The sequence below is a fragment of the Mustela erminea genome, chromosome 13 (genome assembly GCF_009829155.1).
Source record: "Mustela erminea isolate mMusErm1 chromosome 13, mMusErm1.Pri, whole genome shotgun sequence".
Classification (NCBI taxonomy): Eukaryota; Metazoa; Chordata; class Mammalia; order Carnivora; family Mustelidae; genus Mustela; species Mustela erminea.
This window is the reverse complement of record NC_045626.1, coordinates 64,942,516-65,186,308: the sequence shown is the minus strand read 5'-3', so window position 1 is coordinate 65,186,308 and position 243,793 is coordinate 64,942,516. Positions and strand designations below refer to the sequence as shown.

The window sequence follows — 243,793 nt, the reverse complement described above, 5'->3', positions numbered from 1 at the left end:
TAGCACAGTGTAAATGCGTGCTGCATGAAAGATGGACCTTTAGCTGAGGTAAGGTTTGGGAACGCGGGAGCTCTACACTCATCACCCCGCCCCATCAAACACACCATTCAGGAGCCTCCGCCATCCACAGCTCCAGCGAAAACCCCAAAGCATCTGGAGCCTTTTTTTATGGTGGCCGTGCCGGTGACAATGCGCCTGCGCTAGCCGGAGATGGGAGGGACGCGAGCGGAGAGCCCGGGGCCGTAAGCGCCTGCGCGGCGGCGGGATGTAGGCGGGGCCTTGCGGCGCCGGCGCAGTCGGTGGCGGCTGTGTGGGGCGGGACAGGGGCGGGCCGAGGGCGGGGGCCGCCAGGGAGGCAGGGCGGGCTGGGCGAACGGCGCCGCGGGGTTGGCTGCTGCCCTAAGGCCGGACTCAACGGATTCGGGCCGCGCCACCGGGCGAGCTCGCCGCCCGGCCCATCCCGGAGCCAGCCAGCGAGCGAGCGAGCGAGGCGGCGCCGCGCGGTAAGAGCCAGGGCCGGGTCCCCTCAGTGTGCGCTGGCGGGCCGCGCGGCCAGGCCCTGGCGGCCCCGCAGACCCCAGCGGCCCCGCGCCTGCGCGGTCCCCCGCCGGGCCCCCCCCAGTCCGTCCCGCGCCTGCGCCGTCCCCCTCCGGGGTTTCTGGGCCGACCCCCGGGTACCCCGGCTGCTCCTGGCTGATGTATGCGGCCCAGGTGGTTTTGGGCTCCTCGCCTGCTGGTCCCTCCGAGCCAGGTGGCTGAGTGCGTCCCTCGCGCTTTGTTTTCCCCGTGCCCCCAAAGAGGCTGGGACAGGCGCCCCATAGCCCTGGTCCTTTAGTCCCCTTCCCCCGGCGGAGACACCGCTGCCCGGGGCTCGGAGGACGCGGCTCGGGGAGTAGCGCCGCGGGTGGGCGGCGGACCCAGGGCCTCCTGTGGGCTCGGCTTCGGCTGGGGTACGCGCCCCCACCCTCTCCCCGCTCAGAGGGAGGTCATCCTTAAGCGAGCGGAAAGTCGTTTTTTTCTTGAGACCTGGTTAATTCCATCAGGGTGAATATGAATAATAGTTTTTTATTGAGGGAATTTTGCATTTTCCTCAACCTGGTAATTGTGTGGCATACATGGTTATATTTAAGACATCATAGTTCATTGTTGGGACCTCTCCTGGAGATGACTGGAAAATAAATCAGTTTCCACGTAGTTTCAGCCTATTTACAAGACCAAGTAAGGATTTCAGTGATAATTCAAATGTAGAGAGATGTGATTTGTTGTGCCCTTGATAATTTACCGGCAAGTACGGGAGGGTCCAGGAAAAATTCCCATAAATTCACTGCCCTATATTGATTGCAGGGAAAAGTGTGTTGTAAAAAAGAGCATCTCTAGCCACTGATAATATTTTCTAAGATTACAGCAGATTCAGGAAACTAAAAAATGTTGCAGAGCCCAACAGTGTTTCCAGGAGGATGTATCTTGAGATGAAATCAGAGCTTTGTAGACATCAGCAGACATCAGCATAACACATGTAGGTTATGAAATGGTCAAACCAATTCTGACAGGTATATCTGTAAGGAGAAGTGGGGTATTGGTTTGGGGAAAGTCGTTTTAGGTAAAGAAATAGCTAACTGATCCGGTAATTTTTTTTCCTCTTTAAAAATGTCCTTTCCCCCTTTGATTTACTTTACACCAAGCAGTCTTTAAGACTCAGCAACTTTAGGTAGCTGGAGAATGTTTCTTAATAGCCTGTGTATACTCTAGGTATGTAGGGATTTTCTTGACATTCATTTTCAGTAAGAAAGTGAATATTGCCCATAGAAAAGCTTTAAACTTGAATTTTTAGGGTGTGTATCTACATTGTGTTGTTTTGAGATGGGATTTCTGTAAAGCAGAAGTTCTTTTTATAAACGATTTGACACAGTACATTCTTAATTTCACATGACTCAGCTGATAGTATTGCTTCGGTTCAAAATTATTACCTGGGTTGGGTTTTCATAATATGTAAAACTTGCCGTATAACTATATACATATTTATTTTTAAATTTTTAAATTTTTATTTTTTAAAGATTTATTTGTTTGAGAGAGAGCGTACCCATGGGTGTGTGTGTGCCCACAAATGGGGAGGGGTAGGGGGAGCCAATCTCAAGCAGACCCCTCACTGAGCTTGGAGCTGGGCCTCCATCCCAGCACCCTCTGAGATCACGCCCCCAGCCGAAATCAAGGGTGGGATGCCCAACCAACTGAGCCACCCAGGTGCCCCAAACCTTATACATATTTAGGTCACAAATGCTAATTTGTACTTACCATTATGCAAACTGTCCAGCTCAGTAGAGGACTGGTGATAGGGTATCAGCAGGCTAGAAATGCATTCTTGGTTTTATGGCTTGGGGCAAATCATTTGCCCTTTCTGGACCTTCCTTTCCCTATCTGTAAATGCGAGGGATGGCGGAGGAGGGAAGAGATGGAACGGAGCTCCAGTTGCCACTTTTTTTTTTTTAAAGATTTTATTTATTTGAGAGAGAGAGAGAGATCACAAGTAGGCCAAGAGGCAGGCAGAGAGAGATCAGGGAATCAGGCTGCCTGGTGAGCCGAGAGCCTGATGCAGGGGCAAAGGCAGAGGCTTAACCCACTGAGCGACTCAGCCCACCCCTTTTTTTAGATTTTATTTATTTTTTTGGCAGATAGAGCGAGAGACCGCGAGAGAGGGAACACAGGCACAGGGAGTGGGAGAGGGAGAAGCAGGCTTCCCAAAGAGCAGGAAGCCCAATGCGGGGCTCAATCCCAGGACCCTGGGATCATGACCCGAGGTGAAGGCAGACACTTAACGACTGAGTCACCCAGGTGCCCCTAGTTGCCACTTTTAAAACATTTAATGGGTCTTTGTCTACAGAGTTCTCTTCCCTCCTAGTAGAAATGGGTCTTCTCATCTGTTCCATGACATTGTTTGTGGTTCCTCTGGAAAGACAGTGAGTGAGGCCATCGGATGAGAACAAATCTTGGAGACTCTTGGTCAAACCCCTGAAAGGGAGGGTTGAATGGGCCTTAGGGCATAGAGAAAAACAAGGGCAATGAGAGGAGTTTTTCATTAAATTTATTCAATGAAAGGACTGCCCTTTCTAAAAAGTATATATATGTGTCATTTTCCTGGTGTTGAAATTAAGCATTTTTTAATGAAATGTTGATAGTAAATGATGGTATATGGTGATTGTAAATGGCAAATACAAGGTTGGTTATCTTATCACAATAAGATATTTTTAGAAATAAAGCCTAAAATCTTTTGTTTCATTATTGTTGTTAGGGAGTTCAAAAAGTTCCTAGGGCTTTTGGTGGTAAGAATATTAAAATGGAGATTATTTTTTAAGAGTAAATATGAGTTTACTTTGTGGCCATCTGTCCAAATCCATAGGCAACTGGGAAGATTGGTTAAATTTGCTTGGTACTAAAGATGTTACTATTCTGATTATTCTTTCCTACTGGATATAAAATGTCAGGATATTTTTTTGTGTGTGCTTCTGCCAACAAAATAAGCCTAGGCAGGGAAATTCCTCCTGGTGGTTGGAATTGTTAGTGGTGAATAGACTGGCTGCTGAGGTAAAGAACCCCCATGGGGTTTCTTTCTGAGCTCAGAAATCTTTTAGTATTGTGGCCTCAGTCTTTTACTGTGAAACATAACCATTGAAAAATTAGGCTTACAGACTGTATTTCAGTTATGTTGAGGGGAAGAAGTGGCAATGTTTTGTTCCAAAGGAATGTAGCAGATGATCTTTCTGTCTGTGAAGTCTTTAAAATTCATCCTGGTCTGCTGTTAATAACAAATAAGATTTAGTTATTGTCAGTCTTTTTTTTATATTCACAAAACTGTAGTATATGAAAATGTATCAAACACATTTTAAAAGTGTCTTGAGTTAAAATGAATAATGCAGTATAATTCTTTGTAATACTAATTTCTGTGCTTAGAGGACTGACTGCTTTCAGCTACCTCTAAGTTCCCTATTTTTTATTTTTTAAAGATTTTATTTATTGGGGCGCCTGGGTGGCTCAGTGGGTTAAAGCCTCTGCCTTCGGCTCAGGTCATGATCCCAGGGTCCTGGGATCGAGCCCCGAGTCGGGCTCTCTGCTCTGCAGGGAGCTTACTTCCTCCCCTCTCTCTCTGCCTGCCTCTCTGCCTACCTGTGATCAATCTCTGTCAAATAAATAAATAAAATCTTAAAAAAAAAGATTTTATTTATTTATTTGACAGAGAGAGATCACAAGTAGGCAGAGAGAGAAGGGGAAGCAGGCTCCCCACCAAGCAGAGAGCCTGATCCGGGGCTCGATCCCAATACCCTGAGACCACACCGGAGCCGAAGGCAGTGGGTTAACACTGAGACACCCAGGCACCCCTAAGTTCTCTATTTTTAAGAATAATTGGGTAACTCCCAAAAGGAAATTTGTCTACTAGAAAAGAGTGCAGATCTGTTAACAGTGTTTTCCCCACATCATCAGTGTAGTTCTTTCTGGTTAAATCCAGTGGTTGGTTCCTGCTTGTGTCTTTGCAAAATATATCTGTTCATAGTCATCCCACATCCCCACCACCAAGTTTAAGTCCTTCAACAGCTACCACTGTCTTCATAATCAGATTTACTAATCCTTATCTTGTTATCCAGGATGCTTCATCACTGGGCTTTGGCCTCCATTCTCATACCCCCCGCCCCCACACCTTTTTTGTTGGTTCACTGAGTTTTGCTGAACCTCTATTGGTCCCTTAACTCTCTCCGGTCTTCGTGTCTCCCTCTGCTGGAATGTTCTTCTCTCACTTCATCCCATTATCACCTTCTACTCAACTTAGATATTACCTTGCCTTGAAGGCATCCCTTGATCTATTTCCTGCTTACCTGTCCAGTTTCCTGTCTAGTGAGGATTTGGTGCCCTGTGTTTTGTCTGTTCCCTCCACTAGCCAGTGACGTCACAGTGCATAGCAGAGTGTGTGGCTTGACCAAAGGTTGTTTCATCTGCTGGGTGCGTTATGTGCTAGGCATGTTAGCACTACCAAGGAAGTAGAGATTACTTTAAGTCTTTGCCCTTGGGAGTTTTACTCTAGGTGCACTTGACCTCTCCAGCTGTGAGACACCCTCCAGTTGTACGCAACGATTTGCAAAGTATATTTAGTTGTATCTTAGCGTTTAACTCAAATTTTACTTCTTGAAGGAGGGACTGTCTCATACGTGTTTTATAACCTAGAAACCAGCTGGGCATTATCTTTGTTCCCAGCTCTGGAAGGAATGTGCATTTGTTCTGTATTGCTTCCCTCATTCCCCTTGGATACCTTCCACCTTGGGTTTTTTGTTTTTGTTTTAATTTGATGTGTTTGGACAGTAAAGGTTTAAGAAATAACGATAAATCGCAGTTTCTTTATTGTGCATATAACAGCGAAAACAAATGATAAAGGGAGGGGCCCCTGCCTGGCTCAGAGGGGAGAGCATTTGACTCTTGATCGGAGGGTTTTGAGTTTGAGCCCCATTTTGGATGTAGAGATTACTTAAGATTTTTTTTTTTTTTTTTAGATTTTATTTATTTATTTGACAGAGATCACAAGTAGGCAGAGCAGCAGGCAGATAAGGAGGGGGAAGCAGGTTCCCTGCTGAGCAGAGAACCCGATGTGAGGCTTGATCCCAGGACCCTGGGATCATGACCTGAGCTGAAGGCAGAGGCTTTAACCCACTGAGCCACCCAGGTGCCCCAAGATTTTTTTGTAAAGACTTGTTTATTTTCAGGGCAAAAAAAAAAAGCATCTGCCTTAAAAAAAAAAATAAAAAGACTTGTTTATTTTCAAGAGCAAGCTCTCGTATGAACATGTATGCATGTGAGTGAGAGGAGAGGCAGAGGGAGAGAATCCTCAAGCAGACTTCCGGCTGAACGTGGATTCCCCACTCAGGGCTCCGTCCCATGACCCATGAGATGATTACCTTAGCCAAAAACCAAGAGCTGGATGCTTAACTGACTCAGCCACCCAGGTACTCCAAAAATAAAATGTTAAGAAAAAAATGATAAAGGGAAAAGATACTTTGTCTATTATAAAAAGGCCCCATATTACACTTCTTTTCAAAAGAACTTAGGTTATACAAAGAAAAATAAAAAAGACCCTGGTTAAGGGTGCCTGGGTGGCTCAGTCAGTTAAATGTCTGCCTTCTGCTCAGGTTATGATCCCAGGGTTCTGGGATCAGGTTCCACATGAGGCTATCTGCTCAGTGGGGAACCTGCTTCCTCCTTCTGTCTCTGCCACTCCCCATGCTTGGGTGTGAGAGCACATACTCTTTCTCTAATAAATAAATAAAATCCTGAAAAAAGAAAAAAAACACACAACCCTGGTTAAGCTTAGGAAAGAGTCATGCAGAAAACCTAGGAGCACTGTTCAGATTTGTGAAGAAATACTGGTTAAAAATTAAAATTGTCCATTTCTTCCTCTCTCCCTCCTTATATTCTTGGGAAAAAACCCAGGTCAGCCATTTTCCAGTTGCACCTCTTCTATTGAGAATTCCCAAGGTAGTCTGTTGGGGCTGCTTTTTTTTCCAGAAGAGTCACCATTGGACACTTTCCTCCTGAGAGAAGCACCTTTTCTCCTACTTGGGAGACAGCCAGTGTCCTGAGTCCCTCTCCCTTTTTCCCTGGAAATTTCTCCTTGTTCTGGTTTGGTTTTATCCTACCAGGCTCAAGGATTCTTGAGCAGGACCTATTGGATTTCTTCTTGCACACTTTTCTTTTTTAAACTTTAGTGGATGTGAGCCAGTCTTAAATCTTCTCTCTCATGTTCCTCTCTGGCACTCCTCATTTTCTGCAGACTCCATTGAATCCTTACGGTCTGCTGTGTCTCCCCCGTTACCAATTACCTGCTGACCTTTTCAGCCTATCTCCCTCCTTTTCAGTCTTCATGCCAACTTCATTGCAGTCTTATTCATCCTTGCCTGGTGCCCCCACGCAAGGCCTCCAGCTTTTCATTTTTTTAAATCTTTTTTTTTTATCTCCTCCTTGCCTTAGGCCTTGGCCCCCACTCCTTTTTTCATCATTTTTTTTTTTTAAAGATTTTATTTATTTATTTGACAGAGAGCGATCACAAGTAGGCAGACAGGCAGGCAGAGAGAGAGGGGGGAGCAGGCTCCCCTCAGAGCAGAGAACCCAATGTGGAGCTTGATTCCAGGACCCTGAGACCATGACCTGAGCCAAAGGCAGAGGCTTAACTTACTGAACCACCGAGGTGCCCCGCTTTTTTATCATTCTTTATTATTCATGTATTCGTTTGAATACAAGAATACCTGAGTGTCTGTATTCATTTGACTGCATGACTGATGTATTCATGTATTGGATCGTATATTTGTTTGCAAACATGTATGTTTTTAAAAAAATAACAGGATTATTGAGATATAATTCATATACCATAAAGTTCACTCTTTTTGAAGTGTACACTTCAGTGTTTTTAAGTATATCCATAGAGTTTTGCGTTGATCACCACTGTCTAATTCCAGAACATTTTCATCACCTCGGAAAGAACCTTTGTTCTGATTAATAGTCATTCCCCATTCTCTACTCCTTCCAGCCCCTGGAAATCCCTAATCTACTTCTGTCTCTGTAGATTGCCTGTTCTGGGCATTCATAGAAATGGAATCATACAGTTTGTGCCCATTTGTCTGGCTTCTTTCGTTTAGCATGATCTTTTTTTTCTTTTTTTTAAAGATTTTATTTATTTATTTGACAGAGATCACAAGTAGGCAGAGAGGCAGGCAGAGAGAGAGAGGAGGAAGCAGGCTCCCTGCCGAGCAGAGAGCCCGATGCGGGACTCGATCCCAGGACCCTGAAATCATGACCCGAGCCAAAGGCAGCGGCTTAACCCACTGAGCCACCCAGGCACCCTAGCATGATCTTTTTAAGCATTGTCCATGTTGTAGCATTTATTAGTACTTCATTCCTTTTATGGCCAAATAATAGTTCATACTTTGTTGATGGACATTTGGATTTTTTCCACTTTTGGTGATTATAAATAATGCTGCCCTGGACATTCATGTGTAGGTTTCTTTGTGGTTAAATATTTTCAGTTCTTTTGGGTGTGTACCTCAGAGTGGAGTCACTGGGTCATGTGATAGCTGTGCTAAACTTTGAGGAACCAACAAACTTCCAAAGCTGCATCATTTTACATTCCCACTAGCAGTGTATGAGGGGTTCAGATTCTCCACCTACTCATCAGTGTAAGGTTTTGCGAGTATACTTAAAAAAAAAAATTTTTTTTTTAAACTTCTTGTTTTCTTCACTTAGTATTTCTGGAAATTCCATTAAATCAGCTGGCATCACTCTGACTCATTGTGTTTAATAGCTTCATAGTAGTATTCCATAGTAAAAATACACCATTTAGTCATTCAGTTTGGCAGAGTTATTTATTTATTTAGCTTTATTTAGTTTTCTTAAGGAAACTCTGTGCCCACTGTGGGGCTCAAACTCACAACCCCAGGATCAAGAATCATAAGCTCTACTGATGGAGCCAGCCAGGTGCTCCATCAGTTCAGCGGATATTTATTATGTGACTTTTTTTTTTTTTAACGATTTTGTTTATTTCTGTGACAGAGATCACAAGAAGACAGAGAGACAGGCGGGGCAGGGTGTTGGGGGTGGGGAAGCAGGCTCCCTGCTGAGCAGAGAGCCTGATGCGGCTCTATTCCAGGACCTTGGGATCACGACCTGAACGGAAGGCAGAGGCTTAACCCACTGAGCCACCCAGACACCCTATATTATGTGACAAGATCTTAAGTGCCGGGCACTTCCAGGCTCTGGGACAACAGCATTGAACAAAACAGACAAAATCCTTTGCACTCTTTAGATTTACTTTCTGGTAGGGGAGTGGTGAGAAGTTAGGAAATAAGTAATGCAGATTGGGTTTTACCAGTGCAGTTTGAGTCTGTGGCAGTTTTCTGAATAGTGTAGATAAAGTACTAAAGGCTAGAGATTACCCTAAATGTTACAAGCTACTGTAAGTCTGTATTCATATTAATCATTTGCAGGTAAAAGTAGAAACATTTTCATAAAGGAAAAAATAGAAAACAACCAACTGGTAAATGTGGTTATGGAATTTTTGGGCGGATAAACTGATGAGCCTTAAAAGGTCTTGGTAACAAAGTTTGCTTTTTTTTTGAAGTTGATTCCACACCTAGCATGGAGCCCAACGCAGGGCTTGAACTCAAGAGCCTGAAATGAAAACCTGAGCTGAGGGGCGCCTGGGTGGCTCAGTGGGTTAAGCCTCTGCCTTCGGCTCAGGTCATGATCTCAGGGTCCTGGGATTTAGCCCCGCATCGGGCTCTCTGCTCAGCGGGGAGCCTGCTTCCCTCTCTCTCTCTCTCTCTCTCTCTGCCTTCCTCTCTGCCTACTTGTGATCTCTGTCTGTCAAATAAATAAATAAAATCTTTTTTTTTTTTTTTTTTTTTTAAAGATTTTATTTATTTATTTGACAGAGAGAAATCACAAGTAGGCAGAGAGGCAGGCAGAGAGAGAGGAAGGTAAGCAGGCCCCCTGCTGAGCAGAGAGCCCGATGCGGGACTCGATCCCAGGACCCTGGAATCATGACCTGAGCCGAAGGCAGCGGCTTAACCCACTGAGCCACCCAGGCGTCCCATAAATAAATAAAATCTTAAAAAAAAAAAAAAAAAAAAAAAAAAAGAAAACCTGAGCTGAGATAAAGAGTCAGAAGTCCAACCTACTGAGCCACCTAGGCACCCCAAAGTTTGCATATTTATAAATTGTATCCAAGCCCTCTTGCTCTAATGATCAGTAATAGACACCTTTCACCAAAGCCAGGTAGAGTATATATGTGTTACAAGTTTTTGATAGATGTAGCTAAGAGTACTTTTGGGTGACATGGCAAAACTTGCAGGCCATACAAAAGTCTTATTTTTCTTTCTGAACTTTTATGTATTTATTATATTGCCCTGTGAATTATTGAGGTTGTCACTATAGTAAGGCCTACTGTAAATTATTCATGCTGATGGTTAGGGAAAATAATCTGGATCTTCTAGAGTGGTTAAGCCTAGAGGGAAAAATGATGTCCATCCGTACAAGGACAGATTTATATTGATATGCAGCCTAGTTGGATCTACACTAACCCCTCTTGGGTGGTTCTAGAAGTACTGTAGTTAAAATAAACATTTCTGTTCTGAGTATTTTTATATTGGACTTGGTAATGAAGTTAGAAATGCACCCTTTAGACACATACTCAACCTTCCCGTTCAGTTCAAAGGCTTGCTTGGCTGGACCTAGCTCCATCATAGCGGAATGCAAGTCATTTATTAGTAACCAGAATTTCATTGTAATGAATAAAATATTTTGCAAAAAAAGTTTTTTGGCATTCAGTTACTAATGCTCTTTTGTTTTGTTTTTAAAGATTTTTAATTTATTTTACAGAGAGAGAGACAGAGACAGAGATCACAAGTAGGCAGAGAGGCAGGCAGAAAGAGGTGGGGGAGCAGGCTCCCCGCTGCAGAGAGCCCCAGTCCCAGGACCCTGAGATCATGACCTGATCTGAAGGCAGAGGCTTAACCCACTGAGTCACCCAGGTGCCCTACATTCTTTGTTTTTAAAAAAGTGCAACCTGTAAGTTTATGTTAAAGTTATATTTCTGAAGGCCTAGTGTAGAATATAAATGTCAGTCAGGAAGCTGTCTAGCTGTATTGGGATTCTCTCTTTTTTTTTTTTTTTTAAAGATTTATTTGACAGAGAGACACAGTGAGAGAGGGAACACAAGCAGGGGGAGTGGGAGAGGGAGAAGTAGCCTTCTCACCGAACAAGGAGCCCAATGTGGAGCTCCATCCGAGGACCCTGGGATCATGACCCGAGCTGAAGGCAGAGCAGACGCTTAACGACTGAGCCACCCAGGTGAAGTACTGCAGGTGCCCCTGTACTGGGATTCTTAATCACTTCCTCTCCTTTTTGCTGTGACTCCCTCGGCCATCATACACGTTGGGTTGGGTTCCAAAATTTTATTTATAAAACAAATACAAGAGTTTTATGAAGTCTATATTAATAGTACTGTGGAATCTAATGAGCATCTATATCCGCAGAGCTGAAAAAGCATATATTTCATGTGTACCTTTCATTAAATGTGGTCCTCTCACAACACATCTTGAGATATTTTTTTAAATAAGATTTTATTTATTTATTTGACAGAGAGACACGAGAGAGGGAATACTCCGCAGGGAGAGTGTGGGAGGGAGAAGCAGGCTTCCCACTGATCTGGGACCCTGACGTGGAGCTTACTCCCAGGACTCTGGGATTACAACCTGAGCCAAAGGTGGGATGTCCAATGACTGAGCCACCCAAGCGCCCCACATCTTGAGGTAGTTAGCACAACTATTATTTTCTTTAATTTTATAAATGAGGAAATGAGGTTAAGAATACAGAGTTAACCAGTGGCCAAGATTGGATTTGAGCCACGGTTTCTGACTAAAAGTTTTATGTTCTTTTTACTATGATATGCTGCCTTTCAACTAGAATGCATTTGTTATAAGGCTGAAGGAACTACCGTGCTATTTAGCCTGGAGAATGGAAGACTTAGGTGGGCATTGTTTCTCTTGTAATTGAAGTAGTTGAAGGAATTTATTTTGTGTTGGTTTGGCAGATATTCTGGTAAATGGCAGTTCCAATTGCACTGATACTTAGCTGCATAAACTGCCCAAGAATTGAAGGAGCTGCCCCTTTCGAGTTACTACCTGGTAACAAAGGCTGCAGGATGTCAAGGGATGATGCCTGACCTGTTTTACCGAAGTCTTCTCTGCACTTGCTCCCATTCTTTGCATCCTCCCTCTGCATCCTTTATTGCCTGAGCACTTAGCTGTGCCTCCTCTCTTCTCTTTCTTGCATCTCTTTTCTTAACCACTCAGAGGCAAATTTTAAGTGTGAGATGGTCTTGTGTTTGATTGGTTCATTTTATCACATTTGGAGTATATCCTTGTGATAAGATTTAATGATAATTCTGTTCTTTTTGCTTCATTTTATCACATTTGGAATGTATCCTCTTTTATTTTTTAAGATTTTATTTATTTATTTGACAGAGATCACAAGTAGCAGAGAGGCAGGCAGAGAGAGAGGAAGGGAAGCAGGCTCCCTGCTGAGCAGAGAGCCCGATGTGGGGCTTGATCCCAGGACCCTGGGATCATGACCTGAGCCAGAGGCAGAGGCTTTAACCCACTGAGCCACCCAGGCGCCCAATTTTATTTTATTTCTTTTAAAGATTCTGTTTTGGGGTGGCTCCGTTGGTTAAGTGTCCCACTTGTGATTTTGGCTGAAGTCACACTCTCAGGGTCATGAAATCATGCCCTCCATCAGTCTCTGTGTTCAGCTCCCTGTCCTTTCCCTGTCCCTCTTTTCCCAACTCGGGTATGCACACACACACTCTCTCAAAAAAAAATTCTATTTTTAAGTAATCTTTACACCCAGCATGGATCTTGAAGCCACAACCCTAAGACCAAGGATCACATGCTCTACTGACAAAGCCAGGTAGGCACCCCTCCTTCCGTATGATTTTCAATAAAATGACAGTAAAGTATGAATTTGGAATTTGGAATTTATTTTCTGATCCTATTCTTAGAGGAATTTTTTTTTTTTTAACTGGAAATGAAAATTGAAGACGGTATACTAGGCTGTTAGGCTAAGGAGAGGTTTATTATGTATGAGATTCTCTAATGAAAGGCTAATTCAGTATTTACTTTCTCACTGAAGGTTAGTATTGTTGGAGATAAGTGCCCAAGGTTCTTACCTTATTTTGTTCCCAGTTGCATGTGATTGTGCAAAATTTTGCATAGAAAAAGCTTCATAGGTGCTGCGTTTGCCTGGCCAAAGGAGTTACCAAAGGAGTTATTGCAATTGCGCAGAGACATGGCAAGCAGTGGTGGGTTCTGTGTTGACATGAGTGACTTCTGAGAAAGGATTATTAGGATTCTCAGTCACTGCACACCTCTGAAGGTGGTTTCAGAGATTAGTGAGGTCAAGAAGAAAAAGACCTGTCACCTCTCAGAAAGCTGATGAATTTTTGCATAGCAGTTAGTTTTGTCTTTTGTCAATGAAATTAAAAAACTTTTTTGTCAAAAGCCCAGACTAGGTAATTTGTTCAGTGATTAAGTCTCTGGGCCATGCTGCAAGTGAGACAGTCAGCTAAGAGAATTCTTCCTGCAGATGTACCATACAATGCTTTTTAAAATTAAACTGAAGTTATCCCACTGGTATCTGGAGCCTTTAGAGATGAACCATTGTGAATATCTGATAGGCAGCTAAGTGAGGTTAGTGTAGGAACTTCCCATTTCAGCTGATGTCTGATGATAAATCAGCCCTCCCAGCCCCCACTGGAAGGCTTTTAAAGAGTGAGAAGGAGGACCCAGCTACTTTGAAGGCAGTTCATTTGGTGTAGGGGCATCTCTGATTATTAGTTGTTCCAGAATCTGCCTCTTGATAACTTTTAGTGACTAGTGCTACTGCTTTCTGGATCTTTTCAAATTTTAAAATAGCCATTATTTTCTAAGCAGTCTAATGAGTTGAAAGTTTCTCTTCTTTGACTTGTTTCCAGAGCCTTATATTAGCATTTTAATACTCCGATTTTCTAAGTCGGAGGTAAGATGCTGTGACTTTTGTATGGGGAATCTATTCTTCTTTTTTTTTAAAGATTTTATTTTATTTTATTTTTTAAAGATTTTATTTATTTATTTATTTATTTGAGAGAGAGAGAGAGAGAGAGAGAAAGAGAAGGGCAGTGAGAGAGAGCATGAGAGGAGGTCAGAGGGAGAAGCAAACTCCCCACCGAGCTGGGAGCCCGATGAGGGACTTGATCCCAGGACTCCCGCATCATAACCTGAGCCGAAGGCAGTTGCTTAACCACCGGAGCCACCCAGGTGTCCCTTTTTTTAAGATTTTATTTGTTTACTTGACAGAGATTACAAGTAGGCAGAGAGGCAGGCAGAGAGAGAGAGAGAGGAGGAAGCAGGATCCTTGCTGAGCAGAGAGTCCGATGTGGGGCTCCATCCCAGGACCCTAAGATTATGACCTGAGCTGAAGGCAGAGACTTTAACCCACTGAGCCACCCAGGTGTCCCGGGAATCTATTATTCTTAATATCTGCTACTAGTAACCTTTTACTGAAATTCACAGTTTGCTAACATTTGTAGTAGTGTTGCGAAATTTTACTTTTTATTTATTTTATTATTATTTTTTAAGATTTTATTTATTTGTCAGAGAGAGCATAGGCAGAGGGAGAGGCAGGCTCCCCACCAAGCAAGGAGCCTGATGTGGAATTTGATCTCAGGACCCTGGGATCATGACCCAAGCCGAAGGCAGACGCCTAACCGACTGAGCCACCCAGGCTTCCCATGCGAAATTTTACTTTTTAAAAAAATTGGAATGAAGAAGTAGAAAGAAACATATTTTACATGTTCTATTTTCTTTTTTAAGATTATATATATTTGAGAGAGAGCACGCGCGCATGAGATTGGGGGGGCCACGGAAGGAGAGGGAGAAGCAGATTCCCTGCTGACCCTAGGATCATGACCTGAGCCAAAGGCAGACACTCAACTGAGCCACTCAGTAGCCCCTCTGTTTTCCTTAATATCTGAATGGACATTCTGACGGGTGATTGAGCTCCATTGCTTGAACTTGAAATACATTACTCATGCCGTGAAGAGGAACAGTGTAGTCCTGAATCGGCAACAGCAAAATCAGTGTAATTGAGTTACATGGTTTATCTCAGCATTCAAGAGTGTGGACCATGACATTTTGAACTCAGAAGGAAGTGCTTTCCCATGTTTTTTTCTTTTTCCTTCTTACATCCTTATCCTACCACTAATGAGTGAGCAGAAGGTCTCCATGTCTACAGTTACAGGGTATCTTATAATAGGAGTAAACTGTGTAACAGGTGGTTAACTGGCATGTCTAGAAAGAGTTTACTAGGATTTACTTACGACACACATGTCCTTTTCAGCACTGATTCAGGCTGTTCACTTCATAGCGTTGATTCTTGTCTTTTTGGGGGGTTTGGTTCCATCCTCTGTATAGTTATGGGCTGTCGCAGAGCTGGCAGAGCTGGAGAGGAGGGAATGCTATAAGCCATACCTGCTGTTCTTTCCAAGGCACATCCCACCATAATTAAATGTCTCTGAACATCGAGCAATCTGGAGGCCCTCAGTACTCTCACTGTACAGGCCACCCCTTGAGAAAAAGAAAGACAATTCAGGGAGTTACCCAGTTGTGGACTGGTGTGGGCTTTGGAGTCAGACCTTGGACTTGATAATCATATCCATCTCCTTAGATGAAGGAGGATTGAATGAAATGAAGTGTGTGAAATTTCTAGTGTAGTGCTTGGCTACACTGGTTGGCCCACAGGTTTTATTTTTCCTTCTTTCCCTCTTGCTAGTAAGGTTTCAGAGGAATGGGAGAGTGGTAGAGTTTGATCATCAGGTCATCAGTTTCTGCCATGCAGCAGGGGGACTGCAGAAGGAGGTACAGGTAAGCAATGAGGCCTTATGCCTCCTTCTCACATTTCATTCTGGGAGATCAGAGAAATCCCTTCTTTGAGCTATCTGTCCTTTAGCAGGAAATGTGGACGGAAACCCAGAGGAGTAATAGGCCTGTGGCAGAGACATTCCCTTCCTGTCAGCCAATTCTGTTGAGTTGGCTTTTTCAGCTCAACAGAATGTCTGTGCAGATATGGCCCTGTGTATGGTAGGGTACAAAAAAATGGAGATCTTCTCTTCCTCCCAGGCTTAAACCAATCCCTGTACACCAAGGTTTCTGAGTCTTGGCACTATTGATGTTTTGGGTCATACAGTTCTTTTTCACTGTAGGATGTTTTGACTATCCCTGACCTCTACCACTCGATGTTAGTAGCACCTCTACCCCCATCGTCATAAACAGAAATGTCTGCGAACAGTGCCAGTGGTCTCCAAGTGGGCAGAGCTGCCCACTATTGAGACCATGACCTTATACTCCATAGACATAAGGAAAAAGGACTTCTCGGTATTTTAAAATTAATTTTCATTTTATCGAACCAGTGAAATGCTTGTTGAAAAAGATTTCACTTTTATTAAATCAAATTCAAATTCAAATCTTTTTTTTAAAAGGGGGCACGGGGAGGGGGGAGAGGGAGATGGGGGGAGAGAGAGACTTTTTTTTTTTTAAGATTTTATTTATTTATTTGACAGAGAGAGAGAGATCACAAGTAGGCAGAGAGAGATGAGGAGAAGCAGGCTCCCTGCTGAGCAGAGAGCCCGATGCGGGACTCGATCCCAGGCCGCTGGGATCATGACCTGAGCCGAAGGCAGAGGCTTAACTCACTGAGCCACCCAGGCGCCCCGAGAGAGAGACTCTTAAGTAGTCTCCACACCCATCATGGAGCTGGATGCAGGGCTCATTTCTACAACCCTGAGAGCATGACTGGAGCGGAAATCAAGAGTCACCTGCTTGACCGACTGAGCCACCCAGGTGCCCCATTTGATCTATTTTAACTTGTTTAGTTTAGAAGGACTTCCTTTATGTTGTTGACAAAATAATTCTCTAATCTAAATTTTTGGCATTTTGGTTGAACAATTGGGAACTTTTTTACTATTTTTATTTTAATGAGTTTTTCAGTGTAATTTATTTACAACAAAATGCTTCCATTTTAAATGTACAGTGTAATGGGGTTTGAAAATGTATATGGCCATATAAGCAGCACCTCTGTCCAATTACAGAATATTTCCATAACCCCCCAAAGTTCTCTTACGTCTTGTTCAACTAATTTCCCCTTCTTCCCTAAGCAACCACTGATCTGCTCTCGGTCACTATAGAAAAGTTTGCATTTTGGGCGCCTGGGTGGCTCAGTGGGTTAAGCCGCTGCCTTCGGCTCAGGTCATGATCTCAGGTTCCTGGGATCGAGTCCCGCATCGGGCTCTCTGCTCAGCAGGGAGCCTGCTTCTCTCTCTCTCTGCCTGCCTCTCCATCTACTTGTGATTTCTCTCTGTCAAATAAATAAATAAATAAATAAAATCTTTAAAAAAAAAAAAAGAAAAAAAAGAAAAGTTTGCATTTTGTAGAACTTCGTGTAAATAGAATGTATCAGGCTTCTTTCTTTTTTTCCTTTTTAAGCTTTATTTATTACTTGAGAGAGAGCAAGGGAGAGGGGCAGAGGGAGAGGAAGAGAGAAAGAATCTTCAGCAGACTCCTTGAGTGGGGAGCCCAGTGTGGCTTCAGTCTCATGATCCTAAAGTCACAACCTGAGCTGAAATCAAGAGTCAGGTGCTTAAAGGGCTGAGCCACCCAGGTGCCCCTCAGGCTTCTTTCATTTATCATAATGCTTTTGAGACTCATCTGTGCTGTTCCATGTTATCAGTGGATTTTCCCTTTTCTTGCTGGGTTTTATTTCATTATATAGCTATACCATAGTTTGTCCATTTCCTTGTTGATGGGCGTTTGGGTTGTTTCTGGTTTGGGGGTATTGTATGTATTTTTAAAAAGCTGCTATGAGGAGCGCCTGGGTGGCTCAGTGGGTTAAGCCTCTGCCTTTGGCTCAGGTCATGATCTCAGGTTCCTGAGAATCGAGCCCCACATCAGGCTCTCTGCTTGGCAGGGAGCCTGCTTCTTCCTCTCTCTCTCTCTCTGCTGCCTCTCTGCCTACTTGTGATCTCTGTCTGTCAAATAAATAAATAAAAATCTTAAAAAAAAAAAAAGCTGCTATGAACATCTATGTATGTCTTTGTGTGCATATATGTTTTAATTTCTTTTGGATAAATACCTGGGGCTGAATTACTGGATAATAACGGTATGTGTTTAAATTTATGAGAAGCTGCCAGAATGTTTTCCAAAGTAGCAGTACTGTTTTATACTTCTAGCAGCAGTGTGTGAGAGTTCCAGGTGTTCATGTCCTCACTGACACTTAGTCTCTTTCATTTCTTTTTCTAGTGAATTTTGTTTTATTTTAAATTTTATTTATTTTTAAGCTCTACACCCAGTGTGGGGCTTGAACTCAGAACCCTGAATCAAGAGTTGCATGTTCTGGGGCACTTGCGTGGTTCAGTGAGTTAAAGCCTCTGCGTTTGGCTCAGGTCATGATCTCAGGGTCCTGGGATTGAGCCCCGCACCGGGCTCTGCTTAGCAGGGAGCCTGCTTCCTCCTCTTTCTCTGCCTGCCTCTCTGCCTACTTGTGGTCTCTGTCAAATAAATAATAAAATCTTTAAAAAAAAAAGTTGCATGTTATGACTGAGCCAGCCAGGTGGCCCTTTAAGCTTACTTTTTAAAAAGGTTTTATTTAGGGGCGCCTGCGTGGCTCAGTGGGTTGGGCCTCTGCCTTCTGCTTGGGTCATGGTCTCGGAGTCCCGGGATCGAGCCCCGCGTCGGGCTCTCTGCTCAGTGGGGAGCCTGCTTTGCCCCCTCTCTCTCTCTGTCTGCCTCTCTGCCTACTTGTGATCTCTGTGTGTCAAATAGATAAGTAAAATCTTTAAAAAAAAAAAAAAAAAAGGTTTTATTTAGGGGCACTTGGGTGGCTCAGCGGGTTAAGCCTCTGGCTTCGGCTGAGGTCATGATTCAGGGTCTTGGGATGGAGCCCCACATTGGGCTCTCTGCTCGGCAGGGAGCCTGCTACCCACCCCCCCACCCCACCCCCGCCTGTCTCTCTGCCTACTTGTGATCTCTGTCTGTGTCAAACAAATAAATAAAATCTTAAAGAAGAAAAAAAAGGTTTTATTTATTTGAGAATTAAAGAGAGCATGAGTGTGGGGCAGGATACAGAGGGAGAGAGGGACAAGCAGACTCCACATGAGCAGGGAGCCTAACACCGGTGCTTGATCCCAGGCCCCTGGAATCAGGACCTGAGCCAGAGGCAGACACTTAACCAACTGAGCCACCCAGGTGTCCCCCCACCTTTTAAGCTTATTTTTAGGTGTGCCTGGGTGGCTCAGTTGTTGGGCATCTGCCTTTGGCTCAGGTCCTAATTCCGGTGTCCTGGGATTAAGCCCCCGTGTCGGGCTCCCTGTGTTTATTCCTCTCCAGCTCCTCCATGCTTGTGTTACCTCTCTTGCTATCTCTCTCATAAATAAATATCTTTTTAAAAAAATAAGCTTATTTGTAAAGGATTTTTTACACTGTTAGATTTGAATGGTGAAATGCCAAGAAAATATTTCATTTTGTATTTTGGGTCAGAGTTCGTTATAAATGTAAAAATAGATTAGTGTTTTTAATGGCCAACAGTTTATTTTATGAATATAGCATTGTACTGTTGGGTAACTGCCCGCCAAAACTCTGAGCATAAAGCCGTGGCTTGAAGGGATCCTGAATAAACTTTTTCTTTTTGAAAATATTCACAAACCTTGGCTGAGGAGGGAATGGCCAGAGGAGACTCAAAATTTCTTGCATTCTGGGAGTTTGAACTTCGGGAACCAATTTGTTTTGGACTAAATCTGGAAAAATAATTTGTGTACTATAGCCAAAATTCTTTTAGGCTGTTCTTTTCCAGCCTTGTCACTAGTCTGGAATGTTAAGTATTGTCAGTTTAACGGCCTTTCAGCAGCTTATATTAAAAAAGAGCTCCAGAAATGGATCTGAAGAGGTCTTGGTATAACATTAGGTTTTTGAAAAGAGAGAGAGAGAAGCAAACCAAGAGCAAAGGCTTGACTATAGAGAACAAACTGATGGTTACCAGAAGGAAGGTGGGGGGTGGGGAGATGGGTTCAATAGGTGATGGGGATTAAGGAGCGCACTTGTGATGAGCACTGGGTCGTGTATCGAAGTGTTGAATCACTGTGCTGTACACCTGAAACTAATATTACACTGTATGTTAACTAACTGGAATTCAAATAAAACTTAAACCTAAAAAAAAGAGGTGTTTCTCTGTTATTATTTAGAAAGCAGTAAGAAGACATGGTTCTAATTTTGAAAAATCCAGGAAGCCTCTAATTTCTAAAGATTTCCTTGTGTTCAATCTTGTAGAATAATAGAAATCATAAATTCATACTAGTGTACTTCTTTCTGGCCAAAACCAAATGGACATGGAGTTGTGCTTTTGAATTTTTTTGCTGATAATTAACTCCTTTTCTTAGCATCCTATCAGTAGCTATAGTTTAGTGGAAAGAGCACACATTTTGGCAACCTGTTTACCTCCCTAACCCCAGTTTCTTCCTCCTTTCCAGCCACTGATGATGAGAATCAGGTGTGCTGATGCAGCACTGGCCTTTCTTGCTGATGGTCTCCAGGCAGCTTGCTTTTAATTTAAACAACAACCCCACCACCAGCAAAGTGTCTCTACCTCCTCAGGACTGTCTCCCCTTAACAAAGCCAAAGTTTTGAAAAGGTCTTTATCCTTCATCTCCTGCTCAGTTTTTTATCACATTCCACTGCAGTCTGACTTGGCCCCTGACCTTCCTCTTGGGGTTGTGAGCCCCACTCGCTGTCAGCTTCTTAGTGCTAACTTCAGTATCCACTTGGGCATGGTTGGTCAGTATGGCTTTTCTCCTGTTGATACTCCCTTCACAGAACGTGACCGGATGGAGAGGAGGAAGCTGGGAGGGAAAGTGGGAAATCAGAGGGGTAGCTGTTTTTTCCCTTCATCTGTGACCATGGGCGTGCTTAAGAGGGGTACACCGCTAGGGTTAAGGAAAGGACACTGGGGCGAGGGCTGCAGGTGGAAGTGGAGAAGAGGTGGATCTGAATGCCCCCTTTCCCTCTCAGTAAGTCATAATGTGGATCACTGATTTCTGGAAACAATACCATAACAAGACAAACTACCATATTAAATGTGCACATTAGTTGATAATTACACCCTGATTTTAGGCATGAATTAAAATCAGTGTCAGGGCACCTGGCTGGCTCAGTCAGAAGACCATATGACTCTTGATTGTGAGGTCGTGAATTTGAACCCCACGTTCGGTGTAGAGATTACATAAATAAATAAGCTTTAAAAAATCGGTATTAAAAATGAGAAGGTATTGTGTTACAATAAAAATAAGCGTTTGAAAATTGTCACTAAGCATAATAATTGAAGGCTAGCTGTTAGTTAGTAATCAGTGAAGTATTTTGAGTGGTAATGGACTTTTTATATGTGGATCCAGACTAAGCAGAAAGTTGTATGTCCAAAACCATTTCACCTTGGCTTCTCTCCTTCCTCTCCCTGTTTCATGCATCTTGCATACACGCCCACTTGCACGTGTGCAGGGTTTTGACATGACAGGGCTCACACTTTTCCTCTGAGTAAGCCTTGACTTTTTCAATGGAGTCTCACTCCGAGTTTGTAAAATGTTTACATTTAAATGCATTTTTCTGATTGTGTGTCATAATTCACAAAAGAAGGGTTAGAAACATGTATGTGTTGAGGAATTCACTATTGGATCAGTCGACTGCATTAGGATTTATCTAATTAAAACATTTCTTACTTCATTTCTTCAGTGTTCTGTTTGGTTTTTGTAGTCCACATGCTTTATCAGATTGGTTTTTTGGTTTTGATTGGTTTAGTAACCTGTAGTTACTGACTCCGGTGTAGCTAGTTTCCTGATTTTCAGTTTTACCTTGACTATGTGATTCCTTCTCCTCCGTGTTTTAAGTCTGTTCTTACTTTACATTTTATTTTTTTATTTTATTTTATTTTATTTTATTTTTTTAAAGATTTTATTTATTTATTTGACAGAGAGAAATCACAAGTAGATGGAGAGGCAGGCAGAGAGAGAGAGAGGGAAGCAGGCTCCCTGCTTGCAGAGAGCCCGATGCGGGACTCGATCCCAGGACCCTGAGATCATGACCTGAGCCGAAGGCAGCGGCTTAATCCACTGAGCCACTCAGGCGCCCCTTACTTTGCATTTTAATATAATCCCTACATATTTCATATATGGAGTTTGTGAAATAAGAGAGAAATGTATCTATATCATTTGGGCTGAAACCCTTTTTGGATTTTTAGTGGCATGTTGATAGGCACAAAAAAGTCACACCTAATCAACAGTTTCCTTTTTAAAAGTAGTTTTGATTCCTGGTTCTGAATGGTATAAATTATGAAATGGAATTTTTGAATTTCTGAAAGATCCTGATCCATGCTCCTTGCCTTATAAACAAGGCCCACAGAGTTAGCATGACTTATCAAGGTCATGCAGACTTGTCAGGCTTGCAACCACAATCCAGGTCTCTTGATAATCACTCCAGTGAGCTCCTTACCATATATTTTCAGTATTTCCTGATATATAATTTTCAGTGGGAAAGAACCAGAAGCAAGTGTTGTTTGTTGACATCTGTGTGCAGTAGTATATAATTTAATCTAAGTAGTGAGTATAAACAGTCTTTAGTCATTCCTTATAAAGGGTTTCTCTTTCAAAGTGTCTTTTGAATTACTGCTTTTATTTTAATAAGGCCATTAGTCATACTTGGGGCATGCAGAGTGTTCTTTCTCTACGTTATGATAGCCCACATTTATCCCATCTTTACTGTGGGCTGTCACCCTGCTAAGCCGTTTAGGTTCATTACCTTAATCCTCTCAACATCCTTATCAGGGAGGTAGCATTAGCAGCCCACTTTACTTATGAGGAAACTGAGATTCCAGAGAGGTCGAGTAACTTGCCCAAGGTTACATATTTCTTTGTACGAGGTAGGGCAGTCTCCAGGATATTGGTTGTTTTAAAGGAGCACAGTAGATTTAAAAATATCAATTAAATAACAGTTAAATTTAAATCATTTTAAATAGCAATACATTTTGCATAACAGAAGGAAAAAGAGGTTCTAATGGAGGTGAATAGGAGGCATTCAGAGGAAAAAGTAGTGACCTAAAGTAGTGACCCTGTCAAGATCCTGGTGTGTGGGGCACCTGGGTGGCTCAGTGGGTTAAAGCCTCTGCCTTTGGCTCAGGTCATGATCTCAGGGTCTTGGGATCGAGTCCCCCGAGTCGGGCTCCCTCCTCTCTCTCTCTGCCTGCCTCTCTGCCTACTTGTGATCTGTCTGTCAAATAAATAAATAAAATCTTAAAAAAAAAAAAAAAAGATCCTGTTGTGACTTGATAGACCTGGGTGGTTCAGTTGCCTTCAGCTCAGGTCCTGATCCCAGGGTCTGGGGATGGAGCCTGCATTGGGCTCCCTGCTCAGTGGGGAGCCTGTTTCTCACTGCCTCTGTGACACCCCCTACTTGTGCTCTCTTGCGCCCTCGATCTCTCTCTGTTAAATAAATAAAATCTTTTTTTAAAAATCCTGGTGTGACTGTAGGAGGAAGAGATGGGGATGCCCCTGTAGTTGCTATCAGGTTCCTGTCCCACATGCTGCCAGGGCTGAAGGTGCTTCTTGATGAGGTTGGGGCCTTAGCTCTCTGACAGTTCCCAAGACACTGTGTTCTCTGTGCAGGGTAGCTCCTTCTTGATGCAGTATCCTGACAGGAAAGACAAATTTTCCAAGTCCTTTTGGGATTATTTTTGAAACTTGTTTGATGTGCTCCCTATAGGTGGGTAGTTGGTGAGGATGGAGTTTCTGAGTCAGTGAGATAAATTGCCATCCCTGATCTTGGCTTGTTGCACATTTTTTTTTCCGCTCCCAACCTTTGCGTGTTGGAAAGGTGAATTCCCCTGGAATGAGTGTATCAGGATTTTTGTTCTTTTTCATTGTCTATACAGGTTATTTTGTCCAGGACCTCTTCATTTAGGTTTTATCAGCTCCTCTTATAGGAGAGAAAACAGAGTTGCAAAGATAGAAAGTGATTAAGAGTCTGTCCACAGTCACACAGCTTGTATGGCAAAGCTGGAGCTTGAACCCAGCTCTCCTGATTTTAGTTCAGTACTCTGCTGCTGTTTGAGACCTGGAGGGAAACTTGTCTTTGCTCTGACCTATGTAACATTGTCATCAGTTCTGTGAATTTTGCTAAAGTAGAAGGTTTTTGGAGTCAAAAGCTACCTTTGAAATTCCTTAGAATCCAACCTCCTTGTGTTGTAGTTGAGGATCCTGAATGGACATGGGACTTAGGTTAAAGACAGTACTTGTTTGAGGGAAAACTCTGGGTTTTAAATCAAAGTCAGAATTTTAAGGTATCCTAAAGGCTTTGAGCTGAACGACCAAATGAAAATTTTAGCAGATATAGGTGTAAATTTTTTTCTGAATATAAATTACACAGCTATGAAAAGGAGAACAGTGAGGTGTTTACAGTTTGTTCAACATTTCCATGTGTGTTTGAAAATTTCTGTAGTAAAATGTTGGCAGGTGGTGGGGGAGAGAAAAAGCAGCTTAGGGGCCGTTTGCATGAAAAAGACATGTGAGGGGCGCATGGGTGGCTCCCGTTTTTGGGTGTCTGCCTTAGATTTGGGTCGTGATTCTGGAGTCCTGGGGTCGAGTCCCATGTCGGGCTCTCTGCTTGGCTGGAAGCCTGCTTCTCCCTCTCCCTCTCCCACTCCCCCTGCTTGTGTTCCTTCTCTCCCTGTCTCTCTGTCAAATAAATAAATAAAATCTTAAAAAAAAAAAAATAAGATGTGAAAACATGTGAGTATTAGGTAACCATGAACTCAGTGTGTGCTTCTGGTAGCTCGTAGAAAAGCAGCTTTTCTTTTGATTAAGTTAAGAGCTTCAGTGTCTACATCAAGAGAAGTAATAGTCACACTGAGCTCTGCTTGCCAGATCAGATCTGTGTAGCTTCGTTGCCCAGTTCCAAGGGCCCATGCATCATGTCGCCAATAGAGGCAGATGGTGTGGAATCTGGAGGCGTGGCTGGAGATTCATGGGGGTTGATGTGGAAGAAAGGCAGGCATAGAGTAGCACTGTGGTGGTGTTCAAATCCTGGGAGAGGGGCGGGATTAGAGTAGTACTTTTATTATTTTTTTTTTAAGATTTTATTTATTTGTGAGAGAGAGCACTGGGGAGAGGAGCAGAGGGAGAGGGATAAGCAGACTCTGCACTGAGCATGGAGCATTGACCATGGAGCCCAGCGCTGGGCTTGATCTCACAACCCTGAGACCATGACCTGAGCGGAAATCAAGAGTCTAATGCTTAACCAACTGAGTCATCCAGGCGCCCCAAGAGTGGTACTTTTGAATGGAGAGTTTAGAGTGAGGTCAGAGGAAGAGAGTTAGAGGGAAGGAGATTCCGATCAGGGTTTCTCATGCCTGAGCTCCGCCAGCATGTTATGCCGCTTCAGCTTATCCACACCAGCACCAGGTTCCTCTTTAGGATTTGTAAATCCTCATTAGGGCTGCATTGACTTTAGTCTGTCTGTAGTTTGCCATCCTGTTTTGGACAAAGGCCAGAGCTTGACTGGCCTGCTGGGCCCTTTCCCATTTCTGTATTCTAGTCAGACCCAAGTTCTTGGAGTCCTTCAAGTGAGCCCATGCTTTCTCATAACTCTCTGAGGTGTACCTCTCACCTGGTTCCTGAGAGACAGAACCGAGGACTAGCTCTTTCTACTGCCATTGTGCCTTGTATATTTGTTTACCTTGTTTTATCAGCAGAATTTATGAAGGATGGCATCCTCTTCACTGTTTGTTTATGTATCTTGATTCTCCCACTAAACTGTGAGCTCCTTGAAAGTAGGTATTTTTGTCTTAATTATCTTTATGTGTCCATGTATTTATTTATGCCTTGTCTGACTAGTTCCTAGAGAACTGGCATTTTCCATGGCACAAAGTAGTGAGTGAATGTTGAGTAAATAATGACTTGCTTCAGAACTTTTTAGTAGTCAGTTTCCTTCAACAGTAGATGTTTGTAACTAGAAGATTTTTTTGTTAGTGATGTTGCATGCAGGATTTCCTATAAAATGGCCTCCAAAATGTTTACCATTTTTAAGAGTCTGTGGTTTGATTTTTTTTTTTTTTCAAGTAATCTCTACACCCAACATGGGGCTTGAACTCACGACCCTGAGACCAAGAGTTGAATGCTCTATCAGCTGAGCCAGCCAGGCGCCCGTGGCTTGACTTTTAAGTAGTTTTTTCTCTACCGTATCTGTCAGGTAAGAGATGGCCCTTTATTTGTTTTCTTCAGTAGGTTTTAATTATGTGATCTCCTTGTAGATGTATAGGAAACTCAAGCTTCCTGTGTGGCTGTGGATGTGTAATTAGCTTTGGGCAGGGCTCCTGGAACTTTAAATCCTGTCCTGGGGAGTCCAAGTACAAGGACATCCTGGTGAGAGTTCTGGCCACCCAGACTGCAGCCTTCTTAATGCAGGGTTATTTCTGTAAAAGGAGGGCAGCTGTGCTTCTGCCTGCCATGCCTAACAAATAATTATTTTAAATGAAAAAGTAGCAGGTATCTATAAATTAATGTGATTATAGCTGCGAATTTTATTTTTACAGCTGTAACTTAATACATACTGATTTAGAACTGGTGATAAATTTTGTGCTCTAAAAAAGATAGATTTTATATTAAATAACATGACAGGGGCGCCTGGGTGGCTCAGTGGGTTGAGCCTCTGCCTTCAGCTCGGGTCATGATCTCCGGGTCCTGGGATCAAGCCCTGCATCGGGCTCTCTTCTCAGCAGGGAGCCTACTTCTCCCTCTCTCTCTGCCTGCCTCTCTGCCTACCTGTGATCTCTCTCTCTGTCAAATAAATAAATAAAATCTTAAAAAAAAAAAAAAGAATATCAGCACTGATCCAAAGGACAGATTGATAAATCTAGAAGTTGCGCAGTATAGTTTTAGTGTTGTTACATTTTGTTCATATCTTGTGAAATATTTGTTGAGATGAAAACTACACATGCCTGATGAAGTTCTTATGTGTGGTTGCACTGGGGACCATATGGAGCAGTGGTCAGGGTATGGAGTTTGGATTCATGCTGCTGTCACTAAAGAATGCTGAGTCAGGGAGAGTGAGTTACATTCTCTGAGCCTCTGTCAATGCCTGTATGGGCTCTTGTGAGGATTCATTGAACTTTTACCAGGTACTGCACAGCTGGGAAATGATGCCTTCCCCATGGGAGGAGCTCAAGGCCTTCAGTGCCTTTCCCTATTTTGGGCGCAGTGCATCAGTTTTGATGTTTTTAAGAAATATTACTTGAGAAATATATCTGACATACTTCATGGATTTATTGTAGTTTGAGATTATTCTTAGTATTTATGGAGGCAGGATCCATACTGTTATTGTGAGAACTACTTTTTATTCCTCCTAAACCTTGACTTCTCTGGACTAGAGGTAGATTTTTTTTTTTTTTAAGATTTTATTTATTTATTTGACAGACAGAGATCACAAGTAGGCAGAGAGACAGGCAGAGAGGAGGAAGCAGGCTCCCCGCAGAGCAGAGAGCTCGATGTGGGGCTCGATCCCAGGACCTGAGATCATGACCTGAGCCGAAGGCAGCAGCTTAACCCACTGAGCCACCCAGGCGCCCCCCCCCTTTTTTTTTTTTTTAATATTTCATTTATTTGACAGAGAGGAACCAAAAGAGAAGGAACACAAGCTGCGGGTGTGGGAGAGGGAGAAGCAGGGTTCCTGCCGAGCAGGGAGGCCCATGTGGGGGTCAATCCCAGGACCCTGGGATCATGACCCTGGGATCACCCAGGCGTCCCTGGACTAGAGGTAGTGATGGGTGCTGATGACAGCTCTGAGCAGGACTGGGGAAGAAATAGTAGTAACTTTCAACACATCCCCTTTTCAACTTTCTTTTTCTTTTTTAAATTTTATTTATTTATTTGTTAGAGCCCAAGCAGGGGAAGTGGCAGGCAGAGGGAGAACCAGGCTCCCCACAGAGCAGGGAATGGGATGCAGGACTCAATCTCAGGACCCCAGGATCGTGATCTGAGCTGAACATGAATGCCCAACTGACCCAGGCATCCTTTTTTTTTTTCCTTTCATTTTCAGGTACTTGAAGTGCTATGAACTGTGCTGGTCCTTTCCCTCCCCTCTGTAATCTCTCCCATGCCCAGGGGACTCTAGAGACTCTCTAGGCAGGGTTATCGATTCCTTCTTATTAACCAGGTAGGGGCCAAGATCTGGTGAATTAGTATCTGTTTATGAGGATCTTTGCCCTTTGATAGGGGTCATTTTAGAAAATCATGGAAGCTGGGGTTCCTGGGTGGCTCAGTCAGTTAAGTGTCTGCCTTTGGCATAGGTCATGAACCCAGGGTTCTGGGACGGAGCCCTGCATCTGTCTCCCTGCTCAGCGGGGAGCCTGCTGCTCTCCCTCCTTCTGCCTGCTGCTCCTCCTGCTTATGCCCTTGCGCTCGCTCTCTGTCAAATGAATAAATAAAATCTTTAAAAAAAAAACAAAAGAAATCATGAAAGCTTTTTTTGTTGTCTCAATGTTTGGTGGTTGCTGTTGAAATTTAGTACGTAGGGGCCATGGAATTCTAGATTAAATGAAGTGTCAGTTCTGCAAAATCAAAATTTTTCCGGTGACCTGCCACAACTTTGGAATATCTTGTTGAATAATTTATGTAGATAGAAAAAAACTGTTTATGGCTGAGCCTAGAATCAATTCCATTTTACACAAAGAAGGCATTTTTTAAGTGTAGTTTTGGTATAGATGGAATTTTCCAGGAATGCAGTTACTGTAGACATTGAGGAGAAATTGTTTTGTTTTCAGCTTTACCAAGGGTATTAGTCAGGGTTCTCCAGAGGAACAGACCAGTAGGATCTACACAAACACACACACGCAAGTAAGCACACAAAGAGAATGATTATAAGGAGTTGGCTCACATGATCTTGGAAGCTGAATTAGTACCAGAATTTGTAGTCAGGAAGCTCGAGACCCAGGAGAGCCAATAATGCAAGTTCCAGTCTGAATCTGAAGGCCTGAGAACCAGGAGAGCTAACTAACTGATGGTGTAAATTCCGGTCTGAAAGTTGGTGGGACCGAGACCCAAGAAAAACCAGTTTTTCAGATGGAGTCCAAAGATGGGAAAAAACCAACATCCCAACTCAAGGAGTCAGGAATCCCTGTGAATTCAAATGTTTATCTCATTCGGAAACATTCTCATGAAAAAAACTGAAAAACAAAACAAAACAGATCTTTAAAAAGAAAAAGAAACATCCTCACACCCAGAATAATTTAGCCAAATATATTTGCACTTCATGGCTCAGTCAAGTTGGCATATAAAATTAACCATCACAATAAGAGAGATTCATCCTTTAAGAAAAACATGTTGTTGATAGCATGTATGATAGATGGCATGGGATCTGAGTTGCAGTACTACCAAGTGCCCAAGTCAAGACTATCTGTAGTCAGATTCACAGTGATTTAACTTAGAGGTGTGGATTTCTTACTGTTTTGTTCCTCAGATAGTCTTGCTTGAAAATTCACATACTGAAATTCACATCTATTTTATTACAATTTACTTTTATTTTTTTGTTTTAGTTGCCACATAGATATTTTTAGAAAGTATCTGTGTGTATATAATAAATAGGTTAGCTTTGGATTCCAATTTAGTAGTAAAGTTGTGTTTACGTATTTCTTGGAGAAAGGGAGCTTTGGGTCCAGTGTTGGTGAGGGTGAGTGAGTGGTCTAAAATCTAAGATCTCAAGCTGCCAGTGTCTTGGACCAGTGTTTCTTAGCATTTCTAAGCTTTTGGCTGTGCTGCTTGTCTTCTTTCTGATCTTTGCAAAACTGTAGTCCTTTTCTTTATTTTATCAGGTATTTTATAATGTTCGGATCTACTTTCTTGAAGTCCTTGTTTTGATGTTCATTAGTTAGTTTTTTTTTTTTTAAGATTTTATTTTTAAGTAATCTGTACACCTAACTTGGGGCTCGAACTCACAACCCTGACATCAGGAGTCGCATGCTCTTCCAACTGAGCAACCTAGGCTCCCAGGTGTTTTTTATTTTTTATTTTTGTTTTTGTAACCACTTTATTGAGATATAATTCATGTGCTGCACAATTCACCCATTTTATAGTGTAAAATTCAGTGGTTTTCAGTATATTCACAACCATTATCACAATCTGATTCCAAATTTTTTTTTATAAGATTTTATTTATTCATTTGACAGAGATCACAAGTAGGCAGAGAGGCAGGCAAAGAGAGAGGAAGGGAAGCAGGCTCCCTGAGGAGCAGAGACCCTGATGTGGGGCTTGATCCCAGGACCCTGAGATCATGGCCTGAGCTGAAGGCAAATTGTAATAAAATAGATGTGAATTTAACCCACTGAGCCACCCAGGTGCCCCCGATTCCAAGTGTTTTATCCCAAAAAAGAAACCCTGTATCTATTAGCAGTCAGTATCCATTCCTGCTACCCTAATCTTTGACAACCTCTAATTTACTTTTGTCTCTGAATTTGCATATTCTGGACAATTGTTATGACCGGAATCATACAATACATGATTCTTTGTGTGTGGTGTCTTTTATCTGGTATAATGTTTTCAGGGTTGTACTATGTATTGGTAGTTCATTTATTTTTTATGCCCAAATAATATTCCATTGGATGGATATAGCACATTTTGTTTATCCATTCATTGGTTGATAGATATTTGGAATTGAAACAAAAAGTTACTTTGTATGCAGATGGTATGTAAACAGAACTATGTGATAGTAATATGTATCCCATAAATAACAAATACATGTTGATAAGTAAAAATTTACAGGCTAACAATTCTGTGATAGTTTAATTTGGGAGCAGTTTTTTTTCCCCCAAAGATTTTATTTATTTATTTGACAGACAGAGATCACAAGTAGGCGGAGAAGTGGGCAGAGAGAAAGGAGTGGAAGCAGGCTCCTGCTGAGCAAGGAGCTGGATGGGGGGGATTGATCCCAGAACCCCGGGATCAGGACCCGACCTGAAGGCAGAGGCTTTAACCCACTGAGCCCACCCTGGTGCCCCTAATTTGGGAGAATTTTTTGAGATGGTTTGGGTTGTTTCCAGTTTGTGGCTATTATGAATAATGTGTCTGTGGACATTTGTACATAAATTTGTGGATGAATGCTTTTATTTCTCTTGGGTATAAATCCAGGAGTAGACTTGCTGGATCATATGGTAACTGTCTTTAAGCATTTGAGGAACTGCTAGACTGTTTTCCAACGTGGCTGCACTGTTTTATATTCTTTCCAGCTTCATGTGAGGATTTTATTTATTTATTTTTTTTTTTTAAAGATTTTATTTATTAATTTGACAGAGAGAAATCACAAGTAGACGGAGAGGCAGCCAGAGAGAGAGAGAGAGGGAAGCAGGCTCCCTGCTCAGCAGAGAGCCCGATGCGGGACTCGATCCCAGGACTCTGAGATCATGACCTGAGCCGAAGGCAGCGGCTTAACCCACTGAGCCACCCAGGCGCCCTCATGTGAGGATTTTAATTACTACACATCCTTTACAACATTTGTTACCATTTTTTTTTTTTTTTTTAGATTTTTAAAAAAGTAATCTCTACAACCAGTGTGGGGCTTGAATTTATAATCCCAAGATCAAGAGTTGAACGCTCCACCTACTGCCCCAGCCAGGCGCCCCTCTATCTTTTTGATTATAGCCATCCTAGTGGGTGGAAAGTGGTAGTTCCTTAGGTTTTACGTGGTAACAGCAAGAAAGGGACAGTCTGTTACATTGTCTAGTATGGTAGCTACCGTGTACCTTTATGTTTAAATTGGTTAAAATTAAATAAAAATAAAAATGCATTTCCTCAGTCATACCAGCTACATTTTAAGTGCTCAGTAGCTACAAGTGGCTAGTGGTTACTTACTGTATTGGACAGCACAGATATACATAAAACATTTTTTAATTGCAGTAAGTTCTATTGGATGGTGCCTGTCTAGGAAAAGTTCATTTGGATGAGTAGGCAGAGAATGATAGAGGGTCTGAGTGGTGTGGGAAGGAGTGCAGGAGTGGAATTTGGAGAAGAAAAGAAAGAAACTTCAGGGAGTCATCTACAAGATATGAGACTTAGAAAAGAGCAGGCAAATAAAAAGGGAAAGTGAAAAGTTGAAGGAAAGATTCTTAGGAACTTGATTTTTCCACAGTACTTTGAGTTAGCAATGGGTCCAGTGTCATTCCTTCATTTTGTCGGTGAGAAAAGCATAGACTTGCTTCTGTGCTTTGGTTGCTGTTAATAATAGCATTCTTTTTGCTCAAAGGCTTTATCATGTTGAGGGCTGGAGCAGAGCCCCCTTGTCCTGTCTCACTGTTCTGCCACCAAACCAGTTGGTACAGTTTATGTTATGTCAAGGCAAGATAAATCTGGAGTGTCTGAGCTTAGTGTCAGTCAAGTACTCATTAAGGCTGTTGGGATGAGCCTTTTCTTTTCCGAGGGGCTATTTTGTAAGTTTATTTTTGTTAGTACGTAGAAATCTTCACAGAATAGAACAGCCTTTTTGTGCTCACTGTAGTTTCTCAAGCGTCATCATACACAAAACTGCTTACATTCAAATAGGCTTTCATTTTTGTTAAAGCCAACCTGGTGTGTGACATCTTTCTAAACCTGATATTACGTATTGTAGGAATTGCTTTTCTAGCTTAGTTAATAAAGATATATTTAAGGGTTTATCTGAGTGCAGTTTTGTGTGCAGCTGGTGTTAGTTCAAGTTGTCTAAGCTGTGAAATCAAGCATGAGCTGTTTAGGTGGTAGTCTTGTCACATTCCTTATAGGTGTATAGATGGCCTTGTTTTCTGAACAAAAAAATTGAGGTTTATGTTCTCCTTCTTTGTTTTAAATTTTATTTATTTGAGAGAGTGAACGCGCATGAGAGGGAGCATGAGCAGGGTGAGGGGCAGAGGAAGAGGGAGCAGCAGGCTCCCTGATGATCAGGGAGCCTGATGTGGGCTTAATCCCAGGACTCTGAGATCATGTCCCGAGCCGAAGGCAGATGTCCAGCTGATTGGGCCACCCAAGCATGCTTGAGGTTTATGTTCTGGTAAGGAATTTTGTTGCTGCTTCTTGATAAAAGAGATATCCTAGGAAATACATTTAGATCCTAAATGATAGAGTTTCTGGGATGTTCCTCTTGGTGTAGGTGAGGTTATGACAACAGATACTTGAAACTAGGATTATGCTGGATAATTTGGGAAAATACGATCACCCTTAAATACCTGCAGAATGGCCAATTCTCAAATGCCACGATGGTTTTTGCTTCATTAAATGCTAAAGATAATGTATGCTGTGTCATATTTAGCTAGTTCCATTAGCAATCTAGGATATTCCTTTTTTTTTTCCTTATAGAGAGTGTGTGCATGTGCTCCCCTGTGGGGAGGAGGTAAGAAGGGTAGAGGGAGAGACGATCTTAAGCAGGCTCTAGGCTGGGTGCCTGGGTGGCTCAGTGGGTTAAGTCTCTGCCTTCATGGGGCGCCTGGGTGGCTCAGTGGGTTAAAGCCTCTGCCTTCAGCTCAGGTCATGATCCCAGGGTCCTGGGATTGAGCCCCACATCAGGCTCTCTGCTCAGTAGGGAGCCTGCTTCCCTTCCTCTCTCTTTGCCTGCCTCTCTGCCTACTTGGATTCTGTCTGTCAAATAAATAAAATGTTAAAAAAAAAAAAAAAAAGCCTCTGCCTTCAGCTTGAGTCATGATCTCAGGGTCCTGGGATTGAGCCCTGCATCGGGCCCTCTACTCAGAGGGGAGCCTGCTTCCCCCTCCCCCTCTGCCTGCCTCTCTGCCTACTTGTGATGTCTCTCTCTCTCTCTGTCAAAAAAAAAAAAAAAAAGGCTCCAGGCTTAGAGTGGAGCTTGATGTGGGAGGGCTCTGTCTCAGTGTCTCAGGACCCTGAGTTCATGACCTGAGCCAAAATCAGGAGTCAGACCCTCAACCAACTAAGCCATGCAGCCGCTCCCAGGTTATTCCTTTTAATGACCGAGCTAGAATGCACAAAGTAGTTTCATGTTAGTAATATTCAAGGAGGAAACCTTAAATGTGGGGTACATTCTAATTAATAAGTCTAAGAGCTTTTCAACTTTTTAGTTTCTGTATCAATATCTAGCTTTCAAACGTTTTTATTTATTGCATGGTAAAATTTTTCAGAAACAAATTTCTAAAGAGCTTCCTTCCAATTGTGTTCTTAGTATAATGTCATTTCTTTCCACAGATTTGTTTGTAAATGCATCACGAAGAGGCAACCCAGAATGAAGAAAGCAAGCAGGAGTGTTGGCTCAGTGCCTAAAGTGTCTGGGATAAGCAAAACGCAAACAGTAGAAAAAACTAAACCTGAAAACAGTTCTTCAGCATCTACAGGAGGCAAACTCGTTAAACCTGGAACAACAGCATCATTGTCAAAGGTATTAACGTGGCGATGTTTGAATATGTGATGGATTTTAGGAGGAGTGAATCTTAATAGGATGTTTGATTTATTAACTAAACATCCTTTAGGGTTCGCCCTCTGCTGGTGCTGGGAACACATAGACTTTGAAGAGTTCACAGTATGGTAGACTTGGTGTGTTTGGTCTGGCTTTACAAATGAAACCAAATAGTAGACTTGCTTATGAAACATACCATTGAGCACTTGCCTTGTGCAAGGTTCTTGTGTCAGTGTGAGCTGGAGTTAGCGTCTTTCTTCAAGGAGCTTGTGGGGTAATGGGTGGAGGTTGTCACCTACATGTGTAAATGAAATACATGCAAAAAAGATTCCCACAGGGAAGCAGGAGGATAGTGTAAGCATTTCAGGAAGACATTGTTGCTAGCCTGGGAAGGTTTTAAGAATATATGTGGTAGATCTTAAAGGATGACCAGCAATATTCCATTCCTGAAACACATATATAAAGAATATATGTGGTAGGTCTTAAAGGATGACCAGCAATACTATTCCTGAAACTCCTAGGTAGGGTATTTTTATTCCCACTCCACCCCTTGCACGCCATAACTGACAACCGATCTGTATTAATCCCATTAAAATTGGGCGATGTTAATTTAGTTAGCACATAACTAGTTTTTTTGTTTGTTTGTTTGTTTTACACTCTTTCCAAGGCTGGTTTAGTTCTTGTTAGTACAGAATGGTGACTGGGCTTTAGAAGCAGACAGACCCAGACTTTCTATGCATGTGCTTCATAGCACCATGATTAGGATGAAATGAGGAATGTATGGAAGTGAATTAGCTCAGAGACTGGCACATGGCAAGGGCTTCATAAATAACAGGTAGTAGAATTTTTTTTTTCTTTTTTTTTTTTAAGATTTTATTTGTTAGAGAGAGAGAGCACATGAGCAGTAGTGAGGGGCAGAGGGAGAGGGAGAAGCAGGCTGCCCGTGGAATAGGAAGCCCAACTCGGGATTCTATCCCAGGACCATCAGGACCTGGGTTGAAGGCAGATGCTTAACTGAAGGAGCCACCCAGGCATCCCAGATAGTAACATTTTTATTGATTATCTCTAGAAACTTCTACTGGCTCAGGACTGATTTCTGAAAAGAATAGTCTTTTTCTGTGGGTGCTCTCAGTGTCTGTGTTGGTTTTGACCACTCAAGGGACAAGGTGACTCCGGGCTGTTTTTCTATTGGACATATCTTAGATATATTGCACAGAGGTCCACACAGTCTTCTAGTCTTTCTCAGTGCAGAATCCACTTATTTGTTCTTTGCTTGTTTGTCCTGGGAATTTTGTGTTTTGCTACTTTGACTCTGGAGAAAACCTGGAGAGGGTTAGTCTTGTAGGGAAAACTAAGCACTGTTTCAGATGTGATCCATTCAAAAGCCTTTTGTCTAGGCAGGGCTTTGATAGACTGTGACTTAATTATTTTAAGAAGCACCTCATAGAACAGCTGATGAGGGACTTCCTTATATATGTTGAAAGATACAGCTGGAAATGCTGGTTTTTCTATTTCAGGGTTGTCAAAAGTAAGCCCTGACTTACTCCATGGGCTTGGAGGTGCCCCCAGATTTTCTCCTTGCTGCAGTTTTGATGAGTTACTGGGTGTCATCCTATGGCCCAGAGGATGGTGCCAGAAATAGACCTTTGCCCTACTTCTGGAATCAAAACCTTGAATTACTTCCTTGATGACAGTACTGCCACTCTTTTGTGTAAGATAGCTAGCATTTTCTGACCTAACTGGTTACTCACTTGCTGGGGGTGTCTTTGGAGCGGAGTACTGTGTGACTGGGTACCTGTTATTTACGTGACTGGAAGAACAGGTTGAAACACTGGCATTGGATGTGTTCTACTGCTTTTCTTCTGTTGTCTCCTCATCAGTGGCAGGCAGGGTCTTTGAACGTTTGCTATGAAGTGTGCCTTGAATAGGCATGTCAGATTTTCTGAGGCTTGTATCTGGAGTTGATGGTAGTTTGGTTTTGAACAGTGAGTATTTTTTCATTGTAAAGCAAAACAACTGTATCTCTGCTGTGTGCCAGCACGTGCCAGCTGTCCATAGCTCTGGCCATCCTTGTTGGTGCATTTAAGTAGGGGTTGTGTGTATGTGTATAGTGAGGAGGGTCTTAGAAGAGGCAGAACTATTTGGGAATACTTTATCTAGACTGAAGCAATTGCTTTTTCTTAAGAAAGAAGAAGAAAAAAGGCACTGAATAGAAATTGAAGTGAGAAGTCAAAGAAGAAAACAGTGAAATGAACAGAAGAATTGAAAAGATCAAAAGGGCTTGGAGACCCCACAAACTTAAATGTTACTTTATTTTCCTTTTTTAAAAAATAATAATAAACATGTAGTCTTTCCTTTTTTAAAAGATTTTACATATTTATTAGAGAGAGAGTGCGCACAAGTAGGCAGAGTGGCAGGGAGAGGGAGAAGCAGGCTCTCCGCTGAGCAGGGAGATGGATGCAGGGCTTGATCCCAGGACGCTGGGATCTGAGCTGAAGGCAGTGGCTTAAAGGCTGAGCCACCCAGGTGCCCTATTATTTTATTTTCCTAAGTTTTCACATTTCACTGTGCTTTCTCTAGCATTTGGACACTTGCCACAGCTTGAATTCCTGTAACTGATGGAGCGTTGATGACTAACCAGATGAATGAAGCCTTTGGCTTTTAGTCATATAGACACCGTGTACACATACTCACCTATTCATGTGGACACCCACGTGTGTGTCTGTCATTGCACAGTATTCAACACTTTTCTTATAGTGGCCAGCATGGGGATATACATTTCTTTACCTCTTTCATTTCAAATATTGTTTGAGGCTAGATCTAGCTGAGGTATAAGAGAAAGGACCTTTTTTTTTTTTTTTTTTAAAGATTTTATTTATTTATTTGACAGACAGAGATCCCAAGTAAGCAGAGAGGCAGGCAGAGAGAGAGAGAGGAAGAAGCAGGCTCCCCGCAGAGCAGAGAGCTTGACGTGTGGGGCTCGATCCCAGGACCCTGGGATCATGACCCGAGCCGAAAGCAGGGGCTTTAAACCCACTGAGCCACCCAGGCGCCCCGAGAAAGTACCTTTTTGACGAGAGCATCTCACTGCTGATTGGAGTTTTTGTAAATACAAAATACAGTATGATTGCTGTTCAGTGAATTTGGAGGAAATTGTTCCCATTCTTATGAGTAGCTTTGACATCTGGTTTGGGACGTTTGCATGGTTAATTCTTTGTCACAGTGAGTAGAGAGGATTATTTGCCACATAGGGATGGCCTCGTATGTGCCTGCACTTTGCAGGTTTCACACACTGCTCGGGTATTCCTGGTTAATTCTTGTGGAAGTAATACACTCTTTCATTGTCCCAAGAGTACTTTTTTCTAAAAGTTAATAGACAAGAATTAGTAAGTAGCAGTTACTTCAGTTAGAATCTGTCTAAGTAATTGATGATTCTCAATGATTATTTATCATCATACCTTTTCAGTGTGAAAATTAGTTAACCATATGATGAATAATCCATCTCTGAAACTTGAAAGGCAAAATTTAAAAACTAACTGTAAATTTTGAGTTGATGCCGACCATGAAACTTGGAAAGTCCAAGTTGAGAAGTGTGGATATGTTGGTTATATTATTTCATCATTTGTATCTAGGTTTTCTATTTTTAACAAATTTAACAAATTTTTAAATTTTAATATTTTTGTTCTTACATTCTTTTATATATATGCAAATCTGTTTTATGTACAATAATTGGTTCTATCAGATAATCATACCATGGTCTTCTACTGATAATCTTTCCCAAGATAGATTTGGGTGAAATTGGATATTTGCACACTCCTGTGGACTACCACACTTGAGACTTTGCGACTGATTTCAGTTTTGAGGCCACGCACACAATTCAAAATATATGCAGACTGGGTAAAGGCAGTTTAAGAGTGGCCTGAAAGAAAGCACAAGACGTGGAATGAGTAAACTGTGTATTTTGCTTGCATGGGAGCCACCACATGACCAGCAAGTGCTGGGCCTGTCCCAGAGCTCTTTGTAGTGTGAGGGCTTCTGAACATCTATAGAGATTGCCTGGCAGGTGGACAGACAGCAGGTATGAACTGCTGGAAACTTCACAGAGGGCTCATTTCTTCACTGCCTCTCTTTTCTTGGATTCTTTTTTAAGTTTGTAATCCGAGGGGCGTGTGGGTGGCTCAGTGGGTTAAAGCCTCTGCCTTCGACTCAGGTCATGATCCCAGAGTCCTGGGATTGAGCCCCACATTGGGTTCTCTGCTCAGCGGGGAGCCTGCTTCCTACTCTCTCTCTGCCTGCCTCTCTGCCTACTTGTGATCTCTATGTCAAATAAATAAATTAATTAAATCTTTAAGTTTGTAATCCGCTAGGGTAGCCTTGATTGCATCTTCGGCCAGCATGGAGCAGTGCAATTTCACGGGGGGAAGGCAGAGGTCTTTGGTGATGCCCATGTTCTTGATGGTCTAGGCTTCCTCTGCCATCTTCCCTTTTACTCAATCTGTGGCTAACGAGCTAGAAGCAATAGCAGACCACAGCTAAATGTTTTAAGCCTGGAGTCCACAATCTTTACCTTCTCATCCACTTGAATCTGCAATTTCATTACATCACCACCACATGCTGGAGCCCCCACCAATCCAGTTCCAACATTTTTTGATGTGAAGGGACCCCATGTTTCTAGGATTTTCATAATGATCAACAACCTTATGATAGATCCTGGCCGGAGCTGGCAGTTCCCTGGCAGGTGGACTTGGGCTCTGCAGCAGTAGGGTTTACACTGTCCGTTTCAGATGGCCAGCTCCAGCCACTGCCATCTTTCACGCTTGAGCCTGTGCAGCAATTTTATTATTTTTATTAAGTAATCCCTATACCCAGCGTGGGTCTTGAACTCACAACCTTGAGGTCATGAGTTGGATGCTCTACCAACTGAACCAGCCAGGCGCTCCTGTATCTAGAAGGTTTTTACCAAAGGCTTTGCATTTTGCATCTGTTATTAAGAAGTAAGTTAAAAATCTCTTCCCTTCATCAATTTCACAATTTTTTTGAACTGTTTATTTTTTGAACTGCTGTTTATGTGTGGAAGTGCACATGTATTTGCAGAACTGTGTAACAAAACTTGAAATATGGAATGGTATCAGCCTGCAAGTAGCTTTGTGTAAAAGAAGCAGAGTTTTTGTTTTGTTTTGTTTTGTTTCGTCTTAAACTTTTTCAAGTTTATTTATTTTTAGTAATCTCTACACCCAACATGGGGCTGAAACTCATGACACTGACTGAGTTCAAGAGTTGCGTGTTCTTCTGACTGAGCTAGGCGCCCCTGTTTTTAACTTTCTTGATGAGGTATACATGCAGAACAGTTCACACAGCATCTGTGTTCAGCTTAGTCAATCACCACAAAGTGAACATGCTCTGTAGCCACCACCCAGATCAAGGAGGGGCTGAAGTGGTCAAGGAGTGGTCTGAAGTGGCTTTAATTTGCATTTGCATTATCAATGGAATTAAGCATCTTTTCATATCTTACTTTTATATGTTTAGTGGACAGTTAGAGATGTTTTTTGTGAAGTTCCTGTTCAAATCAGTTGCCTATTTTGTTACTGTGTTTACTTTTTTTTTCAGCTGTGTGTGTGTGTGTGGTAAAATACACATAACATTTATCTTCTTGACCATTTTTAAGTGTACAGTTCAGTAGCAGTAAGTACATTCACATTAAGCAACCCAGTAGCACCATTCATTTCCAAAAACTTCCATCTTGCAAAACTGAAACTCCATCCCCATTAAACCACAGCTCCGCATTCCCCCTCCCAAGCCCCTGGCAACTACTTTTGTCTGTCTCTGTGAATCTGACAACGTAAATACCTCAGGAGTGGAATCACATGGTATTTGTCTTTTTGCCATTGGCTTATTTCTTTTAGCATAATGTTCCCAGAGTTCATCTTCACTGTAGCATGGGTCAGAATTGCCTTTTTTTTTTTTTAAAGATTGTATTTATTTATTTGACAGACAGAGATCACAAGTAGGCAGAGAGACAGGCAGAGAAAGAGAGGGGGAAGCAGGCTCCCCGCTGAGCAGGGAGCCCTATGCAGGGCCCAATCCCAGGACACTGGGATCATGACCTGAGCCGAAGGCAGAGGCTTTAACCCACTGAGCCACCCAGGCACCCCTGCCTTTTTTTTTTTTTTTTTTTTTAAAGATTTTATTTTTTTCAAGTAACCTGGACACCCAATGTGGGGCTCAAACTCACAACTCTGAGACCAAGAGTTGCATGTTCCACCAACCGAGCCAGCCAGGCACCCCAGAATTTCCTTATTAAATGCTGAATAATATTCTACTGTATATAAATACCACATTTTGCTTATCCGTTCTTCCATCAGTGGACAGTTGGGTTGTTTCTACAACTCTTGGTTGTTGTAAATAATAGCTGTGAACATATATGTATAAATATCTCTTAGAAGCCCTGCTTTCAGTTTTTTGGGTATTTACTCAGAAATGGAATTTCTGGGTCATATGGTAATTCTACTTTTAATTTTTTGAGGAGCCTCCATAGCTGTTTTCCACAGCAGCTTTACCATTTCCATTCCCACCAAGAAATTCTCTTCCCAACAGGTGTTTTAATTTTTCCACATCCTCACCAGCACTTTTTTTTTTACAGTAGCCATCAAAATGGGTATGAGGTGGTATAGTGTGGTTTTTTGTACTGATTTATATTCTTTGCCTGTTCTAGATGTGAGCCCTTTGTCATTTTATATGTGTTGCACGTATGTTCTCCCACTCTGTGCCTTCTCTTTCTTTTTTAATGGTATCTTTTGATGAATGGATGTTCTTAATTTTAATGTAGTCCAGTTTGTTAATCTTTTGTTCATGGTTAGGGCGGTGTGTGTGTGTGTGTTTATAAAATCTTTCCCAATCCCAAGGTCAAGAGACAGTTTCCTATACTTTTTTTGAGAGTGATAGTTTACATTTTATATTTAGATCCTCAATCTATCTAGAATTTTTTTTTTTTTAAGATTTTTACTTTTGTACTTGAGAGAGTGAGCGTGAGAGCTACAGAGTGCACATAAGGAGAGGGAGAAGCAGACCCTGAGATCATGGTCTCAGTGGAAGGCATATGCTTAACTGACTGAGCCATCGAGGTGCCCCTGTTCTCTTTTATAACCATAGTACAATTACCAAATCTGGAGGTGGACATTGATAAAATGCTAGTTTCTTATCTCTAGACTTTAATTAAATTTCACCAATTGTGCTAATGTCCATTTTAGCAAAAAAAAGAACAACATGTTTTTTCTGGTCCAGCTTTCGATCCAGGGTAATAAATTAATTTTGTTGTCGCGCTCTTCTTAAATTTGGGATAGTTCCTTAGTCTTTGTCTTTGTGACCTTGACATTACTAAAGAATGTAGGCCAGTGTATTTGGTAGACTGTCCTCCAGATGTAGGTTTCTCATTGCTCCCTTGTGATTAGGTTGGGGGTTACGGGTTTTGGCAGAAGTCCCACAGAAGCCCATGTCCTTGGTGTAGCATTTTCAGAATTACATGGTGTCAATCTGTTCCATTCCTGGTGATATTAACTTAATTTGGTTAAGGTGGTGCCTGGTTTTTCCACTACCAGGTTCCATGTTTCCTTTTGTAATTCATAAGTAGTCTTGTCAAAAATACTTTGAGACTTTGTAAAAATTCTCTTTGGCATCAGACTTGCACACCCTAATTTTAGCAATTCTTGATGGTTCTTTCCAGAATCAGATATTAGTATGATCTTTTTTTATTTTAAAGATTTTTATTTATTTATATATTTACTTGACAGAGAGAGAGAGAGGGGGATCACAAGTAGGCAGAGAGGCAGACGGGGTGGGGGTGGGGGAAGCAGGCTCCCCGCTGAGCAGAGAGCCCGATGCGGGGCTTGATCCCAGGACCCTGAGATCCTGACCTGAGCTGAAGGCAGAGGCTTAACCACTGAGCCACCCAGGCGTCCCAGATATTAGTATGATTTTGCCAAGGGATATTTTTCAAATTCCATCATTCTTCCTACATTTAGTAGCTGACATTCTACTTAAAAGGAGTTTTCACTTTTGCTCCATCTATGTATTCATTTGTTAGTGTGAAATAATGGAATCTTACTTAGTGGGCTCTCAGTGGTTGGCATCATTTATTTTCATTTTAATATTGTCCCCTATTTGGTCAGTGGGAGCCCCTTCAAGCATTCTGCAGTGTCCTTTCAATGTGCTCCTGTTCTTTTTTGAGCAACCCCTTAAATTCTGACATGAGAAATTTTCTTTCCCCAGCCCTACCCCAGAGTCAGCCTTTTCTTCCAGAAGGCTTTGTTCCTTTTAGTGAAGGATGGCACTTTAAGCTTTTGGACATTGGGGAGGGTATGTGTTGTGGTAAGCTCTAGATGTTATGATGACTCATCTGTACCTCCTGAAACAAGTAATACATTATATATTAATTAATTGAATTTTAATAAAAAAATAAAGCCTTTGGGAACTAGGTGTGTTCATTGCTTTTGAGTGTATTACTGTTTTTAAACCTACTCAGCAGACCGAGAGGAAATATGCACAGACATGTGCACAACTCACCTATCTGTATCAATTTCTGTGTCTATTTCTTCCATATGTATTAAAACCCATGAGTTCACGCTGTTACTTCCAAATCCAGTTGACAATGTTTAGAGTAGCCTTTCCGCTTTCTGTATTTGTAGTCCCAGTCTCCCAACAGTGAGAAACCTGGCTTTCATTATAATATATTTAGTTTCTCAATCCTAGAATATGTAGGCAATAGTTACAGAATTGCTTACCATACCACTGCCAGAAACAAATCTGCTAGGTAGAGTTCAAAATGTATACTTTTTTTTTTTTTGTCTTAACTTCAGAGTTTGAGGATTTATGGTCAAAATAACCGTTTTCAGAGGATACTTGGATTCTTCTTCTACCCTTCACCCTGTGTGGCTGTGTTATTTTTTTATTTTTTATTTATTTTTTATTTTATTTTTTATTTTTTTAAAGATTTTATTTATTTATTTGACAGAGAGAGAGTACAAGTAGGCAGAGAGGCAGGCAGAGAGGGAGAGGAGGAAGCAGGCTCCCTGCTGAGCAGAGAGCCCGATGCGAGACTCGATCCCAGGACCCTGAGATCATGACCTGAGCCGAAGGCAACAGCGGCTTAACCCACTGAGCCACCCAGGCGCCCCTATTTTTTTATTTTTTAAAGATTTTATTTACTTATTTGATGGGGGTGGGGCGGGAAGCAGGCCCCCTGCTGAGCAGAGAGCCCAGTGTGGGGCTCGATCCTAGGACCCTGCGATCATGACCTGAGCCAAACGCAGAGGCTTAACCCACTGTTTTATTTATTTGAAATGCAGTTGTGTCCATTTGTTCCAATGGTGTTCCATTTTAGGTTTTCCCGTATCCTTGTTTAATTCATTAATTAATTAACTGCGAGCATGTGAAACACTACCAAGGTTCCATTCCACATGTCAGAATTAGGAGAAGATGTGTTCAGAGAAGCGCCCCTCTCTTCCCCCATTCTTTCTCACTCTGTCCCCAGCCATCTCTTGGAGGTAAACAGTCTAGCTGGGTTTTTGTTTTTCTCCTTGAGGTGTTTCTTTTTGCACAATCAGATGCATGTATATTTATTGTGTTATTTCCCCTTTGTTAAACAGAAGTTGCCATAATTAGATCTGTTTCTGCGCTTTGCTTTTTTTTTTTTTCCACTTAATGTATTCTCGAAATCTCTTTATACCAATTTATAGTAGTCTTTCTCATTCTGGGTTTATTTATTTATTTATTTATTTTTTGAGATTTTATTTATTAGAGACAGAGCACAAGCAGATGGAGCAGCAGACAGAGGGAAAGGGAGAAGCAGGCTTCCCACTGAGCGGAGAGCCCTGTGCAGACAATAAGCCACCCAGGCACCCTTCTTATTTTGTTTAATGTGTCTTTGTGTGGATGTACTATAGTTTTATTGAGCTACTGTACTGTGTATGGATATTCAAGGTGTTTCCAATACTTTGCAGTTAAAGACAATGCTGCAAGGGTGCCTGAGTGGCTCAATTGATTAAGTGTCTGCCTTTGGCTCAGGTCGATCCCAAGGTCCTGGGATCATGTCCTGAGTTGGGCTCCCTGCTCAACAGGGAGTCTGCTTCTCCCTCTCCTCTACCCCACCCCCTGATTGTGCGCTCACTCTCATGCTCTCTCTCTCTCTCTCTCTCTCAAATAAATAAATAAATAAAATCTTTTAAAAGTCAGTGCTGCAATGTCCACAATAGCCAAACTATGGAAAGAGCCTAGATGCCTAGATGTCCATCAACAGATGAATGGATAAAGAAGATGTGATTCACACACACGCACACGCACACACACACAATGGACTACTACTCAGCCATCAAAAAATGAAATCTTGCCATTTGTACGGACATGGATAGAACTAGAGGGTATTATGCTAAGCAAAATAAGTCAATCAGAGGAAGACAATTACCATATAATCTCACTGATATGAGGAATTTGAGAAACAAGACAGAGGATCATAGGGGAAGGAAGGGGAAAATCAAACAAGATAAAACCAGAGAGGAAGACAACGGTAAGAGACTCTTAATCTTAGGAAACAGACCGAGGGTTGCTGGAGTGGAGGGGAGTGGGAGGGATGTGGTGCCTGGGTAATGGACATTGGGGAGGGTATGTGCTATGGTGAGTGCTGTGAATTGTGTAAGACTGATGAATCAGAGACCTATACCCCTGAAACAAATTAACATTAAATATTACATTAAATATTAACATTGTATGTTAATAAAAAGTCAATGCATTGAGTAACCTTAAGCATATGTATTTTTGTATTATTGGAGGTATGTCTTCAGGTGAAATTCCTAGAGGTGGGTTGCTGGGTACAAAGTAAATGCCTATGTAGTTCTGTTAGACATTGCTGGATACCCTTCATAAGGCCACATCCAGCTGTGTTCTCACCAGCAACTTAAAAGAGCGCCTGTTGCCCCTCATCCTTCACAAAGGAATGTGTCATAACTTTTCATTTTTGCCAGTCTGATAGGTGAGATGTGGTATCTCAGTGGTGTTTAATTTGCATTTCTCCTATTCTGAGTTAGACTGGTTATACTATTTGTATTGTATGTGGACTGATTGTAGATGATTTTTCATTTTGCTCACTTTTCTATGCGTCTCTTACCATTGATTTCTAAGAATTTTTTGTGTATTGTGGATATTGGCCCTTTATTTGTGAAATATTGGAAATATACTCTCCCAGTTTCTCATTTTTGTATTATGCACAGGGTTTTTAAAGTTTTTTAAGATTTTATTTTTTTAAATTTATTTTTTATTATTTTATTATTTCTTAAGATTTTTTATTTATTTATTTGACACAGAGAGAGAGAGAGAGAGAGATCGATCACAAGTAGGCAGAGAGGCAGGCAGAAAGAGAGGGAGAAGCAGGCTCCCCGCTGAGCAGAGAGTCCGATGTGGGCCTCAATACCAGGACCCTGGGATCATGACCTGAGCCGAAGGCGGAGGCTTTAACCCACTGAGCCACCCAGGTGCCCCAAGATTTTAATTTTTATGTAGTCAAATTTATCAGTTATTTCATCATTCAAGATTTTGAATCATAGTTGGAAAGCTTGAATTTATTTTTGATATTGTATGAAATAGGGTTCATTCATTTTTTTCTTTTGTGAATATGCAGTTGACCTAGTATCATTTATTGAAAAACCCATTTTCTTCTGTACTGCTTCTTTGGTCATAAGTCAGGTGTCTATATATGCGGTTTCTTTTTGGATTCTTTATCTACTGTTTATTCATGTGCCAGTACGCTGCTATTATTTAACTTGTAGAGGAAGAAAAATTACCTCAAAGATAATTCTAACTTCTATTAATGGACTATAAAAGGTTATTTGAAAATATATGGTTATGTTGAGTTTATATACTGATTAATTGATGAGGGACAAATTGACAGGAGGGAAGTAGAACTGATTGACAAATTTTTTGCATCATACTTGATGACTAATTTCATAAACAGGAACTAGCCTTAAAGAATATGAGCAATCCTTAGTGATTAATACAGTATTCTCCTTCCTCATTATATAACTAGATTTTTCATAATGTGACAGTCCTAAATTACCAAAGCTGAATTAGTTTAATTCATTTAAACATTAATCTTTTTCTACCTCTAGTAAGACAGATTGACCTAGCTAATTCTATTGTATTATAACTTTTATATCTGAATGATGAGAATAGAACCTACTCTACTGACATTTAGAACAGGAAAAGACTTTAGAGATTAGTAATTTATGAAGCATTTTAATCTGTAGAGATGAGTTTATTATGATTGCCTGGGAATTTATTATGGTTGTGTGGCTCCAGGTAGACAAGAGTAGTAAATTATTTGGCTAACTTATGCTTTCACCTTAATGGGACAAACTTCTTGGATCTTTTTATTTTTTTTTTTTAATTTTTATTTATTTATTTATTTATTTAGTTTTTAAAGATTTTTATTTATTTATCAGAGAGAGAGAGGGGGAGAGAGCGAGCACAGGCAGACAGAATGGCAGGCAGAGGCAGAGGGAGAAGCAGGCTCCCTGCTGAGCAAGGAGCCCGATGTGGGACTCGATCCCAGGACCCTGGGATCATGACCTGAGCCAAAGGCAGCTGCTTAACCAACTGAGCCACCCAGGCGTCCCGGATCTTTTTTTTATTTAAAAAGTAGTTTTTCTTGGGGTGCCTGGGTGGCTTACTCAGTTGAGCATCCAACTCTTGTTTTCTGCTCAGTTCTTAATGTCAGGGTGGTGGTATCTCAGTGTGGAGTCAGCTTGAGATTCTCTCTCTCCCCCCCTCTACCCTTTGCATTTGTGCTCTCTCTCTCTCTCAAATGAATTAATTAAAAAAAAAAGTAGTTTTTCTTTTTTTCACAGATTTTTAAGTCCTCTGTATTCTATTCCTAGAAGTAAAAACAGGTTTCTTCACTATTTTTTCTTTAATAATTTTATACCTGATCTTATCCAGAGTGCTTGTTTCCTTTTTTTTTAATTGAAGTGTAGTTGTCTCTTGTTTTCTTTTTAAAAAGCTTGTTTTTTTTTGTTTTTTGTTTTTTGTTTTTCTTTGTCCTTCTAAAATATAAAAAAGCATTACAAAGGGTCTTTCTCAAATAGTTTGATCATTTAGGCTGACTACTCACTCTAACCTTAAACTGTCTAGATTTTATATACTGACTAAGCTTTAAGAAAAATCAATTTTGGCTTAAATTAGACTACTGAAAAATTAGGTCAGGTAAGAAAAATAAATTTTCAAAATAGTGGTTCCATCACTGATTTACCTTAAAGTAATAAAGATCATTTCTGACTCTTAGTGGTATTTCCCTCTAGAAATTATAAGATGGCATTTTTTGTTCAATTATAGAACTTTTCTCTGAGCCCATGTGATAGCATTCAGATGATCCCTGTTTGTAAGTCATGTCCTAGAAAGAGTAACAAAGAGGATGTCTTCACTTTCCTCTCATTCACTGACTCTGGCATGTGTGGGCATGTGTGGGCATAAAGTCTTTGATTACATATGTGATTTTCATATTTTAGAAAGAAGCATGTGATTGTTTATAAACCAGTAAAGAGGTTGTCTTTCTGTAGCACAGTATTAAGTACTGTTTGTTAACTGTCAGAAAATCTTTGTGGAGCTCTTGATCTTGAATTCAGTGTAAAAGCCAAGAGCTTTGTGTAGTCTCAAAATACTCTTTACTTTTGTTTCATCTAATCAGTTTGCTTTTATTTTTTGTTTGTTCTAGACCAAGAGCAGTGATGACCTCTTAGCTGGAATGGCTGGAGGGGTGACTGTGACTAATGGTGTTAAAGGAAAGAAAAGCACCTGCCCTTCCACAGTGTCTTCAGCATCAGCCCCTGCCATGACTACCGTGGAGAACAAATCCAAGATCAGCACAGGTATGGGTGGCATTCAGAGTAAGAGTTAAATTGCTTTTTTGTTTGAATAGCAGAGTGCAGTAGTATTTAAGGTGTTCCATTAATTACAGAAAATGTATGCCATGTACAAAAGTATTTGTATTTCAAACCCATGTACTCATCACCCTTGTCAAGTGAAGGCCAGTCTTAATTCCTTCACATCCACCTTCCCTCCTCATTTGGAAGCAAATTCTAAGTGTCCTGTAATTTCATCCACAAACATGTAATTATCTTTGAAAGATAAGGATTCCCCTAAATATATAATCATAATACTATTATTAGTCCTTAAAATAATTAATAATTTCTCAAATTATAAATATAAAGAAAAACTTATTCAAATTTCCAACTTTTTCATAAATACTGAATAGGTGTATTTACTGTTTCTAGGTCAGGATTTACTTAAGGTTTGTATATAATAATTGTTACCCTTTCCTAAATCTATTTTTTTCTTAAAATTTAATTTTTATAGAAATATACGTTGTTTGAACTATATTTTTCCGTGATCTGGATTTTGATGTCACATCTCCTTGATGTCTTTGACCATGTTCCTTTGTTCATTTACTGTTAATGTCATTGGATCTAGAGCCTTGATGGTTCAAATTCAGGTTTCTTTTTTTCCCTCATAAGGTGCCTTCATACACAGTAGTTGTCCTTTACCAGCAAGCGCATCATTTCTGGTTGTTTGTCTTTCCAAGATGTTAGCAGCCTCTGACGATCAATGCTGGATCCATGCATTCCTGTTCTACCATTCTTTCTTCATTCATTAGCAGCAATTCGGCTTTAGATTTGTTGGAGTCTGTTAATTAACTCATCCCTTCCAGTACACACAAGATCATGTGTATTCATTTTATTTTTTATTATTTATTTGTGTTTTTTAAAAATTTTTACTTTTAAGTAATCTGTACTCCCAATGTGAGGCTCAAACTCACATCCCTGACATCAAGAGTCGCATGCTCCACTGACCAAGACACCTAGGTGCCCTAAGGTCATGTGTGTGTAATACAGCTGATGAAAGCACATTGGCAAAAATAATAGCAGACTTCCTTTATGATCATTATTTAGACCATTACCCCCTCGTATATGTGTATTAGAGTTTTTCCTAGCCCAGGTTTACCTACTGTCCTCTCTCCTACTTTGATCTTCTGTGGACTCATCCTTCTATCCCAGATCACACACCCACCGCCTGTTAGTTATAATAGGCATGTGGTATGATCATGAGGAAGGCACTGTTATACCAGGCACCGTTCCATTTTATCCTTACTATAGTCCTTGGAGGTAGAGGCTATTATTATCCTCATTTTAGAGATGTGAGAGCTATGCTTAAAGCTTAAGTATCTTGCATAAGGCCTTGTGTTCATTTGCTCAGAAAATATTTAATGGGTACTGTACCACATTGCTGCAAAGCTGGTGGTGGAACAAGGACTGCACATCTCAAGCTTGAAGTCATCACCACACTAAACACTGCAGCCTTTGTGGTAAGAAGGAAATTAGGTATTCCAATACCATCTATATATCTTCCCATTTCCAGCTTTTAGAATTTACTGGGAGAGATGCATTTGTACCGGTTCCCTACTGACCAGTGCCACCTGCCTTCACAGGCTAAATTCAGTTATATTCTCCCTGGATCCATTGCCTCTACTGGAGGCAGCTTTGTACATCTGTATTAGTTTGTTAAGGCATCCATAACAAAATACACAGATTGGGTGGTTTAAATAACAGACATGTAGTTTCCCACCAGAACTGGCTAGAAGTCTGAGATCAAGGTGGTAGCCACTTTGATCTCTTCTGAGGTCTCTCTCTTTGACTTGTAGTTTGCTGCCTTCTCATTGTCTCCTCACATGGTCATACCTCTCTCTGTGTCTGTGTCCTGGCCTCCTCTTCTTATAGAGATACCAGTCAGATTGGATTAGGGCCCATTTTTACAAACCCCATGTTAATATAAATACCTTTTAAGCTAATTCTCTTTTCCCAAAAAAACGGTCATGTTCTGAGGTCTTGGGGGGGTATGGCTTCAGCATATGAGTTTGGAGGATACAGTTCATCCCCTAACAACATCCTTAACTCTTCCATTGATTTTCTCTACCTTTATTTACTATTACTTTTTTTTTTTAAGATTTTATTTATTTATTTATCAGAGGCAGAGGGAGAGAGAGCGAGTGAGCACAGGCAGGCAGAGGCAGAGGGAGAAGCAGGCTCCCTGCCGAGCAAGGAGCCCGATGTGGGACTCGATTCCAGGACCCTGGGATCATGACCTGAGCCGAAGGCAGCTGCTTAACCAACTGAGCCACCCAGGCATCCCTTTTTTACTTCACTTTTACCTTATTTACTTTTACCTTTATTTACTCCCCATGACTTCCCAATCCAGTTCACTTGTCTGTAACTCAGATTCTTCCATCTACTCACTGGGCACAGTAATCCCAGAAGGGGAGCTTTTTTTGTCATGTCCTCTCTCTTTTCTTGTTCATTTACTTCTCCTTTCCTTTTGGAGCATTATTAATCCTTCCCCTCATTACTGGCTCCTTTCCTTTTGTCTTTCAGGCATGCCCAGATGCTTTGCTTTTTAGGATGGGTTTTGGTTTGGGAAAGAATAATGATTGGTACTGTTTACAGAAATGGGAAAAGGAATTAATACTTCTGGTTATACCACCCTGTTCCTTATTTGGCCTCCATTTGCAATTGTTTGCTTCTTAATCTTGTTATTTCTGCCCTGTAAATCTATTACAGAGGTAGCATCTTTTCTGTTCTTGCAGAGATCCTGATCTCACTCCCCAAATGTAGGCCCTCCTTTACTCTTACTGCTCTGCCTGCCCACATTCCTCCTGGACTACTCTTCTTCCTCAGGTGTTTCACTTAGCAGCCTCTGGATTCATTTTCATTAAAATGCTGTTCGCTATGAGTCTTCCCTGCTCCAGAACATTTACTCTGGAACTCACTAAATTTCCCCTGGCGTTCAGAGCCCCATAAAAACTTCTCTGCTGCTTCCATTGTGTGGCCTTATTTTCCTTGCTGTGCGTCCTGTTCACTTCTGCTTCGTCGTCCTGTCCTGTGGCCAGCCAGAATTCTCTCCCCTGCTCTACACCTGATCCCTGGCAGAATTAGTGTCTGTCTTCCTATACCACATTGCCCTTTCACTCCCTCACCTCTGCAGCCTATGCCTGACATGTAAAAAACCAGCAGGTTCTTACAGAATACTTACTGATTAGGTCTAGATCTTATTTTTCAAGGTGAAAAGCAGCTAATTATTTCCTAAGTGTTTTTAGGTAAGCGTATTCCTGTTCTTTCTGTACTAAACCCATATTCATGTCAGTTTCCACAGGTTTAGAATTTTAGCAGTCAGGTAGTAGTGATTCATGTAACATATTTGGTAATGTGCCATCATTAGTTAGCATTAGTATTAGTACATTATTGTTTTCTAACATTTAGGGAGACAACATAACATACTTCTTAAGTTTCAGATTCTGGAGCCACACCGTTTGCCTGCATTTGAATCTTGGCTTATCCACTTATTACATGTGCGGTGTCAGCAAATTATTTAGCATCTCTGTGTGTGAGTTTCTTCATGTAATGATAATGAGGCTTACATAAGTTAATGTATGTGAAGTGTTCATCTGTGTGTGTGTAGAGTAAGTGCTAAGTACACATTAGCCTTATTATAATTAATGTTACTGGTATTATTTATGTAGCATTCTATGATGTGAAAAACTTTTTTTGCACTTACTTTGATCATACTTCTTGTGTTTATCATAGGTAGCTTGGATTTTTGGTTTGTCTGGAAGCTGCTTTTCCCTTCTTGCTTGTCTGTTCTTTCTTTACCATCCGCTTCTACAATTAGTTTGTTACCTGACTGGTTAATCCTAGAGTTTGTTTCATCTAGCTTACCCTAGACTGTTATGCCTCTGGCCACTTCTCTAGCCATGGTTTAGGATTCAAGTTAATGTGTAGCATTTTTTATGTAATAGATTTATTGAGATATAATTCATATTTTGTAAAATTCACCTTTTAAAAATATACAGTTCAGTGTATAGCTTCTTTTTCATTAATAATTAAAGGATGAATGATCTGGTTTTGAGGAAACGGAATTTTACAGTAACCAGAATCTAAGGCAAGATGATGTCGGTCGGAATCGATGCGTAGGACTCTAGATTTCATCTGGTTAGACCTCGGACATAACCTATGTACCTTTTCTTGCTAATATTTTTGCATTCCATTCTTTGTTTTAAATATTTAGGTACAAGTTCTTCAACCAAGCGGAGCACTTCCATAGGTAATAAAGAATCTGGTTCTACTAGAGAAAGATTACGTGAGCGTACCCGACTAAACCAGAGCAAAAAACTACCTTCTGCGGGTCAGGGAGCTAATGACGTGGCATTGGCCAAGCGTTCGCGCAGTCGCACAGCTACGGAATGTGACATTCGCATGAGCAAGTCTAAGTCGGACAACCAAATCAGTGACAAAGCTGCTTTGGAAGCCAAAGTGAAAGATCTTCTCACACTGGCAAAAACCAAAGATGTGGAAATCTTACATTTGAGAAATGAACTCCGAGACATGCGTGCTCAGCTGGGCATTAATGAGGATCATTCCGAGGGTGATGAAAAATCTGAGGAGAAGGAAGCCATCATTGCTCACCAGCCAACTGACGTGGAGTCCACTTTACTGCAGTTGCAGGAACAGAATACTGCCATCCGGGAAGAACTCAACCAGCTCAAAAATGAAAATAGAATGTTAAAGGACAGGTTGAATGCTCTGGGCTTTTCCCTAGAGCAGAGGTTAGACAATTCCGAAAAACTGTTTGGTTATCAGTCCCTGAGCCCTGAAATCACCCCTGGCAATCAGAGCGATGGAGGAGGGACCCTGACCTCTTCGGTGGAAGGCTCTGCTCCTGGTTCTGTGGAGGATCTCTTGAGCCAGGATGAAAACACCCTCATGGACCATCAGCACAGTAACTCTATGGACAACCTAGACAGCGAGTGCAGTGAGGTGTACCAGCCCCTCACGTCAAGCGATGATGCCCTGGACGCACCATCGTCCTCAGAGTCCGAAGGCCTTCCGAGCATAGAGCGCTCTCGGAAAGGGAGCAGTGGTAACGCGAGTGAAGTGTCTGTTGCGTGCTTGACAGAACGGATACATCAGATGGAAGAGAACCAACACAGCACGAGTGAGGAACTTCAGGCAACTCTGCAAGAGCTAGCTGATTTACAACAGATAACCCAGGAACTGAACAGTGAAAATGAAAGGCTGGGGGAAGAGAAGGTTATTCTCATGGAGTCTTTATGTCAGCAGAGTGATAAGTTGGAACACTTTAGTCGACAGATTGAATATTTCCGCTCCCTTCTTGATGAGCATCACATTTCTTATGTCATAGACGAGGATGTGAAAAGTGGACGCTATATGGAATTGGAGCAGCGTTATATGGATCTAGCAGAGAATGCCCGTTTTGAACGAGAACAGCTTCTTGGTGTCCAGCAGCATTTAAGCAATACTTTGAAGATGGCAGAACAAGACAACAAGGAAGCTCAAGAAATGATAGGGGCACTAAAGGAACGCAATCACCATATGGAGCGGATTATTGAGTCTGAGCAGAAGGGTAAAGCAGCCTTGGCAGCCACATTAGAGGAGTACAAAGCCACAGTGGCCAGTGATCAGATAGAGATGAACCGCCTGAAGGCTCAGCTAGAGAATGAAAAGCAGAAAGTGGCAGAGCTGTATTCCATCCATAACTCTGGAGACAAATCTGATATTCAGGATCTCCTGGAGAGTGTCAGACTGGACAAAGAAAAAGCAGAGACTCTGGCTAGTAGCCTGCAGGAAGACCTAGCTCACACCCGAAATGATGCCAATCGATTGCAGGACACCATTGCAAAGGTACTGTTTTAAGTGGATAAAATGGAGCAGAATTATGCAGCCAAAGTACACACTCTGCTTACTGAAAGCCAGTATCACTAGTGTGATGTCTCATTCACTTGTTCTAGGATTGGTTTTGTTTTCTTTTTATTTTTAATTTTAATTTTAATTTTAATTTTTTTTAAAAAAAGATTTTATTTATTTATTTGACAGGCAGAGAGAGAGGAGGAAGCAGGTTCCCCGCTGAGCAGAGAGCCCGATGCGGGGCTCGATCCCAGGACCCTGGGATCATGACCTGAGCCGAAGGCAGAGGCTTTAACCCACTGAGCCACCCAGGCGCCCCAAGATTGATTTTGTTTTAAAGATTGAGAATGTTTTCCTTATTGGGATACAGTCAAAAGTATTCTTAAAATAATGTCACTTTGACTCACTTGCATTTTGTCGTTTTTTTTCTGCCTGTGAGAGGAAGGGACTAGAATGGCAACAACAGAATTTGTCTCTAGTCTGGGTGTGTCCAGAGAATCGTATAGTGCAATTTTATCTCCTCATCTCTAATGACATATTTTGGCGTAGGAGAGATGAGAGCCCGTAGACCTCTCTGTGGGATCAGCAGTGTCTACCCCTTTTCCTGTGATTGTAGTTTTTCAAATAGAGTTCTCTTTCGAGTTAAAATATTTTTGGAGTATGGAGGCCCCCGTTGCTTAGAGGGCTTATTGCTGGCAAAGACCTTAGAGATCATGGGTCCAGCCCCCTTGTTTTACACCTACTCTGATAATGAGGACACATGCAGAACTACTGCCTGGGGTTGCTGGCACTTCAGCCAAGGGTCTGTGCCCCATGTGATTGCTGATGCAGGATTTATTTGCATGAGTTGATCCAAATATTCTATCTTACATTTTATTTCCTATTTTAATGCAGTGATTTTTATTTTATTTATTTAGTTATTTATTTAAAGATTTTATTTATTTATTTTACAGAGAGAGATCACAGTAGGCAGAGAGGCAGGCAGAGAGAGAGGAGGAAGCAGGCTCCCCGCCGAGCAGAGAGCCCGATGCGGGACTCAATCCCAGGACCCTGAGATCATGACCCGAGCCGAAGGCAGCAGCTTAACCCTCTGAGCCACCCAGGCGCCCCAATGCAGTGATTTTTAAACTAAGAAACATTAGTATATCTTCTGGTCAAAATCCAAATTATTTATTTATTTATTTATAAAGATTTTATTTATTTATTTGACAGAGGGAGAGAGATCACAAGTAGGCAGAGAGGCAGGCAGAGAGAGAGAGGGAAGCAGGCTCCCCACTGAGCAGAGAGCCCAATGCGGAACTTGATCCCAGCATCCTGGGATCATGACCCAAGCTGAAGGCAGAGGCTTTAACCCACTGAATCCCCCAGGCACCCTAAAATTCAAATAATTTAGATCTTAATTTTTTTAGTGATGTTTAAGAGATACAATTTAGGGAATGTATTATTTGTTGGAGCATATGTGTTGGAGGGCACATGGAGCTGAACTTTTGCAATGACAATATTTGAGAATTTGTTTCCATTTTTATTTTGGTAATAAAACTGTCACACATCAGACTTCTTAAAAAATTTAATTTTAAATTTAAAAAAACCTTTTTTTTTTTTAAAATAGGAGAGGATGCTATTTATTTATTTATTTATTTATTTTTCTAAAGATTTTATTTATTTATTTGACAGAGAGGGAGATCACAAGTAGGCAGAGGCAGGTAGAGATGGGGGGGAAGCAGGCTCCCTGCTGAGCAGAGAGCCCAATGCGGAACTTGATCCCAGCATCCTGGGATCATGACCCAAGCTGAAGGCAGAGGCTTTAACCCACTGAATCCCCCAGGCACCCTAAAATTCAAATAATTTAGATCTTAATTTTTTTAGTGATGTTTAGAGATACAATTTAGGGAATGTATTATTTGTTGGAGCATATGTGTTGGAGGGCACATGGAGCTGAACTTTTGCAATGACAATATTTGAGAATTTGTTTCCATTTTTATTTTGGTAATAAAGCTGTCACACATCAGACTTCTTAAAAAATTTAATTTTAAATTTAAAAAAACCTTTTTTTTTTTTTTAAATAGGAGAGGATGCTATTTATTTATTTATTTATTTATTTTTCTAAAGATTTTATTTATTTATTTGACAGAGAGGGAGATCACAAGTAGGCAGAGGCAGGTAGAGATGGGAGGGAAGCAGGCTCCCTGCTGAGCAGAAGGCCCGATGCGGGGCTTGATCCCAGGACTTTGGAATCATGACCTGAGCCGAAGGCAGAGGCTTTAACCCACTGAGCCACCCAGGCGCCCCAGGATGTTAATTATTAATTAGGTGCATGCCTGTGGCGCCTGGGTGGCTCAGTGGATTAAGCCTCTGCCTTCGCCTCGCGTTATGATCTCAGGGTCTTGGGATCGACCCCCACATCGGGCTCTGCTCAGTCAGGAGCCTGCTGTCCCCTCTCTCTCTGCCTGCCCTTCTGCCTACTTGTGATCTCTCTCTCTCTCTCTTTCTGTGTCAAATAAATAAACAAAATCTTTAATCAGATGCATGTCTTTGATCCAAACTTTGGAGAAGGAAGAATTTCCAAAATTTCCTTGTAAATGATCTAGTTAAGTTCAGTGATATGTCAATATAATTTGTCAGTGATGTAGCGACAAATTATGCTTAAGCACATTACATAAAATAGTATATTATTGTAGAGCGCTTTTTTATATTTTCAGACAGTTATTACACAGGTGTTTTTAGTTCTCACCTAGCATTTCATGCTTAGCTTCCTTTGGAACAATATATACTTCCATTCTAGAATTTTTCTTAGAGCAGCTCTTACTTTTCTAATCTGCACCATTAATTCTATATAGGTAGAAGATGAATATCGAGCCTTCCAAGAAGAAGCTAAGAAACAAATAGAAGAATTGAATATGACATTAGAGAAACTAAGATCAGATCTAGAAGAAAAAGAGACAGAGAGGAGCGACATGAAAGAAACCATCTTTGAACTTGAAGATGAAGTAGAACAACACCGAGCCGTGAAACTCCATGACAACCTCATTATTTCTGATTTAGAGAGTAAGTGGTGGGGGAGCTTTTCATTCCTTTTTGTCCTACCCATCTTAATGAGAGGGGATAGTTTGCATTTGGTAACAGAAGGAAAATTGGTTCCTCTGACTGCTGCAGAGAAGCAGGTTCAGTAGTAGATAGTGCCCAGCAGAAGTACGTATGTGGCCAAGCGTATATCACACATTAAGCAGTAGTCTTTGGACTGCTGTGTTTTGTTCCTAGCAAGAACTATTAAGTGGGGGGCGCCTAGGTGGCTCAGTGGGTTAAGCCGCTGCCTTCGGCTCAGGTCATGATCTCAGGGTCCTGGGATCGAGTCCCGCATCAGGCTCTCTGCTCAGCAGGGAGCCTGCTTCCTCCTCTCTCTCTGCCTGCCTCTCTGCCTACTTGTGTTCTCTGTCAAATAAATAAATTAAATCTTTAAAAAAAAAAAAAAGAACTAATAAGTGGCAGCATTGCTTTAAAACTGTGTTAGTTACAGAAAATAATTTAAAGGAAAAGCTGATTGTTACTATATTTTTCTAGGTCTTAGGAAAAGCCATTTACTGTTTATTTTTAGTGATTGCAAGTATACTGAGACCAAAGAAATAGATCATTCGTAATCTTATGTCTGAGGCACAGGTATTTATTTGTTGTCTGATTTTCCTCCCTATCAAGGAGATTTTATGATCTAATAGAATTGAAACTCTAATTTTAAGTTGCTCTACGTTTTTTGAAACTTTTATGATTATTTCAGACTTATAAAAAAAGTTATAAAAATTGTACAAAGCATTTCTGTGTTGACAATTTGATGAGGAGCAGAAATTTGGGTGATCTTAAAATGGCTTCCCACAGACTGTTTATTATGTTGCGAGTGAGGAAAAAGAAACAACCAGAAATTATACAGTGGAAAAATTGGGCAGCACTTTGGGTAATTGTATAAGTGACAGAGGCACACAAAGTCAGACTCAGCATTAGCTAGGCCATATTCTTGCTGAGGAATAACTTCAATTAATCATAACATTAAACAAAAATAAAGAATGTTTTACTAAAAACATAAGTGGGGTGGTGCTGTATTCCTAAAAAATGCCAATGTCATAAAAATCTTTGGGAAAGGGACCTAGGGAGACATGACAATTAAACAAAATAACTTTGCCTAGACTGGGTCTAGTGCTATAGGGAAAATGCTATAAAGGATGTTATGACAAAACTGGTCAAAAGTAGATGCTAGATAAACACATGTATAAACTTACGAAGTTGATAACTATACTGTGTTTATGTAAGTAAATGTTTCTATCCTTAGGAACCACAATCTGAATAGCTAGAGGTAAAAGGCCATGATGTATATCCTTAAAAGTTTAGGAAAAACATTAGGGATAGATGGATAGAGACATAAATAGGGATACAAGATAGCAAATGATGAAAACGGATGGGTAAACTGTTAACATAGATAAATCTGAAGAAAATGGCATATGGGTGCTTTTTTTGTACCAGTTTTTGCACCTTTTTGTAAATTTGGAATTTCCAACTAGTGCATCTTAGAAATTCTTATGTATTCTTCATCCAGATTCCTCAGATGTTAACAAATTTAAAGTTGTAGTACACTTTAATGATACCCAGGTGGAGGTGGGGACAGGGAGAATGGGAATAACTGTTTTTGGATACATTAGTTAAAGCTTTTAAATTTTGTGGTTTATGATATTGCTTCATTGGGTTCTGACAGTGTGTTATTTCTTGACAGAGGATTAATAGGCAGACACAGTGCCGGGCCAGATCCCATGTGCTGTGGGTGCAGAGGTGGGGAGGTTTTATGGTTTGTTTTGTGTTGTGTTGTGTTTTTAAAGATTATATTTATTTATTTGACAGAAAGAGAGAGCGCTTGCGGGAGTACACAGCAGGGGGAGCTACAGGCAGAGGGAGGAGAAGCAGTCTTCCCACTGAGCAAGGAGCCCAGTGCTGGCCTCTGTCCCAGAACACTGGGATCATGACCTGAGCCAAAGACGGACACTTAACGGACTGAGCCACCCAGGCGCCCTGGGGAGGTTTGAACTAGTTCCAAGAAAGAGTGGGTGGGTCATCTGCAGGAGTCCTATAAACCTGTGACAGTTCTGAGCTCTGACTACTTGGCTCTGATTCTCTGGATTGACCCCAGGGTTATTTGGAACATTCTGAGACATTTGGATACTGAAGTAGCTCACCAGGGGACTCTTTTCTTAGAGATAATGATAGCCCAACAGATAAAACGTCCTTACCTGAAGTTTCTAAAAACTTCAGTTTAAGGGGTGCCTGCCTTCGCCTTGGGTTATGATCTCGGGGTCCTGGCTCGGGCAGGGAGTCTGCTTCTACCTCTCCCTCTGCCCCTCCCTCTCCTTATGCTTTCTTTGTCTCTCAAATGAATAAATAAAATCTTTTTAAAAACCCAGTACTTTCAGTTTAACATTTATAGCTAGTCTGTATTTCATTATCTCTGAACTGAGAGAATTTATCTAACTTTATTTCCTAAATATAAAAGGTTCTAAAGTTTTTCAGATTAACTTGGAAATTTAGTGCATTTTTCATTTAGTACTGATAAAAAAAGCCTTTTGCCTTGTAAGACTTATGATTTGAACATGGAAAAGAGTGACATCTTGTGGTAATTGAGGATGTAGGTAGAAAAATGTTAGCTGATAAGGATTCCTGGGATGAAAAATCATTGCCAAAACAAAAATTATGTTAACATGTGGATTTTAATTTTGAGGTGGCTGAAAATTCTGAATAAAATTTCTTTTTAGCTATATAGCTTCTCCCCCCAATTTTTTGAAATGAAAAGTTCAAATATTTCGAAATATTGGCAGCATGGTATGTTAGCATCCATTGCCTAGATTTGATAGTTATTGTTTTGCAGTATTCACCTTCCATGTGTGTATGTGTGTGTTTAACTGAACCAGCTGACAGTAAGTTGTAGACCTTATGTAATGTTTCAGTATGTGACTCCTAAATATTCTCCTTGTAATCATATTTAGTAAAAATTTGGTATAATTCCTTAGTATCATCTAATAGCTCATATTCACATTTTCTCAGCTGTCCCCAAAATGTCTTTTATAGTTTTCTCTAGGAACCAGGATCCAAGCAAGTTTCATGTACATGAAACGAGTTGTTATGTCTCTGTAGTCTGATAGGAGTTAATTTATTTCTTAGCGAATTCTAGCACTTGGGATAGATGCTAGGTCAGCACTTGGAATGGGGGACTTGCTGTTAACTGAGAAATTGAACTTTCTTTTTCTTTTTTTTTTTTTTTTAAGATTTTATTTATTTACCTGACAAACAGAGATCACAGGCAGGCAGAGAGGCAGGCAGAGAGAGGACTAAGCAGGCTCCCTGCTGAGCAGAGAGCTCGATGTGGAACTCGATCCCAGGACCCGGGGACTATGACCTGAGCCAAAGGCAGAGGTTTTAACCCATTGGGCTACCCAGGCGCCCCACTTTCTTTCTTTTTTTAAAAACGATTTTATTTTTAAGGGGCACCTGGGTGGTGCAGTTGGTTAAGTGTCTGACTCTTGGTTTCTACTCAGGTCATGAACTCAGGGTCCTGGGATTGAGCCTCGCTGCAGGCTCCTTGCTCAGCCCAGAGTCTGCTTGAGATTCTCCCTCCCTCACCCTCCCCCCCGCCACTTGTGCTGTCTCTCTCTCAAATAAATAAATCTTAAAAAAGAAATGACTTTATTTTTATGTAATCTATACATCCAACATGGGGCTTGAACTCACAACCCCAGAATCAAGAGTCTCACGCCCCACTGATTGAGCCAGCCAGGTGCCCTGAAAAATTGAGATGTTGTACTATGGAGCAGCCATTATGATAGTCAACTTTAGAACTTTTTCATCACCCTTAAAAGAAACTAGGCATTAGTAGTTAATCCTTACCCCAAAATGATCTTGACTTCAGAATTAGTGGACAGAATTTTATTTATTTTTATTTTTATCATTTTTTAAAGATTTATCTTTTTATTTGAGAGAGAAAGAGTATCAAGTGCACAAGCAGGGTGAGGGGGAGAGGGAAAGAATCTGAAACAGACTCTCCACTGAGCAGAGAGCCCAACATGGGGCTCTGTCTCACGAACCCAAGATCATGACCTTATCTGAAATCAAGAGTTGGACTCTTAACTGACTGAGCTTAACTGACTGAGCCACCCAGGCACCCTGTAGACAGGATTTTAAAGCAGCCATTGTAACTGTCCTCAGGACGTTGAGGAAAATCTGCTTGAAAGGAATGAATAAATAGCAAATCTCAGCAGAGAAATGAAGACTGTAAAGAAAAGAACCTAAAACATATTCTTGAACTGAAAATTTTAACAGCTAATACAAAAAGTTTACTCCGTCATTAAACTGCAAAGTAGAGATGCAGAATGTCAGTGAACTTAAAGACCAGTCAGTAAGGCACTATCCAGTCTGAAGGACATAGAGAAAAAAGACTGACAAAAAAATTAGTAGAGTTCAGTGAGTGTGGGACAGTATCACAAGGCATAACATGTATTTGGAATCCCAGGTAGCTTTCCAGATCATGTCAGTACCATGCTGCCTAGACCTAGCCTGTAAGTGCTTTTTTGTATTGTTTGGATTTAGCATTCCAGACTACAAAGATCTGATGTAAAGTTCACTCAGTAAATACTGTGTTAAGACTTCTGGTTCAAGATGATGGCCTGAGGCCATACATGTACTTCCTTGCCCTCCCAAAGTCTTAGTGAAATGGTCCTGCCATGTAATATAAAAATGACAATGAGCCTAAACCAAAGACAGAAAATAGGTGAGGGGGTCTCATCAGTAGATCATTTTGAGTAACTTCTGGAATAGATAAAGCAGATGGATTTGGGGATATGGAGAAATCAAACAGAGCAAGAAAACCCACAGTGCAGGAGAACACTGAAGCTCTAAGTAGTGATGGGGATAACTAACTAACTTTGGGGATGGGGGTTTCTCAGGGATCATCAGGCCTGGGACCCGTAGCAGTTTCAGGCTGTGGTGTAAAGGATTGCCAGAAGTTTTACTGCCCTCTTGTCTATAGCGTGCTGGCTCTGGTGTTTGCCTCCAGGCTTGGATTCTTTTCTAAAGGAGGTGGGGAATATGGTGCCAGGGGCTCCTGCGGAGATGTTAGCATCAGAAACAGAAGTAAAGCCTTGCCTGAAGTAACCGCAGGCTTCCCATAGGGAAAGGCACTTTGGCTCAGCAGTGAAACAGGCGCGTGCACACATGCACGCGCGCACACACACACACACACACCCCACCCCTGTTGCCTTGGTTGAAGCCACCCACTTTATGTCCCTGTACCTTTGGAGGAGGGGCCCCCTATAGGAATTGTCATCAGCAGAGCCTTTAGCCAGTCGTTGTGTTGAGGGGAGAGGCCATCACAGCAGTGACTTTCACAGTTGCTGAGAAACATGGAGAAGTCACTAATATTAATTATCCTTGTCCTTATAAGTAAGTAAGGCCAACCAGGACTTAGTGGACATTTTAGTATCTTCAAAGAGAAATAGCAGAAGGAAGCAACTCAGCTGAGCCCAAAGAAATAAAGTTAATGACTTGATTCACCACTAGTCCAGCAAACCAAAGCTGATTGGTATTGAGGGTAGTGGCACCAGGGAGATCTCAGGTGTGGCTCAGGTGATGTGATGTACCCATCTGTTACAATGAATTTATCAACTTAGTATTTGTGTAGTTATGCTCTCTGTGTGCTTGCAATTATGATAGCTCTTTCATGCCTTCTGAGATTTGGGACTAGGGCCAAACATCTAACACAGGTTTTGCACTTTTACATGGAACACTAGTGACAGTGGTGAGCAAGGGTGGCTTGAGAGTAGAGAAGTAGCAGAAGGAATAGAGGAGAGCTGTATAAATCTGTGGTGGGAAAAGCCTTTTTAAAATATGTGGGGAAGGGACACCTGGGTGGTTCAGTCGGCTAAGTGCCCAGCTCTTAATCTCAGCTCAGGTCTCGACCTCAGGGTCTTGAGTTCAAGCCCTGCATCGGCTCCATGCTAGGTGGAGCCTCCTTAAAAAAAAAGTTAAGGAATACTTGGAAGCCATAAAGGAAAGTCTATATTTGACTGTGTATGATTGAAATTTTGAGTTTAGCAAAACAAAAGTACCATAAGTAAAGGACATTGGGAGAAATTTTGGTAACACATATCGAATATATGAGGAGATTATATACATCGATGATACTAGGATAATCCTTTCCCTGAAAAAAGTGTTTGAATAGATAATTAGAAAAGGTGAAAAAAGATGCTCGATTTCACTAAAAAAGCAAAGAAACTCAACAAAATGCCGATTTTCACAGCAGGTGTGGAAAGTAAAAAAGGCTGATAGTGTAGCAGAGGAGAAAAGGGCCCTCTCGTGTACTGTTTGAAGGAGTATAGATTACTACAGCCTTTTTGGGATATTGATCAAAATTTAAAGTGTAACAGTACTTTAGTAATCCACTTCCAGAAATCTGTTCTTTAGAAACATGCTTATAAGTTTGCAAATGTAAACTTAGATATGTATGTTGCAGAATTGCTGCTTTATCACAAATACTTGGAAACTACCTGTACTTTCAACAGTTGCGATCTAGTTTTAATAGCCCATATGCACAGTGCATCCTTGCTATGACTGCCATGTCACCAGTGAGGACAAATTAGGCAGCTCTCTATGTATGGTACAAAGTGCCGTAGACAGGATAAAGCAGGTGCCCCTGTATTTGTTGATAGATGTCCATTATTTACTGCTTAGTGGAAAGGCTTATGAAGAAGTATGAATACCATAATCCCATTTTAAGAAAAATATTCACATACGCCAAGTCTGGAAGGATATATGGCAAATGTAAATAATGAGTAACCTTACTTATTTTATTTTGTAAAGGTTTATTTTAGGGTGCCTGTGTGGCTCAGAAGGTTAAGCCTCTGCCTTCGGCTCAGGTCATGATCTCAGGGTCTTGGGATCGAGCCCCGCATCGGGCTCTCTGCTCAGCAGGGAGCCTGCTTCCTCCTCTCTCTCTGCCTGCCTCTCTGCCTACTTGTGATCTCTGTCTGTCAAATAAATAAATAAAATCTTTAAAAAAAATAAGTAAAGGTTTATTTTAGAGAGAAAGAAGGTGAGCATGTGAGTGAGGGGGGAGGGGCAGAGGGAGAAAAGCAGACTCCTCACTGAATGTGGAGCCTGGATGCAGGACTTGATCCCACAAACCCAAGGTCATGACATGAGCCAAAACCAAGAGTCAGACAGTCAGCCAGCTGAGCCACCCAGGCAACCCATGAGAAATCTTATTATTTTTTTTTTTTTAAAGATTCTATTTATTTATTTGCCAGAGAGAGAGAGAGGGAGAGAGAGAGAGCGAGAGAGAGCGCGAGCAAGGGAGCACAGGCGGACAGAGTGGCAGCAGAGGCAGAGGGAGAAGCAGGCTCCCTGCCGAGCAAGGAGCCTGATATGGGACTCAATACCAGGACGCTGGGATCATGACCTGAGCCGAAGGCAGCTGCTTAGCCAACTGAGCCACCCAGGTGTCCTGAGAAATCTTATTTTTGCAACCCTTTTCTGTTTCCTGGATTTTTGCTGAACATGCATTACTTTTTATAATCAAAGGGGAAAAGTTCTACCTACTTTTGGGGGGGATGGGAAATAGAAACGAATAAAGAAAAAGAAAAGTAGTAAATGGTTCATTTGAAGCTCATCTGTGTCCTCTTTCAGCATCAGGAATTCTGGTTTGGAGATAAAGCTAGAGCTGTGGCTTGATGGCTGAATGTACTGCCCATCTTCCCCAACGTGGCCCTAAGGCATGGTATTTTAACTGATGGTATACAGTTGTCCTTTCCCTTCCTCTGGAAATTGCACATGATGTTAGTTGAAAGCACTTGATAGGATGTAAGGGTCTGACAGCACTGAGCTATCAGTACCCTGAGGGTTTTCTTGTATTTGGAGGGCAGGAAAGGTTGCTTGTGAACTTCCATTGATTTTATACCCCCCCCCCCCACCGGAGTCATAGGTTGAATCTGTGCTTATCTTAGCTGTGCTCATGGTAGGTAACATCTGCATGTGTGATGGGTATGTAACTGGGCCAGAACGAAGGCCCGGTTGGTGGTTCCTTCTCTGTCAGGGATGAGAGGTCTTAGTAGGGAAAAGATTGTGAACCCCATTATTAAATGGGGAGGGCAGTGCCCAGAACTATTCAGAGCAAAGTTGGTCTAATGCCAATGAGAATAGCAGTTTACCTGATTTCTAGAATAAAAATAACTTTGTAAAGTTGAGTTATAATTTGTAATTATTTAAAAATGAGATTGTAGTACTTCTTCTGTTCTTTGATAGAATGCAATGTTGCTTTTGAGTTGAAGACAGTAGATGGCAGTGTCCCCCATACTAGAAGAACTTCGGAGGAGGAATTTCTAGTGCATTTAGCACGTTTAGTGGCCCCGGACTTGACAACTAACAGTGCCCTTTTGTGTGACTGTTAATTGGGCCAGAGGGCAGTTTTGTTAAGCTGGTCTTCAAAACAAGAGCATAGATACAGAGTCCTTTGGTTTCCGAGGAGAAAAGCCTATTATCATTTTTAATACTTTATGTTACAAAGCAAAAATAGTTATGATTCATGAAGTTTAAGTCACATTCCCTAGAGACACTTATAGTGAACTTTATTCTGTCTAAATATGTCCACTGGCTGCCAGCTTCCTTTCCTTTCTGTTCAAAAGGTTTAATAAGACAAAACAATAATTAATATGTAGTGCTGAGTGTGGAAGAATGCCCCCCCCCTTTTTAAGGATTTTATTTATTTATTTGACAGAGATCACATGTAGGCAGAGAGGCAGGCAGAGAGGGAGAGAGGAGGAAGCAGGCTCGCCGCCGAACAGAGAGCCCGATGCGGGGCTCAATCCCAGGACCCTGAGATCATGACCTGAGCTGAAGGCAGAGGCTTTAAACCACTGAGCCACCAGGCGCCCCGGAACAATGCCCTTTTAAGAGTAGTGATGATTTGGCCATGAATGTGGAGTTTGGGAAAGATAAAAGAATAAGAGTCAAAGAAATGAATGAAATCTTGGATTTTATGATGAGTCTAAGATGGTCAGATGGCTTAAAATGTTAACTGAGAATTAAGACACACCAGATGTTAAAGGTGAGCAGTAGTTAGATTTGCTGTCATTTGTCTTACGTGAATTATAATCTGAAGATTCGTAGATACATCTTTTGTGACCAGAAAAAATGGAAAACAGTTTTCAGCTGAGGAGGAGAAATTCACTTTTTTCCCCCTATTTTCATTATAAAACTTTTTGCATTTATTTGTTTTTAATTTTTAAAAAGATTTTTTTTATTTATTTGACAGAGAGAGGGTGAGCGTGCAAGAGAGCACAAGCAGGTGGAGTAGCAGAAGGAGAGGGAGAAGCAGGCTCCCTGCCATGTAGGGAGCCTGATATAGGGCTTGATTGATCCCAGGACCCTGGGATCATGACCTAAGCCGAAGGCAGACACTTAACTGACTGAGCCACCCAAGCACCCTCCAAATTTTTACATTTAAATATAGTGTAAATGAAAGGTGTAACTCGTAGTGTTCCCAATACTAAAAATATTTTATCTTCTGTCCTTATTTATGTCTGATAGTATCACCAAGACCTTGAATTCGGCTGTACGTAGATCATATGGGAGCCAATGATCCATGCTAGTTTGAGTCATCTTTGCCTCCAGAGATACGGATCAGGGTATTGGACTCACTCACTGGTGTCCACTTTGCTCTTAATCAAATTGAATGGCCCTTTCAGTTTCCAGGTTAAATGAGGTCAGAAGGAGCTCTGTAGAGATAGACTTTTAATCCTTTTCATATGAAAACATCCTCTTTTCTGTCTGTAGGTAAGGACTGTATTTTCTTTCCCTTTCCTTTATATCTTAAGCATCTAGAAAAAAGCCTGGTACAAAGAGGGTACTTAATGAGGTACTCGTTGAGTTAATTTTGAATTTTGTATCCTTATTTCAGAGACCCCAACTTTGTTGAACAATTTTGTGTTGAATGGAAGAGAATTAACTACTGGCTACCAAAATTGGCCAGGTTTTCCCCCATGTTTTATCTCATTTATTTTTTATTCAGCTTTAGAAAACATATTGTCATTATATATTTACAATAATTATTACACATATATAATACTGGGGGTTCCTTGGCTCAGTTGGTTATGCATCCAACTCTTGGTTTCAGCTCAAGTCATCATCTCAGGGTTGTGATACTGAGCCCTGTGCTGGGCTCTGTGCTGAACGTGGAGGCTGCTTAAGAGTCTCTCTCTCCCTTTGCCCCTTGCCCCTCCCTGCCTTGCTCATGCACTCTCTCTAAAAAAAAAAAGAGAAGAAAGAAAGAAAAATTTTAAAAATCAAAAAAGTAAAAATATCTGAACACAGATGTGTCAGTGTTGAATTAAAGGTTTCATGTCACAGAGGTCTACAGCAGAGCAGGTTCCTAATGGAACTGAGAGGAGGAAGATGAACAGTTTAAGAAAAGACAGTAGCACACTCCTACTTTAGGGTGTTGATTAAAAGTTAATATTTTGTGAACTTAGGGAAGATTTTTGTAAGCTTTATGAGAGAGGGCGTGAGTGGGGGACGGGCACAAGGAGAGGGAGAGAAGCAGACTCCCTGCTAAGTGTGGAGCAACTTGGAGTCCATCCCATGACCTTGAGATCATGACCTGAGTTGAGATCAAGAGTTGGTCTCTCAACTGACTGAGGCACCCAGGTGCCCCAGGAAGATTTAATTTGGAGAAGATTTTATTTTTAAGTGATCTTAAACCCAACATGGAGCTTGGGCCCACAATCCCAAGATCAAGCATCTCATGCCCCCGAAGCACCTAAGATTCTTTTTTTTAAAGATTCTGTTTTTGAGTGGTCTCTACACTCAACCCTAAGATTAAGAATTTTGTGCTCTACTGACAGCCAGCCAGGGGCTCTTTAAGGACTACTTTTTTGATTACACATGAAACCTCACACAGCTGTTCACTATGCCTAGGTTCTTACTACTAAGTAAGTGTAAGGAATAGGAGGGAATGTTTACTCAGAAACACCAATGTCTATAGCAGTGATGTTCCTGATAATAAAGAGTTTAATTCTGTAAATGGAATATTTTTTTAAAATCTTAGGTTCTGATTTGAGTATTGTTTTCTCTTGTTCCCTCCATTAGCCTGCATATTTATACATTTATTCCATTTTACAGCCCTACCGTGTGTCAGGTGTTGGAGCTGTGAAGTCACCACATAGTACCTGACTTTGAAGTGTTTCCAGTCTAGTGGTAGAGACAGATATATAAAGAAATGTAACAGGATTGGCCATAGTAGTCACAGGCAGAGTTGGAACACAGAAAGGATAGGGCTTTCCTGGAGTGGGGGGTGGCAGGTAAAGTCATGGAATTTGTCACCAGATGTCAGTGCTTTTTTTGATGCTTCAGCCATGAGAAAGTGCTCAGTCCCTGAGCTGTCCAAGTGATCAACTGTGCTAGATTTACTGGGTGGCGGTTACCAGTGGGCAACCTCCTAAGCCATTTCCTCTTAAGCATGGATTTTTGAGCAGAACCTCCAAGTAGAATATGACTTCCTATACATTTCTGGTTCCAAGGACACTGGGCTTGACCTTGCCTTCATGTTTGCATTCCCACTCTATCTAGAATGGTACTTTGGATATAAGTGGTACTCATTAAATGTTTACAGTGAAAGTGAAATTGTTTGAGGAAAACTCATATTATGTAAGAAATGATTTGAGGAGTTTTTATTTATTTTATGAATATATCATTATTTTATAAAAAGACTTTCCATAAAAGTAATGTAAATAGCAGCTCCCCAGGGTAATTAATTAAATTTGTAAAAATTTTGCTAATTCACCACTTTATGGAATTTATTGCAGTGTGTAAAATAAGTTATGCTTTCATAAAGAATTTAGTTTAATAACCCTTTTGATTAAAAGTTCACACTTTAATAGTAGTCAGTGATATTTTGATTGGTTATGAGCCAACAGTGTGTTTCCAACAATTGATTTTACTTAACTTTTTGTTTCAGAATTAAGACTCTGAGGAAGGAAGCAATCCAGAAATTGTGATTTAAGCTTTGATATTTTCCTTAGGAAAGTAGTATTGGTTAATACTTGGATTGAACATTCTTTTTGTGTTTTAGAGTTTTGTATTACAAATAAGAAGTCTTTGGGCAGGATGACCTTTCTTTTCAGTGTCATATTTAAATACCTCCCTTTATATTATTCCTTGGAACACAGCTTTAAGAATATATATTTAAACTTCTGTGCTCTTTTCAGATACGGTTAAAAAACTCCAGGACCAGAAACATGACATGGAAAGAGAAATCAAGACACTCCATAGGAGACTTCGGGTAGGATAAATCCTCATGTATTATCTCATTAGAATACCTAGGTTTCTGAAAGTTGAGGACAGTGTAGTCCTTGATCGTTGTTAGCATTCGTCTTAAGCTTCAGATTCAGTTAAAATACTGATCCTCCTGCCCGTTGGGCAGAAAGCAACTGCCATCATTTCAAGTTGGGATTAGTGCTGGATTCTGGATAGAAGAATCTTCTAGTAATTTATGAGTGGTAGTTTTAAAAAGATGGATTTAGGAAGCAAGTATTGTATTTTGGAAAGAAAAATTATTTGCTCTTGATTAGTAAGTGTCCCAAACCAAGCTGTTTTCAGTCTTCTGTGGTTTTGATCAGCTTGCTGACAGCAGTGCCAGTCTGCTGCAGAGGTGGGGTAAGCTCATCTCTTAGTTTGGGTCATGCCTCAGTTACTCAGGCTATATTCACAGTGTCAGAAAATCGCTTTGTTGGGGGATGGGTGCTGGGCCGGGGATTGGGCAGCTGTGGCTCTGGTGGAGGCAACACCCTGGGGAGACTTGCCCACCCAGCCACGCCCACATCCTCCATGACTGTGGGAAGCAGCAGACTGTACAGTTCTTTGCTCTTCTCTTTGTATGACTTTGTCTGCCTAATTTGAGTTTAGTGTTTTTCATCGGACTTCCTCTTCCTTTTCCTTGACTTTTGATTTTTTTTTTCCTGTTAGTTTTTGATGTCAAGATATTTATAGATATTCCCTGTAAAATCTTTCCGTATGGTTCACACACCATTATCTACTTTTCAGAGGTAAAGTGCTGTAAATTTTGAACAATGTGTTTATTTTCATAAGACTTTAAAAACTTGCATAAGGAAGGGAGACTTGATACTATTGTCATTAAAATTGATTAAGCACTCTGGTGCTCCATGCCTCAGCAGACAGAGCAACTAGAAAGTCTTTTCCTCATTAAGTACAAGTTCACTACTAATAATTGTATTACCTGTTACCTGTTAGAAATTATAATAGTAGTTATCTGAGATTTAAAAGAAATTAATCATCATTTGGGAAGTGCATTATCGTCCAGTCATAAATACACTTTATTATTTTTAAGTAAGTATTTTTGCTTTCTTTTGGAAATAAAAATTTAGTTTTTTAACGTAGGAAGAATCTGCGGAATGGCGGCAATTTCAAGCTGATCTCCAGACTGCTGTGGTCATTGCAAATGACATTAAATCTGAGGCCCAAGAGGAGATTGGCGATCTGAAGCGCCGGTTACATGAGGCTCAAGAAAAAAATGAGAAACTCACAAAAGAACTGGAAGAGATAAAGTCACGCAAGTATGTTTTGAGAAACCAGTTTTAATAGAGAACACTTCAGTCCCAATTTTGTGATGTGGTATCATGGAAAGAATGAGTGTGGGTCCTAGTGGAAGTTACTCAACTTTCTGGCCTCATTTTATGATACCTGCAAAATAGTACATTCTATATGATCTGTCAGAGTTGTTATCAGTATCTATAATTAATAGTTCCGGAGGGGCCAGAATGGTCCCTGGCACAAAGTACCTTCTAGTTCTCTTCTTTCCTATATCTCTACACCCCAGTCCTGTTACTTTGCTTTAGATTAATAGCCTCTGATTAGGGATGTGTACTATGGAATTACACATCCTGTCCACTTCTGCTTCTTACTAGCTGTGTGATCTTGGTCAGGGCCCTTAACTTCCCTAAGCCTCAGTTTGCTCATCTTTAAGATGGAGGCAGTCCTCTCTGCTTTACAGTGTTGCTGGAAGGCTGAAAGGAGATCTGCCTGCGCAGTAGCCAGGGCGATGATGAGTATACTTTATTTTATTTTTTTTAAGATTTTATTTATTTGTTGGAGAGAAAGAGGGAAAGCACAGAGGGAGAGTGAGAGGGAGAAGCACACTCCCTACTGAGCAGGGAGCCCAGTGTGGGGCTTGATCCCAGGACCCTGGATTAGATATTTAACCAACTGAACCACCCAGGCACCCCTACCTTAATAACTAATGTTATTATTAGAGACCCAAGTAAAGAGTGCAAAGTGAGTTTTTCTGTATCACTCTCTTGAGGAGGTTTTACTTATAACCACCTTAATCTCCATAGTAGTATTTTTTTCCCCATTAACATAGAGATCATTGGAAACCAATGTAGTGCTTTAGATGAGATGCCATTTGTGATGTGTTTTGAGTTCTCAGTGAGATTCCATCTAATGGGTAGGGGGGAGTAGTTTTTATGTTTGAGGTTATTAAGAATTTGATTATCCAGGGATGCTTAGCTGGCTCAGTCAGTAGAGCATATGACTTGATCTTGGGGTCATGAGTTTGAGCCCCAAGTTGGGCATAGAGTTTACTTTATAAAAAAAGTATTTGGGGGGCACCTGGGTGGCTCAGTGGGTTAAGCTGCTGCCTTCGGCTCAGGTCATGATCCCAGGGTTCTGGGATCGAGTCCCTCATCGAGGGGGGTCTCTGCTTGGCAGGGAGCCTGCTTCCCCCCTCCCTGCCTGCATCTCTGCCTACTTGTTATCTCGTGTCTGTCAAATAAATAAATTAAATCTTTAAAAAAAAAAAAAAAAGTATTTGGGACACCTGGGTGGCTCAGTGAGTTAAAGCCTCTGCCTTTGGCTCAGGTCATGATCCCAGAGTCCTGGGATCGAGCCCCGCATCAGGCTCTCTGCTCAGCAGGGAGCCTGCTTCCCCCTCTCTCTCTCTCTGCCTACTTATGATCTCTGTCAAATAAATAAATAAAATCTTTTAAAAAAAAGTATTTGATTTTTCATTACTTTAACTAATTTTTAGGTAGACCTAGGAAAAAATTTAGAAAAATATTTATGGGGTGCCTGGGTGACACAGTTGGTTAGGTGTCCAACTCTTTTTTTTTTTTTTCTTAATTAATTAATTAATTTGACGAGAGAGATCACAAGTAGGCAGAGCAGCAGGCAGAGAGAGAGGGGGAAGCAGGCTCCCCTCTTAACAGAGCCTAATGTGGGGCTCGATCCCAGGACACTGAGATTATGACCTGAGCAGAAGGCAGAGGCTTAACCCACTGAGTGCACTAGGTGCCCCCCGACTCGATCTCATTTCAGGTCTTGATCTCAGAGTTGTGAGTTCATGCCCCTTGTTGGGTTCCATGCCGCCTGGAGCCTACTTAACAAAACAAAACAAAACAAAAAACAAAACAGGATTCTCGAGAACCTATCTTGTTTCATTGTTGCTTATCTCTAATGAATGGCCCAGAGAAAAACCAGATTACTAAACCATTTTTCTTCGGCTTCCTTAAGCCAGAACATTTTATTTATTTATTTGACAGACAGAGATCACAAGTAGGCAGAGAGGCAGGCAGAGAGAGAGAGAGAGAGAGGAGGAAGCAGGCTCCCTGCAGAGCAGAGAGCCCTATGCAGGGCTCTATCCCAGGACCCTGGGATCATGACCTGAGCCGAAGGCAGAGGCTTCAGCCCACTGAGCCACCCAGACGCCCCTCATATTACCTTTTTTTGTATGCTGTTAAAGAAATGTTTTATTCCTTCTTTTTTTTTTTTAAGATTTATTTATTTATTTAGGAAAAAGCGAGTGCGTGCGATGGGGAGGGGCAGAGGGAGAGGCAGAAATAATCTCATGCAGACTCTGTGCTGAGTGTGGGAGCCCAACAGGTAGCTAGATCTCAGGACCCTGAGATCACAACCTGAGCCAAAAGCAAGAGTTGGATGCTTAACTGACTGACCACCCATGCATCCCTGAAAATTTTCATTCTGAAGTTAACCTGAGTGACTGAAATTCTGCTCTTGAAGAATCATTCCATCAGGTCCTAAAGATGTCCTCAGTGAAGCAGTAAATTAATTTTACTAAATCTCAGTCCTTGAGTATGTACTCTGTTTAACATTCCATGTGATAAATGGGAAATATACATAAAGCACTTTCGCTATGTCTGCTGTATACTCAAGTATGAGGTTGTCTCAAGGATAGTGCTCTGTGATTGTTAAGAAAAAAAACAGCTCACACTAAAATAAACTATTAAGACTTTGGTATTTGGTGGATGTCCCTTGGTAATGAATTAAGAGAGACTGTCACTGTCACTTAAAGGAAAACAACTGACTGTATTTGTTGCTGGTGCCAAAATGTGGAAATTCGAGTAAATGTTAGGATTTTAGAAAATTTGTATTTGCCATCACAAGCTTAGCAGCTTCCCGTATTTAAAGAGTTTCCTGATGAGATCATTGCTGATATTAACAAATGTGACTTTTAAATAATAAATCCTATAATGACAGATGTCATCATTTGGAAAATTCATGTAATTCAGTGAACCAGTGTTTTCTGTATGACCAGTACAGTCACATATGGGTAAAAGATCCATTTAAAGTATAAGATAGACTAGAGTACTTTTAATGTACAGAGTAGGAGAAGTTTATTCACATGGTTTCAAATTGCACATCGCAACAAACTTTTAAGTAACTACCAGTTAATACATTTTGGTATAGTATCAAGGAAAAACAGCCTCGTTATCTAAAAAGCCACAATTACCTATTTCACGTCATTAAAATAATCTTTTCTTTTTCAACTACTACATATCTCTGAGCCCTGTTTTTCTTATGTCACAATAGATTGAATACAGAAGAAGAAATGAGAATCTAATAGTATATTCTGTTAAGCCAGACATTAAAGAGATACACAAAAATGTAAAAACACTGCTATTCTTCATCCTCTTGTTCCTCCTCCTCCTCTGCCTCTTCCTCCTCCTCTTCCATTTTTTGGTTTTGGAAAATGGTTGTTTCTTATAAAAGTATGTTGTATTGTTAAGTCCTGGGTTTATTTTTATTTTTAGATGAATTAAGTATTTTAAATATATCTTAGTTTAAATTTCCATTATGATAAATGTCAATAGATAAAAGCCACATAAAGAAAAGCTCTTTGGGATCTTCAGTAATTTTATTTTTGTTGTTATTTTTTGTTTTTTTTAAAAGATTTTATTTATTTATTTGACAGAGAGAGATCACAAGTATGCAGAGAGGCAGGCAGAGAGAGGGGGGGAAGCAGGCTCCCTGCTGAGCAGAGAGCCCGATGTGGGGCTCCATCCCAGGACCCTGGGATCATGACCTGAGCCGAAAGCAGAGGCTTTAACCCACTGAGCCACCCAGGTGCCCCATCTTCAGTAATTTTTAAGAGTGGAAAGAGGGGGCCCAGGTCTGGGTGTCTTGGGCAGTTAAGTGTCTGCCTTCGGCTCTGGTCATGGTCCCAGGGTCTTGGGATAGAGCCCCACTTTGGACTCCCTGCTCAGTGGGGAGTCTGCTTCTCCCTCTCCCTGTGCCCCTGCTCATGCTGTAACTCTTGCTCACTCTCAAATAAATAAATAAATCTTTAAAAAAAAAAAAAAGAGTGGAAAGGGACTCCAAGAAAGGTTTGATAATCATTGTTACAGATTATTTGTTTAAACTTCTGAACATGATGGGGCGCCTGAGTGGCAATTAAGTGTATGCCTTCGGCTAAGGTCATGATACCTGGATCCTGGGATTGAGTCCCGCATGGGGCTTCCTGCTTAGCAAGGAGTCTGCTTCTCCCTCTCCCTCTGCCTCTCTCCCCGGCTTGTACACCACATTCTCTCTCAAGTAAATAAAATCTTTTTAAAAAAGTGTGAACATGAGACCCTGTGATACATCCGGAGGAAAACAACTGTCAGAAGATGTCAGAAGAGTAAAATAGCTACCAGATTTTCCCAAGGACGGGCTTAGTTTTTGTCTACCTATAAACTTATTTGATGGTTATATGAAAGGTGCAAACTCTGCAACTGAAATCTTATTCCAGATGAAAACTTCTGTATTAGCTCAGTGAATTAGAGCTAGCCAGAAATAAAATGTTACTGATTTTTTTAGATGAATCATGATCCACTGAGCATCTCAGAGACTCATGTGCTAATAGGGCCCAGGTTTTGTTTTGTTTTTTTCTTTGTAGAAATTCTATTTGGATACTACAGAAGGTTTGTTTTAAAGAATATGAACTTTGGGGGCGCCTGGGTGGCTCAGTGGGTTAAAGCCTCTGCCTTCAGCTCAGGTCATGATCCCAGGGTCTTGGGATCGAGCCCCACATCAGGCTCTCCGCTCAGCAGGGAGCCTGCTTCTTCCACTCTCTCTCTGCCCGCTTCTCTGTGATCTCCGTCTGTCAAATAAATAAATAAAATCTTTCAAAATAAATAAAATAGTATTAAAAAAATAGAATATGAACTTTGATTTTATTTATTTTGTATTTTCCTGTTTGTGCATGGCATATTAGATAGGGCCAGTATAGATAACCCATATGTACTGGTGAATTCCCAGACTCCAAAAAGCAGGACAGAATCTCAAAATCCCAGTTCTGAATCAGGTTCTTTTTGGCCAGCCCACTTTGCATTTTACTGCTAACTGATAACTGATGTTCTCACCTTACACTTACTCAGATGGAAAATGGATTCTGTTGGTTACTTTTAAACATATTTAGTACAACCCAATATAAAAATTGTAATATTGTTTCCTGGAATTTACCAAACAAACGAGAATATTAAACTCGGTAATTTATTTAGCTCTACTGATACTGTCTTTTTTTGTTTTTTCTTTTTTTTAAGATCTTATTTATTTATTTGACAGAGAGGGAGATCATAAATAGGCAGAGAGTTAGGCAGAGAGAGACGGGGAAGCAGGGTCCCCACTAAGCAGAAAGCCTCATGCACTGCTCCATCCCAGGACTCCCAAGACCATGACCTGAGCAGAAGAGAGGCTTAACCACTGAGCCACCCAGGTGCCCCGATACTGTCTTTTTTTTTAAGTGATACTTTTTTTTTTTTAAAGGTTTTATTTACTTATTTGACAGACAGAGATCACAAGTAGGCAGAGAGGCAGGCGGGGGAGGGGGGGAGCAGGCTCCCTGCTGAGCAGAGAGCCCGATATGGGGCTCGATCCCAGGACCCTGAGATCATGACCTGAGCTGAATGCAGAGGTTTTAACCCACTGAGCCACCCAGGTGCCCCCTTTTTTTTTTTTTAAAGATTTTATTTATTCATTTGACAGAGAGATCACAAGCAGGCAGAGAGAGGGGGAAGCAGGCTCCCTGCTGAGCAGAGAGCCTGAAGCGGGGCTCGATCCCAGGACCGTGAGATCATGACCTGAGCCGGAGGCAGGGGCTTTAACCCACTGAGCCACCCAGGCGCCCCTAAAGTGATGCCTTTTAATGCTTTTCAGTAGGGAGGCAAAAATGTGTTTGCTAGTATGTGTGTAAAAAGGCCTGATTTCACTATTGTTTTCAGGCAAGAGGAAGAGCGAGGCCGGGTGTACAACTATATGAATGCTGTTGAGAGAGACTTGGCAGCCTTAAGGCAAGGGATGGGACTGAGTAGAAGGTCTTCAACTTCCTCCGAGCCAACCCCTACGGTGAAAACCCTCATCAAGTCCTTCGACAGTGCATCACAAGGTAACTTCTTAAATCCTATGCCAAGGGCAGGCTGTCGTCATTCACTTACTATCTGTTCTCTGGTCTGGTTTGATATTCTTTCCATCTTACTCTCTGAGCCTCATCAAATTCAATGTAGTATTAATGAACTAGTCTTACTATCAGGTGACTTTTAGCAGGGGAGTTGGGATCTGTTCAGCTTCAGAGATTTTGTTCTTAGACTTGATGCCTTGCCCCTCAAAGAAATGTGTCTTCACATAGTCCTGAGGCTCTGAGTGTGTTCTCTATGCCGAAAAACCTCCAGATGTATGAATTCAGCCCTTTCCCTTCGTCTGAACTCCTTTTTAGGTCTATAAATCCAAATACCTGATATTGACACTCAGGTATCTCCTAGACATGTTATATCCAAAACTGCACTCTTGCCCCTGAGCTTCAGGCTTTCCCCTGTGTAAATGGCAGGACCATTCCACCCAGTTACTTAAGCCAGAAATCCAAGAATCCTTCTTCTTCTTCTTCTTCTTCTTCTTTTTTTTTTTTTAAAGATTTTATTTATTTATTTATTTGACAGAGAGAGAGAGAGAGAGAGAGAAAGATCACAAGTAGGCAGAGAGGCAGGCAGAGATAGAGGAGGAAGCAGGCTCCCCGTGGAGCAGAGAGCCCAATGCAGGGCTCGATCCCAGGACCCTGGGATCACGACCTGAGCCGAAGGCAGAGGCTTTAACCCACTGTGCCACCCAGGCACCCAAGAATCCTCCTCCTTTGTTAAATCCTTCTTCTCTCTCACTTCCACATCTAATCCATTATCAGGTCATGTGGATCCAGCCTCCAGCATGCACATCTTTGCTCTGTCTACTTCTCTCCATCTCTAGTGCATAATCAACTGGTAGTACAAGCCATCATCAGCTTCTAATTTCAGTGACTTCCTAATCAGTCTCTCTGTTTCATTTTGATAGAAAGGTCTTTTTTTGCTTAAAGTCCTTTAATTGCTTTATTGTAGTTAAAGTGAAATTCAGATCCCCAGTGCCTGCGTGGTCTGACCCTGCCTTCCTCTTACCCCAGTTGAACCACTCTTCCTCTGTCCTCTATATTCCTGCCACACTGGACTGCAGGTCCCAAAGCAGGCCAGGCTCCATATTGCAAGGCTCTTCTGTATCTGGAAGCTTATTCTTCCCTCCTTCAGATGACTGGGTCCTTTTAATTTCTCTAACCCCCTCAGCTCTGGGAAGGGAAAAGAGATGTATTTTTAAAAAAGAAAAAAAAAAACCTAAATGGCGGTGCTTGTCTGGCTCAGTTGGCAGAGAATGTGACTCTCGATCCTGGGGTTGTGAGTCTGAGTCCCATGTTGGGTGTAGAGATTACTTTAAAAAATAATAATAATAATAATAATAACAAAAAGGAAAACTAGGAGGGCCTGAGTGGCTCAGTCAGTTAAGCATCTGCCTTCTGCCTTCGGTTCAGGTCATGATCCCAGAGGTCCTGGGATCAAGCCCTACAATGGGCTGTCCTCTCAGCAGCAAGTCTGCTTCTCCCTCTTTGATATCTCTTGCTCTCTCTTTCAAATAAATAAAATCTTTTTTAAAAATTAAAAAATAAAAGGGGGCGCCTAGGTGGCTCAGTGGGTTAAAGCCTCTGCCTTCAGCTCGGGTCATGATCTCAGGGTCCTGGGATTGAGCGCCGCGTCGGGCTCTCTGCTCGGCAGGGAGCCTGCTTCCTCCTCTCTCTCTGCCTGCCTCTCTGCCTACTTGAGAGCTCTGTCTGTCAAATAAATAAAATCTTAAAAAGAAAAAAAAAAAACAGGGGCGCCTGGGTGGCTCAGTGGGTTAAAGCCTCTGCCTTCAGCTCAGGTCATGATACCAGGGCCTGGGATCGAGCCCCACATCGGGCTCTGTGCTCAGCAAGGAGCCTGCTTCCCTTCCTCTCTCTCTGCCTGCCTCTTTGCCAACTTGTGATCTCTGTCTGTCAAACAAATAAATAAAATCTTAAAAAATAAAATAAAATAAAATCTTGAAAAAACACAAGAGAAGAGCACCTGGGTAATGCAGTCAGTTAAGCATCCAGCTCTTGGGTTTGGCTCAGGGCATAATCTCAGGGTGGTGAGATCAAGCCCTGGGTTGGGCATTAAGACACTCTCCCTCTGCCTGCCCCCCCCCAACTCACCCATACTCTCTCTCTAAAATAAATAAATCTTAACAACAGTAAAATAACTGAATATAATGTGTCCTAAAACTTACATTTTTTTCTAAAAATTCTTTTAACTTCACAATAGGCTTTATTCTAATCCCTCTAATAATAATAGAGTTTCTATAATCTATATTCTGTGAGTGTATGCAAATTAGTGTCCCTGACTTAAAATCAGAGCAAAAGTCACTTATATACTCACATTGTTGGTACAGATATTTTGGAGGATAATATCTTCCAATTTAAAATGCCATATTCATAGATCCTAAAGTTCTTAATACAATAAAACTGACAGATGTTTATAAATATATATAGATATAGGGACCCCTGAGTGGCTCTGTCGTTAAACATCTGCCCTTGGCTCAGGTCATGATCCCAGGGTCCTGGGATCGAACCCCCCATCAGGCTCCCTGCTCACCTGGTTCTCCATCTCCTACTCCCCCTCCTTGTGTTTCCTCTCTTGCTATGTCTCTCTCTGTGAAATAATAAATAAAATCTTCAAAAAGAATGTATATAGGTAGATAGAGATACAGATATACACACAGTTTTCAGTATAGGATTGTTTGAAAAAAAAAGGGAAAACCTGGAAATTGCTTATGAGCCCGTTAAAAGGATTAAGTCAATTATGACCCATTAGTACAATAGAATGCTGTGCATTTTTTAATAAGAATGAGGTAAATCTCAAAGTACTTATGTTAAAATATGCCTGCAGTCCTTTATAGTAAGTTGCAGACCAGTATTTCATAGTGTGATCTCATTTTGTTTTTTTAAGTACATAGATTTTTGCATTAAAAGTGCAAGAAAGATGCACTTGGAACTATTGTTAGTGGCAACCTCTGGGTAATATGAGGAGCTAAGATGAAAGAAAGACTTACAAAAATCTGTACTTCTAAAACGAAATGATAATGGCGTGTCTACACTAAATTAAAGTCATGAAGTTATTCAGAATATTGATGAAATGGGCCCTAATGCAAAAAAGATAAATCTGCTTCTGAACTGATCTTTTTAAATAAGCAATATTTTACAATAAAATATATCTAAATGACTCCATATTGCACTGCCTAATTATATATGCAAAAGAAGTTAACACAAAGTATTCAAATAACTTGTACATGAGTGTTCGTAATAGCACTACTCATAATAGCCAAAACATGGAAACAACCCAGCTGTCCATCAGTTGATGAGTGGATAAACAGAATGTGGTCTCTACATCTGAAGGAATATTATTCAGCCATAGGAAGGAAGTACTAATACATACTACCGTGTGAAAAATATGCTAAGTGAAAACAGGCAGAAACAAAAGGTCATGGGTTATAAGATTCCGTTTTTATGAAATGTGGAGAATAGCTAAGTCCATAGACACAGAAGGCAGTTTGTTGACAGTTGCCAGGGACTAGGGAAGAGATACATGGGGAGTGATTGCTTAATAGAGACTGGGACATTTTGGAACTAGGTAGAAGTGATGATGGCTGTGCAATATTGTGAATGTACTAAATACCTTTGAACTATACATTTTAAGATTATTTACTTTCTATTATGTGAATTTTTTTCAAAGATTTTATTTACTTATTTGAGAGAGAGAGTGCACAAAAGAGCACAAGTGGTAGAGAGGAAGAAGCAAGCCTCTCATCAAGCGGGGAGCCCAATGAGGGCTCCATCCCAGGACCGAGATCATCACCCAAGCCAAAGGCAGCTGCTCAATTACTCAGCTACCTAGGTACCCCTATTAGGTGAATTTAAAAAAATTTTTTTAAATTTTAAGTAGGCTCCACACCTAAGACAGGGCTCGAATTCACAACCCAAAGATAAAGAGTAGCATCCTTTACCGACTGAACCAGCCAGGTTCCCCTATTATGTGAATTTTATCTCAGTAAAAGAATGCATCTAAAAATAGCAATGTAAATATAAGTACTTGGTTGCATGAAAAGGTCCACAATGATCTACTTTTTCATCTTTTCCTACTGTGTGATGTACCTGATTTTATATATTTTCCCATTTTGATTTTAATTTGGCTTCAAACAAATAACCTTTTTTTTTTTTTTTTTTAAAGATTTTGTTTGTTTATTTGACACAGAGAGAGAGATCACAAGTAGGCAGAGAGCAGACAGAGAGTGGGGGGAAGTAGGCTCCCTGCTGAGCAGAGAGCCCGTTGAGGGGTTTGATCCCAGGACCCTGAGATCATGACCTGAGCTGAAAGCAGAGGCTTAACCCACTGGGCCACCCAGGTACCCCAAATAACCATTTTTTATGTACCCTCTTCTAAACCTTGTATCAAGCCCAAGTATCTGGAAGTGAGTAAATTATGGATCCGACTTTTGAATAGTTCAGTCTAGAGAGGGAGATTGACGTGTAAGTGAATAATTAACAGATCTGTGCATTAAATGCAAATCAGAAAGTACTTGCAAAGTGAAGTGATGAACTCCGCAGGAGGAGATGAGAAAAGCTGAATGGGAGCCCAGTGTTCTTTTGTTTTTTGTTTGCTTTTGTTTTCCAGTGTGCCTTCATTGAATGCATATCCACTATGGGCCCAGCTTCTCACCTGGTACAGTTACAGAAATATTCCTCTTGGGTTTTTTGAACTTGAATTGCATTGGCTCATGGAGTTCTTTAACTACCCAAGTTAATGAAATGGCAAAAATGGGATGACTGGCATAACCAGTTTGGGAATCAGCACAACTACTCTAGGGAACAGACAGTCTGCCTGATGGCAGGAGAACATCACCTGTTAGGCAGGACTGTGAGTGAGCGCCTCGGAGGTTAGGCCTCAGGACATCTTCAGGGAAGCCAGAACATTGGGTAGCCTGAGGGATCGTTCAGGGGAGACCAGTTATAAAAGCTTCCACTCTACTATGATGCATTCAGTATTTGTTTATTTGTTTCTGTAGTACCAAACCCCACTGCAGCCACAATTCCTCGCACGCCTTTGAGTCCGAGTCCAATGAAAACCCCTCCTGCCGCAGCTGTCTCACCTATGCAGGTAAGTGTCCGTGACCATAGAGGCTGTGGGAGCCTCAGCATCTAAAAGTTTGTCCTCCTAAAAGTCATTTACACTTACGTTATGGGGAGCAAATGACTTACCTCGTGAAGAATGTAGTAGTTAGGATTGTAAAATAATGTAAATATCCTTAATTGAGATAAATTATGAAAGCATCCATTATGTTACTCTTTGGAAAGAGTAACAAGTACTGAACACTTGCTGTGTATTCTACACTATTCCCTGTGCTTTATCATGTGAATTCATGTAATTCTCACAACAGCCCTGTTGGGTACCAGGTACTATTCTTACCTCTAGTTTTCACACATGGAAACTGAGGCCTAGAAAAGTTCAGCAATTTGCTGAAGGTCATATAATGAAGTGGTGGAGTGGGGATTTGAACCTGAGCAGTGTGGGTTCAGGGACCGTCTCTCTAAGTAGGATGTATAGTTGGCGTGTGTCAGCCTTCACTACCTAACAAATCAAAGCTTAGTGGTTTAAAAGAGCAGTTGTATGATTTTCGCATTTGTGTGTTGAGTAGGCAGCTTTGCTGGCTTTCTGTGGGCTCACTTCCGTACCTGCACTTAGCCACAGGGTGGGCTGAGGCCTGGGCTCAGCAAGGATGCCTGGGCCACTCTCTCCATGTGGCATTTCCTCTCAGGTTCCTTCATGGTGCGGTGTCTCAAGGTCCAACCAAATCCTAAGGCTGGCCCAGGTTCAGAGTTGGGGTTTCTGCAGAAGGTTCATTAGGGGCTTTTTTTTTTTTTAGCCATCTAGTACAAGGGCATTGCTGATCCATTATAAACAAGTCTCTGAAGTTGCTCTTCCTGGCTGCTGTGGAAATGTAGGCCAGAAGCAAGGAAGATGGTGGTTGTTCTGTAGTGCTCATTAGGCCTCTCACTGTACCCTTCTTGGTCAGCCGCTTTTGGAAATATTGGCTGTGGTGGAATTTTCCACATAAGTTAGAGTAGCCAAAGGAAAACTGGCCATAAACCTAGTACCTAGTACCCTTTGATACAGGGGAGCCTTGGCCATACCTCTTGTGTAAAACTAGCATTTGGGAGCATTTTATTTTTGAATTGAAACCTTTGTGCTTTGTTAATTATTGGCCATGCATTTTACGAGTGAATCTGTTGGGTTTTTTTGTTTTGTTTTGTTCTTACTTTCTAACTTTCTCCTATGTGAAATTTAGGGTAAATGTGTACTCCTTCCGCATTTGTAATGTTGCAAATTAGTGGTGCTGCATTTCCATGTGTACAGAAGGTGTTAATGCTCTTAATTTACCATGAAGGCAAGGGAATTCCAATCATACTATAGATTTAATGCTTTTTATATGCTCTCTTACTACTCATACTTTTTCTGTAGACCTCAAGATGCAAAATACAAACTTCAAAAGAGGTGAAATTTCTTTAATATCTGTTGGCTGAAATTTAATATACAAAGCATGACTTTGGGGGCGCCTGGGTGGCTCAGTGGGTTAAGCCTCTGCCTTTGGCTCAGGTCATGATCCCAGGGTCCTGGGATCGAGCCTTACGTCGGGCTCTCTGCTCAGCAGGGAGCCTGCTTCCTCCTCTCTCTGCCTGCCTCTCTGCCTACCTGTGATCTCTGTCAAATAAATAAATAAAATTTTTTTAAAAATGCATGACTTTGTAAATGTTTATAAAGGTAGGAGGTGAAAAATTTAATCTCTGTACCTTGATAGAAGTTATATAAGTCACATTCAGTAGCTTTTTAGTACTCGGTTAACACAATGCTTCTCAAATCTAATTGTGCATTAAAACCATGTGGAGAGGTTTTAAACACATAGATTCCCAGGCCTCATCCTAGTGAATGAGAATCTCTAGGGAATAGGGCCTAAGAGTGGGATTGTTAGTTTTTCAAAACTCCCTGAGTGGGAATTCTACTTCTGACTTTGAGGGAGTGACTGGCTGGATTACTCTGCTGGATTACTCTGCCACCCCCAGCAACTTGAAAGCTGGACAAATTAAAGGAAGCAGTTATATTCAGACATTTACAGCAGGCAGCATGAGACTGTGGTCCTTAAATAAAAGTCCTGCTGGGCCCACACTTTTCCTTTTGGGAGGTTCCAGATGGTGGTTCAGGGGGGATGAAGCCAGATAGAGTCAGGAAGGGGGAACTAACTGAGTCTGAGGAGACAGAGATCCGTGTTCGGGGAGAATGAGAGTGCTGGAATTTGCAGGGCTGAGGACCTAGGAGGAGGGAGCTAGGGCCTCTGGAAGGGCCAGAGGAAGGGCCTCTGCAAAGGCATCCCTATGAGTCTTTGCCTGAATGCTAGTCTGCACAGGCACAAGGTGAACCCCCACAAGGCTGAGTAAGAACAGATTCCCAGAACAGAAGAGTTACCAGGTAAACACTTCCCGTAGTTCACAGAGAGCAGGGAATCATTTGATTTCCAACTGGCCACCGTGGAGAAATCTTGAAATACTTGGAGCATTCCGTAGAGACCCCTGAGGGCCACACCCTAAAGCAGAACTACGCTGCGGCTCTTGAGTAAGCACTATGCTACACCTGCCTTAAAAATAAACCTCAGAAGAGGAGATCCATAAGTAACTGGGTCCTCAGCCTCTGAAGTGCTTCTTAGTGACTCTCAGAAGTCATGCACTTGTGGAATCTGCTCCTCTTGAGTGTTGGCTGGACTTCTTGGCTCACTTCTGATGAATACAGTATGGCAAAAGGGTGGGATGTCACAAGGTAGGGTTATAAAAAGAGTATCTTCTGTCTTTTTTTTTTTTTTTTTAAAGATTTTATTTATTTGACAGAGAGATCACAAGCAGGCAGAGAGGCAGACAGAGAGAGAGGAGGAAGCAGGCTCCCTGCTGAGCAGAGAGCCCGATGCGGGGCTTGATCCCAGGACCCTGAGATCATGACCTGAGCCGAAGGCAGTGGCTTAACCCACTGAGCCACCCAGGCGCCCCGAGTATCTTCTGTCTTGAGGTTTCCTCTTGTTCTCTTAGATCTAGTCTTACCATAACAACATGGATAGAATGATGGAGATTTGTAACTAAATATTACCCTCAGCAATGTTGACTTTGTGAGTCCCAGCTCTAGATTTATGCTAACTTTGACACTATTTATGTTACGATTTCAGAGACATTCCATAAGTGGACCAATCTCTACATCCAAGCCCCTGACGGCACTGACCGATAAGAGACCAAACTATGGGGAGATCCCTGTTCAAGGTATATCTCTTATGGCATAGTATTTCACTTCTGCTGTCAATTCTTTGATTCTTCTGACTTTTTTGGCTAACTAAATTGTGATTTTCTTTGTTCTTGACATTATTTCAGCTGCTCTGGTATACATCTTTATCAGAAGCTTACTAATAATACGTCGTCATTACAGATAGGGGGATTCGTTATACATATATGTCTTGGAAGACAACTCTCTAGACATTATGATAGGCAATGGAGAGTCCACACCATTACTAGGCATTTTGTTTTCAAGTTTTTCATGGGGTAGGTGCTGTTACCCACGTTTTATAGATACTAAAAACAAGGTTTCAGAAAGTTAAATAACTTAACACAGGTTAACAATGAACAGTAGGCCTGAGCAGCCTGACGCCAAAGCCCATTCTTTTAACCTCTGTGCTCGGTATTATTGTCCATACAAGGAAACTGAGAATCTGAAACATGAGGTTGAGATGAGGTCCATTCTTTTGCACACTTATAAGGGGCTTGGCTGTTCTCACACAACTTTTATGGTAGAGCCAGTACCAGACAAGATTTCCAGATTTTCTGAACTTGTCCTACCTGTAATCTGTCTTCTCCATTTCAGTTAATGACAGTTTTATCCTCCAGAAACCTTGGAATCATCCTTAATTCCCTTATCTTATACCCCATATCTGCAGACTGTTAGGTTTTTGGGTTTTTTTTTCCTTCATGATCAAATAAATTTTTTTAATTTTTATTTTTTATTTATTTATTTTTTTTTAGGTAGGCTCCATGTGGGCTTGAACTCACGACCCTGAGATCAGGACTTGAGCTGAGATCAAGAGTCTGATGCTTAACCAACTCAGCCACCCAGGCGCCCCAGTCAAATCAATTTTTTAATTGAAATATAAGTGACATATAACATATTAATTTCAGGCTTTCATATTTTTGTACATGTTGCAAAATGATCACTGCAATAAGTCTCGTTACCATCTGTCACCAAAGTTACAGAACTGTTTTGTCCTTTAGGACAAATCCAGAGTCGGAGAATTGCTCTTCCCTCTACCATCACCTAGCCTTGGTCAAGCCACGATCATTTCTCACCTGGGTTCTGACAAAAGATTCGTTATCTACCCTCACAATCTGTTCTTAACCCTACAGCCAGCATACTCCTGAAAATTATAAATCGGAACACTTCATTCTGCTCAAAACCTCCCCCCAACTCCCCATTTCTCTCAGAAGAAAAGCTAGAGTTCTCTCAGTGGCCTCCAGGCCCTCCCAACGTGGCCTTGGTTGCCTCTCCAGCCTTACCATGTTTCCCTTTCAGTCACTCCCTGGGCACTCCGGCACACGCCCGGCCGCGGAGCCTGGCACTGGCACTTCCTGTGCCCGAGAGCGCTGCCGCATGCCCACACGGCTCCCTCGGGCCTTTCTTCAAGGCTTTGCTCTAGGCTTTCCTCAGCTGGTGGGTGCCATATGTAAAATTAGAAACTGTATGCCCCTCCACACACCCCTTTCCCAAACTCCTCTCCCCTTTAAAAAAACTTGGATGATTTTACCCTTTGGACACACTGCATAGTTTACTTGTCTATAGCTTTTATTGTCTGCCTCCCTAGACTGTGAGGTCCATGAATTCAGGAATTTAATGTCTGTTTGATTCACTGAGGTATCTCAGCACCTGTTGTCTTACTGGGCTCTTGATAATAAATTGTGAGATGAGTGAATGAAGTGCAAGTTAAAGCATGTAAGGGGCTTAGCACAGATTTTAGTCCACAGTAAATGCTCACTGTGAGATTTTATTACTGTTAGCATATGCTAGTCATAGCACAAGTGGCTGAGAAGGATGGCTCTTTATTGTCTGAGTACAAGATTTTATTTCATTGCAAGGCCGCCAGGGTCTGCAGGATTTTGCTTAGCAGCTGACAAGCGGTTGTGAGAAACCATCACTACATGTTATGTTTTGGGCATCTTAAAGCTGCAGGCACCGAGGGTAAAGATGGAAGCCAAGGGTTCAGGAGCACTCCCACTCAGCTGCCTGTTGCATTTGCCCCCATTCTGTCAATGAAGTCAGCCTTTTGATCTGCAGTCAATGCCAAGTACAGTTGGAACTAGGACCAGGATGCTACAGCCTTTGAGAATATATGTAACACTGGGCCTGTAACAGCCCTGTGGGAGTGACACTGGAGAGCCTTGAGGTCATCTTCAGACACAGAGAAAACAGAGTCCCCAGGTCCCAGTCATCTAAACTGTGATAAGAGAGTAGGATTTCCAGGCTCTCTTGAAACGGTTTTCTTTCTCTTTTTTCTTTTTTAAGATTTTTTTTTATTTAACAGGGAGAGAGAGATCACAAGTAGGCAGAGAGGCAGGCAGAGTGAGAAGAGGAAGCAGGCTCCCTGCTGAGCAGAGAGCCTGATGTGGGGCTCGATCCCAGGACCCTGAGATCATGACCTGAACTGAAAGCAGAGGCTTAATCCACTGAGCCCCCCAGGCGCCCCTCAAATTGCTTTTCTTCCTTGATTGTTTCCTTTATTGTCATAAATAATCAAAGAATAGTCTATAATTTTCATTTTGAAAGTTTCAGTGGCTTCATTACTTAAACTTTCAAAGATGCTGCCTCTTGTTCTACACTTAAATTAGAGAATTTGGTGTTTTTTCCGATTAAGTATATTATAATAGGCATAGGGGTTTTTGTTCTATTTTAGCATCATGCTTATATGTCAGTTACGGGAAAATATTTCAGAGCAGAGAAATCTTACTATAAATGGACTAATCAGATGCTCTTTTGTTGGTATTATTGGCTTAGTGTCATGATTGTGCCACCTCAGTGACTCTTTGTACATAGGATATGAATTAGCATTTATGGCCTAATAAACAGGAAAAGATAGATCTGCTAACTAGGTACATGGATACAGGTGGCTGAAAAGGTCTTTATTGACCCTGCTTACACAGTGTGATGTTTTAAGGTCCGGAGTATTAAGCAAAGACCTCAGCTGGATGTTGCAGATGGCTGGGGAGCCTGGGTTTTTGCCCCATGTCAGGGTGATATACTTATAAGTGCCTTCTCTGTGTCATGGCTTAGACATTTGGTATCTGAGAAAGTTCATTAATCCAAGTGGATTTATGTTCTGTAAAGAAATTCAAACTCTTGGGGTGCCTGGGTGGCTCATTCGGTTAAGCATCTGCCTTCGCTTTGGTAATGATCTTGGGGTCCTGGAATCGAGCCCCACATCAGGTTCCCTGGTCAGTGGGGAGTCTGCGGCTCCTTCTCCCTCTGCCTCCCCCCACTTATTTTCTTTCTCTCTCAAATAAATAGTCTTTTTTTTTTTTAAGATTTTATTTATTTATTTGACAGAGGGAGACACAGTGAGAGAGGAAACACAAGCAGGGGAAGATGTAGGCAGAGGGAGAAGCAGGCTTCCCGCCGAGCAGGGAGCCTCATGTGGGGCTCGATCCCCGGACCCTGGGATCATGACCCGAGCTGAAGGCAGACAGAGAACAACTGAGCCATCCAGGCGCCCCTCAAATAAATAAAATCTTAAAAAGAAAGAAAGAAGGGGCACCTGGGTGGCACAGTGGGTTAAAGCCTCTGCCTTCAGCTCGGGTCATGATTCCAGGTCCTGGGATCGAGCCCCGCATAGGGCTTTCTGCTCAGCAGGGAGCCTGCTTCCTTCTCTCTCTCTCTCTCTGCCTGCCTCTCTGCCTACTTGTGATCTCTGTCAAATAAATAAACAAAATCTTTAAAAAAATAAAAGAAAGAAAGAAGGAAAGAAAGACTCTTACCATCTGTCTAAATTGCATTACTTGAGGCTAGAGATAGAAAAAGTTTTAAAAATGCAGTTTTTTGAAGACTTTGGTTTATGGTAAGGGTACATAGAATAAATGTGATATAAAGGAGGTTTTACTAGCAGGCCAGATCTGTGTTGAAAGTTATAGTCCTAAGTTAAATAAAAGAAAAAGAGCTTTCTTTTAAAAAAATGAAAGTTTTTAAAAAAAAGTGTGTATATATATATATATTCACTTGAGATAGAGAATGAGAAAGAGAATGCACACAAACAGGGACCAGGGAAGGCAGAGGGAGAAGCAGGCTTCCCACTGAGCAGGGAGCCCAACGTGGGACTCAATCCCTGGACCCTGAGATCATGACCTGAGCCAAAGTGCTTAGCCAACTGAACCACCTAGGCACCCTCAAAAAGAGCTTTCTATTTAAAAAGTTTCAGAGCAATTTTCATTCTCCAGAGGGTAGATCTAAGTCAGATTCTGGCTCAGCCCTAGATCCCATCCTAATGGGAAAATTCCTAGGAAAAATTCAGCTAGAAATTCTCCCCTCTTGTATTTATAGTCTGGTGAGTATCTGTCTGCTCACTTCTAACCTCTCCCCTCCCTCAACCCTTTCCTTCTTTTCTCTGTGGTTCTTGGTATTCGTCTTGATGAACCAGAGTATCTAGGCTCCTTTTTTCCCCCAACATATTATTACAGAAAATTTCGAACATAGAGAAAAGTTGGAAGAATTTGTATAGTGGATATCTACATTGCATTGTCTAGATTCTTAAGTACTTTGCTGTGTTCATGTTTTTGTTTTAAAGAATATTTATTTATTTATTTATTTGATGGAGAGACACAGCGAGAGAGGAAATGCAAGCAGGGGGAGTGGGAGAGGGAGAAGCAGAGTCCCCACTCAGCAGGGAGCCTGATGCAGGGCTCGATCCCAGGACCCTGGGACCATGACCCAAGCTGAAGGCAGACACCTAACCGACTGAGCCACCCAGGTGCCCTTATGTTCATGTTTTCATGTTTATCCACCCCTCTATCCCTTCAGTCCATCTTGTTTTTTAAATGCTTCTCAAGGTAAGTTGTCGTTGGTACATTTGAGCATGCATTGCAATATTTATTTAAGGTGCCCTGTCTGTCTTTAAACTCTTGAGGTAAACCTTATAGAAGAGTTGCAAAAATATTAGAGCTCTCTCTAACACTTTTCCTCAGCTTCCCTTACAGTGAACATCCTGCATAGCAATAGGGCAGTTATCAAAAATAAGAAATCAATATTGTTAACATACTGTTACCTAAACTACAGATGTTTGGATTTCACCAATTTTTCCACTGCTGTCCCTTTTAATTCCAGGATCAAATCCCAGGCCCAACTTTGTGTTTAGTTGTCTTATCTCACGAAGCCTCCTAAGTTCATCAGTCTTTCTCTGTCTTTGTGATCTTGACACCTTTGAAGAATACCGGCCAGTTACTTTTTTAGAGTATCTCTCAGAATGGATTTGTGTGTTATTTATTCCTGATTGGGTTGAGGTTATGTACTGTCAGCAAAGCAGCTCTGACAGGGGTGAGGGCCCTTCTCAGGTATCGTTATCAGGGACATGTGAGGGCCATACATACTATTACTAGCCATGTTGGCTGGGATCACTTGGTGAGGATGGTTGTCTGCTAGTAATTAATAAATACCCTATTCCTGTTTAAACTTTCTATCACTGATTTTAGCATCCGTTTGGGTATTTTGCCTGCGGGAGTTATTCAAAGCATTATACTGCTGTTTTATTTTTATTTTTATTTTTTTTTTAAAGATTTTATTTATTTGTCAGAGACAGAGGGAGAGAGAGCGAGCAAGCACAGGCAGACCGAGAGGCAGGCAGAGGCAGAGGGAGAAGCAGGCTCCCCGCCGAGCAAGGAACCCGATGTGGGACTTGATCCCAGGACCCTGGGATCATGATCTGAGCTGAAGGCAGCTGCTTAACCAACTGAGCCACCCAGGCGTCCCACTACTGTTTTATTTTTAACAAATATTTGTATTAGTATAGATTCATGGGTATTTATTTTATTCTTTTGTTGTAATCTCTTACTGTTATTATTTTTGTTGTTGTTCCTCAAATTATTCCAACTTGGGAACCATTCGGAGCTCTTTCACATTGGATCCTTGCTCTTTTAATGCCCCCCCCCCCCCCCCACAAAGCACTTTCTTACTTTTGGGCACCGGGAGGTGATCCAGACTCCTCCAGTCTCCCAACAGCAGAAACCTGGATGTCATTGTCCATAATATACTTATTTATTGAACCCTCCTGTGCATGTCCAGTCATTTCACAGTTGCTGCACCGTACCCCTGTGAAAAGCAGATCTGCAGAGTACAGTGCATACAGTTCATTTTGTGTTTAGCCTGAGAGTATCCAGTCAATGGAAGCCAATGGATAGTCAATGGATAGTCCAGTCATGGACTCGATATCCAGTCCATCTGTTTTTCTACTTAGATCAGCCCCCTTTTCACCACTATCTCAGTATAGTTATGCCATGCTTTTGTAATACAGTTAGATTAATTTTGTCTAGTCTGTATTTCATCCCTCCATCCCCCCACTTCTGATTTTCTTAAAAATTTTGTATCTAATAATTCATTCTGTTCTCTGCATTGTAGGGTGCTTAGCAGCTTCCCCGGCCTCTACCCACGAGGTGGTAAGCACCCCACTGCGCCAGGTGTGGCAGTGAAAATTGCCTCAAGACAGTGACATGTTGGCAAACTTGCCTTCAGTTGAGAACCAGAGACATGGTTCTCACAGTTTTATTTATCTGATTTTAGCAGAGAGATGGAAACTATAAACAAAAATCAAAGGAAAGAAGGAAATCTTAGCTGATCTTCTGTTTGTCTATTTCCATCAGAGGCGCTAACATATTCATCATAGTATTTTAAGTTCCCTATCAGATAGTTCCAACATCTCTGCCACATCTGTGTCGGTTTTATTGATTACTTTGTGCCTTGACATAGTAAACTGGATATACTTTTCTTTTTCTTGTTGTTGTTTTTTTTTTTTTAATATATTTTAGACTTCTTTGTTGAAATCTGGACATCTTATATAGGGCAGTAGATTGGTTTTATGCCTTGACACAGGCACCTCCTTGAGTTGATTTGAGTTGATCTGTTCAGGAGCTGGGCGGGCTTTGGGTTTTAAGTTGCTTTGGTGTCCTTAGTGCACAGCAGGCTTCCAGCTGCTCTGGTGATCCTTATATTTAGAGGGGGGCTGGTGTTTGGGAGGAGTTTTCTCAATGTTCGCTCCAAATACAGCTTTCGGCTGCCTTTGCATATTGCATCTTAGGGAGCGCCAGTCTTACATTCTTGTGACTCTTTCAGCTCAAATTTCTCATTTGTTCATCTGTTGAGAACATGTATATATATTTATAATGTCGAGCAAATCTTTAATAGCTGCTTTAAACTCTTGCTAATTCTAACATGGGTTATCTTTGGGTAGGTTTTGGGTAGGTTTCCATTTCTTTTGAGTGTGGGTCACTTTGCTCTCTCTCTCTTTGTGTGTCTAGTAATTTTGAATTATATTCTGGCTGTCGTCAATCACACATTGTAGAGATTGCTTTCCGTTTTGTTCCTCTGCAGAAAATTGGTTTTTGATAGCAAACCATACCTTGGCTCATCTCAAACTCCATCTAACTTCTTTTCCTTCAGTTGAAATACCTGTTCAGTTATTTTGTCCTTAATTCAACTCCTTGGAATCTGAGTGCTTGTGGTTTTCAGAGGTCAGTGAGAGATTTGGGCAGAGTATGTATACAGAATTTGTGATTCTTTCTGGTATTTCCCCTACTCCCTCCCTTTTCAGCAGCTTTGGTTGTCCTGACATCTATCTTCTCCTTATTCAAGGCAGTAAAGCTGTCTACCAGCTGTCCTACGTGGCCTCACCTGGGCCTGCACTCATGCCTAGAGCCATAAACTGGGAAACTCACCCCTATGCTCTTTCATTCTTCCACGTGTTTACTCCTTTCATTTTCTGCCTGCTTTTGGATTTTCTTCAATGCCCCCTTACGTAGTTGAATTTCATATTTTTTTCAGATTTTATACTCCTTTTTGGCAGGAGCATCGGTCCATTTGGAACTACTCTTTGAACAGAAGTTGGCCATTTAGGCTTCTATTTTAAAACCCACTATTTTGCCTGAAAATTTGTTTTGGGAAACAATAAAGGGATGACTGCCTGTACCTGTTTATTTCTGTGATTCCTAAAATAAGAGAGCATTAAGTAGCAGACCTACTATGCTCCTGTTATTGTTGCCTGTCTGTTGGACATGAACAGAACAACTCTGTGTAGGTTTATTCTTTCCCCTGAGCCCTGGATCTCATCCCCTTGAGCTGTCACAGATGCTGTTAGCCTCAGGCTATGATCCACTTCTCCCAGATATTCAGCTTTACCCTGTCTACTGGCTCCCTTCCACTGTCATTTAAAAATGCTCACCACATCCTGGGATACCTGGGTGGCTCAGTTGGTTAAGTGCCTTCATTGGCTCCCTGTTGCCAATAGGGTACAGTCCAGACTCTTTTTAATTTGGCCTGCATTGCCTGCACGCTTTCTCTTGCCTTTTCTGGCCCTTACAGCCTGCCTCTGCCGCCTCATCTGTTCCTCTTTTCTCCCATCCTCTGAACATTGCTGCCCTGGAGTTGCTGAGCCCTCAGCTGGGAACACTCTCCCCTCCAGCCTCTCCTTTGCCTGTGTAAAAGCTATTAATTACCCTTCTCATCTGAATTGAGATGTCATTTCCTGAGGTGGTTTTCCCGGACCTCCCCTCAAGAGCATGTCACGTCCCCTATTGTGTTCCCAGAGCCCTGTGTACTTGTTCTTTCCTAGCATCCCTCACTTTTAATGGTGTTTTTTTTTTTTTTTTTTTAAAGTATATGGCTTCTGCTCTAGATTCTGAGTTCTGTAAGGGTAAGTTTCTTGTCTCCTTTCTTCCTTCAACCTTCTCACCAAGCCCAGTGCCTAGTGAGTAGTGGACACCCAAATGTTTTTTGTTTAATGAATGTATTAAAGACAAGAAAAGCTCCATATGGCAGTAGAATAGACTCTATTACTATAAAATAGAATCTCTTCTGCTTACCACATTTGACTGTAATACACCAGTCTTATTTGCTGAAGAGCAGTAAACTGATAGTTTGACATGCAGACGGAATACAGCGGCTGATGGCTGTAGTAAATGGACATGTGCTCGCCCTGGGACAAGTGCCTCTGAGCGAGTTTGAGTCCCACAATGAGAGCACTTCATAGAATGGCAGCAGACTGTGTTGTGCCCGATGAAGATGACCACAATTAATTTTGAAAAGAATAACCCTGTTGAGGCCTTCCGTACAATTTTGTGCCTTTTCAAAAAAAAGTAGGTGTTGGTCTGTGGTAGGGGAGTACCTTCCAAATGGAGACAGATCCTTAGACATGCAGTAAGGAAAGATTTAACCAGGGTTGAGGAGAGGAATCAGCAGTAAATTTCATGAGCTTTGTTTCGGTCGTGTTCTTATAGTATGCAATTTAGAAACACTTTCCCTCTAGGGAATGACATGGGCTTATTGCCTTAGCCAACATGCTTCTTGTTTGGATTCATTTGTCTGTTACAAGCTTTATTTTCACTTTCTTCATTTGCCGTGTTCTTTGGGAGATTAAGATTTTGGGGAAGTGACTGGTTTCATAATTGTAAAATGGAAATTTTGATTAAATTTAAAATGTTGATTTCTGTTTCCTACTATTTCCGTGTTCTACTAACTTTGTTTTGTCTGTCAGTCTGTGCATAATTTGCTTTTCCTGTGAGGATGAATGCCAGCCACTGACAGGGTTCAGAATTCTGATTGATGCTTGCTTGTGGACTCTTCGCACAGAGGTGGTATTTGTTCAGGTTTGGAAAGATGTAGTGACTCGAGGCTGTATAAGTCCTGTCTTCATTAAGAAAGTAAGTTCATCCTTCCCAAAGTTGTATGTAATTAGTTACATTTGGTAACCAAATAAAAATGTTCCTCATAAACTTAGAAAATAGATTTTGAAATAGCAGGTATGTTATCCTTGAAAGATGTCATATGCCATTACTTTGGCCATGATGATATTCTGAGAGGAACTATTTTTTTAAAGTGGTAAATGATCTGTTAAAATATGTTCACTGTGGGGACATTCTTGGATAGTGAGACTAATAGTCTTCAGTAAGTTTAAGAGGTAGTGTTTTCCCTTATGCTAATCACACATCTTTCGCACGTGGCAGCTGGGCAGAACACATCTAGTCTGTCCGTCCTGCTGCTTGTCCTGGCCTGATGACGGCCTTGTCAGGCTTGTAGCCTGAGGCATGAAGTGTGTGCTGGTCTGTTTGGGGCTGCCATTCCGGGGGGGCAGGTCCTAAGGAAATGATGTTGAAGCTTGACCAGAAGGATGGTGAAGGTAGCCAGGCTATAGCGGGAATGGAGGAAGAGAGCAGGAGGTGGGGGAGCAGCTTATGCCAATGTTTGGGAAGCTCCAATTTGAGAAACTGGAGTCTAGAGAGCAAGAGAGGGGTGAAACAGGGCTGTGGTTGCAAACTGGGCAGTAGAGACAGTACCTGTCTTCTTCCTCCTCAAATTCTCAGAAATGTCTGGTGCTTCCTTGTTGCTCTCAGACTGAAGTCCACATAAAAGGTAATGAAGGCTCTTGTTGGTCAGCCTCATCCCTTCAGAGCCCCTTTTCCTGCTGCCCTCTCTGATTTCGGTATGCCCTGTGTTGAGGCCACACTGGGATTTTATTGCTTTGTAACTTGAATGTCATTACACCTTTGTTCTCATTGTTTCTGGCCAAAATATTGTTACCCCTTCTCTTTTCTGTTAGTAAAGCCCAGCTTAACGTCATTATATTGTGGAAGACCTCCCTGCTGCCTTAAATCAAAGTGAATGTCTTCTCATTCTGTGGTTTGATTCTCACTGTAATTGTCCAGTCTTCTTTGTCTCTGGTTGTGTATATGTATGGCTTCCCTGCTCTTGGTAGGAACTTAAGGGCAAGACTTGATTTAGCATGTACTTATAGACCAACATAGAAGATCTTTGAATTTTGATTTAGCAGTCAGTGATTTAGAGGCATTCATCTGTGTCAAAAATCATCCCTAGAAATCAAACATTGAATGAAATGTTTTTCCACAGTCCTTGTCTACAGAAACTCTTCTGTAGATATGGGCTCCATGGGGGATTGTTAGAGTGCCTTATATTGAGAAGGAAAGATGGGCCTGGGGGTGCTGGGAGAGGAGGAGAGATCACCTTCCTGCTGCCCTTGTGACTTCAAAGTTCAGTGTCTGATGTCTTTATTTTGACCCTTCCTATTTTGTGCAGAGCATCTATTAAGAACATCTTCAACCAGCCGACCCGCTTCTCTGCCGAGAGTACCTGCCATGGAAAGTGCCAAGACCATCTCAGGTGATGACTTTTTATCTGGAATTTCCTTTAGAAAGACTCTTCCAGAAGTTTTAGTAATGGTACCAAATGCTTTCTCTTTAGACTTACTTAACTTTCTTGCCTCTTTAGCTCTTGAATTGATTCTTTTTTTTTTTTTTAAGATTAATTTTTATTTTAGAGAATGCATGAGCAGGGAGTGGAAGGGGGCAAAGAGAGAGAAACTCAAGCAGACTACCCACTGAGCTGGGAGCCTGGCATGGGGCTTGATCTCATAACCCTGAGATCACGACCTGAGCTGAAATCAAGAGTTGGATGCTTAACCGACTGAGCCAAGGGTGTCCCTTGAGTTGATTATTTTCACTCTGAATTTCCCCTGTTGTATCTTCTAGAGTCTGTAGAAATCACATTTCATGGCTGTGATTTTTAAATAAAAGAGGGACACCTGGGTGCTTCAGTCAGTTAAGCATCTGCCTTTGGCTTCGGTCAGGATCCCTGGGTCCTGGGATTGAGCCCTATGTTGGGCTCCCTGCTCAGTGGGGAGCCTGCTTCTGTTCCTCTGCAGCTCTCCTGCTTGTGCTTGCTCTCTCTCCCTCTCTGTCAAATAAATAAATAAAAATCTCTAAAATAAATAAAACAACCCTGAAAACTAGATCATTCCATTTCTTTAACAAGTATTTATGAGGGGCCTAGAATGGGTTAGATATTGTGCCAAAATTATAGCTTGATACAACATTAGTACAGTTGTGAAAGATTAGGATATCCTTCCCAAGGTATGTCGCAACTGTTATTTCAGATCACACCAAAAATTCTCCAGAAACCAGATTTTTCCAGTCTGATAAAGCCATCCTATAATGATGACTTCGACAAGCTCCCCTTGTCTCCTAGGGGTAACTCCAGTTTATCAATTGCTCACATTATTTTCCTTTTGTGGCCCTTATTTACCCTTTAAAACTCAACTAGAAATTGGACCAGGAAAGGAGAAATTTCTGTAACTCTGCCTTACAGTTACCCTTCCACTTGTACAGTGATTTAAGTTAGTACAGTTTTCAGGTGTCATAGCCGGGTCTTTTTATTAATTACCATCCCAAAACGCAGGTTCCAAAGCCTGTTCTTCTCACAGAGACCTTCCTATTCTTTCTCACTTTCCTCTAGTTTATATAAAATGATGAAAGGTGTTCTCCGCCAGTTTTCTAGCACTGCTAGATTTAAGGCATTCTAAACTGCTGATTTAAGGCATTCGAAGATCTGACACTGAAAGAAAAAACAAGGATAATTGTAAGATTATGTCAGATGTCAGAAATATGTACAAATACATCATTCTAATAAGATCATGTAATAGGAGAAAGCATCTCTTTTCTCTGGATCTTTACAGACATCACTTTACTAATGCAGAGTTAGGTTCTGCTTTGGCTATCCTAAAATCACCAAGAACATTTTAGTCTATGAAAGGGGGGCCATTTCAGTCATTAGGGAAGAATTACTGATGTACAGCACTGATTGCAGCCAGCTCAGGGCGCCTGCACATCCAGCATCTTCTGATGTGAGAGAGTATGTATCTGACGTCAGGAACTTTGCTCTTATTTCCCTTCTTCCTGCATTCAGCCCAGGGCCACGAGCACCTGTGCCTAGTCAGCACCTCCTTGTTAGAAAGTGGCTTTTGTTGTGGCTCTGTTACCAAAGGCTGAAGCATGGGCTACTTCTACTTACCAGTTCTCAGAGCTTTCTGTAGTTCTGACAGGGTGTGCTAGCCTTTTAAAATAGAACTTTCCTTATTGCCCTTGTTTCTCAGTAGTTGACACCTTTTGGTTTGTCTCACTGGTTCGTGTTTTTAGAAACATGGCCTGATCCAGAATTAAGTGTGGTATCTTTCCTTTCATTCCTTTTAATGGTATCTTGACTAAGTTTAGAAGGGTTTTGATTATTTTAGTTGACAGTGAATAGCTGCCAAGTATGGCTTTTTTTTAAAATAATTTTTTATTTTTTATAAACATACAATATATTTTTATCCCCCGGGGTACAGGTATGTGAATCACCAGGTTTACACACTTCACAGCACTCACCATACCCTCCCCAGTGTCCATAACCCCACCCCCCTTCCCCTAACCCCCCTCCCCCCAGCAACCCTCAGTTTGTTTTGTGAGATTAAGAGTCACTTATGGTTAGTCTCCCTCCCAATCCCACCTTGTTTCATTCATTCTTCTCCTACCCCCATAATCCCCCCTTTTGCATCTCCACTTCCTCATATCAGGGAGATCATATGATAGTTGTCTTTCTCCACTGGACTTACTTCACTAAGCATGATACCCTCTAGTTCCATCCACGTCGTCGCAAATGGCAAGATTTCATTTCTTTTAATGGCTGCATAGTATTCCATTGTGTGTATGTACCACTTCTTCTTTATCCATTCATCTGTTGATGGACATCTAGGTTCTTTCCATAGTTGGGCTATTGTGGACATTGCTGCTTATAAACATTCGGGTGCACGTGCCCCTTCGGATCACTATGTTTGTATCTTTAGGGTAAATACCCAGTAGTGCAATTGCTGGGTCATAGGGTAGTTCTATTTTCAACATTTTGAGGAACCTCCATGCTGTTTTCCAGAGTGGTTGCACCAGCTTGCATTCCCAAGTATGGCTTTAATTAGCCTTTGGTTTTCACTGTATTTGTGATTAAATGAACATTTCTGGAATGCTCACTGTGGGCTAGGTAGGTTCTGTGAGTGTTAATGGGGTTGGATAAAACACATTCCTCACTTCAGGGAGTGTGGAGTTCAGTGCATATCTCAACTGCTGTACCTTTTTTACCATTTTCCTAGTGAAAGAAGTAAATCCATTCAAGTTACCAGTGTGATAAAGAAAATGTAATTTTTTTCCTCCTATATGGTCATTTCTGCTCTTTTTTGAAACTGCTGAAGAAACTATCTCAGTTTAAAAGCTGGTAAAAGCTGGTTTTTTAAAAAAGATTTTATTTATTTATTTATTTATTTATTTGCGTGTGAGAGAGAGAGGGGAAAAGAGCATGCACAGGCAGGCAGAGGTGGAGTGAGAAGCAGGCTCCCTGCCAAGTAAGGAGCCCGATGAGGGACTTGATCCCAGGACCCCTGAGATCATGACTGGAGCTGAAGGCAGCAGCTTAACTGACTGAGCCACCCAGGCGTCCCTCAATTTAAAAGTGTTTTATAAAAGTAAATGTTTTTCTGCATTTATGTAAAATGCATAATGACTGTTTCTCACAATCAGTGTCTCGACGAAGCAGTGAAGAGATGAAAAGAGATATCTCTGCACCTGAGGGAGCATCACCGGCCTCTCTTATGGCTATGGGAACCACGTCTCCACAGCTTTCTCTGTCCTCCTCTCCCACGGCATCCGTCACCCCCACCACTCGAAGTCGGATAAGGTAGAGAACAGTTAATCCTGGTGCATTTCATGCATACCTTTCCTGGCCTTTGGAGATTGATGATCAGGTTGTGAAATAATGGCAGTCAAGCACTGATTTTTTTTCCTTTGTGTCTCATTAAATGTTTTCTCGTCTCTTCTATGCCCAGAGTTGGGTAGGATGGTATGATAAAAAGCAAGGCAACATAGAAGAGATGGTTCCTTTCCCCCAAAGAAAGCATTGTGGAATCAGAATACTGGGCTTGGGTAGAGGGTTAGGGAAGGCTTCCGAGAGGAGTGGCGTCTGGGTGGGGAGGGCAGGCTGGCATTGTTGGCAAGGTCAGTGATGTGAGTCAACGAACAGAAGGGTGAGTAACTGAAGACTGGGGGAGCTGTGGGAGGTAGTACTGCACAGGCACAGAGGATGGGTACAGAAGGCCAGAGGAAGGTGTGGACCTACTACATCCAGGGACCATGGAAGATAAGATTGACAGTAGGGAGTGGCTAGGCATGAAACCTCTTTATAGTCGAAATTGAGTCACTCAGATATGGTTGTAGCTATAAAGCGGAGTAAGTAAACCAATGTGAGAAGGTGATTCAGGGATTTTTCTCTTGTGGAGAAAAGTCGAGGAACACCACTAAAATAACATTATGATGTTTCTACCATGCCCGGATCAGGATAATAGCAGTGGAAATGGTGAAGGGAGGTTTATGTTCTGGAGGCTTTTCTTTTTTTTTTTTAAAGATTTTATTTATTTATTTGACAGAGAGAAATCACAAGTAGGCAGAGAGGCAGGCAGAGAGAGAGAGAGAGGAGGAAGCAGGCTCCCTGCCGAGCAGAGAGCCCGATGCGGGACTCGATCCCAGGACCCTGAGATCATGACCCGAGCCGAAGGCAGCGGCTTAACCCACTGAGCCACCCAGGCGCCCCTGGAGGCTTTTCAAAGGGAAAGATGATTGATTCTGACAACAGATTCTAGAAAAGGAATGAAAGAAGGAGAGTTACCAAAGGGGACACTATTTTTAGAGGAAACTAAGGGCATGATGCTGCATTGATCACTGATAAACAATACCTGAAAATGGGATAGTATATTTTATTCATTTTTCTCTTATATCAGAAGCTGTTTGGGACTAAGAAATAGTTGTCATTTAGAGGGGGAAAAAAAACAAATGTCAGAAATGAAGCAAACATTGTTTATAGGGATGAGGAAAACTGTTGTTTTGAGGTGTATTGAGAATTGAAGGAGAGATGGGAGTGGGTTTCAGAACTTTAGATTTATGGGGCACCGGGGTAGCTCAGTTGTAAAGCATCCGTCTTTGGCTCAGGTCCTGATCCCAGGGTCCTGGGATTGAGCCCTGCATCAGGCTTCCTGCTCGGCTGGAAGCCTGCTTCTCCCTCTCCCACTCCCCCTGCTTATGTTCCCTCTCTTGCTGTGTCTGTCTGTCAAATAAATAAATAAAATCTTTTTTAAAAAAAAAACTTTAGGGGCGCCTGGGTGGCTCAGTGGGTTAAGCCGCTGCCTTTGGCTCAGGTCATGATCTCAGGGTCCTGGGATCGAGTCCCGCATCAGGCTCTCTGCGCCTGCTTCCTCCTCTCTCTCTCTGCCTGCCTCTCTGCCTACTTGTGATCTCTGTCAAATAAATAAATAAAATCTTTAAAAAAAAAAAAACTTTAGATTTATATTGACTTATAGGTATAAGGATAAAATGGAATAGTAGACCTCTCAAACTCAAATTATGTACTTGTGTTTAAAGCCCTGCCATTAGGGGCCCAGCCTCTTAGAATAGTGGTCCTGTAAACAGTGCACCATCAGAGCAAGTAGGGAGCCAGTGATCAGGGTAGCTCTCGTTCTGGCCAGACTGATGCAGGGAGAGCATTGTCCATGCTTGTCTTTGTTCTGGGTAGTAGGCCACCTGCAGTTTGCCTATGGAAAGGGCACCCACTCTTCTGGCTTCCCTACTCAGAAGCTGTGATTTTCAACAAGTCATCTCCTGGAAATTGTCTTCAACTTACAATGAAGAAGTTATGAGAGATGACTCTCCAGCTCTGGAAGGATCTTTTTTTGCAGCTTCCCATTGTAGTCCATAGAATTACTCTTCTTTGATGCTTTTTAAGCTGTTTCTATAAACAAACAGACCTGGTGTGAGCCAGAATAAACTTTTCACAGTGATTATAGTAGTTTTATTTTGAGCATGATGGAGGTTGATTTATTTATTTTTTTGGCTTGCTTTTTTGTGTTCATTCAAATAACTTTTATCTTCATTCTCTTTTCCTATGTTTGGTGGTATTTTAACACACTTCTTTGAACTTTTTAAACCAAAGCAGGAGTCTGGTGGGCTGGCACACAAGCATCAAAGTATATTTCTTCAAGGCAGCAGTTTTAACTGCTTGTTGAAAATTTTTGTATTTTACTTCTGGTTCTAAGATAAATTAAACTGGTGCGGGTTCATTGCACCTCTCAATTGTAAAAAGCCTCAGTTCTAAATGTGTATTCTTTTATTTCCTAACTTATTTTGAAGGGTGAATACAGACAGAATCACTGTGTGGAAGAATACTGAGCTGCTTGTAACATAACCTTTAGGACACTTACTGGACTAAGTTTATGGAGTGTGGGGTAGAATCTGTGCTTTTTTTATAAAGTAACCACTAAAAACTAGACCAAGTTTTCAAGGGTATGCCGCTTGTGAAAGAGCAGGTTATTTTAGAGGTACTCTTGGTCTAGGTAGTCCTGAAGTAGTTACTAAAAGGAAGGATTTCGCCCAGATATGCAGGGTAGTATGCCTCCCTTGCATGATCCAAACATCTTTTTGATTCATTGTCTTTTCTGGAACAGGATATTTGTTCTGCCTTCAAGGAAATTGGCAGTACCCAAAAGTACCCTACGTATATTTTTAAGAAATGAGTTACAACCATTGTTGGGTTTTCTTTCTTTCTTTCTCTCTTTTTTTTCTTCCTTTCTTCCTTTCTTTCTTTGAACTTCTGTGATCTATCTGTGTCTTATAGTAAACTCTGAAGTTCCTCAAGGGGGCAGGGAGCCTGTGTTGTTCACTACTCATTGCCCAGCACTTGCACACTGACTGGCGAAGTGGTGGGTAAGGAAGTATTAAATGAGTGAGTGAATTTACGGAAAAATCCCATTTTTCTATGCAAGATAAAATTCTAATTACCTATAGTCAAGAAAGAGTGTATAATATAGCAGTAAATACATTTGAGATGTTTTATGGATGTTTGTCGCCATCTGTTTTATCTGCTTCCCCCAGTTGTAGGCACCTTGAAGGCAGGAACCATGCCTTATAATCCTTTGTATTTACAAGAAGGATTTGTTCTTAAAAAAGAGGAAATGATTGAGGACATAAAAGGTAGGAAACAAAAATGAATAAAATAAAATAAAGCATAAAGATTATGGAAAGGTAAGCTATTAGGTGAAAGGCGGCTGTGGCAGCTTTCAGATGCTGCCAGCATCAAGTTATTATGCCCCCTTCTGAGCGTTCTGGAGTGCATTCCATTATTTTTGTGAATGCACACTGTACTGAATCTTTGCCAGTTTCCTTGTGGATAATAGAGTTCCTCCCTTCAGACAGCAGAAACCCCTGACAGTGGTGGGTCAGTGAGGGTCCTGGCAAAATTGTAAGTAAAATCATATGAGTGAAAAGATGCATCTTGCCATTAGATGTCTTTGTGTGTGCAGTTATACTACTCAAAAATGCACCCTGACATTGTTCTCTTCTTTGTGGGATTTCTGGTTTATAATCGAGCTCAAATAAAAAATATTTTAACTTTGGGTTCCTTGTTTTCCCTTAGGGAAGAAAGGAAGGACCCTCTGTCAGCATTGGCAAGAGAATATGGAGGTTCAAAGAGGAATGCCTTGCTGAAGTGGTGTCAGAAGAAGACAGAAGGTTATCAGGTAATCAATCATATGGTTCCTTTGTCCCACAGGAGCAGTGGCCGCACCAGATGCTAGAGTGTCATAGCTCGCTACATATCTCACATTAAGATGGGGGATCCTATGCTGAATTTTAAGAACACATTCAACACAAAGTCTGTCCCAGATTTGGCTGAGGGCCACTTGGATGGCATCAGTTTTTACCTTTCCAGAGTAGCTAATCTTTCTAGTACTTTTACTCAGCTATTCTGTAATACTTTCTTACTTAAGTCCTGTTAACTGCTTTCGCTGAGGTCTCATCTGGACTGAGAGTAAAAATATATTTATTTTACTTTAATATTTTCATTAATGGTTAAAATGATAAATTATATATATTTTATGTAAGTTTTATTGCAATAAATTACTTAGCAAAAAAGGGTAAATGATTAGGATATAAGTAGATAGAAAATCATCAAGGACATATTAAGACTTGAACTTGATACTAGACACTGTGTGTATATATATGTATGTGTGTATATATATAAAAATGTATATGTATATACGTGTGTGTGTGTGGACACACACATGTAACACATGTATGTATAACTGGACCTACCCAACCACAGCAGTATCAAAGATTCTTCTCAGGTGCACATAGAACATTACAGGATAGGGTATATATTGGATCATAAAATGTCTCAAATTTGAACAAAGATTGAAATTATATTGAGTATCTTCTGACCACAATGGAATGAAATTAGAAATGTGTAACAGGAGGAAAATTCACAACTAAGTGGAAACTAAACAGTTAAAGTAAAAAAAAAAGCAGTGGGCCAAAGGATAAATCACAAGGGAAATTAGAAAATAAAGAGAATGAAAGTGAAACACAACCTACTGAAACTTATAGGAGGCATTGAGAGCAGTTTATAGCCATAAACACATATCTTCAAAAAGAAAATCTCAAATCAGTAACCCAACCTTTCACTTTAAGAAAGTAGAAAAAGAAGAGTAAACTAAACCAAAGTAGTCAGAAGGAAAGAAATAAAAATTAGAGCAGAAAAAACAGTAGAAGAGATTAATGAAACCAAAAGCTGGTTCTTTGGGACGCCTGGGTGGCTCAGTTGGTTAGGCAGCTGCCTTCCGCTCAGGTCATGATCCCGCGTCCTGGGATCGAGTTCCACATCGGGCTCCTTGCTCAGCAGGGAGCCTGCTTCTCCCTCTGTCTCTGCCTGCCTTTCTGTCTGCCTGTGCTCGCTCTCTCTGACAAATAAAAATAAAATCTTAAAAAAAAAAAAAAGCTGGTTCTTTGAAAAGATCAACAGGTTGACAAACCTTTAGCTAGATGGACAAAGGAAAAAAAAGAGCAGACTACAAGAGAAGGGACATTCCTAGTGACCTCAAGAAATAAGGAATACTTATTACTTAGAAAATAATAATAATAATAATAATAATAATAATAGGAATAAAAGGGAATACTATGACAAGCTGTACACTGACACATTGGATGACCTATGTATAAAAGGCCTAATTCTTAGAAATGCACTATCAAAAATGACTCAAGAAGGGGACACCTGGGTGGCTCAGTCAGTTGGGTGTCTGATTCTTAGTTTCAGTTCAGGTCATGATCTCAGGGTCCTGGGATCAAGTCTTGTGTCAGCCTCCATGCCCATTGCAGAGTCTATTTGTCCTTCTCCTCCCTCTGTTCCCCCCACCAAATAAATAAAATAAATCTTAAAAAAAAAAAAAAAAAGACTCAAGAAGAAAAAATCTGAATAGATCTATTCAACAGAAGATACTGACTTAATAAGCAAAACACTTCCAACAAAGAAAAGCCCACGACCAGATGGCTTCATTGGTGATTTCTACCAAATGTTTAGAAGAACTAACACCAGGCTTTCTCATACTCTTCCAAAAATAAAGGAGAGAATACTTCCTGACTCATTTTGTGAGACTCATCTTGTGAGACCCAAAGACTCATTTAGGGTCTTTGCATGTGTAGTTCATTTTCCCTGTGTTTCCCTGTGTCACCCTGATAACCGAGCCAGAAAAAAATGTCATAAGGAAACTATGAGTCAAGGGACGTCTGGGTGGCTCAGTGGGTTAAAGCCTCTGCATTTGGCTCAGGTCATGGTCCCAGGGTCCAGGGATTGCCCTGGGGCTCTCTACTCAGCATGGAGCCTGCTTCCTCCTCTTTCTACCTGCCTCTCTGCCTATGTATGATCTCTCTCTGTCAAATAAATAAATAAAATCTTAAAAAAAACCCAACTATGAGTCAATATTCCTTATGCAGAAATTCTCAGCAAAATACTGGTAAACAATCCAGGAACAGACAAAAAGGATCATACACCATGACCAAGTAGGATTTATCCCAGAAATACAAGGTTAGTTCAATATATGATAATTAATCAGTATAATACATATCTCAATAGAATAAGGGGAGGAAAAAAAACAAGATAATCTTGTCAATGGGCACAGAAAGAATATTTGACAAAAATTAAAAACCCATTTATGATAAGAAAAAAAAAAACAATGAACAAATTAGGAATAGAAGGGAACTTTGTGCCCTCATAGAAGGGCATCTGTGAAAAACCTGCAGTTGATAGCATACTTAATGGTGAAAGATTTTGGAAGCTTTCCCTCAAGATTAGGAACAAGAAAGGATGTCCACCCTCAACCACTTCTATTCAGTATTTTCCTGAAAGTTCTAGCTAGAGCAGTTGGGCAAGAGAAAGAAATAAGTTATTGAAAAGGAATAAGTAAAATTATTTCTGTTTGCAGATGACATGATTTATATCTAAAAAACCTTAAAGAATTAACATACAAACTGTTAGAGCTAATAAACTTAAGCTAATTTGCAGGGTACAAGGTTAATATACTAAAATCACTTGCATTTCTTTCTTCCTTTCTTTCTTTCTTTCTTTCTTTTTTTTTTTTTAAGAGAGAGAGTTTTGGGCAGAGAGTGAGCGAGAATCCTAAGCAGGCTCTATGTCCTGCACTGAGTCCAGTACAGACTTGATCTCACAACCCTGAGGTCATGACCTGAGCTAAAATCAACACTTAAGCAGCTGAGCCACTGAAGTGCCCTATTACTTGCATTTTTATATACAAGTAATGAAAACTCTGAAAATGAACTTAAAATAATACTTCCACTTACAGTAGCATCAAAAAGAATAAAGTACTTAAAAAAAAAAGAATAAGTACTTAGAAATAAATTTAACCAAGGGGAGAACAAGGCTTGTACACTGAAAACTACAAAATATAGCAGAAAGAGGGCGCCTGGTTGGCTCAGTGGGTTGGGCCTCTGCTTTTGTTTTTTTTTTTTTTTAAAGATTTATTTATTTATTTGACAGAGAGAGATTACAAGTAGGCAGAGAGGCAGGCAGAGAGAGAGAGAGGAGGAAGCAGGCTCCCCGCTGAGCAGAGAGCCCGATGCGGGACTCGATCCCAGGACCCTGAGATCATGACCCGAGCCGAAGGCAGCGGCCCAACCCACTGAGCCACCCAGGCGCCCGGGCCTCTGCTTTTGGCTTGGGTCGTGATCTTGGGGTCCTGGGATTGAGCCTCACATCAGGCTCTGCTTGGTGGGGAGCCTGCTTCCCCCTCTATCTCTGCCTGCTTGTGATCTCTCTCTCTGTCAAATAAATAAATAAATCTTTAAAAAAATAAAAATATATAGCTGAAAGAAAATCTAAATAAATGGAAAAACATCCCATGTTCATGAATTGGAAGTTGTGATGCATGCTACAGTGTGAATGAACTTTGAAAATGCTACACTAAGTGAAAGAAGCCAGACAGGAAGCTCTAGCATGAAAGATTTCGATACTCCAGATCTGAAAGTAGGCATAAAACAGATACTCTTAGCATTAATGAATGGCAAGAAGATCAATGCTGCTGGCTACAAGTTTGATCTAAGACTGAAATCTTAAGCATGAGTCAATATTGCATAACCACTTGATTTTTTTTTCATTATGGTTTTTGTTTTTTTTTTTTAAGATTTATTTATTTATTTGACAGAGATCACAAGGAGGCAGAGAGGCAGACAGAGAGATAGAGGAGGAAGCAGGCTCCCCGCTGAGCAGAGAGCCCGATGCGGGGCTTGATCCCAGGACCCTGAGATCTTGACCTGAGCCGAAGGCAGAGGCTTTAACCTACTGAGCCACCCAGGCGCCCCTCATTATGGTTTTTTAATTGAAATATTCACATAAGATACAATTTACCCACTTAAGATATACATTTTAGTGGCTTTTGGTATATTCACAGAGTTTTTAAAAACTGACCATAGTCAATTTTAGAATATTTTCATCAATCTAAAAAAAATCTTGTAACCATTAACAGTCAGTCCTCACTTGCCCTATAGTTAAGCACTAATTTACTTTCTATCACCATGTATTGGCCTATCCTGGACATTTCATATAAAGGGAGTCACAAAGTATGGGGGCCTTTGTGACTGGCTTCTTTCATTTATTATCATGTTTTCAGGGTTCATCCATGTTGTGGCTTGTGTTGCCAGTACTTTATTCCTTTTTATGGCCAAATAACATTCCATTGTTTGGTTATACCACATGTTTTCCATTCATCTATTGATGGACATTTTGGTTGTTTTGGCTATTATATTTATGCTGCAGTGGATGCTGTGTGTAAGTTTTTGCATGGACATAAGTAATTTTCCTCATCCTCCTGTCCATCTTCTACTTTGCTGCCAAACTGGTTTGAAATTTTGATCTGGAACCTACTTCCTCGTTGCCATGCAGTTACAATCCAAGATCCTTAGTATGGAGGACAAGACCCCCTGTGATCAATCTGGCCCTTGCATAGCCTTTTTGACTCTTCATTCCAGTGAACTCCCCAGTCTCACCTTGGTCCCGAATGCCTCCCCATCCTCTCGCTTCATCCTTTCCATCTACGGAGTATCTGCTCCTTCAGCTGAGAAAACAGCATCTGTGCAAAATAGCTTGTGCCCCTGCTTCACCCCTACAAGGGTTCATCCTTTACATGTTCCACTCCCTCCTCCCAGAAACGAGGGAGTCAAGTTCTTCCTTGACTTCAGGACAGTGTTGGCTATATTTCAGGGCATATTCTTTGGGTCTTTGCATGTATAGTTCATTTCCCTGTGTTCCCAAACTCCACAGGGTGTATCACATGGGTACTAAAAGTTGTCAGTTTGCATGTCTGTCTTCCTTTCTAGACTAGGGAGCTTGTTTTTGCCTCTCCAGCATCTGGCATAAGGCTTAGCACATGACAAAGCTGACTAACTGTCTGAACCTATATATTGAATGTAATGAAATACATTAGAAGTTCATTTTTAGAACTGGGGTTCTCAACCCTGTGCATCAAAAACTGTGAAGATAGTGGGGGAAAGGCAGATTCCTGAGAACCACACCTAAAGATCTGTGATTCTGGAGGTATAAAGTGAGACCCTGGGGTCTTCATTTTTGCAGGTACTGCAGGTGATACTTCGATCACACTGAGACTCACACATAGAGTAGTAATCAAGGCCATGGACTTGAGTGTCTGCTCTGCCCCTATTGTATGACCTTATGCAAATTACGCAGCTTCTCTGAGCCTCACTTTTCTCTTCCATAAAATAGAGGAGTAACTGAGGCAGTCATGCACATTCACTAGCATGTCTTATGTGTTTAATAGATTTTTAAATTACTATTTTATTTGATGCATTGGGTGCTGTCTGATAAAATAAACTACATTTTCTTAGACTGCTATGTCAGTTGAGGCACTTATTTATAACCTTAGTTATAACCTTTGTAACCCTTGGTTATAGAACTTTGCCATGTATCAAGTTGATTAAAAAGTTAAATGCGTTAGGGGCGCCTGGGTGGCTCAGTGGGTTAAGCCGCTGCCTTCGGCTCAGGTCATGATCTCAGGGTCCTGGGATCGAGTCCCGCATCGGGCTCTCTGCTCAGCGGGGAGCCTGCTTCCTTCTCTCTCTCTCTCTGCCTGCCTCTCAGTGTACTTGTAATTTCTCTCTGTCAAATAAATAAATAAAATCTTTAAAAAAAAAAAAAAAAGTTAAATGCGTTGATGGAGATCTTTCAAGCATTAAATCAGTAGTCTACCAATTGTCTCTTAGTTCCTTCCCACCTAAATTCTCTGCCTCTATGATTTTAAGGGACATTGTGTTGGTTTTTTTAAAAAAAAAATACAATTCTAGGGGAAGCAAGAGGGAGAAGAGAGGCTAATCCAGGATGCTTTGAGGAAAGCCACGGGATTGGGAGCAGTGGGGGGAGGGGGGGACCTCGAAGTCCTGCAGAGTTTTCCAAACTCCATGTGCTACTTAAGCGTTTGCATTGTGGGAAACAGTTATTACGCCCTATGGGCTTCTGTCTGTGCTTGTACCCACGAGGAAACCCTTAAGGTTTAGATGAATGTGGGATTTGTCATGCAGCTGGTTCCAGATGGTTCCCCCATTACTACTTTTAGAATTGGGCATACCAAAGATTTCCTCCTATCTTTCTGCTGTGTTGAGTAGGCATTACACAGACACCCCACCCATATTACTGCTCTTGTAAAGACCCATTTGTTAAGAGGTACTCCACCTGTTTTTTAAAAAAAAAAAATGAATTCAAAAACTTAAGAACTTTAATTAATTTTTAAGTTTTTTCCATTTAGCAGGTACTTACAGTACAGGAGGAAATATGCAAAATGGAATAGTCAACATACAAAAAGAAAAGACCTTCCTGGACACTAGACAGTGTTATTGCTACAAACCCAGTTTCCCCTTTCTTTACTTCCTATGGACACTTCTATAATGATATATATCTATAGCTTTTTTGTTTGTCTTGCTTTTTTTTCCTGCAAGGCAGATCTCTATTCTTGCTGTTTAAAAGTAGATAGGATGCTGATTCTTTTATTTCCAAGTCTGTGAGTTAAAATTGAAATGTGTACTCTTTTTGTAAATGGAAAGATATATCTGATCGAGCTCTTAATTGGTCAAGAGCCATAAAAGAGGTGACAGAACCCTTTCCTTATCTGGCTGTAAATATGGATGAGCATACCCATCCTTTGGAGCCAGCAGCTTGGGACCAGTTTTTTTTTTTGGTCTCTGACTGCTCACAGTCCACAGGAAAGGGCAGGTTGTGACACTTGACCAGCTCACTAGAGCAGGAGCTGTTACGTGACACTCAGCACATGCGGCTCTCTCAGGCCCTAAATGCAGCATTAATGCTTGGAGCATGCATGCTTTCTGTCGTAGGAGCTGTCTCATCAACGGAGATAGATTCCCTAATACCATATCATCTTCCTTTAACTCTCTTAAGAGTCATCCTAAAATAATTGTGCTAATCACTATAACTTCATTAACCATCCATTACAAAACAAGCCCTTGTGAGTTTGCCTTTTATCTAACAAGTACATTTTCTCTTGTGTCCTGCCACTCACTGTTTACTGAAGTTGTAGAATACTAGAATTACTACTGTTGAAAGGGCCTTGGCATTCTGATTTACTGTCAGGTTTACAAATGTAGGACTGAAAGCCCCACAGGATAAATGATGGCCTGAAGGCTGTCTCATGAGACCATGGCGTCACATAAACAACCTTCAGCACTATTGCTTTAAGGATTAAATCTTCCTTGTTTTTTAAATTAGTGCCTCAGTTTGTACCCATTATATTTTTATTTTTTTCTACAGTTATGCTTTTAAATTTAATTTAAATATGCAATTAAAATATTAATAATTCTGAAGTGCACAGGGAAAAGTGCTAATCCATTGTCTATTTCATAACCTCTGTAATTTCTGCTTCCTGGAGGCATCTACTTTCAGTTCTTCTAGCTGTTTGTTTAGGGGTTGACAGTATCAGATTGATAAGGTAATCAAGAAAATAATTTATACTTTCAATATATTTTCTTCAATTCTAAAATTTGTATTCAGCAGCTTCTGGTGTGCCATTGTTTTCTTGTTCTGAAGAAACATAGCTGAATATAGTCAAGGGACCTCTAAAGGTTAATTTAAAGGAGCTTTACTTTGGGATGCCTGGGTGGCTCAGTGGGTTAAAGCCTCTGCCTTCGGCTCAGGTCATGATCCCAGGGTTCTGGGATCGGGTCCCGAATTGGGCTCTCTGCTCCGCGGGGAGCGTGCTACCTCCTCTCTCTCTGCCTGCCTCTCTGCCTACTTGCGATCTCTGTCTGTCAGATAAATAAATAAAATCTTTAAAAAATTAAAAAATAAAAGAGCTTTACTTTGGATGAAAAATCTTTGTTTTCTGATAAAATGCCAGACCTAGAATTGGATTAGTTAATCCAAAGGATAATGAAATCACTTAATCTAGTACAAAATAGTTTTAGTAGATGAAAAAAAGCTTTTAGAAGAACTGCCTGAGGTAATTTAATCTCAAATAAACATTAAGAATGCACAGTTTTGTTTAGGGATTTGCTCATTAATGCTTGGGATAGAGAAGAAAAGATTTTTCTTACATGTCTTAGTGGAGATCATTGGAGGCAGAAGAACTGACAGACTTGAATGATTTGGAAGTAATATTTTATGTGCTGTGCTTTATTTGCTTTCTAGCCATTTTTCCTGATACAAAAATTAACTGGTCAGATACATACTAAGGTGGACACCAGATAGGGCTCTGGGTGTTAAAGCAGAATCAGGAAATAAAAAAAACAGTCTCTTCTCAGGAAGATTATGGACTAGTCAGTAAGAACATATTAGTAATTAAAACTAAATAATGTACTTTTGTTTAGGTAGAATATCAGACCAGACTCTACTGAGAATTTCGATTTTGTTTAAGATAGTAGTGCATGGGGGCGCCTGGGTGGCTCAGTGGGTTAAGCATCTGCCTTCAGCTCAGGTCATGATCCCAGGGTCCTGGGATCGAGTCCCACATCGGGCTCCTTACTCAGCAGGGAGCCTGCTTCTCCTGCCTCTGTCTGCCACTCCACCTGCCTGTACTCTCTCTGTCTGTCTCTCTCTCTGTCTCTCTCTCTCTCTGACAAATAAATAAGTAAAATCTTAAAAAAAGAAAAGAAAAAACACACTGACTTGAGCCCCATATTTACCCCTGCTTTTTTAAACCCTTGGAGTATTAAGCAACTTGTGGCATGGGGCAGAGACCAAACAGGAAGCAGTGGTCCAGAGCTTGTTTCAGAATCTCTGAGTGGGGATGCTAAAATTAGAATTTAGAGCTATTAAATCAATATTTGAGGGTCCTAAATCCCAGGGGAAAGACAATGCCAGAGTAGCAGATTCAACATTTGATTTAGCTTTTGCCCTCACAATTGTTTGTCATGTCCTAAGTAAAATGTATGGAGGCTGACTTAGATTCAGCAGAAGCTGCTGCCCAGAGGATAACCACTTTAGCCCCAGTTTATTATTAAAAAATCTCCTCTACCCATTGAATGGTGTTGGCACCCTTGTCAATTCATTTGACTATATACAATGTTTATTTACTTATTTCCTTTTAAAACCTTATGGTTTATCTCTGGTCTCTTAACTCTATTCCATTGTTATGTAAGTCTGCCTCTGCCAGTACTGCGCTATTTTCATCGCTGGAGCTATGCAGTAAGTTTTGAAATCAGGAACTTCGAGTCTTCTAGCTTTGTTCTTATCTTTTCAAGATTATTTTGACTCTTCAAGGTCCCTCAAGATTCCATGTGGATTTTAGGAGGGTGTTGCTATTTCTGTAAAAAAAAAATTGTCATTGGGACATTGATAGGAATTGCATTGAATCTATAGATTTCTTTGGGTAATAGTAAATCATAATAGTATTAATTCTTCCAAGCCATGAATATGGGATGTCTTTACTTTCTTTCAGCAGTGTTTTGTTGGTTTTATTATACAAATCTTTCACCTCCTGGGTTAGGTTGTTCCTAATTTTTTTATTCTTTCTGTTGCTCTTATAAATGGAATTATTTTGTGATTTCCTTTTTAGGTTGTTCATTGTTAGTGTATAGAAGTGCAGCTGATTTTTATATGTAGACCTTGATCCTGCTACTTTGCTGAGTTCATTAGCTCTGACAGTTTTTTTATGTGGAATATTTAGAGTTTTCTACATAGAAGATCATATCATCTGCAGACAGAGATGGTTTTACTTCTTCTCCTCTTGCCTTATATTTCTCTTTCTTCACTAATTGTCCTGGCTAGAAATTCCAGAACTGTGTGTTGGGTAGAAGTGGCCAAAGTGGACATCCTTGGCTTAGAAAAGAGCTTTCAGTTTTTCACCATTGAGTATAATATTTGCTGTGGGTTTTTCATACATAGCTTTTTATAGTGTGGAGGTAGTTTCCTTCTATTCCTATTTTTCAAGTATTTTTATTATGAAAGGTTGTTGAATTTTGTCAAATGCTTTCTGTGTATCAACTGAGATGATCAGGTGGGTTTTTTCTCCCTTATTCTGTTAACGTGGTTAGTATATCACATAAATCGATTTTTGTGTGTTGTGAACCATCCTTGCATTCCAGGAATAAGCCCTACTTGGTCTTGTGGTCTTGGTGTAAAATCCTTTTAGTGTACTGTCGAATTTGGTTTGCTAGTGGTAATGCCAAAGTAGGACTTTGGCATTAGTGTTCATAAGAGATACTGGTCCAGAACATTGTTCTCTTGTAGTGTCTTTGTCTGGCTTTGTTATCCGGGTAACGATGGTCTCATAGAATGAGATAGAAATTATTCCCTCCTCTTTAATTTTAGTAGAAGTTTGAGAAGCACTGGGGTTAGCTCTTTAAATGTTTGGTAGAATTCATCAGTGAAGGCATCAGGTCAAGGACTTTCCTTTACTGGAAATTTTTTCTGGTTCCTGATTCAGTTATCTTAGTTAAACATCTGTTCAGATTTTCTGTTCTTTGTAGTTCAGTCTTATAGGTTTTGTGTTTCTAGGAGTCTCCCATTTCATCTAGTAGTCCAGTTTTTGGTAGACAGTTGTTTATAGTACTCTGTTATCATACTTTTCCTTTCCATAGACTTGGTAATAATATTCTCACTCAGTTTCATTTCTGATTTTAATAATTTGAGGCCTCTTCTCTCTTTTTTTCTGAGTCAGTCTAGCTAAAGGTTTGTCAATTTTGCTGACTTTTTTAATGAATCAGCTTTTTTTTTTTTTTAAATTTATTTATTTGACAGACAGAGATCACAAGTAGGCAGACAGGCAGGCAGAGAGAGAGAGAGAGAGAGGAGGAAGCAGGCTCCCCGTGGAGCAGAGAGCCCAATGTGGGGCTCGATCCCAGGATCCTGGGATCATGACCTGAGCCGAAGGCAAAGGCATAACCCACTGAGCCACCCAGGCGCCCCTAATGAATCAGCTTTTGATTTATTTTTTCAATTGTCTATTTTCTTTTGTTTACCTCTGCTCTGTTCTTTATTATTTACTTTCTTCTGCTAGCTTTGGATTTCGTTTGTTCTTATTTTTCTGGTTCCTTAAGTTTTAAAGTTAGTTTGTTGATTTGAGATCTTTCTTGTTTTTTTTTTTAAAGATCTTATTTATTTGACAGAGATCACAAGTAGACAGAGAGACAGGCAAAGAGAGGAAGGGAAGCAGGCTCCCTGCTGAGCAGAGAGCCTAATGTGGGGCTAAATCCCAGGACCCTGGGATCAAGACCTGAGCCGAAAGCAGAGGCTTTAACCCACTGAGCCACCCAGGCGCCCCGAGATCTTTTTATTTTTTAATGCGTGAGAGTTTATTGCTGTAAGCTTCCCCGAAACTACTTTCTCTGTGTCCCCTAAGTTTTGGTATTTTGAGTTTTACTTTTCCTTTTTCTCTTATTATTTTCTACCATCCCTGGTGGTCTAGTGGTTAGGATTCGATGCTCTTTCTCTTACTGTTTTCTAATTTCCCTTGTGAATTCTTCTTTGATCCATTATTTGCTTAAGATAATTTATTTTGAGTGGTAAACCAACCTTGCATTCTTGGGACAAATTCTTCTTAGTTATGACGTATTATTCCTTTTTAGCAAGTTAAATTCAACTTGCTAAAATTTTGTTTAGATTTTTGCATCTATGTCTGTGAGGAATATTGGTCTGCAGTTTGTAAATAATGTCTTTACCAAGATTGGGTGTTAGTAATGTTGACCATAGAATAAGTTGGTAAGAATTCTTTCTTCTTCAGTTTTCTGGAAAAGTTCATTTACAGTTGGTATTACTTCCTTCTTAAGTATTTGGTAGAATTCCCTAGTGAAGTCATCTTGTCTGGTTGTCTTTGTTAGGAACATTTTTAAGTACAAAATACAGAAATATAGTTTCCTTAGTAGAGACAAAGAGCTATTCAGATTATGTTTCTTCTTGAGTGAGGTAGTTGTATCTTTCAAGGAATCTGTTCATTTCATCTGAGTTGTAGAATTTTTGGGATAACATTGATAATATTCCCGTTTCCTAGTTATCTGTAGAAACTGATGGGTTGTCTCTGCTTTCATTCCTGATACTGCAACTTTTGTATTCTCTCTTTCTTCCTTATTAATCTAGCTGGAGGTTTGTCAAATTTATCTTATTGGTGAACCAGTTCTTTATTTTCTTTATTATTTCTAATTTTCTATTTTATTGCTTTTTGCACTGGTCTTTCTTACTTCCTTTTTCTGCTCACTAATTGGGTTTTATTTGCTCTTTTTCTTTAGTTCCTTAAGGTAAAGTTGTCATCATTTGAAGCTCTTCTTCTTTTCTGGTGTAGATACTTCTTGCAAGAAATTTTTCCCCTAAGTACCCAAATACAAAAAGTACATCGCACAAATTTTTCATTTTCATTCAGTTCAAAATACTTTTCTGTTTTTATTTCTTTTTTTTTTTTTTTTTTTTTTTTTTTTTTTTTTTTTTTTTTTAAAGATTTTATTTATTTATTTGACAGAGAGAGATCACAAGTAGATGGAGAGGCAGGTAGAGAGAGAGAGAGAGGGAAGCAGGCTCCCTGCCGAGCAGAGAGCCCGATGCGGGACTCGATCCCAGGACCCTGAGATCATGACCCGAGCCGAAGGCAGCGGCTTAACCCACTGAGCCACCCAGGCGCCCCAACTCTGTTTTTATTTCTTCTTTGATCCATGGATTATTTAGAAGGATTTCATTTCGTTTCCAAACACTTGAGGATTTTCTAGAGCTCTTTCTATTACTGATTTCTAACTAAATTTGATAATGGTCAGAGAATGTAACTTTCTATGACTCGGATCCTTTTAAATTTATTGAGACTCATTTTGTGGCACAGAATATGGTCTCTTGTTTAAGAAAATTCTAGTCTGGGGCACCTGGGTGGCTCAGTGGGTTATGCCTCTGCCTTCGGCTCAGGTCATGATCTCAGGGTCCTGGGATTGAGCCCCACATCGGGCTCTCTGCTCAACAGGGAGCCTGCTTCCCCCTCTCTCTCTGCCTGCCTCTCTGCCTACTTGTGATCTCTCTCTCTCTGTCAAATAAATAAATAAAATCTTTAAAAAAAAGAAAAGAGGGACGCCTGGGTAGCTCAGTTGGTTAAGCAGCTGCCTTCAGCTCAGGTCATGATCCCAGAGTCCTGGGATCGAGTCCCCCATCGGGCTCCTTGCTCGGCAGGGAGCCTGCTTCTCCCTCTGCCTCTGCCTACCATTCTGTCTGCCTGTGCGCGCTCTCTCTCTCTCTCTGACAAATAAATCTTTAAAAAAAAAAAAAAAAGAAAAGAAAAGAAAGAAAGAAAATGCTAGTCTGATGTTGCTGGAGAAAGTTTCTATAAATATTAATTAGATACCATTCATTGACTATTTATCCTATTTTCTGTATCTCTATTTTATAGCTGCCTGTTCTGTCCATTTTTTTTTTTTAAGAGTTTGTATATTTGAAAGAGCACAAGCCAAGGGGAGAGGCAGAAGGAGAAGCAGACTCCCCGCCAAGCAGGGAGCCCAAAGTGGGCCTTGATCCCAAGACCCTGGGATCATGACCTGAGTCAAAGGCAGACACTTAGCCAGCTGAGCCACCCAGGTGCCCTATTATATCCATTTTTGAGCAAAGAATATTGCAGTCTTTTGATTATAGTTGTAGATTTCTCTACTTCTCCTTGTAGTTTTAACAGTGTATTCTAGGGCGCCTGGGTGGCTCAATGGGTTAAAGCCGCTGCCTTCAGCTCAGGTCATGGTCTCAGGGTCCTGGGATTGAGTCCCACGTCGGGCTCTCTGCTCGGCAGGGAGCCTGCTTCCCTCTCTCTCTCTCTCTCTCTCTGCCTGCCTCTCCATCTACTTGTGATCTCTGTCTGTCAAATAAGTAAATAAAATCTTTTAAAAAAAAAAAAACAGTGTATTCTATAACTGTTAGTAGTACATAAAAATGAAGGGTTATGTCCTCTTGAGAAATTTACCTCTGCCATTATGAAATGACCTTCTTTACCTGTGAGAATATTCTGTGCTATGAAATCCTTATTTTATATGAATATAGCCGCTCTATCTTTCTCTGGGTTACATTTAGTGTGGTATACATATCTCTAGTGTGCCTACTTTTTGCGGGTAGCAAGCATATAGTTGAGTATTACCATATTTTTAAAGTTATTCTTCTAATGATTCTTCTAGGGATTGGTTATAATACATATCTTACCCCAGCTGATTTAAGGTTTTTCTGACTTAATATGGTAAAATAAAGCAACTGCTGCTCTAATGTAGGTCCTTTTCTTCCCTCTTCCTTTGTGCTGCTCTTGTCATATATGTTATATTTATTTGTGTTATAAACCCAGTAGTACAGTACTATAATTATTGCTTTATTCATTGTTGCGGGTTTTTTAAAAAATAAAAGAGGAAAACAGATGAGAGCAATTTTAGGCATGAAGGCTACTATAGGCTCCCACTGTTCTTACCTGAAATTATTTGCCTTTGATTCATTTCCAGAGCCCTGAAATTATTATTTTTGACAATTTTGTCCAGTTTTATGTATTTTTTTTTTAGAAAAAGGCATTGTTGACCTCTGCTCCACCACAGCTGGAAATTTCCTCACATGCTTCCTTTTTGGATTTCTTTTCCCCCCGACCCTCTTTCACTAAGCAACAACAACAAAGGAGCACTTAGCCTTTCTTCTCCCAGAATTGTGTGTCCCCGTGGACTGAAGAGTCAGTAGAGTAAGAACTAATGGACAGATAAAAATAGCTCAGTCCCCCACAGCTTCCTTTGAAATATTAGGCTGTCTGTAGACAAGCAGGAGAAAAGGAAGTTCTCTTAATAAATTTATGAAGTATTCATATGATACTTGCTAGTGCCTATCCAGGTAGCCCAGGCACCTGGTGTTTGCCACACTCTCTTGGGCCACTGTGCATTCCAGCATTCCAGAACTTGGGGGGGTGAGTGAATTCTCTGTATAAAGTAGCTTTGTTTACCCAAAAAGCTCAGATTTCTTATGATTCCTCTTGTTCACTGCATGCTGAGACAGGGAATAGAGAAGTGTCTCTGCACATGTGACCCTTGGCCCCTGGTCTGTCCAATGCATCCAAGTGGTATTGCCATTGATACTCCCCTTCCTTTTCAGAGAAGTCTTCAGTCTCTCATGTCAGAAACATTATGGAGTACCTCTTCCCCCAGTCCTTCCTTCCCTGTCTTCCCTTTGCACTTTCCTAGCATCCTCTCTTCGTGATTTCAGTTAGGGCTAAGGCAGGGGTGGGTGGAATGGGAGAGGTCAGGAAAGCTGGGAGTTCTGCCAGTAGATAGAGTGCAGTTAAAATAATACATTTGGAATTCCTGATAGTTAATGCACAGCTTAGATGGTTTCATTTCCTCTTCTATAACTGGAATCTTAGGTCACAGGAATGACTTCCCAGAGTTAAAAAATAAAAAAGGTGGAGGCAGTAAATAAGGGTTTTGATCTGAATTGAATCTAGGTTGAAAGTCTAATTTTTTTTAAATTTTACATTGTCAGTTTGGGTGGAAACTTAATTTTCCATACAGAAAGATCTTATTGTTTGTAAATATCACTGTGTTCCAAGGGTTAAAAATACTTGAACAAAGGGAAAGGGAATGGCAAGTTTGTAGTCCCACCTAGTCTTTATGTGCATTTCCATATATTCACCTGCTCTCTCCATGTGGTCACTCATGGTGCCACAGCCTGGTCATTCTGTGCACCCTTGTCTCACGGCTCCTCATACGCCTGTGCTCTCCACTGCACACAGTGAAGGTTAGGCAGATGGCCTTATGGTCACAGTGGAGTGAAAGAGCGGTTTCCTGTTTTCAGGGGATTCCTTTCAGTGCCAAACATAGCAGCTGGGAAACAAAGTTTTCCCAGAATCACAGTGTCCTTCTTGGGTTCTGTTTAAACATAATTTGACAGTCACCATTAACATCTATTTCCAGAAATGTCAAGGCTATAATTTTTTTTAATTAATTGCTTAATAGCATTACAATACATCGGTTTGATCTGTGTTCTCGTGTGCGGTAGGTGACACTACCCAATCAACATTTCCCCCAGCTGACTCCAGTTCTTAAGTGCTGATGTTTACATTTCTGATTGTGAGCAGCTTTCAGAGCTGCATTCAGGGCCCGTGAATGTGGAAAGATGTTCAGGATTGATGGGCTGCACATAGCGATAGCAGTCTCACATGTACCTGTCATGTCTTCATCGACAGAATGGGCCTGTGGAAATGTGAGAAGTGAAAGGGACTTGAGGAGTTTGAACAGAGCCAGAGAGGCCTGTCATTCTCCTTAACTCAGGGTTCTGTTCCTCTTGCCCTGGTTCTTTTCCCCCATTTAACTCCCACCCACCTGCTGAATGTGGGAACATGGTGTGACTTGGTTAGCTATAAGGTAATTGTTACAGGAGTTTGTTTGCTTGGATAAAATTTGAGGCACTTAATTTGAATTAGCACCCACAATTCCATTTTCAGAAGTTGGAGAATATCAGACTTGAGATGACCTCTAGGAATCCTGTAGGCGGAGTTTCACTTCTCAGGTGACAGAACTTCAAATTAGAGAAGTGGCAGGCTTGCCCGAGATTATACACCTGGGCCTCCAGACACCCAGCTGGGCTCTCGCCACCAACCATCGTGCCTCCCCAGCAGGGTCCCAGGCTCGTCACTAAGTTTCCAGTAAATGGGAATTTTTATTATGAGTAATACTGAGAAATAGAGGAGAAATCAGATAAGTAACAGTTTCAGGAGCTGTTTCATTATTTTGCTAAAAGCCGAATCATTAGATTATTTGGGTCAAATAATCTTTATATATCAGATAGCACACACAGCCCTTTACTGCCTTACATCATGAGAAAAGTTGTGTGTGTGTGTGTGTGTGTGTGTGTGTGTGTGTGTGATTCACTTTGGATGCGATGCCAGCATAACAATATGAAGTCTATAGAGGAGTTGAAATTTGGCAGGTTAATTTTATTATATACATGATGCTCTGGCTTTTCACAAATAAGTTTAGCCTGAGGTCATTCAGGAAATTTAGGGTGGCCTCTCTGTAGAAGCAGGTAATTTGTAAAGATGCTCTATTGCTGCCTCATGATATATAATTATGGAAAGGGTAATTAACCATTAGGTACTGGAGGGAGGAGGAAAGACAAACTAGCTTCCTTAACAAATGGGCTCTGTAGATCAGGAGAAAGAGGCTGGTCTGGTTACCTACTGCTGCATAACAAACACCACCCCAAAAGTTAATGGCTTAAAATAATGATGACATTTATTTAGCTCATAAATCTACAATTTGGGTGGAGCTTAGTGGGGACAGCTCATCTCTACTCCATTCGGCTTCATTTGAAGCTCCTTCCCTCACCATGTCTGGTGGCTGATGGTAGCTGAGATTTCACTGGGCTGGGACTGGAAGCCTACATGCAGCTTCTCCATGTGGCCTGGGCTTCCTCACGGCGTGCTGGCTGTGTTCCAGGGGAAATGTCTCATGAGAGATATGGGCAGTAGCCCCTCATTTTTTATGACCTAGTTTTGGGGGTCATGCGGCATCTCTTTTGCCACATTCTGTTAGTCAAGGCAGTCGCAAAAGCCTGTGCAGTTGCAAGGGGAGGGGAGCTAGATTCCATCTCCTGATGGGACGCAGCAAGGTTCTGGAGACAATATAGGGCCAGAAATATTGGCCTTTTTTTGTGAAAAATCCAGTCTTCCACAGAGACTTTTCTTTTATTTAAGTAAAACAGCCAGTAATGTGACACTAGCCTGGCAGAACCTTATAATGATATTTTTTAAAAATATTGCCTCATAGGTGAGAGGGAACCTGGGTAGAGTAGGGGCAGTCTGGCGAAAAGTCTTCCTTATGAAAGCAGGATGCATTTGCCTGTATGGTTCTGCATAGCAAGAACCATACTGCACCCTGAGATCTCAGGGTCATGACTGTCTGCCTTCTCCGAACCCACCCAGGGTGTGGGTTCCATCAGAGTCTCTTGGACTGTGTCTGGTTCACCACGGTCTAACTGGAAACTGCATTCGGTTACAGCACTCTGAAACACTGAGAAGAAGGACAAAGCTTAAAAACAAAGAGACCTAGGTGACACCAGATGTGTTTGTGGCCCTGGGATCCCTTGTTTGAAAAAAACAGATGCTTTGAGGAAGAATTGACATATAATAAACCATATATTTAAAATTTACAATTTGATGACTTTTGACATACATATGCCTGTGAAACATCCCCACACATGGTGAGTATATGGACGTCCACAGAAGATTCCTTAAGCCTCTCTGTATCCTCTTCGTCCTGCCTTTTCCCACACCCGCCCCCAGGCAACCACGGTCTGCTGTCACTGCGTAGTGTTTGCATTTTTTATAATTCTGTATAAATGGGATCATAGCGTGTATAATTTGGGGAGGGTTCTGGCTTCTGTCACTTAGCATAATGATCGTGAGATTTATTCATATTGTGTATTTCAAGAATTCATTTCCTTTTTTATTTTCTGAAGAACAAGTCCGTTTTATGGATACATCACCATTTGTTTATCCATTCAGCTGTTGCTAGACATTGGGTTGTTTCTAGTTGTTGCTTCTAAGTAAAGCTCCTGTGAACATTCATGTGGTGCGGGTGGTTGCAAAGACATCTGAAAAGTGGATTGGCTGGCTCATGTGGTAGGTATAGGTGTTACTTTTTAAGAAGCTGCCAGACTGTCTTCCAGAGTGGCTGCACCAGCAGTGCAGGAGCATTCCAGTTCCTTTACATCCTCATGGGGACTTCGTGTGGTTGGCCTCCACCCGTTCTAATAATTATGTGGTGCTATCTCAGCATGGTTTTCATTTTCCAGTCGCCTGGGAATGAATGGCGTGGAGCATCTTTTGGTGTGCTTGTTTGCCATCCATGTGTCTTCTTCAGTGACGTGCCTGTGCACAACCAGAATGGTCATCAAATACAAGGAAGGATATGATGCAGTCTAGAGCATGACCTTTGCCCTCTAGGAACTTTCGAAATTATTTCTGAAACATAATCATATTCCATGCCTTTTAAAATGATGCCTTCTCCTGGGCACGATTTAACCTTTTTTTTTTTTTTTTTTTAATTTTATTTATTCATTTGACAGACCGAGATCACAAGTAGGCAGAGAAGCAGTCAGAGAGAGGAGGAAGCAGGCTCCTTGCTGAGCAGAGAGCCCGATGTGGGGCTCAATCTCAGGACCCTGGGATCATGACCTGAGCCAAAGGCAGAGGCTTTAACGCACTGAGCCACCCAGGCGCCCCCGCGCGATTTAACCTTTTTAATGACTCAGATTTGTAATCATAAGCATTCATGACTGCACTATGTGGAATTCAGTTTTAAGTGGCCTTTATACTTCTTCTGCATCATATCCCACCCTCTGACCCTCAGCCCTCTCTGTCTGGCTGCATCCTAATGTGTTTTTTTTTTTGCCAAGAAACCACAAAAAGTGCCTGTGACCAACTTGCATGCAAAACAAAACCAGAAAAGTATGGGGTCAGGAGTAAAGTGCCATGTATAGGACGTCCCCCAATGGCATACAGGCTCTTCTGCTCCCTTGCAACAGCATCGTGTTCTCCCACTGGTGGTAACTGGTTATATTTGGTTCAGAGGAAAGTGTTTCACCATTTCCCTTCACATTTACTACACTAATGGGAAAATAAATAAACCACTGAGTGTGGGGGTATAAGAGGGTGGTGGTTCCACAGGTGTGATACCTGGTTTTTGGATGTTTCACCATTTTCCCTCTGCCAGAATGGTACCTTATAGGTGTGGAAACAAATACCCTGAAAGATTTAAAAGGACACGTTAATTCCTGCCTTCAGTAATAAGATGAGTTCATCTGAAGGTGAGCATTCCATTGAGCATCTCTTTCCCGAGACCATTTCCTTCCCAAGCTACTGAAAGACCACTGCATTTCACATCCAGGCTGCCTTGTAGTGGGGTGTCCTGGGTCAGACTGGATACATTCCCTTTGATTTCAGAAATGGAAGTGCTATGCCAGGGAAGATCAGTACTCTTTCTGGGCTCGAGTTCTCTCTGGGTATGTGTTCTCGGGGCAGGTAATTCTCCCCTGAAACTTGAGTACCAGGAAGATAACGATGCATCCAAATGAGCACCTTCACTGTTAGGGGCGTGCCACCAGTGTGCTGTCTAAATCTTTGCTCTGCGTGGGATAATGTATTATGGTCTCTGTATGGTCCTATCCTTTTGCTCATAAATTACATTTTTAAAATTTAAGGTATTTGGATGAGTCTAGGTATACTTTGTGTCTATCCTTCGCACTTTGTAAGTATAATCTTTTAGCAGCCCTCACTTTTAGAAGCCGAAGCATTTTTTTTTTTTTTAAGACCTATCTCCATACTGAAACTTTCAGATCCTCTGGACCTTTTTTCCTAAATTTCTCTACATTCTCTCAGAGTTTTCTTAAATGAGCATGTAATCCAGCAGTCATTCAGCAAACCTTTGTGAAGTGCCTGAAGAGTGTGCTAGGTTTTCCAGGTCAGTGCTTGGCAGGAACACATCCGAGAGGGGGAAACGAAGTCATATAAGTGCTGTTCGTTGTAGTAGGTACAGGGGAGACATGTGACAGAAGTCCGTATGACTGTCACAGAGCCATCAGACCTTCTTCATCTATGGCCCAGACGGCAGGTATCTCGAAGTTCCAGGGTGTGCACTAGAGGAGAGGGACTTGGAACCAGCATGTCTGTCTCCTGGTACTCCAGGGCCTCTCCTGGGGCAGGGACAGCAGTCTCCTGTCTCATGCTTGTTTGTGCTCTGGAAGGTGGAATCACCACCATCTTGGGGAAGGTGGGAGGGGGGCCTGATAATGTCAAGCTCCAGCTGAAGAGCTGTTCCCTGTACCTCACAGACTCTGTCTTAGTAAATCTACGTAATTGGGTTATCTTTCCCATTTTGCATGAGAGAATGGAGAGTCCTCCAAGGTAAATTGACCTCACTGTCTTAGAGCTACTAGGGACTCGCCCCAACATTCACAGCCTAGTCCACGGGACTCTAAAACCCATGATAACCTCTGTCACACTGCCCTGCTTTTCCAGAGCAGTGGCTTTCACATCGGTGTAAAAAATTTCCTAAGGCTTAAATGGAGAAGGAGTCAGCCTTGCAAGCCAAAGAGCTTATTTCTGTCACCTTTTCTCAGAGAAGGCGTTTGAACGGGGTTTTTGTGTGAGCCCTGGCTTCTTACATTGGTCCACAAGCACCCAGATTACCCTGCATCCGTCTGTTTCAGAGCCTGAGTACAAAACTGGTGGCATTTGTCTTAAGGATAAACTAAAGGAGACCATCCCAAGGATATTTTGGAATGCCTTATTTTCTTGCCCTCAGACACATAAATTCTCAGGGAAACCTTTGGGGGTTAGGATGGGGAGACATAGCTTCTTTCTTCCTCCTCTGCCAAGCCCTTCCCCAGAGCACACACCATGGTAAATGTTGCTGGAGGATTACTGTGTCTCCTTGAGTTCAAATTGCATTTTAGTGAGTAATAACCCCTGCCAAAGCTAAACAAATCTAGAAAAGGCAGAACTAATTCCTAAGCTGCTCATAAGACTCCTCACAGCATGCCCAGGGCTCATGAATCACCTATGACCTAGCCAGCAGCTCTTGCCTGCTGTCCCTTCCTGGTGGCAGTTTTCCTGAATTTTCAAAAAGCAGGCATCCTGGTTCCTGTGAAAAGTCTCCCTTTGGAGGGATTTATGGGAAATGCAGGGATGCTAATCCCATCTTTTTGGGTGACATTGGCTTATTCTGAATTGTCCCCCCAAAATAGGGTCATTTGACTGAAACAGTTTATAGCACATTAAACTCAAAATGTTATTTGACTGAAACAGTTTATAGCACATTAAACTCAAAATGTTATTATTGTACTTTAGGTTTTGTTTTGTAACGTTTCAGCACAGTTGGAGCTTATGCTAGAAGTGTGCTTGCTACTTTGGGCGGCATCTTTGTGGCTAAACTGGCTACCTCCCCTAGAGAACCGTGGCAGCTTCCCTCTCTGGACTTTGAAGCAGCCATGCACAGAGAATGATCAGGTTCCTTCTTAGATGCTGTAGTTGGCTTGGTTTATCCCGGAGGTAAAGGGAGCAGCTTGATAACCTGCCTCCTACATTCAACTACTTGTTTTTAAGAATTTTTTTTAAAAGGTTTTATTTATTATTTGAGATCACAAGTAGGCAGAGAGACAGGCGGGGTGGGGGGGGGAGCAGGTTCCCTATTGAGCAGAAAGCCTGATGCGGGGCTCGATCCCAGGACCCTGGGTTCATGACCTGAGCCAAAGGCAGAGGCTTCAACCCACTGAGCCACCCAGGCGCCTGAGAATTTTTTTTTTTTTTTAAGTAAGACCATAAAAATTCCCATAAAACCCACTCTTGAATCATTACATTTAAGCAGCATAACTGTTCAGTGAACACTCTAGGATAACTTAGCTGCTTATGAGATCTACTCAGTGTATAGAGTCTACTGAGCATGAACTACTACAGAACCTCTGCCAGTTTGTTGGGGGTTTTTGTTTTTTTTTTCTTTTTTTACTGTGGTAAAATAGACATACCCTAAAATTTTACCATTCCAGCCATTTTTAAGTCCACAGGGCAGGGACATGAAATACATTCACAGTATTATACAGCCATCACCACTGTCTGGTTCCAGAACTTTTCCTCACCCAAAGGGAAACCCCCATACCCGTTAGCAGTCACTCCGTATGCCCAGCCCCTGGTGACCACTCACCTGATTTCTGTCTCTGACTCTCACCAGTTTGGATACTGCATATAAGTGATGTCATACAACATGTGGCCTGTGTGTCTAGCTTTCACCCAGCAGAGTGTTTGAAGATTTGTCCACGTAGTAACATGTGTCAGTACTTCATTTTCTTTTCTGTGGACTCAAAAAGATGGCATCTTGTGGACATACATAATCGTGTTTATCTATTTTTTTCAAATGGAAATTTGTTGCTTGGTTGTTTCCACGTTTTGGCTGTTGGGAGTAATGCTGCTGTGGACATTCCTGTACAGGGATTAGTTTGAACACCAGTGTGCACGTCTTTGAGGTGTGTGCCCCAAGTGAAAGTGCCAGGTCACCCAGCAGTTCTCTGTGTGACTCACCGAGGGCCTGCTGTAGCGGCCACAATATTTTGCATTCCCTCCAGCACTATATAATCCTCATTTCTTTACATCCTGACCAGCACTTATCACTCCATTTTGTGAAATAATAGGCATCCTGTTGGATATGAAGTGGTAGCTCTTCGTGGTTTTGATTTATATTTCTTACTGACTGATGGAGTTGAGTATCTTCTTGTATGCTGTTGGCCATCCATCTGGCATCTTTGGAAAAATGTCTGTTTAGATTCTTTACCCATTTTGCATTTGGGCAGTTGGGTGGTTTGTCTTTCCTTAGGGTTGTTGTACCTTGGTTTTTTATGGAAATTTTCAGATACCCACTAAAGTAATGAGAGTGGTAAAGCGACCCTGCATACACATTCCCTGGGCACAAGTCATTGCATATGGTCCTCGAGTTCTCCCCACCTGGAGGCTTCCAGAACAACTCCCAGCCCTTTAATGTCATCTTGCATTTAGTTTAAACTTCCCGATTGAAACATGGTTTTATAGTTGGTTTGCTAGAATTAAGATCAGATAAGGCTCAGACTTTGCATTTGGATAATATACTTCTTTTAGTCAATTTTAATCTTAAATTTCCCCCTTCTTTTCCCCCTTTTCAGTTTGTGTTCTTGAAGGGACTGGATCACTTTTTTTTTTTTTTTTTTAAGAATTTATTTATTTATTTGAGAGAGAATGAGAGAGGAGAAGGTCAGAGGGAGAAGCAGACTCCCCAAGGAGCTGGGAGCCCGATGCGGGGCTCGATCCTGGAAGTCCGGGATCATGACCTGAGCCGAAGGCAGCTACTCAACCAACTGAGCCACCCAGGTGCCCTGGATCACATATCTTAACAGAACTTCTATATTTTAGCTTTTGCTGACTACCTCCCTGTGGTGTTCCCCCTGGTATAAGCTAGAAAATAGAACTTGAGGTTAGGTCTGATTCCAGTTCTAGTATTGGCAGAAACACCTGAGCTGTGGAGTTGTGTCCGTGTCTCCAGGTAGCAAAGCAGGACCGGCTCTTTCTCTGAGATGGCACCGGCCCCTCATCCTCATTGTTGCCAAGTGATGCCATTCCATTTCTGTCAGTCACTCCTGCTTCATTGGAATTCCTCCTCACAGACTCCTTGGTCAGCTGTTTAATTGCCTTGCCATCCATTTTGGTCAGGAAAGTTCCATCCTATGCTTGATCCTCTCCCTTGATTTCCCAGCACTCAGGATCATGAGTGGTTTCCAAGCTGGGCTGGGTGTGCTTCTGTGAGCATCATCATGAACTCCCGGATTTGACCTTTTAAATGTTCCCATCCACTGCACTTCCACCCACTGGCAGTCTTTAGATCAGTCCAGACTTGGGTCATCTGGAGACCTTCAAAGAAAATCGGTGTCTGGGCAGCTGGGTCAGCCTTCTCTAGGGTAGAGCTGAGCATGTTACCTTGAAAAGGCCTTGCAGGTGATTCTGATGCACAGTGAAGATTGAAGGTCTTTGTTGGAACCCTCTCCCCGACAAGGGGCACAAGATGCAGGGCCCTGTGTTCAAGATTGCTGGCTCAGCCTGGGCTGTCTGCCCTGCCTTCCTTCCTTATCCCTGCTTTACCATGTAGTCCCAACACCTGGACTTCATGATGAGCAAGCCTCGTGGACAAGGACAAGCAAGCCTGCCCTCCTCTTTTCTCCCCTCCTCTCCTCTTCCCTGACCTGGAGCAGAGCTTGGCTAAACTTCATAAGGGAGATGACACAAAAGTCCCCAGGGCAGCACCCCAAGATCTGCAGCCAGACTGGGCCTGACACTTACACCGTGGCAGCCCTGACACCAAGCAGGTTTTTGCTTGTTAACTTCCAGGGTCTTCTGGGGCCTTCTGTGTTTAGTACTACGAGCAGGGGTAAATACTGTCTGTTGATGTTTTTTACCTCTCTTTTAGACATCACATCCCCCTGCCATACCACAGAGAAAAGGATAGCCCTATCTGCTTCTCCCAGATTTCCCTCCAGACCTTGCCCCCTGGCCTGGAGCTGAAGCAGTTGGGTAGGGGTTTTGTTTGTAATCCAGTTGTACCTCCTGAAGGCTGCGCTGTGACACCCAGCAGGTGGCATCCCCAATATCTTCAGTCATGGGAAGGACCCTGCCTTTCTGCCTGTGTCTGGGCCTATGACACCACTGTCAACAGCTGAGACAGGTCTAAGGAAATCGGTGTGAGCAGAGAGATGAATCATGGTGTTTGGCTTCTTGCCCTGTGCTCATAAAAGTGGCATTTCCTTAAATAGATCAGAACCTTAATAACTATTTAAAGAACATGTGGTATTTGGGAGTGTATTTTATGGCCCTTAATTAAACTTCAGACAGATTAAAACATTTTTAAGATGTTTTATAACATTTTTTATCTTTCTCTGTGGAGATTTGTGTAACTTTCACTCTCTTACCCCACCCCTCAACTCTCAGTGCATACAAGGGCACACCAAAGTGGGGCCACCTGAAGCCCACAGGCAGAGGACAACCTCCTATCATAGTCTTTAGAGCAGGTGAGGGCGTCTGGCCCAGCTCCAGAAGGAGCGAGTGGGAAACACCCAGCTGATCCTGTGGAGGGGTGTGAGGTGTTAGGCGATTTTACGAGTGTAGGTCTGAGTTTTTATGATAGTGAAAAGAACAGCAGATGAGCTTCTAAAGCAGGCTGCGTCCATCTGCCCAGTCAGATCTCTTAGTGGACATTTATTGGATGGGAGGACGTGAGCCTGTAGGAGAAAATGCGACAGAGTGCCTCATTTGAGTCTGTGCTGAATGCTTTCTTGAACTTTTGTTCTGACACATATCATAATCCTCTCATTTTTGTCCACCTAATCCAAACATAGACTTATCTGGAAGAGTAGAAAAGTCCCGAGTTGACCTGAGAACCAAATGCAAAATCTGAATTTATTAATTAGAAACTTGTATTATAGGGGCGCCTGGGTGGCTTGGTCGTTAGGCATCTGCCTTCCGCTCAGGTCATGATCCCAGGGCGCTGGGATCGAGCCCTGCATCATGCTCCATGCTCGAAAGTCTGCTTTTTCTCTTCTGCTTCTTTTTGTCCCACCCCCCCTGCTGCTGTTCCCTCGCTTGCTGTGTCTATCTCTGTCAAATAAATAAAATTTAAAAAAAAAAAAAAGAAAAAGAAGCTTGTATTATAATTACGAGTATGTTCCATTGTCCCTATTTTAAAAAGAAAACTGTTCCCTTAGAGATCTTGGCACCATTGACTGTGAATAATGAGCAATAGAAAGTCCTTCCGTTAGTGTGCATATTCCCCTCAAAACATCGTTTTTTTGGGCTTTAAGAATAGTTTATTTTAAAGGTATCGGCTGGCCTGCTGAAGCAGCCGTGCATGTAGGGGTCAGGACCTGTGTGGGTGGAAGGCCCTTGAACCCTCTGCAGCCCCTGCACTGATCTACAAAATGTCACTGGGCCCGTCTGCCCAGATAGAGTACTCACGCTTTACAGTCAAGGGTTTTACCTTAGGCACAGAAAAATGCCACTTTTTAAAAATAGTCCATTTCTAGACAACCTTTGTGAAGTAAGTAAACATGTCAAAAAAGTGTATGTCATAGGACCATTACAGGTAATTGAACTTCGTGATGAGGTGGCTTCTTAAACCTAAATTGATAGCCGTGGAATCAAGAGCTCCAGAGAGAAGCCGGGGGAGTTTTCGTCTTTCATCTGAATTTTCTTGTACCCTTTTCAGCCTCAGAGAACTGGCTTTGTTGTTTATATAGACTTCTCTCTGTTCTATCTGCGTTATTTCCCAGTAATTTGATTTTTTAGCCCTGATCAAAGTGGTGAGATGGGGGAGCAGAAGGCCCCAGCCCAGCGCTGCTGTGGTGATGTGGGGTGGTGGCAGCCTTGCCTGGGGCCTGCTATCTCAGATTTTAGGCTTTTCTTTGCTTCCCTTGAAGCCCTGGCCTCATTTTCCCTGCCGGGTCTCTCTGGAGGGGTGAAGAGGTAGAGGGACAGGGGTCAGAACACTCAGAGGTCTCACTTGGATTTGGTGTGTAGTGCCTCACTGTCCTCTGCAGGGTACAGTGCCCAGCCTGGCTCCTGCCAGCTAGTGGAGGCGGAGACACCTGCCAGCCTGCCTGGGCCTGGACTTTGTTTTGATTTGAAAGTTTGGTTGTCAGGTACTTCAAAGTTAACTCCCCCTACCCTGGATCTCAAGAGGCCATTGTTTCCTCATTGTTTAAATTTCTTTGGCATGTTTTGTAAATGAAGCCGCTGCTCGGCCTGGAGGTTCCAGGCTTGAGGTTGGGTTTGTGTTGAGGAAGCTGGGGAAGGCTGGGGTTCCCACAGCTGGGGAGCTGGGGCGCAGCCATTTCCTCTGCTGCAGGAGCCTCTGCCCTGTGGCGTGGGGAGGCCAGGCACGTAGGCGGCTCTGCCAGACGCCTGCCTTTCAGGGAGCTGGAGAGGGGGCTGTGGCGGCAGGAAGTGGAGATTTGTTTTCCTCCAGAAATGAATGTGGCCTCTGGGGGCAAGGGTTGGGAGTCCTCGGCGTCCACATGTTGCCTTTGACCTCCCACAGGGCTCGGACTCGTCTGTAAGAGGCTACTTGCCCTGTTGTTCAGGTGATGATATGAGGTGCCCTGGGCTCTTTGATCAGGCACTTGTCATGAGGTCTGGTCGGGTTCCTAGGAGGAGTGTGGACGGGCTTTGGATGGGCCCGAGTTTGAATAATCCCCCAGGTCAGCTCTGGAACCTGGGCCTTCTTGAGTCCCAGCCTCCTTACCTGAAACTGCTTCTAGGTGACGATGGAATTAGAATGACACCCTGTCCTCCCTGCTTCCAGCCCAGCACCTTGGACAGGTCACTTCCCTTCCCTGATTCGTTTCCTCCCAGGTGGCACTGGCGCCCCTGACTGGCTGCTTCCTGAGATTCAGACGAGATGAAAGAGGCCCCTTTGCTGCGGCAGCAATCAGCAGTTACCATCGGACACCACTGGGTGCACAGTGCCCTCATGGGAGGCAGGGGCTGTCCTTGTTCCCTGGAGCGGGGACCTGTCAAGATTAGGACAGGAATGCTTGTTTGGGCTGTGTCATGGCCAGAAGCATGAGGCCTGCTGCCTGGAGGCAGAGAGGACCTACCAGGCCCTGGTGGCTGGGGAGGGGTTGGTGGACTCACGGAGGCCAAGTCAGATGGCCCTGAAAGCTTGCGGAGACCTTCCCTATGCCTCTTGGCAGGTTTGCATTCTTTTGTGCTTTAATCTGCTACTTTTTCTCACCATAGTTTATGAACAATGCTTTCATGCCAGATTGGTGTGACTAGCTGCCCCAGATAATCAGGTTACCCAGGGGACATGACCCCTGGAATGATGGCCCACAGAGCTGCTGCCTTTTTGAAGGCTTGCGCTTGAGTAGAAGCCCCCCCCCCCCCCCAACACACACACACCCAGAGGGCAGCATTCTGGGTGTCTAGAGTCAGGGCCAGAGAAATCGTTTCAGTGATGAGGCTGATGAAAAGTTCAGCCCCGTGCTCTTCCACGCTACTCGGCTGCTTTTCTAAGGGGACTGACCGCGAGCTGTGTGTCTTCCTGGAAGGGCCACTTGCCCAGCCTAGTCCTATCCTCCCCACCTGCCCCTCGTCCATGAGCCCCAGGTCCCCTACTTGGTGTGAGGACCTAACAGTTTGTAAACCTGGGGTGAAGTATGGCAGAGTTTGTAAAATCCTGTACACATACACATAGTATTCTTTTCGCTATGATCACTTGTCCCTGGGAGGAGTGGCAACCTGTATCCAGGAGTGGGGTGTTTGCCTTCACTAATAAAGTCTGGGCTTCCCAGTCCTCTAGGAGCTCACCTTTGGTGCAGTTGAAGTCTGCGTGAAAGAAACAGTGGGGCCTCAAACAAGAGGCATTTGGGAAGTATTCTCTTTTTGGGTCTGTGGCATTGACATAAAGTGTGTGAATTTCCAAAATTTAACTGTGGAGTTTCAACTTCAAAAGGATTCTTGCAAATAAGGGTAAAGTCTACAGATCACCCAAAGGGTGTTATCATATAGTCAGCTATTCTGAATAGGTTATTTTTATAGTTGCAAATAATTTACTATGAATGTGGAAAGAGGCACCTCTTCAAAGAAAACCAAGGTGATCCGTGGAGAAGCTCTGTGGGGAAGCACACATCCCCAGCATCAGTCGGCCCCCAGTGCCTCCTAAGGCAAGAAGGCAGCTGTTGATGTCCTCAGAACACAGAGGTTTTAATAGATAGTAAATCTGTGCCTAGAGCCCTCATAGGTGAGGTCAGAATGAATCCTAACTTCTTAACATAGCACTTTTGCTCCCCAAGGCCGGCAAGGCTGCAGAGCTGCCAACCAGCTCCCTGCGCCCAAAGCTCTTCACACGAGGGGGCAGTGACCCCGATGTGTGCGGCCAGGGGGGTGGTGACCTGTAGGCGGTGGGCAGGATGGGATGGGCACCTGCTGAAAAGGCCAGTCAGTCCCTGACCTCTGCCGGTCTTCAGACATGACTTGTAACACACTGTGCCTTCTCCAGAAGCTCTCCCTGCCTGGGGTTTGGAAGCCATGTGGCATCTGAGGCTGCCTTCCCCCTCCATGACACGCTCCTGAAAAGATCACAGGGTTTGTTACTTACATGTATTTTTCTTTTCCTTCAGAATATTGACATTACGAACTTCAGCAGCAGCTGGAATGACGGGCTGGCCTTCTGTGCTCTCCTGCATACGTACCTTCCGGCCCACATTCCGTATCAAGAGCTGAACAGCCAGGATAAGGTAGGCTGATGAAACAGCCCAGCTCCTGGCATCCTTACCACACAGGAGAGGCAGAGCTTCCCAGCTGTAGGGCCCCTGCCACAACACTGCCTCACAGCGGCCCCCTCCCAGCTTAGTCTTATTCTGGGATTGAGTTATTTGTGCTGAGCTAGCCAGTCCCTGACCTACCTTGTGTGGGACATTTGGTGGGTTCAGCATTCCCCAAGGACAACATTCCTAGTGGGAGGAGTCAGCCTTCCTGGGTGATGACATTTAGGATCGAGGGCTTTACTCTTGAGAGCAACTCAGGGCATGAGTGGTCTGGGCAGTGCTTCCCATGCTGGGCCAGTCTCCTGCTAGCCCTGTGTAGTTCAGTCATCCCACTTAGGGAGCTTGCTCAGGGACCGGGTCAGGGCCAGCCCCTGCCCAGAGGGACATGAGGAGAGGTCCCAGGCCTGAGCCCTCCTCTGGTACCCTCATCCCCTCAGATAACACTTGAAGATTCCCCCCGGGGAGGAAGCTCACTTGACGGGTGTTTCCTTTTTTTTTTTTTTTTTTTTTTTTTTTTAATATTTTATTTATTTATTTATTTGACAGAGAGAGATCACAAGTAGGCATAGAGGCAGGCAGAGAGAGAGAGAGGAGGAAGCAGGCTCCCTGCTGAGCAGAGTGCCCGATGCGGGACTCGATCCCAGGACCCTGAGATCATGACCTGAGCCGAAGGCAGTGGCTTAACCCACTGAGCCACCCAGGTGCCCTTGACGGGTGTTTTCTGATGAGCTTTTGGGTCCAGGTCCAGGCGCCTCAGGACTGATGTGTCAAAAGTGGCCTTTTTGCACAGTGAGAAAAGAACGAGTGTGTGGAGATTGCTCCATGGCTGGTGCCAAGAGGAGCGGGGGGGCCTGCGGAGGGGCAGTCAGGTTCAGTGGGCACTCCAAGGGTCCAGTGTAGGTTCATTCTGGTACCACATGGAGGTGGCTGTCCATCTTCTCCAGCAGCATGAGTAGTGCAGGTCCCCTTCCTCCTGGCCTTGCTTGTCCACTCTAGTCACGCAGTTTGTTTTACAGCGAAGGAACTTCACACTGGCCTTCCAGGCAGCTGAGAGCGTCGGCATCAAATCCACACTGGTGAGTCACTGGCAGGGTCCCTCTTTGTTAAGAAGAGTTTCCTTCTCATTAAGGGAGATCCTAGGTGGTGTGGTGGCCTGATGATCAAGGGGCTAGTGGGTGAGGATGGGGGTCCACCGAGGCCTTTGCCAGCCAAATGCATGTCTCGTTAGAAAGGTACAAGCTGGGCTTTCACCTCTGTCCCATGGGCGCTTTATGCCTCACATGAAGTGTCCAAAGGAAGCACCCTAAGTTGGATAGAGTCATCTTGCCTACAGCCCCAGCAGCTTTGACTTCCTTAGAGTCCAGAAGAAAAAAATACAAGTTTGTAACCAGTCACTGTCGGAGGCACATTCCTCCAGGTCTGTCTGCCTTTTGTCAAAGAAGGAGGCTTTAGAGGCCGAGCAGGCACTCCCGTGCTTCACAGGGACTGTGGCAGACACCACTCAGGTGTGAGACATGAGCTGTAGAAAACCCTCATGTTTCAGGGTCGTCACGCGACTGCCCAGCACCCACAGTAGCTCACAACCGACGTGCTTCTGTCAGAGCTCTCACCCTGTCACCATGTCTGACTTTCTGAAGAAGGTACTGGGTCCAGATACAGAGCCAGTCCTTCCACACCCAGTGACACTGAGGTTATATAAACTTGGTGCCGTGGTATTGGTCATGCAGGGGCACACGGTGGCCAGCGCACAACTTGGGGAGGGGAGTTCCACAGTAAGAGCCCCATGAGGCCAGGTCACTGCCCCAAGGGCACCTCTCAGCCTGACTGGTAACAGCTGGATGGCTTTGAAGAAGTGTTTACATTAGTATTTACCCCACAGGAGTGTTCATGAAAAGGTCCAGAAGTCTATCTTCGGACTTGAAGAAATAAGCTTATTTAGGGTGGTCTCTATTCAGTTGTACAGAGAAAGAGAAGTTACCATTATTGAAATGTTTTCTGTTATGTGGGTATTTTACATCATATGGGAAGTTCCAACATATTAAAGTGGGCCATTCCCCCCGGCCCCCAAAAATCTTTATATTGAACAAACATGTTTTTCTTTTTCTATACCAAGTCATAATCGGGTGGCCTATTCCAACCTGCTGTCCATGGCCTCAACTCAGAACCTCCCAGAGCAGCACCCCAGAACCTCCCAGAGCAGACTTCCCCCTGGAAAGTCACGGGGATGTTCTTCAGCAACAGTGGGTCTCTTTTGGGGGCCTCCAAATTCTATATCTGAGTCCTGGCTTTTCCCACATTCGTTTTCATCAGCTGGTATCTCACACGACTGGTATTCTGCAGAATACAATCAGAAAACAGTGTTTTTGATGATTTCAGATGGTTGCCATGGTGAAGGGCATGGGAAAGTTGAGTTCTGGGAGCCCTGGGTGCCCAGAGACTCTCCTGGGACAGAGACTGGGTTGAGAAAGGCACTCAGAAGCGACCACCTGGAGGGGTTTAAGAAAGGAGGCAGACAGGGTTGAAGGCCCCAGAGAAGATGATAACAAGCCTCGGAGGGCCATGGCCGGGAGCAGGGGCTCTCCTATGTGGGGCTCTGGGGCGGGGCTTAGGCACAGAGAGGCAGCTCAGGGATAATGCTGAAGCTTCCAGGCACACTTGGCAGCAATGGAGCAGGCATTTTGCCAAGGCCTTTGGGAGGTGTGATCTAGCTTGGCCCAAAGTCAGAGGTCCTGCCCTGTGCAGCCGGTGTAGCTGCCAGGGAGCCTGTCGGAACGGGCCCAGAAGTGACCGGGATTATAACGACGTTTCTTCCTTCTCCACTAGGACATTAATGAAATGGTGCGGACTGAGCGGCCCGATTGGCAGAGCGTGATGCTCTACGTGACAGCAATCTACAAGTACTTCGAAACCTGAGCACCTCTGAAGGACTCTTCCCGTTACCAAGTGACACCAGTGCCATTAGCTACGCACCCCGTAAAGCTTTCAGTGACTCTCTGAGCTGCCCCGCAGCGTGTGAGCCTTCAGCCGGGGCCTCTGAGTCAGGAGAACTCAGGCCTCTCTGGCCCCCGGCTCGCAGCCGGCTCTGCACACATGACCTGTCCGGCCCAAGGTTGGCCTGGGCTCCACGCATGTCACACACGCTGTTTGCTGCCAGTTTTTTTTCTGAAGAGAATATTGAACTGCATTAGTGCTATGGGGTGTGCAGACCAGCTCCTGCACAGCTAAACCTGGGAAAGTGGGTGAAACTCAGTGGGCAGCTCACCGGGGGTTAGTGAAAGCTTTCGCCACAGCTCTTCTCGACTGCTCACCAATGCGGCTTCTGTCACCCATGAGAACCAGGCAGGGGACTCGGCGCCCGGCAGAGGTGCTGGGGAGTAGGCTGCAGCCCTGGACGTGGAGGGCCATGGAGTACATCACCATGGCCACAGGGCAGCCACCGCTTCCGTGTGGTGGGGCAGATGTGGCCTGCGTGATTTAGGTGTCTGCAGCTTGAGCTAACAGTGAAGTGTGACTCGAGTTCCCAGCTGGTGGCGCCCGTCACTGCTGAAGGGCTGGTTTTGTGGCTGGGCGCCCTTCGAGTGGAGGTGGCCCCTGTCCTCGGCACTGCCAACCTGTCCTTCAGCATGGAAGGGGCTTGGAAACCCAGGTCTGTCTTTAGGTTTCTGTACAAAAGAATTGGTTAAAAGGAGTTCTAGTTTAAAAAAATTTTTTTTCTTATGAGCAATATTGGGGGAATATAGCTCCTGATCTCTTAGTACCAAAGTTAAGTTGTTCTAGTAAAGATAGAGATGAAACATGAAATCTGGACATTAGCATGGTGAAAGCCAGAAATGAAGTCAGAAGTAGCAGGAGAAAAAGCCAAACACCTGGAGAGAGCCCTGCAGGGTAATTTAAAGTCACTGAGTCACTCAGATAAAATCCTCCTGGGCAAGAATTTAAGGAAGTGCCTTAAGTCTCCTTGCACGAGTACACCAGATAGAGGGTCTTGGAGGCCACCATGACTACAGCCACAGCGGATAGCATCAGGGCTGGTGGCCTGCAGCCCTGTGACGGAGTTGGTCCTTTGCCATGCCACCCTCCAGGTTCCAAGTGACAGGCAGCCGCACCTGTACCCCTTCTGTGTGGTGGAACTGAAGCCTTATTATGAGGGGTTCTGTTGAGGTGACTCTCAGGCTGGGACTCAGCCCTTCTTGGGAACAGGGATCCCACATCTCATGTGCGCCTAACACAGTAGCTGTTGGTTTGAACAGCGTCGAGACCTGTTGCTTCTAGAATACAACTGTGTTTGGCACTTACAAAGTAGCACGAGGAAGAGTTGCCACTAGTGGAAGCACCATCGCTGCCTCAGCCATAGGATGTGAAGAAGGCTGCCCAGCCAGCATGTGGGCCCAAGGGTTCTGTGTTCAAGCATCATGTTCTAGAGTAGGAGTTTGAGGTGTCTGTAGCCTAGGAAGGAATGTGGTTATTGTGAAATGGGCTGTGTGTGTGTGTGTGTGTGTGTGTGTGTGTTTATGGCCTGCTGGCCCACAGTCACCAGCTGGCTGGTAAGTGCCCATCAACCCTGCCCAGATGTCCCAACCTGGCAGCTCTGGCTACTGTCCCGACTGGAGGCTTTTTGTGAAATGCCTATTTTCAGCTAAGGAAGGAGAGACTCAGTGAGCAGAACCCAGCCCCTGGGCGCACTAGAAGACCCTGGCCGATACCTGTCCCCATCCTCCCTGGTCAGGTTCCGTTCTGGCTTCTGTTGCTCTGTTGACAGTTGCTCTCTGCTGTCAGATGAGGGACTGTTAGGTGAGAATTACCGTTTTTTAAATGTCTCTCCACTCGGTCTTCCCAAGTCCCACTTTTGCTCTCATTTGCCTTCGTGGAAGCCTGTGCTCCTGTCTAGACCCAGTGTCTGACTGCAGCCATGTTTTTGTTTATTTATTATTATTGGGGGGTGCTTTTTTGTCCTATGAAGGAGAAGACTTTCCTGGGTCTGCAGTTCACACATCTGTTCCTTCCTAGCCAAGTGACCCAGCCCTGGCAGCTTATGCTGGGGGACCTGGGGCTGTGCCCCCAAGGCCGCCATTGGGGTCGGTGACAGGGAGAGGGTGGCCGCAGGAAGTGCCAGGACTGGGCCCAGCCTGTTTAAGGGCCCATCTCTGCCTCCCTGACAAGAGGCTGTGCCAGGGTACCCAGCCAGGCCACCTACATTTGCGTGTGGCTCCGCAGACAAGAAAATTCTAGAAGCATGACTTCTTTTTCTAATAGGATCCTTTTAACACTGTTGGCTTTATGGGATAATCTAAATAGTCATATATACCTAAAAGTGCTACTCTGAGGTGCTTTTAGTCCAGTGGCACTTGACATGAAGCCCCCAGGAAGTCATTTTGTCTCTTTTCCCTTTAAGCACAAGCTTTACTGCAAAAGGGCCAGTTCCATTTCTGTATCTCAACCACAGGCTTCTGCTGACTGACAGTACTTTTTTATTTTGTTCTATTAAATATTCTTGAATGTATTAAAATTACTGAAACACATCAGGCTCGGACTTTTCTAACTCCACACTTCCAGCTGCTCCTCTGACATGGTGTGAACGGGACCCTGGCCACCCCCTGGGACTGACTGTGGCAACAGGAGGGCACCTGAGCCCAGGCTCCATCCCCTCTGGCTGGCCCTCCCCTGCAGTTCACAGACTGGGAAGTGTTGTGGTTGAGGGACCTGAGGGAGTGAGTGGGAGTGCTGGTGTCTTCCAGGTCCCACCGTGGCCTGCAAAGCAGAACTACAGGCCAGATGCCCAGGACTGAGACCACAGAAGCCCTGCCCAGGTTACCCTACAAGAACGGAAGGCCTGGCATTCCCAGCGGTAGCCAAGACATGCTGTTGTGGGGAACAGAGTGGTTGGGGCGGGGTGGGGGGGTTTGCCTTGAGGGCGGTTTTTTTTTTTTCTCCCTAGCAGTGCATCTTCTTGGGAGATCATTTTCAGAATATATAAAATTATAGAGGAAAAAAGATCAGTAATTATACCACTCAGAGCAAGCAAACCAGTCAGGCCTTTTTTCCGTGCGCATCTTGTGTGGAATGATTATGAATCTACAGGGCGCAGCCCAGGATAACACTGGGGTTTGTCATATTACCCATGCTACGTGTCTCCTGTGGAAAGGACTATGAGGCCACCTCGTTACGCACTAAGTGACCTAGTGGGCCTTTCCTGGGCCTGAGACTCCCTCTCAGGGCTGGCTTCTGTCCAGTAACTGAGCTCACACCTGGGAAGCTCCTATGGCCTGAGTTGAGATGTGGCCTGTGAGCGCTGACAACCGTGGGTGCCCACCGTGACCCGGCTTCCAGAGCACACCCAAGTCCTTGGAGTACAGGATTGGGCAGGAGAAAGACTGCCCTGAGACTGGGCGTGTCTCCAGCTTCTCCCCACTCGCCAGCTGTGGGACCTGGGGCGCTCGCTCAGACATGGAGCTCCTGCCCTTCGCTGAAGCATAAGGAGGTCGTTCTGCTGGGAACAACAAGAGGCTGCTGAGACCAGCATGTTGGGGTCTGTGTGCAGTGGACACCAGTCAACACCCTCAGGACCCCTGGGCAGGAGGGTCAGAATGGGCTGTCCTAGCTGCTGCCCCTCAGTTATGGAATCTGCCATCCCCAAAACATCCCCTCTTGCCTGCCTGTCATGCTAGCTACCTCCGGAGAAGACTGAGGCCCACTACGGGGAGTCCTTTTGTAGCCCAACTTCCTAAACTGCTCATAACATGGTGGGGCCCAGGGGCGCCGCTTTCCTAGACTTGATGCTTGTGCTTCCTGTCCCAGGACAGCATGTCTGGGGAGGGAACTGTTACCACCTTGACTTAGGTAGGTTCTAGAACCTCGGGGGGCAGGAGGTGACTTCGATGGGTGGAAGCAAGAAAACCAATTCCTCAAGAAGGAGAGATCCAGAAAGGATCTCATACCCTTCTGTCCATAGCCTCGCAGGGCTGGGGTCCTAGGCCTTAGGCAGCCATGCCCTGGTGACACAGTGGCCAACTCTTTGGCCCTATTCTTAAATGGCTGCACTTCCCAACACCCTTGGTTTGACCTGAGTTCTGTTTTGTCCTTTAAATGGAAGGCAGGGCAGATAGAAGGGGTCTTGGGCTCTGCACCAGGCTGATGAGGAGTGGATTGTAGTCAGGGCCAAGGCTTTTGGGAAATCAAGAGCTCTGAGCCTGCCAGGGCAGGGCTTTGCTGGGCTGCAGCTAGAGCATCTGTGCAGGAGGCAGGGTGGGGGCTTGGGAGGATGGCTTTGTAATCCCTGGGCCTGGCTCGTATTGTGGGAGAGCAGGCTGAGTATGGAGGTAGGGCTGGGAGCTGGGGGCCTGGGAGGGTGGGTCAGAGGGGCAGAGAGTGACCGGGCACAGCCTGCCATCTCTGCCACCAGATCCGAGCCAGACCCAGAGCATGGAACGGCCACATGAGTCCCTGGAGGATGGCCTCATTATGGAGTGTATGTGAGTCCAGGGTTCTTAGAAAGGGATCACAGTCCTAGGAGGAGGGCTGGGGTGGAGCACAGGACAGGCATGTCACTGGGACCCAGTGGGCAGGAAGCAGGTTGCACCAAGTGGGAATTGGGATACCAGGGTTCCCTCCACCCCCTGGTCTGGCACCAACTTGGAGACAGGCCAGGATTCTTCCCACTTCTGTAATATGATGACCCCCCACAAAGAGGCCCCTCCTGATCCCTACTACCAAACACCCTGCTCTTCTAGAAGTGGGGTAGGGAAGTTCCTAGCAGGGCATGGGGATAAGGGTCAGGGAGGGTGGGGAGAAGGCAGCTGGTTTGATGTTCTGGGAGCTGCTGCATGCCAGTGCCTGGGCTCCTGGCTTAGAGCCATTGTTAGGGTGGTGAGTGACAAGCTCCGGCATGCACATGGTCCCTGTCCACCCTGTAGCCCAGGATGAGGTCCCAGTCCTGTCAGGACCTCAGTTCCCACATCTGCATGGATGAGCCATGATCAGCTCAGAGGCACAGAGCTCCTAGTGGGGTTACTATCTGACACCTAGAAGCCGATGTGGGCTGGAGCATCTTTCTGGGGACGGGGCTGGAGGATCAGGGCACTGCTCTTGCGGCTCCCAGGCCTACAGATGGTTTGGGGAGCTTCCTCTGGCATGATTCCGTTGCCTTGGAGCCTGCTTAAGTCTAAGCATAGACAGGAGCCCTGTGAGGTCTCCCACTTCCTCAATTCCAGAGTCCCAGGAAGTATGCAGTGCCCCTCCCACTTGAAGGAGAAGTTGGTGAGTACCTCAGGGTGGCCTGGATGGTTTGCAGGGACGCTGGCCCCAGCACCCACCGGGTGCTTTGTCCTGAGTCTGGAATTGCTTTCCCCCTGATGTGGCCCAGCTGGCCCCAGTGCAAACAATTGGGGTCCAGAGGCCACCAGGTGCATCCTGGACAGGAACAAAGCCAGCAGGGGGCCGGAGGGGCTGGGCTGTCTGAGACCAGAAATCAGGAGCAAGAGCAAGCCCAGCTGGACCCCCTGAGGAGCCTGGGCTTGGAAAGAAGGAAGGGCAGGCACCCGTTGCCTTCAAAGCCTGACCTGGGGCTGGGCAGGGATACAAGGCCCAGAGATAGAAGGTGGAATCTGCCAGAGGCATCCCCGAACCTGAGGATCAGTAGGCCTGTGCTCCCCACCCCACTGCCGGAGCTCCCTTGGTCAGGGACAGGGGCCTCCCCTATGGCCGAGACACCTAAGAAGTGTTCTCCAGGCTGAGGAGGGCACCGCACCGGTAAGAGGGCAGCAAGGCCAACACAGTGGGGGTGCCAAGAGCGCAGTGTTGGGGGGGTCTCTAGTATGGGAAGGCCCGGAGATGAGGGTTAACCATGAGCACATCGGCTCGGTGGGGGAAGCAGGGTTTGCGAATAGCCCTCCCCCATGCCTGCTTCCTGTCACGGCTCAACTGGCCAGTCCTGGGTGTGTGCTGTCCAGGCAGTAGCTTCACGGGAGACCTGGACAGAGGCATATGACAGATGACACAGGACCACTGGAGCAGCTCCTTCTGCCTCTAACTGGCTGGGGAAGGACTGCTCTAGGACAAGGCTGGGGACCTGTGGCGCCCCCAGGGCTCCCCCAGGAGTCCTGAGGAGCTGGTTCTGGGGTGGACCCAACCCCTTGCCTTACCACCTCTGACCTGAGGACACGCCTATCCCAGGCTTGGGGGCACCCATGCCAAGGAGCTGGCGGCTGCCAAGTGGGCCCCAGGAGTGAGCTCTGAGAGCTTTCGCACTCTGGCCCTGAGGACCAGCTATAGAAGGGAAACCTTCAGTCCCTGGGCGTGGGGCCTGTCTGGTGTGGAGACAGGTGCATGTATGGCCAGGTCATATGTGGGTCATATGTGGGGCAGTCTGGGTGGGAAAGGTGCTGGGCCCCAGAATGGAAATGGCAGGGGCCCATGCTGGGGGCTAAAGGGACAAGAGCGAGCCCTGCCCCAGGTTGTCTGAGTGTTGGTCTCTGCCCCATGAAACTCCATAGTCCCTCCTAGGCCCCAGGTGACTCTCAAGACAAGCTGTTCCTTGCCTGTTCGTTGAGCGAGGACAAACTGGTGTGGGCAGGAGGGTTTTATCTCCACTGCAGGAGTAACTCATCTCATGAGACAGCACAGAAGCAAGGGTGGGAAGCCAAGGGTGTGGGGGAGGGCCATCTGTCCAGGCAGAGCCCCCAGCTGGTACCTCATAGCCTGACTGTCGAGGGAGGTGAAATAAAAAAGTTCCATTTTACAGGTGAGGCAGTGGGAACCTCACAGCTGAGGGGAAGCCACAGCACCAGTACAGCTCCAGGGGCAGTGTTCCTGCCTGGTGGGGGAGCTCCTTCCTTTGGTTCCCCATTACCCCTCACAGGACGTGAGTGGGACAAGGGTTGGAGGCTACAAAGGTCTAGACTGGGGGATGGGGTGCCAAGGGGACAAGGGCCAGGCTGGAGGTTGGAAAGGCATCCAGGGACCGTTCCCCACTTGAAAAAAATCTCTTATGTGCCTCACCAACACCTGGGAGCTGGGTTGGGGTCCTGACCCCTCCCAGCCCACCCTCCTCCACCCCCCATGGCCTATCCTAACATTGGATATTAAGGAAAATAGGAACCCTGGGACCTGAGCTGGCGGAATGGGGATGGGAGCTCAGGCTTAGGGAAGAGCTGGAGGAGGCTGCCAGGCAATGGAGGCTGGCTGAATCCAGGCAGTCGATGGGCACGGCCTTAGACTCTTGTTCCCGAGCTGAGCCTAGAGTCTCATCTCCTGCTGGCATTCTCCCCTTGTGGGAGACATTGAGCTCCTGTAGGGGGCCTCAGCTCTAGGATCCGGTCTGGTCCTGCACAAACCCCTCTCCTGGGCTTTTCACCGTGACCCCACTGACCCCCAGAGGTTCAAGAATGCGGGGGTTCCCATGAGTCCCTGGTCACCAGTGCCCTGGTCTCTGGCTGTATGATATAGTTCATCCGGCTGTGCACAGAATTGGGGTAGACATTCAAGACTTTCTTGATCCAAGGGTAGAAGGTGGGTCCCCTTGTATGGCTGGACTGGGGCCATTGTGAGGTCATTCCCAATTTGAAGTCTCTAAAACATGGGCCTGGGGGTAACAGGGGGATGGAGTCCCAGCCCAAGAGTCTAAGATTTCAGGTCAGTGTGTGGCACAGAAGACAACTCCCCTTCACTTTGCTCAGAGAAGTGGAGGTGGGGGCAGGTCCCAGCTGGGCCCCAGAGGCTGTAAGAAAGCCCTGGCCCTGAGTCTATGCTGGGGCAGTTAGAGGGGCCACTGGAAACTCGGTGGGCTTCCTACAGACATCCATGGAGCTGAGGTGCCCACCCCCCAACCTAGGGTAAGGCTCAGGAAAGGAGGGCATAGCCGGAGACCAGGCAGGACCTCAGGGCTGAAAGCCTTGAATGCCAAGGGAAGGAGGCTGGGCTTTATCCTTCAGAAACAGTGCAGCCATGGAAAGACTTGAGGAGGAGCTGGCACTGGGCACTTCCCAGATCACAGCTGGACACTGGGAAAGGATGGATGACAAAGTCAGGCACCACCCCAACTCAGCTACAATGCCTCCGAGAGGACCAGAGCAGCAGGGGAAGCCCTTCAGTCTTCTTGGAGGAAAGGGAGTGCGGGCCAAGGGCTGGGTGGCTTCACTGGGCGGGGAGGAAAACTGGCCAGGACACTCATCGAAGGAGAGGGGGGTGTGGCGCCGGAGGTGGCCAGACGGACGCAAGCCAGGAAGAACACGCTGGGGGACGCGGGCAGGGATGTGGCGCGGTCCAGCCCGTCGTGGCCTCGTCCTACTGCGAGCACCCCCCAGGTTCTCAAGCCAGATCCTCCAATCCCCGGGGGGAACTCAGGACCTCGGTTTCCCAGAGCGGCGGGGCGGGGCGGGGACAGTGCAAGTCTCGAAGCCGCCTGCAGGGGGCGCCCATGAGCGACGCGGCTGGACCCTGAGCCCGAGCCGCCGCGGAGACAGCGGGAGCCGGCGCGCGAGCTGCAGGTCAGCCGGGGTCTCCGGTCCGGGGTCCCCAGGGTCCTTGGCGGGCGGCCAGACGGCATGGGGTCGTCGGAGGCTGAGAGGCTGGGTGGGATGGGTGGCGCGGGACCCCTCCCTTCAGGGCGCCCCGCCGCCCCGACCCTCTCTTCCCGCCATCCCGAGAGCGAGTTCACAGGGCTGGGGTCCGAGCTCTGCCCCGAGGCGGGGACCGCAATGGCGGGTGCAGGGGCGGCTCAAGCGCGGACGCACGTCCTAAGCCGGTCGGGGGGCAGTGTGCGGACCCTCCGGGCCGCCCCAGACTGGACCGGAAGGTGCGCACGGGTCGGCGTGGAGGGGTGGGGACGCTAGAACCCGACGGCCCCGGCGGCGGGGGTTGGCGGGCAGGAGTCGGGACCCGCAGGTGACGTGTGGGGACGTCCGTCGGTCCGTCCCGGCGCCACGGGCCGGCCCGAGGGCACTCGGCGAACCTTCCGGACGCGCCCGGCGGGGGTGGGCTGGGGGCGCAGAGGTGCGGCCAGAGAGAAGGCGGGTCGGACCCCCGGGGGCGAGAGAAGGCTTCCGCAGGTGGAGCAGCCCGGGGCGAGGACCGCATTCCCGGGGAGGAACGGCGAGGGCAGCTGCTCGGCATCCCGAATGCCCGGGTGCGGCGAGAAGGAGAGTCTGGAACGCTGGGCCGAGGCGGGAGCGTTCCGGGGGCAGTGGTGGCGACACCCGGACTTAGGGGCCCAAGGGATTCCGGAGGCCGGGCAGGGTGGCTGCGCGCCTCGGAGTGGACCTGGCCGTCTGCCGGGCTGCCCGGAGCTGAGGTGTAGGAATGGCGGGAATGGTGGCGGCCCTCGAGGGATTTGGCGCAGGACAGCCTAAAGGATCAAGGAGGGGGCCGCGGGCCCGCGAAGCAGAGATCTCTGCGTTCCCTGGGACCGCCATGCCGCTTTAGAATTTAAGTTTCCAGACTGTAAAATGGGAGGGTGGTGGAGGCCAAGGCAGAGGTGAAGGGAAAGAGAAGGAGAAGCTGGCGAGCAGGTCTCCCCATCCCCCATCCCCCATTCCGTAAGACTGGAGTCGTGGTTGGCTCCTGGGGTTGGGTTAGGCTGCCCCTTTGTCCAGCTCTCCCTCACCATGACGGGGGAGCTCCCAGGCCCGCGTCCACCCACAGGGCCTGTGCTCACCTCTGGCTCAGAACTCAGGCTGCCCTTCCTTTGGTCTCTGCTGTCCAGCCAGCCTCTGCACCCTCCAGGACACTCTCTGTGTTACCTCTATGCCCGACTGTGGTTGCCCTGCTTGTCCCCACTGTGGGGACCAAGATGGGGAACTTTTTGGAGGACAGTGGCCCAGGGAAGATGTTGTGAGGTCAGGGGCTCCCTCTTTAGTCCTGCCGTGGCTGGTCCTGGAGGCACTGGCTGGGCTGGAAGGCTCTGGGGGCCAGGTCCCCATCTCGGGTCTCAGCAGGTCTGTGACCCGAGCTCCGCACTGAGGCTTGTCCACAGGTAGTGGTGTCAACACGTCCTTGCTCTGTCCTTGCCATTTAGAGTCTTCCTGGCTTTCCCAGGTTCTAGTGTCACTCTGGTCACTGCCCCTCTATCCTAATCCTGTCCCTGTAGATCAGGTTCTGGGCTCAGCCTGCTTCCCTGTTCAGAACCTCAGAGAAGCTGAGGTCCGCCCAGATATGGATGGCAGGTGAGAGAGGCTTTGGGCCAGGTCAGTCCTGGCCAAGCTTTGGGGACTTGCTTGTGTTGCTCTCCCTCATATTGTTCTGTGAGGTGCGGGCCCCCAACCACACCGTGGTCCTTCCCCTAGGAACCCACAGCCCAAGAGAGCAAGGGCTGGCTTCAAGGGCGACCCAATGGACAGCAGAATTCGATGCCCAAACCTGGATTCTGGTCTCACCTCCTTGGAGCACTCGCTGCCTTACTCGTAAAAACAAGCATGACGGATCAACCAATGCTCTCTGTACAGGGTTGCGATCGAGAGTAAATGAGAGATGGGCCTGAAAGGAGAAGGTCAGACCAGAGGACAGGTTGGGTCTGTGCTTGAGCTGGGGAACCCAAGGGAGGCTGTTGGCCTTGTGGCATGGGGGGGAATACCACAGGGGATCTCTGTTGGCAGAGGGACATGTGGACTGGAGTTGGCTTCAGGGCTTCAGGGCTTCACAGCCTGCAACGTTTTACCTGCTTCATTCCTGAGCTACCCTACCCGGATGAGCGGGAACGGCCAGCCCTGCCATCCCGTGGAGGTTGTCTTGTCTGCCACAGCTCAGACCAGGTGCTGAAGGGTGTGACCCAGGCAGCTAAGGGGAGGATGACCAGAGGGATGGCCATGGCATGAAGTATGGCATGAAGTTTGGGGGATGTGCCTCGGGGGCTGTGGAGGAGACAGACACCCGGAGTCAGGTGCTGAGCGGCCAAAAGGAACAAGTCCCAACACCCAGGGAAAGGGTCTGGGCCCAAGAAGCATTAGCAGTCACGGAAGGGAGGGGTTACGTGGTCTGGAGGCTGAAGGCAATAGTTGGGGTGCGGTGCCTGTGGGTCGTACCTTGGAGGTCTGTGCCGGGCCCAGATAGGGGAAGGGAAGTGAGAAATGGGCAGGAGCCTGTAACTGGGATGCAGAGAGGAGGCCCCCAGTGCTCACCTTCTAGACAGGGCCTTCATGCGCCAGGGAGAGGCAGGCAGCGTCACTCTGATGCCCCTCCTGGTGTGTGGGCTCGTGGTCTCTGTCTGCCCACCCACCACAGAGGCGTTCACCTCTGGCCCTTAATGGCCTTTGCAAACCGGGAACCAGGTACAGGGGCCCACTGAGTTAACAAGGAACAGTGGCGGTGCTGCCTGGCGTCTGTTGTGACCCACAGGCCGTGCTGCTTTTGCTGGCTGACGCTCTCACCCTCTCCCTTCAGCTCCCAGGGCTGTGTCAACACACCTTCATCCCAGTGACCCCAGAAGTAGGCCTGCCTCCCCCCTATCCTGGGTGGGTCCTCCCTCTAACGAGCTCCTGCCCTCCAACAGACCACTGCCAGGGCCCCACCGGGCCCACTGGGGCCATCTCGGCCCCCCCCAACCACCATGTCCCCTTCAGGCATATAGTCCCTGTCGTCCCACCATCAGAGGGCTCATTAGAGGGAGGTGTGGGTGCTGTCTCACAGGACCCTCAGTACAAAGGGGAAGACTCTTGCTTGGGATCTCAGGGAGTGTGGGATGGAGCAGGAGTGGGAGCACACCTGAGCTCCTGTGGCCACAGAATGGGCACCCAGCACCTTGTGTGTGGGGTGACTTCTTGGAGGGGGGCTGTCAGAGAGGTGGCCAGTGAGGGGGTGAATGGACACCTCAGGCTGGAGGCTGCAGACTCTCCCGGTATCTGGCCTGGATGTATGGGGACTGGAGGGGGACTCTGGGCCCCCCGTGGGGAGAAAGGAGCTGGGGCTGGGCCTGGGGCCCTAGGAGAGCTGAGGATGCCGAGGCTACTCTAAGGGCCAGATTCAGTACAGGGAGCTAACTCTCCACTCTACCAGTTCCTGCCCACATCCTGCCCCTGGGGCTGAGAGCAGCAGCCTCTGGAGGGGCAGTGGGGGAGGGGGACCACTGGATGCCTGCTCGGTGCTTTGGGCGCAGCCTGTGCCATGCTCCTGAGGTTGTCCTGAAGGGAGAGAAGGAGAAAAGGAAGGGGCCCTAGTGCTCCGTGGTTGCTCACCTCCAGGCAGCCCTGGAAGACACTGGCCCCACTCCAGTTGATGCATTTGGAGAGGGCCTTGGTAGGCCCCAGGACCCCTGGGGTTCTGGGAGGCTTGTTCCCATGCCCCCGGCCACTCCGAAGACCAGTCATGGCAGAGCCAGCTGTGGGCTTGGGGTTGAGAGGCGGAGCCGAGCTGCCTGTCCCACTGTTTCTTCTTTGCTTGTTGCCCTCTCCACGCTGACGGAGCTCCCGTGAGACAGGTGTTGCTACTTCTCGTCTACCTTCAGGGTCTCTCAGCTGGATCTCCTCCTGGGCTTTGTGCGTTTGCGAAGTTGCTGTGCTCATTCCTCAGTGCTGATCATTCCCCCTCAGAGCCCCGGTCGTCTGCAACTGTGTGCACGCCCGAAGTGCATCACGTGGATTGTGCTCTGCCTCAGGCCCTTTATTTTTCATTGCAGGGATTTTTTATTATTTCTTGTTCATTCATCCGTTCTTGTTTCATCTCTATCCGTCGAGTCGTTCGTTCTCGTTCTTGCTTGTGGATGCTATTCCTTTTCTCGTCTCTTTAAAGATCCTAAATGTCTTTGAAAAGCATTATGAGATTATTACCTTCATGTCTTCCCGAATGAATGAATCTCCGTAGTTTGGGTGCTGTTGCTTATCTTAGCTTGAGTTTTTCTCCTGTGCTTCGCAATTGCGGTTTGCGGGCTCATCATAAGTGGGACCTGAGGCCCTGGAGACGGGGAGTGACCGTACACTTGGGGAGCAGCTGGCTCTCAGCAGTCTCCTGGGACAGTTCCTCCTTCAAGGCCCCCTTCTAGAAGCTCAGGACCCTTCTGGGGCCAGGCTCAGCAGCATGAGGCACAGAGCTCCCTGTGATGCAGCAGCTGGGATGCTGCTTGGCCCAGAGTAGGCGCTGGTGTAACGTTTGCTGTGAGAAAGTGATGGTAAGAGTCTCGGGCCAGGATTCTGGAGCCCAGGACTGCGCTGAGCATGGTTATGCCGGGTCCGAGTCCTGACACTGGGCCTGGTCTGTTGCGCTGTGCCGCACCCAGGGACAAAGGTATGGGGTCCTGCCTAGAAGCTAGCAGGCACCTCCGTCCAGCAGACTCTGGGAACACAGACGCCATCTACGCATGTGTACAGAAAGCCTTGCTAGTGTGACTTACAATGAGCCAGAAGTGGGCCAGGAAGTATGTGGGTTTTGATTAAATGGAGTTTTAATTAAAGTGGCCAGGTTGGTGGGGGTGAGGAGGTAGGCTGGAAGAAGTAACAGTTAGTTCTGATCTATCCGGGGGGAATCCTGCGGGGTTGTCCTCTCCAGGCTTATCGTGCACGTGTCTCTATTTTTGATGGGACAGATTCTGCCCTCTGCCCTGTCCCCAGTAAGGGATAATCAGGGGGAAATATTACATTATTACCATTTAATTTCCTTTCCTGGCTAGCAACAGATGACTCAAGAATTAATTAGATAGAGCCGACAGAAAGGGATAGGAAATTGCCAGACCCTGGCTCCACCCCTGTCCCTCTCCCCTTGGGCCTCAGACCTTCCTGTCGCGCTAGGAGGCCTCTGAAGGGAGGGAAGCCGCGAGGGGCCAGGAGGCCCCAGGAAATCTTCCTGCTGCTGTGTTTTCCATGAGCATTTCCCTCAGCTCTATTCCCCCCTTTCATGCTCTTGGAAAGGCTGGGAGAGGTCGTTAACCTCTTTAGGACTTCGCTTCCTCATCTCTAAAATGGAGCTCATGGGGCCAGTGAGAACAGATGACCCCCTTGCCACCATGCTCTCATATTGTGAGCTCCCAAGCAGGCCGCCCACGCTAAGAGGGTCTGGAGTAGAGTCCTGGCATCCAGGGAGGGTGCAGGGCTCGGTGGCTCAGTGGTGGCCGGAGCCGAGTGACACAGGTTCTCTTGAGCTGTGTGTGCTACTTCACATTTCTTGTCAATGACACATTAGTAGCTTGACATTGGCTCCACTGGGAGCATTTACACCACGAAAGCCTGACAAAGGTCGCAAGTCAGGGTGCCCCGACCCCCTGGGCTGTTTTGCCTATCCATGGCTGGGAAGCTCCCAACCTTCCCGCAGAAGAGCTCCAGTAGGAGGCTGTTCAGCCCTCTTCCTGCCTTGTCTGTCCCCTGGTGCCTTGGGTTGCACGGATGTTCTCGGCTTGGGGCTGGCACTCTGGTTTGACAGATGCCCAGGCTGCCTGTGGGGCCAGGCCAGTCTTACCCCAGGATGTGCCGGCAGCAGCGGGAGGAGCCCGCAGGAATGCTCTCAGAAGGGCAGATGGGGAGCCAGATGTGCAAAGAGGCAGCCTTTCAGGACCCAGCTGTAAGGGGCATTAGGTCCTTGCAGGACTGATAGGGGCAAGAGGAGCTGACCAGGAGGACCCGCTGCATCCAGTGAGAGTGGGAGGGCACCGCAGGTACAGTGACTTCAGTGTCGTCAGGAAGAATGTCGCTACTAGGTGCTGGTGACCATGGGAGCCCATAGCACAGAAGGTGGTAGGGAGGCCCTGAGGACTGGGGCTATGCAGGCAGGTACTCGGGGCTGCCAGGAGAGCCTCACCAAACACAGGGCCGGGTTAGGCCCCTCAAAGGCCTTGCCAGTCCAGGCATCCTGGCTCATGGAGTCAGCCTGGCCTCCAGGACAGGTGCTGGTAGTGTGACCCCACCAGCAGTGCTCTGGGCAGTGGGGTAGGGCAGGCCGGCCTCAGCGCCGCAGAAATGTGATATGTATTTGGGTCAAGTGGACTGCCAGGGCTCCTGCCTCATCCTCCCCCAGGAAGGACCCTCGGAATCTTGACAGTGGTCTGGGGCCAAATTAGGCTACTAGCCTGGGCTGGTCTGATTGGCAGACGCTGCGGCACCTCTTGATGCCAAGTCCCATGGAGAGGCCAAAGTCGGGTGAGGAGGGTGGTGGGTGACGGTGAAGAGGGTAGAGCACAGACAGCAGGCGGCAGGGTCCCTGAGGCTTAGCGGGCCTGGCCAGACCCCACTGGACCGTGGCCTGCTGCCTCTGCTGCTGGGCCTGGGAGGCCCCGGAGTAGCAGGCAGTCTTGGGTCTGGCACTTCCCTTTGCCGAATAAAAATTGGACCCTGGACACCCAGCTTCTGCAGTTGGGGGTTCCCTGGTGAGTGCTGCTTCGGGCTCTAGGCCAGGGACACTCTGGGACCAGGGACAGTACCAGGAGACTTGGTCTCATCGTCCTCTGCCACTGCCATGCTTTGTGGGCAGCTGGCTGGCAAATACCCTGTGTATAGCGGGCACTTGGGATTCATTCAGGCCCCCTTGGTAGTGGGCCGCGCCGGGCCTGGGGAAGCCCACCGCGTCTGCCGCAGGCTGCGGGAGCCCTCCCTCTTCAGGGACTTCGCCTCCTCTTCTCTGTCCTGTTTCCTGGGGGTGGGTGTTCTGTTCCAGCCTCCCGGTAGGCGCAGGGACCAGCCCTCAGGTGCAGTCCGGCGCACTGGAGTTAGGAGACTTGTGTTTCTCTGTTGCAGCCCCCTGTCACCTCCTGGATGGGGCGGGGGGAGCCTGGCCCTGGGAACATGGGAAGGGACCATGAATCACCTTCTCCCAAGGTTCCCAGGCCTGCTCTATCCCTTGTGTCCTGGAGGAGTGAAAGAGGACACACTCTCCCGAGTCACGTGTGGGCGGAGGAAAGGCAGGTTCCAGCCTCTTGTCCCCATGCAGGCAGGAGCTGCGGCCTGCGCGCACCTGGGGCCCCGGGAGGGGCCCGGGACAGGAGGAGGGGGTGGATTTGGCATGAGGGGACGCCACGAGGCAACACCTATGAGTGTGACAGGTGGGGGCAAAGGCAGTGGGGAGCAGCCCCCAGGCCGATAGGGGGAGATGGAAACCATTTCACAAGCTCAAGGGAACCCTGGGGGTTTGGACTGGGGGAGCCCAAGACCTCGAATTCTGCCTGTGCTTCTGCGGGGTTTAATTCCTTACACCTCTCTGACATTTGACTCTGGGGGAGCTCTTTCAGGTCTACTTCCTTCCTTCTCATGGAATCTTGAGTGAGTGCCGCCGTGGTCCCCAGAGGCTCTCTGGGGTCCAGTCTCCTCATGGTATCAATGAAGAACCTGAGGCCTAGAAAAGAAAAAAAAAAAAAAAAAAAATCCTTGCCTGCAGTTCTCCGGCAAGTGCCGGCTGAGCCCTCTGCTTTCTGCCTAGCACGACACGAAGTCTGCCCTGGCATTAGCCAGGCAGAGGAGCAGGTTGGGGAGCGGCCGTGGGAGGAGGGAGGAGAGGAGGGCGCTCCCCGCCCAGACGTGCAGGCAGCCAGCAGGGGCTGCTGAGGGGCGGCTGCCTTTGTGCTTGCTCCTCCACGCTGTATGGCATCACCAGCGAGGGCATGGGGGCTCACCTGCCGGCGGCAGCGGGACACGGGACCAGATGGGCCACCCAGGTCCTTCCAGATCAGAGCTCTAGGCATCTCTGGGCTTCTCTTTAACCCAGCGGCCTAGGTAGGTACTTGTGTTTCCCAGGGAGAGCTCTTAGGGGACAGAGAGGACTGAGGCTGGCCAAGAGAGAAGGTGGGTGGGCCTGGGAGAGCTGAGGAGTGGGGGGGGGCTTTCTGGAAGGGTCCTGGGGGTGGCAGTGAACTCAGGGACCCAGGAGACTGGCAGGGCTGTCCCAAAAGTCTTGGGAAGCTGAGCATGAGGGGCAACACAAGTGACTTAACTTGTGTTAAGACAGATTCCTGTCTCGCTGAGAAAACACAGGGGCCAAGGCTGATCCCCAGCCCAGTGTCCGGGCACAGTGGGTTGTTCTTGGGCTGATGTCTGGCCTGCGGAGAGGGCTTTGGTGAGTGGCACTGATGGCTGCCCCCGGGAATCTTCAGCGTTGCCCCCTCTGCCTGGGGTCCAGCTCCTCACAAGGCTTCTCCCTCAGCAGGTGCCTCGGGGACTGCGAAGCTGAGCTGAGCCAGGATGCTGCTAGAGCCTCTGCAAAGGGTCTGGTTTCTGGAGACTTGGAGTTGGCTGTGAAAAAGCCCTTGGGGGTTTTCCCCTCCCAGGCAGGGACGCTCTTGGCTCCTGTGAAGAAGGGGCTCAGGGGCCTGGGCAGGGCCAGCTGCGCTGCAGCTATGGACCGTGAGCTGGCCTGGCCCGCGTCCTTGCTGACCCTGCCTGTCTGCGGCCATGCCCACCATGGGCTTCTGGGTGTACATCACGGTGGAGCTGGCCATCGCCGTGCTGGCCATTCTGGGCAACGTGCTGGTGTGCTGGGCCGTGTGGCTGAACAGCAACCTGCAGAACGTCACCAACTACTTTGTGGTGTCCCTGGCGGCCGCCGACATTGCTGTGGGAGTCCTCGCCATCCCCTTCGCCATCACCATCAGCACGGGGTTCTGCGCTGCCTGCCACAGCTGCCTCTTCTTCGCCTGCTTTGTCCTGGTCCTCACGCAGAGCTCCATCTTCAGCCTCCTGGCCATCGCCATTGACCGCTACATCGCCATCCGCATCCCACTCCGGTGAGCTGGGGGGGCCGGGGCCGGTGGGTTGGAGCTCCCCTCTTCCCTTCCTTGGCATGCCTCATGCTGGGGTTCACATCTGTGCCGAGGTCTGCTCTGTGCCCAGCCAGGGTCAGGGTGAACCTGGGCTCACGTTTTGGTCTTTGGTGTCTGCGTGTGGAGCTGAGGACGGCTCCATGGGGCCCAGGCTGAGGCTGCCCAGGGCTCAGCATGTGGCCGGGGAGGATGCCGATCCAGGGGACCCCTGTGGGCCCCAGGAACCCTGGCCCTCCTCAGTCTTCCCCAGGCTGTGTGGCTGAGGCTGCTGCTTTGGCTGCTGGCAGATGCGTGTGGCCTGGGCCTGGGCGGTGCATCTGGGCCATTTTCTCACAGAGCGTGATGCTGAGCTGGGGCGGGGCACTACGGGAAACCACAGGCCCTCGGAGCTAGAAGGCTGCCCGCAGGCCCGCCTCCAGCTCCTCTGGGCCAGTCGCACAGTTTGCACATTAGGAAAATGACCCAGAGAGGGGAAGTGACTTGGCTGAATGCCACAGTGAGTCACTTGGACCAATATGCAAATTTTGTGCTCCTCAGGTCAGCAAGTACTCATGGTCTTGGAGAGAGCCTCTGTGCTCAGCTAGCGGAGGGGGTTTTCATGGTGAATCTTTTGTGAAGTGACTTCAGCTCTGGATTGTGTAAATGAAGACTTTCCCTGAGGCCAAGAGCTTATTTAATGCGGCCTCCACCTAGCTGGCATTGAGGGAAGCTAGGAAGTACCTCTCTCCCCCAAGGTAGGGGTTGGGATGGGGGTGGGGGTACCTCCAGCCCCACTTCCTTGACCGTGCATCTGGGAGTCGGGCTCCACAGCCCAGTGGCTGCAGACGCTGAGGGGATTCTCAAAGGACCCAGGTACCTGGCCCTGTGGTGAATTCTCCCAGACAGCTCAAGTGCCTTCCTGTGGAGCAGGCCAGAGTGTCAAACCCAAGGGGGCCCTTAGTAAAGGTCATTTCTTCTCATCTTCCGGATAGAGAAATGAGGCTCAGAGAAGGGAGCCAGCCCTCAGGGCCACACGACGAGTTGGCAGCACAGTTGGGCCTGGGCCTGGGCCTGCGAAGAGCTGTGGCCTGTCACCCGCGGCAGCTCAGTCTTTGGGGAACAGGGTGACGGGGTGGCCCTGGGCTCCCAGACCTGCACCTGGCCACTGCTGTTCCGTGGGCTGGAAGGGGGAAGCAGGCAGCCTCCCTGTGCTGCTCGAAGGAAGGGAGGAGCCTGGGCCCCCGTATGGCCTTGTAGGGTGCTCTAGTCTCAGGAGAGCTTATGACCCTTGTTGAAGAGGAGACTCTGGCCAGCCCATAGAGGACTGGCCTCGTCGTGCAGGGTCCAGGGTCCAGGCTCACCGAGGGATAGGTCAGAACACAGGATCCCAGGTAGACCAGAGAGCAGAGAATTTGGTGTGTGCTTTAGGGGCCAGGCTGAGCATGAGCTGGGCCTGGGCCCGCCCTGTTGGGAACGCTCAGTAGGGAAGCAGAGACCTCGCTTTCACCTCCTTCCCCAATTTAAAGGGCAACAGCATTCTAGGGAGAGAATGGGGCTTAATGAAAGGGTCTCAGCTTTTGCTTTTCTCTCTGTAATCTGAGAGTCAAGAGAATGAATCCTGTGGGACATGCTGTGTGACCATAAAAAAGCCAGCTGTCACTCTCTGGGCCCATTTCCTCATCTGTAGAAGGGGACAGGCCTCTCTGTCCTTCTGCGCTCACAAAGGTGTTGTGAGGATCCAGTGAGCGGACGGAACCGATAGGGAATCCGCTCCTGGTTAAGTGCCTGGAGTTTCAGAGTTGGGTCCCTGCATGGAACCTGGACCTGCCCCGCCCATCTGCAATCTCCAGTTCTCACAATCTCCTGGAGTGGGACCCAGGTCCACCCAGATCCTGGCTGTTTGAGCAACGCTTGATAAAGCTTTGGAAGGGTCAGCCTGGATGTCTCGGCCGGGGAGTTGTTAGGGATGCCGATTCTGCTGTGGCTGATCCCCTCCCGTTGCCAGAGGACGTTAGCGCAGTTTCTCCTTTGATCCTCACGGCCCGGCATGGGGGCCAGGGCAGATGTTATGACCCTTGTGTTACTCATGGAGAGACCAGTGTGTGCTGACTCGGGGTTGGGGGGTGGCTCTGGGGCCCTTCCTGAAGTTCCAGGCTCCCTTGGGTCTCTCTGCTTTCTTATTCCTCAAGGGCCCTGGGGCGGGGAGGCTGAGGGGCATGAAGGTGCCACGGGGAGCGAAGTGGAGGCAGGTGAGAACCGGGAGCTCCTGCCTCTCCCCCGACCGCCGCCAGTGGGAAACCTCCCCTCCTCTGCTCCGCTCGGCAGGTGCCTGTGGCAGCTCTCAGGAACCCATCCCCTGACTGCTGCCCTGGACATCGACCCCAGGCCCATGTCACTCACCCCTCATTTCTCTCTTTCTTTCTCTTTCCTTCTTTCTCTTCCTTCCCTTCCCTTCTTCCTTCCTTTTTTCCTTTCCTTTCTCTCCGTCTCTTTCTTTTTTTAGACTTTTTATTTATTTATTTGAGAGAGAGCACACAACGGGGCGGGGGGGCGGGGTAGTGGGTAAAGGGAGGGACAGAGGGAGAAGCCGACTCCCGGCTGCGCAGGGAGCCTGACGTGGGGCTCAGTCCCAGGACCCCAAGATCATGACCTGAGCTGAAGTCAGACCCTTAACCAACTGAGGCACCCAGGTGCCCCTCTCTCTTCCTTTCTTAAAAAATTTAGTTTCAGAAAAATCTGTGCTTCTTCCCAAGGGCAGGGACCCTGGTGGCTATGGCAGGGCTTAGTCAAGAAGCCAGTGAGAAGCAACCTGGCCAGAGGCAGAGATGGAGCTCTCAGTATCCCCAAAGGACAGAAAGTGTAGGGAGAGAGACTTTGTTACTTTTGTGCCCCTTGTGTCCTGCCTCTCACATTAGCCCCTGGCAAACACTCACTCTCCTTGGAAAATAGGCCACATTTGGAGCAATGTCTTTGCACAGTGGGTGCAAAGACCTGAGGTGTATGTGGTGAATCACCTCATGGAGACAAAAACCAAGTACCTGGTTTCTAAGGAGGGCAGGAGTGGGAGAGAGGGCTCCCTGGAGGAGGTGATGCCGGACGGGTCTTACGGGATGGGTATGTGTGGGGGCAGGTGTAACAGGAGTGGGCCAAGCCTAGACAAAGGCCCCAAGGAAGGAAGGAATACATGGGCTCTGGGCCAAGGAGAGGTGACAGAAGAACAGGAGGGCAGGGAGGGTATGAGGCTGGCTCAGGCCTGCCTCTGCCCCGGAAGGAGTTTGGGTTTCACCCGTGGCTCTTCATTTCTTAGCTCACTGACCAATTTGGACAATTTCGGAAAGCCCCCACCTTCTGTCAGTGTAGGGAAAATGCACATGAAGCCCCACCTGGAGCTGTGGGTGGTATTCTGGGATCACAGAGGAAGCCCCCAACGTGGATAATGGGGAGTCCCTGGGAAGGGGTGGCCTGGGAGCTGGAAGACGCATGGATGCAGAGGTACCCCCAAACGTGCCGAGCAGTGCCCTGGCACCCGCTCCCTGTGGTGCCGCTGGGCCCCCCCGGATGGCGGAGGGTTGTGCTGGATGCATTTGTCACCCCTTACACTGGACGGCCTGTGACCAGGGCCCAGGAGGCCAAGATGGGACTAGCGTCTGTCATAGACACAGGGGATGCCCAGGGGATGCCCTTGGGCCAGGCTGTGGCTTGGCTGTTATTCCATTTGGGCCGTAATGCTGTTCCAGCTCCCCAGGGGCCTGGGTCTAGGGCTCTCAGCCTAAGGACTTTTCTTCTGAATAACAAAATTAATTTGTTTGATGTGTGTGTGTGTATTTAAATAATTACCTGCACATACTAAAACATCAAAAAGAAACAACAAGGTATATGGTCCAGGTAAAACTGTCCCTTTTGTCCCCTGCCCTGCCTTCAGTTCTCTTTCTGGAAGGCAGCGTTGGGAATCCTCTCGGAGATATTCTTGGCATGCCGCAAGCAAGCGCTACTAACGTGGGTTTCTGTCCCCACCAGGGGCTTTCGTTTTAAAATCGAGTGCCCAACTTCCCCTCCTGGGTTTCCTTGTCTGTAAAAGCAGACAGCTGGGCAGATCAGGGATTTTCAAACTATCTTGGAAGTCTTTGGGCTGGACCCTGGGGTCCCCACCAGCTCATTCATTCCGTGACTCTTAAGCTGCCTCCCTTCCTCAGCAGCCTACCTCTGTGATTGCCTGGGAATCGCAGGGTGGCTACTGGAGGACAGTTTGGAAATCCCCAAAGCAGATGGTCTCCAGGGTCCTCTACACCATCCCCAGAGCTACTTGCTTCTGCTTGCTTGCTTCAAATGACAGGAAGCTCCCTTTCCCTGAAGCAGCCCGCATCTTGTGTGCACAGCTCGGCTAAGAAGTTCTTCACCCCTCAGTCACAGTTCACCTCTCTGCAATCTCCACCCACGGATTTTACTTTCTGCCTTCATGGGACAGTGCTCACAGGCCCTGGATTCTTAGCCCCATTTTACAAATGAGGAAACTAAGGCTCAGAGATGTAGAGTAACAAACAGAACATGGCCGAACCAGGAACACACCAGCACTGGGACTCAGGAAGGGATATGCTTTTCTCAGGAAAAATACCAACATTAAAATAGCCTCCTGTTCAATGAGATTCTATAAATTATAATTTGTAGAGTACTACAAACAGTGCCCGACACACAACAAATGCTGTGTAAGTATCAAGTGTGTTGCGGGGAGAGCCTGTGACTTTGTGTTTGAGGCTCCAGAATAGGAAACAGGGCAGCGTAGGCTCTCTGTGGCTTGGTAGAAATGGTCAAGTCCATGACCCTGTTTCCGCCAAGCCCTGTTGCAAGCACCGAGGCCCTTGCTAAATGGGGTCGAAGGCTCCTGGGAGGGGCCCTGCCCGGTTACTGTAGGATTCAAAACTGACATACATTCAGAACTGACACACTTACCTTGGCCCAGGGTGCTCTGGGCTCCTGAAAAGTCCACAGCAAGGCCATTCCTCTCCTCAGGCTTTAGTTTTCTTATCTATATAATGAGGCAGTTGGATTGGATAAGAGGTCAGAGGCCACCAGACTTTTCTCCCCCTTAATTTGAATTTGTTGACAAAATGTAAGCCACGGGCGATCTTACCCAGAGGATCAGCTCCTCAGCCCCTCTGAGATCTGGAGGCACTGGAAGCACGTTCTGCATGGGTGGCCAGGGGCAGAGCAGTGTCAGCTGCCTCTTGTACACATGATGTCCTGACCGCCTGCCTCCCACACTTCTTCCCTGTATAGAGGCCCATGTTTGCCATCCCCAGATGAGATAGTTTCTGTGGGTGCTTCCCATTCTGGAATTAAGTAAAGGGCACCTACCGTGTGCTCCTGGGTCCATGCCGGCAGTACAGAGATGGCTGCAGAAAAACCCTTCCCCCAAGGGGCCCTTGGCCTCAGGGGCCCAGATAGAGTAGAGATTAGCTGCATCTGGGTAGGAAACTTCTTGGGGAAGATATGTGAAGGGTGGGTGGGGTTTACCAGGTCAAGGGGAGGGCCGTCTGATGTTGCCAGGATCAAAACCATTAAACAGATGGTCATCTCTCAGCGATCACTGAGGTCACCTTCTTCAATCAAGGAGATGATGTTTTGATTGCCCATTCTCTTCCTCTCTCTTCTTTTTTTTTTTTTTTTTAAAGATTTTATTTATTTATTTGACAGAGAGAGATTACAAGTAGGCAGAGAGGCAGGCAGAGAGAGAGAGGAGGAAGCAGGCTCCCTGCTGAGCAGAGAGCCCGATGCGGGACTCGATCCCAGGACCCTGAGATCACGACCTGAGCCGAAGGCAGCGGCTTAACCCACTGAGCCACCCAGGCGCCCCATCTCCCTCTCTCTTCTAAAGAGAGAGAGAGAGAACATGTGTGTGCAGGCATGCTTGGGGGGAGGTTTGGGGGTGCAGAGTGGGAGAGATAATCTCAAGCAGGCTCCCCACTCAACACAGAAGCCGATGCAAGGCTGGATCCCATGACCCTGAGATCATGACCTGAGCCGAAATCAAGAGTCAGGCGCCCAACTGACTGAGCCACCCAGGTGCTTCAGACTGCCATTCTTTTAATAAAATTTATGCCACCTTTTTTTGTGGGCTGGGGGGTCAACTTCCTGGCTGGCAGATCAGGTCAATGCCCTGAGTCTGGGACTGAGCCTGGCTCTCTAGAGTCCTCAGTGCTTTCAGACACATTCTTTTTCCTCTCTGGACCTCAGTACCTTAGGTAGGTCTTTGCTCTTGAACGTTAAGACTACTGTATATGGGACGCCTGGGTGGCTCAGTTGGTTGAGCAGCTGCCTTCGGCTCAGGTCATGATCCCAGCGTCCTGGGATCGAGTCCCACATCGGGCTCCTTGCTCAGCAGGGAGCCTGCTTCTCCCTCTGCCTCTGCTTGCCATTCTGTCTGCCTGTGCTCGCTCTCTCCCCCTCTCTCTCTCTGATAAATAAATAAAATCCTAAAAAAAAAAAAAAAAAAAAAAGACTACTGTATAAATGTTAAGACATGCTGATGTCAGTTGTGTCTCTCCAGAGGGCTGGGAGTGAATTTGGAGGGGAGAAAGGGTATTTGCCCAGGACCTCCACCGCTTCTTGGGGGCTTCTGGAGACCTTAAGTCAAATGGGGAAGGAAGAGTGTGGAGGACAAGAGACACGAATCATCTCCAAGTCTGATGTGGCAGGTTCCCCCCCACCCCCAGCCACTGAATCTGCACCCCTGACCCATTCCCACTCTAAGAGGAAACTTACTCTAGCGTCAACTAAGCCCAACATGGAGGTGATAAGTTCTCTCACTTATAAATTCCCGTAAACTGAACTACTGAGTTCCAGGACTACTTGTAATACTGTTTAGTGATCATCTGAATGTCTGCCCAGTGGTTTCCTCTCCAGGGAGCCTGCTGTCCTGTTGGCTTCTGTGGGAAAAGGCAGGGCTCGGACCTGCACTGCACAGAAGACCATACCGAGGCTAGGAGGCAGGAAGTGACTGGTCCTGGTCTTCTAGCCAGTGGGTGGGGGGGATGGGGAGGCCCTCTGGGTTTCTGACTCATGGCCCCACCTAGCCTTGAGGTTTTTCAGACCTATGATGCTGGTCTCCTTTCCCCAGGTACAATGGCTTGGTGACTGGCACAAGGGCCAAGGGCATCATTGCGGTCTGCTGGGTGCTGTCGTTCGCCATTGGCTTGACTCCCATGCTGGGCTGGAACAACTGTGGTCAGCCAAAGGCGGGCCAGAACCAGTCAGAGGTCTGCGGGGAGGGCCAGGTGACCTGTCTCTTCGAGGACGTGGTACCCATGAACTACATGGTGTACTACAACTTCTTTGCCTGTGTCCTGGTGCCCCTGCTGCTCATGCTGGGCGTGTACCTGCGGATCTTCTTGGCAGCCCGGCGGCAGCTGAAGCAGATGGAGAGCCAGCCTCTGCCGGGGGAGCGGGCTCGGTCCACGTTGCAGAAGGAGGTCCACGCGGCCAAGTCGCTGGCCATCATTGTGGGGCTCTTCGCCCTCTGCTGGCTGCCTCTGCACATCATCAACTGCTTCACCTTCTTCTGCCCCGAGTGCAGCCATGCCCCGCCCGAGCTCATGTACCTGACCATCATCCTCTCCCACACCAACTCTGTCGTCAACCCCTTCATCTACGCCTACCGCATCCGGGAGTTCCGCCAGACCTTCCGCAAGATCATTCGCAGCCACATCCTCAGGCGGCGGGAGCCCTTCAAGGCGGGTGGCCCCAGTGCCCGGACCTTGGCAGCCCATGGCGGTGACGGAGAGCAGATCAGCCTCCGCCTCAACGGCCATCCTCCCGGGGTGTGGGCCAATGGCAGCGCCCCCCAGCCTGAGCGGCGGCCCAACGGCTACACCCTGGGGCTGGTGAGTGGAGGGAGTGCCCATGAGGCCCATGGGGACATGGGGCTCCCCGATGTGGAGCTCCTCAGCCACGAGCTCAAGGGAGCATGCCCAGAGTCCCCCGGCCTTGAGGGTCCCCTGGCCCAGGATGGAGCAGGCGTGTCCTGACGATCCACTGAGTTTGCCCCTTCCTACAGAAGGGAGATCTTTCTCTTTGGTGGATGGAACCAGTCACGTTGGGAGAAGAGTGGGCCTGGAGACCCTTTTCATGGCCAGCTCCCACTTTGGACTGAGAGGCGAGAGCCCTGGCTGGAGCAGCATGAGGCCCAGCAGGAAGGGCCTGGAGTCCGAGGGAGTGGACGTTTCTTGGTGGGAGGCCCTGCTTCAAGTCAGGGCCACAGCACCAGACCATCTTGGCTGGGCAGGGCCTGGTACCCCACTCTGGAAGCATCTAGAAGCACCACCCCGACTTGGCAGAAGATCTGTGGCAGAGCAGGCTGGCTGGCCCTGAGGCTGGGGCAAGGGGGTGGGGGAGTATGGCTCCAACAGGCCTCCGACCACACAAACAGACCACCCTCCCCAGGCTTCCCAAGGGTTCAGGTGCTGCTGTGCCCAGAGGTGGCGTTTTTCTTTTGTTGTTTTTCCAAGAGAAAATGTTAAGTGTGAAGAATACCTTTTTTTTTTTTTTTTTTTTAAATTATCTTCCTTTCCTGGTTGCTGGGTCTGATGTCAGTCCTGCTGCTAGCTGTCTCCAGCAGTGGCCCAGGGAGTCCCAGGCAGCCCTCTCTGGTTACCATGAGCTGCCGTGCACTTCTTACACACTCCGTCCCAGCGGCATCTTCTGGGGCCACCAAGCTGGGCTCGAGGACAGGAGGTGTCATGGAATGCTGCCGGACTGTGGGCTCCGGGGAGGAGGTTGGGACGGGCCCACTGCACAGGGTGTCTGGGTAGCTCAGAGCTGCCCAGCCAGAGGCCCTGTCCAGCGGCCTTTCTGTCTGAAGGGAATGTTTTCTTTTTTTCTGAGATAAAATAAAAATGAGCCATTTGTGTTTTAAACTTGTCCACTGAAAATGGTGTCTGAGTTCCTTTCCCCATTCCACAGCCAGGCCTATGGAATATATATGTGCATATGGGTGCATATTGCACGTGTGAGAGTGTGCATTTGTACTTGGAGACAGACAGACACCCTGCCTGATTGGGGGCGCCTCACAGGCTCCCTTGTCCCGAGGGAAAAGGCTGCCTGGGTGCACCAGGATCTAAAGGCACGTGAGCAGCGCCCAGACCTGTGTTCCTGTGGGAGGGGGATTGTGGGAGGAGGGGCTCTTCCCAGCTGCCCTCCCTGCAGAGGCCAGAGCTCCCCGCCCCACATCCCCGGGGTGCGGCGTGGCTCCGCCCTCCCTCGCTGCCCCTTCCAGTCCTCTGAGAGGAATGCCCCACTGCCGGCCCCTTGCTCCACCCCTTAGCTGAGAGGCCACAGAGGGATCTGGAAAGAGATAGAGGCGAGGGTTCAACTGCCTTCCCCTTCCTCTGGAGTCACCCCACCTCCTGCACCTAACAAAAACCTACTGGGTTTCCTGCTCTGAACCTGCCTCAGGGGCTGTGTCATCCTTCCATACTGGACAAGTTAGAGGCCCAGGGGGAAGTTAGCAACCCACTGCGACCCAGCGGAGAGCCAGTCTGGTCTCAGGTCTCCTGGACACGCTCAGGCACGTTTGGGGAAGGGCTGTTAGAACTTAACAGGTAATCCTCACACAGCCTGGGAGCCCCATTTCACAGAGGACTACACAGCCTCTAGAACAGAGAGGCTAAGTACCTGCCCCAGGTCACATAGCCGGTAAGCGGCAGAAATAAACTTAAATCCCAGATCTGACTACAAAATTCATGCTCTCGTGATGTACTGTTTCAACCAGACCGAAAAGTATGAAATAATACCAGGTCCCCACCACTCCACTCAAGAACTGAAACATGACGATGACAGTGAAAGCCCCGGCCCCTCCCCTATCTTATTACCCTGCTTCCCACACCCAGAAACAGCCACTCTCCTTCACTGGGTTCCACTGCACATCTTTCTACCTTTGCTACACAGATGCACATGTAAGTATTTCTAAGCCAACATGGATTTGCTTTGGGCTGTGTTACGCGGCTGTGTTACGCGGCTCCATCAGTCAGAGGTCCTCTAGCCCAGCCGCACAGCAGAGACACCGAAGGCATCGAAGCCTTCGAAAAGCATCAAAGCCTAACCCCCTCCCCCAGAGTCGCTGGGGGGATCCAGGCAGTAGTCCCCCAGGGGCTCTTATGGACAGCCGGGGCTAAACGCCACTGAAAGAAACCCACAAGCGCATCCCGATCCACACCAGCGTCCTCCTCTCTCTTACACACTTCGCTCTGTGCTATGGGCTGAGGGTAGAGCAGTGCCCGTGTTGTGCCTAAGGAGGCCAAGAACATGGATGCTGTTGGGCCTCATGACCAGTGGGTGGAAAGAGGCCAGGGAGAGAACCACAGTGGTAGAGGAGGAAAAATACTGTCTCTTCTGTCCTTACTGAGGCTTCTTAGGAACTGAGCTTTGGGTGCTGAGTACATGGGTATACGCTTTGGGGCTAGGGAGGAACAGGACCAGGGGCTAAGGAAAGGCCCCCAAGTACTACAGATCCCCAAGTGCTCTTAGGGACAGCCCAGAGCCTGGCTCCAGAGCCCAGAGCCCAGACACTTCAACCTCCTCAGGTCCCCATAGGGCCCAGGATCCTACCTCCGTATCACCCCATGCAGGCTCCCACTGCGAGTCATGCCTGCAGTATAAGAGCGCATGCATAGAAATAAACAGACACACCTGTCACTCCCCGACCACAGGAGAATACACGTGTGTACACGTGGACACACATGGGCAAAGCTTACCTCAACATAGTAGGTCGACATGAAGCCTGGCCCAGCCCCACCCATGGAGTGTACATATGTCTGCCCCGGGGCCAGGCTGCCAGTGGTTCTACCAGGGCCGCTCTGAGCCCTACAGCTCCGCCCCAGGGCCCCTCTGCCTTCTCCATGCTATGCCCAAAGGGCTAAGAGTGGATGGCCTGCTACATTCCAACCTGTCCTGAGCACAAGGGTCTCATCGCAAAACTGTTTCTGGTGATGGCCTGAGCCCCTCTCCATGGCAGCAATGGCCAGAGCCCTCAGGGAGGCCTGTGGGCAGAAGCCTGGGGTATCAGCCCAGGTTCTGGTTTGTCATCACTGGCTGTCATGAGAGACAGGCCCTCTGGAAGCTTCCCCTTTCCCTCCTCCACTTGAAATTCTTCCTTTGTGGCTCTCCCCAATTGTATTAAAATCCTTCCCTCTAGGAGACATCACACAAAATGCTCTGGGCTCCAGAGAACCAGGATGAGACACAGAACCTCAGTTCCACAGGTGCTGACAAGGGGCAAGCAAGCTCTGGTGACAAACCACAGTAGAGCAGGGATGAGGGACAGCCTGGAGAGTAAGAGGAAATGAGTGATGATGTCCCTGGATCGACCTGGCTGGGACTCAGCATCCCAGAGCTGCGACCATATAGTCTTCTTTTCAGCCGTGCTGGGTAAACAGGAACCGGCGGCTCTCAGGAGCCAAGTGCCTGGGGAGCAGGAATGGTTCTGTGCAGCCCGCCCCGACGCTTGGGACTAAAGGAACCGTGTGTCATGTAACACATGGCTGCCCCAGGGGCAACCCAAAATCCTGAGGTGGGCCCTGCTGCTGCCTGAGCCCAGCAACAGCCCTCCGAGATGGGAGAGGTTTCACAGGTGTTGGTGGGGACTGAGGTCGGCTGTAAGACAGGCCACTTCCTTCCGGGTCTTTATTTACTTGGCAAAGTGAATGGTGCTGTGTAAGAGTGTCAGATCATCACCTCTCTGCCCTCCCCACACCAACCCCTCCTCTGTCCCTAGGTGCCCCTCACTACAGCTGTCACTCATCATTAGCAGTGACTGTCACTGTTGGAACAGCCCCCATCAGGCTGCAGAGCCAGGATGGGGCAGGAAAATGTCAGATGACTCAGACAACCTCAAAGGCCAGGGATGGAAACACAGAACCTGTAGCCTAGGTACAGGAGGCACCATACTATATGGCTCTGCCCTGACCCTCTCCTCGGCCAGAGGAGAAAGAGCAGCTCAGCAGAGCTTTTCCACAAGCCCCCAACCCCTCCCATTCATCAGGCTAAGAGAAGGGCTGGGTGCAGAGAGGCCAGGCTGAGGGTATCACCAGCACGAGGCTGGGTAGGCGACAGGTGAGACAGACCCATTGTACCCGTATTCTCTGACAGAGGGATTTCTCCCTGCTGGTGGAAAAGGCTTCACATGGAACCATCCACAATTCTTTGCCTTGCCCAAGGGAAGGGGAGTGTGTGTGTGTGTGTGTGTGTGTGTGTACATGTGATTTTGCAGAATTAGCCATCAAGACTAGCACCTAATGTGTGTGTGTGTGTGTGTGTGTGTGTGTGTATACATGTGATTTTGCAGAATTAGTCATCAGACTAACACCTAATGACCAGCGAACTTAGCAAGGGCTTGGATAAGATGGAGTAGGCCAGAATGTGAGCCCCATCTCCTGACTCTCTGTTCCACTCTCAACAAATTAATGAGCACCTACCGATGCATGCTAAGCCTGGAGGGGTGTGAGCAGGAGTGCACAGGGAGCCAACAACTGTCGAAGGAGACTAAGCTAGATGCAGCCAGAGGCGAGGGCCAGGAGCGGGACACGAGTGCGGGGGTTTCGGAGGAGGAATAAGTTGCATCCGACTGGGCAATCAGGCAACTGAAGTTGAGTTAGCCTTTTAAACGCCAGCGGTCAACTCTAGGGCCCGTATCTTCAAGGTATTCAGTAGGAGATAAGAACGAGGAGCAGCTGAGTAAACGCGCGCCTGATTTACATCTGCCTACGCGGAGGCAATTTTCGAGTTAAAATGTTGTCAGAGGGTTGTCACAGTTTTGATCTTTCCTTTCTGTTCTTTCTCAATCCACCCACATTTTCTAGCTGGGTTGGAAAGGGGAGTGAGGGGGACAGAGCCTGGTTTAGATTCAGATTTTTTGGAATTGTTAAAGTTAAACAGGACTTTTTTAAAATGATCTAGTTTTCTCTTAGGAAAATTCAGGCCTAGAGCCCAACATCACGACTGTTCCTTCAGGGGGTTTAGAGAGAGCAGGTCGGGAGTTCTGTAGTCAATCCTAAACGATCTCTTGGTGTTGCAGCTTGATTCTCTTTCCTGCCTAGTTCAGAGACGCCGAATAATCCCTCTGCTCCCTCCTTCTAGCCATCACCCTGCTCCACTGAAACCTAACGGGGATTCAGCACCAGGCTTTCCTGGCCTGGCTGTCGACTTCCTGACTGTGGGCAGCTCATTCTCTGAGCTGCCACGCCCACTTTCAGATATACCGTGACAGTTTGTGTGAAAGTTCATTGGAAGGTAGGTGTGACGTAAATGCCCAGGGCTATTAGTTCTATAACAGAAAACACGAGAAGGCAAGCAATCATATGGTTTCAGTGTTCTTGAATACCAGAGTAGAAAGGGGGCCAGAAGGGAAGAAAGACGGAAGGGGAAAGGCCTGCTTACCTGGTTTCTATACTCTGGTTCACTGACATGACCCAGCCATCACCAGATAAAGAAATGTGGGGAGTGTGAATTTAAGCCAGGCACCTGGTGTCTGGGGGGCCCAGGAAGTGGGTGTGGGAACTGGCCAACCACTTAGGCAAGGAGCACTGACTACAGATCATTTGCTGTCTTCAGCCCATTCTTGTCCCATATTTTTCACTGAAGTCTTAAATCCCGAGGGACTGGGGCTTATCAAAGAGGTGAACAGAGAAGGGACATAGTAAATGTCTGGGCTGACAGAATCAGGATTCAGAATTACATCAGGGGGCCAGAGAGATAATAGTGAGCAAAGATCAGTGTAAAGTCCTCCACTGAGTTAAAGAAAGAAAATGTGCAGGAGAAGCCCAGTCATTTCGTGTCAAAACAACATGGACATTTCAGCTGCTAAGTTCAGCATGGGCTAGCCCCGTGGGAAATGCCTGAGAGACAGGGGACCATGGCTTCAAGGGGCTTCACATCACAGTCTCTAGGGGCCCCAGGCTGAAGGAGCTCACTCCCAGCTCATGGCAGATGACTCAAGCCATCCTCAACACCACAGCTGATCACGGACAAGCTGAAATACCATATGTGACTGTGCCCACCATGAGGTGGTCGTCTCTGAGCCACACCCTGCAGAACTAACAAATGAATGAAGGAAGGCGATCAAGATGGCACGGGTCTGGAAACTGGAAACTGAAGATGGGAGAAGAGGTCTTGGTGCTGTGGCAGCAGGTGAGCAAACCAGAACAACCAACAAGGTTCCTGTGTGCTCTTCTGAAGGGCTTGGTTAGAACAACTTGTTGGAGTTCTGTGGCTCACAGAAGCTCCGGTGGAATGACTATGTTGTGGGTGAGGCCACCCCCCACAGCTGGAGACCCACAGCTGGGTCTTCAGTGTATTCCAAGAGCACTCACGCACTCATTGGCCTGGAAGGGGCCTGGACACCCTTGCAGGCCCTTGAGGAGCTTCCCCTGAACCTCAAGGGCACCAGGTCGGGTAAGGATGGTTCATCTTTCCTGACCAGAATCACTAGTTTTAGGACCCTAAAAGCAGTAAGCAGGAATGGGGGATACGACAGGTGATTAGAAGGAGGGGATGACAAAGTATTAAAAATAATAAAGTGATCACCTGAATTAAGTTTATACAGGTGGGAGGCGACGACCTGGTTGTATCTCTGAAATATACCCAAGGCCTGAGTTCCTTCCACCAGAACCACCTCTGGTGACTGTGTTGTCAACCCAGCTGAAGCTCTCTGCTGTCTGGGGTGGGCGGGGGAGGGGGGTAGCTTGATTTATTGGGTCAGTCTGTGGATATCTGGTTGATAAGCCAGAGGGACTTGGACATGGTGAGATGACATGACACCCAGCATAGCGTTAAGCAAATTTGTCAAGTTACAAAATGCTCTCATCCAGTGAATGCCAGAAGGTCGAGTACAGGAGGGTCCTTACCCACCTCCTCCTTTCTACCCTCTTCTTCCCATTTGCTGCTTCTAACGTGCTTAATCCTATCAATGAATGTGTGTGTGTGGGGGGGGTCCCTTGCTTTACCTTCCAATCTGTTGCATCCTGCTAATCCTTCTTCCAAACGTCTTTCGAATCTGCTCCATCCGTTCTACCCCCAGCCACACCCAAGTCATGGTATTAGCTGAGGCCTCATCATCCCTCATCCATCGGGATCAACTCCAAACTGACTTCTCTGCATTGGTCTCTTTTTGTCCTAATTGGTCCAGCCCCAAAAGTCAGACAAATCTGCCCTGTGTACCCTTCCTGTCATGACTCTTCCTTGCATCAGATCAAGCCTCGCTCTTTAGTATGGGGTTTGGGGTCACAGCTTTACCCTCCAGCCTTGTCTCCCCACCTGCCCTGACTGAGCCCAGCTGAACAGCTACCACCTTCCTAATCCATTCCCTCCCCTTCCCTTTCAGGGAGGCCTCTGCTAGGAGGGCTGTCCCTCTGACTCTCCCCTACTTTAACGCTTCTCATGTTTTAGCCACCACCTGAAGAGCCCTGTCCTCCACGGGGCCTTTCTGGACTCTCCGCTGACAGACTCTTCTTCTTCTGATGTCCCTTTAGCACTAAGTGTCTGTTCTATGCTCCAGAAGTTTGTCACCTACTTCTGGAAACATCTCGTCTTCTGCTAAGATATGACTGGGCTTCTGGATAATGTGCTGGTTTTTACCAGTGTATGTTCTTCCTCCCTACCTAGACCATAAATTCTAATCTCAATCATAGATTCCCAGGGAGTGGAATAGGGATGGAATCTCTCCTCCATCCCAGGGCTAACCGCAGTGAACACTTGAAAAGGCTTGCTGACCAGATGGGCTGAGGAAGAGTGTAGCCATGAGGTCAAGAGACCTGGGTTTTACTTCGCTGTTATGACGGGTCATGTGACTCAGGGTATGGCAGGCAAGTTTCCTTCCCTCAAAACGATGAAGCAGATGGATTGATGCAAACACCCCCTCCAGGTCTAGTATTCTCGGAGTCTAGATGACTGGGGACTGACCCAGCCCTGGGTCTGGCTAGGGAAGGAGCAAGGAAGGCTCTGGACCAGCCCTTGGAGAGAGAGAGGGAGAGGGAGAAGGGGAGCTAATAGCTCTGGAGGAAGGAAGGACATGCTGGGCTAATGGGATAATTGGATAATCCTCAGAGCTAGGGGCTGCCAGGCTGGGGCCAGCTGTTAGAAGCAGACACAAATAGCAGGAGCAAAACAAAAGCGCTGGTGCAGGAAGCACTTTGCTGAGACGTATGGGGGAGGGGGGGTGGTGGCCAGACAGTGGGGGAGGGAGATGGAAGGAAAACTGGAGCCGCCATTCTGTGGGTCCCCCTTAGGAGGAACCCTGTGGTCTCATCTGATAACAAAGATTCCATTTAGGAGTTTTGGGCTGATTTCTGCCCAAATTAGGGGACATTCTTGGAGACCTTGGAGTTATTCTGGCCTTGAGGGTGTCCCTCCACCAAGATGGTCCTTGGGGACCATGAAGCCCTCACCCCTGCCTATTGAGGGTTCTCTGCAGATGGGCCAACTACCTGAAATGTCTGTGAAACTGTTGTTGGACTCCCGCAAAATAATAATTTTGATGCAGGTCTCAGGGTTTCCTTCATTTCAGGCTAATAAGTAAGTGGATCAGTCAGTGGGGATGGACATAAAACAAAAGAAATTCAAGAGGGAGATCAGGTCTAGGAGTCAGAAGCCTGGCCTCTAGTCTCCTAGAGTCCCAGCCCTGCTGGGCCACAGAACTCATGATGGGATCTCTCCAGACCTCGGTTAGCCCATCCATAAATGCGGGCAATAAGCAATACCCTTTCTGTAGAGCTGTTGTGGGGAGAAAATGAGATCGTGAGTAGGGAAGTAACTTGAAATTTGTAAAAAAACACTTTAGTCCTGGGACACCTGGGTGGCTCAGTTGGTTAAGCAACTGCCTTCGGCTCAGGTCATGATCCCAGCGTCCTGGGATCGAGTCCCACATCGGGCTCCTTGCTCAGCAGGGAGCCTGCTTCTCCCTCTGCCTCTGCCTGCCATTCTGTCTGCCTGTGCTTGCTCTCTCCCCCTCTCTCCCTCTGATAAATAAATAAAATCTTAAAAAAAAAAAAAAACCACTTTAGTCCTGACTCTCTCATTTCTAACTATCATTTTAGAAAAGCTATTTCCTTTTTCTGAGTTCCAATTTTTTCCACTATGAGGTGTTGAGATCAATACCCTTCTAACGACTCTAGTCCTCAAAAAAAAAGTATATTTATATCAGTATATATTATAAGAAAAGCATGGAAAAAGGGAAATTTAAAGCCAATATTATCCATCAATATAGATATAAAATACTCAATATTAGCAAACCATATCCACCAATGTATAATAATAGACATCATTACTCATTAGGGTTCATCCCAGGAATGCAAGGATGGCTTAGTAGTAGATAACAAGTCAGTGTTATTCATGTTGATAAGTTAAAGAACATTATAGGAGTTTCACAACAAAGAAAATTATTTTTTATTTAAAAATTCAACATCATTCATAGTGAAAACTCTTAGCAAACCAGAAATATGAAAGTATTTTCTTAACCCAATTAAAGAGGATTTTTCAAAACTATATATGAAACATCACACTCAATGGTGGACTTTTCTTTCTAGTAAAGACCAAGCACACTATTCTATACATTATTGAACTAAAGGTCCTAGAGATCACAAAAGACGTGAAAAGAAAATATTTAAGACTGGAAAAAGAAAAAAACTTTTACTTGGAGTATTAATGGAACAAACGAGACTTCACCAAAGCTGTTGGATATAAGATCACTATAAAAAAAAAATGTTCAACAGTGTTTCTGTCTATCAGCAAAAACTACTATAAGAGGGGCGCCTGGGAGGCTCAGTGGGTTAAAGCCTCTGCCTTCGGCTCGGGTCGTGATCCCAGGGTCCTGGGATCGAGCCCCGCGTCGGACTCTCTGCTCAGTGGGGAGCCTGCTTCCTCCTCTCTCTCTCTGCCTACTTGTGATCTCTACCTGTCAAATGAATAAATAAAATATTTAAAAAAAAACTACTATAAGAAGTAATTTAAAAATATGTCATTTATAACAGCAACAAAAACTAGAGGGTACCTTGGAATAAATCTGACAAATACACACACAAAAGAAGACTCCAATCAATGAAGATGGGTTGTGATCATGGGTGGGATGAGTCAGTATCGTAAAACACAATTATCTCCAAATCAATTTGGAGATCAAGTGCAATTCCCTTAAAAATCTTTATAGGGACACCTGGGTGGCTCAGTGGGTTAAAGCCTCTGCCTTCAGCTCAAGTCATGATCTCAGGGTCCTGGGATCAAGCCCCATATCAGGCTCTCTGCTCAGCGGGGAACCTTCTTCCTCCTCTCTCTCTCTCTGCCTGCCTCTCTGCCTACTTGTGATCTCTGTCAAATAAATAAATAAAATATTTTTTAAAAATCTTGATAGAATTTTTTAAAAATGACAATTTGGGTCCAAAAGATTGTATGAAAAGAAAAAGGGCCAAGAAGACCTACAATAATTTTCTTCCTAGTGAAGAATGTGGAAATTTGCCCTAACAGATAGATACATAAAGCATAAAGCCCAAGTAATTAAAACAACGTGATACAGGAACAGGCAAAGAGACAGACTGAATGGAATATAAAGGTTAGATGCAAACTTCTCTGTGTGTGGAAATGTATCATGTGGTAGAGGTCACAGCACAAGCCACAGAAAAAGGAAGGAATGTTCATTAAGTGATTCTAAGAAAATGGAGGGTTTATGCTTTGTTTTGTTTTTAAAGATTTTATTTATTTATTTGATAGACAGGGATCACAAGTAGGCAGAGAGGCAGGCAGAGAGAGAGGAGGAAGCAGGGTCCCCGCTGAGCAGAGAGCCCGATGCGGGGCTTGATCCCAGGACCCTGGGATCATGACCTGAGCCGAAGGCAGAGGCTTTAACCCACTGAGCCACCCAGGTGCCCCATATGTGCAATCTTAAACTGGGGTCTTGGGTGGCTCAGTTGGTTAAGCGTATGCCTTTGGCTCAGGTCATGATCCCAGAGTCCCTGGATCGAGCCCCACATCAGGCTCCCTGTTCTGCTTCTCCCTCTGCTCCTCACCCCTCTCGTGCTCTCTCTCTCTCATTCTCTCTCACTCTTGAATAAATGAAATCTTTAAAAAGAAAAAATGTAAAACCCTGGATTAAAGCTTGGGTGACACTGAGCACTTGATAAGGCACAGTCCCTGGCTAATAATGCTCAGTCCATATTGTTACCCACTGATATGCTGGGAGGGCTATTCCTCCTAACTCCAAGGGGAAACAACACAGAAAATTTAAATTTGGGGCCCTCCCAGACCTCACCGGATGCATCTCTTCTTTTGGCTGCTGAGGATTTGTATTATTTTTGTCATAATAAAACTGAAATTTTAAGTGATTTAAAAAAAACAAACAAACCCAAAAAACATTGGTGGGGACGTGAGGAGCTAGAAATATACAATGGGTGAACATGTGACTACCCAATGACCTGGTGTTTTCCATTTCTAGGCCTCAATCTTCAATAAAGACATACGATGTAATAAAGACACACACATATAAATAAAACCATGCGCATGGCTGTTCCTCGTGTCTGTGTAATACTGAGAAGCTGAAGCAACCCTCAGAGGTGGGACGGATATATAAACAGCAGTCTGTCCCTTCGAGCACATGGAAGACAGAATGAATGAACTCGATACATGCGTACTTACTCTGTACCCGAGTTAAATGTCTCTAGCTATTTCCAGACCATGCTTTGAATTCCTATCTTTAGTGCCAGTGCTCATGGCTGTTGTCCTTTCCCTCACTTTTTGCTTAACAAATCTTAGTGATATACTTTACGTGCAGCTTCCTCTTAAAACATTCCCGGGTCCTTTTAATTCTGACACTATAGATGAGAAACCAAAGACCCCAAAAGGTTGAGTCACACTAAGCTCACACGGCAGATGACTGGCAGAATTAGACCGGGAACCCTGGCCCTCTGCCTTCTTGTATGGTGTAAGTCTACAGGTAAAATCAGAGAATGGTAAATTCAGAATTTATCCCACCTAAGCGTGGGGCACTCTGTTCCTCACACAACCCCAGACAGCTCTGGCCTCAGTGACTACCACCCCTTCTGGCGGGCAAAGTGTTTGGATCTGACTTAACCACAAACTCTCCATGTGACTCACTAAGTCAAGCTCTGTGTCTTGGTTTTTTCATCGGGTTGATGCCAATAATCTCTGCCTAGCTATCACATGAACCCATTAATAGAATCGAGTGAAACAGGAGATAAGAAAATGCAAATGTATTTGCAATAAGGGAGAAATTAACTTTTTATTATTCTTAGGATGCCAAAATGCCTGCCCTCTGGCTAAAAGGATCATGGGATGTCCAATTGGTTAAAAAAAAAAAAAAAACAGCAACTGATGTGGAGAGTTTTGCCATTGAAAATAAATGAAGCATGGTGGTGGACTGGGGGCTGCTGACCTCATAGCAGAAGCAGCACTCTGGAAACTCTGCTCCCTTCTCCTGTCTCCTGCTGCTTGGAGCCTCCGTGCCACCGAGCTCTCTGGCACAGGAACACTAGTGGGCAGTCTGGGGTCCCTCGGGGCAGGGCTGGCCAACCCTGACAAAATACTGAAGTTAGCCAGGTCAGGCTTCTACATTTCTTCCCTGTGCCTTTTCTCCTGGTCTAGTCTTCACTGCATCCTTCCTGAGTTACTGAAGGAGGGATTCTATACAACCAACTTCCCTCTCCCAACTACTGTTGGGCTTCCCACTATTGAAGACCTGTTAAGGCCCTTGAGCTAAGGAACCGTGCCTGGCCCCATCTTTGCAGAGAGTCTATACTCAACAAATGTCAAACTGAGCCAAAGGGACTACCGCGTGTCTGCCTCCTTAACCAGAAACCTTGTGCTGAGCTTCTTGCTCACAAGGAAATGTCTTATGGGTCCCTTCCCACAGACTCTTGGGACCTATTTCCTTGTCCTCCCCTCCTAGGCTAGATGCTTTGTCCAATAGGCCATGGGAAGTAATGCTGAACCCCAGGGAGATGGTCACATAAGGGAGTGGAGAAAGAAACAACGACTGGGAATGTGTTCACTGCGGGACTCTGCTCCCTACCCCGACTCCTCTGTTGTAGACCAGAGGTTTCACACCACCATGTTCCCCATCACGGGCAGGTAGCCTGGTTGCCCGTGGACAAGACTCATGCTGAGAAATGTTTTGAAGTTAAGCAGGTTACACTATCTCTCTTTTCTTATTTTTGTTTTATTTACTTATTTTAAGATTTTATTTATTTTTGACACAGAGAGAGAGAACACAAGCAGGGTGAGCGGCAGGCAGAGGGAGAGGGAGAAGCAGGCTCCCCACTGAGCAAGGAGCCCGATGCAGGGCTTGCTCTCAGGACGCCAAGATCATGACCTGAGCCAAACGCAGATGCTTAATGGACTGAGCCATCCAAGTGCCCCTCTTTTCTTATTTTTAAAATAAAGAAATGTTTCCTATTCTCTTCCTTCACAATGTTGTTAAGAATTAAACGTGAATTAATTAATAAAGAATTAAAGATTAAATGTGAAAATCAGTAAGAAGAGAAGTGAGACAGGCAAGACAACCTCAGAGCCAGGCTGCTTTGCCAGGCTTCTCCGTGATCTTTGGGCCACTGCTAGCTTGGACTCGCAGTAGCTAGTAGCTCAGGGCCACCTCTCATGGCCCTTCTCTCACCTAGACCAGGGACATGAGGACCAAACACAGGAGGCCCTGCCCTTCTGAGTGACCTTTTATCTACATAGGACTGTTTTCTCTGCCAAACACGCCAAAAGGAAGGAAAGCCAGCAAGACATTATTTCTTTTCTTAGCTCCTAAATGGCTGACATTTCAGGAAACCAAAATTCTGAATGGGACCAGAGGGCATTTCAATTCACCCCGCCTATCTACAGGCAGAGTCAGTCTAACACAAGGACTCTGTTAAACAGGGCATACTTTCAGAGATTCAGGGGATGCCCTTGTCCAAAACTCTCTTCCAAACTTATTTGCTCACTGCTTGAAACTCCATCATTAGAGCTTTACTTCTTTGGTATAAGCCAAGTGTAGGTTTTGTCTTCTGTATAATTGCCCACATCACACATATAAAATCATATCGGTCACCTCAATGTGAATGAAATACATTGGTCCTTTCCTGAGAACAGGCTTGGATGGCAAGGGGAGGACAGGTACACCGCAGGCAGCAGCCTGTACGGCCGGGAGAGGGCAGATGGGGGGGTGTAGAAGAGAAAGGATGCACACGGACGTGCAGCTGGTAAAGACTTTCCACCTGGACAGTCAGGTATGGCCTCCAAAGTACCCAGAAAAGCCACATGTAAAAAAAAGCTGGACCCCCACCCTTCGGCCCCCAACAAAAGATCACATTCTATGATTACATTTCTATCTAGCAAATATAAACTCATCTATAGTGATAGAAAGCAGATCTGTGGTTGCCTGAGAAGGGCTGGGGGTGGGTAAGAGGGAGAAATGACAAGCACAGTGGAGGGGAACATTGGGAGGTGATCGATACCTCGATTATGATGATGGTTTCAGGAGTGTATAGATGGGCCAAAACTTACCAAATCATACACATTAAGTTATGTGCAATTTACTTATTGTATCTCAGTTATACCGCAATAATATTTTTTGGAAAAGAGTGGAAAAAAAACAAAAACCCAAAAAACTATGTGAGTACTGTATGCCTGCCAAATAATCCATCTCACATGCCTCTGGTAAATTCTGGCAGAAACGTGTTTTCCAAGAGCACACCTCCTCTCTCTGAGCATCAGGTATTTGCTCTGTAAATTGATAAAGATGCACTAGACAATCCCAAGGTCCTATCCAGGTATCACAGTCTAGATTGTAAGGGTCAAATATGTAAACCAATAGAAAACCATCATTAAAGGCTAAAGGATTAGATAAAAATACAAGGCAGGAATTATTAAATAATCAGCATATACAGAGATACTGGGTAAAAACAGTGGATTAAATACATGCATCTAATTTCACTGTATCTAAAACTCCATTAAGAGGGATTTTCCCCTCCCCAAGGGCAAAGTCTCCAATAGGAAATCATAGAAAGAAAAACCATGACGTCAGAAATGAAAACTTTAGTGAAAGAATTAGAAGACAGATTGAGGAAATTTTCCAGAAAGTAGAGCAAAAAGACAGGGATAGAAACTAGAAAAGAAGAGATGAGACATTCATCTGAATAGCTGAATCACAGGAGTTTTAGAAACACAACAAAGGACACAAACTAATTCAAGAAAACACTCCAGAATCAAAGGTCATGAGTTATCAGACTGAAAGGGCCACTCAGTGGCCAGCACAATAGGTATGTCACTGTGAAATTTCTTAACACAGGGGGGACAAAGAAATCCTACAAGGTCACATGCAAAGAGGGCTTTGGCCTCAACAGCAGCCCTGGAAGCTAGAAGACAATGGAGCCAGCCGTCAGACCCAAGATTTCAAAAAATTTCCCACTCATAACTCTCAGGAAGTTCTAGAAAACACACGTCATCAAAAAGAGGGAAGAAAGCAGGAAACGAGAAGACACAGGATCCAGAAACAGGTGATCCAACATAGGGAAGAGGCAGGGAATTGCCCAGATGGTAGTAAAGGGAGGTTCCAGGGTGGCAGCTGTTCGGCCTCCCCCACCTCTGAACAGGAGAGAGGCTCCAAGAGACCTTCCCAAGAACAAACTGAGAAGACACCTGGGTAATTGGCAGAGTTCAAGGTTAATTAGTGTGCTAAGAGCTTCGAAACCTACGTGTATGAAAAAACAAAATAAACAAAAAGGTAATATTGTAAAGGAAAAACAATCATGGTTGACTATGTGGCTTAGCTGCGAGTGGCATTACACTGTCATAATGACAGCTGCACTGATTACTGAGCTACCAAAAATGACCATATAACTATATAGAGAATAAGGGGCCCTGGGAAGTGTGCATATGCGTAAAAGGGGGGAGTGGAGAAAAAGGAGCTGAATCCTCACCTCCCATTGTGGGAAGTCAACAGATAACGCCTGAACTGAAACACCAGGAAGTAGCAATACAAACATGTTATTTATAGATAGGTAAAAGAATTAGTTAAACAAGTTGAAAATGGTCCCTCTAGGGAAAGGGAAATGGGGGGAGGGGAGTGGGTGGAGAGAGGCTGAGGACTGCTCTTTGTCTTCATTAACCTTGTAGAACTGGTTGGCTCTTTCAATCATGTGCCTGGTATAACTTTGATAAAACTTAAATAATTAAAAAATGAATGCGGTGAACGAATAGTGATATTAACACTTACTGAGGGCCTACAGTGCCAACAGGTGTCCCACATACGTGTGCTAACCTGCTGGTGCCAGGTTTTCCGAGCTGCTGCAGGTCGTGCAAAATACCTGTGTGAAGGCGCTTCCATTAGGGACGTCACTTGGGGGCTAAGCCCACACTTGTACTTCCTGCTGTAAGTTAGTTCCTTAGCCTAACTCTCAGCATCTCACCTTGAGAAATCCTGTGAATAAATGTCTATATGATGCTGAGTGGACAGGGTCTAGATTGACAGCCCGCTGCTTCAGGTCCTCATCTGGAGAAGAGCAAGGGATAGAAATGTAGTGAGTGGGACAGAAAAATACGCACCCTGCTAGTGTCAGACTCTGGCACTGGCAGCAGGAAAAGAACAAGAAGGGAGTCCTGCTTCTGGGTGGGTTCATATCCGAAGCCTCAGACTTTGATTCTTCCACACTTGTGTCTTAAATTTCAGTGAAAACGGTAACGTTTCAAGGGTGCCTAGGTGGCTCAATCGGTTAAGCGTCTGCCTTAGACCCGGGTCATGGTCCCAGGGTCCCGGGATCGAGCCCTACGTAGGGCTCTCTGCTTAGTGGGGAGTCTGCTTCTCCCTCTCCCACTGCCAAATAAATAAATAAATAAAATCTAAGAAAAAGAAAATTGAAAAGTTTCTGCTTCTGGACGCTGAAATGGAGACTCCGTGAGGTAGTTTTCTGAGACTGAGTCCTGTTGCCAGCTACCACCTGAGGGGCAGCACGGCATGGAGCCAGATCTCAATACAAAACATTGTGTGAAAGAAAAACATCCCAGACTAGGAATGAAAAGACCCAGTTTCCCAGATCCCTCTCTCGGACACTTGCAGCTTTGTGACCCTGGATAGTTTACTCAGCCTCATGGCTCGCTTTTCTCTTCAGTAAAAGGACCTGACTCCGTGACCTCAAGGGTCCCTTCCTGGCAGATAAGACAGTAATCTCCCTGAGGGCAGGGACAGTGTCTGTCCTCTTCTTTGCTGACTGTATACTGCATTCTGTAAACCTGCTGTGCTCCCTAATGTGTATGGGGTGAGGAGGAGAAGAAGAACCTTCTGAGGGGGGTTTTTTTCTTTCTTGTTTTTCATTCTTTCGTGTTTTCTCTGCTATTGTTTTCTGCTGGCAGGACACACCCAAAGATCCAAATTTGTATTAAAAAGAAATGAAAAAAGAAAAAGAAGTACCTAGCACAGTGCCTGGTACACAGCAGGTATTCAACACCTATCTGTTGAATGAGTGAAATGGAAGAGAAGGACACTCCATTAGACTCTTCAAACCAGAGAATGAAATTAACTACAGTCAATGAAATTAACTACAAATGAAATTAACTACAAACTACAAATTAACTACAAAAGCCTAGTGAAAAGGAAAAAAAGTCTTTGCAGTCACCCCAGTTAAACAGGAATGGAACTGGACTCAAGTCCCAACACTGTGGAAGCTCACTAGATGGTAGGTCAGCGCAGATTAGACATGGAAGGGAAGGAGCCACGTCTCAGAACATGCAGGGAAAATATCACTGTACCAGGTTACTATTCTGAATGAACTGGTAAAGTTTGGCAGCGAAGCGAGACAAAGTAAAAAGAGCACATAGCATCTGGTTCAAGTTCCACCTCTGCTACTTGCGTATGTGATTTTAGGCTGGGTACCTAATCTCTGAGGCTGTTTCTTTTTCTAAAAAGCAGAGATAATAATAGCATCTACTTCACAGAATTTTGGTTAGAATGGAAGTAAGTTAAATGTGGTATGTGAAGAAAATGTTTTGCAAGCTATAAAATATAGACTGTTAATCTGTTTGGCCAAGATCCACCCCACCCTCAAGTAATCTCTCACTCACAAATCAACATAGATCATTAACAATAGTTTGTTTGTTTCTAGCCATCTCGCTGTCACTTTGAAAATCAAGTGGAACGACCTTGAAAGGTAGGTAAATCTTGATGGAGGCGGGCAAGAGGAAGAAGATGTGGGCAGTTAGAGTCTAGGTAGGGATGCTTCAGAGGCTGCTCCTGAGTGGTCAAGAGGAGGTAACTCCAAGGCTGAGCATGAACAAGACTGGCCCAACCGCCAGGAACCGGATCCTAGACTTTGTGATTGGGAGAACCTGTGAACTCTCCTCTGGGTGGTTTCCTTATCTGCAGAGAGGTAACCACCAACTCTGCTTTCTTGGAGGCTACTGTAATGTCACATGAGACGGTGGGTGTGAAGAATTTTTAAGAATTATTGATCACCATCTCTGCAAATGGGAGATTATCATTCTTTTAGAAGAGCATGGATGTGGTGATAGAAAGCTCATGTATAATAAACCTTGCCTGCTGTCATGGACTGAATTGTGTCCCCCCCCCCGCCCCCGCCCCAGAGTCTTCTAATGAAGTCCTAACCCCCCAGTAGGACTGTGTTTGGAGACAGGGCCTTTAAAGAGGTGATTAAGATTAAATGAGGTCATAAGAGGGACGCTTTAGTCCAAAAGGACTGCATCCTTATCCATGAGGAAGAGACACCAGGGATGTGTGCTCACAGAGAGATGGCTGTGGGAGGACACAGCAAGAAAGTGGCCACTTGCAGAGCCAAGGACAGGGGACATAGTAGGAACCAAACCTGCTGACTCTTTGATCTTGGACTTCCAGCCTCCAGAACTGTGAGAAATATGCTTCTGCTGTTTAAGGCCCCTGGTCTATGGTATTTTATTATGGCAGCCCTAGCAAACTAGTACACTCACCTAACAGTTTTGCTTCCCCAGAACAAATTCTCCCTTTATACTGAAAGATAATGCGCAACAACGGTTCTTAGAGGCACTCTGGGTGCCAGCAAGGGGAGAAGGCAGTGTGGCTGGTGGTCAGAACCAGGTGTTAAGAGCTTGTCCTGTCAGGTAGTAGATTACACTTGAATGGCTGAGTGAATGGAAACCAGCTTTGTCTGCCCTCAGACATTAAGTTTGTTTTTTTTTGCGTATGTACCAAGATTCTGAAGCTCAACAGAAGAACTGTTTAAGGAGCTTTTAGTACAAGGGAAAGATGGAGGCCCGTGAGTAAAGCTTAACTTTCCTCTTTGTGATGTGCTAGGTAATTTGAATAATGATACCTTCGAAATAGGAGACAAAGTTTAAATCTTGGTTGAGAGCTCCAAGAGTAATTATGTGGGCTTCTTTTGAGGTTGAATTCTGTCAGAATTAAAAAGACAAATCTGGCAATTCTGCCTTACTCTTTACACATTAACTTCACAGGTTTATTCATTCAACAGATTTTCTTGATCACGTACTACATGCCAATTTCTATTCGAATCATAGAGATATCATGATAAGAATAAAATAGACATAGCTCCTGTTCTTACAGAGCTTACAGTTGAATGGGAGAAATATAGACAAGAGCCCGAGGATAAAAATAGAAGTCTATGCCTGGCATTTAAAAATTCAGTTCAGGGATGCCTGGGTGGCTCAGTTGGTTAAGCGGCTGCCTTCAGCTCAGGTCATGATCTCAGCGTCCTGGGATCGAGTCCCACTTTGGGCTCCTTGCTCGGCAGGGAGCCTGCTTGTCCCTCTGCCTCTGCCTACCACTCTGTCTGCCTGTGCTCTAACAAATAAATAAATTAAAAAATAATATTAATAAATAAAAATTAAAATCCAGTTCAGTCTGGGCCTGGTCAACTTCTTTCATTACTTTCTACACTCCTACTCAAATGCCTTTCTCCAAACAAATCATCCCAGTAAAACCTTCCTAAACTTGTACTTTCACTCTTATTCCCTACCTGGATTGCTTTCTATACCTTATGGTAATCCTATCCATCCACAAAAGCATGGTAGTTAGCCCCTGAGATGACTCCCAATGATCTCTGCCTTTTGGTAATCACACACTTACATGTGGGCTGAATCTGGTGACTTGCTTCTAATGAAAACATTCAGCAACAGTGATGGGCTATCACTTCTGAGATTAGGTTACGTAAAGACCAAAGCTTCCATCCTGGTTTCTCTTAAGTCTCTCACCCAGGGGAAGCTAGTACCAAGTCTTAAAGCAGCTCTGTGGAGAGGCCCATGTTATGAGGGACTGAGGCCTGCCAATGACCACTTCAGTGGGCTTGAAATTGTTTTCTTCTCCACCCTCCATTCAGCCTTGGAGCTTACCTGCAACCTCACAAGAAACCTTGAGCCAAAGGAGCCCAGCTAAGCCATACCTAGATTTTTAGCCCATGAAAACTGTGAGATAATAAATACTTATTGTTTTAAGCCACTAAGTTTGAAGGTAACTTGGCCTTGCTTCAAACTGTTCCCCTGAATTGGCTTTGACTTAGCCTAGCCCAGAGAAGCTTCTGTCTTCTTTGAACTTGAGGTACAACTGTTTATTTCATTGGTCCTTTTATACTTTTACAACATTAGCTCCCTTCTATTCTCTGTTTCTAGTCATTTCCAAATAACCTAAATTCAGAAGTTACTCAAAGTATTTGGCAAGGTGGAGAAAGGTTTTGAGAAGCAGAATTTTGTATGAGAAAGGAGTTTTAGCTCATTTTGTGTGGCTGAATGATAAACATCTTGTAGGTGGGAAGCTGAAGTAGAAGTTAGAAGAGGAACCAGAGCTTAGGAAGAAATAATTTTTGGTCTTCATCAAAGTGAGGCATCAGCAGCCAATACTAATAGCCAGTTCTCCTTGTAAATTCTTTCTAGTGATTTCCTTCGTATTGTGTGAGGAGCTTAACCTTCTGCTGGCAGTTGTGAGAGGTAAGAGAGGCTCTGGGGCACTGGGGTCACTTCAGAGAAGGGAAGCCAATTGTTTTCTCAGGGCCCCTCTCTCACGTTTATTCTTTTCAGGGCCTCTGTAGCAGGACGGTGCTGAAGCCCATTTCCTACACGTAGCAGCATTTATTTAAAACACGCATCACATATACACAAAAAATCAAATGCAAAGGAAAAGGGGGGAAAAAGCTGCTGAAGACCAGAGTCACTAAAAGTTCAGGCTAAGAATAGACAAGGAACTCTGAGAGCTGCTTGGCTATGTGACCTCCTGCAGGGGCTTGGCAATAAGCCCAATTCAGCTTTGTTTTTTCTATGCCTTTACAAAGAGCACTAGCTTGGGAGTCAGGAGACCTGAGTTCTAGGCCTGGCTCTGCCAGTGCTGCCTTCTGTGAACTTGGATGAGTCCTTCCCCTTTCAAGGCCCCAGTTTCCCATTTGTAAAATGAAAGGGTTAGACTAGGCTCCAAGATGTTCCAACCCCAACACTGAGAGAACACAAAGGAAAGTAAAAAGAATGCTGGCTGGCCTGAGAACTAGGAGACCGGACTTCTTATCCCAGTTTTGTCTTTTTTTTTAATTTTTAAAAGATTTTATTTATTTATTTAACAGAGAGACAGCAAGAGAAGGAGCACAAGCAGTGGGAATGGGAGAGGGAGAAGCAGGCTTCCCACAGAGCAGGGACCCCGACACAGGGCTTGATCCCAGAACCCTGGGATCATGACCCGAGCTGAAGGCAGACGCTTAACGACTGAGCCACCCAGGCGCACCCTCAGTTTTGTCTTTAAGAACCACACCTCTTTTTGCCTCTGTTTCCATCTATAAAACAAGGTGATATATTCATTCATCCATTCTTTCCACAAATTTTTTTTTTTTAAGATTTTATTTATTATTTGACAGAGAGAGACAGATCACAAGTAGGCAGAGAGGCAGGCAGGGCAGAGGGGGAAGCAGGCTCCCGCCGAGCAGAAAGCCCAATTAGGGGCTTGATCCCAGGACCCTGAGACCATGACCTGAGTCAAAGGCAGAGTCCAACCCACTGAACCACCCAGTTGCCCCTCCACAAATATTTCTTGAATACCTGAATACCAGGCTTGGTGCGGAGATTAAAATGGTGAGCCAAGACGGACCATCTACATTCTTGTGAAACTTCCCATCTATTGGGCATAGAGGAAAGGAAAAGAAGATCAACTGTAAGCAATCACATACATGAGGGTGTTATTAACATCGAGGTAAATATGACAAAAGAAGGATCATACTTGGCTCTTGGTGACTGGGGGGTAGGACAGTCACAACTTCCAACAATTTCAATGTTCTGTGATCCAGTAGGCATCTCTGCTGGGAGGCGAAGAGAAACCTTTTGAAAAACTTACATCTCAAAAAACAAACAAACAACTTACATCTCATACCACAGCTACTTTTCAACTCAATTAATCCAGTCAGTTATCTATTGTGTACCTACTGCATGGAATCAACCTCCCGATTCCTGTCTTCCTGGAGCTTACACTAGTGGGAAGAATGGATTCATAAACTGACATAGCTATACGATGTCTCACATTCTCGGGTTGCTCCTTATGTGCTTTAAATACTAACATTTATAAGAGTTAAGAATCAAGTAGGGATACGGATGTATTAAGGCAATCAGAGACATTTTCTTGGAAGTAAAAATTGAGATAGGTGCTGAAGATTTGCTACATGGTTTCAGATAAACAGAAACAGTGACATCAGGCTCAATGGCCCCATTCCCTACTAGTAGGCAGTATAGATACGTGAGACATAGAAGAACTTAAATCCCCTTTTTTGCAGGAAGGATTCAAGCCTCACTCTTTGTTGAGGGGCAAGAGTCCTCTTCTGTGACCTACTCTGAACAGCATATCTTGGATTAGGAGGACTGCTTCTGATGGACATCCTGACTTGGGGTGACTACCTTACCCCTGTGAGTCTGTTATCTCATTTGTACAATGAAGGTATTAGATGATATCCAACACCCCTTACTAAAACCTGATTCTTTGTAAGAATTTCTATTCTAATTATACTGGTGATTGCTGTCATGGAATATGAGCTGTGGGATCTTAGACAAGTTAATAAATTTTCTAAACCTGACTTAATTTCTTTTTGAAATGATTTTTTCAAATAAAAAAAGTAACACATGCACAAGATTTTTAAAGGTCAAATACCACAGGGGCACCTGGGTGGTTCCCAACTCTTGATTTCAGCTCAGGTCATTATCTCAAGGTCATAATCTCAAGATTGAGCCCTGCATCGGGCTCTGCGTTTGGCCTGCTTAAGATTCTCTCCCTCTGCCCTCCCTCCCCTATTTCCCTCTATTAAAAAAAAAAAAAATCAAATACTACAAAAGACTATTATAATGTTTGGGGAATAAAACAGATTTTGGAGATAGAAATTGGTAACAGTTGCACAACTTTGTGAATGTAATTAATGCTGCTGAATATATGCTTAAAAATGGTTAAAATGGGGGTGTATGGGTGTCTCAGTTGGTTAAGCGTCTGCCTTTGGCTCAGGTCATGATCTAGGGGTCCTGTGATGGAGTTCCATGTTGGGCTCCCTGCTCAGCAGGAAATCTGCTTCTTCCTCTCCCTCTGCTGCTCCCCCTGCTTATGCACTTGCTCTGTCAAATAAATAAAAACAAAATTTTAAAAAAATGGTTAAAATGTCAAATTTTATATTATACATATTTTGCCACAATCTTAAAAAATTAATAACATGATACAGCAAAACTAATGAATTAAACAATTTAAGTGGGTGAAATGTATAATATGTGAATTTTATCTCAAGAAAACTGCTAAAAAAGAAAACTTAAAAAACAAGAGCGTACTGTAAGAGTATATTCTCCATCCCAACCCAGAACCTCTGGCCACCCCCAGAGGCAGCTATTTGTTTCTTGTTTCTCCTTCTAGAAATGGCCAGACATAAACAAGTATATGTGAAAACCTGTCGTTATCTTTTTCTTTTGATATAAATGAAGGGAGTCATATTCTGTTCTGAACTCTCCTTTATTTCCCTTAAGTATGTATCTTATGTTGTTGCGTATCAGCACATGCACGCCTACTTTATTCTTTCCTGCTCCTGCAGAGAATTCCACTGTAGGGACCCACCACAACTGATTTAATGAGCTCCTATACTGCTGAACAGTTTGACTGATTTTAGTCCTTTTATACACCAAAAAATGTTGCAGTAAACATCCTTGCACTAATGACTTTAAGCATATGCATGAAGATGTCATCTACAGGATAAATTCCTAGTTCTGGTATCACAGTGGCAACATATTAAATATGTTTGTTAAATATTAATATTGCTAAATGGATTTCTCTAGAGTCTGTAACAATTTATACTCCTACTGACAATTCATTCATTCAACTAATATTTGAGTGCCTACTATGTGCCAGGCACTATTCTAAGCCCTGGAAACACATCAAATGAACAACAAGAACATAAAGACAAAATCCACTCCCTAACGGAGTTTACAAATCTTGTCTTGGGAGAAGGCAAAAAAAGGTAAAATATGTAATATTTCAGGTAGTAAGAAGTGCTATGTCTAAAATAAAGCAGAGAAAGGAATCTCGGCCAGGGTGGGGGGGTGGGGACTGGTGATTTAAATAGGGTGGTTAGGGGTGCCTGGGTGGCTCAGTGGGTTAAGCCGCTGCCTTCGGCTCAGGTCATGATCTCAGGGTCCTGGGATCGAGTCCCGCATCGGGCTCTCTGCTCAGCGGGGAGCCTGCTTCCTCCTCTCTCTCTGCCTGCCTCTCTGCCTACTTGTGACCTCTCTCTGTCAAATAAATAAATAAAATCTTTAAAAAATAAAAATAAAAAAAAAATAAAAAAATAAATAGGGTGGTTAATGGGGAGTGAGGGGGAGGGATAGGGTGACTGGGTTATGGACACTGGGGAGGGTATGTGCTATGGTGAGTGCTGTGAACTGTGTAAGACCGATGATTCACAGACCTATACCCCTGAAGCAAATAATACATTATATGTTAATAAAAAAAAAATAGGGTGGTGAGGGAATGAGAATTCTAAGCCTGTTTCCTTATCTGTAAGATGGGACAATGGCAGTACCTATTCCATAGGACACTATTGAAAGAATGCAATTGAGATTATATCTGGTATGTAGTAATGAACATTTCCTAAATGGAAGTTATTGTTATTATAAACAAACTTATAGTTAGGAAAAACTATGGCCTAGGGAAGAATCATTTGCCCACTGCCCCAAGGAAAATTGTGGTGTAAGAACCAGAACCCAGGCCTCCTGACCGCTCATGCAGTGTACTTCCAAATGTACCAAGGGACCAAAAACTCTAAGAAGCCATCCTCCCAGGGCTGCTAATGGGCTACATGGTTTTAGGTTGAAAAGCTCTCTGAGAATGTGATTTTTGAAATCAGCAAGAGGGGAGGGAAGATGTGGGAGTACATTAGGTTCCTCTTCAAGGAGAAGCAGGCCAGCTTCACTCTGGCCTAAGGCTGAGCCTGCTGGGGTTTATTCACAAGACGTTCAGATCCAGGATGGTGCTCTCAGCCAAAGGCAACAAGCTTTCTGGCTGCTGCTGGCCCATCTGCTCTGATGAGACTCTCCCAAACCCTGATCTCCCATTGGTTTCATTCCAAGGAATCTCCTGGAGGAAAGATAAGCAGCAGTTATTTCACAGCTGTAGAAATAGTAAGTTCTAGAGGGACATTTCTATCTGTTTGGCTGAGTGAGATTTTCTAGTAGGCCAAGGATGCAGTAGTGGTCACTCAACTCTCTCTGTGCCTTTTTCTCACCCTGTGGCACTTCCTTTCCCTGGCCACAAGCAGGTACCCACTGCTTGCCTGGGCCTTCTGCCTACGTAGAGAGCCCCCTCTCTGCCTGGGTTCTAACCTTCAGTTCTATCCTTTCTTCATTGACAGTCTTATTCCCTCACTCATCCTAACTGCTCTTTTATTTATTTTTATTTTTTGAGATCTTATTTGTTTATTTGACAGAGAGAGAAACAGTGAGAGAGGGAGAAGCAGGCCTTCCATTGAGCAGGAAGCCCAATGCAGGGCTTGATCCCAGGACCCTGGGATCGGGACCTGAGCCGAAGGCAGACACTTAACTGAGCCACCCAGGCGTCCCTTAACCGCTCCTTTAAAACAAAATGCTCTGGGGCGCCTGGGTGGCTGTGGGTTAAAGCCTCTGCCTCTGGCTTAGGTCATGGTGTCAGGGTCCTGGGATTGAGCCCCACATTGGGCTCTCTGCTCAGTGGGGAGCCTGCTTCCCCCCTCTCTGTCTCTCTGCCTGCTTGTGATCTCTCTCTCTGTGTCAAATAAATAAATAAAATATTTTTTTAAAAAATAAAAGAAGATGCTTACTAGTTTAACAGAGTCAGTAGTGAGCAGGATTCAGAGAAATCTGCATTCTGGGCTTGACCCCTATTATTGAGTTTTTGTAAGAACTTGGGCAACTTAGTTGTCTTTTCTGGGCCTCAGTATCTTTACCTACAAACATATTGTGTGTCATATGGCATTTCAAGAACCATGGAGTAGATTATTCCACAAAGGGCAGAGATCCCAGTGATCTACCTAAAGACAAAAAAGTACACAGAGAAGTAGTGAGCTCAAGGGCAGAAATTTTCAGAGTGCAGATGCCAGGCCCCCTAAAATATTATTTGAAGGTGTGTTATGATGACTGGTATGTGGGGAGTGGCATACAGGATCTAGTCCTGGGTGAGCTATAAGGAATACACCCCCTAGACAAGAGGCCTAGATTTTAAAGTCTATTCTTGCACTGAGTAGGCCTCAGTGCAAGGAAAAATCCAGACCAGCTTTGTACTATATCCATGTCCATTCTTTTTTTTTTTTTTTAACCATGTCCATTCTTAAAAGAGCAAATATAAGAAGTAAAAAGAGCTTTGGCCCAGATCACCAATAGTTACTTGAACATCATGGTATAGGACTAGCTGCGAGTTTCTTCTGCAAGGCTAAAAAGATTAATTCAAGCAATAGAAGGGATATTGAGCTCAAATTTGGGTAAATGACATAAGAACATTTCAAAAGATATCAGAACTATAAGCAAATGTGTGGGTGTTTCCACTTTTGTTTAAACTGTGGCCAGTTACATTCATAGATGAAGGTTCTGCTGGGGTCACTTGAGAAAACTTAAAAATCTTAGTGATTATCCCTAATATGTGTTCTCTGTCAAGCTGGTATCCATAATCTTGACTTTATACACAGAGAAAGGTGTGGGGGATGAAGACTTGAGGTTCCAAATTCTGAAATAACCTGACAGTCACTACATCATTGCTCCTGCCTGGAAAAATGACCCACACCCTCTAACTTGTCTTCTTTGGTGCCCCACAGTTGGGTTGACAACGAATTCTCACAGGCTTGAGTCTTACAACATTGCTGGAACAGCAGAAGCACCTACAGACAGTGCGTGGGCTGGAAAATCTATCAAGCCTGCTTAGATCCTCTCCCTGCTGGAACGCTGATATGGTCAGACCTCCAGAGTCAGCGGTTCATCCCAGCAGAGAAACACTGAAGGAGGGGTGGCACTGTTTTTGCGGAGTCTTCAGTGACTTTCCACTGAGCTGTGGGAAAATTTGACAGTTGACTGTGGCTGAATCATAACTCAGAGGTCCTGACCACTCAGATCTTTGAAGATTCCTTTCATTCCTTTCCCAAAAGGGGAACCTGGCAAACTCCAATTGGTTAATTCCATTTACCAAGGTTGCAAGGAACAGAAGGTAAATGGAACCTTACTGTTGTCAGGTACTTTTTATATATTTTTTTTCATTGAATCTTCATAAACCATTCAGTGGGTTACTTACTATTAGTATCCCTAGTTGACAGATGAGGAAATGGAGGCCCAGAGGGGCTAACAACTTGCCACGGTCATATAACTTGGGTTGAGATGCTGAGAAATTGTAGCATCCTGACCTCAGAGTCTGTGCTCCTCACCATTATGTTGTACCACATCTAAACACCAGCACAGACATGTCGAGCTCAAAGGCACTTCGGATATCATAGATCAACCCCCAGATTTTGCAGCTGAGCTAACAGAACTAGTTAGATGATGAGAATTGCCTAGAGACGGAGCCAGGATCTGAGGCAGGTCTCGTCACTCCAGGGTTCAATGCTCTCTGCTGAAGCAGAAGGCCTTGGGTTCTCTACATCTTCCTAAGAATGTGGAGTTCTTTGATACTTTATTCCTTACTCTTTAGGGAATAGGAACTTAAATTTATATAAATATAAAGATATTTTCATATAGTTTTTCTACCATATACTGATCTTCCAATTCTTCCTACTCCTTTTTTAGAAGTCTTTTTTTTTTTTTTTTAACTTGGCTCCTTTTTGCCTTCCCCTTCTTTTTTTAAATCTCAAGAAAGTGAAAGCATTTTCAGATAGGATTTTTAAAAAACCTTTAAAATCTTTAACAAACTTTCTCTTCTTTTACCAAAGCATTTTATTTTACTTTATTTTTTTGAGGGAGAGAAAGGAGAGAGGGAGAGAGAGAATCTTAAGCAGGGTCCTCGCCCAGCACGGAGCCTAATGCAGGGCTTGATCTCACAACCCTGGCATCATGACCTGAGCCAAAACTAAGAGTCAGGCATTCGATCAACTGAGCCACCCAGATGTCTCTACCAAAGCATTTTATTTTATTTTATTTTTTTTTTTTTTTTTAAGATTAAACAGGTTTTACTTTTTTTTCCCTCACAAGAACATAAAAATTATGGAAGGGGAACTTAAACAGGAAATTTAAAAAAAGGTAACACAATTTTTCCTTTTAGTAGTCCTTGGGTAGTTATGACAGAAAAGGTTCCACTTTCTTGTTTGTTTCTTTGAACAGGGATTTTGGTCCAAAGTTTTGTTTGTTTTTAATATCTGCTTCTGCCCCCCCCCATCAGATCGGCTTCCTCCACGGCCACCACCTCTTGGTGCTCCCCGGCTTGAACTGCTGTAGGAATCACGTGGAGGAGGGTACCCCCTTTCCATAGAAGGGGGAAGCCCTCTTTCTTGTCTGCCAACCCGATCACGACCACTTGAGTAGAGATCACTTCGGCTGCTTGAGTAACTGTCTCGACTTCCACCATATCCGTCACGTGAGCTGCTGTAATCATCATAGCGACTGCTTCCACCATAAGATGGCGGGGGCCCTCGTGTAGGTGGAGCACTACATGAGTTACCATAACTCTCATATGAATCTCTGTAGGAGCCTCCACTTGGATGATCTGAATAGTCACGATCACGACCATAGCCATCTCTATCACTATAGCCTCTTGACGGGTAGTCATCACGTGAACTGGAATGACCATAATCACGGTAAGTATAATCTCTCGGCGGTGGTGCATAATCTCTTGTATCACGAGAATTTGGGTAATCTCTGCTTGAATAGCTGTCTTTAGTGGAGTATCCATCATCTCTCGGGGACAAATAAACATCTCTACGAGAGGGCAGGGGTTCCCTTCGAGGTAGGCCTCCGTAACTATCTCTTCCGCGTGACACAGGAGCTCTTCCTCCCATTCCACTGCTGCTGCGAACTGGTCCTGAAGGGGCAGATCTTTTAGGAGGAGAACCACCACTTCGTGGTGGTGGTCCTCTTTTTACTGGAAGTGGTCCCCTGGAAGAACTCATGTTAAAATTCATGGAATAGCCACCATCATCCATATGCCCTCCACGTGAGGGAGGTCCCCTGGTTCCTCCACTTCCTCCTCTTCCGCCTCTAAGACCTCTTGGAGGGCCTCTGCTTCTTGGAGGTGGTGGTGGTCCACGTCTACCACTTTCAAATGATGGTTTAGTGGCTTGTTCTACTTTGATGGCTTTTCCATCTAAGGACTTTCCATTCATGTCTCTGGCTGCATCCTTAGCATCTGCTGGGCTCTCAAAGGTGACAAAAGCAAATCCTCTTGATTTGTTGGTTTCACGATCTTTCATCAACAGAACTTCCACTATTCGTCCATATTTGCCAAATACTGCTTCAAGGGCTTTTTCATTTGTTTCTGTATTGAGGTCACCAATGAAAAGCTTTCCTGGGCGATCTGCTTCAACCATTTTTTCCCCCTGGTGAGAGTCAGAGGGGTGACAACGGTTCCAAGCTCCTATGAGCTCGCCGGCAGGGGCTTCGTAGCAGCTCAGCACGAGGGAGTGCCGCCGGATCCGCGAACGGAAGAGGGAAGCTGCTAGCAATACTGCGCAACGAGCTATTTTATTTTATTTTATTTAAGATTTTAATGGGGTGCCTGGGTGGCAGAGTGGGTTAAAGCCTCTGCCTCCGGCTCAGGTCATGAGCCCAGTGTTCTGGGATCGAGCCCCGAATCGGGCTCTCTGCTCAGCAGGGAGCCTGCTTCCCTTCCTCTCTCCTTCTGCCTGCCTCTCTGCCTACTTGTGATCTCTCTCTGTCAAATAAATAAATAAAAATCTATTTATTTGACAGAGAGACACAGCAACAGAAGGAACACAAGCAGGGGGAGTGGGACAGGGAGAAGCAGGCTTCCCGCTGAGCAGGGTGAGCAGGGAGCCCAATGCAGGGCTTGATCCCAGGACCTCGGGATTATCACCTGAGCTGAAGGCAGCTGCTTAACAACTGAGCCACCCAGGCACCCCATCAAAGCATTCTAAACATTGTTATTTAGTGATGATTTCTGTCAATATCCAATTAACATTTTTTTAAAAGAATATACAATTTTTATTTATTTTTTATTTGAGAAAGAGAGAGAGAGAGCGGGAGAGGGAAGAGAGTCAGAGTGAAAAGCAGACTCCCCACTGAGCAGGGAGCCTGATGTTGGACTTGATCCTGGGACTCCAGGATCATGATCTTAGCCAAAGGGAGTCTCTTAACCAACTGAGCCACCCAGGCACCTCATCCAGTTAGCATTTTTTAATCTCACACTACCCTCCTCTGTCTTCTTAGGAGATGACCAACTAAGGCTCGGTATGTCCCCTTAGCTCCCTATGTCCATCTCCAGGCCTTACTCTGTTCAGATTCTTCCTCACGTCCTGCCTCTTGTCTCAAGATAATATTCTTACTGCTCCCCAGGCAGTCTCTATACAGTGACCTTGGCCTCATTCTTTCCCACGTCCTTCTAAATCTGGAACAACAAAGGTTCAAGGGGTGAGAATGAGTCTGGAAACAGCAACACGTGGCAGGCAAGTGTTTGATTTTTGTAATTCAACAAATCCTCATCCCTCTGGGCAGATCAGTTAGCCTTGCTGAGCCTCATATGTCAAGTGGACAGGAAACCCCCTACTTCAAGGTGATTATGAAAATGGAATGAAAGAATATATAAAAGTGTGAGGAGATCACCAAGCACCCAAAAGACAGACACTGCTTCTCCCTCTTCTAGCTCCTTCCCCTTTTTTCACAAAAGTGTTCAAAAGAGTTTCATTTTGAAAAAACCCAGATTTCATCCTCAAACAATAAGCTGTTCTTTCTCCTTCCTGTCATTCCAAGCTTATTCAAAGCTTATCCTCACAGTTGGCTCTTCCTTCTCCATATTCAATTCATTTTGGTCACTATATATTGAAATACTAGGGACAGCTTAGCCCATTTCTATTTATTTATTTATTTATTTGACAGAGAGAGAGAGAGACACACACACACACACACAGTGAGAGAAGGAACACAAGCAGCAGGAGTGGGAAAGGGAGAAGCAGGCTTCCCGCCGAGCAGGGAGCCCGATGCGGGGCTTGATCCCAGCATTCTGGGATCACAACCTGACCGAAGGCAGACACCTAACAACTGAGCCACCCAGGCACCCCATGTTAGCCCATTTCAATGCCCTCCCAAACTCTGAATTCAATACACACTTGTGAATTGGCTCCTCAAGCATTAACTATGGCCTGACACTCTGACCTTTGGTGGCCTGCTCATTTCTGCACCTCCTCTAACTTCTCTGAACATTGCTGTCTCAGTTACTTTCTACGCTCATCTTTATGCATCTTGTGTTCAGGGGATCACTTCCTTTCCCTTGGATTCAACTACCACTATTTACTAAGATTCCCAGCTCTCACTGTCTAATCCAAATTTCAATCCTTAGGCTCCAGACCTGAATTTCCAACTGGTCATAGGACTCTCTCTTTGGAGGTTCCATAAGTATCCAAATCTCCAAATTTGCTTTTTTGCCCTCGTGGCTATTTCCTAAATGGCTCCACTATCAAACAAGTGCTCAAGGAATAAGCCTAAGTCATCTTGAATGTATCATCTATACTCTATATTCTGCATTTGAATGGTCACAAATCCCTTTTAATTCCCACAATATCTTCTGAATTCACCCTCTTTCCAGTGCCTTAGTTCAAGCCTTTGTCATGCCACAGCTAATACTCCAGACTGAAGGCCCTGACTTCCAGTCATTCACCTAGTTCACCCTCTGCTCAGATCTGTAATTTATCTAATTAACAGATCTGAGCATTAATCACCTGCTCTCAAGTCTTCCATACAGTCTTCCTACAAAATCCTGAATATTTGTATCTCTAGCTCCCCATTAGATTGGAGGCACCTCTTAATAATTATTGTATCCCACCGCCTACTAGAGTCATTAAATATGCATCAAGAAAGCACATTAGGGGCGCCTGGGTGGCTCAGTGGGTTAAGCCGCTGCCTTCGGCTCAGGTCATGATCTCAGGGTCCTGGGATCGAGTCCCGCATCGGGCTCTCTGCTCAGCAGGGAGCCTGCTTCCTCCTCTCTCTCTCTGCCTGCCTCTCTTCCTACCTGTGATCTCTCTCTGTCAAATAAATAAATTTAAAAAAAATCTTTCAAAAAAAAAAAAGAAAGCACATTAAATGAATGAATACAAGCCCAGAACAATGCCATGGATAGTAGAGATTATGGAAGAAATATAATATGGTTCCTATCCTCTAGGAGCTTATATTCTTTTTGGAGAGACAAAAGAAACTTAAGAGACTATAGTGTTAAGTACCTAAACTGAGATACAAGCTCCAAATGCCAGAGAACCTCAGAAGAGAGAGGTGAGTGTAAGGTAGAACAGCTGATAAAGACCTCCCATGGGAAGAGATACTTCTGAGGACCTCAAAGGGTGGGTGGGGTTTGTGAGGGCATTGGTGGAAGGGGGAGGAACCTCCAGGATGGAAATGGCCAGTAAACAGTACATAACACTGGTTGGACAAAAAGAAGTGTCGCCTTATGGGGATGGGAAACTATGTTAGGATACAATGAGACTAACCTGGAGAGAGAAGGTGGCCCTGAAAACAGAGGCCCTTGAAGAGTCAGGAAAAAGGGAGTTTACTTTGAATAAGAAAGCGGTAACTTGAGTGTTATAGTAATGCAAAAACAATCATATACAAAAGTTATCATAACATAAAAGCTATACATATACATATGTATATGTACATATACATAACATAAAAGCTACACATATACATACTCTTTTAACACAGCTGTGAGATAGATACTATTATCACCATTTCATAGATGAAGAAATTGAGGTATAGAACAGTCACATAACTTGCTTGGGGCCAGACAGCTGTGTGCAAGACCCTGTACTAAGCACTACTGGCACAGATAAAGAACATTGTTTTCAAAGATTCTGAAATCCAACCACAGACAGTTACTCAAATTAGCACCTCATAAATAATTATTTATAAATCAATGTGTTAGGTATTGTAACAAATACATACACAAGATGGGAGTGTTATTTTAGGAAAATTAATCTAAATCAGCTCTATCAGAAGCCAAAAGTAGGGGCGCCTGGGTGGCTCAGTGGATTAAGCCGCTGCCTTCAGCTCAGGTCATGATCCCGGGGTCCTGGGATCAAGCCCCGCATCGGGCTCTCTGCTCTGTGGGAAGCCTGCTTCCTCCTCTCTCTCTGCCTGCCTCTCGCCAACTTCTAATCTCTGTCTGTCAAATAAATAAATAAAATAAATCTTAAAAAAAAAAAAAGAAGCCAAAAGAAATCAGAGAAATGAGCTTCCTAGCTAATAGAGTGATCCAGGCCAGCTCCAGCAAGGAAGGTAATGATGGTGGATACAGTAAGACTGGAAAAGAGGCATAATGTAAGACATTTCAAAGGCAGAAAGGACAGTAACAGGTTTAATGTGAGAAAAAGAATCCAACTGAAGTTTTCTTTTTTTAAAAAATTTTTGTTTATAAGTAATCTCTATACCCAGCGTGGAGTTCAAACTTACAACCCCAAGATCAAGAGTGGCATGCTCCACTGACTGAGCCAGAGATGCCCCTAGACTGAAGTTTTTAAGTCTGGGAAGCTGAAAGAAGGATATTAGTAAGAGAAAGACATCTTCATTTGAAGGTATACGAGTTGAAGACAAAGTAGGGCTGCTCTGCTCTGGGAGAATATAAAAGACCTTAACATAGTAAGATTAGAAGTGTAACTTTAAAAATTGTTAGTACCCAGGGCGCCTGGGTGGCTCAGTGGGTTAAGCCGCTGCCTTCCGCTAAGGTCAGGATCCCAGAGTCCTGGGATCGAGTCCTGGGATCGAGTCCCGCATCGGGCTCTCTGCTCAGCAGGGAGCCTGCTTCCCCCTCTCTCTCTCTGCCTGCCTCTCTGCCTGCTTGTGATTTCTCTCTCTGTCAAATAAATAAATAAAATCTTTAAAAAAAAATTGTTAGTACCCAGGCTTGAGTTTTATACAAAGAGAGAATTTTTAAACATTTTAATTAACTCTGTGCCAGTAGGATGGCCGCTATGTATTCACTGTAGTTTTATCTTCTCCTCACATTCTGCTAGTCTCTGTTATCAATGTATCATCCTTTCCACAGAAATGAGGTATGATTATAATGTAATAAAGTTGACATTTAAATGTACAAGAACTTATCTGAAACCTATTCCAAAAATTCCGTTTTTGTTCAACACTATCCTGGAAATTGTCCACTCTGGAGTTGCTTTCAGGATCAATCCACAGTCCAAACTTTACTGACACACTTGTTAACATCGCAAACCTGATCACCCATTAACTTAGCTCTGAGTTAGCTTTTCTTTTTGTTTTTTTTTTTTTTTTTCAAAAATAAAATCTACCTTCCCCCCTAAAAACCAAACTAGATTTCTTGAGCATCAACACTAAATCTCTAGAGGTTGTACCACAGATTCTGTAGGCAATTTGGGGAAAGCCTTTCCTTTTTTTTTTTTTTTTAAGATTTTTATTTATTTATTTGGCAGAGAAAAAGAGTATGAGCACAAGCAGGGGGAGCAGCAGGCAGAGAGAAAGGGAGAAGCAGGCTCCCCAATGAGCAGGGAGCCTGACTTGGGGCTCCCAGGACCGTGAGATCACAACTTGAGCTAAAGGCAGACACCCAGCTGACTGAGTCACCCAGGCGCCCCAGGGAGTGGGTTTCCAAATATTCTTAAAAGAGTGGCAACATCACTGTGGGGAAGGGTTGCCCCTACTGAGAATGGGGCACCGTAGAGCCAATTATTTTATATATCTGCTTTTGGATCTTGGACCTTTGGAGCAGCCGTAAATGCAAGTCCTATCATCCTATGCTAAAGAAGAGGAAAAGAAGGTCCAGAAAAGTTACATAACTTGTATTAGTAATGAAACTAATACATAGTTCTGCCAGGGCTTTAAAAACTTATGATTTTGCAAAAAAAAAAAAACCAAAACAAAAAAACTTATGATTTTGCTATTATACTGTGCTGCTTCTGATAAAATAAGAACATTGTTTCCCAATGGATGGTAAATTTACTAGTTAAGGAATATCAATACTAGGGGCACCTGGGCGGCTCAGACCATTAAGCATCTGTCTTGGGCTCAGGTCATGACCCCAGAGTCCTGGGATGAAGCCCCGCATCAGGCTCCCTGCTCACAGGGAGCCTGCATCTCCCTCTCCTCCCTGCTTGTGCACTCTCTCACTATCCCACTCTCTCTCAAATAAATAAGTAAAATCTTTTAAAAAGAATAAAGGATATCAATACTATATAATCCCATCTCACGTATATTATTTTAATTTCATTTGTTTCTCCACCACTTTCTGTAATCTGTTAACTCAACAATGAGTCATGAAAATTTGTCATAAAACTTGAATTAAGTCTACCTTGTAGAGATATAGAACATAAGAAATAGAAAGGATTTAAATAATCAGGTCTGATTCCCTCAGATTACAGTATTACTATATGGTGTAAGTATGTTATAAACCAGATCAATAAGCAAATACAATTTCTTTGTGTTTGTGTAATGTGTTCAACTGAAGGCTATGGTGTATTTACCATCAGGAGATTTATTCATGAACACTCCCTTGAATACAGACAGTAAGTTTTACTTATTCCTCTTTTAAATTCTACTCATTCACCACTGGTATGCCATACACATTTATATATAGCAGACACTTATACTATCTTAAACTGAATTGGAAGCCTGCAGGCTTGAATTATTTAAGAGAAAAACATTTCCACTTGTCCTGCCAAACACGTTGATCAATGCTCACTTAAGTGAGGTAATCATCTCCTCTCATTTTGTAAGGGTTACTCTCTTCAGGTGACTAAGCAGTCTGCAATCTTCCTTCCTTTAACTGGATAATTTTCAGGCTTGTCTTCTCCTTCCGGTTTTTACAACTTCACGCAATCATTGTCTCCTGTGAATATGGTTAATGGTTTCATGGCTACAGTCTCTCACTAGCACGTATATATCTAGAACTCTCTAGACATCTTTCCATATACTGGTACGGTGCAACACTTTATCTACTCTGCTGTTCCAGACAGACTGGCTACTCTGCAATGGTCATCTTTTTCTGTTTGCAGTCTCACTTTTCCTTTTTTTTTTTTTTTTTTTTTTTTGGATTGAGCTTCCTGTGTCCTCTACACATCCTCTGGCTCAGATGTTTGTTCTTCCCGCTCTGGATCTGTGTGGCACTTTCGGTAATGTTATCACCTAATATTATAAACACAGCTATTGTTTATCAAGCACTAACCATGTGCTATGTCTGCAGCCTTATGTATATAATACAAACTACCTGGATTTTCCTTCTACCACTTCCTAAGCACACTTTCTGTACCCTATAAAGGCTCTTATAGGCCTAGCACAGTGCCTGGGACATAGCAGATACTCAAGAAATTTCTGTAAGAGCCATTATTATGATAATGAAAACAAGTACCACAACTTGTTCATGTTTTACCCCAGGGCCTCACACAATGTCTGGCACATTCAACACATGTTAAAACTAACTAATGAAGAGTACAAATATTAAACACGTAAAAGATTTCTGTGAAACAATCTGTACAGCCTGCCACGGACTGCCAAAACTAACTCTTTAGAGTCCAGACAGGACAAGTATCCAGTTATTAACAGAGATGGGGCTATGGAGCACAGAAGCACAGCCCAGAATTCCAGCAGGACACAGGATACCAGGTTCAGGAAGCTCTTGTTGGCTAGTGGCTGCAGAGGCTGAGTATGGAGGATGGGCTTCTATGGATTGCTCTGTCTCAGGCCAATAACTGTTTGGCTCCCCAAGTGTAGATGGCATGGTCAGACCAACTCCCTTAACTGGGGAGAAACCTGGGAGTGTAAGAAAGGCTCTTGATGATCAAGGGAGCCCTGATTCTTAAAGAACTGAAGCCTCTATCTGCAGCACCCACAGAGATCCAAAGGTGAGGCTCTGAGGCTGTGAGATTCAGCAGCTGGCAGTCCACGAAACAGTGTTAGAGTCTGGCAAGAACTAGCCGGGCCCAGGGGCGCCTGGGTGGATCAGTCTGTTGAGCCTCTGACTCTTGGTTTCAGATCCAGTCATGATCTCAGGATGGTGGGATCAAGCCCCACGTTGGGCTCTGCACTCAGCTAGAGTCGGTTTGGGATTCTCTCCCTCTCCTTCGCACTCTGCCCCCACTCCTGCTGTGTGCAAGTGCTCACGCTCTCTATCTCAAATGAATAAATAAACCTAAAAAAAAAGAGAGAGAGAGAGAGAGAACTAACAGGGCCCAGCAACCAGAGTGAGACTCAAAATCTAGATTCAGGGGTGCCTGGGTGGCTCAGTTGTTAAGCATCTGCCTTCAGCTCAGGTCATAACCCCAGGGTCCTTGGATCAAGCCCCACATCCGGCTCCCCGCTTGGCGGGAAGCCTGTTTCTCCCTCTCCCACTCCCCCTGCTTGTGTTCCCTCTCTCGGAGTATCTCTCCGAGAGAGTATCTCTCTCTGTCAAATAAATAAATAAATAAAATCTTTTTAAAAAAGCTAGATTCAAGTTTTTGGCAGTGCTCAGTTTAAGAGACAACAGTGCACTGTGATGGGTTTAAGGAAATAAAACGTAGCTTCAGTTACTGAGCTGGAATGCAAGAAGACTTAGTACTTCCAATATAGCAGACTAGTTATCCAATTTGGGGCATTCATTCAGGCAGGGCTAGCAGCAAGGTTGGGATATGAAGTAGGACTCAGATCCTGGGACTAAGGGCAGGACTTGCCAGTTGTTAATGTAGTTGGTGGGGCAAAGAACATTTTACCTTATTACAATACTGCAAGCACCCTACAATGGATCATTAGCACACACTACAGCCTCCCAGAACGCAAAATCTACTTTGTTTCAGTAAGGATTTTAAGATGCTAGTTATCTAAGGTGGCAAATAAAGTACAGAACACCAATCTGTTTAGCTTGGCTTCATAAATATCTAATTCTTTCTGTACACTTGTTCCACCCTTAGACCGTATACAGCTGTGTACCTGCTTAGTCTCTTAATCCCCATACAGTGTTTTTTCCCCTCTAATTGAGCCCCAACCACTTCCAAGTTGAAATTACTTTTTACAACCACAAATTGGTTGTTTCAACCTCTGATTCTATGACCAGAACTCCAGTCATCATTAGGTCCTAGAAACTAGGTCCACTCACACCAGCAGTAAAAATAGTCCTTTTCCTTTAAAATCAATCAAACCAAATACAATACTACTGGGGCACCTGGGTGGGTCAGTTGGTTAAGGGACTGCCTTCAGCTTAGGTCACAATCCCGGGATCCTGGAGTCCTAGGATGGCTCCTAGCTCAGTGGGGAGTCTGCTTCCCCCTCTGACCCTCTCCCCTCTTATGCTCTTTCTTATTCTCTCTCTCAAATAAAGAAATAAAATCCTTTTTTAAAAAGCAAATACAATACTACTACTACTATTAATAATAAACTCTTCTCATCTCCTAATTCTTCAGCAAAATCGCCCTTGCTAACTTCACTTTTCAAATACCAAGCTGTCTTATATTATTCTATGCTCTGTGTATGGTTCTTTGGATTTAATATACCTAAGTTGTTGTGCTTTTTTTCTTTTTAGGTTCATGTTAAAGCAATATACACAAATCATGGACTATCTGGTTCCACCACCCATCTGATGACTTTCTTCTACAATACTCCCACCAAGTGGTCATCTGGACCATCCTTGAACACCCAGAACAACTGAGAGCTCACTGCCTGCACACCCAGCCTATTTCATTTCATACCACCTATTGAAAATAACTGCTTTGGGTTGAAATATGCCTCCCTGACTTCTATCCATTGACTCCAGCTCCTCTCCTTAGGGCCAAACAGAACAACTATAAACCTCTTATATGTGGCCACCTTCAGATATTGGAATAAAGTGACAATATTCTTCCTGAGTTTGTTTGCTTTGTTTTGCTAGATAAATGTTCCCAGTGCCCTTGACTATCTGTTGTTGTTGTTAAATGTTCTCAGCAACATTACTCTTTCTTTTCTGGATACATTCAAGATGATTTATATGCCTTGTATCTAACCCAGAGCTAGATAAATTTCAGGTATACTCTAGCTACTACACCTGTCAATATGCAACCTAAGGTCCTAACAGCTTTTTTTGGCAGCTATAACACACTACAGGCTCACACTGAGCTTACAGACAACTATCTCTAAATGCCACATATTTTGGTGCTAACCCCACTGCATATTTATGTAATTGTTTTGGGAGAGAAGGAGGTAGAAAAGGAGGTTGGGTTTTTTGTTTTTGTTTTTGTTTTTTCTGAGAAGGAGCTTTATTTACCACATTGATATTTCATGAAATTTAGGTACCAAAAAGTCAACCTGGGATTTTGCATTCCTAATGATACATAAGCCTGTGCTGAGTTGGCTAGCCTAAATGATTAACAAACTGGTGATGGTTCATGGACGAGATTTCAGCTCTGGCTAGTCATCTTTGCTTTATTTCACAGTCTCAGACTACAGCCTTCCTCAAAAATTACTCAGTGTTCAAAGTGTACGCTATTTATCACCAGAAGAACTAGTGGAAAGCATATAAGTGATTCAGTGCAAAGGCATTATCACCACTGGAAAAATACCTTAAAGATTAAGGATGGGTGTGTGTGTGTGTGTGTGTGTGTGTTCCCATAGGAACAGTATATTCAAACACCTTTTCCTCAATTAAAAATAATTATCTTACAGAGATACCACTGTATAGATTTTCAAAGATATTTCAACTTAGCTTATTTGATTCTTTCAAATCAAAGGAAGTGGAATGGGTATTATTATCTTCATTTATAGATAAACTGTGGTTCAGAAAGGTCATGACTTGTCTATGGTTACATAAGCAAAAAGGACAGAACCAGGGTTGAACCCCAAGTCCTTGGATTTCTATCCCAGTGCAGTTCCCCCTGTACCCATGGCAATCTAAGTGTGGACCAGTCCTGGCTTTAAGGCACTAATGTGCAAGGATTTCTCCTGCAGGTGTTAAGGCACATGTGCTCTACTTGCTCTTGCCATCAATATAAAAAAGGTGGGGGGTGGAGGGTCTCAGTGAAAACAGCTGTTACAACATTTAATAAATGTTAAACTCTAGCAACAGTAAAATCATAGAATTCATGAGAATTAGTCCAATACCTTTGAATTAAGAGATTAGGAAGGGGTATCAAGTAATTTACCTAAAGCTATAATTATATAATAGCAAAACCATGACTAGAACCCGTTTATTTACCCAATTCAATGTTTTTTTCTGTTATACTCTACTGTTTCTCAAAATACAAGTAGGCAGCTATCTGTTACCTATATCTACAACTTTCTGAAAATGGGCTCTGAAACGCTAACTATAACACAAGAACGTTATGGCCAAGGATTCCACCACACTCTCAATCCAAGGAAATACGAACCAGGAGGCTAATTAGAGAGAGATGAACAAAGACATATTGAACAGCAACTTTCCCAATAGACAGAGCTGTGCTATATGAAGTAGTCCCCAAGAATGGGCTCCTTCCCCCAACACCTATTGTTCAGAGTCACTCAACGAGTTGGACTACTTGTATCCTCTATGATCAGGGTGCAACGAAGACAGCTGAGTGTCACTGAAAGGAGAGGAACAAGAATCTGCTGCAGCCAATTGTGGTCTTTTTTAAAAGCAGGCTAAATAAGCAGTTATTGAGTTAATATACATAAAAAGAATTGATCAAGTGACTACAAACATTTATAAGTACTGACATGGTGTTCGATTTGGTTCAACAATCATTTATTGAGCTCTAGTTATATGCAAATTTGTGTAGATTCAAAGACATGTCATACCTCTATCCTCAAGAAACTTCACAGATTGAGTATTATGGCAACACAGAAGTAGGAATTTACATAAACCTGAGGAGCCAGGAAAGGCTTTATTGAAGAGACACTTGAATTTAAGGTTTGGATAAGACTATCTAAGAAAAGAAGGAACTCAACAAAGACACAGGTGTGAAATGGTATCTAATGTTTGTACAACCAGAAGCAGTTGGACAATCCTAGAGTCCAAAGCAGGGCAGGGAAGAGTGATAGCATAAAATGAGGTCCAATCAGAGGGCCTTATTCCATACAGTGTTGGACTTCAGACTAAACTAATGGACTGTCATTGAAGAACAGATCAACCTGGGAACTAAGGCCAAGGGGGAATTTGAAGTTGGGAGGCAGAAAGACTAATTATGAGTTGGTTGAAGTAATTTAAGAAATGATGAGAGCCTGTACAAGGAATGTACAAGTAGCAATAGGAATGCATCAAATAAGCCATATTCCAGAAAAAAACTGAGGCTGTTCAATGATGTTATCTGAGGGGTGGGGCTTCCTGATCTAAATATCTCTTTTAGGGGTGCCTGGGTGGCTCAGTGGGTTAAAGCCTCTGCCTTTGGCTCAGGTCATGATCCAGGGTCGTGGGATCGAGCCCCACATCGGGCTCTCTGCTCGGCGGGGAGCCTGCTTCCTCCTCTCTCTCTGCCTGCCTCTCTGCCTACTTGTAGATCTCTGTCTGTCAAATAAATAAATAAAATCTTTTAATAAATAAATAAATAAATATCTCTTTTAGGGCCTCTCCTATGCCTGACACTTACAGTATCAGAAGTTCCTTCTGCAGGGTTTGAAGAGGACCTTACTAAACTGGAGTTGATCAGTGCATTTTTAGTGTCGGTCAACTAACATTAAGGTGTAATTATACAAGTTTAGTGAGTAAAGAAGGCCTTGAAGGGAAGAACATGCCTCATCATGAGAAGAAGCAAGCAGCACAAGGGATAAAGTGAAACAAAAGTTAAAACATTCCGGCCACTAAAAGGCAAAGAAACTTCACCATTGGCAGACAAAGTCACCATTTTAACTGGTTGGCTCTTCTCGGCTACAAAATCCATTCTCAGTCAGGCTGGGGATACCATTCCAAAACTCTTCCATATACATAAGAGTAATAATAATGATGATGATAAAATGAGCCCTAGCAAATAAAGAAATATGACTTCTGAGCTAAGAAACATCATTAAGACAGCAATTGGACTTTTATAAAGTTGCTTAGAAATCAGGTCACCTCAGCTCTTTCCCCTGTGACTATCAGTGAAATACTGGCTTCTGTATTTTCATTTCCAATAAGTGTTATGTTTAACTTGGAAATCTGACAAATACCAAGAACCCTGCCCCATAGTTCACAGTATTACTGGGAGGATGAAATGGGACAAAAAGAGGCAAAAGCTTGTGTGCGTTGTAAAGTGCTAAAATGGTAATAAGCAGCCATCTCGCTCGAAGGAGAATAAAGTGCGGTGGGATCTCCATGTCATAGTCCTTTCAAGGACTACTCAGCAATGATTATCATAAAATTTTAGTTCTTCAAATATGATGAGCAGAACCCATAGTACTTTAAACACTTTCCTTAAGAATCAAGATTAACACACACCGTGAATTTAAAAATAACACCTAAGAACAGTCACTAGTACATTTCTAACAAGTGAACTCTTCCTATAAAATCAGTTTCTATAATGAAACTCTTTTGTCACAAATAAGCATGTTAACAGAGGAATTTATATATGACTATATTATTTGAATCATATTTTGTTAGAATTAGGAAAGGCTTAGTTTATCTCTATAAACTGTCTTTCCAGCCTCTTCGCCTTGACAAACTTTCTTAAAACAGGGAAGCGGAGATAAAGGTTGAACCCAGACTAAATTAGATTTCCTGACTCGGTCTAAAGCTCTTTTTTCTATAATTTTTAATAAAATATTTCAAATGTAAAGAAAAGCCTAACAACAAATACCCAGATTTTTTAAATGTTAACATCATATGCTTCAAATCTTTTTTGACAGGAAATGGCACTTTAATGTTTTGTATCTTTTTAAAAAAAGAATTAAAATATTATATATCAGCAAATGATGCCCATTCCTCTACCTCATTCTCCAGAAATAACCATTATATTGAGGTTGTGGTATATTCTATTCTTCCTGTTCATGTCTGTATACACTCAAATGATTATATATCCATAAACCACACCATGTTGCCACAAAACGAGATGGTCTTCAAAACAAGGAGGAGTCTCTTATTCTAGCACACTTGCATGCAATTCAAACCTTTGGGGCTTGGCTGGGTATTACAAAAAGAAACTAGGGCAGAGCTTAAACTCTTTTTTAATGATTACCATAGAAGGATCTAGTGGTGTCTTAATATTTAGAGTGAAAAATAAATTAGGTAAATATAAAAATTTAAATACAACTTTTTTTTTTATCCTTCTCACATTAGCACTGCATATTTGTGAAACCCTGGTTTGTAATGACCCAGTGTGAATGACCTGTCACTGAACAATAGGGAAAGATGGATTAAGCAATTTATCTAGTAATAATAGTTTCTACTTCTGCTTCAAGGTCCAGCTCAAATGTCACCACCTTAATGAATCTGTCCTTGATCCCATCAGAATTAATTCCTTGAACAGTCATTTACTGAGTGCCAGAGCCCTGTAGATACAGAAGCAGATCAGACCCAGTTCCTGCCCAGGGCTCAGAAATAATTACACAACAGCTTTTGATAAATGCTCTAATAGAGGTATCCATAAAGGGTTAGTGAAATCTACACTTTTCCCGGAGCAATTGAAGAAGACATTACAGAGGAGGTGATATTTGAGCTGCATCTTGCGGGATGAGTAGGAGCTCACGAAACAGATGAGAGGTCATTCCAGGTAGGGAGACATTGAAAGAGAGGGCACAAAGGATGGTAAGTTATCAGTTTTAGAAAAACAACTAAGGACAGACATCAGAGGTACAGGGGTTAGAAGACTAACAACAATTCAAGCAAAAGATGACATGATTGTAGGCATGAGTTAGGAGGGGGAAGGATTAACAAAATTTAGGAGATAAATTTAGCAGAATTTGATGCTTCCTTGGAGGGAAAGAACATGGAAGAGTTGGGGATGACTCTCAAAGGCTTGGCAAAATGAATGGGCAGTGAGACCATTAGCTAAAATAGGAAATACCATACAGGAGATAAGAGGCCTGGGGATGGGGAGGTCAAGTTTCCTTTGAGGCACTTTGAGTTAGCGATGAGACCTCTTTCTTGGGCCTCAAACAATTTCCTTTTCTAGGCCAGAAATCACCTCTTTCTCAGAATTCCATAGCATAATGTATACCTTTTCCACAGATTTAAATCTGCTGTATCTGTAAGCATTTACAAGTTTGTCCCTACCTTAAACCATGAAGAAAAAGTATTAGGTTTTGTTCTCTGTGTATTGTCCTTATCTCAGAGCCTTACATACAAAAAGCCTCAGCCAAAGTTTGCATTCTTGAAAAGGGAGCTCCATCAGATAACTACAAACTCTGTTAAATTTTATCAAAACAATGGCCAAAACTCGTTGAGTTACTGACTTATATAAAATATCTCAACCATTTGGTCTGCAGCACCTACATTTAGACCGTTTTGTGCTTATCTTACCTTAAGTAGGCTCTACGCCCAGCGGGGTGTCCAACATGGGGCTTGAACTGACGATCCTAAGATCAAGACCTGAGGTGAAGTCTGATGCTCAACCAACTAAGCCATGGGGACACTTCCCCCCTCCCCCCATTTTATCTTACTTTTAAACAACCCTGCAAGGTAGCCGTATTTCTATTTTACATATAAAGCAACAGAAGGTCAGAGTGTCTGAGTAACTTCCCTGGAGTCACGAGGTTTGCAAATTGCTTAACCAGGACTTGGGCTGACTGGTTTCTTCACCAGAGTTAAGCTGCTCGGTTCCGATTCCCAGCTGGGCTGAAAAGTGGATCTTTGTCTCCTCAGGGGGCAGCACTCTCTGGATCCGCAGGAACTGCGAGAGGGGCCTTGCCCCGATCGTTTCCGCGGGTCTAAAGCGCCCCCCCCCCAGGAAAGTGCCCATGCGGGCACACCCACTGCAGACTGCAGAGCCGAGAGGCGGGCCCAAGGGTCCGGAGTGGGAGCCCCGAGCTGGGGCCCCAGCGTTTTGCCGTATTCACTCCACGCAAGCGCATGAGATCCCTTGACCCTTCGCTCAAGCTGGCCAGGCTCGGACCCCGAAGCCCCGGGTGGCCGCGTGCGGCCAGGGTCTCCCAGCCTGGCCCCAGGCGGGGTGGGGCAGCCCTAAGTGCTCACAAATACGGGGCACTGGAAAACGGTGGTGCAGTTACTGCCCTTGGGACACTGAAGCTCGTCCCGTACCTTCCTCCGCAGTCCCGTGCGGTGGGCCGGCCCGGTTGGCAGACCGGAGACCGAGGTCGGGGCGAGGAGAAGCCCTGCCCACTGGCGGCGGCGGCGGGAACCGGCCCCGCGAGGGTCCGACCGGCCGGGCCAGGCATTTACCTCAGACCGCGCCGCTGCCCGCCCCCGGAGGCCGCGCTCAGGGGCTCCCTCGCCGCCTCTCCGGATTCTCGGTCCCGCCAGACACCTCCGGCCAGGAACCGGACGGCGAGGGAGGTGGCAACAGAACGCATCTGGGGACCCGCAAAGGGGGCAAGCGGCAAGAAGCCGCAGCTCCTGCGTGCAGCAGAGGCGCGAAGGCTCGGGGCGGTCCCGCCGGTGGAAGGGGCGTGTCCTAGCGCGTGCGCAAAGAGGCGCGAAGGGCAAGGGGCGGTCCCACCCGCGAAGCCCGGGAAGGCCGAGGAGGGGGCGTACCTCACGTGAGCCCTCCAGAGGCCGAAGGTGAGGGGAGAGAGGAGAGCGCGTGCGTGGACCTGGTTGTCGGCTCCTCCTCTTTCTGGGGGCAAAGGGTAGGCAGTACTGGTCTGGACCTTAGCGCCTCGTCCGCGCTTGCAGACTCCAGCCATGGCGGGTCCTGAGTGGGAGTCGCTGGAGCACAGTTTGGAGAAGCACCTGCCTCCTGCAGACTTGCGGGAGGTGAAACGCGTTCTCTATGGCAAGGAAACCAGGTCTGGGGCCCAGAGGTTCGGGTGGGCAGACCTTGGGACCAGTGAGTGTGGGTCTGGGGAACCAGGGAGAGTGCTTCGGGATCTGAAGGGTTCTGACCGGGCGATGGAGATCTGAGTTGTTGAGCAGAAGCTTTAGGAGATCTAGTTGTGATGGCTCTGGGCCTCGGGGGTTGCATAACCCCCGAGTGACCTTTACAAGCCAGTTCTCCCCCTTGTTGCCCAGAACTCGGAAGGGAAAAGAACCTGGAAGGGAAAGGATGGGTTTTTACTCTCTGTCGTTTTCTCTGTGGCCATCCAGCTCTCTACCTACTTCCAGGGACCAGCTTCCTCCCCAGACGCAGGCCTGTGCTTTGGGTGTCTGTCTGGGTCAGTGCCTCAGCCAGAGCACCTAGCAGGTCACCTGACTGTCCAGGCCCAGCCCCTACTTCCTGCAGTGACTAGGTCTCTGGCAGATCCTTGGAGGTAGAGGCTGGCTGAATCTGGTTGAGTAGGAACCTTACCCACTGGCAGGCCATAGGAATTAGTTACCACATTCAGTGCAAATGTTTTTCTGCTCCCAGCCAGTCGTGTGCATCACTAGGACTAGGTTAGTGCATTGCTGGAACTGGGTATACAAAGCTGGAAGACACTTTCACTCTTGGTTCTCTTTAGTCCATTTTTCTCCAAGCAGCCCCGAAGATGTAAATAATATCTTCTTGCTCTTGTGCTTAAAATTCTGTGAAGGAGGGGCACCTGGGTGGCAGAGTTGGTTAAGCATCTGCCTTTGGCTCTGGTCGTGATCCTGGGGTGCTGGGTTCCAGCCCCAGAGTTGTCAGGCTTCCTGCCCAAAAGGGAGCCTGCTTTTCCCTCTCTCTCTGGCCCTCCCCAGTCACCCCTTGTGCATGCATGCTCTCTCTCAACTAATGGATAGAATCTTTAAAACAAAACAAAACAAAAACTCCTCTGTGAAGGAGTCCCATGGCTCTTAGAGTGAAATCCAAACTCTGACCCCATGCAGCTTCTGACATCATCTCCTTCCACTGCTTTGCCCACTGGTGGGCTCCCCCATTACCCCCACCCAAGCCAGACATGCACTTCCTGACCTTGTGGCAATGACCTTGAGGCAGGAACCTGATCAACCTGAAACTCAAGGGTGGAACAGTGGTTGGAACAGTGGTTCCCAGCCACTGGCTGTACTGGAGTTACTGCAGGGAGGCCCGATCTCAGACCCAAGAGAACATAAAGTGAACTTGACCATCCACTGGCTCATTTAAACAGAGCTAGTGGATGATAAAGGCAGAACAACTGCCTTTGGGGGTAGGAGTGGTAGAGAACTCTGTTGAAAAGGGCTCTTCATACCCAAAGAGGGATACCTGGAAGTGGATGTCCTTTAAGTTTTCTCCAGTGAAATCATGCTGACCTACTACTTTCCACCATACCTGTCAAGAGGGAAGCCTCTTAGAGTTGAAGATGTCTTAAAGCAAGAGGGTCTCAGGATGGAAATAGTTTTTTTGTTTGTTTCTTTCTTTCTTTTAAGGATGAGGTGGACATGTTCTTCTGGGAACAAATGGAGAGAGTGTGTGGTGTAAGGGGTAAAGCAGAGTCTTAGGAAAAGAGAAATGAGTTTCCAATATAGGTGACTGGCTGAGGCACATTCTAGAGACTGGGATAAGGACTGCCTTGCAAAAGGGACCTTGTGTGAGAGCATTTGGATTTCTCCAGAGTGGGTAGGAATTATAATGCGTGGTAAAATGAGAGCCAACACCCATTGGCTGGTGGTGACTGGGCCCCATCAAAGGACTTGGCTTACAATAACTGTTCAGAAAAGATTCTCTTCCACTCAGCGCTGAGGCCTTTCAGGCTTTACCTCTAGGGTATTAGCCAGTGTGCTTGCTCAGTCCCTGCAACTGGGTGGGATTTGGCTATGCACAGGATTGTGAACTGAAGATGGAAAACCGTTAGTCATTTAAAAACTCTTTTCTCACTTAAACTCCTGCTCACTTCTTATACCCTGACTGACATGGCCACCTCTGTGAAGGAAGGGCTGGTGGAGCCTGAGTCCTCAGCCCCTCTTTGGGGCTCCTGACTGCCTTCCACACAAGACCACCTTCTCTCCCCGATTACTTGCTGTGCCAAACACAAAGAGATGCTTAGTAAATGTTTAAGTGTATGAGCTAAATGGGCTTTTGCCTGGGTCAGGCAGCTGAAATCCTCAAAATACATGGACTCTCAATTTTAAGACAGCCAGAACCAAGAAGCATTTATTCATTCAACATTTATTGCATGTTTATTTTTGTCCTGGGCACTCGGAGTACAAGGATGAGTAAGCCACGGTTTCCCCCCTGGAGGGGCTTTCTGCCTTTTCACGGTTGTCGTACATGGTGAGAGAAGGATGCAAGGTGGGCTGGAGAGAGTGTACGTGAACAGAGGTGGGGGTGGGTCAGGAAGGCTTCCCAGGGGCGCCATGCTGAGACTGCATCCTGAAGGAGATGGAGAAGTTGGTTTGGAGACAGGAAGGGCTCGGGTACTCCGGATCAAGGCCCAGACACCAGGGAGCATCTCATTCAGGGATTAGAATTAGGTGTAGAATGCTGTGGGGGGAGGGTAGGGGGAGGGAAAAGTAGCTGTCGTAGGCCCAGGGGTCCTATACACCATGCTAAGGCAGCGGGACCTGTCCTAATGGTGGTGGGAGTCTTTAAAGAATTTGAAAAGAGCAGGTGAAAGATGAGAAGGTCTGGGGCGCCTGGGTGGCTCAGTGGGTTAATGCCTCTGCCTTCAGCTCAGGTCATGATCCCAAGGTCCTGGGATCGAGCCCCACATTGGGCTCTCCGCTCTGTGGGGAGCCTGTTTCCCTCTCTCTCTGCCTGCCTCTCTGCCTACTTGTGATCTGTCAAATAAATAAATAAATAAAATCTTTAAAAAAAAAAAAAAAAAAAAAAAGAAGGTCTAAAGTAACAGAGTTACTTTAGGGGAAGAATACTTCCTTGCCTTTTCCAGTTTCTGGTGACTTCTGACATCCCTTAACTTGTGACAGCATCACCCCAATCTCTGCTTGTGTCTTCACATGGCCTTCTCTTCCCCCTGACTGTCCTCTGCACATCTCTTACAAGAATACTGGTCACTGGATTTAGGGCTTGCCTGTATAATCCAGGATGATGTTATCTTGACGGCTTTAATTATATCTGCAAATGTCCTTTTTCCAAAATAGGTCTCATTCACAGGTTTTGCATATAGGATGTGGGTGTCTCGTCGGGGGCCACAGTTCAACCCACTACAGGGACTGTGCAGAGGTGGTCCTCACTGGGGGAGGCTGGTATTGGGATTGTCCTCATTCCAGGAGGAAGAGTGGGTGTGGAGTGGGAAAGGCCTGGGAAAGGATTCGGGAGAACCTGCTGTTAAAAAAAGGCCCAGGAAGCGAAGACTTTGCATGGTACTTCAAGAGGTGAGGAAGGAGGCATCAGGGACCTAGGGCAAGTATTAAAAACACCAAGCAGGATAGGGACAGAGTGTCAGGTAGTACAGGGAGGTCTAGAAGGATGAAGACAGGAGGTTGAGGCTCTCCCTTTGCTAAAGCCAACCAGAAGGCTGGTGGAAATTCAGAGTGGGGAGTGGGCCCCAGGGAACAGGCGGCAGAGGGAGGTGTGGGAGGTAAGGGCTTTGGGGAAGCTCCCTACTAAGGGGAGGTGAGGAGTGCAAGTGAAGTAGCAAGAAGGACCTGTGTCCTTTTTTTTTTTTTTCCCTCCGTTATTTATTTATGTAATGGGAAAGATTCAGATAGCTTTTTTTTTTCTATTTTGAGAGAAAGAGAGAGAGTGTGCACATGAGTGGGGGCGGGGGCAGAGGGAGAGGGAGAAGTAGACTCCCCAAGGGCACAGAGCCCTAGGAGGCAGGGCTCAATCCCATGAGGCTGAGATCATTACCTGAGCGGAAGTCAGGAGTTTAGCCAACTGAGCCACCCACGTGACTCTCACGCGGCTTTAATGGTGGATGTGGTAGGTCTGCAGGAGACAGGGAGGAATGTCTGAGCATATTGTTAATAAGAAAGGCAAGTAGTAGAGCAGAATATACAGGACACCAGTGTAGTTTACACACATAGAGGAAAATATTGGAAAAATACCTACATTGTTAAGAGGGGTTGTCTCTGAGATTTGGGACTGGACCTGAGGGACGGGATGGGGAAGGGAACCCAGTTTTCATTTGACATCCTTTCCACTGTTTGTTTTTTTTTCCTCCCACAAACATGTGTTTCTTTAGTAGCAAAGCTCTAGTTTAATTATTCAAAACATTGATGGTAAAGAGCTATTAGAGAGGGAAGATGAAGTTGTAGAAGCTAAAGGTCGCAGAGGAGGCAGGAGTTGGGCTCCCTCGGGCGAGGCCTGCCTTGACCCTGGTGGGGGAGCTGGGCACCAGGGGAGGGACCCAGGAGGGTATGTTGCAGCCAGAGCAGGAAGTGGTGGGCTTTCCTCCTTGACATTAGAGGTGAGGCCATGAGGGGCCTTAATATCAGGATAAGGGGCAGAAGGGCAGAAGGCCAATACAGGGATCAAGGGAGGGTTTCGGGCAGCATGGAGCCCTTCTGAGGTTATGGTTCATCTATTGGTCTCTGCCTCACCCCCCAGCAGAGCCATACTGGTCTATGTCCACCACATCCCCATTCCAAGCCTTTGGTGGGCATAACACTTGTTCACGGAATGGGGCTCAAGGGTCACTTGGGTTCTCCAAGACTAAATGGGCTAGGGCATGGTGACGGACTACTTGGATAACAGGAAGGTGGAGGTGACTAAACACCCTGAGGGTAGCTCACTCTGTGTGACTTGGAATGGCCTGGCTTGTGCCACCTGAAGCCTAGGAGGATGAGTGTCCTCAGGGAGATGGGTCGGGGAGGGATGGAGGCAGCACTCAGCGTAATGACAAAGCAGAGAGGCTGCACATCTCAGAATAATGGGGCTTATGGTGGTGGGAAGATGGGGAGAGCCAACAGCTATGGGTATTGGATAAGAAAAGACGGCCAGAGGCTGAGGGACCTCTGTCATCCAGGTGACGGCTACAGGTGGGCTTGCAAGGATGAGACAAGATCTCTTCCATCTGCTCTCTTCCTGGGAGGAGACCAAGATGGAGGACAGGCTTGCCAAGATGTCTCTGAAAGGATGGTCCTGCTCCCCCTGCCCGAGGGCCTAAGGGGAAATGGACGCACAGAGCCCTTCTTTTTCTCCTGTCCTCCATGGTGACTTGTCCTAGGACTGAGGTCTGTGGCAGGGGAGCCCTCTGCTTGAAGGCAGGACTGTGTCTGAGGCAGTCAAGGCGAGGGGAGGTGCGGTGTGGGCACTGCTGCTATTTCTAACCTGCTGAAGTGAACGGAACCCTGACTATTTGAAAAGCAAGCTGATTGTCAGGGGCGGAACCCAACTTGGAGCTGTCAGGGCCGTCACATGGAAACCGCCTGGCAGGGGGTGGCGACAGGGGGCTTGGGCTGACAGGGCTGTGATTTTGAAAGAAACGTCTTTAAGAAAGTGATTTAAAGTAGGAGAGAAATATTATTATTAGATAATGGCTGTCAGGTTATTTTTTGATGTGTTCCCTGAGTATTTCATAACCATCTTGCCCCTAGATGGTAAGGCCTTCCTGGCCAGAGGCCATGTCCCGTGCACCTGCGGGTTTCGCCTGAGCACTGGGCATCCAACCAGCATCAGGAGGAGTTTGCCATTTGGCCAGTGGTCACTTAGGCAGAAGGTTTTATAAATAATCCATTTGCCTTTGTCAATAAACCATAAACCAGGATGAGTGCCTGCGTCTTTGGTCTGGATACCTGGGTCCCACCAGGCCCCCACCCCCCAGTATGGGGCATGGGACTGCCCCTGGTGGGAGCTGCCGCAGGACAGGGGTGGGGCTCACCGGAGACCTGTAACCCTTAGCAGCGAAGGGTCACAGGAACCCACCCCTACCATGCAATCAGTCCCAGCCCCTCCACCCAGCCATCTCCTAAACTCAGTTCTCAGCAGCGGCTCTGCCTTATCACAGCCTGTCCCACCCGCCAGGCTCAGGGAGCCCTCTGATTCTAGTCCACAAACACTTTTGGAAATCCATTGCCTCTCTTCTGTGCTGACTGCTGAGACTTAATCTCCACCCTGAGGTCAACAGCTCCGGAACATCAACCTCTTGACCCATCACCCTGCAGCCCCGCCTTCCTACTCCCCAGCTTTGCCAGGCCTGACTGGGACAGGCACCTCCCTGGTGAAGTCCACACTCAGTGTAGTGTCCCTTTTCCACCAGGCAGAGCCCTCCCCCTCCCAGCCCCTGCTGCAGCTTCCCACGAGTGGGCCATGGCACTGGGCTGCTCTGTGCACCTCCTTTCCAGATTGCCCCCCCAGAGGTGATGGGCGGTGGGGCATGGAGGGGAGGTTTCAATTCAGCAGACCTCATGCAAATAGTTTCCCACCTTTCCTGCCCATTTAGGAAGCTTGATCTGCCCAGCAGGGCTTTGGAAGCTGCCTCTGAAGGGGACTTTGAGCTGCAGGGATATGCCTTTGAGGCCGCGGAGGAGCAGCTGAGACCGCCTCGGACTGTGCGTGTGGGACTCATTCAGAACAGAACTCCCCTGCCTGCAGATGCCCCCGTGGCAAGACAGGTGCAACCTCTTTTGACCATAAATACATAAACGGGGCTGTTGGCCCGCTGTGTGTTTTGAACACGTCCACAGTCCCTGGGTGGCCACTCACTATGGATCTGGAGGCACCACGAGTTGTCACCTAGATGCTTCTGCCCTGACTAACCCCCCTTCCCTGTAGCCCACATCTCTGGCTCCTCTTGATCGAGCCTCTCACTCCTCACTGCTGTTTCCACCTTCCCCTCTATGTCCCCTCCTGCGATGCATCTGAAGTTCTGTTCATCCACTGGGAGGGCGCCTTTCGTCTGGCTCATGTTCTCTCTGGAACTTTGCCTCTTTTTTGCCAGAAGGGTACCTGCCAGTGCATACCGGTCAGGACCCATCTGTCCTTCCGGGATCCTGAGGGTGGGGACTCACCAAACCCAGATGTCTGTCAGCTGATGGTGCCTCAGGGTAGGAATATGAGACGCATTTCCTTATGACCTTATGGTTAATATAAATGTGATGGCATTCTGGGATGTCCCTAAAGAAATAGAGTGTCACAGACACAGGTGCCTTGTTGGCTACGCTTCTTCCCAGCATTCCTCCAGCTGCTCAGCCTTCTAAGACTTGGTCTGCAGAGGTTTCCTGGGGATACAGCATGCCTCTGAACTCCTAGGGGTTCTTGAGAAAAGGTCAGTTGGATTTCAGGTCAGGTTCTGCATCATCTTTCACTTTGGTCCTTCTGCTTTTGTTGGATTAAAATATTCCTGGTTCAAGATCCCTTTTTGTCTCTGGATTAATTGACTGTGAATATGTTTCCTCAACCATCCCAGACTGTCAGGGGCAAGGGACAGTGTTCTCACCCCCCCATAGCACCCAGGAGAACACTCCGCACAGTGTCAGCACCTAACAGATCTCCACAGAGCTTTGGTGTGCAACCCTTGACAGGAATAACCCATCAAGAAAGGTTTGGGTGGAGTGGGGAAGTATATTCCTGAAGGAGGTCATGTCTGGAAAATGGGATCCATTCATTCAATGATAAGAGACACCCAGGAAAATGGAAGTGGCAGTCCAAGTCACGCCAGAAGCCATGAGGGCAGGATGGTAGACAGTGGACTATGTCCTGAGGCAAAAGGAGAAGTTAGCCCAGGGGATGACTAAGGTGTGCCCTGGGTGTGGGCACCTCTTGCAGTAAATAGCAGATAAGCTTCTTCTGCAGTCCTCTGAGCAGCCCCTTGGGGCAGATGGTGTTCTCCCCATTCTCCAGGTGGACAAACTGAGGCTCTGAAAGGCAGCGTTGAGTACGTGGGACCTGAAAACCTCTGCACTTCCACCTTTTGTTTGTTTATTTAGAGCATGGAGGGGGAGTGGGCAGAGGGAGAGAGAATCTCAAGCTGACTCCACCTAGTGCAGAGCCTGACACGGGGCTGGATCCCACAAATCTGAAATCACGACCAGAGCCAGAAACAAGAGTCAGATACAAATGACTGAATCACCCAGGCACCCTAGGCACTTCCACATTTTACTGCAGATTTTGGGATTGATGGGAGTAGGATATCAGAACACACACACACCCTCCTCATCCTCTTGCAGCTGCCTAGGTTGGGGGTAGTTTCACATCCCTGGGGAGGAGTTCTGAAACTGGTCTCAACCAACAGAAGAGAATAGATTCTAATCCTTGCTTTTTTGAATTGCCAGGTCACCGCCCTTCACAGACGCATTGAAGCCATTGTAGAGGTGGCCGCAGTGTGCGGGGTGAATATCATCTGTTTCCAGGAAGCCTGGAGTAAGTGTGTCCTGTGTGCTTTCTCTGCTGCCTGCAGACAATAGTGTGTAATCTTCGTGTCACCAAGAAGACTGCTCGATTTTTAAAAAATCTCTTCTCTCATCTGTAGAAAGATTCTTTAGTCAACAGCACTGGAAAGCCAGGAATCCTGGCCTCTGCACCCCAGTCTGTTATCTGGTCCTGCCGGTTCTTCTTCCCAAATTGTCCTGAACTCATTCCCTTGTTCCTGCCCACCATCGTACCATTGCCCTGGCCCAGGGCACCATCAGCTCTCACCTTGGCTTCTATAATTGCTTCCAGTTGGTCTCCCTGCGCTGTCCACTTTGGCTCCTTCTAACGCAATCTTCATGCCTTCTAGAAAAGATCTTTGCAAATCTCAACTCTTGTACTGCTTAGTCTGTTGCTTCCCCCACCTCTGTGGCCTCACCGCGGCTGTGCTCTGCCCTGACCTCCCTGATCCTTCACACCCCTACAGCACCCTCCCTCTCCTCCCAGGTGGCTAAAACAGCTGCTCCCTCTGCCTGCCTGGCCTTCATCCCCCTTGCCCTCCCCTCCCCCCTTGCCTTTTAGATCCTGTCCAACCTTGACACAGAAGCTCAGAGCCCACCTCCCTATCTAAAATTATCTCCCTGTAATGTACCCCTGGTACCATATACCTTTATTTTATTTTTATCAAAGTTACACATGCTCATGGTTGGGAGTCAAATGGTCTACAAGGTCTGTTACCAAAAACTAGCTGTCCTCCCCCCAGGCAACCGCTTCTACTCTCAGCTGGTTCTTTGGGAATCTACCTTTGTGTTGCGGCTTCCTGATTTTTCAGTTTCGTACCATCTGTTAACTTCCCGCTATGGAAGACGACGGCATGAGTCCCTTGCCTCCCCTGCCCACTCTTTTCACACCTACCCTTCCTATCTTCCGTCCATTCTCTGCCAAGCCATTTTGCAAACTTAGATTTCTTTTCCTGAATCACCTTCTGTTTTCCCCAGAATTTGCTTTGTTTTCTGCACACTTACCCCAAATTCTACCCCAAACTTCCAGCTTCTTAACTCCTTTGGAGAGGTTTAGATATGTGAAGCTGTCTGCTGGTTTCATCTCCTTTTTTTTTTTTTTTTAAGTTTTTATTTTAAGTTTTTATTTAAATTCCAGTTAGTTAACATACAGTGTTATGTTCATTTCAGGTGCAGGATATCGTGATTCAGCAGTTCCATACATCACCTGCTGCTCATCATGACAAATGTGCTTCTTAATCCCCATCACCTGTTTCCCCCACACTCTCTACCTGGTTCCATCTCCTTGGAGACTATGTCCCCAGAGCATTCTGACTACTCTAGTCTGAATTAGTTGCCCCCTCTGCTGGCTACATGGCTGTCTTCCTGGGATTTCCCTTCACTGTCATGCTGGGGAATTTCCTTATCTTGCTCTTGTGTTTCTCCTGTCCCACATCTTCCTCTTTCTTGCCTTTCTCCCTCTTTTGGGTTGACTATAGGTTTCTGAGAAAGAACACATAGGAGGTAACCTTTCTGAGACTTTGCATCTCTGAAAATAGGTTCCTCCTACCTCTAGCTTGATAGTTTGGTTGGGTATCGAATTCTAGGTTAGAAATAATTTTCCTTTGGAAGTTTGAGCACATTAGTCCTTTGTCTTCTGGCTTTGGGTGTCGATGACTAGTCTAAAGCCATTTTGACTGATGACCCATTGCATATGATAGGTTTATTTTTCTATAGAAGGTTGTAGGATTTTCTCCAATGTTTTGAAGTTTCATAATGATATGCCATGGTGTGTATCAATTTTTTTTTTCATTAAGTCAGCTAATTTTTTTTATAAATATTTTTATTTATTTATTTGGCAGACAGAGATCACAAGTAGTCAGAGAGGCAGGCACAGAGAGGTAGGCAAAGAGAGGCACAGAGAGAGAGAGTGGGAAGCAGGCTCCCCGCTGAGCAGAGAGCCTGATGTGGGGCTCGATCCCAGGACCCTGGGATCATGACCTGAGCCGAAGGCAGAGGTTTAACCCACTGAGCCACCCAGGCGCCCCTAAGTCAGCAAATATTTATTAAGCATATGCTACATGCTGGTACCATCATAGGTATTTGACATACAGCAGCAAGCCAAAAGATACACACCTCTGCCCTTAGGGTGCTTCTTGTGGGGAATGGGGAGACAGTACATAATATGTGTACATCTATTTTCATCCATTATTCTAGGAACTCAGTGGCTTCCTCCATGCTAGAAATCTGGGTCCTTCAGACTTACTATTCATTAGTGATTTTCTCCCCTCTTTTTCCTTCCATCTCTTCCTGATACTCCTTCTATTAGGCTGTTAGAACCCTGGACTAGATCCCTAATTTTCTGAAGTATTTCCTCCTATTTTTCATCTTTGTCTTTTTGCTCAGTTTTCTGGTAGATTTTACCTTAATTTGCCATTTAGCCTTTTATTCAGTCTTTTGTTTCTGCTGTCATATTTTGAATTTACAAGAGTTCTTTTGGTCTGAAAGTTCCTGTTTTATGACACCCTGTTCTTATTGTATAATCGCAATACTTTATCTTGTCTCTGAAGATGTTAGGTAGCATTTTTTTTTCCTCCTTGCATGTTTCCTACTTACTCCAAGTTGGTCTTTTCCCCCCAGCTGCTTATATTTTAAGAATTGGGGGTTAAAAAGCTGATTGCAAGCTCTGAGTTTGTGGGAAGAGCTCCTTCCCACTGAGCTTCATGAGAGGATGACTCGGTTTAGCTGTTTGTTAGCTAACCCTTCACAGTAGTGTCTTTGGGTCATCCTTTTCAGGCTGGTCAGAGTCTGTAGAGAAGATTCTTCTTACCCCCTGCCAAGAAAAGAAGGAGGATAGGGGTCCAGTGTGCCAGTGTTTCCTGAATCTCTCTAGTTTTGACACTCTCCTCGTCTTTATCTATCCTGGCTTCCCCAAGGCCAGAGGCCTTCTGTTTAAGCACTTCTAGAGAATGAGGCCCTAGTGTTCTCCTAGGGGTGGGAGGGACTCATGCCAGCCTTATGTAGTGGAGGAGGGATCTGGGCTTCCGACTGCTCTTTTTTTCTTTTATAAGATTTTATTTATTTATTTGACAGGGAGAGCGAGTTCACAAGCAGGGAGAGTAGAAAGTAAGGGGAGAAGCAGGCTCCCTGCTGAGCAAGGAGCCTGGTGAGGAACTTGATCCCAGGACCCTGGGATCATGACCGGAGCCGAAGGCAGATGCTTAACCAACTAAGCCACCCAGCCAACCCCTGACTGCTTCTTAAGCAGACTTTTGACGAATTTTTGTTCGCCACCCCTCCCTACTTCCCCACCTTCAGAGCCTCATGGTACCTCTGACTCCGAAACTTTCCAAAGGTATGTGGTGGAGAGGGGGGTGTTCCCTGGCTTCCTCTACTGCTGGGAGCCTGAATTTTCTGGGTCCATCACAATACCTACCCTCATCTCCAGCTCTCTAACCTCCGGTGTTTTGTTGCTCTCGCCCTTTTCTCAGTGCTTCATCCTCATGGGTTTGTACCTTTGCATAAAAATCCCTTTACTGTCATCTGGTGCAGTCGCAGAAAAGAGCAAAGGTATGCATCCAAAAAATCTGTACCCAGAAGTTCATCTCGTTTTCCATGTTCCTGGTTACTTACACCTTCACTCATTTGGGTGACACTTTTGATTTGTCTGCCTCTTCCATTAGACCATAAAACTCTGTGAGGCCGTTGTCTGCGTGGTGTTAGTTTATTTTTCCCATTCTAATTATCACCACTTTTTAACATGAAAAATATTTAATCGTGGTAAAATACATAAAACATAATATTCGTCACTTTAATCATTGGCAAGGGTACAATTCAGTGACATTAAACACATTCACAGAGTGTAACTGTCACCACTGTCTATACCCAAAACTTTTCAACACCTCCAACAAAAACCCTGTACTCATTTAATAATATCCTTCCATCCCGCACCTCTGATAACCTCTGTTCTACGTTCTGTCTCTATGAATTTGATTACTCTAGGGACCTCACATAAGTGGAATCATATAGTATTTGTCCTTTTGTGACTGGCTTATTTCACTTTAGAATGATGTTTTCAAGGTCCATTCATGTTGTGGCATATGTCAGAATGCCCTTCCTGGGGCGCCTGAGTGGCTCAGTCATTAAGAGGCTGCCTTCAGCTCAAGTCATGATCCCAGGGTCCTAGGATTGAGCCCTGCTTGGTGGGGAAGCCTGCTTCTCCCTCTCCCGCTCCCCCTGCTTCTGTTCTCTCTCTCATTGTGTCTCTCTCTGTCAAATAAATAAATTAAATCTTTTTAAAAATGTGCTCTTCTTGGGGTGCCGGGGTGGCTCAGGGGGTTAAAGCCTCTGCCTTCAGCTCAGGTCATGATCTCAAGGTCCTGGGATCGAGCCCTGCAGGGGCTTTCTGCTCAGTGGGGAGCCTGCTTCCCCCCGCTCTCTGCCTGCCCCTCTGCCTACTTGTGATCTCTGTCAAATAAAAAAATTTAAAAAAAAAATCTTTAAAAAAAAAGCCCTCCTTTTTATGGCTGCATAATATTCCACTGTATGGCTAGACTACAGTTTGTTTATCCATTCCCCCATCCCTGTTTTATCTTTTTAAAAAAAAAAAAAATTATTTGTTTTAGAGAGAGAGAGAGCACACAAGGGGTAGGAGGGGTGGAAGGAGATAGAGAATCTCAAGCCAGCTCCTCACTGAGCAACAAGCCCAATATAGGGTGTGATCCCACAACCCTGAGATAGTGACCTGAGCCAAAAATCAAAGGTCAGACGCATGACTGACTGAGGCACGCAGGCTCAGTTTTATCTTTAAATGTTTTATCTTTAATGAACAGTCGCTGCTACTGAGAGACAAAATGTTTACTGGATGTTTTAACCAACTTCTTCACTTCCTTGGGTCTGGACTCATCTGGACAAACTCCTACTCATCCATCAAGGCCTCACACAGACACCCCCTTCTTTGGGGGACCCTGGGAACTACCCAGCATAGAACTGAGCACGGTGTGAAATGGAGCAGCCACACGAGGTTATAATTCAGTTCCCCCCATCTAGGCTGGCAGCTCCTGAGGGCAGGGCCAGGCCTAAATTTAGAGCCTGACTCGTAGAGTGTTGGTTCAATAAATAAGGAGTCCTCTTCCCCTCTAATCTGAAAGCTGTAGTTGGACTTTGTAGCTAGCCTCCCCTCAACCTCCATTCCACATTCCTCTTTGGAAAGTTTGTTTACAGAGGTTGTGTAAACAGGAAAAGAAGCCATTAAAATGGAAATGGAGAAATTTGGAGAGCTTAGCAACCTGCAGTGAAATCAGAAAGGGAGGTTTTATTCTCTGGGGGTGTTTCCGTCTCTCCTAATGTGCTGAAAGCAGAGAATAAATGGTCATTAAGGATCTTTTTTGTCAGTAACAGCTTTTTTGTTGGCTTCCTTTAAATAGTTTATCCCTCTTTGCTGAAGGCAAGCCTGGGGAGTCTTGAGTCTGAGCCCGAGACCCCTGGGGCTATTGCTGGCAGAGCCCAGGGGGCCAAGATGGTGATGGTGCCATTGGTAGCCTCTTCAGGCTGGCACCATCCTAGGACCAGCCATCGTACGACTGAAAGGAATTGGAAGACTAATGCTTCTTTCTCTTCCTTCTCTGTGAAATGAGTGTCTCCCCTACTTCACAAGGATATGGGGACCAGCTGCCTATCCTGGGCCCATGGCCCACTTTTGGGAAAGGTTGACTGTAATTAGTCCCCCCAAACAGGCCATCCACCCTGTGCCATGACCACTGAAGGCACTTGCCGTTCACATCATACTGCTTCCTGAATATCCTCCCTGCAGGTTAGTCCATTCAGAGCGATGTGAACTATAGCGAGCTTCTGGAAACTTCGATTAGGCTAATCTCCCTGGGGGGGGGGGGAAACGGATTTGGGTTATTGGAAGAAGGAAGGTCTAAAGAGTGTACGGAATCAGTCCAAATAAAGAATTCAGTGCTCCAAAGCAAGAAGACAAAGACAAGCAGTACATTGGGAAATGGGCGAAGGTAATTATGCACAAGACTGCCTGGAGGATGAACCCAGAAAGGCCAGTGACCATGAGGCAAGGTGCTCCCCTACAAATGATAAGGGAAGTGCCTACTTAGTCATGGTGCTCTCCCAGTTCACACCATCAGACTGGCGGACGCTAAAGAGTGTGGCTGAGGCTGGGGAACGATAGAACTCAGGTGGCCAGAAATCCCTGTACCCACCCCATGGCAGCCGCCAGCCTCTCCTACAAAGGCGAGCATCATTTTCAACCCAGTATGTGTAGCATTCTGTGAACGGTTACTACATACGTCAGTACCTGCTGCTTGAAAAATAAAAAGCACACAAAAATCAGTTTATGAATTTAATGAAATTTCTTATTTAATTAGCCCCCTTATGGCATCTAGTCACGCATTTATCCTTGGGGAACATTCCATCATCTGGTGGTTCCCAGATTTCTTAAGGGAGTTCATTAAGTGAGTGGCTTTTCTTGTTCCTGAAGAAGCCTCTCTGTGCCCATGAGGAGGAACATTCTATGGTGACGTGCCCAGGGTCACCTGTGCCATCCTCAGTGGCCCTCAGACTTTCCCCAGGGAGTCTTGGCTGTGGTCCTACCAACCCACAGACTAGCCAGCAGTTTGGGATCTAGAGTAAAATATACCCAAGATCAACTCTACCATTTTAGTCATTTTTGTTCATTTCAGTGGCGCTGACCATATTCACACTGTTGTGCAACCCTCCTGTCGTCCATCTCCAGAATTTTTTCCTCTTCCCATGCTGAAACTCTGTCCTCCCCCACCCAGCCCCTGGCAACTACCATTCTAATTTCTGTCTCTATGAATCTGGCTATCCTAAGTACCCCCCTATCAGTAGAATCCTATAGCATTTGTCCTTTTATGACTAATGTTTCACTTAGCGTAATGTCTTTGAGCCTCACCCATATTATAGCATGTGTCAGAAGTTCCTGCTTTTTCAGGCTGAATAACATTCCATTGTATGGATACAAACCACATTTGGTTTATCCATTCATCCACCAATGGACACTTGTGTTACTTCCATCTTTCAGCTCTTGTGAATAGTGCTGCTATGAAATGATTATGCACATATCTGTTCAAGTCCCTGAATGGTTTGTTGTTGGTTTTTTTCCTCTCAATTCAATTGTTTTTAAGCCTGGAGTAAAGAAATTTGGCCCAGCCCTTTGTTTTGCTATGAAGCCTAGAAGGTTAGGGTCTGCCTGCCACCCACATTGAGGGACACAGATCTTGGAAACCAGGCTGAGACCCTCAGGAGCCTTGTTATCTTGTGGAGACCCTCAGCTGCTGGCTGAGGAGCGCCCCCTCAGAGGCCATGAGCACTGAATGTGATTCTGACTTTCTCCTCTTCACAGCTATGCCCTTTGCCTTCTGCACGAGAGAGAGGCTTCCTTGGACAGAATTTGCAGAGTCGGCAGAGGATGGACCCACCACGAGATTCTGTCAGAAGGTAGGACATTAACTGCTCTGTTCTGACAGCAGCTGCCAAACACCTCAGGTCACAGAGCACGACCACAGCTACTGGGTGTGGCCCTTCACGGAAAATGCACCCATTTGGTGGTGGTTTCGCTGGATGAGATTAGATAAGACTGTTGCTGCCCTTTTTTTAGTGTCCTTTCACTTAAAATCGGGGGATTTCAGAGCCAAGAGGGCCCTTCCTGGCTTTTTCGGGTGAGGGAGCTGCAGCCCAGGGAGGGGTGATCTCCCGTGGTAGGTTCTGCATTCGGCAAGCTGCAGAGGTGGCCCTCAGGGACCAGGGATGAGGTCGATTCCTTGTCCAGACCTCCGCTGCTTCCCATACTGTTTGCCTGCATTACGTAAGCTTCTCTGTGTGGCCTGTCTCATCAATACAGAGATCAGTCTTCATTTTTCTTTGTGAAAACCTTATGATGTTGTATGACCCCACTGAGATGAAACGTCCAGAGTAGGCAAATGAATAGAGGCAGAAAGACATGGTTGCTAGGGGCTGGGCCGGGAGAGGGACAGGGAGTGACTGCTAATGGGTATGGGGTTTCCATTTGGGGATGATGAAAATGTTCTAAAATTAGATTGTGGTGGTGGTTGCACAACTCCGTGGATGTCCTGAAAGCCACCCAATAGCACACTTATTTTTTTTCCCCTCCTCACGCATCAGCAGTGACCTGAACAGCACACTTTAAAAGGATGAATTTTGGGGCGCCTGGGTGGCTCAGTGGGTTAAAGCCTCTGCCTTCGGCTCAGGTCATGATCCCGGGGTCCTGGGATTGAGCCCCATGTCAGGCTGTCTGCTCGGCGGGGAGACTGCTTCCCCCTCTCTTTCTACCTGCCTCTCTGCCTACTTGTGATCTCTGTCTGTCAAATAAATAAACAAAATCTTAAAAAAATAAAAATACAAGTAAAAGGATGAATTTTATACCATGTGAATTATATCCTTACGAAGCAGTTCTTACACACACAAACTCATCCATACCAATAAAGAGGTTATGATCAATAACTTCTCCTTGTTCTTTTTTTTTTTTCTTTTCTTTTTTTAAGATTTTATTTATTTATTTGACAGGAAGAGGCGGGGGGAGCAGGCTCCCCGCTGAGCAGAGAGCCTGAGGGGGGCTTGATCCCAGGACCCTGAGATCATGACCTGAGCCGAAGGCAGAGGCTTAACCCACTGAGCCACCCAGGTGCCCCCTATAACTTATCCTTATTCTTAACAAAGCATTTTTGTTTTGGTTTTTGTTTTTTTTTTTACTTCTCCACATCCCATTTCAGATTTTATACGTATTTTTAGGGGATTTTTTTTAGCAGAACTGTAATCATAGTGATTCTATCAAAACTGAGTCATGATTCCAAACATCAGTGTTTTCACTCTATCAGAAAAAATCTGTCATCTACCAGATCGTGGATTCTGTGCTGTGGATTAAAGAGAGGGGACTGGTTTAAGTGGTGAAGGTAGATGACACACTGGAACCAGGGCTAGAGGAAGAGGAAAGGGGGAGTAGGGATGAGAACTGGTGCAGGAAGACGCCTGTCTGCATCGACAGGGGACCAGGACTCATGGATGCCCTTTCATGGCTTGGAGCGTCACCTTCTACCTTGTGCCTTTCTCCATCATTAAGGCCAGAGATGGTGACAGGCTGGTTAGAGGTGAGGACAGACGACCATCTGAGGCTGCTCAGCCTGATTGTCATCAGGTCCTTAATGTTCTTATTTGAGAGAAAAGAAATTCACCATCAAAGAGTGTGGTTTGGCTTGGTTGTTATAATGAAAAGTATGATAAATATTATTAATTTTTTAAATAGTGGTAAACAGCACATACAATTTACCATCTCAGCCATTTATAAGTATATTGTTCAGGGTGTTAAGTACATTCACATTGTTAGAAAACAGATCTCCAGAACTTTTTCCATCTTGTAACTCTGAAACTCTGTACCCATTAAACAAACCTCTGTTCACCCCCAGCTATTGGCAACCATATCCTACTTCCTGTCTCTATGAATTTGGCTACTTTAGATCCCTCACATAAATGGACTCATTCAGTATTTGTCTTTTTGTGTCTAGCTTATTTCGTGTAACATAAGGCCTTCAAGGCTTATCTGTATCATGTTAATCACATGTCATCCATGTGATGACAAACTTTCCTTCCTCTTTAAAGCTGAATAATATTCCATTGTATGGATATACCACATTTAAAAAAGATTTTCCTTTTGTTTATTTTTTTTAAGATTTTAATTAATTTATTTGACACACATGGAGAGAGAGAGAGGGAGGGAGAGCACAAGCAGGTGGAGCAGCAGGGGGAAAGGGGGAAGCAGGCTACCCACGGAGCAGGGAGCCCGGTGTGGGGCTCAATCCCCTGCAACCACAGCTTGAGCCAAAAGCAGACGCTTAACCCACTGAGCCACCCAGGTACCCCTCCTTCTATTTTTTTTCAAAGATTTTAAGTAATCTCTGCACCCAACATGTGCAGAGACCCCAAGATCAAGAGTCCCCTGCTCTACCAGCTGAGCCAGCCAGGCACCCCAGATTTGTCCATTTATCCATCTGCAGATTTGTGGGTTGCTTCTACTCTTTGGCTCTTATGGAGAGGACTGTGGTGATCATTGGTGTGCAGATACTTCTCCAAGATACTCTTTCAGATATATACCCAGAAGCGGGACTTCTAGATCGTATGGTAGTTGTATTTTTAATTTTTGAGAAACTGCCATACTACTTTCCACAGCCACTGCACCATTTGACATTTCCACCAAGGACCCAAGGACAGCAGTTATTTTTACTTAGCTCAGCTTGGGCCTCAGGACAACGCTGGCATTCAGTCTTCCAAAGAACAAACATAGATGATCCATATCTCTGAACCAAGTCGAATTATTTAGTAGGATCATCTAATTCTTCAATTTAAAAAAATGATGACATTCCACTTAAAACAATGACTCTGCAGCATTCCTTGTCTTTCCAGCTGGCAAAGAAGCATGACATGGTGGTGGTATCTCCCATCCTGGAACGAGACAGAGAGCACGGGGACGTTTTGTGGAACACAGCTGTGGTGATCTCCAATTCTGGAGCAGTCCTGGGAAAGACCAGGAAAAACCACATCCCCAGAGTGGGCGACTTCAATGAGGTGAGCTGGCCCAAAGAAAACTCGCTCAGCTTACTGGTTGTTCTGTCTGCACCTGCCTGCAGATCGTTCTGGGAGGGAAATCCTGTGTTGGGTCACTCCCAGGTGAGTCCCAGACACCAAGCACAGAGGCAGATTTCTTTTTTCTTTTTTTTTTTTCTTTTTTTCTTTTTTTAAAAACTTTATTTGTCAGAGAGAGAGAGAGAGTACAAGCAGCAGGCAGAGGGAAAAGCAGCTCCCTGCTGAGCAAGGAGCCTGATGCGGGACTCAGTCCCAGGACCCTGAGATCATGACCCAAGCCGAAGGCACATGCCCCGCCAACTGAGCCACCCAGGCATCCCTCTTTTTTTTTTTTTTTTTTTAAGATTTTATTTATTTATTTGAGAGTGAGAGAGTGAGAGCGAGCAAGAGAGAGAACACAAGCAGGGGTGGGGCAGAGGCAGAAGGAGAAGCAGGCTCCTTGCTGAGCAGGAAGCTCCATGTGGGGTTGGATCTCAGGACCCTGGGATCATGACCTGAGATGAAGGCAGATGCTTAACTGACTGAGCCACCCAAGTGCCCCTGGATATATGTTTTTTTAATATAACCTGACTTCACTTTCTGAAATTCTGAGTAAGTGAGATATAGATTAAAACCAAAATAAATTGTACACACACATGAAATGATTCCTACAGCCCCTTTCAGGCTCTGAGCTCCTCCTTTGGGAAGTGGAATCCTTGTTCGTAAGTCACGTGAGGTCTTAGCCATGTCATTATGCCGGACAGCAGGACGTAAATGGGCGTGCCTGTGCACATGGGTATTAGGTAAAGCTCTGTGCCCGTGATGAAGGTGTAAGTCAGGAGAGCTATTCTGATTAGCTAATGGCAATGCATGGGTGGATTGGGTGACTCCACCTAATACGTAAGATATGAAACCTGAACTTGATCTGCAGTAAATACAGTTGTTCAGAATGTGATATACCCTGTCTTTTGCTGCCCTCCCTGATTATGGGGGTTCCAACCACACTCCCAGACTGGTCAGAAGGACAAGGAAGGATCTACAGAGCTGGATGATGTTCCCTGGGGAGAAAAAAAAAAAAACCCTGGTGTCTCTCAGTGATAGCTGGAGGTGGGGATAGGGATGGGAAGATGTGCTTGTCACCTGTTTACCCTAGGATTAATCTTTAGCTCCCAGCAGATAGTGAAGGGCTTGTCTCAACACACCAGGATCTATTCTAGTGTCCACCACTTGTACACATCCTGGTTGCTGCCTGACCCTAACACATTTTGAAATTAATGGGAGGAGGCAGAATGTTCTGGTAGCAGATCTCTTTGGGACCCCCAATGAGCCCTCTGGCCCCTCCACAGGGCCATCCTCGAACATGTCCCAGGGCCAGCACCCCAAGGGGCCAGGCAGAGAGGCAGACATGGTAGGACATCCCTAGTCCCAGCCAGGATTCCAGGAATCTCTGTGGAGAACACTTTCAGACTGTGAGCTCTAGTCTCAGATTGACCTACATGAGCTGGACGAGTCACATGGCCTTTGAGGCCGTGGTGGTGTTCTCCCCCAATGGGCGGGGCTCGCTCTGGATGAGTTTCCAGTCCCTTCCACTCTGACATTCTTCAGACGAACATGTGGTTGGTGAAGACATCCACTAACTCATGTTAACACTGACCAGACCTTAACCATTAGTTGTATCATGACTGAAAAACTAGCCAAAGTTCATCCTGAAAATACTGTGGGAAGTTGCTTTGGGGACTTTTTGGACACGCCACCAAAGAAATTGTGGGAAAAATCTTAAGCCGTGGTGATTTCCCAATTGTCTGTGGTTACTGTGTCTGGTTTCTTCAGTTTTTCTTTTTACTTTCCTTTTTTTTTTTTTTTTTTTGTTAAGCGTATTAAAATTTCGGAACTTAGAGTTACAGCCAAGATTGTGACTTTTGGAGTCCTGGCAGTATTTTCTTTTTTTCTGTCAGGTCTAAGGAAGGAGAAATTGTAAGGCTAAGAGGCTTTCACGCACGGACCTTTGTTTTTCAGTCCACTTACTACATGGAGGGAAACCTGGGACACCCCGTGTTCCAGACTCCATTCGGGAGGATTGCAGTGAACATCTGCTACGGGCGGCACCATCCTCTCAACTGGCTCATGTACAGCCTCAACGGGGCTGAGATCATCTTCAACCCCTCAGCCACCGTCGGCGCGCTCAGGTCCGTCAGCAAGCAGGATCGGGGAGGGTTCTTGGGACCTAGACCTCTTGCGGCTCATGGCCCAGCAGCAGGGTTCCGAGCTGGGTGTGGTAGATGTGGCAGGCAGAGGTGGTCACCAGGTCGTCTAACAAATCTTGAGCCATGGGATTGTAAAGTACCCAGAGTTTAGAAGGTGCCTGGCCAGCATTAGCACCCCCTTCCCTGTCATGGCAGCCACTATTCCCTTGGACAGGGGGCCTGGGGATTCCTAAGCCTCTTGTCTGTGACATCCAGCCCATGGAGGGCAGACACCTGGATGAGGGAAGGAGCCAATGAGAGCATCAAAGCTGAGAGGGTACTTAAGAGATCAGCCAAGTGGCCCTGAAATTTGTTTTTAACTAGCAGACTGTTTTCTTATAACACTCTTATAACGTGTTTAGGCATTAGCCTTGTCGTGAAACAGATGAATCTATTCTGAGGAAGGCAGTAGTGGGGAGGGCTGGCAGTCCCTCGGCTCCTGCGCAAGACCCCTGGGGCCCTTCATTTAATAATGGTGGGTGAGCTAAGATGACCCAGCATGAGTGCACTTCCGCGATTTCTTTCTTCCCCAACGGCTGAGTATTTGGGTGGTTTCCAGTTTTGCATCATTAACAAGTACCAGAGCTCTAGGAATTTATGTGCAAATATCTTTCTCCCCAACTCACTTCCTCCAAAGCAGGATTCCTGGTTGAGGAGGTGCTGGCTCTCACCCTTGTTGTCCTGGTTGCCAGTGCCCTAGCAGTGGGATGCTGGTGGAGTGCAGTGGGAGAGGGCCCCTGGTCCCTCTGTAGGGAGCAGCTGGGACAGTTCTGGTGGGCAGCTTTGGGTTTCCTGCCGGCCTACACCTGTCACTCTTTGATTAAATTCCCGTCAAATTTCTTCTGAAGGTCAGAATGTGACATTTACCTTTTCTTTTAAGCCCGCTGCCCCCTTCTTGAGCGACGTCCCCACCACATTCTGATTTGAACAGTGGGTCCCTCAGTGGGCCAGAACACAAACCTAGTGGGCTGCCTCAGGTCAGCGGCCCCCTCTGTGCACCTGAAGTTTTTGTCTGTGTCCAGGAGGGGCACTGTTGGGCAGAAGGGGAAAAAATCCCACCTTCTATACCCCTGAAGAAACTTCCTGGGGCCTCACAGCAGCTTGGTTACCATGACAGAGTCCAAAGGCAGTTGTGACGTAGGGTCATGACTGGTCACCCTGCATCCGGACGTGGACAGAACCTCTCCCTGGGCCAGCCCTCTGGAGCAGCCTCCTGCTGTTGGCCACGCACAAGACATTCAGCAAGCGCCATCTACCTGCAAGGGTCCCACCGGGGAACTTGAAGCCGATGCACTAAGCATCTCTGCCTGAACCAGCTCTTGAGCCAGGGCAGGCAAAGCGGTAGACTCAGACTCCAGACGGCTGCCTCCCTGACCTTAGTCTGTCAGGCTTTTATTAGCCCCAATTAAGCAAACAAAGCACCCCAGTGTAATCTGCACATAACTGCGTCTTCAGCAGCCAGTTAGGCTTATTAAAAATTATTGATTTTCCTTCCTCAACCAACAATCACCCAACTCGTGCCTTTCAAGGGTGCAGTGAGGCCGGCAATTAAGACGATAACAGGTCCTTTGGAAAGTGGGATGTTTCGTGAGCTCCCAAAATGTTCACACCCTTTAACCGGATAATTACACTCCTAAAACTTTACCTGACAGAGGAGGAAAAGGCTATATGCATGAAGATGTTTCTGGCTGCTTTGTTTATAATAATAAAAGAGCTTAAGGCGAGAAAAATGTCAGGGTTAGGTAAATTTCAGCTTGTCTCTTCCATGTTAGGGCAGAGCTACTAAAAAGTCATTACGAAGATAATGCAGCTTCATGACAAAAGCCTGTGAGCAAAGGAAGATGTTTCCAGGCTGTGGTCAGAGCTCTGTAAACATCTTTTTGCTGAGGATGGATGTGGAGTGTGGAAACATTACAACAGATGGTTTGTTAGGATGGTGGGATTCTAGGTGATTTTCCTAAAATGATAAATGATTATTTACAGAATTGATAGTGAGTGTTTTTCAGCACAAGGCTAGGCAAATACCCACCAGCCATACACAGGCAGTGGCTTCTGGAACCATCCATCCCTTCTCCGGTGTGTCCTGTCCCCCCGACTCCCACATGCTCTGTGGGTTGGTGGGGTGTCCCTACTCATTTTGGGAGTCCCACAGTTGTAAGCACACAACAGACTTGAAGTGCATTTCAATGGACTGAGTTGTCCTGACGGTGCCATGCAGCCCATGGGGTCGAAGATTTCGGCCACCTACATGCATGAACGGAAGAGCCATGGTTCCATCCCTTTGATAGGTGTCTCCTTCCCACTGTGATTATTTTTAGGGGTTAGTGTAACCACACTGGGAATAGGGGAGATGTCCCCTTGCCCCCAGTGTGCTCGCCATGACTCCTGCACATGCTGGGCCCTCACGAACCTCAGGTTCCTTTCCCTTGTTTGTTTGGAGAGCCTGAGTTTTATTTGCCAGCTGTGGGTTTGAGTCCTACGCAGCGTACCCTCCCAGGAGAATTGCAAGAAAGCTGTCTATTTAATTCCTGAAAATGTCATTTTACGGGTGTGTTTCTATAAAAATCCTTTCTTAAAAGTTTTGTCAGCTTGGCTTAGCAGCTGGGGGAAAAAAGCAGCAAAATGAGTCCCCTCAATCAAGCCTGTGATTTTTTTTTTTTTCCAGACTCGTGAATCCTCCTGAGAATTAGGCTTGTCAAGCACCCACTCCCTCCACCTACTCCCAGTTTAAACCAGGTGCACACTGACAGGAAGAAAGATGCCAGGGCATTTTGCTTTCAGTCACTTAGTGTTTCTAAGTGGGCATTACGCCTGTCAATCCAGAATCCTAATGATGTTGTTCCTCAGACAAGAGATCATTAGTGACAAGAAGGCCCATGGGACTCCATGGCACATGGTAGTTGATAGGCCGGAGAAGGACGGGGTCTTCAGTTGGGGCAAGATTTCCTACCACGTCCTACCTTTGTGGGCGCCAAACTGAGGAAGGCCCACAGCCCTTCCTGGGCCGGTAGGAGGGCCAGAGAGCCTCTGTTTAGAGTCTCAGGGTTCAGAAGAGGAAAATCAGAAGGTGCTAGAAAATGGAGACCAGCTCAGGGGAAGGCACACCTGCTACAGAATTTACTACCCCTTCCAGTTACCTTCCTTTCAGGTTTCCTCTGTTTGCTTGGCCTGAAATCTCTCCCTCTGGAGACTGCTTTGCAAGGCCACAGAGCAGGGTAGGGGTTAGGGCAGAAGTTGGAGTCCTCAGAGGGCAGTGGTTGAGCCCCGAGGCTCCCAGCTCCCTTCTGATGTTTGCCAGGTGAGGCCCTGCCTAGCCTAGAAGGTAAGTTCCTCCCCCGACTGAGGAGGAGGGAAGGAGCAAGAACTAGCCGTTACAGAGTTTCTTTCATGCAGACCCTACTAGAAGCTTCTTAACCTATATGGTCAGTCCTTACAATAGCCCTTTCAGGAAGTTTCAGAAAAGAAAACTGTGGCTCAGGGCTGCTTTAGCCTGCAGCAGGCCCATCCCAAAAGACTGCTTGGGCTTGAACACAGGACAAGCTGGCCTGCTGGGGGATGTAGGGACACCCACAACCACACCAGTCTCCTGGGCCATCCCTGCCGCAGACCTGAGAAGGCCGGCAGCCTGGCTGTAGCTGGGGACCAAGCACCCACCCCATCTGGCAGGGAAGTCAGCTACCTGGTTCCTCTTGCTTCTCCCTCACAGTGAATCCCTGTGGCCCATTGAGGCCAGAAATGCAGCCATCGCGAATCACTGCTTTACCTGTGCCATCAACCGCGTGGGTGAGGTAAGTTCCCACGGTCTGGCTGGGCTCCTGGGCCTGGTCAACCAGGTATGCTGTGGAGGGAGTGGGGGACAGAGCTGCTAGGAAAGCTGCCTGTCCAGGGGGGCCTGGCCTCTTCCACCAGCAAAGGGAAGAAACTGCCTGCTGACCTCATACCTCTTCTGCTTGTCCCTCACACGTCTTCTGCCTGTCCCTGTGCCACAAATTCTAGGGTCCTGGAAGAGGGGAGACTGGCTTGGTTTGTTCCTTTTAAAGGTCCCTCTGTCCCTCTCCTGTTTTTATCTATTTGGGTTTGTAGCTGAAACCATGTTGAAAGGCTCTCACCCTGTCAACCTCCAAGTCTCCTGTTTCATAATTTTCCCCATTGACCCAGGGCGCTGAGTGAACTTGACTATGAAACCCAGTGCATTCATTACATAATAATCCTCTTCCTCATTCATATTAGTTGGATGTCAGACTTTGATCAGAGGATCTGCTGAGGCTGAGGTGATCAAGGTTCCTACAGTAAGTGGGTCCAGTTTCTGGCAATATGGAGAAACTCAGTGTTCTCATTAGCCTCTGTAACCCCATCATGGCTTGAGGTGCTGTTTCCATGAGGCTTTGGGGAAATACTGGCAACGGTGTGTGAACACCCTATTAGTCCCCTCAGAGACCCCAAACTGGGGCTTTCTTTCCCAGGCAGACAAACCTCAGCTGTCTTCCACAGGCCTGAGAACCACTCTGCTGGATGTCTTTTTTTTTTTTTTCCCCTCCCAGTGGATTATAAACTCCCCAGAGACAAAGTCAGGCTTTTTACCTTGCCTGTCAAATTCCCCGCTGGCCCACTGTGTTGACCCAGTGCTGGCGACTCAGCGGGGATATTTCATAAGTACTTGTTGATTGCCCAGCAAGTACAGGCCATTCCTTCTCTTGCTATAACTGTTGCTTCCCTGAGTTTGCGGTGGCCCACGCTGGGAGTGCCACCTATAGGCTTACCTGACCTAGATTTTGTTTCATAGGAGCAATTCCCGAACGAGTTTACCTCAGGAGATGGGAAGAAAGGTATGTTCCAGGATTTTCCGTGGTTGGTAGCAGCTGAGGGGTGGGCCTCACTGTCCCCTTCTCCATCTGCCCCCTCCGGGCAGGGACTACCCCACAGATTGGTCCCACCTCTCTGACTTGGAATGTGGAAGGGAAGGGCTCACCCAGGAGATCTTGGAACTAGCTTAGGGTGTCCCCTGGAAAGACAGAGAGGACTGAGCAGGTCTGTCTCCCAGAAAAGCACTTCCTGAAAGGATTCTAGGTCTAGGTTCCAGATTAAGGCCCCACATGTCCAGAGTCTCCAACCCCAGTTAGCTCCCTGCAGAGAGAGGTACAGTGAGGCAGGGAAGTGAGGTCCCTGGGGTGCCTGCTGGGTCCAAGCCCCTTCTAGGCCCAGCTCCATGCCTACCTGCTCCTTGCATGCCTGTGGGGTAGCTGTTAGCACCGCTTGACTTGTGAGGGGACCGAGGCATGGAAGGAAGGAAGGTATGGTGGACGCAGCTGGGAAGGCAAGTGGGGATGGAGCCTCTGGCTCACCGTGTGGGGCCAACACAGGAGCAGGTCACACAGGAAGCCATGCAGAGCCATATGACTCCCTTGGGCTCTGGGTAGCTAACGGGAATAAGGGCTAACATTTCTGCAAGGGTGACCCTTAAGAATGTTCCCAGGAGGGGCGTCTGGGTGGCTCAGTTGGTTAAATGTCTGCCTTCAGCTCAGGTCATGATCCCAGGGTCCTGGGATTGAGCCCCACATCGGGTACCTGCTTATCCAGGAGCCTGCTTCTCTCTCGCCCACTCCCCGTGCTTATGTTTCCTCTCTCTCTGTCTCTGTCTCTCTGTCAAATAAATAAATAAAATCTTAAAAAAAAAAAAAAAAAAAAAAAAAAGTTCCCAGGGCGGAGGTGAAGGCTGTGAGGGTGACTTTTACAGAAACCTGCTCAGCCTTAGGCCTGAGGAGGGAGGCAGGGCCTCTGGGGAGGTGGCACGGGGATGCTGGGGAGGGTGGGGAGGAGTGGAATGGACACGTCCTGGATGTCACTCCATATGCCTACCCCGCTGTCTGCACACACAAGCTCACGGGGGCTTTGTTTCACTCCTCCAAAGCTCACCGGAACTTTGGCTACTTTTACGGCTCGAGCTATGTGGCAGCCCCGGATGGCAGCCGCACCCCTGGGCTCTCCCGCAATCGGGACGGGCTGCTGGTTGCAGAGCTCGACCTGAACCTCTGCCGGCAAGTGAATGACATCTGGAACTTCAAGGTGGGTCCCTGAGTCCCCTGTTGTCGGCCTGCTCCTCCATTTGCGGCCCCCCCCTCCACCCCCCAGCCTGCTCTCAGAGCTGGAAGCCGCAGCTGCTGGGTTTGCTCTCTGGAGCTCCCAGAGGAGGCTCCAAGGCAAGTGAAGGGGCTGGGTGTCTTCCTCCCAGAGCTGGTGCGCAAGGGAGGAGCCACTGGGTCAGATGATGGCCAGGCAGCAGACCTCAATAAATTCTCCTCTTGTCTGATTTAGATTCTGGGCGCCTTCAAACAAATTAATCTCAATTTCATTTGTCCGGAGAATAGAGTGGATTGGCCTCTACTAATCCTTTTTTCCCTTTCCAGGCATTTGCACTTATCCTAAGATACATGTGGGTGTCTGGCTCTGCCTGTGGCCTGGCGGTCTAGACCTTGACAGTAGAGGGAAATGGGTCACGCAGAGAAATGGAATCTAGGCCTGGCTCTGCCACTCAGTTACCCTAAGCAAGCCCTTTCTGCTCCTGGGCCTTAGCATCCCTGTTTGTAAAACTGGAAGGTCTCAAGTGGCCTTTGAAACCTAACACATATGACACCAGGGGTCATGGAGGAGCGTAAGTGCCCGCCCCCTGGAATGAGGCAGAGGCCCAGCAGTAGACCCCCTCATCCTCACCCAGATGGAGTTTGCTGCATTTGTGTCCAGCAGTATTTCGACCGACTCAGAACCTACTTATACATGCAGTTGAATGTCTTCATGACTATAGGACCTTGCCCAGCATGTCTGGGTGGAACCACCTCCCCTGTTTACCTGAGCACGGGTCTTAGGGCATGTTCCCTAGGTCTCAGGTCCTCATCAGACAAATAAGGCATCGCCCACATGCATGTCTCCTGGCCTGTCTCTCTTCTGTCTGGGAAGCTCGGATTAATGCAGGATTCCATGCAATAAACAGAATGTTTCTCAGTAGTAACTTTTTGAATGTCCCAAGCACCGCCCCCCCCCCCCCCCCCCCCCGCCCTGCAAACTATGGTGGTGGGCCTGAGCTCCTGTTGGGGTTTTCGGAAGGAGGGAGGGAATGCCTAGGTGTGAACACCCTGGGTAAGTTTTCCAGCCCTGCCCCCACCTCTCCCAGACTCAGGGCCAGGACACCAGAGTGCAAATCCCAGCAAACTCCATGGCTACCTGGGGACCCAGGGCAAGTCACTCCCCTCTCTAGGCTGTAGGCTATTCTGGGGTTCTGTAAGAGGGCAGCCTTCTTCCCTTCTGCCTCTGGGCAGGCCATGCCTTCTGGATGGACAGGTCACAGAGGTCTTCCAGCAAGAGGGGTCAGCATGTGTGAGTCATCTCAGCCCTATAGCCCTAGAATCAGTGGTGAACGGTCACACAGGGGTTATTTCCTACCTTACCGTCTGAAACCATCCCGTCCTCCTGCTGGCCTTCCTGGCAAATTTCTGTCCTGTGGCTGCCCTCTAGTGGCAAGAGGTGGTGGTGAGTAAATGAAGGGCGTTTATAATTTGCTTTTCAGATGACTGGCAGATACGAGATGTATGCTCGGGAGCTTGCCGAAGCGGTCAAACCCAACTACAGCCCCAATATCGTGAAGGAGTAGCTGGATTTTAGCCCCTGGCTTCCAAGGAGAGCACCTCTGCCCCTGGCATCTCAGCGAGTACAGCAGGCTTTAGAAAGTTCAAGTTCTCCCTTATGATGTCCTGGGAACACTGCTGTCCACATTGGTTTAAAAATGCTCCAGGTGGGGAGGGGTAACTGCCCAGTGGGTACAATGTTTCCTTCCTGGCTGATGAAATGTTTTGGGCCCATACAGAAGTGACAGTTGCACAACACCGTGAATGTGTCCTCGTGAAATGCCACTGAATCGTATACCTTAAAATGGCTGAATCTATGTCACGTGAATTTTACCTCCATTAAAGAAGAAAAACCCAGGCACTGATGGTGCAGGTGGATTTGCAGTAAGACACATGGGATGTCCCAGTCCTGACGTTCTTCTCCGCCTCTGTTTAGACTGTCGGCAACCTGTGGGTAAGGGTGGGAACGTATGTGCAAATAGGGGAAGCTGAGGCTGATCCAGAGTCATTGAGCTGCTGGGTGGCTGTGGGCAGGGGAGATGGTCATCGGACATGTCAGCATGGCTAGACTGGTGCCCCCAGGTATTCAATCAGACGCTAATCTGGGTGTTGCTATGGAGGTATTTTGTAGATGTGATTAAAGTCCATAACCAGTTAACTAAGCAAGTGAGATTATTCTAGATAATCCAGGTAGGCCTGATTTAGTCCGTCTAAAGGCCCTCAGGAGGAGAGCTGAGGCTTCCCCTATGAAGAAGAAATTCTGCCTGTGGACAGCAGCTTCCCCACCCCACCTGCCTGAGAGATCTCGTTTGCCCTTCCTAACTGTCTGCCCTACAGATTGCAGACTTGTCTTTCCAGCCCCCACAATCACTTAAATCAATGCCTTGCAATAAATTTCTTAACATAGATTCTGTTGTTTCTGCTTCTCTAGTTGGACCCTGGCTGATAGAGATTCTGGTCCCAGAACAGAATCCTCAGGATGAGTTTTCTGCATTGGTGCTAGGTTTTCTGGAATTCTTCTCTAATTTATTTCATTTAAGGGCACTCATGACTCTGTTTGCAGTGTTAAAGGGGGCCATGGTAGTCCATGGTATGATGTAGTCATAGAGATTTATAGACAAAGCACACTGTCAGCCTGCCGCTCCTAGTGGCCTCTCCCGTCTGTGGACTTGAGGCTTGGCTAACCAGCCCCCATCACCATGTAGGGCAATTCCTTGCACTCAATCCCTTTGTATCTTTATATATATACATATATATGTATGTAATACACATATGTATCTCCTGTATATGTAAATATATCTGTGTCCCCTGCTGGTTCTGCTTCTCTGATTATCACCACCTGCCTCACTAAAATAGCGGGTTGCTCTCCTCTCTGTCCCTCTGCTTACACATCTGTAAAGTGGGACCATATCCCCTCTTCTGCTTTATGTCACAGGACAGTGGTGAGAGACAGACTAGATGGGCCAGGGAGCCTATGTGGGCTCTGTTCCTTCCATCACAGAGCAGAAGTCCCCCTGTGCGGAGGGCACCTGGGTTGACTCAGTCGGTTGAGTGACTGACTCTTGGTTTTGGCTCAGGTCATGATCTCAAGGTTGTGAGATCCAGCCCCACGTCATCGGGGCTCCGTGCTTAGCAGAGAATTTGCTTGAGATTCCCTCTCTCCCTGTCCCTCTGCCCTTCCCCCTGCTTGCTCTCTCTGTCACTCTTTCAAATAAATAATTTTTTTTCTAAGTGTCCCAACTGTGAAGTCTCAAACCTCCACAGTCGGCCACAGCATTGGAGGCGGGAGTGGGGTGCTCTGGTTCTGCCCTTACTGTGCCGGATCAGAGAAGGCAGCTCATTCCTTCCCTGGCCCAACAGCTGAGCTGCATGAACCAATGCTCCATGTGGGGTGAAAAAACTGGTCAGAACTGCCTGGCTGTACTCTGTGTTAACCCCCTTAGCCTCTCTGACTGCAGGCTTTCTGCTTTATGTAAAAGCCCCCTTTGTACTTATTTTTCATAGAATCCAGCCCTGCAGATGCAGTGAGCTTTTCTGTCTGGCCCTCAGTGTCCACAACCTTTGTGCCTGTAGATTCTAAAAGGAGTGGGTAGTCAACCTAGTACAGAAGCCAGCTTAGATAACAAGTTGGTGCATTTATGAAATAGGCACTAATATACCAGAAAGGATTTGATTATCCACATCTGTCACTGCCTAAAATAAAAATGTCCAGGTCTGTTTCAGAGTGGATGGGCCCCCCACACATGGAGTCATTTGAGGGTTTAACTCATACCTAGAATATGTGGATGCTTAGCAAACATGTTGACTGAAACTAGGGAGGAAGTTTTTGTTACGGTGTGATCATTGCTGATACCACAGAAAGGAAGTGCAGTGGTTCAGTGTACAGGGCCTGTGGCCCTTGGGAGAAGGCTTTTGATCCCTTGAGCCTCAGTTTTCTCACCTCTAAGATGAGAGGTGACTGGGTTTGAGGCTTTCCAGGGGCTCTCCAGCTCGGCAGACAGCTTTCCTGCCAGCCCATGGTTTTATTGCTAAGAATCTGGAGTACCAGAGAAGAATGGTGCCAAGCAGTGTGCCTGATGGGAAAAAAAGGCAAAGACATTCTCCAGGATAGACTTCATGTTAGGCCACAAAACAAGTCATGATACAGTTTAAGGTTGAAATCATACGAAGTATCTTTCTCAATCACAATGTTATGAAATTTGAAATAAGTAGTGGAAGGAAAATTCAAAAATATGTGAAAATTACACTACACATTCTTTTTTTTTTTTTTAATTTATTTGACAGACAGAGATCACAAGTAGGCAGAGAGGCAGGCAGAGAGAGAGGAAGGAAAGCAGGCTTCCTGCTGAGCAGAGAGCCCAATGCGGGACTCCATCCCAGGACCCCGGGATCATGACCTGAGCCTAAAGCAGAGGCTTTAACCTACTGAGCCACCCAGGCACCCCTACACCACACATTCTTTTTTTTTTTTTTTTAAGATTTTACTTGTTCATTTGACAGACAGAGATTACAAGTAGACAGAGAAGCAGGCAGAGAGAGAGGAGGAAGCAGGCTCCCTGCTGAGCAGAGAGCCCAATGCGGGACTCCATCCCAGGACCCTGGGATCATGACCTGAGCCGAAGGCAGCGGCTTAACCCTCTGAGCCACCCAGGCGCCCTACACCACACATTCTTAAACAACTAATTGGATTTTAAAAAATCACAAAGGAAATTAGAAAATGTCTCAGGACAAATGGAAACAAAAGCAAAACATACCCAAACTGGTAGGAAAGAATGAAAACAGTGTGAGAGGGGAATGTAAGGCTGTAAACACTTATATTAATAAAGAAGAAGGTGGGCGCCTGGCTGGCTCAATTTGTAGAGCAGGCGACTCTTGATCTTGGGCTCATGAATTCAAGTTCCACACTGGGCTTAAGTGTTTACTTAAAAAAATTAAAGAAGAAGGATTTCAAGTCAACAACCGAATTTTACATCTTAAGGAACTAGGAAAAGAAGAGCAAACTAAACTCAAGGTAACAGTAGAGAAGAAATAATAAAGATCAGAGCAGAGAGGAATAAAATAGAGAATGGAGAAACAATAGAGAAGAGCAATGAAACCAAATGTTCGTTCTTCAAAAACAGCAGCAGAAACTGACAAACCTTTAGCTTGACTGAGAAAAAAAGGGAAGACTCAAATTACTCAAATCCAAAATGAAAGTGGGGACACTTTCATCACTACTGAGACTACAGAAACAAAAAGGATTATAAGAATACTATGAACAATTTATTAAAGAGGTCACCCAGAGCATGTGACTGCTAGTTGACCCATGAGCTGCGCCCGGGCAATCAGACTCCTTCCCTCCCCCACTGCCCCCCCATCCTTGGAATGTACATTCTGCCCACTGTTACTACACTAGGAGCTACTTCAAGGACACAGCTTGAGAGAGTAATGTATTGTTAAGACCATCTGGGCAATATATGTGATTGAATCCTGTTAAGATTTCTATATGAACTCTTTTTTTTTTTTTAAGATTTTTTTTTAAATTTATTTATTTGACAGACAGAGATCACAAGTAGGCAGAGAGGCAGGCAGAGAGAGAGGAGGAAGCAGGCTCCCTGCTGAGCAGAGAGCCCGATGTGGGACTCGATCCCAGGACCCCGAGATCATGACCTGAGCCGAAGGCAGCGGCTTAACCCACTGAGCCACCCAGGCGCCCCCTTTTTTTTTTTTTTTAAGATTTATTTATTTGACACAGAGAGAGAGAAAGAGAGAGAGAGGGAGAGAGATCATAAGGAGGCAGAGAGGCAGGGGGAAGCAGGCTCCCTGGTGAGCAGAGACCCCAATGTGGGGCTCGATCCCAGGACCCTGAAATCATGACCTGAGCTGAAGGCAGAGGCTTAACCCACTGAGCCATCCAGGCACCCCTCTATATGAACTCTGAAGATTCTGATGGGTAAGTGCAGAGATCTACTTGTCCTGTGGTCACTCGAGACAAGCCTTGTAGGTAAGCAGCTTTGCTTATTACAACTGCTACCTACGAATCTGAAGAGGTCTGCATCTTTCTTCAGTGTCTCCTTGCCCTCCATGTATGGGGCCAGTTTCACATTTCATCTGGAGAACTCCCATGTTTGCAAATCAACACAATTGTCTTTGGGCAACCTGGGTGAAACTTACAAATTCCTAGAAACACAAAACTACCAAGACTGAATCATGAAGAAATAGTAAATCCAAATAGACCATAACGAGTGAGGAGAGTGCATGAATAATCAAAACCCTCCTGACAAAGGAAAGCACTGGACCTGGTGGCTTCACTGGTGAATTCTATCAAACATTTAAAGAAACACTAACACCTGGGTACCAACTGGTTCAGTCAGAAGACCCTGTAGCTTCTGATCTCAGGGTCATGAGTTCCAGCCCCATGTTGGGTATAGAGATTACTAAATAAATGAATAAACAAGCTTTTAAAAAATAAATAAAAGAAAAAACACCAATCCTTCTCAAATTCTTCCAAAAAATCGAAGAGGAGGGAGCACTTCTTAACTCATTGAGGCCAATATTGTATTAACATCAAAGCCAGATAAAGACATTGCAAGAAAACAAAACTGTGGAGCACCACCCTTTGTGAATATTGATGCAAACATCCTCAACAAAGTACAGTTGACCCTTAAACAATGCAAGGGTTAGGTAGGGGCGCCGACTCCCTACACAGTCAAAAATCCACAAATAACCACTGACTCCCCAAACCTTATAGTCTACTGTTAACAGAAGCCTTACCAACAATATAAACAGTTGATGAATACATATTTTTATGTTATACTGTATTCTTAAAGTAAGCTAGAGAAAAGAAAATATTAAAAAATCATCATGAGAATACATGTACAGTACTGTAATATACCCACCCCCCAAAAATCCACATATAAGTGAGCCTGTGTGGTTCAAACCTGTATTGTTTGACGGTCAACTGTACTAATAAATTGAATCCAGCAGCATATTAAAAAGATTAATGGCTGAGTTAGTCTTATTTCTATTGTTTACTTTAAGATAAGTTCTAAGAAATAGAATTCACTGTGTTAAAGAAACACATACATCTTGTCAAGAACTGGGAAGAATATGGGGCGCCTGAGTGGCTCAGTGGGTTAAGCCTCTGCCTTCGGCTCAGGTCATGATCTTAGGGTCCTGGAATTGAGCCCCACATCAAGCTCTCTGCTCGGCGGGGAGCCCGCTTTCCCCTCTCTCTCTGCCTACTTGTGATCTCTGTCAAATAAATAAATAAAATCTTAAAAAAAAAAAAAAGAACTGAGAAGTATCTGAGCTGACAACTTAACTGACCTCAGTTTCATGGATGCTAGCAGAAGACATAGCACTTCTCAGAGACACAGGAGTTTAGGACAGCAGTAGCAGCAGCCAGAGTACCAGCACTGTCTTACAATTCCCTGAGCCCCAGTTCCCCCAGGACAAGACAAAAGAGGGCCAAGCAACTCCTGCATGCACAGTGGGTTGCAGGAGGAAGAGGAAGGGAAAGGGGGAGAAGAGCTTAGAGAATTGGGATCTTTTATACTGGAAAGTAAAGCATGCCTGGCCCTTGCTCTGGAGGCAGACACTATCTCTATCTACCAAGGTTGCAAGAACATCTGCACTTCACTCCAGAGGGACACTTAGCTCCATCTTCTAAGGTTATTGGCTCTGCAAACATTCTTGGAAAGACAGTCCAGGCCAAAGGGCATTCATGGTTTTAGCTCATGCATCATGCAGAAATTTGAGAAAATGAGAGACCTATAGCAGTAACTTCTAACCAATATTTATTTCTCATTTCTGCATCATCTTGACTTGTGGCAATTTCCCCGTGAGTGTACTACTCTATCAGACACTCTGATTAATTTGACCAACAGAGAGGCTGGACCAAATCAGTTCAATTTTTCTTATAGGATTGCATCAGTTTTATCCACAGAACTTCAAGGAGCAGAATGAGCCAAGCTGAAAATTAACCTCAGTC

The 243,793-nt window shown here is 45.1% G+C and overlaps 4 protein-coding genes, 1 long non-coding RNA gene and 1 pseudogene across 7 annotated transcripts; 3 read left to right on the top strand and 3 right to left on the bottom strand.

The window, feature by feature from the left end:
* The first annotated feature begins 320 nt into the window (after window positions 1-320).
* On the top strand, window positions 321-138,956 carry SPECC1L (sperm antigen with calponin homology and coiled-coil domains 1 like). Of its 2 annotated transcripts, XM_032309156.1 has the most exons (17): window positions 416-503; window positions 25,766-25,895; window positions 33,872-34,061; window positions 47,833-47,986; window positions 52,233-53,866; window positions 56,707-56,914; window positions 69,148-69,221; window positions 70,337-70,512; window positions 76,453-76,616; window positions 81,659-81,750; window positions 84,857-84,947; window positions 96,007-96,090; window positions 99,309-99,465; window positions 103,246-103,348; window positions 133,291-133,407; window positions 134,454-134,513; window positions 136,261-138,956. In XM_032309156.1, the coding sequence occupies exons 3-17, from the start codon at window positions 33,909-33,911 to the stop codon at window positions 136,348-136,350; spliced, it is 3,357 nt and encodes a 1,118-aa protein (XP_032165047.1). In that variant the 5' UTR covers window positions 416-503; window positions 25,766-25,895; window positions 33,872-33,908; the 3' UTR covers window positions 136,351-138,956. The 2 variants fall into 2 exon arrangements, with proteins under 2 accessions (XP_032165048.1, XP_032165047.1); XM_032309157.1 differs by lacking the exon at window positions 25,766-25,895 and having other exon boundaries at window positions 321-503.
* LOC116571343 lies at window positions 38,432-38,887 on the bottom strand (annotated as a pseudogene).
* A 5,876-nt stretch (window positions 138,957-144,832) lies between the features above and the next one.
* On the top strand, window positions 144,833-162,978 carry ADORA2A (adenosine A2a receptor). 2 transcript variants are annotated; one of them, XM_032309375.1, is made up of 3 exons: window positions 144,833-144,917; window positions 153,478-154,054; window positions 161,184-162,978. In XM_032309375.1, the coding sequence occupies exons 2-3, from the start codon at window positions 153,723-153,725 to the stop codon at window positions 162,088-162,090; spliced, it is 1,239 nt and encodes a 412-aa protein (XP_032165266.1). In that variant the 5' UTR covers window positions 144,833-144,917; window positions 153,478-153,722; the 3' UTR covers window positions 162,091-162,978. The 2 variants fall into 2 exon arrangements, with proteins under 2 accessions (XP_032165266.1, XP_032165267.1); XM_032309376.1 differs by lacking the exon at window positions 144,833-144,917 and adding an exon at window positions 147,855-153,047.
* A 20,772-nt stretch (window positions 162,979-183,750) lies between these two features.
* On the bottom strand, window positions 183,751-185,295 carry LOC116571440. The gene is made up of 3 exons (XR_004277890.1): window positions 184,293-185,295; window positions 184,115-184,190; window positions 183,751-183,852 (listed from the first exon to the last, which is right to left on the bottom strand). It is a non-coding gene; the product is annotated as an uncharacterized LOC116571440 (long non-coding RNA).
* A 5,402-nt stretch (window positions 185,296-190,697) lies between these two features.
* Window positions 190,698-192,203, bottom strand: LOC116571438 (RNA-binding motif protein, X chromosome-like). Its single transcript, XM_032309374.1, has one exon. The coding sequence runs from the start codon at window positions 192,058-192,060 to the stop codon at window positions 190,768-190,770; it is 1,293 nt and encodes a 430-aa protein (XP_032165265.1). The 5' UTR covers window positions 192,061-192,203; the 3' UTR covers window positions 190,698-190,767.
* Window positions 192,204-208,343: 16,140 nt separating this feature from the next.
* UPB1 (beta-ureidopropionase 1) lies at window positions 208,344-238,229 on the top strand. Its single transcript, XM_032309365.1, has 10 exons — window positions 208,344-208,513; window positions 214,946-215,117; window positions 216,777-216,864; window positions 224,233-224,327; window positions 227,304-227,465; window positions 229,479-229,648; window positions 233,412-233,493; window positions 234,489-234,531; window positions 235,614-235,768; window positions 237,264-238,229. The coding sequence occupies exons 1-10, from the start codon at window positions 208,410-208,412 to the stop codon at window positions 237,345-237,347; spliced, it is 1,155 nt and encodes a 384-aa protein (XP_032165256.1). The 5' UTR covers window positions 208,344-208,409; the 3' UTR covers window positions 237,348-238,229.
* The last annotated feature ends 5,564 nt before the right edge of the window (window positions 238,230-243,793 follow it).

What these genes read in the sequence shown, in the direction of transcription:
- SPECC1L (XM_032309157.1), top strand. Translation starts at nt 33,909, where the DNA reads ATGAAGAAAGCAAGCAGGAGTGTTGGCTCAGTGCCTAAAGTGTCTGGG. An exon ending in CATTATTTCTGATTTAGAGA is followed by an intron (nt 56,915 to 69,147) that starts GTAAGTGGTGGG and finishes TGCTCTTTTCAG; the next exon opens with ATACGGTTAAAAAACTCCAG. An exon ending in AGCTGAACAGCCAGGATAAG is followed by an intron (nt 133,408 to 134,453) that starts GTAGGCTGATGA and finishes TTTGTTTTACAG; the next exon opens with CGAAGGAACTTCACACTGGC.
- ADORA2A (XM_032309375.1), top strand. Translation starts at nt 153,723, where the DNA reads ATGCCCACCATGGGCTTCTGGGTGTACATCACGGTGGAGCTGGCCATC. An exon ending in GCCATCCGCATCCCACTCCG is followed by an intron (nt 154,055 to 161,183) that starts GTGAGCTGGGGG and finishes TCCTTTCCCCAG; the next exon opens with GTACAATGGCTTGGTGACTG.
- LOC116571438 (XM_032309374.1), bottom strand. Translation starts at nt 192,060, where the DNA reads ATGGTTGAAGCAGATCGCCCAGGAAAGCTTTTCATTGGTGACCTCAAT.
- UPB1 (XM_032309365.1), top strand. Translation starts at nt 208,410, where the DNA reads ATGGCGGGTCCTGAGTGGGAGTCGCTGGAGCACAGTTTGGAGAAGCAC. An exon ending in CTGTTTCCAGGAAGCCTGGA is followed by an intron (nt 216,865 to 224,232) that starts GTAAGTGTGTCC and finishes TCCTCTTCACAG; the next exon opens with CTATGCCCTTTGCCTTCTGC. An exon ending in CCACGAGATTCTGTCAGAAG is followed by an intron (nt 224,328 to 227,303) that starts GTAGGACATTAA and finishes TTGTCTTTCCAG; the next exon opens with CTGGCAAAGAAGCATGACAT.